Source organism: Toxotes jaculatrix, chromosome 9, assembly GCF_017976425.1.
Source record: "Toxotes jaculatrix isolate fToxJac2 chromosome 9, fToxJac2.pri, whole genome shotgun sequence".
Taxonomy (NCBI): Eukaryota; Metazoa; Chordata; class Actinopteri; family Toxotidae; genus Toxotes; species Toxotes jaculatrix.
In genome coordinates, this window is record NC_054402.1 from 4,141,153 (window position 1) to 4,388,329 (window position 247,177).

General features: G+C 39.8%; 3 protein-coding genes across 10 annotated transcripts; 2 read left to right on the forward strand and 1 right to left on the reverse strand.

Moving 5' to 3' along the window:
- Nucleotides 1-4,054: 4,054 nt before the first annotated feature.
- On the reverse strand, nt 4,055-130,729 carry cadm1b (cell adhesion molecule 1b). Of its 3 annotated transcripts, XM_041047283.1 has the most exons (12): nt 130,639-130,720; nt 45,784-45,804; nt 40,557-40,703; nt 35,820-35,972; nt 33,966-34,103; nt 28,835-28,993; nt 27,121-27,217; nt 26,665-26,837; nt 18,248-18,298; nt 13,134-13,181; nt 8,142-8,270; nt 4,055-7,987 (listed from the first exon to the last, which is right to left on the reverse strand). In XM_041047283.1, exons 1-12 carry the CDS (start codon nt 130,712-130,714, stop codon nt 7,869-7,871), a joined length of 1,311 nt encoding a protein of 436 aa, XP_040903217.1. In that variant the 5' UTR covers nt 130,715-130,720; the 3' UTR covers nt 4,055-7,868. The 3 variants fall into 3 exon arrangements, with proteins under 3 accessions (XP_040903217.1, XP_040903218.1, XP_040903219.1); XM_041047284.1 differs by lacking the exon at nt 13,134-13,181; XM_041047285.1 differs by lacking the exons at nt 13,134-13,181; nt 18,248-18,298 and having other exon boundaries at nt 130,639-130,729.
- A 26,094-nt stretch (nt 130,730-156,823) lies between these two features.
- On the forward strand, nt 156,824-220,294 carry ncam1b (neural cell adhesion molecule 1b). Of its 5 annotated transcripts, XM_041047019.1 has the most exons (20): nt 156,824-157,042; nt 183,135-183,209; nt 184,863-185,072; nt 186,560-186,703; nt 188,015-188,152; nt 189,005-189,122; nt 190,222-190,382; nt 192,321-192,463; nt 193,760-193,783; nt 199,640-199,669; nt 203,548-203,698; nt 203,937-204,124; nt 204,472-204,568; nt 206,056-206,226; nt 206,985-207,113; nt 210,834-210,958; nt 211,283-211,463; nt 213,893-214,091; nt 215,626-215,742; nt 219,240-220,294. In XM_041047019.1, the coding sequence occupies exons 1-20, from the start codon at nt 156,991-156,993 to the stop codon at nt 219,358-219,360; spliced, it is 2,574 nt and encodes an 857-aa protein (XP_040902953.1). In that variant the 5' UTR covers nt 156,824-156,990; the 3' UTR covers nt 219,361-220,294. The 5 variants fall into 5 exon arrangements, with proteins under 5 accessions (XP_040902953.1, XP_040902958.1, XP_040902955.1 ...); XM_041047024.1 differs by lacking the exons at nt 193,760-193,783; nt 219,240-220,294 and having other exon boundaries at nt 215,626-215,746; XM_041047021.1 differs by lacking the exons at nt 213,893-214,091; nt 215,626-215,742; nt 219,240-220,294 and adding an exon at nt 212,484-212,977.
- Nucleotides 220,295-222,097: 1,803 nt separating this feature from the next.
- On the forward strand, nt 222,098-243,535 carry zbtb16b (zinc finger and BTB domain containing 16b). 2 transcript variants are annotated; one of them, XM_041046921.1, is made up of 7 exons: nt 222,098-222,247; nt 224,518-225,796; nt 228,347-228,444; nt 230,800-230,886; nt 238,440-238,610; nt 239,715-239,882; nt 240,875-243,535. In XM_041046921.1, the coding sequence occupies exons 2-7, from the start codon at nt 224,619-224,621 to the stop codon at nt 241,102-241,104; spliced, it is 1,932 nt and encodes a 643-aa protein (XP_040902855.1). In that variant the 5' UTR covers nt 222,098-222,247; nt 224,518-224,618; the 3' UTR covers nt 241,105-243,535. The 2 variants fall into 2 exon arrangements, with proteins under 2 accessions (XP_040902855.1, XP_040902856.1); XM_041046922.1 differs by lacking the exon at nt 222,098-222,247 and adding an exon at nt 223,179-223,266.
- Nucleotides 243,536-247,177: the final 3,642 nt, after the last annotated feature.

Consider the following 247,177-nt stretch of genomic DNA (forward strand, 5'->3'; position numbering starts at 1 on the left):
GCTCTAAAGCTAGTAATGTTATGTTGTTTGTTACAAGCTTAGAGGACACTGGAATTGAAAAATTGATTTTGGTGATCCAACATTTTAGTAACCGAGTTTGTTATGCCACATAAATGAAACAGTAGTGAAACCTTGCTTTGTAACGTAGATGATAATAGCTAAACTTTTCTGCTCTAAGCTAACTCGCTAATTTAGTTTAATAACAATATTTAATTCAAGATTAATTTATTAAAATAGTTCCTTAGTACAAATAAGAGCTGAAGAAGACATAAGACCACATTTTGTTTGTGGATACTGTATTTTGCCTGTGGCGTTTAGATGATCTAAATAAGGAGTGCAGAGGCCTAAGTATATTTTAAGTTTAATAAAGGTCTGTGAGAATTATTAATAATTATTAAGTTTTAAAACTTGTCACTCAGATTGGCTAAGAGCCTTCAAACTTTTTTTTGTAAAGCAATGCATTGTGTTACTATCTGCAATTTTTTTTTTCATAAGAGAATGACTGCAGTGGCTACAGAGCATGAAACAGATAATTTTTTTTTTTAAACTTATCCACATCTTTCCAAATGGAATTGAATTTAAGTTCAAGTTCATTGAAGCTGATGAACTTCATCCCATGATGCCTTTTTTTTCCAGGTGGAGGCCCCGTGTTTGAATTCAGTGCTAATTTAATTAAAAATGTAACTTTTAATTACCTAACTAATTAATTTAATAAGTGAAAATAGACTCAGACTGATAAATTATTGAGGTGGCAGTGTTCCTTCGGCAACTCACCGGCTCACTAAAGCTCCATGTGACTGACTTCAAGGCTGTGTACAGACATTTTTTTTAGACTGTAACAGGCTGTCCCACAAAAATAGAACACTTTCATATGCTGACAGCAGAAACACACACAAAACCATAAGTGAAAAAACATCCACAGAGGCATTGCGGTGCATCAGAAGGAGGCTGGATGACTGAATAAACTTGTAGTGCAACAATAGCATTTTTATGCCTATCTCAAAAAGATAATCACGAACAGCTATCTAAGTGTTTCAAATTAAAAATCTACTTTAAATGAAAATTAATTATGCATCAACAATGCTAAATATGATAGAAAGATTACATGCAAACGTGGCAGAATAAAAGAGAGATAGAGGAGAGTGGGAAATGTTTGCTTTGCTTATTGTATCTGGGTGGTGGCTATGAAGCGGAACATCAATGTAAATTTGGCAAAAGAAAACTTCTCTTTTCTCCTGCAGAAAGGAGTCACCTTGAGATTTGGTTGAGGGAACTTCAGAGGATGCTGCTTCAAGCTTAGGCTCAGCAGATAATTACAGATTTCCTGTCTGAGACACTTAACCTTTTTTGGGGGAGGGGGGAGGACAGTTTTTTTTTCATAGCTTTTTCTAATTAATCACACCAAAAACTTCCACATCAACATCCAGCACATTTCCTCCCTCTGGTAAACATCAATCTCTGATTAAGTATCAGAGTATTAAACATCAAGCAGCAACATCGCTGACATTAGAGCCTATAGTGCTGTTCACAGCATCTTTCAGTTTTGGAGTTAATCACCTCACAAACACAAGTCTCTTCTCCCTGACACTTTCATACAGGATTAACAGGCTGGTTGTGTGCGCTTTAATTAATGCAGATTTCTCTGGGTCATACTGTAGCAGTCAGAGATAATTGTGTTGTGGTTATCACTGGCTTCAGGTGCTTGTCTTTCATCATTGTTTGAAACAACTACGTAGCTCATCTGTTTCATGGAAAATAACTTGGCATCTTTCCCCCAACATTAATAGATACATATATAGAAGACGCACTGAAGATCCTAAAGAAGTCATATGATGTTTTCGACAAACCTCTTTGACTTGGCAGGGCTCAGCTTTGTTCGACTGAGTTCAGTTTTAATGCTTTTTGTTCCTGCACGTCATCTCCAATTGCTGTATTTTGCGGTTGGTCAGTTTCAGTGCAAAACTCTTACTGCAAAGGGCCAAAGTGACTTGTTAAATTCTTACCTTTAAACAGTGTCCTTAAATGCCGTCCTTGTAGTACAAAAGACTAAACCACATGCTCAGTGCCCAGAATAGTCACCTTATCTTTGCCCAAGTTTCAGGCCAAGTGGAAAGATTGTAGCTGAAATAAAAAACAAAAATCATTATGAAAAGTGATTAAAATACCGATTTAATGAGTCAGCTGTTACACCTGAAAACTAGTTACTAGTTGTGTTTGTGCTTGTGCAAAAACTAGTTAGCAATCAGGCAGCAGAGAGAACAGTTAGCCAAATGTAATGAATGAATGATAAAAATCTAACGTGTAGTTGAAATAGCTAAAAGCAATGAGCGAACAGTTTAAATAGCTAGCCAAAAGTAAAGTATAAATTGCTGAAATAGTTAACTAGAATAAATGAATAAATGGTTTAAATGTCCAGGTTTTGCGGCTCCCATTTTCCAAAATGCTGGGCGATGTCGAAGACAGGGTACTTGAATTCATCTGTAAGGGGCTGTGGATACAAAAAGAGAGATGAAAAAAAAATTCTGCACACTGCACTTTTTCTTTCATTGCTGTTTGAAATGGTAATTTTGGAGAAAATTACCATTGCGTTCTTTTTTCCTGATAAACATAAAGTTTTGTGATGCTCTGACAAATGTACTGCATGATGTACTGTGTTACCGAAATTGATATAAATGTTTTTTCTATTGTAACATTTCAAAGAGCTGTGCAAACTCTGTCATCATGCTGTTTTATTTTCAGATAAAGGCTTTTTATCTTCTATATAAAAATGTTCTCAATCTTCTGAAAAAAAAGTGGTACAAGAGCACCTTGAGCTTTTTTCTGTAAGGAATAAAAAAATTTAGTTTGAAAAGAACATACTAAAGGAATTTATCGTCCTATTAACAATTGAACCAGCCAATAAGTAGGCAAATAGGAATTATACAAGTCCTTTAGTATTTGTGCTAAACAGGATTGACAGAGAAGGAGATAAGTGTGCAGACAGAGCCTGTTGCATTTGCTGTTGTTCACCCACTATTTATTCCCACATCATTTAATTACACCTCAGCCAAGCCAAGTGCTACATGCCATCAATCTCAATCAATCAATTAGCCAACTAAACAAGCCATGCTCAGACATTCGTTCACTCTCAATTTCCCCATTGTGCTAATTACACTTAAACATGTCATTCCAAATTAAAATTGAACATTTAAATGGAATTAGTAGCATCTAACTGAAACATCACCCTTCTACTGTCATGCATTCATGATACACTGAAAACTGGTACAGCCAAGCAGCAACAGGAAACTGCTTTAAATTCACATGTTTAATTTCAAGAGTTAAAAAAAAAAATTAATTGAGAAAATCCCATAATCTGTCATGTTAAAAAAAAATCAATAGGCAGGTATTTAATGTTCCTTGAGGGAAGCATTATATTTCAATGATTGTATGAGTAAGGGAGAAAAGTGGCTGGTTTCTAAGGTTAAACTATTCCCATTAAAGTTTGAATAATGTTATTGACCTTTACCTGGGATGGATCACTTAAAGTAATGGGAAATGGTGGCACTGACAGAATTATGATGACAGAATAGCTTATGGTTATGAATTAGGTCTTGTTCCTCGAAATGCCTATCAATTTGTCAAATCACTAACATCCACGTGTTCAGCTGGAAACCTTAACAGGGGCCCCGAAGCCTGTCGGTGTCAGTCATTTTGTCATTTAAAACATTTCTCGCCTCTATCTTTACCACAGTGCATGTGTCAGTCACTGATGGGAGCTCCGATTGCTGCTACTGCTACTGCTGCTGCTGCTGCTGCTGCTCACCCACATCCGATCTACATCGGTACAGTATTTTTGCCTCATCTCCAGATCTTTCTTCTTTGTGAGTTTGACAGGTATGAGCAGCTCAGGATAAAGTGAGCAGGTTCAACCCAGCTAATGTATTCAGCGCGTTGAATGGGCAGAGTGAATTTGACAACAAATACAAATTAATAAATTCTGCCATTCTCAAGCAGGACATGACTACAAAGTGAAACCACGTTTTTTGATCAAGTCATAACAGCACACCACTTTAAACATTGATATCTTTTTTATTAAGACAAGTACTCTTCTGATTTTTTTTTTCTTTTGTAAAAATGTTGGTGTTAACCAATACAAAATATGCATGGCCATATGAGAAACATCCTCTTCACTACACAAAAGAAAAATGTTGCCTGGGTACAAAGAGAAATTTAAGATTCAACAACAAAAACAACCATCTGGGGGTAACAGTGACTGTATATAAAGATGGACAACATGACAACTCCCCAAAAAATGAAGCCAAAACAAATCAATCGCCCCCTGGTGTTTGGCTGTAGTATAGATCATAAACCTTGGCCCCTCCGTTTCAGCAGATAAAATACGGGCCAAGCCAAAAAAGAAATCACTAGAAAGTACATGTCAAATAAATTTTTCTAAAGATGCTTTCTGTCATTTATGTACTTCTTATCACGCTGATATATGTTGAAGCATTAATTTTTCTGAGGGAGCGTGACATCATGATTGACAGCTGTGATAGATTTGCGATTGAGTCGTGCAGGTGTATGGGCAGGACCTCGATATCCAAATGACGTCACCAGCGCAAAATGGCAGCACCCATATCCAGGATATTTTAGCTTCATTTTTGTACAATGGGAGGAAGTGGAGACATGTCTTCTATCTTTATATAGAGTCATGGGAGCGGGGGGGTAATAAAACAACCAAACCCCCCCTCTCCCTCCCTCTTCCCCCAGGCTTTAAACACGAGTTTCATCCAAATATCCAAGACATGTTACGGATCATTCATAAAACTTCATGTCACAGTAAATACGCCATCTTTTCATCTATGAAAATTTATGCATGAATTGAACGAATGCAAACAGATGCTTGGCTGGCTGTGGTCACATCCTATAGTTACTAAATAACCGATACTGTATGAGCAAAGTGTTACAGTGGAAGTTTTATGAACATCATCGTGATTTTGTTGACACTGACTGTACATAATTTTTGTTTGCTTAACAAATCTAGTTTTCTTTCTTTGTGAACTAGGTCTATGCAAAATAATATTTAACGTTTACTGTAACAGTGCACCATATTAAGAACACATAAACATGTACAACTGAGAAAAACATGTACATCTTGTGATTTCTTCACTTTTTGAATAGCTGTGGTACTACAGTATATACTTGGGGCCTTAAATTTGCATTCTACCTGAGATGCAAAAAACACAACTATTAACACTCATGAACCTGAGAGAGTGAAAACGAACATACTAAATATCAAGTATTAAAACAAATCAAAAATTGGATAAGAATGATGCCTCTGACAATCGTTTAATGTTGCTCAGTTAAAAGCAACAGTCAGTTCAAAACCATTTAAGATAAATATCAAACCCCAAAATAAAATTTGTCATGCACATAATTGTTTCCATGACACCAAAAGTCCAAAATGTACTTTTATTGTAGCTTATTATAGCTTTTAGTACTGTATTCCTCTCTGATAATACTAGTGAGCCTTGTCCTTGAAGATATCCAAATAAATAACAAATGAAGTGAAGCAGAGAAAGTAATTATAACCAAATTGAAATTGTTTTCTGATTGCTAATTAAGACAATAAATACTACATCCTGGCATACGACATTCGAGTCAGTGGAAGCTGCCACACCACCCTGATAAACAAAGAAATACCTTTTTTTTCCCCCAACGTCAAACTCATATCCAGCTTTTTTATTTTATGCTCCAAGTCGTATTTTTGATGAAAGCCTATGGTGCGTGAACAAAGACAACATGGATGAGTATTGGCCCTGTAAGTCAGAAAGAACAGAAATATACAAGATATACTGTAAGTGTGTACATGAGGATACTGTACGATACTAACCATATGCCTCAAAATCAAAGAAGGCACTAAATTAAGTCCTTCAGTCTTTTCCTTTATAATGATAAGTATCAAGAGGTGGGTTTAAGGCAGTGGTTATCCTTTTTCATTATACATTTACAGATTTTTTTTTTTTCCATAATTCAGGCAATACAATGAAATCACTCACTAATTACCTTACAGGTTTTACTCTTCTAGATGTGACAGAGTCAGAGGCATGAAGCCTGCATGGTGTGCACACTGTGTCTTTCTCTGCGAGTAAAGGATCTTCTGATTTGTGTTCGTTTAACAAAAAAAAAAAAAAAAAAAAAAATTGTAACAGTAGACGGCTCCTCTGTGAAGGTTTGAGGCTGTTGGATGACAGTAAGAAAATGATCTTTCCCAAACCAAGTCTAAAGCTCTACGCAAATCTTTGATAACTTGTAAGGCCGAGAGCCCTTACAAGTTATCAAAGACAGCCCAAAGGTAAAACGTCTATACAGGCAGCAAGGAAATATAACTGATTCATGTTTGCAGTGATTGAATGTCTTTTTACTTGGGTATGGGCAAGGGCAAAAAAGTCTGTGTAGCAAGAATTTCTGAGCCAGATAATAAGCAGTGATTCCAGCCCCCCCCCCCCTCCGACCACTTGCTATGGGTATACAGTATACGGACCTTGAAACCTCATACATCTCAAGGAAACTGCCATGACATTCTTTCCTCCCTTTAACACAATACAATCAAATAAAAAGATAAAACCTTGGTAAATAAAAAAAAAATCCTTGTAACATTTCCAATTAAATGCTCAATATGGTGTATTATCAGATAAAAATCAATTATTTCGAGAGTAGCACTCTGTAAGGTGGACTTTCAGCCATTGCTGTATACGAGTAATTTTCACTGTATATATGCACACTCGCATAATTGTTATATTTGGTCTAAGTTTGACCATGTGGGTGGTATGTAAATGTGAAAATTTTTATGTTTAAACTGAAAGCACGCACAGCAGGCTGTACCAATATTTAACAAATAGCACATTTTAATACGATTTATGATCAATGCTGCAGGACCACTCGTTCTTTTGGGTACTACAGAGTATATACTCTGACCCTGCAGCCAAAGGAGAGGAAGTCTTTTGGCTCTGATTATTAGAGCAATGCTTTCTGCCATGTTTTTTGGTCCATCTGTCCCATTGATGAAAAGAAAGCATTCTGACGAAAAGTTACTAAAACTAAAACTAATTCTAGATTCAGACAATGTCAAACAACTCCTTTAAGATTTTTTTCAGAACCAGATGTTCAGCTAATGACAACAAAAAATAAAGAAAGCAGAGGACAGTAAATGCTATCTGCTATTGTTATTTTACTGCTGTCTTCTCAAACAGCAAAAAAACCCTGATACAGAGCTTTAAAATGAATAAACGATCCTGATTTTCTCTATTGAAATTCTAACTCCATATCAGGGCACATTTCATCTGTGAGGACGTCTTAGACTGTATTCCACAATACCCTAAACAAATGATAAACTGACCTCACATGAATTTGTCGGGGATTCGTGGGCTTTGACCCAGTGAGGAGAAATGTGTTGACACTGTGTTCCAGTTACTGAAGTCTAGAGATTACTAATTAAAAAAAAAAAAAAAAAGAAGTGTTGATGAGCTGGCTCCTCAGATCTGGGTACATGAGCTAAAAGCTAGCTGCAGCACACATAGACAACAAAGTAAACAAAAGAAATAGAACAAGGCACAAAATTGTCTGTAAAATAATTGAACTGTACAGAATAGGCCCCAGCAGTCCAGGAAGGGTCGGATAGGAGACTCAGCAATGCCTCTTAGAATCACTTGGCCACGGCAGTCCTACTTTTCACTTTTTTCTTTCTTCTCTTCCTCTTTAAATCTCGCTTTTTCAGCCCTCAAGCCGTCTCGTAACCAATCAAAGTTAAACATAATGCTCCTACAGCTACACCACCACCACCATCACCACCAGCAGCATTCCCACCCGTCTCTCCTGGCCTGTCCAGTTTAGATATAGTACTCCTTCTTCTCATCTGTGTTGTTGTGTCCCCCCTCCGCATTTATGATGGCCGTGTCTGCATCGGCTGCATCGTCCGCCCCTTTGGCTTCATGTGTGAAGTAAGTTCCTGCAAAAGAGTAGAGACAAATTAGCCAACACACCTTGTCCACCTCCTCATCCTCTTGTGCACTTCAATCCTATTGCACTCCACTTGCAACAAAAAACACTTGAACTCTGAGATGTGTTCATGATCAAGTATGATTACACTGGCAGTGCTTTACCTTTGTGTCTGGCAAAGTATCGACCAAGAACAATGAGCGCACAGAGGATGGCAAACATCACCACAGCAACCACTCCTCCGATGACAGCATGGTCAATTTTCTGTGGTGCCCCCTCACCAGCTCTGGAGTCTGAAAACAGGACAATAACCGTAAATAATTTCATGATCAAAAAACCCTCTCAGCCAGTCACAAAGCTAATACCTTCACACAGACGTGGACCGCACTGGCCATTAAATCGTCAGGCTGCCAAAATAAACTGAATTGGTTTGTTTTCTCTCAAAGCATTTTAGCATGACCTAGCTGCAGACAGGAAGCACTTGAAAAGGTTGTTGAGAAAAATGACAGCTTATGTTGTTCACCAGTAAAAATCAGATGATACAACGGCACAAGTTGGTCCACGGAGGAATGGTAAATGGTTCAGAATTTGCAGCTAAATATCCCACAAAGTGGCAATTACATCATTTAGTTCTTACTTACTGACAAAGCCTGCAAACCACTGGCAATAATTTAGCTGTAGAATTCCCCAAATTAGGCTTTTAACACAAATTTTTATTTTATTTAATTTCACCTCGCTAATTTCCTCCCCAGTTTTACATACAGTGTGATCATCTCATTGCCCATGAAAGAATTCACAATCAAGCCACCTAGCGTATCATGAAGACTGGAAATGGGGAAACAGCTACCATGGCTCTGTCTAAAAAGCCACCTAAAAGCATCTCTAAAGTTCATTAATTAACACAGTATAGCTTATTCGTTAAAATTCCTACAAAAACCAAAATGTAAAACTGATCTTTTGTTGTTTTACAGGTGTTGTATCCCTGAGTGTTTGTGGGCTGGGCACAACTGTCTAAGCTAAATGGCTGCTGGCTATAGTTTCACATGCAGAAATGAGAGTGCTATCAAGCCTCTCATCTAACTCTCAGCAATAAAGAAATGTTAAACTATTCCTGTAATTTTAAAAAAACATATTATATGAACATGTTTAAAACAAAATCTGATGTTAAATACCATACATTTGTGGTATTATGTAGAATCCAACTCGTTACATGAGCGCTTCCAGAGCCAAGTTGAGAAATGTTTTAAGACAGTTATTTCACCATGAAACAGCACATACCGTCTGCAATTTCAGTGAGAGTTCACACACTGTAAAATACATTGTGATTTAAGAGGCCATTTCTGGAAGATACAGAGCTCAATCATCAGAAATAGACACAAGTTTGGGGATAAATTGTCGGCAAGTGTCCCCACACAGAGAAATACGCGGCTGCCTCAGGTGTCACACAGCATCACTGTCTAGCGTTTAGCCAGATTTATCCGTGCACCACAGAAGAACAAGGCAAAATTTGAAGCCTTTAAATTTCCAGTCTCAGAATAGTTCAGAGGCATTTATCAATAGTCTATATCTGTGCACATTTGGACTGATTGAGGAGTGGCTGGTGAGGGAATGGCGGCACTGTTCTTTGCTGCATGAGAGAGCAGCTCAATTTTCCATCACTCTCACTAGTCATGCTCTGAACTTGAATGATTTTGATAAAAGACGAGTGGAGAGTGCAGAATTTCTCAAAACTGTGAGGGCGTAATAAGTGGAGCTGAAGAGTCCAGTGACACATTCACATCTCAACCTAGGGACAACACCTTATTTAAGTTGCATTCATTTAGCACGAGGACATCCTGGAAGTGGAACTGCAATGAAGCTCATTAATGAGAAAAGTTTTTGTTTCAGTTGAGCGCTCCCTTAAAATGGACTCGTCGTCACGGAGCAAGTCACTGCTGTGCGTCGGTGTGTGTATGAAGCAGGGATGTGCAAGGCGCAGTTTGTTTACTGTATCGGGGATGTCAGATAGCACAGCTCATTCCCTGAGGAGAGGGAACGGCCCATGCTCCATGCTAATGAACATACACTCGCTAAATGGCCTGTGCGCAGCCCTGTCTCCAGCCTCCCTCCCTCACAACCCCCCCCACACACACACACACCTTCCTGCCCTCACCTTGCTCCCTGCTGTCTTCCGTTTGACACATCCACAAGGAAACATGCAGGGTCTTGGTTGCCTCTGCACACCGAGGGAGAATTTTATTTAACAGGTGGAAAAATCTGCCCAGAGTAAGCACAGTGACTCTATCACAAAAATGTCAAAGAGAAACTAAAAATCCCATAACACCTGGAGTATTGACGGTTATGGTTGGTTGCAAATCATGTTGCCTTTATCAAGTACACTACTGAACACTGGTTTTCTGTTTGTTAGTTTGGCATTTATTACAGAGGAGGGCCAAACGATTGTCTCAAATTCAGTCCACATGCAATAAATGTGCTAATTTTCCCTCATTCTGTAGTGTTGCTACGGGAGCGCATTATATTGTCAGGAGATTATGAGACGTTACATAATGCAATGCAGTATAGGGGTTTAAATGCATTGTAAGATGATTTGAAACATAAAGGCGTCCAGTCATGAGGAGTATTTGAGAAAACAGTTTTTCTATGTTTTCTTCAGCTCTGAAGCAAAAAGAAAAGAAAAAAAAAGATATATCAGGGTTTATTACTGGGTTTTTTAATCTTCAATCTTTAACTGAAAATCAGCTTCACAAATTATGCCTGTTTTTTGTCGTGGGTGTACAAAACTCTTTTGAAAACAATGTGCTGTTTAATATTACTTTAACTTAACAGAAGGGGATATCATCTGCACAGTGGGAATGCTAACTTCACACATCCCATAAGCACCTGCTTATCATGTACCGTCTGAGTAACCAATCAGCATCTGCTACCTTAATATGTACTCACGAGTGATATTCAAGATAATCCCTTTTCATATTCAATGTGTCCCATTACACCAGACAGGGAGAGTTCTGTGAAGAAGCTACTGGTTGCACTATACCATAGTACAACCAGTGCCGTATCAACTATGGGAAATGTAGGTTGCAGTGTTTTTAGGGCTTGACCCATATTAGGGACTCAAGGTCAGGACATCTCTGTGTCTGATATATCAATCTTTTTTTATGTGGCAAGAAAGTCATACCTAGCTCACATAGTAATAGCAAACAGGGTTTCTGCAGGGTTCACCAAATAAATAATAAATAATAAAGAGACAAATAATAAAGAGTAATTGATGTTTTTATAGATCAACAGCATGATTTTGCTGTTCCAGGCTTTTCATGCGACCATCCCAGTTTTAAAACAGTGCTTCTAACAAATACACAAATACTTTACCACACTAAATAATTACATAATTAACTATTGTAGCATCATCCTAATTGTGCAAAGTTTCTTTCATTCCTCACCACAAGGAGTCTTCGTGATGATAAGTGGAAATAAAAACTAAACCCTCTGTTGTCTTTTGTTAGAAAAATAATCCACACACTGTCAGATATTTCCCATGATTATAAATGCAACCTGCCAGACACACAGACCTCATCAGACATTAACTACTTTTCTTCCCCTCTCTGCTTTGACAGCAGAAACAGTATAAGCCAAAAAAAAAAACCAAAACCAAAACATACACATTTATTTATTTATTTACTTATTTATTGTGCTTATACTGTTTCTGCTATCAAAATTTCTGGACTCTAATTTTGTAACGCCTGTTCATGTTACTATGTCCACTTACTGCCTTTGGGAATAGAGTATCTGACCCTGATCTCAGACTTCAACAAGAACAGATTTTCTTTATCAAGTGCCATTATTATCATTCCTCCCTCTTCCTGTGTAAATTAGTTTGTAATTTAATGCTCTGACACATCCAGGATCAAGAGTGGAATTCCTTGCAGCCATCCATGTTCAGTGTATATGCACTCATAATACTACACCGTGCTTAGAATAGAAAAAAACCCTCCAATGACAGTGTTATTACAGCATGGCCTCACACTTGAAATAAGTAGAATTTGATTATGTCTGTAATGTAGCTGGTGTCCATACCGCCAGCACAGCTCTGCTCACAGGTCGATCGGGAGTGCTGACATGCCCACACCGGCGTCCTGACAGGATGTGCACAGCCGTGAGGATTTATGGGGGAATAAAGAGGATTTGCAACTGATGCCTGTGCCTGCGTGGCGGTGAAATCTGCTCCGCTGAACTCCCAGAACCACATGCTTTACAGTCGCACCTTTCTGTCTCTGTACTGGAATGACTAATTGCCACTCTGGTCAGTAACAGAGCATCCTATCAGACTCATCTGTCAGCGTGGAGATCAGAGCTGCGAGCTTGTCACCGGCCTGATTACATGGGACATAATTTCAGTTTTCCCATCTTTTTTCTTTTAATAGTTTTCTGCTCACACAACGAGGCATAACACACACATGCACTAATCCACACTCACAAACACATTACAATTTATAGATGTAATTACATGGACATAATTGAAACAATGACTCTCTTGCATTGATAGAGCAAAGCCTTCACTTGCACTGAATAGACTCTAACAGTAACCCTGTCCTGGATAGTCGCAGGACAATGTGGCATTGCTGCAGAATCAACTTAAGGACTGTCAATAGCCATTTTGCAGCACTGAACTACTAACATCCATTGCTTTTGTGCTTGTTGCCATTCGAAAAAGAAATGAATGTAATGAGATGAGCATACATGGGCAATCTCCACCAAATCATTTTTCGTACTGCTGTTGTAGCAGACCATCAGCAGAGCACAATATTGTCCTCAGCTGAATTCCAATGCCACTGCTCACCTCCAAATAGATTCCCAGAGTCCTTTGTAATAACCCAAACAATGATTTGAAGATGTACAAACACAGCTGTGACATTTAAGAGAGGTGCTGAAATACAAGTGAAGGTCTGACTACAGCTAATAAAATGGCAAATGAATGGAAATTGTGACATTGAATTTGAACTCCTGGATGGTTTATTGTGTCTTTTGAGATGGGCAGAATTCTCCACACAAAAGCTGCTAGCACCCATCTCCACTTCATACTCCCCCTTCAACTTGTTTTCTCCCCAGTGGAGATCAAGACGAGGGAAAAGGTTGACAAAATAATAGAAATCACTACTTACTTCCTGAAGTTGCCTGAAGTAACATGCCACAAAAGTACACCTTATCAGCTGAAAATGAGGACACAATTCAAGTTCATTGGCACATAACATTCAATCTCCAAAACCTAATGTGCTAAAGTAGAGCTCTCATTATCGTTTACAACTGCTCCATGAAAAAAAAACAATATTACTGCAATGAAACACTGTTTTAACTTCAGGGTGGGCTAGCATTACTAACCTATTCCCTGGGGACCAATTAAAATGGACCATTACAATATTTTCTTTCTTTAATAACTGTTTAAAGGAAAGAAAAAAAAACTGCAGGTCAGAAAAAACACAATTCCAAGTGAATCAGAGTAAACAAACTTGAGGGGAAAAAAAACTAATTAGCATTTCTAAATGATTCTTTAATTTTTCCAATGAAATACTTCAAAGAGAAATGATACATGTGAGAGGTAAAACAACGCTGGTAAGTGTTTAATGACTAATTATGTTGAATACTAAATGCACTCGTAACAGTCTTTGTTGAAGTCAATAGTGTTCATGGAGTTGAGGCTTGAATCCCAAGACTAAACAGCAGTGGAAACCTGCCAACACCTAACATGTACCAGTGCTGAGGGAAGAAAGAGCAAACAAAACATGTATGAAAACCTGCCAGAAATGGATTCCTAAAATACCATCTGGTGCTAAATCACACGGTTTCCTCACTTGGAAAAAAATCATCCCACGTATTTGATATAACAAAGACATGGGAATAACTGTAAGGTCATGTATGTATTCTGTGCACCGCATGTTAAAGTCATAAGGATCTACAAATCCCTGACAGCTTAGCCAAGCAAGCAATAAAAACTTTATTATGGTTAGTAGTATTATCAAGTCTAGTGGGTGCAGTACGAAGGCCAGACTCAGGTTCATGTACAGTGTAATGTTTGCTTTCAAAGCTCTTATTGGTAGTTAATTTACAGTCCTGTGCTATTCATAAAGCAGAAGGCTGTTGACCTCAGGAAATGCTGTTTAACTCATCACACTAAAGCTTCTTTAATGTTTACAGTTCTGATACTCCTTTGAACAAAGGTGTAGGTTTGGTTTCAGAGGCTGGGGGACACATTTAAGTTAAACAAACAAACAAACAAAAACAACACCAGAAACACTTAAAAGAATAGAGCAAATCACAAATTACCCTGAAACTGGTTATTGTGTTGCCAATATTATTAATTAATATTAATAAAAAACTAGACATGCTATGTAAATCTCTGCATTGTTACCCTACTTAAAGTAAATTTTATTTTCCCTTATAAATACCTGTCACTTTCTGATAGATAACTGCAAATTACTCTCTATTAATTTCAGGCTGCGTAATGCCCCAACAACCTCCAAAAATACGATAATGCAGCCCCGGGGAAAAAAACTGTCTACAAAGACTTGATCGTTAAGGTCATTACTTTGAGCACAAAGTGACACAAATTTTAAAAGTGAGAGGAACAAAAATAGGAAATAGCATTTTGGAAAGTGATGAGGACAATGTAAATTACACCCACGCCTTTATTTTATTCAGCAGAGGTCCTACTGTAGCGTGCTAAACAACAATTTACCCTGGACTGCAGATCTGGGGAAACATAGGGTCTTTTCAATCAAGTCTACAACATAATTCCTTGTTCCTTGTCTTTCCTCTGGCTCCTCTCGACAAGCTGTGGGAGGGGGGCGGGGGGGTTACTGAAGGCTTAGCCGGGATATGATGTCCCTGCCTTGGATCATCTCTGAGCATCTGACGAGCTGGAGCATTATCGCCACAGACTCTTTTTATTCCTTCCGAGCTGGGGATTCTGGGTAAACTCCACCTTCTGCCCAATTGAAATACAACCACTGACACAAAGAACTTGCGGAGTACTGTTTTGTTTTCTGTGATGCTGTAACCATCTACTGTCCGTCTTGAAGGCAATATTTTGCTTCTTTCATTATAAAATTCATGATTCATTTTTCAGAAACAGCCACATGCCACTATGTTGAGAGTCAGATGTCTGAAAGTCTGAAACTGTTTGGATCACTGTGAAAGAAGGGCACGCATATGCGCCGATTTTTTCTTGAGACAAGATGTTTGATTTTCAGTGTGGATTCCATATTTTCCACATAAGTTCCTGGAAACTTTAATTATAATTTCCTAAAAAATAGCTGATATTTATTTGTAGATTACCTGGATAATTTGGTTCTAGTTGTTTTGCTGTTTGTTTCTTTTAGGAAATTATGTTGTATGTAAGTGAAAAATAGTTCATAAATCAGTGTCCATCAGAAATATTGGAGTAATTAACCGCTAAACACCAGCTAGTCATTTGGGAAATTATGAGGAAAGGTTCCTGGAAATTAGAAAAACTCACAGGACTTGAAAAATGAAATGTTACCAAAATATCCAATAAAAACAAAGGGAGAGAAACACGACCTAAAAACTTTCCAACACATGAAAGAAATGCTCCTATGACTTATCTCTCCCAAGAGATCTACACACACACACTCTCTGCATCTTTTAAGACACTGAAAGACCTGACAATATGAACTCTTGTGAAACTTTCTTAACATGAAACAGCACAGAAGACAAACAACTGTGGGAGTCTGTGCTTTAACTTGACATTTGCTCCCCCACTGCACAAAACCATATTTAGTCCTTGAACTGACACCTCAGCATGCAAGGCTACAACAAGCAGGGTAGAAACCTAACAAGGAAGAAAATCCAGCAAGCTAAATCATAGCATTTTGAAATTAAAGCCAATTTTGCATCAATTATAAACCACAAAATGGTGTGTGTGTGTGTGTGTGTGTGTGTGTGTGTGTGTAAATACACACAGGTAGGATCCGTGATCCAGGTGTAGAGAAAAGGGAGGATCCAGCCACAAAAAAATTCAAACCTATCAACATTAGCAAACAACTAAATCTAAAAAATCTACTGTATGATTATATGTTTATTGTATTGACTCCCCATGGCAGTTGTTAATCTTCCTAAAGTCCATACATTAGAATGTGCAGATAAAACACTAATACAATAATAACAGAAAGGTCAAAACTAAAACTAACCAAAAAAACTACACTAAAAATAAAAAGAAAAAAGATTAGGCAAAGCAACTGATCCTCATGCAACACAGTTATAAATAAATTAAATGAGGAAATAATAATATTAATAAACAGTTCATTACCACATATAATATTGACAAAATTAAGTCAACAAGTGCACCAAAAAAGAATCAATAAATGACAACTAACGATTACAACAATATAACCAGATTTAAATACACAGCTATCCATGAAAGGCAACCTCAGATAGCTGGATGTGTATATTACCTGGTTATTTGTGATTTTTTTTTGTTTCCATTTGTAATCTGTGAGCAGTTTTCAATTATGATTATCTGAAAAACAAATAATTTTGTTGTAATAAACTCTTCGATCTACATGTGACGATAAATGCATCCGAAAATTTACTGACTGGACCTTTAAAATTAGGATCATATATAGTAGCAGTTCAGTGGCCTCTGATTACAACAGAAAATCACAGCTGGTGGTGGCAGCGGTCACGCCAAATCACACTCTGGTTATAACGGATGAATAAGAAATTGTGCTGTACACTTCCTTATTGGCGAGAGGAAAATGCTATACTGTGCCGTTATGCTGATTAAGGTAGCGCAAAGCAATCTACCGCAAGCCAGCTTAGCACTGCCCCTGTGACAGGGTATTTAGAAGAGTAGTGAACTGCAAGAAAGCTCAATTACATCCTCCCAGCATGTACTGCATAAATCACGGTAAATCCTCTTTCAAGCCTGTCTTTTGGAAATTACTGGAATGTTACAGCAGGAAACACGGACACGGCAGCACCAGTGTTACTCCAAGGAGAAGAGCTTAGGGAAAAATGCAGAGTAATGCACAGCTCTGCAAAGGCAACTTCCTGTCTGACTGGGCCACGCCCTGAGACAGTCAGAGAGCAGAAATGATGCTGTTTCCACGCAGCACGATCACTGACATACTGCTGATACCAAAACTGAGACAGAGGAAAGCAGATTTGAGGCAGAAATTTCCAACATGAGGAAACAACATAAAGTACACTGTTATAGTGAACAGAGATTTTTTCAAAAACCCAGGAGACCTCAGAAACATGACTACAAACAGTGCTATTCATGTGACTCTTGACCCTTTTTTTAAAATAAATAAATACATAATGCACAAACAAACTCCTGAGAAGCCGATTGTTTGTCGAATGTATAAACGAATCATATCTAAAAGCTGTCACATTACAGTATTGGAGCTTTTGAGGCAGTCTCATATTGAGTTTCAAACTTATTATGTGAACATTGTCACTCCACAGTTTTATGACTGCATGAATTGCAGATCGGTCATGACAAAAGGGCCAAAATTGCCGTATCTTTAAAGCAGCTATTGATAAACCGATCTATTCTTTAAGGATAGTTTTTGTATTGAAATGTCACATTCTGGCATATCCAAATGTCAACTCCCAAGGTTGCCTCGCCATCTGTGTAGCCTTAGCGGTGCTTTTGAAATAATAGCAATTTTTTTTTTTTTTAATGGTTAATATTGAAATGAAATTTTGCAACAGAACTAAATCAAAGTAAAAAATAGTGCGTGCAGAAGATGGCAAAAGGTTGCGCTGCTATAAACACTACAAATGAACTGCCTTTCATTTATTTCATATATCTCTGAGAAAATAGTTATTGATGTTTTTTGGCCTCGCAAAGACGAAATGTGACTGGCATTTGTAGGGGAGATGTAAAGGGCATTATAATATGATGGATGGGCCGGTTGAGATATAGCTGCAGATGCTGATAAGATAGCAGAACAGCAAAGCAGAGTCTCTACCTTTTTTTTTTTTTTTTTTTAGATCAAACATGTGACTGGAAAAGGCTATGACAGGTGTCTCTGACAGCCCTGCGCTGCCTGTCCTCAGTGTCACCTATCAGCAGCACTATCTGATTAAAACTGGCCATCCACAAACTCTCTTAGCCTTTAGGTACAACTTCTTTCTCTCCCAGATCACCTGACGTGCATGCAAGCACGCGCACACACACCTACACACACACACACACACACTCACAAACACACACACAATTGCTGAGAGGGACAGTAGTGGGGGCATACAGTACCTTGCGTGTTGACTGGATTGGTGGTGGGTGTGGGGATAGTAGTGGGAGCATCTAGATGAAAAGAGTGAAAAAATAAAGAACATGTATAAGAAATAAAGGAAGACAAGAGTAAAGAAATAGACAAAAGTCATTGAAGATGAGAGGCTGCACTATAAAAAATCATAACATGCACATGTTATAGCTGCTGTGGTGAGTTTATTTTTAAGAAACTAAGAGCCCATGCTGGCAGCTCCATGAGGCTGTAAAGGTATGTTCAGATTTTTTCAAGTCTACCTTAAAACAACAGCATGAGCCCATATGAACACTGAAACAGGTGTTGCTCACTGCAATCATTCCTCCAGTTCATACGGTCTCTAAGGAGATCCCTTCTTAAAGCATCACATACACTGAAGTATGTGATAGGGGGGGACAAAATCCACAGTCTTCACTCTATGCAAAAATATATATTCAGAACTCTATAATAATATAAGGCTTCAGCAGTCTGAGTTAGTCAAATGGAGTGAGTATCTCCCAAAGTCACTGTATTTTTAGTATGATATATTTTGTGTCAGCACAAACACTATCTGGGAAATAAAAAGAGGGACTTTGGAGGGCACCCACTTAAATAGTTTGATTACCTAAGACTATTTAAGATAAACTTTAACATAAACCATGTTAAGAAGGGTTCTCTTTAGGGTCATTATAAACAGGAGGAATGATTACAGCGAGCAAAACCTGTTTTAATGAACAAATGAGCACCTGAACGTTGTTTTAAGACACTTGAAAAAATGTGAACCTATCTCCTTTAAGCAACAACACTGAGCCAAAAGCTAACATCAGCATGCTAACATGCTCACGATGACAATGTTAACATGCTGATGTTTAGCAGGCATCTTTTTTTTCCATGTTTGCCATCTGAGTTTAACTTGTTAGCATGCTAACATTTACTAAGTTGCGCTGAAGACAAAGTACAGCTGAGACTGATGGGAGTGTCATCAGTTTTTCAGGTGTTTGGTAGAGAAAACAGCATTTCACAAATAGAAAATGTGACCTGACGGTGGCGCTAGACAAAAACTTTAAGGGATTACCGAAACGATTACAAACCCAATTTCATGGCAGTACATCCAATGGTTATTTGACTAAAATCCAAAAATCTCAACCTCAAGTCAGGGAATTACCAAAGTATTGAGCATACACCACCTGGGGACCATGAATATCTGTACAAAATTTAGTGTCAATCTATCAAGTACATGTTGAGATATTTCAGTCTGGATGAAAGTGGAGGACTAACATAAAAATGCTAACCCTCTACTGGTGTTCTATGACAAGTCAGATCACCAGAGTCATTAGGATCCATCCTCTGATGACCATGAATGTGGGTACAAAATTTTACGGCAACCCATCCAATAGTTGTTCACACATTACAATAAAAACAAAAATGTTAACCTCATGGTGGCGCTACAGGAAACGTCAGGGGATCAACAAAGTCATTATGATTACTTGTCTTGGGATCATGAACCAAATGTTATGGCAACCCATCCAATAGTTGCAGAGATATTTCAGTCAGCACCAAAGTGGTGGACTGACCTATAGGCCAACATCGTCATCCACAGAACAACACAGCTAGCATGTCTACAAATACCAGGGAAAAGACACTAATAATGGTAAGGGGCTGTATCAGATTTCATTACGGTAAGCTACTGTACTTCTTTTTTTGATAAATTTTGTAATTAACTATGAATAATAATGTCTGGCAATCATAGAAAGGTATTGCTATTTTCCACAGTTTCTCTCAATAATTAATGTCAAAGTACAAATTAAACCACTCCGGTGGTCTCCTGCTGCAGCACAGCAGAGCCCTGAGCAGCATCCTCCACCCTACACTGTGCTGATTAGGCCTGTCACTAACCCCCAAACAAAATAATCAGAAAGACAAAATGGAGGGCAATTCAGGTATATGATGGCACTAAGGAGGGCTGAAAGCTTCCTCATCAGGGGAATATATGCCAGGCTCTGGTGCAGGGGAGAGATAGCACGACCCCTTGCTGTGGGAGAGTCACAGCAGGGGAAATTGGCTGGCTGTCTCCATGCCTTTACTGTCTGCACTCCATCAAAAGACAGCAGTGGGGGACCACACACTCCCAAACTAATGATAAAACATCAAGGACAGCATAATGTTGCCGCCAGGGATGGAGTGTATGGCGGAGGTGGTGCTGATGGTGGTAGGGGGGTATCAGGGTATCAGGAAGAGATTCTCCTCTGACAGTATTTGAAGAGGGGGGTGGGCTAGATTTCTTTCCCTGTGACCGAAGGCAGTCTGATAGCTGAAATGTCAGTGTCTGGAAGAGGGAAATTGGCCATTCAGGGAAGAGGGTCTTCACAAAGCCTGGGATAGGATGTGGCACATATAATATCCAGCCGAACAAGAATTCTCCATGGGCAATTTCCAGGCTGGATGACTCTGGGCTCAGCATTATGAGGGCTGAAATATGAGTGTATTTTGGAGAGGCCATATTTTCAGGGAGCATTTGTATCAGTGAGGAATTTGATATGAGAAAATTTAACCATCAAGTGAAACAATGTAGGAGAAATTGTTTATCTATGCCTGCTTAAAGCTGCCTGCCAACATGACGGGGGGGGGGGGGGGGGTATTTAGCTTTTCTTTTGTCTATTTGTTTTTAAAAATTCCTTTTACATGAACTTTTATTTAAGTATTCTTCAAAAGACCAGAGGGAAATGTCTGTAAAAAAGAAGTCGTTACAATTTGTCTAATGAATTCTTACTGTGAAAAATTAATGTAGTATGTAGAAGTGTTGAAAGTCGTTCCTCATTATGTTGCACATTTGATAAAATCAGTGTGATTCAATACGACAGCCTTTCATGAGAACAAGGAGACCTATGAGTCCTGTCTGCTCACATTATGTCAAAACACGGATAAACCCCAAATTTCCACTTGACTTGTGATTCCTTGACTTCTTGTCCACGGAAGATTTATAGGTCAAAAAGTCAACTGCAGGCTAAACTGTGGTGGTAAAAGCAGCATTGTTCTCCTGCCAACAGGCAGCATGTGTGAGTTATAGCACCAGGTCACCTTTGAGAGAGAAAGGCCTCTGTCTGGCCAGCTCTCTCCCACACCACACACTGGCCAGGGGGCACAATTCACAGCCTGCTGCAGACACACCCTCATGGACAACAGCATGACAAGCCTCTTTCTCAGCCTTTTCGACCGGCCACATACAATACATGCACCACAATGGCACTTGATTTGATGTGGATTTACGTCGGCCTCACACCTGTCCGGGCTGTCGCACAGTGAAAGGTCGTTAGTCTTTTTGAAATAGGAGGAGCCTGAAGGACTAGCACCGATAGAGGGTGGCAGCAGGATGGAAGAGAACTGATGGACGGTTCAGCTTAGATCTATCAATAATATTCACAAAGCAAATGTTTATCAAGAACAAAACAACTCATTAAAATAAAGTTTGTTGCATGTAGTTGTTAAACAAAAGGTATTTTTTTCTTTACATATGTGTTATCACTTTAACAGAACCAATAGTCCAGGGAAAAAAAAACAGAACAGTAAAAATGCCACCTAAGAGAAGAAAAGGGTGATTTTGTAGGCAAATATGAGACTGAAGTTAGTAGGCGGGACAAGTGTGGTGCATTGGTGGATTGTTGAGGTTGTGCACTGCTGCTGAAAGGCTACAGAAAATTAACACAAGGCTATCATGCTAACACCAACCTATGTTGCAGAAACACACACTAATTAAGCCACTGTAGCAAGCATGATTAGTCTGGGACAACAAACCCTCATATGGACCACAACATGATTTTGTCTGGCATTAAATCCTCCAGAAAAGAGGAGTGGGAGTCGCAGACATAATTATACGCAGTTATGAGCACCTTTTACCAATCTCCAGTGTCTCATTATAGCGAGCTGAAGTCATAGAGGTTCCAATGCTTGTGCACCAGAGAAACAGTGTTTAATGGAAACTGGTAAAATATGTGGAAAGGAAGTTACTAATTGAAGAAGTCATGGCCAAAGGCACAAACACTGATAACAAAGATACTGTAGGTTTTATTTTGGACCAGAGAACATTTGCTTCCCATTGCTTTTCATTCATTCATGCAAGTGTTATGGGTGCAGCATGAAGAAAATGAAACATGAATTTAACAGCAGTAGACACACATCATTCATGAGTTCTTAAATGCCCGCAGGCAATTCAGGGAAAACTTCTGAGCTGTTAGAATATTATATTATTACTTTAAAGATCTGTGTTTGAGACAACTTGTTCATTAAAAAATGCAATCTGTGAGGATTTACTCAAAGAGAGAGAACGGTATATCTCGGTTTCAGAGGAATCTTTGCACAACAATTAGGAATTTATTCATGAAAGCTTGAATAAGTCTGCCTTGAGTGAGCTATTTGCCGGCGTATGCTGTCCTTTTGTTTGGGAGTGATCATTATGGGCCCATTGGGAACAAGCAGATGTCATCATCCGCCTGGCAGAGCACGATGATGAATAACCATGGGGCGGCAGAGTTATGAGAGTCACAGGAAACCTATGTCACAGCTACAAAGTCACACGTGTCAGCTGGTGAAATGAACACATTATTTCTCTGAACATCAACCAATCTACAGAGCCGCTGAACATCAGGTGTACAGTACGATGATGTGACTGTGTGCCGAAAGCAACTGAAGATATTTCAGCAATGAAAAACTGGAAAACCAGTGTTTCTCTGAATGCTTTGTACCAGGGAGATTTGGATTAGTGAGGTCCTGCTGTGTTTGAAGTGTAGTTTATAAGACATTCGTAAAACCCCTCGTGGTTATTCTTCCTGCATTTTCAAAACACCAACAGCACCTATCCACTAATCCACTAAACATTTCAAAGTTTTTAAAGTTTCTAGGCTTAGAAATTCAGTCCCAGGTTACTTTAACATAGTGGAAAAAAAACTGCATTAGTCCTGCACCCACAACACTCCCTGTTTTTCTTCTGTAATTTCTCCTGACTGACAGGTTTTTGCCACCTCTGTCCAAGACCTTATCCCTCCATTAAAATCCTATTCACTGCTTGCCCTACAATTAGTGAAATGGTGTTGACGTGAAGACCGCTACGAGTGCATTTATTTTCACAAATGCACATTTTCAGCAACTGCCATAAACACTTGCTCATCAGCCAGGCAAAAAAACAAACACATGTTACTCTGCTGGTTTCTGACACATAGTTCATGGCTGTCAACACAACCTAAACAAGCAGACTGAGTAACAATCAAAACAATATCACCAGTCTGAATAGCATAGTTTGTGCCATAGCATAACCCACCAGGGTTCGGATATTTTAAACAGGGCTGGTGTGACAGTGTCTGAGAAGGGGTACAGAGAGATCTCACTATTTCATTTCAATAATATTTAGCTGTTGTCATTGCGGGCATGGCACAACAACTCCATTTACGAGCTGAATCAACCCCACAGACTGGATTATGTTTAAAAAACATGAATGCTTACTGGACTCATAGTCCAATATACGCTACATATTAGACCATGATTGTCTTTAAAATTAATTGTGATGTCAAAAGCAAGCGTGTACGTTCACATCTTGAGCTGGAGCAAACAGAAACTTTCCCTCATCAGCAGATGAATGTGAAAACAGATGTCCAGTGTCAATACACATATATAATTCTGCACAGTGAAGCTGAAACATCCAAATGAATTGACAATCAGTAAAACATATTTTTGAGTAGAGGGGGACTTTTAAGTTCTGAGCCTTAGTCCATGCATCTTGGATACTTAAGACTTTGTGTTCTAAATATTTTAATCCTAACCCTAAAATAATATGAAGAAACATTAATATTCCTCACACTGACAATTGTTCAAGGTACAGCCTTACAAGCAACCAAGGCTTACCCTGCACCAGGTTAAGAATTCTAATTAAAAATACATCCATTTTAATGTACAGTATAAATTACCCACTGAAGATGCAGGGACAGAAATTTCTGTACATACTACTTTAAAGTCTGTACAGCAGAGTCACTCCTTTTCCTCGTTTCGGGTATCCTCTCTAGCAGACAATGTTCTTGGCACACAGGCAGAAACAAATTGAAACTTGGGAGCGAAATACAAAATGCTCTTCTAAACAGCAGGGAGCAAGCGCTCCAAGGAGAGAAAGCTAAACTCACCAACAATGGCTGCACCTGCTGAAAATTTATTTTCCCCTCATCCTCATCACCCCTGCCAGCCACCAAAAATAGGAAATTAAGGTCCGAGGAGTGTATACTTCATTGACGTCACGTTAACATGATTTCTAAATGATGAAATCCTTCTCGCTTTCAGAACTTCAAACAGTTCCCTCCTGCTGTGCCCCCTTGGAGATTCAAGAGCAAAGATGCCTGGTACACCTTTAAACAGTTGAGTTGTTTGCAAAATAGTCAAACTTTCTCAGATTATGTGCAATTGCAGCAAAGTAAATTCACCAGCAGTAGCAACAGTATTTGTATTTTTGTGTATCTGTTATTCATTTGATGTATTTTGGCATTGTTTTTTGTTCTTTTACTTGTTTATGGATCTTGATTTCAAAACCCAGGGCAACCCAGGGCAACAAACCATATGTGGTATTTAAAGTCAAGTCCTGGGGGAGATGGTCCCTCTAATGCCCTTCACTGGTTGGCTGCAGAACACATTGAAATTCCTCCCACCTCAATGTGAGTCAACAGCACCAAAGCCCATCTTTATCGTAGAAAATAGAGTCGAATAGTCAAAGCCAGTGGTCTAGTCATAGCCCATAGTCTTATGATGATTTAGGTTGATTTGTTTTGATTTTAGGAACATACTGTATATGCTTGAACTTGACAAACCGTGCATCTGCAACATCCTGGTCTCAGCTGGCAACGTTAACTGTACAGTCACACTAATCCTCTGAACTTAGCCCCAAGAAAGGATGAGATCATGGTTCCAAAGTGGGTAAAAAAAAAAAACACATACAATTTTGAGCAGGAGGATCACAAAATTTTACATATCAAAGTCTGTTTACAGGTCAAATACTGCTGCATCTGTGGAAAATGTGTGGCTCCAGAGAGAGCTGTGCAGGCTACATTAGCCACAACTAACATAGCATACCCAAATCGCTGACCAAACTGTCAGCGGTTAAAGTTGCATAATGGGTAATATATGTGTCATATTTTGGCAAGGATGAAGGAGGCTTGGAATAAAAGAGACAATATCTCTGGTTCTGCTGCATCGATTTTGAGCCATCATTTCTTTCAAGTGTCCACTGAGAGTTGGACAGTGTCAAAGGAGTGGTTACGGAAAGGGAAGACATGATAATGAAGGGTAAACTGTTTCACACAATGGGAAACGCAACAAAAAAGGCCACTGGAACAGACTAAGGGGTCCCGCTGAAACAGGAAACACATTCTTGAACTATGCAAGCTGAACTGAAAACGAGAATGTGAAGCCAGATATTCACAGAAAGTAAGTGTTAAAGCCTGAAAAAGAGTCTATAGTTGAAAACTGGCCATCGTGGGGTAGGGGGGGTGGGGGGGTGGTGGGGTATTATTATTTCAGAACCAGGGATAATAGCGCACATTTTCAGACAGATCCTCCTGGAAGACATTAATTGTTGCATTTGGTAATTCACACGAAAAGTGCCACAAATAGCTGTCTAACAAGTGAAAAAGTACAATTCCTGGCTCCTCTCTCGCCTCCACACAGCTGGCCAATCATGGCGTGAAGTGGGTGTGAATATCAGATCGTCTGTTTCGAAAAGTTAAAGAAACGGTCGAACACAGACTCCCCTAATCCAACAATGGATAAGTGTGTGGGGGCAGGGGTTTCCGAAACTATCCAACCATCCGACAAGCACTTCAAACAGAGTATACTAGCCCCTTAATACGACTGTACATGTGGGTCAGAAGTGTCTTCTGTATGATAAAATGGTATATGGAAATACAGACTGTTCCACCAGCTTTATTTTCTACTCTGCTGCGCAAACTCTTGCTTCAAAATTATAAATCTACCATGTAAAATCTCCCTTCCTGGGCTTCTAACATGTAAGTCCAAAGTCAACGACCACTTTATCCATTACTGTCTACTCTGTATGGTTCAAACTCATCACCATGCATTAACAGTACAGCGGCAACTCAAATCTTCAACATAAATTCAGAGCTCTGTGGATTTGTCAACTGCAGCCACCTTCTGTGATTAAGCTCCCTGTTCCTCTCAATAATGGCTTACATCCCTATATGTTTGAAATGTGAATCTGTTTGTTGCACAAACGCTGTAGTAAATCCTTATCGTTGCAGTACAATCCCCTGACTGCCAAAGCTACTGTAGGCAGTTAAGTTTATAAACCTTCGTATATCAGCAGTGCAGACTGAGTCCTGGTGTAAAAAAGTGATGGAGGCATTTAAACATCAAGTGCAACGAAGCGTAATATACCTACCATATACATAGAGGATGTAGTCGTCGTAGGCCTCTCCCACAGCATTGGACGCCACACAGCGATAGGTGCCGTTGTAGGACTTGTTGAGGTTCTCGATGTAGAGATCAGAGCCGGTGACCACGGCGTGAGGCGGCACATCCTCATCTACCCTCAGCCAGTTGATCTGATGGGGACTGGAGAGCACAAATACCACACACATCACTCAGGCACTGTCTATCCATGCTAGAAATCTGAAATAAAGGTCAAATCCAAATCTGAGGAGGGCCATTGGCAGCGCCTGTCTAATGATGTCCTTTATACAGCATGGTTAAAACCGGTAACATTTAAATGGTACCATGGAATATAAAGGTTAAGGGGTGCTTGGACTGGCAGAAAAGGGATATGCAGTGGAAAGTTGACTTTCTCAGCGTGTTTGTTTTGAAGTTTTGATGTGTATCTATCTGTGTAAACACTCACTGTGGTTTTCCTTCTGCGATGCACGTCAGGTCTAGATTGTCACCCTCTCTGGTTAAACCTTCAGGATATGTCACCACAATCTTCACTTCTGGTTTATCTGAAAATAAAAGAAAATGAGTAGTTACAATGATCCAGTGTCATTAGTTATGACAAGACAACCTTTTTTTTTTCCTCTCACACCTGCAGCCAAAGCAAAACTTAAATGATCATTGGGCTCTGAAGTGAAGCACTGAGAGAAACAGACTTCCAAATGAAAGCTAAATAGCCGAGAGTAAAACATAGCAGAGGATGAAATGATTATCCTATGCGCTCAGTAGACATCCAGTGAGTCTACAGTACCTTTCAGCAAAAATGATTTTTTCCTCTTATCAATGCTAGCCAAAGATTACCAAAATGTCAAGCGGTTCCAGTCAAGCTTTCTCTTTTTCCTTGAAAGGTCAGACAAAACAGTTGTCTACCTGAAAAAAATTAATATTCTACACAGACTACAAAAAGGTACCTTAACCTTTCTTTGATGTTTAACAGTGTAAGGCAGCCTGTATTACCTCTTCAATCAATGCACCATTTAAAGAACACCTAAACATCATTTGACACCTGAGTAAAAGTTTTTTATTCCCTTGTGGTGACTGTATCCCATGGGCCAGGGCATTTGTACGCTGTCAGATTAGAATGCTAGGACTACATGATCCATAGACAAGCAGAGAAAAACATGCAGAGCATCTATGATCTAATGGTCAGTGGCTCCACTGAGCATCTACCTGGGACACGCTGCACCAAAGCATCCTAAAAAGTAAATTCTCCTTGTCTGGAGTTGTTCTTTATCTCTCTGTGGGTGTTTTGCATCGTAGTAGTTTAGTATCTCTTTGTGGTCGTTTTGTGTGTGTGGTCATTTTGCTTATCTTTGCAGTTAATTTGCATCTTTTTGTTATTTTTCCGTGTCTCTCATTACTCAGCTCACATCTCTGTAATGATTTTGCATCTGTTTGTAGTTGCTCTGTGTTTCTGTATAGTCATTTTGCGTCTCCTTGCAGTTGTTTTGAGTCTCTTTGTGGTAGTTTGCATCCCTTTATAGTTACAGTACTTGATTAACTTTCCCACAAGAAAATTTTACAGTCATTTCAAACAGGCAGAGGGGTCCAATCTGCCTGGTAGGCCCGTTCAGTAAGCTATCCATGCCCATGAAGCAGAAAGTATGCCAAGTTAAAATACAGTGGAACAGACTTCAAGAGGAACTGTTAAACTTTTTCTTTTTTTCTTTTTGGAAATAAATACTTAATCACATAGATTCTCAAAACAAAACATTTTATGCTTAAAAGTAGCTTGTATGCATGCGATTAGTCCTGGAAATTCAGTTAAACTAAAACTCAGTGCCCACTCCCCAACCATGGTGAAATAACCAAGACTCTGAATTATATTCTGACTTTGTAAATGTACTTTTAGTGACTACCAAAGGTCCCTGTCTGTGCTGATTTCTTGTTGAGATGTTAGCTGTGTCATTTCTTAGTTATTCTGTCAGTAATTTATTTGTTAGTTTCTGAGTATGTCTCAGTTGATTGTTATTGTTAGCGAAGGCATATGATATCAACAAATGTCACAGCCCCACCGGTGAATACTTAAGCTCCCAACTAGCCTTAGCAAGAGACCATCTCTGGCGCTGTCAGTGGGGCCGTGGTCTAGTTCTAGACTTCAATAAGTACAGTTTTAGGTCACTCACATAGCACTTCCAAGTGTCTTTGAGCCAGAAGGTCTTTTACAGCTGGGTGGTCAATGATGCAGTCCACTGGCACTCCATCATCCTCTTTGGTGACAGAAAATTTTACCCGGCTGGTGACAGTAAACATCCTGTCATACGTCTCCTCAACTGTTGTCTCACCTAGAAAAACCATCACAAGCACAAGAGGGGGGGGGGGGAAGTTAATGGCTAAATAGCCCAAAAACAAATCTGAAATCCTGCAGCAGCACCAATCTGCAGTGACCATAATGAGCAAATAGTCATAGCTATTAAGAGCATATTACCTGTCAAACTGAAGTGCTTTCAAATGGCATTTACATTTAATTTATGATTTGGTGATGTGGTGCCCGAACGAGACTTTAGAGGATTCAGGTGGGCCAGAGGCATTCAATTCTGATGAGACCAGAGAGGAGCGGCTGGGTCATATAAGCCTGATAATGAATGCCTCTGCAGCTTGAGGGCTGAGCATTGTTGGGGCTAACCCTGCAGTAATCTGCTGCCCACTAGGCCCTAGGCTGTCAGAGGGGCATTCATTTAGAGAGCATTACAATGCCACAGGGGCATCGCATTAGCCGCAGTGCTGAGTGTGATGGTTTACTCGCACTTAATGAAGTGAGGAAATAATTACAGCCCCACTCTGACCTGCAGCACACTTCCATTTCAGCCTTGTCACAGGGGAGCCCGGCTGGACTCAGGGAGGGCAAAACACTGTTGTTCCACAGGTTGATGATCACCAATACACACATATGTGGCCTCGTGATGGATATTAACCCCATTTAACACACACCCACCCACCCAAGAACTGCCTACATAAAATTTAAAGTACTGGGATCGGTAAGTGGTCAATGCGCTTGAGGGCATTAAATTTGACCACTCTGCCAAGTCCAGCGAGAGAACAGGCTGTTTGAAAAGCACACTGACTGTGAGAGAAGACTAAGTAAATAATAACAGTAACATAATGATAATAACTTCGGGAATAAAAGGTGTGACAGTGTGATGAGAACACATGAAAAAATAAATGGCTTTTGTTTAGAAACTGTGGTTATCTTGGTATTTTGTTACAGAATCAGCCAGATGGCAAACAGTCCATTTATTAACATTTGAACACATTAAAAGCCAAAATGTGCAAAGACATTACAGGACGTAGAACACACAATGTACTGCAGGTACAAAAGTTTCACATTTACACATTTCTTTTCCCCTTCTACTGTAGCCATCTCACCAAGCCAAGCAGTTTGACTTCACTCTAAAAAGCACTGCAAGCATTAACGTGACACACTTTAAATTAGTTAATCCCAAACATCTTTAGTTAAAATAAAGAGAGCTGTGATCAGTGGAAACGGTCTCGGAACAATGCCATGTTGTTCCTTGCCAAGTACCAACACAAATTTCATATTCAGGGCTCTTTTGTCTCAAAATTCAACAACAGGTCACATTTGTAAGGTCAATGAGGGCATTTTTCAAGAGCTGGGTGAGGTGGAGTATGAATTGGAGGGCTGTGGTGATCAGTCATTATGCCCTCAGCCAGTGACAGTGCTGCATCACTAAAGTAGCTCAGGAAAGGGCTTCTTCAAATAGGAAAAACAATAATGGTGTCCAGGAACTTCAGAGTGGCATTAGGCGAACACGTGAGGTGGCAAAAATCATTATCTCAATATTAACATGCTTATTTTCCAATATCTATTAAAGCTGAAGAGTATATGGACAATAGACTGACAGAAAAATAATCTCCAACTATTTTGATAATCAATGAATCATTTCAGTCACGTTCCAAGCACAAAGTGAAATCTCAGATGAGAAGATTTATTTATTTTTTTGTTATTTATTAATATAAACTGAATACTTCAGAGTTTTTTGACTTTTGGACAAGACATCTAAAGACATCACCTTACCTTCAGCTCGGCGAAGTTGTGAGGGGCATTTATTTTTTTTTATAATTTTGTGATGTTTCATGGACGGATGAAAATAATCATTAGTTGCAGCCATAATATCCATATACATAACAAGATATGGCAAATGTGTAGAGAGTCACACATTAAATAATAATGGTTATGTTTGATGTAACTTGCCATGACTGCATTCCTCTCAACAGAAACATTGCAGACATCACCATTGTAAAAAACAAACAAACAAACAAACAAAAAAACAGAAGGGCTTCTGTGCAATGTCAAAGGGAGTTTAGAAAAAAAAAAAAAAAACCCAGCACCATTCTGCCTTGAACCACCTTGTCTGCAGTGGAAGTCCCATGATGTTGTGCCTCTCATTTGACCTCTGCACCATGCAAAATACCAAAGGGACAGACAAAACATGTCTCAATTTCAGGAAAGCAGCACTGCTTGTGCTCACCCCAGTGCCGTCATGGAAAAGTGTCCTTCTTGTGTCAATTATTTTTGGTCATGATTCTTCTTACAAAGTCATTCTGATTTGAAAAAGTGGGAAACTTCTAAACGTTCTGCGTCATGTTTTAAAGATCAGACTCATACAGATGGAGCCATTGTCACTGTACAGGCCGACAATGCTTCTCAATTATCAGCGTCATCCAAACCCAGATGAGGAAAACAACTGTGGATCAGGTCGAGGAAGGACTCCAATCTGAATGCAGAGAAGATTTGAGTGTTGCCGCAGAGATGTCAAATCAAACGCTCTTGTGAGCATCAACCACCGATCAATCCCAGCGCAATCAAGCATAGCCTCTTCTCAGGGTGACATTTTCTTTCAGTCAGTTTCTAACCCAAGTTTTCTGCCTGCCGTCACACGGCAGAGCAGCAGCTCATCAAGCTGTTTGAACACTTCTTTGCCAGTAGTGCAGCACTTTATGAAGGATTTATAAGCTGTAATTAATGGTGTTATCAATTGTTAATAAATGATAGGCAAAAAAAAAAAAAAATGGTTAGCTAAGTTATAAGCCATCAATATGATCTTTCAGGTTGTGAAAAATCTTGATGAATTTAAGAGGATTTTTCACAACCTGGCAACCCAAATGTTTTTTTCTTATTATTGACTTATAGCTGATCTTTCAAGCACTCTTAAATGATTCATAAACTATTAATAAACTTAAAAAAGAAACGGATGGCTCTAATGTGATGAAACATTGTAAAATTGACATTCACTTGGGATTTTTCTGCAGCTTTTCAGTGTGTCCCACAGCCTTTTTCTGCGAATGGAATTTGCTCAGATGTCACCAAGTTCAGTGAGAAAGTGAGTGTTAAGTGTTAATTTATTTTTTTTTTAACGTCATACGAGCGGCTTTTGTAACGTGTAAATAAACATGAATATTTATTCCAGATTTTTGTTCCTTAGGTCAAACTTGAAACTACATGTTCAAGGCTCTTCTAAAACTTGCTCATAAAATTAAAAATAAGAATAAAAAAGTGAAAAAGCTTTTATTTGATCTGCTAAGAAAATTTCCCAAATGATTTCTCCTGAATACTGATTGTAGCCATAATCCAAAAATCTTTCAAAGCTGAATTTTAAATTGCACCTTTAATGGTTGGGTGTAAGCTGTTTTCCACCAAATCAAAACTGAATATTTCTCATTGAATTTTAAAAAACACAAGGTAACTGTTCAAAATTCTGATTAAATCTCATGAATGCAGTTTCACATACTGGCATACAAATTTTAAAAACACATCATTTAAATGCAGCTGTCCGAAGGAGCAAATCTCTTCTTGTACTTCAGGGGCAGCAGCAGCAGAGCACCGGGTTCCACTGTATTTAAATAATATTGCGGCTGTCATTTATGCTAAGAAGCATTTTTCCACCTTGTGTGTTGAGTCTCTCTCAAGCCCGAGCCCATTGGTCCTGTACCTGCCAGCATGATAAATGGTTGCAAAACCAATTCAGCCAATTTGTGCGTTTAAATTAGCCAGCGAATTTATTTCTTACCATTACGGCTGTCTTGCCAACACACAGACGTAAGACAAACATGATCACAGAGATTCTATAAAACCAGTGTGATGTGTGCCTTTTAATCTCAATACGTGCAGGAGCTAATGAATTGTTTAGCACGTCCATAATGAGTAGTGATTTGTGTTTCCTGGGGTACAGGAGGACGTGACTCACAGGCTCTCCTTATGTATCCATTGCCACTATGGATTAGCCCCGCTCAGCATGTCAGTGGCATTTCGCTGATCTAACCATCCCGTTGTCTCTCCCTCCCCTACACAACACTCGACAACTCATAAACAGAAATTGACTTCGACTCCTGTAGGGAACACTGGAGGCACAGATGGCATTTAGCTTCAGATTCGCTCTTGTCTAAATATTTCATCTCTCAACAAGCCAAATGAATCCTCTCCATTCTAATACATATATAATTTGACAACAAGCCCAGAGATATCCACTCTGTGTAAATACGATATGACTAAAATGAATATCCCCCCTTGCTGTACAATAAGTGCGTAATGAATAATTGATGACCCCTAATCATAACTGAGAGGTAATAAGGATTTTTCACCACCACAGATTATATACCCATCTCTGCAACAGCCTGCAGCTGGCCAAAGGCACAGGAATGAAGATGAAATGTGCAAATACAAGTTCATAGCCATGTTTACCATGTGTGGAAGGTTTAAAGAAAATGGTAAAAGATTTAGGGTTGTCTTAAAACTACAGTCCATCAGCAATAAATGTGACTGAATGTTTACAGCAAATATTTAAGCAATTAAAATCTAAATAAGAATTTTGTCTATCATGAAAATTTTGTTTATCATGAAAATTACAATATGAAAGTGATTTCAAGGCAAGTGTTTTGTAAAATTTATGAGAAACATGAGCCTGGATTGCAGCTCTTGCAGTTCTGAATGCATATTTGATCATTACATATTGTCCCTGAGAAAGTAGTCCACGCTTATAGACGGGGGATTTTAAACACAGCTGAAATAATAAATAAAGAAAGAAAAATATTGCACTGTCCTCCACCAGCTGTATATGCCACGCATGATTATCTTCCTATACATGTCAGTCAACATAATCAGTACACCACACATTAATATTTTAGAGGAAAACTACATTTTGTTCACACAGGATGTGCCTCCAGAGGCTAGGACTTGTAGGGAGGTGGACAGGCCTGGAACGTGTGAAGCAAACTGGGGGAGGCTGTTATTCTACTGACCTGTCAGTTCTTCCTCCCCTTTCATCCATCTGATGGAGGCGGCTGGCTTGCTGCCCATGGCTGTGCAGGTGAGCTCCGTCTCGTTCCCCTCGCTGACCACATCCTCGCGGCTCTCGATGATTGGGCTGCCTGGTGGGACTGACCCACAGCAACGGCAATGGTCAGAGAGATATTGGCACGACAGCTTTCACACACAGGCACACAAAACGCTTAACAGTACGGGTACAAAACAAATACTTAAGGACACCTGTTCAAGTCATTAGCATTTAATAGATCAGAGCAAGCCCATATAGCTTTTGAAAAATAGTGATCTCATGAATGAATGTGATGTTGCCTTATGATTTGTGTTGAACTCTCACAGATTTTTCTCTTATTTTGGGGATATAATGGACAGAATTTCTGGATTTTATGTGGAAAAAGAAAAATAACAAGAGACAAATGGGACCAGATCAACTAAGTGTAATAGCGTACTATGTAATTGACTTTACTTTACCAACATTTAGTTGGATTTAATGCTGAAATACACTTTAAACACATCGAATGTTTACCATGTTTACCTTCTCAGTTTAGTGTGTTAGAATGCAAAGCACAGCTGGGGTTGGCGGGAATATCAGTGGTATTGGACAAATTGGAGCTAGATGAAAAGTCAGAGGATTATTTAAATCTGTAATCTCTGAATTTTTTTTTTTTGGCTTCATGCTGTGAATGCCGCACTGACATATACCTTTTAATCTGAAATGGTGAACTTGTTAGCAATCAGTTGCATATTTATACATCCAGTGGTTACAGCACAACATTATCATTCATTTTGAGTCATATTTCTGACCACCTGGCAAACGCCAGTCGAATACCCACTCTCATTTAGCTCTCTTTTTGCTCTCTACCAACTCCCGAGGGAAATATCTGGCTCTTTAGCTGCTAAATGCTCCACTGTGTTCACCAGCTAGTCGCTAACTGTGTCTGTGTGCTGTTTGCTGCTGAGCTGGTAGTGTTCAGAGGGTTTGTAAAGACTTTTTGCTGAAAAAAGGCTCATAAACTCATAGTCACTTAATCATTTCTTATAAGTGAGCAAAAGGAATTCATGATACATCTATTAATTCATGCATTAAATCATCATGAGTCATGCATTAGTTATGCATTACTTAAGGATGTGTTTCGTACCCTCACTATAGTGTTATCCGATATTCTATGACAAAGTTACGGAAGTATATGTGACTGCAGCCTATAATTATAAGGGTGTAAAATCTACACAAAACATAATACGACTCAGTTGTCCCTCGCCCCTTGCATTAGTCATCGCGGCAAACTTGCTAAACTCCGGTTACTTGAAAGCAAAAAGTCAGTGGGGTGTTTATTTCAAGGACTCTTCAATGCAACCCTTGGTTCAGAAATACTGCAGCTAGGTTTCAATTGTACAACTAGAGTAATTACTTTAAAGTGCTTTTAATTCCTTTCAATCCCCCAGGATGTCTGCATGTATAATAAAGCTTAACTAGAGTAATTTCACTCCAAAGCATCAAAGTGTGGCACAGCTGACTCTCAATAGGGAATCGTTTGGAGCAGCCAAGTCAACATTCACCGGGATTCACAGAGTCAACACAGCTGCCAAAACCAACGCGGTCTGAGCCATCAGTTTCAGCATCTGCTCCTTTTCGTTATGCTGTTGAGCACCGTGAGAGCCTAATTGGCTGACATTTTGTTTCAGTTGCTAAAGATAACAGGATCAAAGATTACCATTATTTCATATTCACTATCTATAACGGAGCGAAATACAATAAAAGTGTGTGCGAGTGTGTGTGTGTGAGGAAGGGTGTGATATGTGTGTGAGGTTCACAGATGCACCCTCACACCTACCCAGGACAGTGATGTCTGCGTAGGCTTCCTGAGGAGGATCTGTGTAGAGCTGGCACACATAGCGTCCCTCATCGGAGAGTGACACATTGGACAGAGACACCCGCAGTTCGTTGTCAGAGAAATTCACCAGCTGGAACCGGCTGTCCTTCAGGGCTGTGGGGATACATGTGAGACAGAGACAGTGAGGATACAGAGTACAGGGACACAAACGTAAGACATGGAGTGAGAAGGAAGAGGAGAAGGAGGAAGGTGGGAAGTGGAGAGGGGTGAGAATGAGAGAGGAGATGGAGGAAGACGAAGGAGTCACAAGGAGAAAATGAGACAGAGGAAAAGGGGGAGAGTGGGGGGAGGGGGGAGGCACGGCCCTTTTGTGGGCTTTCTCCTTAATTGAGTAAAAGTGAGTTTCAAAATGATTCATACAAGTTGATTTATAAAGTAGCTTTACAGTCCACAGAGCACTCGCAGAGACAGGAAAGTGTGAAGAGTGCTCATGAGGACTCCTAACAAGCTAGGAACTCTTAAAATGGGCTGCTGCTGGTCATGGATGGATGCATCAAACTCACATATTCCAGAAAAAGGAGACGCATTCAAACATACATAATGAATTAAATCACAGCGCAGGGGTAGAAAGGGTTGGATGCCTGAAACTCTAAATCAAAAGTAGCCAGGAATCTGTTCTAATGCCCGTATAGATTGGCTGAATTTTCTTTTAATGTTGTCAAACTAAGTTAGCTGCCTCTCTCAGAATTTTCACTCTGTTTTTCATTTGGCCAGCCCTCATCCCTGAGCACTCTTTTACATAAACAGCTTTGGTTGATTTGATTGGGAGCCCTTTTGATGTTTTGACCTGCCTTCTTTATCAAGTCCTCTCTGCATCTGTCGAGCTAACGAACTCTATTCAGCCCCTATTTAAAGCACGGGGAGTTTGTTATTCCCGTCAGGCTTTACACTTAGCATCATGATCATTACCCAAGGTCTCGGGGCAGTGTCAACATGAAACCTCATCCCCCAGTATAATTTGAGAGCTCTTTGGAAGTCTCTCCTCAAAGGGAAACAATGACACCGGTGCACTTAGAGAGTCGAAGCACCTGCTAGGGAGGGAAACCCTTCACTTCTGAGACGCTGAACGTAGTTTGCACAAGACCGTTTCATAACTGGCTGACTGCTTACGTAAGAGCATGGAGGATGCACAGAATCTAGTATTTATTTAGTCAGTGTTCTGGCATATTTTCACCAAAATATGTCTTCATATTAGGTCAGCAATTGTTTTCATTAGAAATTAATCTGCTAATTGTTTTCTTGACTAATATTTGTTTTTAACAAAATGCTAGAAAATAATGAAAAAAAGCCCATCACACTTTGCCAAGACTTAAGGTGACACAATGAATGGTTTTGTTGTTGGTTTTGACAGACCAACAGTCCAGTATCTAGTCTGCTCTTACAGAGGACTAAGAAAACAAGAAAATATCCCAAATTTAAGAAGCTGAGGCCAGTGAATCTGTGGCAGTTTTTCCTTAAAAAAACAAGGTACATGATTAATGGATCCGTGAACCTGTTCTTGATTTATTTCCTTTTAGTCAAGTAACCAATTAATCAGCAGATAGTTTCAGCTTGTTTCCTGCTGCTGCCCTCCTTGAAGTCTCTAAAGATCACATGGAAAAATGGATCTAGCCATATTGTAATTAAACTATATTTTTAAAGCAGATGTAATCAATATTTTTAAGTCACATGACTATTTACATTGTCGTGTCATGCTAAAGTCGTAGGTTGGACAGCTAAATAATGTGCTCAATATAAAGCTCTGTAAAGCTGAGGGGAGCTGCAGATTTGGATGATAATTTTCTGTGTTCATCACTACGAATGACCTCTTTCACATTGTCAGATGATACATTGCTATTATGAAAACAGTGATTATAGCAGCTGTAAGATTTGAAACCAGGTTTTCAGGGGCTTTAAATCTACAGGGGACAAGTATTTGATGCTCAAAAAGAAGAGATGTCTTTTGATAGAATATCACTTTAAACATTAAACCTTTATAACACAAAGTCGGGCAACTCCCGAGGAAAGATGCAGTGAATAAATAATGGTGTGATATTGCATCACCAGAGGTCCACCTTCGCTGATAAAAGCTAATTTTTCCCATTTCAGATGACAACTGTGCCAAATTGCATGTCATTTCGCATATATCTAGCAGAATAAATGGCTCATCCCAACAAGACTCGCTCAGCCCCTGTACCTATGACATAATTCATCTTTATTTGCTGCAACAGAGGTTTGTTTATTGGGCCTTCACTGGTACTGTAAAGCTGCTATCATTTTGGTATTTGTGTGTGTATCTGTTTCTGTGGCTGCCGCTTCGCTGTTCTTGTAGCACCCGGTGTGTCTCTATGTCACTGCTGTTTACTTCCTTGTATACAAAGATTTGCTAGTGTGTCGAGCAGCCCCGTTGACAGGTAACAATGCCACTGGCTGAGGGGGGTCCCCACAGAACCAGCAGTCCTTTAGGAACAGAGCCTAGAATAGCGCTGCCATGGGGTTCACTAGACCCCATTACAAGGAACACAAGCATGCAGCAGCAGCAGCAGCCCAATAATACTTTGGCCGCCTGTCAGAAATCTGACATATATTCAGATCTAATTGCGGATAAACAAAACCGTTTGTGTTTTGAAATTGACAAAGGCACTGTATTGACTCAGACAGAGAAAATTAAATGTTTACAGGCCCACGTGGAACCGCTCAATAAAGAGTGAGGAGGACAAGGTTGTCTTAACCTCATGGAAAGATTTTGTTAACAGTACAGAGCTGATATTGATTGTTACTAGGATGTTAGAGCTAATTATTCATTGTTGCTTTTCTGAAAAGAAACATCCCTAATCTCCATCTACTCCTTGGTGTCTGAATAAAATTTTTTAAGATGTAGAGCTCAACATGACCTATTCTTTACATCAATCCATTTTTCTCTGCCATATTCTCAGCCGGCTTTGGGTATTTTGTACAAATATGACGAAGATGTGTACTCAAACTCCCCTGATGCTCTTCGCAAGTGAGAAAATGGAACACACGTTTCGCTACCTAGACTTGTGAAATAACAGCTGGGATGAAATATAGACTGAAATGAAGGGTGTTTCTCGTTCACCTTGAATCTTGGCTCAGATCCCAGATACAAAAGCAGAGACAAAAACTTGGTTCAAAGTAGAGGTAGCCCATATGCTCATGCATAATCATAATGTTCAATATCCTAATCTAAGAGATTATCGTAAAATCGAACAGTGACAAGGACACAAAAGTATCCCCATTATGGTAGCGCTGTGAATTATCTCATATTAATCTTGCAGCATTGTGAGCTTAATGACTTGTGCTAAAGAAGTCAAGGACAGATGGAATCACACATTCACACAGAAAATCTAACCTGAAGCTGGAGCTGATCTCCTAGTGATATCTGATACCTTCACTGTAATGTCAAAACCAAAGAAATCCCTTTAGTACAAGATGCCCTGAACTGTAGACTAGTTGTTGTGGACACAGTTAGTTCTGAGGTGCAGGATCAGCCACGCCATTTTCTCCCGTTTGTCCTGTGAAACAGGACGTGTAAGGCTACGACGGATAATAATTTTCATGATCAATTTTTTTTTTTTCCGTGCAGAGTTTGACACTAGAAGGCTGTTTTCATGTTCATCCACTGAAGGGGGGAGTTTCTCTGTACTCACCTTAAAGACGTTTTCATCTGAACATGATTTTGTGACATTGCAACTAGTTTGGAGCCGATTGTGCTTCATTATGTAACTTAAACATGTGATGTGGAAACTTGAAATCTCTGGTGCATATACACTGAAAATGGACTTTTCAATGAAGTAGGACACATCTTTTGTCTAGTAGTTAAATAAAACATATTTGCATATTCATAGATTCTAGGTTTTTTTTTTTTTTTTCAATGAGTTCTGCCCTCCTATTCCTAGTTTTAAGATTTTTTTTTAACAAGAATACTAAACTATTCAATGGAAAAACCATGCCAGACAAATTATTATTCAAAGAAGAGTAATTTTACATGTCTGAAAACATTTCTGGAGGGGATCTTATTTTATTTTATTTTTTAAAAAGGCTTAAACAGCAGATTACTGAAATAGTTGCAGGACGCTTTCACGTCGATCAGTTAATCCATTTGTCAACTAATCAGTTCATCTCTCGTTATGTTTATGTAAGCAGTGGTTAGGGTCTGGCACAGACATGACAGAAAGAATTTTGTTATGTTCCCATAACAAAAAGCCTTGGTGATGGTTAGTCTTTTTTTTTTTATAGCTACTGTTTTTACAGTTACTGTTTTGCTGCAGTTTAAAATGCACAATTACAGGAAATAATGTATATTAAATGATGAAGTGAAAAAGGTGCTTACAACATACAGCTTTGGTGACAACTCTGTGAGGAAAATATTTTCATTACAGACAGGAAGGATGTCCAAATCTACAAAAACAAGACCAAGACTGTCAAAAAAAAAAATCCTTCAAATCCTGATAGAGGTACTCTTGGTATGGAGAGAAAAAGAATCACACGCAGTAAGCCATTATTAAAGAAAAAAAATTCACTTCTTTTTCAGACAACTTTAGCCAAGAGACCTTTATGTGGTCTTTTTGTGGTGGGAAAACAGATTTCTCTCACTTTTTGTACAAGGACCATTTTAAGACATCGTCCCAAAATTTCAGATGAAGTTGTAAACACTGCGTCTGAGGCACCAGCACTTACGTCTAACATCTTTGAAGTAGATGGTCTGTCTGTTGGGGTTGAGCAGCTGGATGACGGAGTCGTCGTTGTTCTTCACTCTGCAGCTGATGGTGGCCATTTCCCCCTCGATCACCGACACATTGTCAGTTGCCAGGTTCTGACCTTCGACTTCACAACACAGACAAAAAATACAGACGTGAGAAAGACGTTTCAAAAGGGAGACAAGGATTCCTGTGTGGATATTTACAGCCTATCAAATATTCTTACTACAGGGACCGCATGTCAGCACATGCACAGAGTAAAGATATGTGAATAGGCCGTGTAGATTGTCTGTTTGCAGCCATGTCTAATCCTTTTAATATAAGAGCCATGTGCAATGTTTGTCACTATTGATCTCCCCCAGCTCAGAGTGGGCCCTGTGAGTCAGTGCCAGATGGGCTGTAAGCTCTGCTGCCCACAAAGGTAGGGAGAGAGGAGAGGGTATTAAGAAAAAGAGACAAAGAAACAGTGTAAGAAAGTGGCAAGTTGTAGATACGGGTGGGACGGAGGAGGGGAGGAAGAGAGGGGGAGTTAAAGAGAGAGGAGAGCGAGAAGAGAGAGATGGAGCCGGGCTGGATGCTGTTTATGGCTAAGCTTTATCAGAGCCCTCCATCTGAGGTTCCATGTGACCAATGTGTGCTCAGTGTGCTCAGTGGTTCTTTCTGTATCTCTAGGAGTAAAAGTGTTGTAAGCATCTGAGTCACTCTCTGTACACTGGCATTGTTGCCACAGTCAGGCCATGAACCTTGTCACAGTAACTTACACGCCACACCACACCACCCCCCCACCCACCCCACAAAAATCCTGGCTTTGTCTCCCCCGTCTTCCAAGAGAAAGAGGACGAGAATCAAAAGTCACCTTGCGCTATATTTATCTGGCAGGAGCCAAAAAAGCGTAAGGAGAATGGAGAATATGTTTTAATGCCTCAGATTCACACCAGTGGAGGAACAACACTCTCAGCCACAGCCCCAAGAAAACATCAAAAGCACATTTGCATGCCCAAGTTGTCAGACACCTCTACTGCATTCTGACATTTACAAAGTGGAGGGAAAAAAAAAAAAAAACACCTGCATTTTCAGATAGTGATAATGGGAATAGACAGCCAAACTAACATGATTCAAAATGAACTCTGCGAATGCAGCAAGCAATAAGAAATTAAACTGCTGCGGAGAAATGCTCCTCGGACCTGTCTGATGCAATGAACTACCCATTTCATTCCACTCTGCTGCCAGGGCTCCCGTTCAGGACAAAAGAAAGGTAACAGGTAAAAACAGGCACAGATTATATCCAAAAGGTACACACTCAAGCCCATTAAAGCTTTATTGTTAATCCCAGATTGGGTTTTAATGAAGTTTATATTTACTTATTGTTAAGGTGCATTGGCATAATTTAATATTAAATTGTGAAAAAGGACACAGATGTGAACCAAATTGAATGGCACAGCAGCGGGTGATAGTGAATGATTCTTGTTCAGTGTTTACTGTAGATGAAGCAATGCCTCCTGACACCCACTAGGGACAGACAGGAGAACAATGAATGAATATGTATATGAGAGAGTATATAAATTAATGCAAGGGTTCTCAACCTTTTCTGAACATTTTTTTATTTTATTTTATTTTATATTTACAGTATATATTTATATTTAATTTATATTTTAAATTGACAGTGGCAATACATTTTTTTTATTCATGTTGACTGGTCAAGTGCAACAGTTAAATGAAAACACCACACAGAGATTGCAAAGGTAAAGGGGTGATGATGGTGAGTCCAAAAAAACTCCAGATTTCATCCAATGCCAATGTTTTTCTCCCTTTGTACAATACTGTGCAGGGTAATATAGTATAGTTAAGCTTAGGGAAAAACAATGGTTATTTCAAATAGCACTGGTTAAAGCTTTAATTCAACATTTTTTGCAGAAAGTTGCATGAAAAGGTTGATACCACCCTCATATACAGCCAGCAGCCAGTTTTCTTATTTCAGTGGAAAAATGGCAATTTGACATTTTAGCGGGAGTGATCTGTCAGATTATTTCTTGGCCGGGGTTTCACCGTTTTCACACTTTCACTTTTTTTTTTAACAGATTAAAGATATAAAGTGTTAATTAAAGAGTTTTAGAGACGCATTGATTGCAGGTCTGTGACAGGACATGAACTCTGGTCATGAAAATCAGACACGCCCATTTCACACCCTTATTTTCCGCTTTGCTGCAGATAGGGCACAAATATTTTATGCACTGGAATGAACCAGCAACGTGGCCTGCTAGTGGGTTGAGAACCACTGAATTATTGAATGAATTAAGGAATGAGTTGACAGAGAGATTAGTTATTTTCTAGCTACACAAGCTGTTTACAATCTAAAGGTAAAAAATAAATAAATAAAATGAGAGATGATCATGAGCGTCAAATCAAAATAATCTCCATGTGGAGAGCTGAAATGTGTAAATCTGTAATAATATCAAGTGTGCCGGAGCTCCTCATCTTCTGCAGCGCTTAGTGCATAAGCGCTGCAGAGGATGAGGCGAAAGCAACGTGAAGTGTTTTGATGTCTATTTTATTTCATCGCTCTAAAAGTAATACATTTGGCAGTCAAAACAGCAACACAGAGCAGCCTCAAAGCAAGGTTACCCTGCTCCCAATCTGTTGGACTGAGAGAAAGGGAATGCAATAGATAAATTCTCCATAAGGTTTAGCAGCCCCAAGCAAGGTTGGTCCCCCTCCAATATCCAGGCCTAGGCTCATCTCCAATTCAAAACACACATAAATAACGTCGCTGTGATTAGCAATCCCATCAAAGTGAAAACAGGCCACTTTGTGGAACATGGAGGGTTTTCGCAATTGGAGTAAACATTTTCAATTGCCTCGGCATCCTGGTCATGATTGGGTGCAAATGAGGAGAGGCAGTCATTAATTCTGGGTAGTGGGTGGGGATGGAGGGGGAGTGGGCAGAGGCATGGCACAGATGACTGGCTGATAAATTCACACTCATTCCAGCAGCTGTCTGGAAGAGTAAAGTGCCTGTATCTCTACACATGGCTGCCCTCCTGTTCCTGCATCACAACATACTGAATGAAACAGTCAGAGGGAAATACAGACCTTCAAAAGTCTGTGTGCTCTCCGAGGGGATGTACAATCTGGCATCAAGTGTCTGGCACGGAGGGTTCGGCTCATCAGCCGTACTCAAAATGCAAAACACCACCCACCCCAACCAATTTTAACAAAAGTTGACGAAATCAGGAAATATTAGCAGACGAGCTCCTCCATCAGAAATTCGGAGACAGGCACCTTTGAATCAAGTTCGCTCTCTCTTTGAACTTTTCTCTCTTGTTTTCACATCAAAAGACATGAAAGGGGCAGCAAAAAGCAGGACAGCCAGCCCCCAATTCCTCTCCCTTGAGTCACCGCTGTCTGCAGCAGTCGTGTCCTTTCAAGGAACAACCAGGACTATAGACAGTCATTAACAATAAAAGTTTCTCCTGCTCCTTCTCTGATGATGCCTCTTCACTGCCGTGTGTCTTTATCCCGCTCAGTCATTAAACCCTGATCCTTATGATGAAATGCTGTTTTAAGGTTGTTCACAAGTGAGAAGGCTTCTGTCTCAGGGTATAATTAGCGCTGTGCCATTTCTCCTATAACCGTTTGCATGGGAAGGTTTCAAAAATTTCATACCCACTAATTTGGCCACCTTTCTTTTTCTTTTCTCTTTTAACCAAAGATAAGCTCTCTCATAAGCTCTGTGCAACCGTTTGTATAATGATGCTGCAACAAGACTAGAAAATAAGGATGTTGAAAAAACAATGTTTTCCTTTACTCATTGAATGATTGATACAAGGTGATTTTCAATACACTGTAATGATTAGCTATCACTTTCTAAAGGGACATAATTAATAACATGTTTATAAACTCATAATTAATTGCTTTAGTAATGGCTGAAGAATCCTTAACTAAAAGTTTATAGTTCAGTTTTAAGCCACTAATAAAGTTGTGGAGGTTGTTAAAAAATCCCTTTGAATGACGTTCACTTCCTTTGCAGATGAAAACTACTGAGGGTCTGGACCAAAAGTGATTTCTTCACAACTTGTTACCAACATTTATAACACCACTTTTACCAAACAGAAATAATAAACACCAACCATATGTTTTCACAACCTGGCAACCCAAAATGGACTTAGTGTTTAACTACTTTAATAAAGAATTTGTTGGAAATTATAACCCTATAAACCTTATTTAAAAAAGAGTGCTTTATTATCTGCCTCCCAATGACTCATAACAGCATGAAATCTCCCTTTTAAGTGTTAAATGTTTTACTTTATTACATTAGAAAAAGTACCATGTTTCAAACTTAACTTGCAGATTAAACATATTTTACAGGATATTTTGGATATTCGATTTTTGTGAGGTGCTAGTTTGCAGTTAGACATCAGAGGAAGGAGAAGAGAGACGTGCGCTCACAGCTCATTTTCCTGAAAAAGACAAATGTTCTTTGAATATAGTGTACACAGGTTATAATGTTATGAGTAATTGTATATGAGAATAATTGTTTAATGAATATTATTTAGCCTTTCTTCCTGTCAGTCCATCTGTTGGTCAGTCACAGCACAGCTGTAACTAAGTACAGCCCCACAGAGCTGCTAGCATGGCTGTAGACCTGTTTTCAGAATGAGAGACAGTTATAACTGGCTGTGTTTATTTTTGCTGTTGGAATGATTAAAAATGGTGAAGTCCACCTCCACTGTAATGCACTGTAATGAAGAAGTCAGCAGTTTTTGAGGAAAGGAGGCTTCCTCATTATTATTTTGGCTCGATAGGCCACAGCCTTTGTGACCATTTGGATTATATATTTATCTTTTTATTACTGCTGTCTTATAGTTAGTGAGTAACATAGATGATGAATGCATAGTGAAACTTTTAGTAGCAGAAATGTGTCAAAACAGCCAACAAACTAAAGTGGCAACCGAGTAGCCGGGACAGGAATTTGAAATCTGCCGTTACATGTGGCGAAATGTTGACTTGAGAATGAAAAATAAAAAGAATGGATTGTCACTGTGAGTCCATGTCTCCCTCCTCCTTCCTGAAAAGGAAATACCAACATCACCAGCCATTCATGTAAATATGCACAGATGAACAGACTGCGACGGACAGCCAATCAACACACACACAGACCGAAGCAAGCAAGTCCAAATGAACAGCAGGTAGCAAAAAAGAATGAGTACCTGTCACGGTTTCAGCAGCTCCTGTTGCAGCGCAGGCGAGGACGAGAGCAGAAGAGAAGAAAACAGACAGGTTGTGAGCAGACAGGATGCAAGCACAGAGCCATATTCCACTGTTAACAAAAAACTTACTCATTATTTCTAAATATGTGTGTTGAAATTCATTAAATTAAAGCTCCATATGCTATTTGTGTAATTTCACACCAATTAAGAAAAATTCAAAAAGGCGTCATAATGAGCAATTTTACAATCCAGCCTTTCTATTCTTCCACAGGTGTGTACAATCCCGACATAATGAGCCGCTTTTATCCCCTTGTCCATTTTCCCTCAGTGTTATATTAATATGGAGGTACAGGGGGAATTTGTGGACTTTGTTTTCTCCCCCTCGTGTCCCTGATTGAGATTCCAGCCAACCCCGCTACAGAGCAGCCACTGCCTGGAGATGCTCCCCTGGGACCTGCGGTGTATCCTGGAGAAGAGAGCACCCATTCGGAACGGTGCCCACCCAAACTGGCATCTCGCAGGGCATGGGAGACTGGCGTGTTCCCAAGTCCCTGCAGCAGTGCTCAGGGACTGTACCCTCGGGAGAGCTTCCATCATTCATTGTCTGCTATTCATAAACAACACCCCCACACCCCCACCATTTCTCTCACACACCCCTCCTCCCCCTGTCCTCTGCTGCACATATCTACATTTTTATATTTCACACACCATCTTTTATTATATTGACATTTCACACAGACTTTGGGGTTTCTGTACTGGCTGTGAGCAATGGGAGCCTCAGTGCCGAGCGTACAGTATGTTGAAGTGACTGCTTGTCTCACTTGTCATTGCCAGCGTAATAAGGGTGTAAGGTATGACACATGTCCTTGTTATACTCCTTTGTGCATTTTCAATGTGTCAGCAATTCCCTCAGGACAAAAAAGTCTGAGTGACAAATCACATACGATGGGAAACAACTTTTGAACATTGTCCAGGAGCCTGCTGCAATATCTCACTGGCCTGAGCCTCTGCTTCTTTAAAACTTCAAGTGTCAGTCAAAACTTTATCTTTATAATGTGATAATTCAATATAATGAGGCTTCTGGGGCAATTCTGCTCCAGCTGAAAGTGATTTGAACAAAAAGAGACCGCGAGTGATAGAGGTTGATAGCCAGACTCAAATTCGAGCTTGAGCGAGCACACCGTATGCGTCCCAGTCCAACGAGCCCTCAGGACAGCCCATAATGAGGCTTTTGAGCTGCTTTAATTGCCAGGTAATTATAATGTTGTAGCAACATTATGTAAATGACTCATTATCATCTTGTATGTGTAGTATATCTGCCCTCATTTTATGTTACTTTGTCAGGAGTGTAACCCAGAAAAAAGTATCACCCTGATACCAGGCACCTCAGTGTTTAATCTTGTCAACAGAGGCCTACATCTAAACACGGGGACTTGTGATATAGTGTGGTGACACCTTCCCTAACCCTTCAGTATGATCCACTTCCTGCTGGTGGCCTCTGAAGGGGCTATAAATAGCTTTGTGGTGGCGGTGGTGTGTCTGCCATGCTCCCCTTCTCTCCTCTGTACCTGCAGCACATTAGGTAGAAGTTATGAGGTGCCAGCTCGCCTGTGATTAGATGTCATGGCTGTCGCTCTGCTTAGACAGTGCTGATAGACAGATTTCTGGGGAAATGCGTGTGATGGCATTCGTGCGAGTGCAGCCGTTGCACCAATCTGTCAATCACAGGGGATGAGAGCAGGCAGGCCAGCCAACCTCCAAATAATGTCTGTCCTTGTCTCCTCACCTCTTCTCCTTTTCATCCGAATCTCATTCTCCTGTTCCACACAATGAGCAGCATTATGTTCAGAAACAGAAAAGTGGAGCATTTCCCCACTCTCCACTTACAGTGATGCCACCTTTCCGGCTGGAAACATGCTCATTCTGAGCATTTGAAAGGGCATATTCTCGCGTTGCATTATGTTTTCTATAAGAAGTGAGGTTCTGAGTGATCCGGTATCCAGGCATCTGTGTTCAACCCATTGCCACCACAATGAATCCATAATAATCTGCACTATTTTTTAGTCGCTGAGGCAAACTCAGATCTCTGGAGAATGGATGTCTGTGCTGTAAGAGTGGCACATAGTCTCTCTCTCTCTCTCCTCCCCCCTCTCTCTATTGCTGCTCAGTAAAAGCAGTGGGGTAACACTAATGAGACAACATTTCTTCTCAGTACTAGTGTGATGCCTTTGAATTAATGTTCTTCCTTTCAGGTAAAACATTCCCTTGCTTATTTATGCTCATGATCTGCAGCGTGTTGCATGTCAACCTAGTGTGTGATCGCACTGCATAAGAGGACACAACAGAGGTGGATGCTGGAACTCTGTAGTTCCCCATAGAGATCCACACCAGTTACTTCCGCGAGTGTGTGTGTGTGGAGCGATGCTGTCTTACTGTGTGCAGCCCACTGTGTTTTCATTTAATTAGAATGATCAGAGGTGGGCTTCCTCTTTTTTCTCTTCAAGGAAATCGGATGGAGAAGCGAGCTCCTGCAGGGTGGACCGAATAAACATGGACAACTTTTGAGGTTTAGATTTTCACAAAAGAAACTGAACAAAGAGTTTCAGCTGTCCTCGCAAAAAAAAAAACAGTGCCCTACACAAGTGCTCGGTTTCTCGCCTGAAAATCACTCCCCCTAGTGTCCTAGTGCACTTCTAATGTACATGTGTTTTCCCTCTTTGTATGTATTTTTTACTTTTTTGTATTTGTTGCATCTCTGGATTTGGAGCCAATGGGGCCTCACTGGTAATCATCAGCAGCCCTGGTCCTTACGCTGATGAAGATGGTATCATACAGTTGAAAGCTCCAAAGAAAACCAGTGAGTGGACCTTGGGTTGCTTTTCTTTAAGTCAACAAGAACTAGAAGTCCTGAAAGTACTTTGTATTACATAATAAGAGCTACGGCTAGATCTCGCAAAGACTGATGCCTGTGACAACTGAGAAAACCACCCACCAATGAAGATTGCGTAATATGAGTAAGAGGAAAGCTAGTAAGGGGACTTGGATCTGACTTTTTTTTTTCCAATTTCAAAAATGAGATTTCATGCTTACTACTGGAGAATTTAATTCTAACATTTATATAACCTCTAAAGGGTGCTCTCTTTATGCTGTAAAGATTGTTGTTTTGTACAATATTAAATAACAGCAATAATTTAGCTGCATTTTATTATTTACACACTTGACCCGCTTCTTTTATTATCGGCTCTCAGGTACGGCTTAATCCAGACCAACCTGTCAGTGAGATATCAGAAAACGCTCACCTGTAAGCACTACTGGGAATGTACAGATTAATTCTCCCCAGAGTCGACCAAAACATATTTATCAGGTGGGCTTACAGGAGATGCAAAGCTTGTTCCTGCTTGATAAACTGTAATAAAAAGGTGATTTTGCAAATATCCCCACAGAGGTGGATAATTGCTCACTCACTGTTGATTGAATGCGCTTTGTAAATGTCCAATCTATGACCAGAGTGTTTGTGTTGTACTCATGAAAAGCCAGGAGGACACCTGTAGCTGAATACTGCTTTTACATTGGGAGATTAAGGGATAATCCTTCAGAAATGCTGGCAGATAAAAAGCAGATATACTGAACTTGGTGCCCCGTCTCCTCTCAGTAAAGTGCTATGGGTCTCTGCAATTGCACATAAATAACAGTAGATGGATGTTCTTATGAATACAAAGATAAAATTAAGACATTTCAGCATCTAACATCTCTGAAAACAAAAAAAAAAGTGTGCAATCTCATTGGTGTACGTGACTGGGTCATGTCACTCACACATGAAAATGTGTGTGAAGAGTGGAAAAAAAACAACAACAACAACAACAAAAAAAAAAAACTGCAAACAGCCACCAGACGCTTTAATGACAGCTTTGCACAGCTCAGGTAGTGCTCGCCTCTCACAGTCGTGTCAAGAAAAAAAGAGAGAGCTAACACATTTCTGACGACTGTAGATGCCAGGCTGCTGTTCCACACAGCCTCACATGACAGACACCAAGCTCTCCCTGCTACACAAATAAAACAGCATCGAAATGCAAAAAATAAAAGTGAGATGAAAAGAAAAAAGACAGCGGTTGCTAGGTATCACGGTGACGCATCTATCAATAGGTAATTTGACATAATGAAACAAGACTATTCTACTAGGCAAGATGTCTCAAATCAAGTATTATAGTAACACGCTATTAAGTCATGCTGATTGTGACAAATGCAGTAACTTCAGAGGTCTATAAATCACCAAGCAACTCCATTCGCTGGGAGGTACAATGATTTCCTTTTTCCTACCAGGCACAATCATCCACTCTGTTATGTTAACAAGACTGGTTGACTGAGCATGGACTTAAGTGTAGCAGCAGCAGTGTGCTCTGCACCCAAAGCCACGCAGCAGAGAGAGAGTCCTGCTTAAAGCCGAGGCAAAGCTTAACCTCTGGCAAAGTGACACATCACATCTCATTCAGGTTGTCTATTTCGGGTGACGCTGCATCTTTTTTTTTTGTTATTTATTTATTTATTTTTTTGTGAGTGTGTTTTCCCCTTCAGAGGCAGCACACACTGTGAAGCCTCTTTTCAGTCCCGGTCTCAGTTTTTGAAAGAAAGTTGCAGCAGGAGTGCTGCGTTTGTTACCACAGGATAGAAGCCGAGCACACGCAGAATGAGTCAAATCAAAAGCCTCCAAAGAGTCTTGAGGGAGGAATTTTTGCTATTCTGGAGACGCAGTAATGCCTCACCCATAGTGCGGTCTCTTGCCAGGAAAACTCACGTGAACAATGTTCACAGAAGCAATGGTGTGTTTGTGTTTTCTAGCCTGTCTGCCAGCATATTTGCTGACTCACTATGAATGTGTCTGCATCTGCACAAGCATTTCTGTGTGTATAAGTGTGTGTGCGTGTGTGTGTGTGAGGTAATTAGGACATTAGGAGAAGCTTCTGACAGGCTTGTCATCGCCACAGCCTGCACAGTGGAAAGGAGGTGGTCAGAGGGGTAAGTGGGGGTCCAGCAGGGTCAAGAGACAGCTGCTGCACCACCACTCACTGTCTGGAAGCTCTCAGAGAATATTAAACCACCGGGGCCTCGGCCAAGATGCTCCCTCATTTATGGAATACACAAAGCCTCTTCACAAGGAGGCAGCGGCTAATTTATGCCACTGTTATAAAAGTGCTATTGTTTTATTTTATACTGAAACATTAGAACATAAACATAAAAAGACAAAAATAAATGGCGATGGCATTGCGGTAATTGAGGTTATTTTGTAAATCAGTGAATTCAGAACACACTGATTGTTGTTCTCATTTTTACACTCACACTTTTTTTTTTTTTTTTCCATGATGATAAATCTGTGTGGTCTCACGCCTCCTGTGAATCTGTCTCCAGCACAGAGAGGCTCTATTATTGCGAATATGAGACATATTAAATATATCCCCCAAGGCTGATGACCTTGGCGATGACATACCATTAATTGTATAGATGGATTATTATCATCACAACAATAACATGGCTGCTTTTCTGCTTCACTCTCCATAACACCTGTGCCCATTCCCTGGCTGCCTCTGCTCATATACTCATAATCACATCTATCAGCCCAAAACGTTAACTGCATCCGGGGACGCTAAACACGTCCATTTGTTTGCAGTTGTAATGTCTTTTGTGCGCCTCAATCAGGCACCTGTCAGACACACACCTGCTACCTCAGTGCTAAGAGAAAAGGCAGAGGGAAGGCCTTTTGTTTCCTCACAGAGTTTATAATCAGCACGTTGTTTCCAATCTTCTTCCACCATTTTTCAATTTCCCATTTCCCTTTTCTCAGTCAAATCACTGCTATCAATCAGGTGCGCGTTTGAGAGAGGAGAGAGCGAGGAAGAGAGTGTGTGTGTGTGTGTGTGTGTGTTAGAGAGAGAACGAGGGGAAAGTTCCTTGATGGAACCATCTCCAGCCCTAGGCCTCATTAGTCAGAGACTGCAGGAGGAAATGTGTGCGAGTGTGAGTGGCGGATGCATGTGTGTGCGAGCGTGTGTGTGTGTGTGTGTGTGTGATAAAAATGAATACTGGTAGAGTGTGTCTGTCAATATGAGGCCATTTAACATTCCCCATTCCATCCAAATGATGCACAGCGGACACTGAGTTCCTCTAAATGGATACTCAACCCAGTAAGTTCTATTATATTTTGCCCTTTCCCTCCACTGTGCTTACTGATATCACGGAAAAAGATGACCTATAATGTCTCAAAACAATTTCTGTGCAACCATGACAACAGCTTCTCCATATCAGCATGCCGTGCAGTGAAAACAGCTCAGAAATGAATGCAGTTGACTGATGTGGCAGTCAATACGAATCAAACCATAGCAGCTGCATAGGCACAAGCCATATTGATCTCATGTGACAAAAGGACCTCGCGGTGCATCGACATCTTTGAGGAGAGTCAACTTCGGCGCTTTGATAGTCTGTTCCACTGAACATGCCGAACATTACGACAGAAATAGCACAAAGTCCTCTGTTAACATTAACGAGGCAGAGATTAGGCAACAAATACAAAGAGCGAATAAGGGACGAGCAAACACCAGATTATTGCCAACGTGGCAATATGCTCGATGTTTTCCTGAGTGTATTGATTATAAAAGAGATCTATTTGAAGTGGCCATACAAAATGGCAACTATAGTAAATTCACAATGGCAGGGTAATATACGGCTTCACTGCTTTCATTTATTCACAGCTTGACATTTCCTCCCTTCCACAGAGTGTGCTCTAACTGCGTGCCAATGGCCACATCATTTAGACTGGACCCGCATGAATATTTAACATTAGTGCCTGGATCGTAGCTCGCAGAAAATGAATTATTTTTAGTGGGCTTTGCAGAGGCACCGTGAAAAACTCTCACTCCGGTGATGAATCGCTGGAGAGTTTATGTTGTATTAAGCAGGCAAAACAAATGGCTATCAATCATTTGAAGCTTTCCACGCTTGCCAGCTATCTGCACCCCTTCCCCCCTTTCAGAGATTCTGTTGGTTTTCCGAGGGATCAGCTGCCAGCCTTGGGTGTGTAAAAAAGGGTCAGCCTTGACTTCACTGGAGTTTGTTGACAAGCCCTTTGTGGAAGACAAAGACAGACTCGGGAAGTGTTACAGCGGCCAACAGCCCGACTGCAAATTTAGGTACAAGTAAGTAAAAACGTAGACACCTATAATATACATCCATGACAAACAACTCTTTGTAATCACCAGTAATAATAACCCATTAATTAAACTGCAAGTGATTAGCATCTCAGATTTAAGTATAGCCACAACTTACGATTATTTCCACTGCTGATTAACTTAATGGTTACTTAACTGATCGATCTTTTGTTCTATACAATGACAATAAATACTAAGAAATGCTTGTTATGAGAGTCCAAGGTGACGACTTCAAAGTCTGCAACCAAGACTTTATAACACCCATCTCACTTATAAAGGTAATGTGTATTAAATCGCGCAGAAGACATCTAAAATATTTCACTTTTTTTTAAAATTTTGTGATCATTTCTTTTAATGTTTTGCATTTTTAAACAAAGTATTAGTAGTAGTAGTATATCTCCTCCTGGTCTGTTACAGTACATGATGCATCTTCCCATAAAACTATAGTGCCTGCTTCCAATGTTTGCTCACAACTCCTGCAGGGGATTAACAAGAATACAAAGCAATGCATGCAGACACATGACATAGATACAATGCCTGCCAAATGTAAGTAACACAAATACAAATTTACACAAAACCTTAAAAAAAAAATCAATTATTTTTCCAATTTCTAAACAAAACTACAATATTTCCAATTGATGGAATACTGCAGCCACAAAAAGAGATATATTTCATATTATCAGACGATGTGGAATAAGAAGGTTTTCAAGCCTTAGCACTAATATTAAAGAAAACCAGATGTTAAAGGGGCTAAACTAGTCCATGTTGTGTAATGACAGAGTGAAATGAAACATGATTCAGCATTTATGTGACCTATTTTTTGCCTCCAAGTCTAAATGATTGTGGAGAAGGTTTAGGACAATTTTGTTTCCAGAACAGCTGAATTCGTTTTTTTTTTTTTTCATCAAAGCTCAATGAAAAGCAAAGATAGAATAGTGCGACTGTCCAATCACTTGGAAGAGAAGGTTTCAGGTTGATGTTTGAGTGAATCATCTTTTGTACAGCCTGCTTCAAATGATGTCTGTATCAAGAAAAGACCTATTGAGTGTCACCAGACCACTGCCAAAGATGAAGGTACAAAGGTGTGAGTGCTGCAAAAAACATAAAATCTCCTGTAGAAATGCAAGTTGAAAAAAAAAAATGCTCCTGCAAAATTAAGAGGGCTAAGAGATCAAACCTCAGAACGCATAAAGAAGTAGCTCTTATAGATGATTAAATCAGCTCTTCAAGCTTCCCCTACCTGCTTTGATTCGTTTTATTTGATTGGCTATGTAATAACCTTAACATTGGTTAATTGCTGGTTAATTTACCTCTCATAGCAAACACACAACCCTCTAGTCTGCCAATCAGTCATTTAAAAATCATGTATGAATTCAGTCAGCTAAAGTACACACACAGACACAAGCGAGTGCCCAAAACACCAGTGTGACACACACAGTTTACACATTCTCGGATTACTTGACAGTTTCATTAAGACAGATTACCGTGACCCTGAAGTTTTAATCTTCCAGATAAAGTGAAGCTGTTTTTACACCCATCCTCAAGGATGCACTTCATTTCCAACAACATCCAACCTGAGATGAGATTTGGCCTCCCTCAAATACAATCTGAATTGCTCCAATTGATTAAACAGAAACTGGCAGGCTGAACAGAGCAGAGCAGAGTACAAACCCGTCCGCGGAGCCACCGGCAACTGTAGACACAAGATTGAGGGTAAGATATCTGTGAGTGGCCTGGCACCTGAGTCAGAGAGATAGTCCTGCTTACTGGGGGCGGGAGGGAGGGTCAAATTGGAGACAGACTGGGTGGCTTTGGCTGTGTTTCCCCTTCAGGTTAATATTTTATGGAGGTGCGATACAGTTCAGATGACAGCTTGAGATGACTGAGAGTCGGCGTGCAAGCGGCAAGAGTACAGCGATTTATTAGAGGGGAGGGAGTGTGGCACGGGGGAGAGTGAGGCTGAATGTGAGAAATGTGTTAGTAGCTGTTAATGTGAGGAGTCTCAAAATGACTCACGTTTGTGCTCGTACTTGTATGCATGGACATGTATGTGTGTGTGTGTGTGTGTGTGTGTGAGATGAGTGAGTGCTATCTGCAACCCAAGCCCATTAAAAAGCAGAGGCACCGGCAGTACAGATGTGTCTCTCTCTGAGCCCAACATGAAACACAGAAAACGGCCTCTTTGATCATTACCTACCTGTCAGTCTGCCCTCCACAGAGACCGCCTGTTACGACTGCTGATGTGCCACACTGACAGGCCAGAAACACACACGCAAACTCAAACACATAGAGGAAAAAAAAAAAAAAAACAGCGCTGCTATGAGCCTGACTGGTGTTGGCATTCAAACCCGTCCCCAAGGAGGTATAACCATGACGACCAGTAGTGTGGGCAAAGTGCAGGTTTATTATTCTATATTTGGATTCCAATTAGCCTCAGTGGCTGTGAGGCTTGCTGGGGTCCACATTGGCATTTGTACCGACGGGCAATTTAGTCTGCAATCCCAGTGATTGTATGTTTGTAGAACGTGGGATGAAACAAGCAGAAACCCATGTGATCAAAGTGAGAGCATATCCAGAAGTAGTGAGTCAAAGGCAAACAAGCTTGTCCAAGTTCATTTGTTTGACTTACTGCTTCCACAGTAGATACCCCACAATCTGCTGAGAATATTTGTAGACAAACAGGAAGACAAGAATACAACTACATATAGACAGGGTCAGCAGTCCTTCCGTCCGTGATTTAACCACTGCTCCACCCAGTCCATAAACTTACTCATGCTACTGTGTGCATTTGAAATTCACTGCCTTTTTCTGTGAATTTCAAATGTCAGCGCTAAATATTCTCACATCATAAATATTCTATCTTGACTCATACATTTTCTTTTCTTTCCACAGTCTTCTCCAATTACAGTTGCACTGGTTTGATAACTATGATTCAGGATTTTGAAGTATGCGCGTCTGAGATTTTCATTTGTAGTCGTCAAAGCAACGAAAATTTCAATCTTGTTTTCCATCCAATGCCAACATTTTTTTCTAAATTCTTACTTTCTACAATACCTACCCACATCTCCATGAGGTGTGGTTAGGTTGAGGAGAAGATCTTATGTTAGGGCAAACAAACTATGATGAATGTGTGGTTGGAGTCAGGGAAATTCAACACTTGGTTGAGGTTTGACAAAGATCATGATTACAATTAAAGCTACAATACGCGAATTCTGGAAATGACCTAGCATGACCTCTCTGCCCCTCCCTCTCCCTGCTCTCTTACATTCTCCGTGAGCCCTTCACCTACGTCCTGTCTCACTGTCTCAGCTAATGCAGGAATTGGGAGTTTTCCATTCTGATGTCCTCCAGCCTCAGTGTGAGAGGAGCAATAGACCAATGGCGTGTTCAGATACTTTAGAAGAGAATCTCTCTGCATAGCTGCCAGGCTGAGTCTGGGTCACGGAAACCTTTGACAACATCTCTCCACAGTGAAATATATTCTGAAGCATATTTCAACTGTTACATTCTCCAGTTTAAATAAGAAGGTCTATGACAGGATGAAAACTCTGGCCTCCTGCATCAATCTAATGGCTAAAGCACTACACGCGCACCTCACTACACCCACCCTCCAGACTCTTATAATCCGCCCCCGCCTCTGCCTTGGCACTTAACATAAATTGTGGACTGTGGATTTGTCCAGTATTCACATAATCACAAGGGAAAAAGACACCATGTTACGTCATTTTGCCCTCCAGAAAACCGTGATGGGCAATTTTTTTTCCTGTGTTCTAATGTTTTATAGATAGATAAAATTGATAATGGAAATAATCATTAGTTGCAGCCCTAAACCTATTCAAATTGTTGAACATTTAAAAGAGTTTTAAATATAAAATGTATCTGATACTGACCTGACTAAGTCTAAGCCACAGCTGCAAAGACAAGCATCAGCTTAGAAAACTGGCTCCACCCTCTGCACAGACCTGCTGGCTTTGACAAAAACTAACTTTGTCAACTAATTCCCAAAGCCAGACAGCCTAAAACTGTCTTAAAATACTGTAGTGTGTTGCCTTTGTTTGTATCTGTGGGTTAACAACTGTTGGTCAACTTTTTCAAAAGAAATCCTTCAGAGACTCAGCTTGCCAAGCTTGTTAGGAGGATATCTGCACCTTTATGATCAATCAAACAGTTTCTGAATCCTCACTTCCCCTGCTACGTTTGTCGCTTTTTCACCGCGGTCCCTGTTGCTCTTGTTCTTTGATTTTTCTGTCACCGCTGTTCGCAGCTTCCATAGGTCAAAGTTACCTCTTTAATCTTCATGTGCCCCCACTTGCACAGAGTGTAAACAAATGAACAATGTAATGCAGCAGCAACTATACACAAATTTATATGCAGAGCCCTGTTTGTCTGTGTTTCTATTTCAGGCGAGGTTGACTTTGTTGTTAGTGTACCACCCACATGACTTAAGGTGGTCACATTTGCTTGCAGCAATTTACACAGTTTAAGTTGTAATGGCTTTTCCACATCTCTCTCAGAAACAGCAAAGACACCTCTGTAACTACTTTGGGGAAACACTGCGCGACCACAGCTCCGACACCATTAGCATACATTGTACTGTCAATTTAAAGGTAATGTTTGGAGCTTATTCTAATGGGAATGAGTCAATTTGTTTTGAGAGTAGGATGAGAATGTGAGGACAGAGGAAACATGTGGCTACGATGCTGTGTGGAATTTCAGCAGAAACATTATTCTGTATACGCCAAAATCTCCCGATGCAGTCTCACTCAGCGTCATCTCTGTCATGCTTCAGATCAGACTGCAGCACAACATGAAAGACTCAACACCAGTCGAGCGCACGCCAAGCAAACCAGTCCAACAGACTGACAGACTCACACATATTCACAGGAGCTTATTGCATCTGTATGGCCGTGCAGCACGCTGCGTCTGTACCTTCAAGTGAGCAAACGCACTAATATGATCACATCACGCAATGTTTGCTTATCTCTCTCTGCATTTCTCACCTCAGATAAAGAAGATGTCTCTCCCTCACGGCTTCAACTGCCTGTGTACATTTAGAAAACTGTTAAACACACTCAACATAAATTCACAGACATTATGCTAAATAAATAACACTGTTTTCATACTTATGCACAGCGATGGAAGAGGTATTCATTTCCCCTCAGCTTACAGAGTAAGTTTTGTCTTAGATTAACCAAGAGAATCATGTCAAAGCTCTAAAATGTTAAGTGCTGTCAAAACAGCAGCATTCATACAGGAACTTAGCTTAAATTTGCTAAATTTGGGTTTAATTCTATTTCATCAGTACACTGTACACAAGATTACAAATCTGATTAGACATTCAATGAGTTTTCATTACTTTACAGTTTTTGATTCTTAGTGTGACAGATGCATTTTGCCGGCACTAAAAAAAAGTACTGAGGTTCAATGCCCCACTGTAAGATGTCTAGTGTTTAATGTATGTCACATCATTTTCCTCAGTTAATAGAAATAATATTAAAATCATGGTTATGATACAACAGCTATTATAATAGCAACAACCCAGATGCTATTACTACTTCTGGTAATAATAATAAAATGTGAATGTAGGATGTTGCGCAGCGGTCCTTGCCGGAGGAGGTGATGAGCACAGAAGAGTTGATGATCATGGAGGAAATAAAGAGAAAGTCACCTAATCTATGGCACAGCACTGCTGACACCTCGTAAGATTAGAGACGCCTCTCAGTCTAAATCAGTCCTGTATCCGCATGCTTAGCACCATTACTTGCTTTGTGGGGTACTACCCTCAGGGGTGCATGGCCCACACAATGGTAGCTGCCAAGCTGCAGAGCAAGAACACACGCACTCAAATACACACAGGCATGCACTTTCACTCACAGAGAGAAAGAGTGAGATGATCGATGATGATGATTAACACGGAAAATTCAGTGAAATCTTCGCAGAAAGTGTCCGAACTTTCCTGTGATGGCGCAGTCACAGCGGTGGACACTCCTCAGCGGTTTTAAATCACTGCGCACTGTGCGTCTTCTTTCTTTTAAATTTAAATGCAAATTATTATATGTCAGGTTCAGCCATACTGCTAATACAGCAGCACAGGCTGATGGAGCTTTGATGACCAGAAAAATAACACAAAACACACTGGTGATGGTGTGAAGATCAGGGCTGTGCATTGTATGAGTATTGTTTGTTTTGGAGAAGAGGCTGCCACTGGAATGCCAGTGTAAATACCCGGTTTTGTCAGTTCTCTGTGCTGCTGTTTGGGATCCAGAGCAACCGCAAGATCAGCATCAGAGAACATTTTCATCCCTCGGCTTACAGACCTACTGAACTGCAGCTCAACATCCTCTTCCTAGTCTTACTGTTCTTAGCTGCGAGCCAGCTCCTTGAAATAAAAACGGCCCCACTACTGCCCCGCACATTTGATTTGTGTACAGTGTTGAAGGAAGCGCAGGTCATTGCCAGGTTCAGCTTGGGAGTTTTGCTTTTTGTTGTGATGTGAGGAATTAATAAAAGATATTTTTGCAGCTTGCTGTTGAGAGCAATAAAATAAAATGACAAGAGGGTGATATTTTTTAATCAAGTATATATTGAGTTCATCTTGCAACAAAAAAAACACTCAAATATATTTCACCTTTCACTCCAAATTTGCACCCTCCCACTCTGTTTTGTATTTAAGAGGCGCAGCGTACGAGAGTTGATTTTTCTTTTCTTTTAAAATTAAATTACCAGAGTCAATTTCAACAATGCAGAATACCTCACATACAACCTGGCAATAACACAGGCCTGTATAATGAGGTAAAATAAAGGCTAAATGAATCCAAATCAGAGGAGCCATGGGACCGGGGGAATGTGCACTGTGAACAATTAGCTAGCTCATCCAGCATACGAATCAGCTCCTGGCACATTACGCACATACTGTAAAGCTCATTACTGCTGCAAAACACACAATCAGATGATCAAATTCAGTGACAGAGCGGTGAGCGAGCTCTGTCAGGATCCGCCTGCCATTCAGCTCTTTAACCCGCTGCCGCCGCGCCCTAATCACCCTGCGCAGACACAACAACAGCCTCGTGTTGCGTTTTAACAAGTCATGCTTCGTTATGTGCAGGACTTTTCCCAGAGTTTTTTGCTCTTTGATGGATGCTGACTGTTGTGATGCTTTCATCTCCTCCCTCGTAAAAAAAAAAAAAGAAAAAAAAAAAGAAAAAGAAAAAAAAAGAAAAAGAAGACTCCTTGAACGCAAACACCCATGGTTAAACATAAAAGGGGTGAGATATTTTAAAACTGACATCACTTCAAAGGGAGTGAACGCATTCAAAGGGTATCACAGGAAAGAGATTCAAAAGCCTGCTAGTCACCTGTAATCCACTGCTAATACTTGGTCCCCACAACTGCATATTAACATTCACACCATTCACACACGCCCTGGTTGAATATATAGATGCACACAGGCTATGGGTGATTTATTAATATTCAACCGAACTACAACGAAATATACAGCTGCAAGATTTTCTCACGTAGATCAGTATTTGGTAGTTACTTTGTCTGTATTGATTTAGCGTGCCAAGAAGAAGGATCTACACACACGGATGTACACGGATTATCTCGTGAATATATCAGTGTCATTACAGATCAGCAGCTGTTTCATAGCGACAGCTATCCTGTTAGCTGGCATCTACCTCTCTGCCTTTGCTGTTCTTCTCGGTGTCTCGTTCTTTCATCACTTTCAGCAGCTCTACGTCTGCGCCACCACATTCTCTGAATCTGTTGCCTCACTCGGGTTGTGTTGAAAAAGGGAAACTACCTTTAAAAAGGGAAACTACCTTACCTCCTCACCCAACTGTACCTTCAAAGGCTTTCCTTTTTTAAACCACAGAAGAGAAGTTTTCAAAGAAGTGAAAAGAAGTGTTTAAAGGAAACAGCACCAAATCCTTGATGCAACACAAACAAGCATTTAACAGAGGTTGTCGTGATCACAGCTGAGGGTGATATTTTGCTTTGAAAGTGAAGGTATAAGATATGCAGAATATTATCAGATGATATATAGCAAATTACGGGGAACTGTTATGGGGTTTATAAGCTGTTATCTTTTTCTTTTTTTTTTCTTTTAATGGAAACTATGCTACATAATACTTTGTTTAATAAGACAAGAACAGATGTTGCTTTGTAAATATAGATAATGCACAAAGACAGAGTTTTGCTGTTCATATATACAACATTTAGATTAGCCAGTTACTGGAGAAAGGATGGAAGATAAGAAAAACCTCTTAATACAGATAAACTTTAGATCTATAGCAGTTCAGTTATTAAAAATGTTGTAACTTTTTTTTTTTTTTATTTGTGTGTGTGACCAGAAGATGCTGGCAACTGTCTGTTTGCTAAGCCCGACCCTTTTTAGCTACTGTTGTTATGCTTTCCAAGCTCATACTGCACGAATGCAGCTGGAACTGATAACAGAGGCAAATTCATATTCACCATTGAAAAGCATCGATATTATCAACAATTATGAAACAACAACCAGCAGATTTGTTCAGTTATAGCTAAACAGTGTACGCTAAGATATGTGACCGACTCGTTAGACTAACTGTGCGCTCCTAGAATGAATCACACTGTTAGTCGACATTTCAGCAGACAAAATACATGGTTGTTGGCTAGAAACGAGAAGCCAGGTTTGGTTTAATTCTGTGTCATATCAGAGGTCCACCGTGTGTAAAATTACTGTGTATTCTGATGGTAAATCTGCCATTGTTATCACTGTAAACTGCCATGTGTGTGCCATGCAAGAAAAGAACGCTTGACAGGTGCAGAAATAGTAACTGAGGATGACAGAACTCCGCAAACACATCAAAATCCCTTTGACTGGTAGCATCATTTAACCCGAATGTCCTAAAGTTTGTTGTGTTTAGTATGCTTCCCTCTCCTCTTGTTTAATGTCTGTCGCTACACTATCAAATGTAAAATAAAGACATAATAACCCTTGAATAGCTTGGACATAAAACATACTACAACACAGTGGTTGCTTTAGTATTTGTGCTTTCAACCACTATGCTTCACTAAGAAAAGAATTTGTTGACGGTGAACAAATAAAATGCTATAAATCAAAGTTTGGCTGTAGTTGTTGGAGTGAGACCTTACCCAAGTGAAGAGCAGGGTATCGTTCTTATAAGAACCCAATGCAACATGTGGATCTGTGGAGGCGTTCGTCGTTATGGCTGCCATGACTGGACAATCGTGTGTTTGGGGGACAGGTTTAGCAGTTGCTTGTAACTGATCTATAAATCTTTAATAAACAACTTATTAACTGTTGTAATTAAATGATAATAAAGTAATTAGTTTAAACTTATAAATGTTTTGTACAGGATGACACATCAGAAAGTGGTACAAAATAATGTTTGTGTCATTTTGAACAATTTCTAGAGAAGCAATCGTACTATTGTTCTATAAAGGACTCTCAGACATCAGGCACAGTAAAAGCGTAAACAATGTATAACAGAAGGAGGCTGTGAATATCAGCAAGCATAGGTAGCCTACAGCCACAGTGAAAAAGAGAATCACACATTTTTGCAGAGCACTCACAAGCTCTTAAGGGAAAAATGAGCTTCATCTTTAAGCTGCACAAATTTCCATTTCCATTTGATTGCTCTCTCAAACTGCTGTGTATTAGTTTGGCACAGCGGGGAGATAGAATCCACTCTATAAAGCAAATATTTAAACCATTTTGTCTCTGGGCATCTTTACTTTGACCAGAAATCAGCAGATTGTGAGAGCAAAAAAGTGAGGCAACCAAAGGAATTTTAAAAAAAATAACGACAAGATAAGTCCCTTTGTTGACCAGATAAAGAAGAAGAATATTTAGGATTTTATGTTAGGACAACAAAAGCCAATACATTTTTATTTTTGAATTTGTTTTATTCTTTATAAAGCGTCTGAAATACCTCCAGGCTGCAGATTGGTATTCTGGACAAAAATGTCAAAAATATATTTTGTTAACCATGGACAGCAATGACCCTCATATACAATACATACATAGAAATGTCAATAAAATATAATGAATAATATGAATAATAATATTTAAATTATTATGTAAAAACGTATATCTGCAAATATTCCAGTGCCTTCTCTGTTTTAAGCAAATAAGTCTTGATGGATTAAAGGTGACAAATGAGAACAAAAACACACGAGCTTAAAGCGACGACCCTGCAGGGGAGGCTGCTCCACCTTAGGTGTTGCTGATGATGTATGTCTTTGTAGAATAAAAAAATAGAGCTGAAAACTGCTAATCTCTTGTCTCTGATTATTGCTGTCACTTTAGATTTATCCATTGTATGTGTGCAGATTTGGCAGTCAATTGCATAGCCTTAAACACAATCTCCCAGGGAAATGCTAAGGTCAAGAAGGATTCATAAATAATCCCTAAGTCTGTGACTCTTCCACTAAGCGTTATGCAAAGAGGATCGATAGGTTGCTGTGATTCAAACACAAAAACCTATTCTTTTGCTTATCAGCAAAGCTCTCTCCCAGCACTTTCTGGTGATCAATTATTAAAATCAACTTCACATGGCTCCCACGTGTCAACAAAACTGGGAAGTCAGATTTATTCTATAGGCTAAGACTTTTGAGAGGTAATTTTTCATCTGAGTGGCCTTTAGCATTTCTTATTAAAACACATTATTGTTCTTGTAGATTTATTTATTCAATGTGATAGCTCATTAGTCAGATTAATGTAATGTACTCTCTTCTCACTAGAAACTGTGTGCCTGCAAAGAGGTCCGTACTGCTGTATAAATAAATGACACGAGGTGAAGTTCAAGTCTTCTGCTTTTTGCCAAAACACTGGCTTTCATTATGCATCTATTTTTAAGGACGTGGAGATGCTAAATTTAACTTTCAGTACTTCAGCAGAACAGCAGATCAACTCTCAGCTTCAATATGCAAAAGGTCTCAAAAGTATGATGCTGTCTTTAATGATGTCGCAGGTTTAGGTGGAGCAAAATTTAAGGTAAGATTTTATTAATTCCCATGCAAAAATTTAGAATTTAAAAATAGATATTTTATATACTATTAGGTATTTGAATATGCTGTAGAACATTTATATTTTATTTGCTTATTATAGGTTTAAAAAGATTTAAAAGTCTTAATATGCCAATTAAATAGTACCAATAGCTGACAAGTTAATCTTATGGAGTAAAAATACCTTTTTACCTTTGAAAACTAGTGGAATAAAAGTGTTAACTAGCATGAATTTTATTTTACACTACATCGGTAAAAATACAGTTACTTTACACCACTGCTTGGATCACCAAGGTTATTTCAATTGATCCTGATGGGGACGTGAATGTAAGAACCAATTTAAAGGCAATCCATGCAATAGTCATCAAGCTTTCTCACTAAATCACAAATATCAAACTCACAGCAGCACCAGAAGAAAACGTGGGAGCTCACCAAAGTGATTAGAATTCACTGTCAAGGAAACCACAAGCGTCTCTACAAAATTTCACGGTAATTCATCCAATATATTTCACTTTGGGGCCAAAGTGGTGGACTGACCAAGAGACAGCCCCACAGAGTGACAGTGCCACCCACAGAGCTGTGCCGCTAGAGGCTAAACATTTTTGATAGTGGCGTAGTATACTAGTTTTGAGCTAGCTTCAAAAATTCATCGTGCTCATCATTATTTCATAAGAGTGTTTTTCATTATACATGAGAAACAGATGAAACTTTGACAAATACAATATATACAAAATTCTCCCCCACTGTGCCTTTATTCTGTCTTTCACTCAACGTGATTATACTAAAGATAAATCATTATTTATTCCGTATCATTCTTCTAAAAGAATCTTTCCAACAAACACTGTCAATCACGAGAATTAAACACATTTGCCTCTCCGCCTCTGAGGATTACTGCTTTAAATACACATGCCTATTGTTACACATGCTCACTGATCCCAGTGTTACTGAGCAAATTCTCTATCACCTCAATTATCGCAGAGGATGGAGTGTTCTTATTATCCTGGAACACTGAACTTTGATTGAGGGTAAAAAAGAAACCTGTTGAAATGAAATAACTAATTTATATTTATGCACCATAATTCAAGGAAAGCTATCCACTTGAGATTTATAAAACCTCTGTTTAGTATCTCATACCAAATCAGTTATGAATGTTTACTGGGTTAAAATGCTGTAGTTTGTCGGAGTCTGGGTGATCTCAGGGTCCAACTCTTCAATTAATTAGCTGTAAAAATCTGTAAAAGTGCATGTTCCCTGTCGGGTTTACAAAACTGCAAACCACATGTGCACAGGTCCACATCTGAAAGAGTGACTGGTTTTTACAAAGCACGCAGCAGCAAACAAAACCCACCACCACACACCACGAGTTTAGACACAATGTTTTTTTTGTTTTGTTTTGTTTTTTGTTGAGAGCCAAAAAAAAAAAAAACATTCTGAAATAATAAAGTCAGTTTTTGGAGATAAATATCTTTACCTTTAAGGACAAGAGCATAAATAAGTCTTTCATTTCATTAGAGCCACTGCAGTATATCAACACTGGCTCCTAAAAATTACATTTATATACTACTAACACCACATACATTTTGGAAAGAAACATTTACCACAGCATTTACTACATAGAAATTCTCTAAGACAGTGATAAGTATGTGCACACACTGATTTCTAAAAGTAAAAACACTTCAAAAACATGCTGCCAGCATTGTTTAAGTGGTGCTTATGCTAAATGCCTTTGGGAGTCAACCTATATTGGGTTTCTTCAGGCACTATACAAAGAAAAAAAATCAAATAATAAATAATAATGATTATTTCTAATAAATTCTTACATATATTGGTGGGCAAAAATAAAAAACAGGACTTTATGCAGTTTTTTTTTTGCCCCCCCCCCCCCCCCCCCCCCGACCCCATTTCAGAATTTTAAAGGAATTCTTAGATTCATCACTTTCACTTGTCTTGCTCCAACCCTTCAAAGCATGTGCTGCATTGCGCAACAAAGCATTTGAACTGACTTTCTTATTCCTGTGCAAAGTAGGACACGCCTTCACTCTGGGGGAAACGCTGCCCATCTCTACGGCTATTTGAGGAACTACTTACTCCCAAAGGTCTGATTTCTGAAGTCAACAGTATTTGTATAAAACGTAGCACTGACTCATCTCCACTCTAAATGCCAACCTCCACTCAAAAAAAAAAAAGAAAAGGCAATATGATGTCTTTTTCTTTTTACTATGTCAGAAAAAAAAAGACAGCGATTACAGATAAACACTGTTTACAAAATGTTCTAATACACACACAGTCCTGAGGCAATTTTTCAAATCTATCTGCACAACAAAACAATCTGATGGAAAACACATTTGCTGTGCTTTGATTACAGATTATTACAACCCAATGAACAAACATTTGTCTTGTCAACATCTCCAGTATGAGCTACTTTCTCTTGATTGTGATCCTATTTGAATTTCGCCGCATACCATTTTCCATGTCAAAAAGTCACTGTCATGTGTATCACTCACCAAACATGAGAAAAGCTGCTCGCAGGGCCTCCTGCTGGCCACAGGTTCTGTGGGGCAGACGCCATTTAACCACGACATTCGACCATTTTTGAATTGATGCATTTTGCATTTTTTCATGTTTATTTTCTACTATTTTTGTGTATTTTAGCGTTCGCTGCATATTGTAGCTTTACATTTTGCACATTAAGTCACGTCATTAAATACGGACATTAAACTTGAATTATGAGACCATAATTATGTAGACACATATGTGCACTTTTGTTCTGGGGTTCATGGTCTTCACTAAGTCGCTTAGTTCCAATTTTTCAAAAATGCTTTTACCTTTACGTCAAGAGTTTGGGGAAATGATTGAAATGGTTTTCAGAGTTTGACATGAAAGAACTTGAGTGGCCAGCACAGCACAGCCCTGACCTCAACCTCACCGAACACTTCTGGGATTAACTGGAACAAGGACTGCGAGCCAGGCCTTGAACACCTCACTGATGGTGTTTAATGATCTCAAATATTTGGCTATTCTTTTACTGTGTTCAGATGTCCACATACTTTTGGTCGTTTATAGTGTATTAAACTGCCATAAATATCCCTGCCCTATAAACATCACCTTGTTATCTTCCGTTGCTCTGCAGTCATCTGAATCTTAATGCCTCTGTGATTTGTGCAGATTGTACCCTCGGAGTTCTGGTACAGCTTGAAATAAATGGTTGGCAGTTTTCACTGTGAGACGAGCCATTTGGTGAAGTTTGGCACTGAGAGCCACTCTGGGCTATCACCGAGGGCTTTTTCTCTGTTTTTTTTTTTTTCATTCTTTAATTTATTCTTTTATGAGAACAGAAATCATTTTTGTGAGCCAGATGTGGGCAAGAGGGCAACACATATGAAGTTTTAGACAAACAATGGATTATCATATTACCAAAACAATCTCTGAGCCCCTAAAAACACAGATACAGACAGACAGAAAGATGAGAGAGCAGTGCCACAGCCTGGAAGATAACCACTCATGCAAAACAACAGATCCCGCAGGATTCATCTTATACAGCCCTAACCGAGGCTTTGAACTCAGTGAGAGAAAATCATTTCTAAAGTTTAAAGTTTTCCCTGCAGGCGATTCAGCACAGAGGATGAACTCCAGGTTCAGCTGACAGAGTTGAAGGTCTGAACCCTCTGAACTATGAACTTTACCGACCCCAACATTGCTGTCTTAATAATGAGTAGGAAGCTGTTTTAATAATTAAGGACCTTACTACCTTACAGTAGTTTTATTTATTAATCATTAGCCATTATTAAATGATTTATTCAAACATATTTACTATTCATAGATTAAAATGAATAATTAAACATAACAATATGTAAAGCCATCACTATAATGGAGCTGTTTTCCTCTGCTGCAGAAGTAACCACACTTGTTTCTAGGGTGGGGTATTTTTTTCTTTAATTCTTTGTTTTATTTACAGAGTTTTACCTCTAGTTTTCTTTCAAGCAAATCTGTTTGAAACCCCCAAGAAAACCCCAAGAAATTAGACATGGTAGGAATTCATTTTCTCACGGTCAGGCAAAATATTTACCTATGTCATAATTATGAGAAACAAAGTCAGTATTTTGGTGTAACTTCTCCTTATTTGTGTTACATTATTCTAATTATGAAACTAAAATTTTGACAAGATATTTCTATTTCAGTAAATCACCATTTCTGATGTAGTACGTCACAGTTTTGACATTTTCTTTTTTTTTACTTACCATAAGTATGTTTATTTTCATCTTGTATAAATTCTCATCTCTTTTTTCCCTCTTGAGGCAAAAATTGGCTTCAAAATGTGTCTCTTAGTTTGTGTGGCTTGTCTGTTTGTTGTACCATACATCTCCTCTTCAGATCACCTGGATTTGATTTTTTTTCTCACAATATCTACTTTTAGAACCACGTGGAGGAAACGCATGCAATTTCTGCAGAGAGCTTTTGTGACAGAACGGATTCCCATAACTCCACTCATGTGGAGCCCTATGCAAATCCATTTACTGTTGATGTGCGAAATGAAGTCATAAACCCTCCATAACCCCAAGCCAAGCTCTCCATCCTGAGGTTGCTGGTGTGGTGTTCCCTTTTGAGGCCACCTTATTAAGCTGAATAACAAACACTTCAACAGTTGAAGTGGAGAGATGCTGCTGGGGGAGGAAGCACGTGCTTTCCCACATTTCAGCTGCTTGTTAGTTTTCCAGAGTACTTTATTATTCTGTTGTGCCATTTTGAACACCATCACTTTCTGACTGTTTCACAGTTTTGTGAACATTCACTAAAATACTGTACATAAGAACAAATTTCAGGTACAATAATTGTACTTTACATGAATATATCCATTTCATGCCACTTATGAGCCATATGAGGCCTGGTTATAGATTAAACTACTCAAAAATATTTAAGATTTTTGAAATAATCTCAACTGTTTTTCAATTAGTAGACCTCTGTTTTGGCACACACATACAGTACATTCTGTAGTTACCACTATGTTTATCTATGAAAAAAAAAAGACTTGGTGAAACCACAAAATCAATACCAAATTTGAAAGGTCAACTATAGACTGAACTCAACCCTGATATTTAAATGTATTTTCCCTAGAAATAAACTGCAACTTCACATGACAGGCCAGGTCCAGACTGACAGGGCAAGCAGTGCTTGAGGCAGCGCTGCCACAGAAATGCAGTTTAATACTTGCTTTTGGTCCAGCACCAAGATATTTCCCCCACTGGCTTTTTAATTCAATGTATGACCTCTCGCCAGAGAGTTTTAAAAGTCTTCAGGCAAAGATCCAGCAGCTTTAGGTCTGGCCAATGACAGATGAGCCGCAGAGGCAGGAGCAAGACAGCTTGCCCTGGGCAAACCACAGAGCTTTGGTCAGCCTGCAGGGGTGAACTTCTGCTGCAGCGAGGGGAAGGAACAGGCTCCTGTAACATTATTTTCACTCTACAATGTCACTGTACTTTCAAGGCACAGCGTGCATTATGTGCAACAAAACAGTGGGAGATCATTATAATATAGTCAGTTTATCTTGTCTCTAATTCTGTAGACCTTAAGTAGCAACTGTTTATCACAAGAAGAACTGGACTCAATTCCCTGTGCAGGAAGTAGTCACCTGTTCAGGAAATCTGTGTGCAAATACAGCATGTAGCCTGTACTGCACTTGGATGGAGACAAGTTTTTAAATTTAACTGGATGATCGGCACGGATCGCAGTCCACAGTCTCAGTGATTAATGACACCAAAGGAAGACAATATGAGAGCAACAAGAAGACAAGCCATGTTACCCTCTGGTGTTACTAATTGCTACCATAGAGGGTTTTTTTTTCCATGAAGATTTTTTTGGAGTTGTTGGAATGAGGCAAAGCTCATTTAGTAATTGGATATGCAAGCAAGAAAGTGAATAATAGATCTTAAGGAGTAAAAGGGCTGTTCTGCACATGAGGGGGAGCCGCTGTTTTGCATATTCTAGGTAGTACACTTGAGGACGCTGGTCATTTTCTTTTCACTGATGAATAAGTTTGTCTTTATGTTTGTATGATGTATGACATGCAAGAGGACACCTGTTTGATAATTAAAAGACCCAATTTAAGCACAAACATTTTGATAATTTTTGTTAAGAGGATTGCATTATGTTTTTTTAAATAATAATTCTATTTCTCTTTCGGTGTGCTGCTACATTTAGTACCAAATTATTGCGTTAGACACAAAAGACAAGACTAGACTATATGTACTTGTGCTGACAGGGCTTTTAAAATGAAAACTCTGACCATTTGAACCTAATTAGCTACACTTCTATTTATTAATACACTGACAGCCAGTAGATTTAGCATCTCCTTGTCTCGCAGACTGTTGCTCTTTGACTCAGGCATACAGTAGATCTTTGCTAAGCATCCTCTGTGCCATTGTAGTCCAGTGCTGGAGGGAGCCTGCCCTCCGGTTACGCCTTCATCAGACGGCTGATAAAATGTTAACAAAGAAGACATTAGAAAGCAAACGGGAGACAGCTGGTGCAATCTTAGCAGAACAGAGCAGCAGCGGAGATGTCAGACAGTCATTCTGAGCTGCTGCCAAAAGCCACAATATGGTCACTAAAATTGTACTGCATGGACAATTTGCTTCTCTGTGCAAGAAAAAAAAGGCTCTTGAAGAGTTCTTTTCATTGTCCTTTATTTGTACCAGTTTTTAAAAAAACTATCTTTACCTTAGCTTTTTGTCATTAGGCTCACGGAAATCATAAAAATGTAATTCCATGAAGAACAACAAGTTACACTCTATTCTTTAAAGCAATATCAGTTCTCTGGGTATTCTTCATTTTGAAGAACTCGCTCATGCTTTCTTGCAACAACAGCATCAGAGCATAGTTAATGTGAACTTCACCTGTGAACCAAGTGTTTGAACATCCAGAGTAAAAAGAAAGTGCTGTTTAGAGGCAGTAAACATGGCCGGAGTTTATCTTGAATATGGAGTATGATCATGACTACAAGGAAGGAGTAGCAAATGGAAATCTGACAATTTGTGCGTGGAAACCTGACGTAAGAAGTCGTATGTATCTTGTCTCTCAAGGGCTCACCCTCACAGTCTCTGAGGAAACTCCCCAAGCTTTGTGTTAAATGCATCATCTGGCAGGAAGCAGAGATCTGGTGCGACTATAGCCCCTAGCCTCTGTAAGGTGCACGTCTGGAGGGGAGGCAGTTCAACAGAGGAGGCAAAATAAGACAACTGAGAAATCTTCCCACCATCTTGTTTGGTCACAAATGGCTGAAAATATCATAGCTCAAAGTCAGCTGTTGACAGTAATGGATCATGTGGACAAAAATGACTTTCATGATTTAGTGTTACGGTTGAAAATCTTTTAAGAGTCATCCACTGCCACAGGGTTAGGTTACAGAAAAGCTTAATCAATTGTAAACTACTCTCTTGGTCCCGTTGGTTGTTTCTTTGAGTTTATCTTTCAGCCAGCAGGACTAATCTCTGGCCTGGCCTGCAGCAGTCAGCAGTGAGCACCGGCAGCGCACACACCGCACATTTGTCACAATTGTCTGCAGGCAAGAACATAAAAATAGTAGTTACAGTTGTTGTGCTGGTTTTCTGCTTTGACAAGCAAACACACTGTAGGTGAACACACCCAGCTGTACGATTGGCTGGAAGCATTAAGTTGAGCTGTGTCAGGAAGCTCACGCCTGGATCTCTGACCCATAAATACTGGGATTAGGAACTAGAAATGTTGCTGCATTTTTGGGTGGAAAGCATCTGATGAAAAGTGTAAATACGAGTAACATTTGAAACAGACGATGTTGCTGAGAGTCATAGCAGGAGTCTGCAATTACTAATCAGCTTTGTGAATTTCTGTCAAAGGGCATGAAAAAGCATCAAAGTCTGCGTGTGTTTGCATTTTTGTGCAATTCTAGTATCAGTGTGTGGAAGGAGAGACCTGTAGTATCTTTTGTTGCATCATACAGACTGTCATTCATCAAATCGCGTGACCTCTGGCCAGTGCCCTTAGCCACATCCACAGAGTCTAGCTTTGATGGATGCCTTATTAGAGTCCTTTATTAGTGTACTTTAGCCGGGAGATAAACTTTGTAATTAATGTCTCAGTTTGAGTATATCTCATTTATTTCAATCGGATAAAGGTGACTCTTCCAGCCGACCGGAGAACAATGGCCATCGGAGGAGACAGCAGCTTGGCAGCCGAGCGGAGCCTAGGAATGCTGAATAACAATCCCGCCATCCATCATGGTATGTAGGGAGTCGGCAGGCTGTGTTTGTCCTGAGGAGAAGCTCCAAGGAGCAGTTCCCAACCATGAGGGATGGCAAGGCTGAAAATGGCCACCCCCCCCCCGCCCCCTCTCTGCTTCACATACCGTATATTCTTCAGAAGAGAACAAAATAGTAGGGTTGTACTTGTTTTCCTAACTCAGCAAAGCGGACTTCAATTAGAATTCAAAGCATTTTAGCAGCTAGGGGTGCCAATATGTACTACTAGCCTGCTGCTGTAATCTACAGTTCAATATTACCCACGCATCATTAAAATCAGAGCTGATGAATGACATAATGATGAGAGCAGCCCGAGCTCTGCTCAGCCACGGTCTGTGATGATGGCGGTAGTAATTTTCCTGTTAGGCTGGCCCCTCCTGTTTACTTAACCTTTCCGCAGTCCTCATTAACTCACCAACACTAGCAACTATGTTGGGTTGCCAAGGGCAAACACAATGGGCAGATGGAGCTGAGCTGAGACCATCACTTAGCTCAGCTGAGGTCATTCTGCTATCCCGCTGGTCCGAACTCTTCACTCTGAATCTTAACATGTCATTACATTATTCCCGCTGCTAGCTATGCAACCAGCAAAAACCACTATTTCATAAGCTTTCATTCTCGTTTAAGGATAAGGTGAGGCGTAAATCAGCAGGGTGTTACTGAGGGAAAGAAATCACATTATTTCCTTCTGCTCTACAGATACTCTGAGATTTTTTTTATTTATTTAATAGAACCACCCTTAAGTTTAGCTCCATGAGAGAGGGCAAAATGCAAACCCAGCACTGGGGGTAATGGGATATGCAGTCATTCATTCTGCTGCTGGTTCATGCTCTCTGGCCAAATGACATCTTGGAACAGAGCCACGCTGATACAGTAGCACCTCGTGAAATCGAGGCTATTATTTATCCAGAGAAGGACAGCAGTCTGATTACACACAGCCATAAAAGAAATACAGACACAAAACACAAAACAGTGATAGTTAGCCATTCCCATCTATAAAGAAAAGCTTAACACAGCACCGAAAATGTGTGCAATTAAATTTCCAGGAACTGTAATGCAGTGATAAAAACACATCTTAAAGCTGCAATCTGTTACCTTCCTCACATTCAAACTGCATTTCAGAACATTTTACAAAACTGTCCTCACGCTGTTGTCGTTAGCAGGCAGTGAAATATTTACTGAGACAGTGACATCAGACAACTTTATCACTGTGAACTGGGACCTGATAAATCTGGTCAACATTTATCAATCGCAGAGCATGGAGTCTAGTTTAGTTGTATATGAGCCTTACTTCTAGGAGACAGGGTTGGGGATAGCTGAATGGTTAAGGAACATACTACATTAACTGGATCTTTGTTGCATGTCACACTCCTTTTCCTCTCTCCTCCTTTCCTTTCCCCTCGTCCGCTATTAAATAAAAGTGAAAATAATCTTTAGAGAATTTCTACAGCTGAGCCGACAAGCCTATTAATCAAATTTTCAGCCGTCAGAAAATTAAATGGCAAATACTTTGATAAAAGGTTAATTGTTTAAGTCATTCCTCAAGTAAAATGCTGAGCATTTCCTGGTTCCAAGTTCTAAAATGTAAGGATTTACTGCTTTTCTTTGTCTTATGTGATAGTAAACTGGCTACTTTTGAGTTTTGGACAGTTGGTCTGACAAAACAAATAATATGAAGATGTCATCTTTGACTGTGGGGATTTTTCACTATTCCCCCTTTGGACTGACAAATAAATTAATCCATTATTTAAGAAAATCAGGTTAATAGATGATTACAATATTTGTTAGCCCTACTCAAAACATGATCCTACAAAAAAAAAAAAAAAACTGTGAGAAAATGTGTCTTGCAACATTGAGGAACCAATCCTTTTAATATTTTTCCTAATTTGGTTAGCATCTTTTTTTAATAGACCAAACAGTTAATCAATAATTTAATCAACAAAATAGTCAAGCAAGTATGGCCACGAACGTTATCTGCTGCCCTATCTGGAGAAGCACCTTGTGAAGACTCAGTGAAACAATTTTGACGTGTTCAATAATCAATAAAAATGCAAAAAATTAAGTGAAAAAAAGCGAATGATGTCCAACAGGAGTAATAATTTAATAATTTAAATATTTTTTAGTGAAGCCCTTTTGACTAGAAATAAAACCTAAAGCTGTTTGTACAGTTTTAAGTACCTGCTTCTGTGGTGGTCTCCCAGTTGGTCAGTTAAAGCAGATGGCCAGTAATGTCAGCACTAGCAGGAACTTCCTCTCCTAAGCCCAACTTAGTCTCTGTCACGTCCCTACGGTTATTTGAAATGCTCAAGAAAGGTCATGTCTGCCATGTTAGAGTAAACAAGAGGCCGGTTGTACCACCGTGTTTTGTCTCTGTAACACTCTCAGCGGGACGCCTACACTCTGTTTTGTTTAAGTGGGCCTGTCTCCAATCAGTTAAATCAACAACAGCCATTTGGAACGGGAGCCAGAGTGACAGGTGAACTGTGGCGCTGTCTGCTTTCCTTCTCCATGTTATCAGCTCCCAGGTTTGTGAATGGCAGGACTTGAGCCACTCTCCTGTCGATAGTGAAACAACCCACAGGGACACACAGGAAATCCATTAGGCCAATACTGCCGTTTGACATGCTCCGAGTGAACTGCACTTACACACTGCCCTGTGAGGCTGTTCTGTGACTGAATAATAATTGAGTGTACTGTAGAATCGGTCTGAGGCCTCAGCCAAATTGGAAAATATATTAAAATTATACCAGTAAACCGTTTGGTTCTGCCAAATTACAAAAAGCACATTTTCTCACTTACCTCGAGAGGTATCCACTCAAGCAGATTTTCCTTGTCCTGGTTTAAACTAAGGCTATAATTAATAATACTTACTTTCTTTATCAAGTAATTGCTGATTTTTTTCTTTTAATTGATCAATAAATTGCTTTCTCAATAACCTGCCACACAACAACAGAATATGCCCTTTAATATTCCCAAGTCACCCAGCACTTTGGCTCCTTACAGCCCAAACTGAAGCACTGTTTAGATACCACATTAACATAGGGTGAAATTTTACGGTGAGATTATGGTTACACCAACACTTGCCAACACGTTCACACCAGAAAGTAAACAACAGCCCCACTAAATAGGCCCCCCTCAGTTTGTCAGGGGTAAAGTCTAGTGACTTTCATGCCATCTGGTGACCTCTGAAAAGCAACTAAGAGACATTTCTACAGCAGCAGCCAAGCAAGATAACACCTCAGACTGTATTATTGCTTATATCTCTGTGGGTGTCCTTCAGCCCCATTTAGGTCACTCCCTTCACTGCGTTATACAAATAAAATTACGCACAGATTGCAATTCAACTGCTATTTCTCCGCTTGGCAAATTGCTATGAGGCCAGGAGAAATTGAAAAAGCTGGCAAGGTCTCAGGTACCTGACAGTGACTGTGACTATGATGAAGTATCCTCCTGTTACCACTATTGACTTTGCCAAATATCAGAGATCTCCACTGTCTCCACCCCATGCTCCGGGCCTGCCAGCTTTACAAACAGAGAGGAATCGGTGCCAATACTTCTAAAAGTAGCACCAACAGACCCGCCTGTAGGATCATGCCTCTCCAAATATCCTGCTGAGAGGTTACTTCGTCTTCATGTTCTGTTTTGCTCCTCACTTGATTTGGAGATTTCAGGACTCAGTGGCTTGGAGCGCTGAGAGATTGGAAAGCTAACCTGTTCACAGAAAAGTTGTGAACCAAAACAATTGGTGGCAACTGCTGGTGTTAAAAAACAAAGGGAGGGTTCAAAAACACAAATGAGTCACTGGAAAACATATTTATGCAATTTACAGTGTTAATGTTAAAATAAACTGAAACAAAATACATTTTAAGTCAGAAATCAGTAGGGCTGCAGGCAACCGAGGAAAACCTTGGTCAAATGAAACTACCTACTCTTCAACCAATCGACTGGTTACGAGGGAAAAAACTAAATCTGCATGTTGCCTCTAGATGAACTAAATTGGCCACAGCGCACTGAGTGCACTCTACCTGGTAGCGTTATTAGCCTAAATGAAATATAAATAAACATAAAAAGATAGTTGCGGCATATATATTGGAATATGTCCTAATGCAGACAAGTTACTCTACTGTGCTATAAGGATACGCCAAGTTCAATCTGTTTTCCAGCCTCAATGTGAAGAGGAATAATACCAGCTAAACTGCACAACCAAAGATCTTTGGGCTTCTGGATAAACGAGAACTAACTACACTATAACTATAACCTTGTTCCTTCCTATAGACAAATCTGCAGGCAGAGGACAAGCTGGCATTACTGCTGTGGCACCTGACTTATAGACCCATGTATAACACCAATATAAGGTTTCATTTTTTAAGGACTTTTCCCCATAAATGTGTCCAGGAGATCCTGCAGAATTAATTATATGATGAAAATATGGTCATCAAATGCCATTAAAAAAAAGTTAGAAACCTTTAAAACTTAAAATTTTGTTAGACATCAATTCTGGGCTTTGCTGCTTCAACAACAATATTACTTTCATAAATCTCCGTTATATCCTAATATTTTGGTCGCATTCTGAGCGGCCTGCCATCAAAGGACTGACCAGGGATAGCTAAAGACTGAGTGACCTGCCTGCACAATTCAGTCAGCAGTGAGCCACAATCCTGCATATCTCTTGCCAGCTTGACACTATGTTTCCTGGCAAAAGATCCACTTTTACAGAATCATGCGCTTCTGATTATTATTAAATAATGCCTTCCCTCTCATTGCAGTGCAAGATATCGTGGATTGACAGCTGAGCTTCGGCCATTGTTGTGTTTACAAGACAAAAGGTTAGAATGCGCCCTCTGGGCAGCGCTACTTCTTCATCCTCCACGTTGGGCTGAGGGCAGACTGGATGCTGTAGTGACTCATTATCGCAAAGCAGTATTATGAGATGGGATGGACCAAGGTTAGCTGCCAACAGTCAACAACCCAAACACCTCCGCTGTCAGTGTAAATACATTCAGTTCAATTCTGCCACCACGGCACTGGAGAGTGCAACACATACTCTAAAGCAGCTGCTGGATACATGTATAATGTGGAGTAAGCTTAGCACTGAACGTACGGGAACTGCCATTCAATCAACAGGTGTGGAAGTTGAATGAAAAGTAACGTCAAGCTGACTAGAAATTCAAAGTAAATGACACAGTGGGTTCTACCAAATACTGTAGAGTACTGTAAAGAAACGGTACATTGCCAGCGCTATGTGGGTTTGTTAAAAAAAAAGCAAAACATATTGTACCAACGTTCGTAGGCTACACAGTTGGGTGACACTCTTCACCCAGTGGCACGCCACACCACCTCTCACAACTGCTCCCGTGGGAAAAACACACACTGAGGAATGATGCCTAGACATGGTTTCCACAAAAATGTCCAAATAATGGTTTAATCCTGCAATGAAGAATGGAACAATATGCACAACGGCTGCAGTATCATTATAGTTTATACTTCCATACAAGATAATTCAAATATCAGTTTAACTTTTAATTCATTAAAATCTGATTTTCAAATCAAAACCAAAAATTCATCACCCGTCTTACAGCATTTGGTCGTACGTCACAGATTAAATGAAGCACACAAAAATGCAGCCAAAGTCTATGCATGTCAAACAAACATGTTCACACACGCACACACACACACACACACACACACACACACACACACACACACACACACACAAACACACAATTTTTCTAGCAGCTGAACTCAGAGGAAGAGACAGGTTATGACAGAAGTAAAGTGGTTATCTGAGATAAGAAATGTCTATCCTTCAACCAAAAATCATATTTCTCACTTCACATTTTATCTGTGGGTAACACCTGTTGCAATAACAACAAGTCAAATGGATACAGACACATGAGGGGTATTCACTTGCCAATATCCTTTTAGATCCAGGGCAGGGAAACGAAGTTACACTGTATACGGTATCCCATTTAAAATCACACTTTGATGTGCAAATCTGTGCAGAGTCACATGGTGACTGCAAACAGTCTTCCTCACTTTGTAAACACCTGTGCGGAACTAGTGCCTCCTTCAAAACCACAACAACCACATACGGTATTTTAATCTAATCCCACAATAGCTGATTCTCAAATCTCAACATAAACACGCTGCATTTATCCCACAAAGCAAGGCCAGAGAAAATCGGCAGGTCACTCAAGAGAATCCACAGTAATGTCCCCTTCAGTGTCCATCGATCACGTCAAACCACTCCTTTAGCTTGGGGACATTTTGTGTTTTGACAAGCCTCACTAGACCGAGTACCCTGTGTTTAAGGCCAAAAGCCTATGTTTATGTGGCTGCTGGCAGACTAGGCCCTGAACTGCATGTGGCGTGGAAACCTGATCCATTTATCTTTTGGATTGTGAAGATGCATCTGACCTTGCTGCCCTGAGGAAATGTTGATAAAGCTTTTTACCTCAAAATCATGGTTGATAGCATTAACTTTGCTCTGGAGCTTCTGTGTTACAGATCAGCTAACATGTGCAGACTATAGAGTGTGGTGTGGGATGCTATGGTACAAAATGTGGTGGCTTGAAATTGGATCTTTCTCGGTCGTGTTTCCTGGCAATATAATATTTGGAGAAAGTCCTTACATGAACTGTTTAAAGATTTACAAGACACTAAAAACACTGTGTGGTGCTGCTGAATTGCACAACTTTTTTTTTGCTGGGTTCATGACAAAACACTATAAATTTATGTTTAGATTATCCTGCATAGTGCACCTCAGCAGTTATGATCTGAGGATGATTCTTGGCATCCAAATATGTTCCAACAGGGCTTGTCAGGCAGTGGCCACATCTGCCATACCTCAGAAAATAAAGGCAGCATGATAAATTAGGTCAGAGATATCAAGTGACAAGATTGTGGCTCCATCTCCACCCCTCTCTGCATCCTCTCTCCTAGTCGCCTAATTTCTCCCTGTGCTATCTCACTAAGGGACCTGGTGAATTGCACCAGTACATCCGGCTCTCGCTTGTTTCAGCTGTTGCCATCAGCTCATACTGTAAGTTCCCACTTATTTAAATCAGTTCTCGCCAGTCAGTTGTCACTGTCATTTTAACTCAGTTTGACGCTACATTTCAGAGGGAAATACTGTACTTTTTAACCCACTCTCAGAAATTATATTTTCTTCTGTTTTATTTCTTTGTAAACTGGATAAATGTGGGTTTTGGATTGTTAGTGGTTAGTAACTGGAGACATACATTATATACATTTTCCCTCAATTTTTTTACATATTATAGACTAAAGCATTAATTTAGAAAATAATCAGAAGATTAATCAATAATGAAGATAATCATTAGTGGCAGCTCTACTTTAGTAATTAGTTATTTTGATTTTACATACAAAACATAGGATCATCTTATAAAATATGATTAATATATTTTTGAAATTACATATTATAGATTATTATGTTATATTACATTATCTTAGTATCATTGATTAAAAGGCTGATTAGACCTGCTTAGGTTTAAGCTGGGAATTAACGTGAGATGACCAGTAAGAGTGCTAATGTTGTAACTTGTATTGCAACAAAAATAACATGAGAAAAATTAGTATTTTTTTTATCTTTAGGAAGATAATAACCTGTGTGCAGAAAATATCATCTCGCCTATATAAGATTAAAACAACAACACTTCCATTACCTTGGGGAGGCACCATATTTAACACTCTGAAAGGGGCCTTTCTGTATAAATACTCTCATTTTTAATACTTTTGCGCACATTTTGCTGATGATATTTATGTACTTTTTACTCAAGTACAGTTCCTCATGGATGCCATCTTCCTTAAGTAATGAATTTGAGTAATCCTTTTGCCACTGATTGGTAGCATACTTCCCTATATTCGTGGTGCTTTATTATTTCTAACAGCATGTTCAAAGCAGGGACATGCTGGAAACATACTATCAAGTCGTATATGACAAAGTTTACAGGCAAAAATGTTTATCCCTGTACGAATGGCCACACTCGAAGTCAGGATGACAAGCTTGCCATCAAAAGACTTGTCAAAAATGAATAAAGAGAGCTTGAGGGGTATGTTCAAATTCCACATACCTTCTCACATCTGCACATCTTGCCAATCCCTCCATTAAGTGTGTGTTTTTGTTGGAATGGTAGCTTTGGAAAGTTACCAAAAAAAAAAAAACTGACACCACCACCCCCACCGCCTCCCCAACTTTCAACATCAGTAAGCTTATTTAAAGTTTATCTTTATAGGGACAAGTATGTACGTGTAGCATGAACCAATGCCACATACCACAGCATTTCCAGCCCGAGCTGCACTAGTTTGCAATGCACATCCCTGTTTGTTGGGGGGGGGGTGGGTGTTTCGGATGCTGTTCAATGACTTGAAAAGCACTTAGTTTGAAAGCACACCGACACTTTCAGATGGATCCTGTCCAGGTCACAACAGAAGTGGCAGCTTTTCTTAAGTTTTTCAAACTTTTTATGGCAGTGACTCTCAACAAATTCCCTTCCTGCTCCACATCATTCACCTGGACTTCTAGGGCAAATCATTATTTGAACTCAAGCATTGGTCTCAGTGCCTATACAAATCCATTCCAACCCATCACTTTTTATTAGTCTAGAGGCTGCGAGCTAACCCCTATATGAGAAACTCCATCTTAGTCCATAAGTTCTGCCACCAGCTGTCCACGCAAAGAGAAGCTATGACAATGGCAAATAAGAGCTGCTTGCTTGGAGAGGCGACAGTGCATGGAAGGAGATGAAAAAAACATTTTATAAATGTGGATGGCTCATAAAAGGATGCAGCATCCAGCATGCTTAATTAAATTCTTGTCAAGCCAGATGGATATTCTTCTTCTTCGTGCAGTTCTCTTATCATCCTGGGTCCCAGAATACTAAGCCCCTCTCGTCAGTTCTGCTCCATGGCCAGCAACCTGACTCCAGTCTCACTTTGATCATGTCCTTTGTAGGAAAAAAAAACAAATTTGTAGTCCTGACCCTGGCAGTAATCCTCCCAACTACCCTTGTTCGGTCCGGCTTGATGTCTTCCAGGGGGTAACACTCTTCACATCTCATCTACAGCCCTGTTGTCCACTGCCTTTCTTGTGCAGATGCTCATGGTGGCCTCCCTCCCTGAAGAGAACCATGCAGCCTGTCCCATCAGCTCCATCTATTGGCCTCTGCCTGTGTCTTATCATCTGTAGGGCTTGCTACCTGCCTGCCCCCTCCTGACGGGAAAATCAGTTCTCCGAGTCGGCAACTTTCATCTTGTGCTGGTGTATCCTCTGAAATGAACCCTCCACAGTGCTGCCACACTTCTTTCAGATTCATCAAACACACTGCCACCTACAATACAGTGCACCCTCTGTAGTTACTGCACAGCTTAACAAAGACAGTCCTCCCAAGAAAAGTAACAGCAGCAGCCCAATGGCCAAAAGCAACATACGTTTACAAGTTCAAATGACCCTTGTGCATCAGGAGGAAAGGAGAAAGTAGTGATAAAGTCCACAGAGGGAGGAGGTCAGGGTAAGGAGCTTGGATTGGGCAACTATAGACTTTGACATGGTTCACTTTCTGTTGTGTACTGTCACAATCACAACCGTGATGAACCCCTACCAAGTGGTTATTGTTTTAACTATGACGACGGAGGTCGTTAACTTTACCAAAGTAGTAACTTTAACCCAAATCACAATGTTTTCCAAACCCTAAGTTTCTTCTGTGCCTAAACCTAAAAAAATAACAGAAAAATCAGTTATTTTTAAAGGTTTTGGAAGGCTCTGACAAACAGCGACATCCTGCCAATAAAGGGATTAGATCAGAAAATGCTTATATGTGTCTTTCTTTAAAGGAGTTACAAACAACATATTTTATTTAATTTGAGACACTTGTTAGGATTAACACTAATATATGGATATGCACAACCATCGATTAGGATTGGCAGAAAAATTGCAAATAAGATTTTGAGTTTCATATAATTTTAACACAACGCTGTCTCGAGTCCAAGACTTGGTTGGTCTATGCCTAGTGTTTGAGTGTTATTAAGAAACGAAATATATTTTTTAAAACCTTGTTTTATTACTTTTGGAGTGTTAATTTTTTTTTTTTTTTGTTAAGTTTTTGAATGCTTTTAATATGGTGTTGATAAGTGAGGTCATTAGTAGTGATTAAAATCTCCTACAATCATTCCGGTGTGTTCTCTTGCTGTTTGAGCTGCAGATGAGCTCAGTGGCTGAGCAGGGAGCAGGGAACCAACATTAGCACCACGCAGAGCAGCAGCACTCTGATTTACTGTTCCCAGGCCTGGTGATTGAGGAGAGCATTACGTCACAGCTGATAGATCAGAGAGTCTTACAGCAGAGTGGAGCTCCATCAACTGCTGCTGACAGTAGCGTTAGTGCTGACAACCAGCGAAAATGGATTTATGAAAAAAAAAAACAGATACTCTATGCACTGACACAAAACAGCGAGAGAGCTTACACGCACACAAACACACACACATATACACGGTAACACTCAGCACTGTACAGTCACATAATTCTTGAGTGCAAACACCCACATTCAGTAAAATACATGAAGGCATTAGTGCTGAAAAACTAAATCTGCACAATGCAGGTGCTACAATAAAATGCTAACTGGCAAAGTAAGAAATATGGAGGAGCAGGAAGGATGTGCTGAAACACTTTAAGATGTCAATCTGTGCTATTTCTCTGTTGGTTAATGTATTGGTTATTATTTCCTCGTGGGTGGCAGTTAGTGTCGTCTCACGCACAGACTTCCTCCTATAATCCAAAGACATACAAGTTGTGGGAACTGGAGACCTTAAATTGCCCATAAGTGTCCTTGAATTTAATTTGTCTAACACTTCCGTACACTTCTTGATTACATGGTGTGAAACATGGCTCTGTATATACTAGGGCTGTACCTGGATCAGAATCGCCAGTTTCTACCATATCAATTTATGTAACTGTATTTTATATTTTTTAACATATATTTCAATTTGTCATGTGATTGTGGTTCATTCTTTTTCTTATCTATATATACTCAGTAGTATTACTGATATCTTTTCTTCAATACACATTACCTAGAGTTATGAAAAATATATTACTCACTCCTCTATCCAGATACAGTACAGTACAGTGCACCTGCAGAGAAGACACCCGACATTAGACTCCTATCACAGCCTACATTAGTCTGATGTTTTAGCTATAAGATTCATGTGTTAATGCCTTTTCTTCATTATCTGTGATGTGACAACATCAGATTTCCACACAGAGAAACAAAAAGTGCACATCCTGGTCATAATTCAGTAATGAAAACCTAGCGCACCACAGAGCGCCTCTCCTGCTGCTAATAGCGCTGTCAGCCAAAGAGTCAGCCGCACCAGACAGAAGTAGAGGAGGACTGCACTAGCATCTGATTCAAAAGGTAGCATTTCTGTTTCACACGGCATACGGTCCCTTACAAAGAGATAAAATAAATGATTGTGTGTCTTCTGTGTATGTTTTAGTTCTGTGATTAGCTGACAACATGTCCAGGATTTACAATGCTGGAACAGACTCTAGCCTCCTGCAACCCAACACAGTGTATGAAGTAAAGAAAATGGATGGATGTTTCATCCTGATGCATGAAACCACCACTCCCTATCAGATACCAGGAAAGGTTTGAAGCATTCCTCTGAAAAAGGCTTGCTAAAACACTGGTCTGGAGTAGGAAAAGTCTGCAAAAGGTATTTAGGTTCATGATTTATTCAAAATATACCTGTACATCTGAAAACTTTGATTTTACAGCAGCCAGAGGCTGCAGTTACATAATGGCTCACTGCAATAAATAAATGCATGATCTGGCTGCAGTTATTAACAAGGAATGACATTTTTTTTTTAGATTTTAACTGAACTCTAATGGGCCTATAGAACTGAAAGGCATTTCCATCAGTTTGCTGATCACGGAAATGTAATATTGGTTGTGAAGCTGAATGTTAAATTAATCCCATAGGTCACTATGCAGAGTTTTAACTTATTACTTCTAATTCACCATACTTAAAGTATATTATAGTATTACACCATTAACCAGCAGAAGCCCATTTTCCCGTGATTTACAGTGTGGCGTGCATTTTCCTTGGAATCTCGGCAACACAAACCAGCTTCCATCTACCCAGCAACATCGGCAGAGACATGAATGCTATAGGCCGTGCATACCAACTGCTTATCAACACAAATGCTAATGTGACCTTTATATTAGAAACAAAATTATGAATGAGATTCAGATTCAATAGCTGGCAGACATAAAGCATATTCTCTCCCTTGATGGGAACCTGCAGCTCCCACTGTGTGAGCGGTGTGGGTTAATCGAAGTTAGTCTGTTTGAGAAACACAAAGGTGTCGCTGACTTAACAAAGGATGACAAATGTAGACAAGTTATGATAGCATTAAAGTTCATGCCCAGACATGTTCCTTCATCAGACGTAGTAGAAATACTGCAGAGTTATTTCCACTGACTAATCCAACTGAATTCTGGAACCTCTACTATAATATTATTATACAGGCAGGCTTAGGTTTTGTCAACATTTTAACAAAAATGTGGTTTAACAGAGGCAGAAAACAAATTCACATTCCAAAGTCTGTTTCCGTAGCATTTCTTATCATTATGAGGTTGGTTACGCACTGCTACAGTTACTTTAATTCAACAAACCCACAAATTATTTTAACTTTAGCACTATATCACTGACTTATACATATAGTATTGGTCTAATTTCTGAAAGAATGAACTGAGCGCTCTGCACCAACTCTGCACCCAACCCAGGGGTGAGAGAAGCTCAAATGTCTTATAGACAGCCTTACTACTCCATATACCGCTGGCTGGTTTAAACTCTAACAATGCATCAAGTTTTATGAGCTCATCAAACGTTCCGCGTGTAAAATCTTATTCTGCATAGTTACAGGTTATTGGCAGGACAACAGTGCCTTTAGATAAAAGTGGAGCATCTGAAATGTAGTAAAGTAAAATATTAGGATTTATAACATGTAGATGTTCAAGTAAGTATACAGGTTTAGCACAATGGTCTACCATTACAACTATCAACTAACTAAACAAAACTAATTTGTTTTTGAAATTCTTCTACACAGTTTAAGCAATTCATCTTTTCTTTTACAACTTCTTATCAATTAGGCTACTTACTATCAGGAAAACAAAACACTATACTCACACACACACACACTCATGCATGCACACTCTACAAAAGACTATGGTCTAAATGTTCAAAATTTGATTGAGATATCTTTGGAGGAACTGGTCACATTTCTAATTAGCTGCACAGCTGCAGTGCAGCAGCAATAAAGGAGTCCCTTCAATTTTCTTTAATCAGATGTTAGAACACAAAGGCTGTGTGATAAGGATTATTCCTAAGACGTTTCAGTGAGGACAGGCTGTGTGTAATGTGTATTTGCAGTGCGGTATGTGCTTATTAAGACTAATCTACAGACTTCCTGAGGACATTAGATCATTATTATTATTATTAGATGGGTGTCTCATTCAAACATATGGCACTCTGAAAAAAAAAAAAAATCAAGGGGGGAGTACTTTACCTCTTCTCAAATAACAACCACTCTGAATCCACATCTAACAGTTGTGTAAAGAGATCATCTTTTCAGTTTTACATATTCACACATAAGGCATAAAGCGATTTCACCATCACTAGTCTCACAAGGTTTCTGCCTCCTGTTTTGCCTTGAGCAAACTCTTTTCCATCCCATCCAGGCAGGGAGCGATGAGCCCTGCGATCCATATTGAGGTGAGAGAAGGGCTGGTCTCCTGCTTCCAGCACCATCTGCTCCAAAAGGGCCACTTTTAGACATGCTGAATAGACAATACCGTACTTGCAAACACAGACGGTGATTATCACAGCCATGACATCATCAATACAGACGGGGCGGAGAGACTAGCGATTTTAGAGATGACCAGCCTCGCTCACTGAGCTCATACACTATCAGTGTATCCAATAACTGATCTATGACCCATCTATCTTGAATAACTGTTTCAAATCTACCCTTTAAAGACAAAAATGTAGTATGCATTATATTTATCATACATCACAAATACCAATCTGGATTCTGAAAAGGTCACTGTACAGAACCTGCATTCGTAAAAGCTTCAAATTACCTCAAACAAAGTTCAGATCTTCCTCTGCCTGAGCACCAAATTAGATAATATAGATCACACTGTGCTGATAGATACAGTACGTTGATTTGTGCTTGTGGTTTTTCTGGAAAAGCTCTCAACTAAGTGCACCTATTTCACAAGAAGGCAGGTTTTTAGGAGTATCGGTGAACACGCTTCACATGGTGTATCACAGGGTACAACACACAAATTGCCACAACAGTTTAAATTGTTTAACAGACTACCTTAAAGCAGCTATAATCAGCATTTTTATAAGAAGTATATCAAATTACGGAAATATAATGTAAAAACAATGTGACGCTGTGAAAGGGGTCGCACGTAGTGATAAACATATGGAGCTTTATGGCGAGTTTTAGCTGACTTTTTACCTGTCCGGCCCACAAGTTTACCGTTTTGGTTTGGAAAACAAATACAGTTATATGTGTGTCTGATGCAAAGATATCGGGGGGGGGACTAGCTGGTGAACACAGTGGAGCATTTAGCAGTTAAAGACCCTGATGTTTTTCAAAGAGACAGAGCTAAAAGGGTGAATACATTTGCATTACATTTGCCCCAGCGCCCCGAAACATGGCTCCAAATGAAAGATAATGTCGCTCCATAACTGCCGGATGTGTAAATAAGCAACTGTTTGCCAACAAGTTTATAACTTGTTTCTACTGTGGCCAGGTGGCCAGTTCTAACAGGTTTAAAAATATTACACTTACATAGTCAAATTAAATGAGGACAAGAAAAAAAATATATAATTGCTGACATCTGAAATAAAAAGCTGCCATGTCATCATAGACAATGATTTAAACCTTAGAAAGCATACTGACTACTGTATGCCAGTAAGACTGTATTTTTACACCTGAGGAATTTTGCAAACGTCATACTATAGCTCACTCTGTCTGACGCAAAGATATCGATTCCTACTTTGGTTTTTCAACCTCTGGACAACTGCGATGTTCTTTAACTGGATCGCCCAATCAGTGACTATAGTGAATATATGTCCGCATCGGCTTCCTGTCTCTTCCTGTTATTGTTTACAAGGCTCTGAGTGGTTTGGCATCTCTATACTAAGGTCATCAAACCATGCTTTATGTAGGTCATCCAGCACCACAACATTAAATGTACCAACAGTTGAGAAAAAACAGAAACTACTACTATAAATTCCCTGAAGAAACATATTGCTTCTTCAAGCTGTTTGCTTTTATCAAATTTTACAAATTTTATATTTTAATGTTTCTGTCATATTTTAATATGTTCATTTTATCAATTCCTTATGTTTTTAAACAATATGATGTCAAACATTTTGAGTTTATTACTATTATTTCACGTAGAAAGATTGAAGTCCACACCATTGTTTCTATAATAATACACGATGAAGCCTTAAATGACCAGGATGCGTTAAAAGCTTCACCCTCACATCAACTCAAGCTGGAAACAACCAGCTCCCAGAGAGAGAAAAATGGCTTTCGAGCTACTAGATCAGAGCAGCATCCCAACCTTTGAACCTAGGAACTATAGAAACCAAGCCTCAGACAGAGGGGGTTATCGACCGAGGGGAGAGGCAGGGTTGCAGTAAGTGGAATCCGGGGTGGGAGTTTCCGTGTCAGTGGGCTCATCTTACAGCCTCCCTGATGGACCACGGTGACGTCCCCCAGGGTCCAGATGGGATTCAGTGGTCAGCTCGGTGACAGCTGGTGAAGGGTGGTCAGGCCTCATGCATAATGGAGGCTCAGCGGACCACACCACAACTTGACTGCTGCACTGATGTGGAAGTAGTTCCATCACAGTGTCAATACTGCAGGGTTACTGGAATATTAACTGCTGTTTAAGGCCTATATCCTGCTATCAGGAGCAACTTTTTAAATGAATTTGATTTAAACATTAACCTGCAAAAGCCAATAGAGTATTTCATTCAAAGTGGTGATTGACATTTGACTCAGTTTAAAAAAAACTCTCTTCTGGTTTCCATCAGTTATGATAATACATATCTATATAGTAATACCCTTTCAGTAAGTAAATAGTCGCACATTTACATATCCAGCAGATACAGAGCAACACAATGCAAACACAAATTTTGGGTGTTCTGTTTGCATCCACCTGATGAATCCAGGTCCAGCATTTACTCTCCCTTTGGCTTCGTTTTGTGGTCTCCACTAACTCCTGAGGGAGAAATCTGGCTCTACAGCAGCTTCATGCGCCACTATGTCCACCAGTTAGCGGCTAATGTTGTCTATCTTCCATGTAGTGCTGAACAGGCAGCGTACAGTGGGCTTTTAGAGTTTCTGCACTGAAAACAGCTGCCTGCTGTGGCCGAAAACAGCCCTGATGAGAGCAGTGAGAGTGAACCAAAACAGTACATTTGCAGGCCTTAAGACACTACAGCGCTAGAGTGCTCTGTAGGCTTGAGGAAAACTGCAGAGTCAAGCGATAATTCTCTGATTCATTGCAACAGGTGATCCTTTTCACATCACATACAGTCAGCTGATCCATTGTTACTATACTATAGCAGCTTTGAGGTGAGTACACCCATAAATGACGGTTGGATTGCACAAGAAAGCTGTAGACACACAGATACTGAAATGTAGACATCTGTATTTGACTTATTGATTGTTTCTTGTATTATTAATTACGTTTTCAAGACGGTGTGAGCTCTGCCTTTAACCTGACTGCAAAACCAATTTCTCCATGGGAACAAAGGGGGCTGAAGTTGAACTGTGATGGATATTTACAATGAAAGATCTGGTTGATGATTTTGCCCCCTTCCATTTTCTCTTTGTCTATCCTGGGGGTTTGTTCAAAACCTGTCTGATTAGCTGATGGCTAATGTATGAACGACTGCAAAAACAGCAGAGACCCAGGTTGCACGAAACTGGAATTTCCTGTACCACTTTGGCAGGTAGTTTCTCTCAGAGCTTTACATTTCCAGGGCCCCGTGTCCTCGCTTGTCAGTGTGTTGAGGAATCAACACTACCAGCTATTCTGTTGTGAAGGGACACACTGCAGTACATCACCTCAATCAGTCATCCCAGCCCTTGTAGGCAGCCACCACGACTGGAAACCCGACCCCCATCCCCGACACAGCGGCGAGAAAGTGCTTACCTAGGAGAAAAAGACAGAGAGGACATTAAATCAGTGAGCATAATATTCTAGTGAGCAGCGGACTCGCTTTCACAGATTGGCTAATCTCTCCTCTGCACAGTGTACTGCCACAGAGTTTTAACCCTCTCTAGCTTCAATTGAAATGGAGAGAGGGGAGATTATCCCATATATTCTGGTGCTCAGCATTTTCTAAAATGTCTAAATACGGACGGTAACCAAGTCGATAGACATGTGTGTTTCTCAGGGAACAATTGGAGTTTATCAGGAAGACAGTGAAAAATACCACGAAAACCAATAACAACTATAATGGCAAAGACTGCGGGTCCACTATCTTATTTTCTGAATATTCGCAGAACAAAAACCACTGCACCAAACTGAAGAAGAGAGATGAAAATGAAAAAAAGCAGGTTGTGGGGATTCTGTGCTTCAGCCTGGAGAGGGACTGAGCCCTGTATTCAGTCCACAGCCCCCGTGTGAAGTGTTTTTCCACTCGGCTCGATCAAAAGACAAGGACGTCTTCCAGTGCCGGATGTTACATCACACAGCTTGATTCTTCACACCCTCTTATCCATTTCTCTGCTTATTTGTACCCATTTAAGTCCAGGGACCTCACAGCCCTTCCACCATGCCAAGCAGGCACACAAACGGCACACAAACAAGGCTAATGAACAATCGGTGGAAGGATGCAACACGACTACTGAGAGAAAATAATGGAGATGCTGTGTGTGGAGCACTTCAGTGAATGGGACCTTGATCAATCAAGTACCCGCCGTTGACATACTGTGGTGGAGAAAAATAAACTAAGAAAGCACAAGTGGTTATATTGCTTAAGAGACAACAATGGATGCGAAACAGGATTTGACTATCTGAGGTCATAAATTATGCAAACCATTGACATAATGGGTTTTAATCAATTTACTATTATGTCCCTGCTGTATTTAGCATTTGTAAGCAGTATACAGTATCGACAATCAATAAAAATTAAAACATACTATAGTTGTCAGCTGATAAGGACATTTTTAAGTGTTTAAGACTAAGATTTTATACGTCTTTTAACTATGTCATTGTATATAACAACAGAAAGATATGAAGTACGCTAAATGCTGTGAACTGTAAGACCAGGGTCAAGTTAGCCTGGTACCCAGTTGGCAGATCTGGGTTCATTATTAAACAAAAGACCTCCATCCTTCTCTTTTTTTTTGGACTGTAGACCCCAGGTGCTTCAGAGATGTTTTTTTCTTCTTCTTCTTCTTTTTTTTTTTTCAATTGGCTGAGCTGTGACAGGCAATAGAGCCGGACAAAGATTGACTCACACAGACAGACTAGCCCACACAAAGCCTGGGAGACATGAGGCCAGAGCATACTGTCTAGACTGCTACTGATAATCAGTCAAAATGCATCGGTGGGTCAGCGGTTAGTAGGAGTTCAAGGTTGTCCACCTGAGTGGGTCTCCCTTGGTGGGAGCTGGCAACTGCCCATTCAATAGCATTAGCATCAGCTCTCTGCGTTCCCTGAAAAGACACAGACGACCTCCAGAGCAAAGCAGCTTTTCACATTTTATTTACCCGCAAATAATGAGATATCTATCCACTGATTTCCACTACGAAACTACAAAATTTAGCAGTAAGTTATCTCTGTACTTCAGTGTTCATTCCAGCGTTTCCAACCATAGTGTTACTGTTGTCAATGCTTCACAGAGCAGCCCTGAGAGCCCTGTTGTTCTGTGGCCTTGATGAAACAACCACAAAGAAGGACAGACTCTAATTTTCCAGCCTTGAGCAGTGTTAAGTGTGAAGATTGTTTCCAGCTTCACAAAGAGCTCCGAACCACGAATTTGCAACAGGGAGCTGAAGTACCATCCAAGGTCACAACTTTAACAAAGTTATGCAAGTGCAGATAGAAAAAGGTTATCTGCAGACTCCAGCTCCAGCCTACTGTTATGATACTGTATATTAATGATAATTTACAAGTGATAGTTAATAGGATTGGGTGCTATGATTGAATTGTTTATAATGCCAGACTGCATGTATTTGTCTACCATCAGAGATTTTGGTGGTACTGTTTATACCATGGAAGCACACACTTATCCCTGGTTATATTGGGACAGTATGTTGAATTACCTGTATCTGAAAGGTTTTTAATTCACTTTAATTCACAGCAGAAAACTATGGAAGACCATAATTTACAAAACTTACACTTAAATCAAAATTAGGAGATTATAAGACAAAGTAGGTCACTATAAAGAGATAATAAGTCAATACTGTGACTTGGTAAGTTGCATTTATGACATGTAACTTAAAAAACATGATTTAATAACTCATGCTTTTGTTTTGGTAAGTCATAATTTTGACTTCCAAGCTGTTTTTATTCTCATTTTATTGTTTGATCCATAAATAACTTTTTTTCTTGAAAATCTATTTAATACAAATTTATATAGAACATATCAGACTATTTTCTTCTTTTAGAAAGTGTAAGTTGAAATAGCTTTAATACAGTGAAGTTCTTTCAGGACTCCCTTGCCTTTTTAGCTGGGTTTTCATTTATTTCACTATCAATAAGAGAATAAAGAATGAAGTTCAGTAAACCATCTTGATCTTGAATGCAGTTGTGAATATTTACTTGTTGTATTGACGTTCAGAGATCAATGTGTAAACTGCTGTGGTAGACGTGTGAATAGTTTCATCTCCAGATAATTAATGCAAAACACTGAATGGCTATTCAATTAAAAAGCCAAGTTTGTCAGCCAAGACCATTGATTAACAATAAATCAGCTGATTAAATAATTAACCCAAAGCCTAAAGCAATTACTTCACCACTCTAGGTGACACCTCTCGCTATGTTATGTTTACGCTGTATTTAAAGATACATATCTGCTATATAATCAATACAGTATATGAATGAAATCACATGAGCAGATCTGAAGTCTGCATAAACTGACACTCTGGTGAGGAGCCGCTTCAATTGAAGTTAAAAAAAAAAAAAAAAGTGCTTGTTTGGATTTTTCCTCAGGCAGTGTTATGCAAAACATGCCTCTGAACCCTATTGATACTGCCCTCAGTTTTGAACTGAAGACTATGAGCTTGCCCAGGGTTGTCAATCCACAGCACACACTTACAATTTGCTCCTGTGTCAAAAACAAAGACATGAAGAGAAAACAACAATCCAAAGCTGCATAATATTACCGAGAGACAAGGGCAAGATGGCACTGTGTTTGGGCATTGTGCAGCATTTTAAACCACCGAAGCAGCTTCATTATTTTAGCAGGTTTCTTCCCAAGAGCTGCAGCAGCTCCCTGTGGATCATATCAGTGTCAAGTCATCATCTGTGACAGCAAACCGCTGCTGCTGAAGACAGCAAAACGCACCTCCAGTAAACACAGAGGCTCGACAACTCGCCCTGTGGTTTTAGTTAAAAAATTCAACATCTTCCGACAATGAAGTTAGACCACATCAATTATCAATTACACCTAATGGTGGAGGAGAAATTGAATTAAAAAAGAGTCATGGCTGAAAACAGGATACGAAGAGATATTGTTCTTGGCAGCCGCATTCTATTCATTCATCATTGACGTAAAGGTAATAGGACTTCAGAGCTGTACTAATGACCAACGACAGCCTCTCTGTAAAATAGATGAAAGGTGTGCCATTATGGGGTGGACTCATGAGAGGAGAGGCCATGCGGCTAATGACTCATTAGAGACATCTATAGCCAGACAGGCTGGGAGCCAAAAGGCCAGGAGTCCTTTTTAAAGACTCAATACCCCAGCTGACACTAATTGTAGCCGTCAGGATAGCATGGATTTTCATCGCAGATAATAACAGTCTGCTCCCCTGACACATCTTGGCCTGTTACCCACGACTGGCACTGCCCAGGTCTGTTAGCCCTGCTCAACAGTGTCTCCTATCCCAACGAGTTGGTGCACAACAGCACCACCATAAAACAGCAAGTGCTGAGTGCAGTAATGATGGTTTTAAATCTGATAAGCTGGTAAATGTGAACTATCACAGAGCGAGATGCAGCGTTGAGGCTGGCCTAAAAAGGAAACGCCAGAGAGAGTAATTTTCAATATTCTCATTGCATCATTCAGCTCCTGCAAGCACCTGCAGTGTTGAACAGACCCATCTCTCATTTGGACAGAGGCAAAGCGGGATGTTTTATGGTCTAGACATACTCCCTGTCACTGTGCTAATGTGATTCAGTTCCAAAACAGTCAGAGGAAATGAGAAAAGCTACTCCTTCCCACCCTTGCAGCTCTCAGACATGATACACACGGGGCTTTACACTGCTAGCAGGAGAAAAAAAATTACAAAAACCTTCCATGATACATTGACATAAGGGGAGGAGAGACACTTACCACCAACTGCAGAAGCAGCAGCGTGAGATCCTTGATGCTAGGTTTGAAAGTTAGAGTAGAAACTGTGGAGGAAAGATTGGTGGCAGTTCATTACACTTCAAACTGAAAATGACTGGCAGCAACTCTCCCCTGGGCTAAGTAAGGAACAAGAGTCGGAGTGCTGTATTTTATAGAAGACAGACTATCGAACATGCTGGCAGTAAAAATAATAATCAGAAAAACATTGTGAAGGAGCCCTGTGTTTTCTTTGAAGGTCTCCATAATAGGTTTTATTTAAAAAAAAAAAAAAAAAAGTGCGGCGATATCATTTGACCACAATGCCTGCAGAGTTCACTTTTAGCTGTTTCATAAATAACTGCAGACCATGCAAGCACAAGGAAAACATTCTGACTGGGTTAAAGTGAATACAATTTCGCTTAAATGGGACGTTGGCGCAAACCTGTCCAGCATGTGGTCCTGTTCAGCACAATTCAGCACTGCTACTGTGCAGAAACTGAGTAGCACTACGTGAGTGTTGACTGCTCGTTTTTTGACGAAGCTTCAGCTGCAGGAAGAGCCACACCTGCATCTGAAATAAGCTTCTACGGAAGATTATTTCTAAATCCTTTTCTTTTATAACAATATTTGATCACATTTTTAAAAAAACATTTTTTTTTCTATCATAAATGCCAAATACTCTGTTGTTCAAGCTCCTTAGTTGTGAGGATTTTCCCCTTATCTGTGTGTTTCGTATCATTGTTAAGTGAATATCTTTGGGCTTTGGTTTGTTGGACAAACAAAAAGACATTTGAAGACATCACCTGGGGCTTTAGGAAATTTTGCGTTTTATGTCTGCTTGTGAAACAAATTTCCTTGTTGAAGTTGTCCCTGGCGGCCTTTTAATCTGAGACACGTGTAGGAAGAATTGTGTAGATAGTCTAAGTTTAGACAATTTAAAATACGAATAGTTAATGAAAACAGCATTTGTCAGAGCAACAGATTGCTGAGGCTGCGTTGTTGTGCTAATGGTACTAGCGCTGTGGAAGTGGACATTATGCTGAATTTACCATGTGAGCCATCATAGTAATTACACCCTTTTCTTCCGGCTATAATTTGAGACTCTGCCATTATTTGAATTTGGCATTTATTTGAGAATTTATAGTTGAAGGTATATCAAGCAGAGCATTAGACTTGAGAGTTGGATTTGACTGTTGTGAGTCTTGACTTGTCTGAGACCTAAGAGCAAAAATATTCAGTTTGACCAAGCAGAAACAATTAAAATTAAATAACACCACACAGTTCTTGAATAGCCGCACATCTTGAATATTTAATAAATTAGGAAGCCTCTGCATTGAAAGGGCTTGGTCTGCTAACAGAGCTTTGAAATTAAAATGTTAGACTGTCATGTCATTTTGGGTTACAGATTTCCATGGAGTAATGCTCTCCTTTACATCTACTTCTTAATTGTATTATCACTGAACATACACATGGGGCTCTTGTATTTAATATGTACTGAATAAAGTGTATTGAAAATTACAAGGATCTGTCTGGTAGTGGGTGTAACTTAGGTTGACCTAAAGAACTGTCTAAAAGTAAGAGAGAATATTGCCATCTACACAAATTTTAACTATCAAATGATTAACTAAATGAGGACACAATGAAAATGACAGTACAGATATATTTATACAAAGATACTTAATGTTCAGTACTATGTTTTATTATCTGTCACCTGGTTATTCTTCCCTCCAGCAATGAGAAAATAAAAATGTGATCAGAAAAATGTCCCGTCATTCAATAATCAGCATTCAGACACTCAAAAGAATAACATCTTCACTCTTTCACAGATTTGCCTTAAAGACTTAAAAAGCACCCCGTGTATCAGTAACCTATTAATTCATGCATGTAGTCACAGATTCATTCACAGTACCTGCTGGTGGAAAAAGGCTCACCAACGTCAGCGTTGTACTCGTCTCCTCTCTGAAATACTGCTACAAAGCTGAGGAAGCTTTGAGTCTATGAAACCAGGTGTGCTCGGTTTTGTTTTGTTTTTTTCCTCTTTCTCTTTTTTTTTTTTTTTTTTTTTTTAAAGGGCTTCCAACGGTGAATTAAAACCATGCCACCTCACTCAACCATCTCAATGAGAGGAAACAAATCCATAACTACTGGCTTTAAAAGGCCACAGGACCAACAAACCTTTTAAAAGACCAAAAGAGGTGTAAGCTGAGAAACAAAGGTCAATCTAATATGGACTTCTCTAACGATTGTTTCACTCTTTGACTAATTCCCAGAGGCAAAAGAGAGAAAGACGGGAGGGAGGAGGAGTGAGTGAGGAAAGAGCCAGTTAGCTAGTCCACTCTCTCTGCTTCTCCCTGCCTACTGGGAATATGTCTTGCGCCACAATGAGCCCACTGAGAATCTGACCAAGGTGAGACTTTCTTCCACCTCTAAAGTCCTCTTTGACTAACCTTAAAACGGCTCTTAAAGCTAATGTTCACAATTTTCATAAATATTTCAAGATATGCTACTGTAATGGTAGCGGGGCCAAGGTTAGCCCTGCCTCATGTCAGCTATTACAAGGCTAATCTAAACTCCCCATGAGAATTTCTAGATTTAATTTAGGCATTTGGGGATGATGCTTGGCGGCGACAAGGGCCATCCATCTTCTCTTAACAGTCCTAATCTTTATAGAGGCTCCAGACTTCAGGTAGTGCATGTGATGGATAGCACCCCTGGCTGAGGACAGTCCATTAGTAGGAAGAGAAAACCACAAAGCCAAAGCCCAGTTACACTGTCTTAAGTGCAATTCGGAGGCAGTGGCAGCTCTGTATACTACATTACCAAAGAAAAAAAACAATGTTTTGGAACAAACGTCCACCCCAGTTAACCGTCCCAGTAACCCTCATAGGTTTAGATTATCGAACACCAGGCCTGCAGAGAGTTTCACCTCGACTGCCAACAGAGCTCAGCAGCCATTAAAGACAAAGTAACTCTAAACTCAACAGTGGGAGTATTATTCTGACTTGGGGCAGAATAAGAGGCAACTAAGAGTGCATCCACTCTGAACTTCATTTTGAAGCTTCAATCACGATAAATCCGAGACATGTTCAATAGTTTGGACTACTACTGAAATGGCAAAATAAAAACTGCTCAGCTCTGATTGACAGAGCTCTTGATACAGTGGGTTGATTGACAGCGTGTGACAGCTCAGTCAGTATTTGATATCAGTCGAAGTTAAAGTTTTTTTTCATGAAGACAGACTGAAACTAGGTCTATATTTTGGATGTGTAGGTGAGGAAAAAAAAGATATTTTCTGCCTGGAGGACCTAACCTTGAAGTTTTAAGATGCATACTGCTTTTCTGTATCCTTTTTCAAAGCCGTGAAGGGTTAAAACAAGCTCAACTTTGAATTTATCACCGATGCTAATTTGTGTATCCAGAAATCTCAGTGACCTTGTACCACGTGGCATTATCGGGACACCGTTACATAAACAGAAAATAAACAGAAAAACAAACTCTGCAAGTTAATCAGTTCAACTGAAGATGATGTGCGTTTACTCGCCCCATGATGTCCAATTAAGAGTTGTGTTTATCACTGGAGCTCTGCAGCGCAGCTTTTTACAGGTACACACTGCTGCTGCCACCACTTTTATCTGCACAGACAGCAGGACACCAGTTCAAAACAAAAACACGGATTATGTATAAAGTAAGAGGGGGAAAAAAGTCACATCCATATTTACAAAGACTTGTTTGTTAAATCATTCTGAGCAAATACAAAAACACTGTTTATCACACATTCATTTGGAATTATAGCAAGCTTCAGTGCGTTTCAATGGAGTAAATAAAGGGAAGATAAAATGCAGTAATCCATCACAAATCATCTCAGGCCTCCTGTCATCTCACACAGCATGCTAGCCTGCCTTGGCTTTAATTAAGTTATTCTGGAACTGCTGACAACAAAATAAATAAAGAAATGGAGGGAAAATAGAGGAGAGTGTGAAGTGAGGGGAGTTTCTATGGAGACCTGAAGCGTCTGGCTTGATCCCAATAATTTGTTCTCTGCTGTCTTCATCTCTTTTTCTGCCACACACTCTCTCTCTCTCTCTCTCTCTCTCTCTCTCTCTCTCTCTCTCTCTCTCTCTCTCACTACTTTCTACACATAAACTCTTTCTTCGAGCACATATCCCCTCGACACCACAGAACCTTTAACTTTGATTATAATCACTGTCATTCTTCAAACATAACAGCATTTCATCATCATGTAGGCTGAACTCATTTCCATAAAATTGCAATTGTAGTGTATTTTCTTGAACCATGATTTTTTCGTTTGGGGTCCTGTAGACCTACTTAACACTGTTTGATCACCTTAACACTAATTTTGAGAAGGATGCTTATAATTATGACACTGGACTGAGGACAAGTTTCATAATAATAATATAATAATAATAATACTGGACTGGGATACATACCGCACATTCCTTTGATAGTAATATAAGACAGGTTTAAAGAAGCTCAGAAGATTAACATTTCTCCACATGCTGTTTCTCTCATGTAGTTCACAGGCACGGGCATTTCAAGTTAGAAAAGTGTACAGCTGGATAACAAATGGTGTAAAGTGCTAAACTGTGCCACTCAACCACGGTGTTCAGTCTCAATTTGGACAGTGAGGGAGCAACGCCTTTTAAAGCCTGTGGCTTGTTTCAAAGCAGTGATGGAAGAGGTCATAACAGCCTCTCTACAGCTGATTTTAGGGACAGAGAGGAGAGGTGATCGATGGGTGAACTTTGTATTTCACCCAAAGGAAAACAGCTCCCAATGCAACTGTGCACGGGCAGGCCATCCTGGAATTTAAAAGAAGGTGAGATTTAAGTTTACTTATCAACGTGAAGGTTCAGTTGTGCCTTTGGAGTTTATTTTCACGTGATGCTACATGGTTTCTAGACTAGACTGGTGCTATAAGCCCTCTTCAACACAGCATCCTCACTTTTTATAAGCAAAACTTTCCTATGGGCTTTAGGAAAGTGTGATGGGCATTTCTCTCTATTTTCTGACATTTAAGTGACCAAAAGATGAATCAATTGATTGATAGGAAAGATTATCATTAAGACAACGCTGTGGAAAGAACGCAACTCCTTCATTCATGCGAAAGAGACCAGGCTGTCAATGCAGAGAGCTGCAGAAAAAAAAAACTTGGCTTCAAATTGGCTCAAATTTTGCTGCAACACAATGCATCATCATCTGGCAAGGCGCTGCGTTGGCTAGTCAAGTATGTGCAAGTCCACATTCCTGATAGATGACTTAGTTATACAAATGCCATATTTCTCATCAAAATAGAAATACAGTGGCAGCCCCTTGCATTTGTATTTATTTTTTATTTTTTCCTTTACACAGGGCTGCTTTTGGTCTGAATGCCCACTAAAACAAGAATATCTGACAAAATTAACTCTGCATTTAGGTGCCCCATCTATTTCCCCCTCTCTCCTAAATATGGGCTGCTTAAAGTTCTTCCAGAGAGCCTAAAACACATGAAACATGCAGTAACACTCTGCTGCATTTGGCACAAAATGTGTTGACATACAGTATGAGACAAACATTTAATCTAAACTAACACAACTCACTAATGTCTGTTTATTTTGTGATGCTAAGTTGGGTCAAATCTGAGCAAAACTGCAGGATGAATCTGTTCATTAGTCTGTGGCTTTCAGCAGTGTTACCACTTCAGACAGCTGCTGCTGCTCCAAAATACATTTTGTTTAATATGAATTTGTGCTTAGTCTACATTATCTGCCCTGCGTTTCCACCCTTCCTACTGTCAGCAGCTGAGAAAATTATGCATGAATGAAAAGACACAGTAGCATCAGAAGGCACAAGGCTAATATTAACAGAAAATTAGAAAACCATTTGACTCATTCAGATTTAGGACAAATGAGAGCGCCGGAAGTTCTCTTAAAACTTCAAATTTGGCATTTATATGAGGAAAATAAGTGTGAAATGTTTTCACACATGACGGTGAGTGGGCCCTTTGGCAGATCAGATTTTTAAATAAGACAAAGCGGAAAGGAGGATTTCCTCATGGGAGGAGAAACCTTGGCTCCCAACTCTACCCATTGTCTCCTGGTCTTTTATTTTCCTCTACTTCGACAGAGGGATAATCTGCTTCAAATGACACCATATTGTTGATAGCAGAGAGGCTTATTGTCCTCCTTTCATGTCTCTGATAAAAGACACAGAGAGCTACTGTTCCAGCCACCAGGATTGAGAAGAGAGTACCATTACACTTCCTCATCTCCATAAAGCCTCCATTCATCCATTTACCTCTCAGGACTCTGGGCTCCACCAGCCTGAAGGAAGAAGCAGTCGAGTGCAGAAAGCTGCTTCACTTTGCTCTGCTCAGTGTGGTATGGCACCCAGGCAGCCTGATGTGCTGAGTAGTGACAGTCAGCAGATTCGCTTTGTTGTGCACTTTCATTTAGGCAACAAGGGACTGCTTTCGTTAAGTGCAACTCACTGGGATGAAAGAATTAGAGTTGGCGAAGGCAGGCAACGTTAGTTTTACTCCATCACTTTGAAATCCCAGCTATAACCATCTGTCTAACTCACTCCAGAAATTCAAGCCAGCAGAACTAGGGACAGATTATTCATTTCTACTCCTACAGTAGACAGAGCACTGTAGTTATGAAGCTTATCTTTGCAGCACTGATGCAGAAACTAGACAGACTTAAAGTTATCACAACTGAATATTAATATTACTTAATTATCCTTCAGGGGAAATATCAGTCCAAGCACTGCTGCTGATGGGAATGCTAGACTTGCTGGAACATTTTGCTGAGCCTTTTAACGGCTCGTCGTTAATGGGCGAGGAGCTCAGAGGAAGAAAAAAGGAGCACTTACAGTAAGAGAGCGTTCACAGATGACAGTGTGCATTTTTTTTCTCCCCTCCCTTCAGATAAAATCTGACTGGAAAACTCTTGAAAACTGTTTGAAAAGAGTTCAATACTTCACTTCTGCATCACGGCCAGATGGCTGAGCATTAACAGGAAAAGCTGGAGTCTGAAACCTGACAGTCATTCAATTCACACATCCACTGACCCCGTCCGCCCACCTAAACCAAAAACGCCCTCCCTGCACACATTGCTACAAACACACACATTCACACACACACACACACACACACACGCATGCACAGAGTAATATGTGTTTACAAAATAGAGCCCTTGAGCAACATAATGGCCAGCAAAAGCTTTTGTGAGCTCTGAAGAGAGGGGTGACTGACCCTCACTTGGCCATCTTCATTAAAGCCTCTGGGAGAGCACAGAGAGCTATAGGCCAAAGCTGAAGTAGAGCAAGGCTAACCAGCAATCTCCCACATACGTGTTATACACACACAAATTCTACATACACACACACACACACACACACACACACACTTGTTTATCAGGAACAATGATCAGATATGCACACACTGTCAAAGTCTATTCTCACACTATAAAGGTCATATTCACAGGTGCAAGGATTGCCTAATTGCACATTTCATACAATCTTGAGCCTCTGAATGGAAACTGCGAAGGCATTTCTAAAGATAAAAAAGCAATAAGAGCTCACAATATTATGTTTCTCCCCAAACATATTTGGTGGAATCATTGGCATTCAAATTACAGAGTATATTTTCCAGCTGATATACTTTAAACAAGATAATCATCAGCAGAGGGAAGTGGGGTAGAAATTTCATTGAGCAAACAATGATTATTTTATTCATAATCCAGGGGTAAAGGAATAGGGGGAATATCAGATGAGATGCTTCAGGGTGAGGTGAGCCAAAAGAGAGCCTGCTCTCGTCAACATCAACTACTGTCCTGTACTGCCGGAAATAAAAGGAAAACACTGTCCGACAATCAATAAGATGAAATGAGAGTGGTGAGATAGGAAACACGTTTGAATGTAGGAATGGGCATTATTTCAATATTACTCGATATCATCTCTTCATATTACCATAACATGACTAAATTCTTCATATGGAGAGCTCGTGGTTCACAGTTTAAGTGTAAATGAATAATAACACATTTTATAAAATCTGTCACAGCGTGAGTCCCTCAACACCTGATAACATACCGCATATATAATTTTTCATGTGTAACACTCTGGTCTTGTAAATCCACTTACTTAAAACATATATTACCAAGACGACTCATAAAAGCTCCGTGCCATGGAAAAAAATCTGTATAAATGTCAGGTTTTTCTAATGTTTTTGTAGCTGGAATATTTTCAAAATAAAGATCAGAAATGTAAAAGAAATCATATATTTCTTGCAAATGATTGAAAAAAAAGTCGCGTATTGAATGGTGGCATAAAAGATAAGCAGATAGACCTTTTTCTAAGCATGTCATAGTAGGAAAAGTACAAGTCATCAATAACATTAACAATGTCACTGATACTAATTCTCAGAAAAGGGCAATGCTATCAAAACATCATTGGAAGATATCTGAGTTAGAGATGAAACAATTAATCTGCAACAATTTTGATAACTGACTAATCATTACTGTCATTTTTAAATAAAAATCACAGAAACTCAGTGGTGCCAACCTCTAAAATGTAAACTGAACACCTCTGGGTTTTAAATTGCTCATCAGACAAAAAAAAGACATTAAACACATAAAATCGAGGACTAGGAAAGTTTTCTGACAATCTATTGCCCCCGAGCAATCCATTGATTAATGAGAAAAATAATCAGTAGATTATTCAAATTATGGCTATAATCGTTAAATGCAGGCCTCTGTGGAAAAAAGAATGCTGTAATAAGTTTAATACCTGCAATGAAGCTATAAAAATCACACTACTGCACCACTAATATATAGTCACGAATAGCTTGTCTGTAGAATAACATACTGTGCGCTGGTGTTGGCGTTTAGTGTATATCCAAATGTGAAATTCAGTACAACAGTAAAATAGCACATTGATGAAAGAGAGTGTCTGTGGTCAAAAACAACAATCCCTATTGTTGCACCCTGAGCTGTTAGGCAGAAACATGCGTGCCCACACGCACACACATGTATGTCATTACTATGACAACCAATCCTGTTGTTATGACAGCAGATGATTATACTGTCCAAGCACACATAACAGATCTGGTCAAGCAACACAAAAACACTTTTCTTTTAGAGGATTCATGTGAAACCTGTGAATGCCTTTAACTGTGTCGTTTCAAATGATAGCAGACGCTCAGCATGATGGCTGAGGTGTGATCTTCAGTTCTCCTCAGTCTTTAACAGTGAAGATGTCAAAAAATGTGGCTGTTTGAACTATGTCTAAATCTCTGACAGCTGTGAAGTGCAACTTCAAGTGTGAATGAAAAGCTTTGTATAAAACTTTGTGCTTTTTTTTTTCCCTATTTAACAACGTGATGCTACTGCCTTTGATAGTTCTGGTTTATCAAAACATCTAATAAATGCAATGGGAGGGATATTCAACTGCAACAACAAAGCAACAGAAGATGCAAATTCCAAGTGCTTTGTGAGACTGTCCTCCTTTTCACGCCAGATGTCGTCTGAGCAAGCAGCTTATTATGAGCTATAGATATGTTTTATTGTAAGACATCTTCTAGAGGCCATACTACTCATGATGGGAGAAAAGGAGGGAGTCAGGTGACGTAGCATAGAGAGCAACAAAGTCTGCGTTAGCAAGAGGTTCGACACAGGAGGCCACTGTTTGTTTCCCATGTGAAACTAATAGCTGTTTCTCTAAATGTTTATTCATGTTCACCATCTTAGCTTAGCATGATAGCATGCTAACATTTGCAGTTCAGCTGAGGCCGATGGGAAAGTCATTAGTTTTGCAGATATTTGGAGATTAACCTGATGGTGGCGCCTGATGAAAACTCACAGGATCCCCAACATTTTACAACTCATCTCCTGGTAACCACAAAATCTCTGCACCAAATTTTCCTGACAATTCATCTAATGGTCCAAAAGACATTTCACTAAAAACTATAAATGTCAACCTCATGGTGGCGCAGAAGGAAAAGTCACCAAAGTCAGTAGGCTTCATCCCTCTGGGCACCAGAAATATCTGCATGTAAAATTTTATTCCCGACCACAGTGGTGAACTGACCAGGGCTGCCAATCAAGAGCCACTCCACTTGAGTGCCTAAAAATGTGTTTGATGGAAAGTGATATCTGTAAATGCAGGAAAAACGACAAGACCTGCTGCTATTTTCCACAGGGACGGCTCAGTAATTGGTGGCACATCCTGCTGTCGCCCGTATTGAGGTCCTCCTTCTATGGCGGTCTGTTCACCTCTAATTTTGGATCAGGTCTAATTATACTTGGGGCTTTTTAGGCCTAGGTCTGTCTGTCTCCAGGTCAGATCCAGTCTTTTTGTTTTTGAAAATGAATTTCTGCATGTCTGATTTGGGTAGGTGTACCTCGGGTCCATCTGAAGACCTCCCACGCACGAACACTGACAGCGGTGTACCTTGGATCACACGATTAAGCAGACGATACCGGTGTCAGAAATAAAGCCCGGAATCTCTGCAGGGGTGGGCAAGTGTTTAGCTCCTGTACCGCCTGTGCAGTCCCTGATGCTTTTGTTTTTAATCATCGGCTTATGCAGATCTTTAACAAAAAAAAAAATTAGACTGCTCTGAACAAAAAGCAAGCATTCATGTTATCACACTGCAAAAATCACAGAACTCTTTGGTGCTGCTGAATGCTTAGGTTGTTACTGGGTTAGATATAAAGCTGCAGAGGAATGAAAATGCAAACTATGCATATGCTCGTTGCAGAATAGGCCAGTATCTACAAAACTGAGGTGGACAACAAACATTCACATTTAAAGAATTGCTCAGAACGAGTTACTAAATCCAGCGTGCTTTGAAAAATCAAAGGGGTAAAGAGAAAATCACTTATAACTTGCCCTGGCAGGAAAGCAAAGACGAATCGCTGTCCCAATCCCGTCACTTCTGACCACTCAAAACAGTCTCAGCAGTAGATAAATCTATAACTTTAACACAAGCAAAGCCAGCTGAGGTAAAACTAACTGGCAACACAGGCAAACTGCTGTGTTGCCAGCTGCCATTTTGTGAGAGGTACACACCTACAGTATAGACAGCTCTGAGTCTCGATGACTGCTTCATCAAAATAGAAACCAGCAAATAAAACAGACTTGTAAATCATACGGAAGTCCCTCACGAAAATCAACATTTCCTTAGAAGGCTGCTTCATTTATTTTTCAGCCATGCATATTTAACAGTTGCTCTCACTTGGGAAAAACAGGCCACTTCATGGAACTCATTCCAGGAATTCATCAGCACTCCGTCAGGCAACATGGCAGCCAAATATATGTCAGAAATACACAAGCCCAGAAAAAAACAAAAAAAAAAAACTGCTGTAAGGAAATAGGACATGCTGATGATCGACTGTGCTGAAGACACGAGGAAGAAAAAAAGAACAATTTTTAGAAAAGAAAGGAGTCGTATTACGCAATCAGTCAGATGCTGTGGGGCTGCTAATTCCACATCCAAAAGTTATATTTTCAAAGACAAAACAAACAACCAGTAATCCCCTTGCCACCATACATACACGCAATCTCTCTCTCTCTTTTTTTCCATATATATATGATGACTTCCTCTCTTTGCACTGTCAAATTTTATCAGTGTTTGTCTCTCTTTTGGTATTTGCTGCATAGATCTTGAGATTAAAGCACAGAAAGTGAGATAACATAAGAATACAGTGTGTTGTCTCTGACTGCATTACAATCCTCTGCACTTACACAGGACTGAATTCTATCTAAATATCAACATATGCTGACAGCAATGCTTCTCCGGCTTTTATCAGCAGACACTTTATTTGTGGCAAATGCTAAAACCTCAGAACAAAAGAAAGGCAACAAAACAATAACAAAAAAAAAAGAAATATTTGGTAGAGTACCATGAAAGCCCAAGTTCAAAGAAATATAGACTTGCGGTGCATTGCATCATGTGGGGGCAACACCACCAAGTCATCTGCCACGGAGCTTATTCCAGACAAACCTGCAAACCAAGTACGTGCAGCAAAACAGAAAGATTCATTGATTTTTTTTTTCTCACCACCATCACCTGATTTAAACAAAAAAGAAAAAAAACAAACAAATCTGCTGCATGATATTTATGGGACATAAATAAGAAGCAGACAAATCTAATTTATTTCAGGGTCAATTCCATCAGCTTCCAGTGTCGGCGCAATCAGTGGCAGTGAAAACTCTGTTCCCTTAAAGTAGAAAGAAAAGAAGTAAAAGCAAAAATCTCCATAACTGTCATTGTAAGACTCAGAGGGTCTACGTGGCTGCATCATAAAGGTCTAATTTAGCCTGTTTTTCTAAGCGAGAGCTGCATGAACACACCCACCGATTGCCACATGACCTCCGCAAAGAACTAAAACACAGGGTGTTTTCCCTCAGCGCAGCCATAATGATACATTACTATTTATGCTCCGGCAGCTGGTGGGTGGCTGTGCTGAAAAGTCACTCAGTCTGCCTCCTTTATTTGCCCCCTGAATCTTGTAAGGCGCTGTGAAGTTCAGCTTTATATGAATGCTTCTGTTAGTTAAGATGTAAATTCCCTTTTACAAGTTTGAGTGATGGCTCAATGTTTTTTTGAGCTGTGAATATAAAAATCTCCATCATGTAAATGACTTCTCCATGTAGGCTTGTTTGTTTAGTGCAGTTTTAACTGCATTTAAAGTACAGCTGTAGTGATTAGCCGTTTAATAGATTAGTCTATAGTTGACATCTTGATATTCAATCAATCATTTCAGACACTTTTCAGGTAAAAAAATGGCCAGTTTCAGTTTCTCAAATTTCATTTCAATAAAGGGATTAAGAAAAGGATTGTCAAAATTATCAATTATGGAAATAATCAATGCAAAACTCAAAAAATTATGATTTCAGCTTCTCGGTGTGAATATTTGAGGCATTTCTTTGTCTTAAATTACAGTGAACTCAATAATTTTGAGGTTTGGACGACTGGTCGACAAAATAAGCAATCTGAAGGTGTCACTTTGGGCTCTGTGTAATTTTGATGTGATGTTTTTTTGTTTGTTTGATTTTAAATACATGGCTTAGTTAAGAAAATGATCAACAGATGATTTGAAAATGAAAACAATCATTAGTTGCAGTCCTATCCAATATAGATACAAATTAGCTCCACCTTTTTATTGAATACTTTTATTCTTTTTATCTTATATTTTCCTGATAATACATTCTTTTACTTAACATTTTCAGTGCTTAAGTCTCACTTGTAGTGGAGCATTTTCAAAGTGTAGGGTGCGAGTATTTCCTTGTCTTGCTTAAAATCAAGTAACTGGAAATAAAAACACTCCATTGAAAAGATATGGCTCAGATTTTCAGCAGCAGGGTCCATGGTGTTGTTTATTCTGTATTTTGTACTTTGCGGCCTTACACGAACCTCAGTTTCAGTAAAAGGAGGTGCATATTGACATTTGCTGAAAAATTAAATGGGAGTTTTAGCTGATGCTCTACACATCTCCTGTTCTTGTTTATTTAGAATATTTTAACCAAAGGCAGTAACTAAGGCTCCACAGGTGCGCCTTGTGATTGGAATATCAATGTTTCCCCCGTTTATCACTGAATTATTAAAACATTTAAGAGCTTTGTCTTTTCTGTAAATGTGCTGAGATTTCTTGTCTTTATTTATTTAAGATCAATGTCTAAACATCGTGGATCAGCGTGTTCTCCTCCTCAGTCTTTCGTCTGTTCTCTGCTGCCAAGGGCACAGTGAGGTATAATGCATGCAGCACAAAACAGTAGGCACACTGGGCACATGATGAGAAGTTAGATATGCTTTCTTTAGGCATTAAATACCGCACGCAATCAAAGGTGAAATTAGCACTTTCTGGTTTATTAAATCCCAGGGAGGGAGTCATTTGATTATTCTGCTCCTCCACTTGTGCTTCTTACCGCTGTCACACCTCAAACTACAAATTAATTGGGTTAAAAATGCAAAAAAGGCTGCACCTCATTTTCTTCCAGAGTCTTCAGAGGCAAAGAAAAAGCAGCTCACAGTCCTGGCAAGTCAAAATCATCATTTGATTTTCAACTGCTTTAGTTTCCCCTACAGACTTCCACTGGATGCAGGCCTATTACTGTGTATTTACATGTATATGATTTGTTTCCTCCACCAGCCAGACACCAGAAATGTGGAATTTCTGCACAGATAATTAATTGTGAAATATAGTGTGAGTGTGATGGCATCTATTAAGAATCTCCAGGGGTAAGGGTATATTTTAACTGGTTCATTACAATAAATATCACAGAGCATAAGGCTTGTGTGGGAATATGAATTCTTCTCTGGGTTCACAAAGTCACTCTCGTGTTCTACCGTGCAGCTCCAGCTAATATTAAAGATTTCATGATGTGATTATATTTTGTTCTGTGGTTTCGGACCTATGGAGAGAATTGTTCATGCCAATTGTTCTCTATCTGAGGAGCTGCATATATTCGATTATTATTTATGTACTAGCCATTTTCCCCAGTAAGCAAGAAAAAAGAAGGGAGGAGCACCATATTAAATAAAATGTTCTGAATTTAAATGGAATTATAACTTTTCTAATCGGTGCAAGTCTCTATGGCAGAAACAAACAATTATTTTCATTCTCAAGAAATCTGTCTACTATATTCCCAATTTCTCATTTAGCCTCACATTTAATTGTTGTCTACAAAATGTCCAAAAGAAAAGTAAAAATGCCTGTTATAATTTCCCAGAGTACAATTATAAGATTTGATTTTTAAAAATCAAATCATTAATCAACTAATCATCGCAGCTGTGGTAGTTTCCAAATGAAATACTTTGGCCAGTGATTTCTTCATATTAACAACACACTGAAAGCTGCTTCAGCCTCTGTCAAACATTATCAAGGTCCTGTAAATAGCTTGTCTAAGTTCAATATTGATTTTCGGCTACTGCAGTTCTCAGAGTAAACTTCATCCATCTATGCATGTGAAGACTGGGTTGCAGGCACTGTTCAGTCCTGTTCCACTTGACAGGCCCGAGCCATTAGGGAAGACAAAAACAATGCTTAGTGCCGCTGAAGTAAGAAAAAGTTTTTGACTCTTTTTCATCTGCAAATTAGCCATTGACAAGATCCAAATGGGTGACCTTAATTAACTGAAGCTGCAGAGCTCCAATGTCTGAACCACCTGGCTGTCAAACGGGGAGCACAGCTGGCCATCGATGTGCGGTCAGTGAGAAACGGTCTTGTGTGTGTGTGTGAGTGTGTGTGTGTGCTTGATTGAACTAAAACGCCTTATTACTATTCATATTATTCAAAATAATGGACACAATTACATACATTTATGAATCTGTATGGACTTCGAGGCATGTGTATATGCTGCCTAAAGGGGCTACATCTTCTCCCTTATCTTCTCTCCCTAAGTGAAGTATAACTGTCCTTCTATCTATCTTCATTTGTAACATGTCGCTTTAATTAAACAGAAAAGGTTTGACAAGTGGGTTTCACCGGTTTTCAGAAACAGCTGTGGAAGAAGTATTCTGCTCCTTTACTAAAATTAGAAATAACACGACATAAAAATACTCCACTATAAGTAAAACCCCTGTATTTATGAATGTGCTTACTTAAAATCTTGTTTTTCTTTCATGTATTTAATAATGATGTTCAGTTCCTACTTATTGTTTAGTTCCTCAAACTCTTTCCAAACTTGTAGCAGCCCAGTAAAACGTCCTACTTATTAAAATATGATGTCTTTGAGAGAAAAAAAAAGGGAGAGAGAGGAGAGGGCAGGCACTGTAATTTTAAATCACCCCCTCACCCCCAGAAGGTTTCATCACATACTGCATATGCAGCTTAAAGAACTACAAGATATCATTTAAGTTTTTAAAGGTCATATAGTTTGATCATTCACGCTGCACAACCTGGTGACAGATGGGATCAGGTCATGTACTTTGGTTGAGCTTACGTCTGACCCAGAAAATTGAAGTGAGAATATTCATGTCTGCCTCCTCTGAGAATTCCACAGGCTCTCTCTTTCATGACCGTCACACGACCCCTCCTGTAGCACACATGGGCAAACTGCCACACCATACTGTAAAAATGCTACCAGATGGGCTCTATATCCTCTTACTGGCTGACTCTGTGGTTATGGGTTAACTGGGTGACGCCCACTCAAGTATTTTCACTGTGACTGTAGCTGCTGCTGTTTGGGTACACACAAAGCAGAACAGTCAGCTTCAAAATCTCCAACAAAACACGAAGATAAAAGAAGAAAAACAGCCAAAGGGGGAAGAAAATGTTTCATTTGTTGCCCTGTATTTTCCTCAGAAAACACTCGGCGGACATTCTGCAAGTTAGCACTGGTTTGTAATTGAACTAAACAAAGTATTTTACAGATATATATTTGCTCCACAGACAAAAAAAAAAACAAACAAAAAAAAAAAACTAACAGCCCTAAAATCTGCTTTCTGGCTACATTGCTGCTAGACCCAGTTTGTTTCTTTTACATATGAGACATAGAGGTAAGCATCGGATTTTTCTTAGAAGCACCCAGATGGTCAGTTAAACAACACTTTATGCTGTTCTGAAGGTAAGAGTCCTTAAAGTCTCTAATAACCATCTGGATGAAAAAGTATTCTATGTGTTACACAAGAAAATAAAAGATTAACCTTTTTTAAAAAAAAAAGTAATCCTTGAGATTGAGATTTTCATAGAATTAAAAACCCTATTTTCGCTCTCTTTAAGGTTGGCATTTTGTCTGCCATTCAATGTATCTCTCTTACAGTAGTTTTTACTGGCACTGGCAGAGTCTGCCATTCCTGCACAAGGCATTCACAGCAGAACAATACATTCAGCTTTATCTCATTGACATCAGCCTCAGTATTTACTGTTCACTTCATTTGCACATTTTTTGTCTGCGGATCATTTACTTTGTCCTGCTGTTGTGTGAAAAACTACTTGCGCTTTGTGCAGCAAAAATCAAATCACAGTATCAACTGTTGACTGACTTCATTATTGAAACAGCAGCACTGTAAATGGACAGAGTAGCTGGTCATGGGTTGTTTGCTGTTGTATTAAACCTCACCTGCTCTAACCACTGCACTGATTTTTAGGAAAACAACGTAAAAGCCCATGAAAACTTGGTTTTAAATCTCGATAATATGAAATATCCATGATGAAATAAGCATCAATTAAAGGTGAAGTTTTGATAAAATACACTTATGTACTATATACCAAGAGTTTAACACACTGTGTGGGTGTGGCTTCATCAGATTTGACTGGCTGTGGCCCGACACAGCCAGCAAACGACCTCACATCTATTCAAATGCTGCTAAATTCTGATTGGTGCACAGGAGTATGTGGCAGCTTTTTCCAACTGAGCCCCTCCCTCTTCAAATCAGTGAGAAGAGCACAAAGAAAAATACAAAATCTTTCACGTGAAATAACAAAAACTGTGTTTTCATGTAGAAGTACATCGTTTATAATAAGAAGCTGTTTGAGAAAATGTGTTTTCAGGGCCTTTAAGCTCTATGACTCAAATATAACGGTAATAATTTTGACATGCTAGTATCTATCTAGTCAGCCAAGGTGTTGTATTTGACTGATCATGCTCTACATTTGCTGAAGCAGTTACTGCGATGCTACATCTGCATCTCGCAAAACAGAAGGTGATTTGCCACATTCTCAGTAACTCACTTAGTGCTGCCTTTCAAAGCTGGAGCCAGGAGGAATGTCAGAGTCAAAAAATAAATAGAGTTAGAAGAAAAAAAAAAACACACAAAACAAATCAGGCCTAATTGTACCTAAAATTAGACAACTGCAAGACAAGAGGATTTGTAATAGTGAGGGAGGCAGTGGATGAAAGAGCAAATCAAGTCAAGATCATTGAGAGGTGAGTAACAAAGCCCTGCCAAGCTTTACTGTTGTGGAAAAAAAAGACTCCTCACCTCAAGGTTACAAGCAGCCAGGCTATGTGCAGCAAATGAAATACTCAAGGAAGACATAAGTCTCATTAAGGCCCATAAAGGACATCCCTAATAAAATCCTCAGCCTGACATGCAAGAGCTCTCCAGTGATGGCTGATTAATTGCTGGTGCAAATGAAAGCATGAGAGAGAGCCGGGGCTCTGTGGCTGTAATTTATCCTCTCCTGTCCTGTCTTGTCCTCCCAGCCTGGGGAGATCGCCTAGGAAGACAGGAGACGGAGAGTGGGTGGCTTGGTTTGGAGGGCGGAGGAGGGGGGCACATGGGGGTATCATCTTCATATTATGTGGAGGAAAACATGTTTAGGTGACCGGTGAGATCATTTGTTTAGATCGTTTCAGTTATAACAAGCTGTGTGTGTTGACATCTGGGTGTTTGAATGGGGAGGAAAAATTCCCCGAGCAGGTCAGACTGATAATGATGACTGCAACATGGTCTGTGAAGAAATATGGTGGCAGCAAAGATGACCCAAAATATATTCTCGGCAGTCATACATCAAGTAAAGACTGTGCTATTTTATGACAGCTCACTCTGTAATCCATCAATAATATCATCCCAGTGATTCTCTGTCAGGATATATATATTTCATCATTTCATCATTTCATCATCTCCTTCTGTCAGATCTGTGTTTATGATTAATAGAGAGGTTTCCAATGCCAGGAGGGCATACTTGTCAAACATATGGCTAATGAGTGAGTAATTACCTCCATAAAGTGCTTTGATGCTTTGCCTTTGATCATTTCTGAATCCAACTAAAGTGGATTAATCAATGGTAAGGAAAGCTTTAAGAATAGCCAGTGATATATGGGGCTGCCGCAGCTGAGGTTATGATACAGACATGGGGGTCCAAGGACAATCTGGGCCAGGATAATGCCCAGCTGAGGCCAGACAACACACCTGCCCTCTAACTGTAATAAGTGGCTGTGTGGCACATAAAGAGGAGCGAAGAAAGAAACGAAGAAATAGGAGTGAAAGGAAAGAAAAAAAAAGAAAAGAAAAGAAAGCAAAAACAAGGACATCCCTGTGTGTACACAGCGGCTACTTTTACACAAGGGCCCTGCTGTCCAGGCTGTAGGTTTTCATGCGTAAATATCAGAATTTGATTAAAATAACCTGGTTAAATTCACACCCCAAGTATGAGACACAAGGTGTTTTTAACAAATAAATCTGGCATTTCACAGTTCATTGCTGTTACTATTGGAATCCACTGTTATTACTGAGATTATCGTTTCTGTTTCCTGTGTTTGAAGCTGGTAAATATACCTTTCATACTTATTTTTAACCGACAGTGTCAATATCATATATTTGGTTAAGACACCTCTGTTATTTGGTTTGCTCATGGCAACTGTTACATTCACGTGGCAAGATAACAAAGTCAAACAAAGCAATCTGAATATCTTCTTAAAGTATGAGGCTGGCAATATTCTATATTTTTCTTACTGTCAACAAATCCACTGAAGAGACCGAAACCACCCGTGTGTTAATCAGTCTTTCAGAACTTTCCAAATTCCCTCCTCTGTCACAGGGACTTAGCCCCACCACTCTGCTCCTACTGAAGATGTAAATCTTTAAAAAGTAGTTTCATTTAAAACATGAGAAAAAAAAAAACAAAAACAGAGGCACTCCATACAGCACGTCTAACAGTGTCGTCGTGTCCACGTGTCAACAATTAAGCTTGCAAGTGCACAGTGTTACGACAATCAGAACAACGGCTTTGAAGGACAAAACTGAACAAAAGACCTGTTTCTTTAGCCTGAACGTGACTAGTAGCCAGTTTACTCAGGCTGTGTGAACGTACAGACAGCTGAGCTTGAGCTGAGCGACATTTGGACGGACAGCGAAATCACAGCAGTGTCAGAATCCTCAGTCTAACAAGCTCCTTCAAGCTGATTTAAGTCATGGAAAATTCAACCGGTCACATCACTGAAACAACAAGCAGGACAAAAAAAGGGGCCTGAAGAAACATCCCCTAAACCTCACTGGCAGTTTAAGTGACGCTTAACACAACAGCATGGAAGCGATGGCTTAATAACGGGAAACAGAAGCATCAAACGGCTGTGGCTGCTGAATGGCTTGTTGCCAGACTCATTGTCACTGTCTGCTGGTGGTGCGTATGCTGCAGCTCTAACAGGTGATATATCATGTGAACGATCATACAGCTGGCTAGAGTGATGATGATTTAAAAGGCTCGGTGAGAGGAGACAGCTTGTCTGAAAGCCTTGTTGCTCCGTGTCCGCAGTCTGATGCGATGCATCCCAGAGTCACCTTCACATGCAGCTCCTCCGAAAAAGGCTTTGATGGGTCTCATAAATACCAATCGTAATTATCATCCAGCAGCAAACAAACCTCCATTTTTCAGGCCATTCTGACAAGAGTAAGGGTAAACCGAGAAGGCCTCCCTGGCATTTTGCATATCTTGTCTGACTGATGTGTCATTGTGACGGTTTAATACTCCATAATTATGCCATTGTCGGTGCCTGATGGTCGAGCTGGTCCAGGTTGGAAATACGCGGCAGCGGAGTGAAGAGCGAGATGTTGGGGTTTTTTTTGCCACAAATTGCATCGGTGTTGATGACATAAGAGGTGATGAATATTCGGAGGTGACCTACTCAACACAAAGAGCGATGGCTGGAGACGAAAACAAACACGCATGTTTGGCTGGTCTGACATGCTTGTGTGTCTGGGGAATCATTAAACACAATTATGCATAATCACTGGACAAAACATGTCACCCATCACACTCACAGGTTGTTTACTATGAATATATCATTTCAAACTTTTGACATTACATAAGCACAAGGTGACATCATTTTCCTAATAATGTCACTTACACTTACAATATATTTTGACAGGCAGGTGCTTCCCCGAGGGCCCGCCAACTGTCACTCAACACTCCGTCAGCCATAGGCTCAATGTGTCACCCAAGTAACCATGAAAATTCCCTCTGCTCTTTTCATCTACCTGTGCCGCTAATCAGCAAGTTATCAAGTCAAAGAGACAAGTATCTCTTTATTCAGGAGGAGGGTTGTTCACTGTATGTGTAAATATCTGAAATACACGTGTCAAAATAAATCTGCTCATACTTTTTGTTTGTTAACGTTCTTCCTGTTCCTGAAAAAGAAGAGTTTATCAGAGCACAACATCCCCCGGCTGCACTTTCTGTAGAATCGTGGATCGACATGAAAGGGTGTGGTTCCATACACTGAGTTGATAGTTTACTTAATATTGTCATTCGGTTTCTGCTTACTGTAATTTCACTTTTGCTGTTTCTGTCTATGGATTTACCCAAGTGTTCATAAGTAAACTTCAAAAGTGCTGCTACCCCTGTTCCCAGTCTTTACGCTAAGCTAAGCTAAACTGTTTGGCACACAGGAATGAGAGAGGTATTTATCCTCCAATCAGAAGACAGTTTTTTTTCCTTGTCCTAACCAAGGGTATTATCCTATAGCAACTATAAAGCAAATTCTATGTCTGCTTATTGAAGTCCAGATGTTCAGTCCTTTGTGTCAAACGATGATGAAACACAAGGTTACAGTATGGAAAGAAACTTTTAAAAAGGTCCTGTGGCATGCTAAAGTTTGGTTATTACTTCTGTGTCAAAGCCACTAAACTTGCATTTAATCGACAAAATTTAATTTTGATTTCTGAGTGAGATGAAGGGTACTGCGCCAGCCTGACCTTAACTGAAGCACAGAAAAATGCTGCTTGCTTCACTTTTTTTTTTAACGCATGGGTCCCTTAACACACGTCCCAACCTTGAGTCTGGACACAGGAACGAAAAAAAAAAAAAAAAAAAAAAAACCCAGCCTCCCAGATCCCCAATGAGAACTGTCTATCTGTGTCAATGAAAGCATCACATAATGGACTGAACAGCAACCTTGACTGACAGCTACTGAAAGACATCTGTTGTCTCTTCAATATTCTCTTCAATTTTGACACATTATAACACAAAAAGTGAATTTAAACCAATTCTTTTAACTGCAAAAACTGGGTATGAATGTAAAATACACCTTAATTTAAAAGACAGTAAAATATGAATATCTACATAGAACAGTTTTACATTTATGTGTCTTTGTAAGTGAAAATGAAATAATGATTATGTTCCCTATCTGCTGCAGATCTGGATGTATTTCTAACAGATCTATATTATATTTGAAAGTGCCAGAGCCCTTTCCTTTGCTGCATGCCATCTACAATATGCAGTTCCAAAATACCGATCAAAGGCGTGAGCTAAGGCAAAGAGGAACAGACTCAGAGGTAAATAAATGCAAAGATCAATGGAAAAGTATGATCGAACAAAATGTAAGTGCAACAAAAAGAAAAGCTTGTAATTTTTAGTAAGTGCACGAACATGAACACGAACATTAAGTTAGGAAAAAAGTCAACTTGCACATGTAAGTACATGAACAGGAGGTGAAATTTGGGCATTTCTGAATCTCAAAGGCGAGTATGAAAATTAGACCTTTCTGTTACAAGCAAATTCTGCTTTTCACATAAAATGTGAAATGATTTAATTAGTGTGGAGATGACTCTGTGTCTGAAGTTTTTATTATTGGCTGTAAAACACGTGTATGCAGCAGAAATGTGCTGTTTATAGCAACGAAAATAAAAACCATCTCGGGCCAGATGTGGCAAGTGATCAAGGTGTTCATACTGATTCATGAGGAGCGAACATCACAAGCATCACAAGATTCACGTCTCTATCAAATGAATGGCAATCACTGCAAAAAAAAAAAAAAAAAACACCTTATAATGATCTAAACTGTCTTTTCTTTCACAACTACAACTGACATAAAATAGATTATTTACTCTATTGTGCTGGTAGAAATGCACAGCAGCATCAGAAAAGAGAAAGACAAGGTCAGACAGAGAGAAATGACTTCAGTTTTACAATCAGGCGATTTCATTCCACGTATATCAACAGATTCTTCTGTTCCCCGGGTTAGAACTTTCAGTTTCCTCCCCTGCTTCGCCACAAGGATGATTCAAATAATTCCAGCCCCTCTTTTCAAATGGAACATTTTGATGGATTATGTAGTGTCAGCCTTCACCGCACTGAACACATTTGAATAAATGTAGATTTGAGATTTACTGAAAGATGAGGCCAACATGTCAAAGTGATACACAACACAACTGCATGCAAATGCTCTGTACTTTGAAGCTCCAGCATTTCAAAAAAAAAAAAAAAAAAATGTGGTGAGGAATTCTACAAACTTCTACGCAGCAGATCCAAAATGTTTTTCATGTTAATTTAATTCATTCACATATTGTCATACTGCACTGACAGACAGTCATGAATAGTTATTTGTCTGTGCTCTGAGATCCATTGTATAAACTGTCTTCATTACAGACAAAGTTTTCATTTGCCATCATATCATCAGAAATTCGGTGAAAAGAATTTTTAAATGCGAAGAGGTTCTGGTCAATTGGCCTGAACGTACGAAATAAAAAATGCAGAGGGAATAAAGCAGCAATTTATGCAAACAGTGAGAAACAATCAGCGCAAAACTTAGAAGATATGACAACTGGGTACAAAATGAAATCATGTACAACAATCCTATTACACATGTATGCCATCTGACATCCCTTAAGTCTACTGATATCTGAACCAGAATAATCCACGTTGTGCAGGTCCAGCCTATTTATTCATGCACAGATCGCGATTCTCTCAGGCTTGGGAAATCAGCTTTTGCTTCAATACCGCCTTTGTCACACGCATACTTCCCTGCCCTCACTAACTACACTATCTCCCTGCCTGTTCAAGCAAAACTTTATGCTAAGTAAATCATTTACATCTCCCAAGCAGCCTATCTACATTTTCCAATAAAACCCTAAATTGATGGATGTCATCTTAGTGCTCACAGGCAATAACTCCTGCTGCTTCGAAATAACAATATGTTTTGGTTTTATGAGGTCTAGACATGCTATTCTTTTTAATGACATCCCTAGGCCAGTGCTGTTTACATTTATTGATATCTGTTTTTAGACTAGAGCAGCTCTGTCTTCCACAGAGGTTTCCTATACAGAGTTAAGTTTGACTTATGCTGACAAAACAAAACTTTTCAGTCGGTAAGTTCAGACCGCATAGTGAAGCTGTAAAAACATTTAGCTCATACTTCTCCGAGTTACATTTTTCCGAGATCCAAGATAAAATCTCTATTGCATTTGAAAATACACAATGCATAAAAGTTAATAGTGAACCCCTTCCACAGTAGTTTGACACGTTATCGAAGCTGTCAAACAACATCTGCTAGTGTTTGGGTCCATTCACAAATTAACAACTGTTAGATACATCCTTTTAAATACTCAATTGGCATTTGCTTAGGTGAATAAATTAAATAAGTAAATAAAATTTCAGTGTAAATACACCTAGATGTCATCAGCCATACCACATCTAAAGTTAAATGTGTTTTTTGAGCCAGAATGCTGAAAGATGCCGAAAACACATTTTCTCAATCAGTTTTTTATGAGCAAAGGGGTCCCACATGAACCCTAAATCTTATACCAAAGTTAGAACAGTTTTGGTTCTTGAGATTTCTCTTTGTGCCGTTTTTTCTTCTTAGCATTTAGAAACATCTGAATCCAAATCTGACGGCCGTAGACCCATGGTGAACCCAAGGGGCTTGAAAACTGGATGGAATTAGACGGAAGCTATTATCATACATCATCAGTGAGCGTGTTAGGAGCTGCTAACAATCAGGGCAAATCACATCAGCCCCTCTCATCACGTTTAAAACCAGTGCTCTGACCACTCTGAGCTACAGTTTGGTGGAGAGTTTGGAGGAGTTTCTCCCAGGAGGAAACTTGCCCAGAATGTGAAGGAGTTGCAAGGGAAAATGTACAGGAAGCAAAATAAACTGCCAAAGGCAATTCAAGTTACATACTGAAAGGCCATAGGTCTCTATATTTCCTCTGAGTCAGGGTGCACATATTAACCAGATCTGCAGTTTTAAATAACATTGTACATATTAAATACTAATAAACATAAAAATGTTGTCTAGTTTTTGCAGTTTGTCTTTCCCTTTTTTTTATTATTATTATTTCTTAAAATATTATTCAGTTAAATTTGGTTGTCCCTACATGCTAAGTCACTACTGCCAAACCGGGGATGAATCAGTGTTTACGGCTGCGTAAAATGACAATTCCGGTAATGATCCTGTTTACAACTCACAAATAATGATCCTGTTTACGAATGACTGCACCGCAAGAAAATAAGAGTGCAAAGTTGTGTTTTGTGTCATGCGCCCACATGAAATTAAAGCCCTCTGATTTCACATAAGGGAATGGCGTTGGCACACAAGCACAAGCAGCTACTGTAATTCCATTAAATGGACTGATGGCTCTCACAAGAGAGGGAGATCTTTTTAAGAGAGCAACGGTGAAGCTTGCACGAAAAAAAAATCCATATAAGGTTCACACAGAAAATGAGGGACAGAGTAAAGTTCAGTCTCAGCACACAAAGGTTCAGCACTGAGCCACTGTGTCCATATATCTCCCTAGTTACTGTAAACTCCATCCCTTGTTCTAAAGCTGCATCATTACTGTGCTATAACATCAAGGCATATAAAAAGCAAGAAGTCAAAGAAGATAGGTGCTGAATCTGTTTTCCCAAACAGCAGCTCTGTGCTAATGAGTGCTGGCATGTGTTCTGCCTCGGAGGATAACAGAAAACCAATTGAAACACAGTTTTAGAGAGGGCGCAGACTTTACAATGACCAATTAAATTTATGGGAGCATCATGGACTGTCAAAACTAAATGAGACCTGATTGCAGAAAAGAGCATGAGGAGCTAAAAGTACCTCCGTGTGAGGAGTGAACTTTGCTTGTTCCTTCAGCTTGTGTGCACACTAAAGTATGGATTTCTGCTTATAAGCCACAGCGCCGTCCACAAAGACGTAGTCTCCTCTTGCTCAAGAGCTGTCACTACACATGCTAGAAGTGTACCCGAGTGTGCGGCGATACCACTTTGCTATTCTGTCACTGAGCTGTCCCGTTTCTTGTGCACATCTTATCTACTGTATTCTATTATGAGTTTGTCATGAAAAGGCCGCTGAAACGTACAGTCCACATACAAATACACAGATTCACAACTACAAAGTGCATATACAGGTATACAGAAACACAGGTTAGCCACTATGACAAGTACTGCAACTTCAAACACGCTAGGAGCTGAGAAAATAGACCTACTTAGTAAATAGGGTCAGATGTTTTTGGCTGTAACTTAAGTTCTGTTCAACAAAATGAAATGTTGAATGTGGATGTGTGTCTTTGCCTGATTGTGTCTAGTGTGGTTCAATATACTTAAATTAACAAAAGGAAGATAATTTGTCAGAATTGGCCTGCAGTGTCAATATTTGTGGCCTCTCACAAAAAGACAAAACTTCAGAGCAGACTCACAATCAAAAATAGTACTCTTTTGAGTATATTTGTATATGCAAATATAATTGCTCTTCTTTTTTTTCCCCCCCGAGTTGGTACACTGATGGAACAAAGAACAAAGGACAGATGAAAGAATTATCTCCATGTCAAAATCTGACAAGTGGAATCGGCTTATCTTGACAAATGAATAGCGTTAATGGAGGTCTGCTACTTAGTGTGAACCATTTTGTACAATGTAAGTTATCCAGGAAAGTTACAAAGTGTTGTAATGTAGGAAAATCGCAAGAGAACAAAATAAATATCAGCATATAAGGATAAAGAAAAAAAAACCTCATCCATAGCTCATTAAAGGAGAGTCAAAAAACGTCAACACCCCTATGCAGATTTCTCCAAATTCTTTAATCAGGGATACGATTGTACACTGTAAAATACTGTAAGATTAATAAACACTAACACTAACAATAGCACTTAAAGGAGTTTTATACAAAAAAAAAGAAACCTGTACCACATATGCAAGTGCAGATGTACAGGAGATACAGAATCTGTCTAAAATACCGACTACATGTTTTTGCATTTTAATCAGATTTTGTAGAGACACTACAGAAATATATTTGAAAGAGTCGGTAGGCAGATTTTTGTCGATGGAAACTGTTCTCCCATAATGCAGTACTCAAAGGATAATTATCGATGACTGTGTCTATATTTTTACAAAATCAAAATGTTCAGCTATGCTAAGCGTCGACATGTATTTGATGTCGAAATAGAAACGCTGCTGTGCAGTAAGCTCGCCATCTGAACCGCAGGGCAGTTTGGCAGCTCGGTGTTTACCTTCCTTGTTAGTTACAGACTGACTGCTATTTGGAAGCCGGTGGGATCAAGTCCATATTTCCTTTCAAATACATTTACCTTCCATCTTAGATGTAAACAGTGTGACTTTGAGTTTCCCCCTTCCATTAGCTCTATTGCCTCGCATGTCTATCCGCAGTGCAATGACTCAAGTATGAGAAGTAATCAATAGGCTTCTGGTTTGGGTGAATGAGTCTTGATGCTTGGTTTGCACAGTCTTGATCTGCCTGACAATGACAGATTATAGTGCTGTATCTGAGAGTAATTAAGATGGGTCTATCGTCACGCTGATAACTCAAGAGCACGATGCCCCCGAGGCAGGCGCCATCAACCTGTCTGAGTAAACAGCATCAAAATTTTCTTATAATTCACCTTAAGCGGAGGCAAAATGTTCTGCATTGACTGTAAATTCTGCAACGATTATCTTCTCTTTTTCCTTCTTTGCCCTACTAAAGACTACTACTGCTGCTGCAAGACTGGCAAATATAAATTTAAATAAGTAAAAACCTGAGCGTATGTGAATGCACACATTAACCTGCCGAAACTATCCCCCAAGCAGTCCACTTAGTATATTAGGTACCACCTAGAGAAAATGAAGGTGTGAAATAACCATTTACCTAAAACCAGACTGCGCTTCAGTAACCCTACAGGAAATTCTATTTTATAGTACAATCAATCCAACAACAATCCTGTAAAGTGAAACGTACATTTTTTAACAGCTGTTGAGCCTCAGTGATGTGCTGACATGAAGGAAACATTGAACATTTTGGGAAATATACTTATTGACTTTCTTGCCATGCATTAGATGAAAATATCAATACTACTGTCATGTCTGTACGTTAAATACGAGGCTGTAACCAGCAGCTGTGGTCAGAGTGGTATCTTGTTATTTAGCTCTCAGCCAGAAAGCATACAAGTTGTATTTCCCAAAATGTTAGATCATACATCAGATGTGGTTATATTTCACTCCGCAGTTTTGGATCATGTCATACTGGGCTGTATTCATTATGAGGTGTTTCCTAATATTTTGCCTATCCATACATGAAGTGAACAGAATATTATTATTAAAAAGGGACCATAGAGTGGAGTTAACACACAAACACTGACGGCAACAGTAGTCTTTAAATTATTGGTCAATTAACTGATTAGTCAAACAACAAAAACATCATTGCAAAAAAAAATCATAAATCAACTTATTTATTTTTTATGTAATTTTTTCTTTTAAAGGGAAAAATGCTCAAACTTTTTCTGGTTCCAGCTTCGCAAACGTTTCATTTAAAGTAGAATTTACTGTCAAGCTACTGCATTGCATTACATTAAAGGGGGAGTTCTGTTTTTTTTTTCTTTTTTTTTAATGGTCCTTCAGTGTATTTAATGTTGTTTCCTTAAGACTTGTTTGTTCTTTCCAGCTGGCATCCCTGAGTGTATTGTTCAAACAAATTAGAGGAGCATTATGGTGCAGTGGGGCGCTGCTGAAAAGAAACAGAAATTTGGAGGGACCAGGCTATTCTACTGCTGTCCCCAAGTTGAGCTGTATCCTGCTGCGTAAGGGAATAATATTTCATTTAGTCTGCATAAATGAATTTGCAAACAGCACTCCGACGAGTAAGGGAGTGACTGATTCCAAAGGATAACAGTACTGGTCGTAATATCTCACTGTCCATAAGCAAAATATAAATCCTGGAACATTTGATTTTTTTTTTTTTTACATTTACACTCTTTATCTAACAGTAAAGTATGGCAGCTGCAGCACATTTCCCTTCTATTAACAATGTAAGAATTATTGATTAGTGTAGTGTTTGCTTTCTGTCGGCACTCACTGATACAGAGTACTTGTACTTTTGATTTTTTCCAGCAGTGCTGCATTACTTCCACATATGTGCTGCTGTTTACAGAGGACTCTAGGTACACAGTGGTTCTTTTATCAAGCTCAGATCTGCCCAAACAAGCCCAGGGAGGAGGCAGAAAGGTGCAGCTACTCTCCTGTTGTCTGACATGCAAGGTGCAACTGAGCTCTGCCAGATGGATGGAAGCTCTCGCCTCCAGATTTCTATGGAAGTGAATGGCTTGCCATCAAATCAATGTGAACACAGAACAGGGGACGGGTCCAAAGGGGGGCGTGGGCCACCCATCTCCCAAATAGCCCCTCAAGTCAGCAGCTTTAAAATGTAACCAAAACAAGAAACTAATACGACGGCGATTCTACTCTTTGGTCATTTTTCTTGGAAGACCAGACAAAAACACCTCCTTCTAAAAAAACACTGAGCAGCTGCTGATTAAAGCGCCGGAACCGTTTTCATTCCAATTCAAGCAGTGGATTAGCGGGGAGCTCAATAACTGAATTTATTGATTAGAGATTCAGTGTTCGCTCTCAGAAAGAGTCCTTTCTCCTCCAAATTGATCAGCAGTTATTTAGTCTTAACGCCGTGAGTCCTGGTCTGAGTCTCACCCACTCCCAAGGTGTTGTTGAATTTCCCCTTAGCTGGACAGTCTCTTAAAAATAAATCTAAATAGTTTTCATGGTCCATAACAAGGCAACAGTACGTGATTTGCTCTGCCTGTTTTTAGGTTGTAATTTTGCTTCCCATTTGGCCTAAACAGCGTAATTCTGAATGCTGTGAGGCTCTGATAAAATACTTTCTAATATTTGTGAGAGTCAGATCATTGATGTCTTAGATATTGCTCGTGACACATGGATGAGTGAACAAATTATCTAGAGCACCCCTTTGGGCTGATCACTGTAGTTTTTGATAATTTGAGATGTATCCCCCACCTCTGAAAAAATCTGACAAGTGAACAAACGTTGCAGGGCCCTGCTTCTCCCACTAGGAGCAACTATTAAAATGCCCTAACAAGATGCAATTTATGAAAAATCCCTCCTGTGATAGATAGATAATTTACAGATTCAGTGCCCTCATTAGCTAAATCAGGGATACCGTATGAGGATAAAGACCCAAAGTTCATGACAGCACGTATCAGAAGTGAAAACAATCCAACAATGTGAAAGCAGACGCTTTCACAGGCCAGTTACAGTATGTGATTGGCTGAACGAGCAGACAGCCCATCACATAAACGGCTCTGCCCTGTTGTCTTGTTTTTGTTGTCTGTATTTATTCATCATTGTGTCTTATTTATTTATTTAAGTCTGAAAACTTTGTGTCTCCATATAACAAGAGAGAATCTGCAAACTTTTGGAAAATTTTCAAGTGTACGTTATTTTTTCATTTCTTCCAAATTATGACAACTGACAAGCCCCAATACAACCAGCAAGAGAAAAACAGTGGAGAACTATACAAAAGGGTGCAGTGGAAAATCTGACACCAACGAGTTAAATAGGTAACAAATGCACACAGTTTGCTCCTAAGTGAAGTTGTTTGGATATTTTAACATTTAGGAAAAACCTATTAGAAATCATCTTACGGCAGAGCAGTGACCACTTAAATTCAAGCAGCAGTCGCACTCTCCTTCCAGCATCTCTACTGTATTAATTTTAAAATCATCTGGCAATGTAGCACACCGTGGTAAAATTAAGGGAAGGTTTAAAGGTGCCAAAACTTGAACCTCCTCCAACCTTAGTAAAAAAAAAAAACACAATTACTGGCATCTGTGATGTGTGTGAGAGACAGATGAATGGTCAGACAGAGGATGATTCTCGGTACCTCGCCAAACACAACCGCAGGGAAAACACTCAAGGGGAACTAAAGGATCATTTTTAACCTTTTTTTTTTTAGCATCTTCATTTTACTGAACTGGATCCTCATTTGCTAAAAAATTTTTGTTTGACTCATATTACGGAGGATATCTGCCCAATAGAGTTCTTCATTTAGAAAGTACTGTGCTTTGACTCCTCCAGCGCCTTAATGGTGGCTTGTAATTGCTCCATCACCCATACTAATGTGCACTCTATGCCCCTTTTCAAAACAAAAACATTGCATTTCCATTTTTTTTCTTCCACTGTGGACCTGATTGTCACCGTCTAAGCATCACAGCCAATAGAGTGAGGTCTCTCAGATCCAGGGAACAGAGAGAACAATGTCATATTCATAAGCAGAGACATCAGCTCTCCTCCTCATTACCACAGCACAGCCATGAATGGAAGCTTCTGTCCCCACAGTCATGAAAGGACCTGTCATCTGTCTGTTTCTGCTAATTGACTGTTTACTACATTTCAACGCAGACAGACAGACACATTTTTGATCATCCTCAGTTTGTCATTCAGTTTGACACCACCGTGCAAATCCCTTACACAGAAATGTCCATAGTTCTTTTTTTCTTATATACTCACTACATGACTCAAAGTGATAGCATGCCTACTGCAGCACTCCTGTGACCTTGACTAAACAATCAGATACAGTATTTACTTGAAGGTCCCAGTATAAAGTATGTGGACAAAAACCCATGTACCTGGCACCCAAGGTGATGTTTTTAAAGGAGAGATTGGAGTCGTTCAGAAACCGAAAAGAATATAAAGTCAAGGACAGAAAGAGATTTTCAGGGTTTTTTTCCTACATGGACCTCCATAACCAACTTCTTTCTGTGTAAACTGGCTGACTTGCTACAACCTCTGACTTGGAAGGACAAATGCTGAAGTGAAATCTCCCTATTCACTACGAGCTGCAAGGCACCTCCGTGCCCAGTTCCATTTTATAAACTATTTCCAAGAGAGTGTGAAGTTTGATGCACGCTCACACACTGTCATGCACAAGCAGCGTTGTGATGGTTTAAGTATATTCGATTTGCAGGCGAGAACTTGTGCCTTCACGCAGATGTACAGCAGCAAAATTCAGAGCAGATACAGCAGAAAAACACAGCCCCGGGGTGTGATGTCCTCGGTGAAATTATAACCGCACAGCCCACATGACTTACTTTGTTACATCTGCTACTAATGGCTGAATTCCTTACTTGCATCAGCTGCCAATTCTCTGCCAGCCCCTCCCTTTTCAACAGTAAGATTAGCTGCCACCACATAAAGTAGTGCCATGCATTATCTAGCAATTAGAGTGAGGCTTATTAAGCAGAGTTTAATGTAAATTTAATGAGCAATAAATTCAATTTCTTTAAATAGAAGAGTATATTATTGTTACAAATGATGTACTGTGGTGATCTCAATGTACAGGCGATGAAATACTTCACAAGTGGGCAGATATCAGTGGGCCATTAGGTGCAGCGTTAAATTTATCCTGAAACACTGTACTGTACTGAAAACACTATTTCATACAGATAGCAGAGAGAAGACCAGTTCCTTTTACTACAGAGATGACGCTGATGTACTGAGAGCTGAAGCAATTATTCAACTGCTCCATTAATCAATCCACAGAAAATTCATCTGCAACAATTCTGATAATCAATTAATGGTTTGAGTCATTTCTCGAGCAAAATTGCTGAACCTTCTCTGGTTTGAGCTTCACAGTTAACAGAATGTGAAGCTTTTCTTTGTCTCTTTTGATAAGAAACTGTTAAACTTTGTTTTGTTTTTTTGCCTGTTGATCAGGCAAAAAAAGCACTTTTAAGGTGTCACCTGAGCCCTCAGACAATTGTGATAGTTGTAATTTATTTAATTATTTTTTCACATTTAATACAAAAGAGTAAATCAACCAGTCTAGAAAGTAACCAGCCGATTAATCTGTATTTAAAATCATTGTTAGTTGCTGTCTTAGTCAGTGATGGAACAGTTTATTTATTTGGGGGGCAACAGAAACTGCTTTCAGTTTGTGGGAGTCAATGGTGCATTGATCAAAGCTCAGTTTACTGTCCAGAGTGAGTCCAAGGTATCTGAAGCACTTCACCATCTCAAGTTTCATCATTGATGCAGACGGGGTTGTGGCTGTCTGTGCTGTATGTGTTAATTAACAGTTCTTTTGTCTTTGAGCTGCAGGTAATTGTTCATGCACCACGGTGTGAAGTAGCAGACGAAGTCCTTATAGCCTTCAACAGTTATTGTTATTACAGAGCGCAAGTACGGCTGTGTCGTCGAGTATCTGAAGTATGTAACGGTGGGTGAGGGGTAGTCCGACAATCTGAAGGATGATGTTACACACCAGTCTTTCCAGGCATTTCATAACTACTGAGTTTAGGACAACTGGCACTAAAGTCATCCAATAGGATTCACAGAAGATGGAACGCATGATGGGAGAGAACTCCCTTGGCACAGTCCTTGGATGCCATCCGGCCCCGGAGCCTTGCCTTTTTTTTGCACCGGCTCAGCTGAAGGGAGCAGGGTGTGCTGGCTCTGGGATGGGTAATCTCCAGCAGTTTCCCACATTCCTCTGAGCAGTTGATGGCGTCAAACCTTGTTCGGGTTTGGGGTCATGAGTGTTCTTACACTTTGAAAGGCTTGTTTAGTGTTCGTGGTGCTGAATTCCTGTTCAAGTTTCTCTTCGTATCAGATTTGGCTTTGATGATGTCAGTCTTCACTGGATGGCTTATGATCTCGAGTGAAACCCAGTCCTGCCACGGAAAGGCTTTCTGCTTTTCCTTTAAACTGTAACTTTGAGTGATCCAGGGTTTGGAGTTTGGATATTTCTTGAAGGTCTTAACTCAAATGGCCATGGCATTGCCGAACTTAATGTAGGCGGTAATAACGGAGACGCTCTCATCTCATCATCAAAAATGTCCTAGTCTGTGCCGGCAAATGAACCCTGCAGTTGTACAATGTACCGTAACTAAGAACATTTACCAAAGTGCTGCACTTATGTAAAATTTTAATGTAGCTGCACTTGAATATTTCTGTTTTATGTTACTTTATACTTCGACTTCACTACAATTGAGGGGCAAATACTGTACTTTTTTACTCAACTCCAACTAGTGGCTACTTGTTACTTTGCAGAATAACATTTCACACCCAAAACCAAGGATAAAAATAACATATGCTGCATTTTAACTGATTAAATTACCCAAAGAAGCTAAATTTAGCCCCCACCTTGATCAATCATAAACATTAAATTGCTGCTTACACATACTGTTTTTGCATCAGTAAAATAATCCAGTAAATATTATACTGTCTAGTAAAAAATACCCAGGGGAAGTTTTTCTGCATAATGAGTTGTTTGTCTTTTGACAATTTAAGTATATTTCTTTGTTTTATAAATTCCAAGTTTTTAACCAGGTCAATTTTATACTTAAAGGACGTGAATACTTCTACCAACACTTGCCCTAGTTCTTCGCTCCTCTTAATGACCTTGTCTTTAGCACTCAAAAGACGTGCGCATATACAGCTGTGACAGTATTTCTTGTACGTCTAAAAATGCACCACCGACAGGAAAAACCACCAGGATATCAACATCTTTATGGTAACTGAGGGGATAAGAACAGGGGCAGACAAACACAAATTGAGGGCAGAGCAGCATACTGCCAAATGATTTCAGCAATATCTGTTTCAAAGCCAAATCCCACCATAAGCAGCCAGAGACGGACATCTTCAATCACTCACCAAGCCACATGCCAACTGGCAGCCAAGAGAACCGTAACAACTGTATGTTTCCTTTTGTTTCTGAGGCGCTGTCCTTCAGTGGTGCCTTGAGGCTTCATGACAACTCGTATTGATCCACTTCACCATCACTCAGTCCAGACGAATGACTTTAAACTGGCAATAAGTGGGATTATGCAACCTTCTGAAATTCAACCATCTGATATGCTACAACAGGCCGAACCCCAGGAGACGCATGGAGAGGAACACTGCTAAAACAGATTCTTTGTTAAAATGCAGAGTCTCAGCGTTTCCCAACAGGATGCTCAGCCGAGGCAGCTCTCTAGCTTCAGCAGTCGCTGTAAGAACAACTTTCCCTTATGATGTCCAGGATCAGCAGTCTCTCTCCCTCTCTCTCACACTGTCTTTCTTTAATTAACCCTCTTTCCTTGGTATCTTTATAATAAACTGAAAACCCATCCATCCTCTCACCGGATAAAGAGGCCAAGTTCAAATCCACTGATTCGGGATTATTAAAGAAAAATTGGAAGCTGTCAAAAAGCAGACTGTCAGCACTTCACAGAGCAAGAACTTGGGGCCCTTCTCTTTTGCCTCCAGCAGCTGGCACAAAGACAAACAAATGGAAAACCCGAGGTCTGATCAGACCATTTTTACCTGAACCAAGAGACTGCATCAGTTTCCTAGTGCTGCATGCCTCTGTGTATTGAGCTCAAGGTTGCTGTGGATTCACAATGCATTATTTTTATTTGACTGAGAGGTTAATTAAATTAATGTGACAAGGAGACGCAAGACAATGCTGTAAATGTCATTCAACTGTTATTCAACACAGAGCGTAATAAATTCAGCAACTGTGAAATGAAAGCCAAGTAAGCAGTGAGCTATTAAAGTAAAAAAAAAACAAAAAAACAAAACAATCTTACTGCCTAAAAAAAAATCCCTTTAACTTATAACTTCATTTTGGGAGCAGGCTGTCACTCTAACCAAACACACACACACACACACACACACCAGACCTGTTGATGGGTGCTGCAGATACCACTACTGATACAGTACGTACCCACTAATGGCAATATCTGAAACACAAATTAAACCACTGAGATGTCACTCAAGAAGACTTCAAGTGTAAACCTGTCATCGCAACTGTTGCTTTCCATTTTAACAACCTGGGGATTGACAACACAACAACATGTCCATCCTGCCGCTGGGAGGGATTTAAAGCGGCTGCAAGCTGACATTTTAATCGTTTCACATGCGTCAGTATTGTCAGAGGAAACGTTTTCCAGGAAAAAAAAAAAAAAAAAAAAAAGACACTGACGCATGCAACTCTGATGCAACGGCGGTGGAGTGACGGGGAAATGATCGGAATAGGGGGGACTGCAATGGTTGTGCACATTTAGGCGCCCCTGGTTCATGCAGTTGCACGCTGTAAAAGCCCCAACAGCGACATGGCAGATTTACATCTCCAGCCTCACTAACAGGAGGAGAAGTGAGGACTGCGGACTGGAACACACACACACACTGGCTTCGGAGGCTGCAGTTGTGCGGCCAGAGGACACTGTGCGAGACTAGAGCTGCAATGCGTGTTTTTCTCCAAAGCGCACCTGAAGCGCAGACTTGAGAGATTTTCAGACAGTGAGATGAGTTTGGACCGTAAAGGTTTATGAGGTATGACTAAAGGATACAAGCGCGTGTGAGCCGTGTTCTCTCACGGTCGGAGAATCGGTCTCATTTCATAATAAAAAAAAGAGCCACGTTCCAGTGAGCTCTGGCTTCAACTTGCCCTAGGTCTAAATACTGTACGACCATTTCACTCGATTAACACTGGTGATACTTTCTCTCCGCCGATGCAATTGTGCAGCACTAACATTACTTTTTATAGCGGTCCTCCGTAGCCTTTGCAGTAAAACTCAGGACAACACCCTTTCAGTGAACACCAAATTGCGAGATAAGTACCCGTACAGTCCCGAAAAAAACAGCGTGGCTATTTTGGAGTCGACAGCGTTATCGGAGCAATAGAAAGTGATGCTGAGATTTCACGGGAAGCTTGTGCGCATCTAGCGCGCAAACGCACCACAACTTCTCCCCGGTACTCCTCCGGCTTTAGCTGTGGAAGCGGTAATTCCGCATCACAGACGCACACAGGACAGCGAAAAAACTTACCTTTCGGAAGAAACGCCGCTGAAATCACGAAAACAGAGAGAGAAACAGCGAGAGATCCGCTCCCCGTGATCGCCATGTTGGACACCTGCTTGAGACTGGCGGCGCTAAATCACCTAGAGACGGCCATGGGATGAAAATGTAGACACATGAGAGGCGGAGGGAGGGCTCAAGCAGGGAGCCTGCTATCATATTGGGCTGCATTATGTTGCAATGACATCTAGGCCTATAAAATGATACACGAAAATTACACGGACACTTTAGGAGAATTTAAAAAAAATGTCAAAACTGTATTTTTCTCCGCGTAATTTGCCACTGAACACCAAAGGCACACTGTAATTCCCTACAGGAATATTGAGGGAATATAACAGTGATACCATGGGAAGTGTAAAGTACCATGGAGCGCGGTGAGGTAACCATAAACTCACCACCGAGAACCACAGACACTTTATAGGAATATTATAGTAATTTTCTTTTATGGTTATGGTCTGTTAGTTCATGTGGGTGAGACCAACCTATACTCAACTGGCTGCACTTTGGTTTTATAGCCGAAGCACAAATAATTCTCAGATAAAACAGTATTTAGTTTATGTTTATTATACAGCAGTCAGGCCAATAGCAGTGTACGCTGCTGTTTGTTAAACGGAGTGTGGACTCTAGTCTGCTTCCTGACGCTCCTAAAGGCTGCAGAGAAAGAGAGGGTGTGTTATTTTAACCTAGTTTATGGAAAAACGCACCTTTGTGCCACTTTTCTTAAACAAAATTAAAGTCCAGTTGTACCACGCTGAGTTAAAAATGTGTTCACTAAAGCTTCGTGTAAAAAAAAAACCTGTTCAGTTAAAGGAACAATCAGTAAAGTTTGGTGAAACTCCGGTTTTCAAGCCATTTTGTTCAATGCCTACTCAAAGAGCGCCCCCTTTTCTTTAAACGGAGTACTACATTTTTGTGGCTGACAATGTTATAGAGGTGTTCCTCCAAAGCTGAGAACAATCATATAAAAATTTCACATTTCAAAATCATGCCGCTTGAATGGAAATGAAAAACTGCAGATTATTAATAAGTGTGACCAAGTGAACTCTCTCCTCCTTTCTGTGTGTGTGTGTGTGTGTGCAGTTTATTATATCTCATAATGTTTCAACTCCCCAAACTTATTCTCACCTGGAACATGGTACATTCGGAATATCTTATGGGAATCACAGAGCTACAGAGAACCGTGCATGACAACGCTGAATCTCATTTCCCTTTTTCACTGTGTCAAAACAGCACAAAGGCTGCTAATTGCACAATCTATTCTCTGAGACTGCGTGTCAGTCCTCATTCCATGGATGAGTAGATAGCATTTAGAACTTCACTCTAATGCTGCAGCCGTCCCTATCACTACAGATTGAATTCCACACATCAAATTTATTTCAGATGTTATTATCTGTGGCAGCTTGCCAGTTCTGCCTGCCACTCACACAATGTCTCCACAAGGTGTTTTCTCCTCACAGCACCAGCCAGGCTGCTTTATTTTCCGACAGCATAGCACTGGTGGGCATCAGTCTGCAAAGGTGCACCTGCTGGAGACATGCTTGAAAAGTTAGATTTCCACATTTTGTATTTTTGTTTTTCGCATTTGTAACTTTTTTTTTTGGATTTGTTTATTTTTTGGGCGTTTGTAATAATCCGAGTTACAGTACACCTGATGGTTTATTTCAGGTCTTGTGCACTCTCACAATACCCCGCACTGCCAACTTTTGTTCTCACTCCTGGTCTCCCTCTCTCCCTCTCTCTCTCTCTCTTTTGCTGTGTCGGTGATTCACTCCACTACTGCATGGCATTTCCTTTGCTCATGAGAATAAATGGGGTTCCTGGGTCTCTCTGAGAAGAGAAGCCCAGCGTCTCTGTCTCCCCGAGCAGGATGAATAATGGATGGGAATGGATCAGATGACTGAACTGCTTCATCTGGATCCTCTGTAGTAATGGCCAGCCGTAGATTGTGTGTGTGAGTGTGAGTGTGTGTATGTGTGCGTGTGTGTATGATGGTGTGTGCTCAATATGTGTATTATGCGACGAATGGTCACACGGCTTGCAAACGGTTAAGTAGTTTATTTTGGAGATCTCGAATATGAGCTAGTCACACACTGAATGCTAGTGGTGCCATTTAATAGGGCAGCCGTCAGCAGTTTCTATTTAAATTAGTGGGGAAACTGGTAATAAAAAGATTTTCGCCCGGGCCTCTTTCTCAGTTAATGTTTGATTAGAAATGCAATGGTTTTAAATTAAGATTTCTTTTCCCCCTTGGTATGAAATCAATCAAATTAACGGAAATTGAATTATTTGAGATGGTAATCTATTTAGGCAAACCATTCACCATGAAAATGTTTTCCTCCTGTTGTGAAAGGAAGAATAATTGAATCAGACCCTTGTAAGTGACCCCCAATGGCTGAGCAAGAACAAGACTTATTGAAATGAAAAGTAGATTTTTTCATGCTTAGAAGACATAAGTGAACAGGCAGGAGTATATAAAATTCAATTTTCCTCACATAATATGTACAAAGATTCACGTGTATATGATATAACATTACAGGATAGAACCAAAGGCAGAACGATGGACAGTAAGCATGTATGCAGAAATGTTTGCAAGCCCCTGCCCTGTCCATGCCTCTGCCCAAAGTCATTTTTTTACTTATTTTAGCACAACAGGATTTGTAAAGTAGAATTGTATTACTGCAAATTTCCATCCCCCCCCCATCGCAAATTATTACAGGAAATGATATTCCAAATATATCACCACAGGTCATCAATTCTTTATGCCTTCCAGGGATGAAACATGTGCACTCAATTGGTTTCCTGCCTTTTTTTTTTTTACGCACATGTAGAAACCACTTGTAAAATCACATTAATATATGTTTTTAGGAAAGCTTAGGAAATCTTATTTTTGTGACAGGTAAAATGTCAAACAGTGTCTTGTTGCTTGTTTTAATGATATAATAATTTAGCTCCATGGTGCTGATTAATAAATTACCATTACAGGGTATTCTGTGGTCAATTCAGATTGCTTGTTTGCTTAAGAAAGCAAACACACCTGCACAAACGCATATTGTTTTATGGGTATCTGTTCAACAACAGGATTCAGTGTTTTCAAATCTAAGTAAATGTATTTAAACAGCATTCACTAATGATCTCCATCATTCTCTCTTTTGCCCCCCCAACAGAAAACACGTTAATACTTAATTGTTAGACACATGCTACACATTTTATCAGCCAGTGCACGCACAAGCAATTTTGCATCCCACCAAACCCGCAGACATACAGTAGGTGATTGTAATAAATCATGAGTCACGTGGGACAGAGGCTTAATGGTAATAAATTTGTCAGGGTATAGTGTATGTCAAGGCGGCTGGATGGGCCTGACCGTGCCTTTCTTGTCTCGATATGTATAGAAGAGAAATATTGTTTCAGACCTCCCATTTATATCAGTCTCAACACTGAAAGAGCTGCACTGTGATTTTTTTGGCCACTTCAATGCTTTTTGGAGTTTCAAAGGATGTATTGACCCACTTCTACCTCTTTATCTGCTTCGAGTGGGCTATCTAATCCATCATATATACTTTAGGGCACATTTTCTGACTGTGTGAAAGTACAGCCACAGCCTTTACAGATGAACTCAAGTGACACCCGTCGTGTTTTAAATGTGTTCATTTGAATTTAATTATAAACAGGAAGTTGTTCAACGCTGTTAATTATATAAATTGCATATTGTCAGTGTTAAGGTCAATTCAGACCACCACTTATTAAAAGCCGGGCATTTCTACCAAAATCGCGTAACTGTTTCAACTGCTTCTCCATTACTTAACTAGCTATTTCAACCAGTTTCCATTACTTTTGTAACTATTTAAACTATTTAATAAGCTAACAGTTTCAACTTCTTTCCTCGCTTGTTAACTAGTTTCCACATACTCAACTTCAACTGCAGTGTCCAGGTGTTACCCCTGATTCGTGTCTCTTAAATCAATTTGTCATTTCTATTTCTTCCAAAATTAATTGAGCTATTAAATTTTTCCGTGCACCCCCTGGCAGAAGCATCCCCTGGGGTAAAGGCATCCCTGGTCGAGAAACACTGCCTTAGGGCCATCAGAAAGCTTATATCCTACATACATACATACGTCTTTCACTGTAGGTTGGACGGCAGATCTTTAAATGGATTATTTGCTCCTAGAATAATGTAGAATGAACATACAATGATTTTATCATGATTATGGGTAGCAGAGACTCACACATAATCAAGAATAAAGAACCACCTCAACGGGGATTATGGGTTTTTATTCATCATTTACCAACACAGATGCTCTTTAGACAATTTCATCAAACTAGCACCAATGCAGATGAAGAAAAAGAAAAGACAGAGCAAAGCTCTGCAGTTACGTGCTGGCATAGCGACCGGTGATGTATTGCTAGCTACACTTTACTGGGATTATTAACACAGCTGGAATGCTTGGCTGAAAACACCTACATACAGTAGACTGAGCACCATAATGCAGGGCCGGGATCATTAGCATCAAACTGTCCATGACTATTTCTGCTGGGAGCCAAATGGCTGCTGGCTACCTGCTGTTAATAAAGAACACCATACCTATAATTTTCCACATTAGGGTCAGAGTGAAATTAATGATACAATATAAGTAATGATATCATATTAATACACATATAGAACCAACAACAGCCAACAAAAGCCACATAAAACCACTTTTAACCATTTCAACCTTGGGTGTAATACTGAAAAACGAATAGACTGCATGGTGCTTCAAAGCACTGAAACATGAAAATCTTTGCAGATTCAGTTTCAGTTTCAGGACATTATCACACTTCCTCCGAATATCATTAAACCAAAAGTGGATTAGAACACATTTGCATATTAATTAGGCAGAAAAATCCCATAAAATAAGCTTGGATCTCCTAAAATCCAGATGAATGATTTGACACATGCCAAACTGGTCTGTGGGACAACTGGTCTTACAGAGGCCACTTCATTCAAAAGACCTACGGTACATATAGGCTCAAGGTCCTGCCAGTAAACTGTCTCCCAGAGATGCTCAGGAACAAAACCTGTCCTGGGACTTCAGGACCAACCTCCTGATCTATTTGTGTGAGCACCGGGTCATCCTTTTAGACTCTTAAATTTCAACAATAAAGCAAAATCCAGCTTGTGATATACTGTTTTACATTATCCAAAAAATATATATTTTCCCCAGGTCTATGCTGTTCATTTCCAATCATTACACTGCAAAACACATTCTGAAGACCAACCGAGCAAAAATCAAACCTCAGAAAATCCAATAAAATGCTCTAACCTTGACAGAGCATGTAGCAATCATCTCTAATCCTATTAGATACACAAATTAGTCTCTAAGAATATGCTTTCACACATCAAAATAAATTCATTTTTCAATTACTGAAATCAAAGAGACAATAATATGGCTTAAAAACATCTAGTCGTGTCTTCATATATCTTCTTAAAAACTACTAATATTCTGAAAAACAGGGAAAGGTTAATATTTTTCAACCCATTTTACAGAAAAGGTTTATTAGACAACAGATACTCAGAGACAACAGAGTCAAACCTTGAGGAAAGTCAATTTAAAACAGTCATTCAGTTAAATAAAATGCAGGAAAAAAACTATATCACATATTAGATTTCGTGTATATACATAAACCATAGACTTTATATAACAAAAGAGATCGTATCTGCTATTTTATCAGCTTCACTGGCTTGTAGTTGATTTTGCATAGATTTCATTGACCGGTCTTGAAGCAACGACTGTTTGACCCCATATTATCCTGGAGCATTAACAGAACTCTAAGATCCACAGAAAGCCCTGTTGGAAAGTCTCACTTTAGGCACCCTAAAGTGTAGAAGAACATGCCTGACAAGATTTGCTTTACAGATATATATATATATATATATATATACACACACACACACACACACACACACACACACACACACACACACACACACATCCATAGCTTTAATTTTATGGTTTAATTAGATCGTTAGTAGCCTGTAAACTGTTAAGTGGGCTGTGTAGTGTCCTAATTTGTATGTAAATTTTAATTGTCATGGTAAAACTACACTACAATATCTTGTTGCTGTCTGTTATGCAGAACAGACCTTTAAGGCAGAATTACAGTACCAGCCTTTACTGTACTTTTGTTTTGTTTAAATTACAATACCACTCTGATTTTAGATATTATTGTTTTTAATTTAATTTGGACCATGTGACCATTTCTTATGCTTTTCTAAACAGACAGCAGCGATTTATTATGATATAGCCATGAATGACAGTGCATATAAACATACATGCTTTTTCACATGTACACTCTGTATATTTACCCTCACTTTACACCTAAGCAAATTAGCTGCAGGTAAACACCCTATATGCATTACAACTGTTTCCTGTGTAACCACCCTTACCTGTTAACTAACAATTTAGTAAAGGTATAGAATCCAGTTTCAATAGTTCATCCTATAAGGCCACCATTTTTCACTTTTTTTTTTAAATCAGTCCCTCAGTGTAGAGACACAGTTCATTGAGCAGCAGTCTTAGCATTACAGATTACTTTTCCTTCCATGTTAAAAAGAGTTTCCTCATTTAATAAATGACTGGAAACTGCAGTATGGGGGTCTTATGAAAACAGACAGGATTTCATCAGGTGTGAAAAACAGTGTTTTAGCCAGGCTTAATTGGGTCTCATATTTTTATTTAATTTTCTCCCTCTCTCTCTCCCCCCTCTCTCTCCCTCTCTCACTCTGTTGGTATAAAGGCAACATGAAGGAAGTTTCAGTGAGTTAACTGAAATTAAAAGTTTTTCAAATTCTTGCAGTTTCAAAAAAAAAAAAAAAAAAAAAAATACCTGTCAAAAATCAGTTTTTTCCCCTTCCCATTCTACCTACAGTAGAATCTCTGTAATTTACCAGTTATCAGAATATAACCAAAGGCATGTTAAACATAATACTGATATTATAATGACATTCATAATTAGTTGTTGTGTTTCTACTCCCATTCTAAGACACGGCACTTTAATTCTTGATGAGACAAATTAAAACAATCTCTCAACAAAACCTGTTTAATTAATTAGTTAATCATCAGATCATAGTAATATACAGAACAATTTTACAATCACAAGCAGGTAATAACCATAAGCTTTTAAAACACAAATAAAATATTACATTAAATATTAAATTTTCAGTGTTTGATTGAATTTTCTGCCACCGTCACACTGAGACATCATTTTGGATTTGACTGTGACTGTAAATTAGAGTCCGTGACGCCATGCTGAGGGATTTTAAACATAGGGTAGGACCTGATTACAGCTCACAGATCCCACTATGACTTAAACAGCAGGCCAATGACCCTATTATGCTTGTCAGTAAATCTGAAAACAAATAACTGAATTTTTTTATGTTTAACAAACACCCATGTTTAACCCGTGTGATTTCGTGTAACTGAAGTTATCAGATCTTTTTATGAGTAACTGTAGTTTTTAGGGGCTCAAGATATGAGTTGTGGTTGAGTGTGGTTTGAAATAAAATACCTACTTACACATGAGACTAGGCCCTGATCTTCAAATGCTCTCATCTACCCAGAACAAAGAGTGAATTAAAGGTGTGTAAGACTGAATACCAACACCTTTTTCATATTTAAAACTGATTATCATCAAACTGGTGTTATAAGTTTATGTCTAACTGGATTCTGTTTATTTTTGGGGGAAGTTTTCTTTTATTTATTAAATGGTTGGCAGTAAAGCGCAACAAGAAAAAAGGAGACATGTCTTCAATCAAATCATGTCTATGAACGTACATCTACAGTATTAGCTAATGCAAGAAGATAGTGTGAAACTTGGTCCATGAGACTACTTACCAAAAAAATACCTTCAGTTCTTGACACTGTAGCAGGGCAACTGCTGCATCCACACACTTAGAAAAGGTTTAAACATATATAACTAAACAATGACAGAGTGGTGAGTGGAAGAGCTGCCGCCACACTCCAGCAGAGTGCTGCTCTTGCAGTAAAGCTCAAAACAGGGAGAATAACACTAAAATAATAGTCCTAGCACTACAGTTGTCTCTCCATAGGCAGAGCCCCAGCAGTCTTGTGTGTCATTAGGCCTGTAGTGCACTGCAAAGAGGCAAGTGACACATACTGTAAGTAAAGAGGATCCACACCAGTAAACATCCCAAAGTAAGAGCAGCAAAATGTAGTGAATGAGTCAGTGCCCTTGACTGTATTCAAGTTGCAGAGGTGTTCAAGAACAGAGGAAAGAGAGTGGTGAAGCTTTGCTGTTGCCATTTCATACTGTTTACTGAGGGTAGCTTCCAGAGGTGAATGGGTTCATCCTGATATGTATTTAAAAGTGAATATTCACTGTGCAGAGTGAGCTCTGTAGGGCCTCTGTGAGGAAGAACTGGATCATGACAACACATGCAAACTAACAGCAAAAGTACAAAGCCACTTTCACAGTCTTCCACTCAGACAGTGCGATGGACCAGACAGCAAATCATTGTAAATTAAAAGAGGCCACATTTGAAATGAGATACACTACGGTGAGACAATGCAATTGGTTTCATTAACTAGTTTGCACACAGAATTATTCAAATTACAACCAGGGGAGAATGATGGCTTGTGTTTACACAGTGACCCTAATTATCAAAATACTTCATTAGCAGCATGAACTGTCCTGGTATGTTGGTCTCGTGTTTGTCATGTTGGCAAAGTAAATACTTGTGAGGCCTATCAGAATAACATCATGTATAATGCTCCACTGTTTGAGCACACACTAATTAAGCACTGTAAACTGTTCACGTGTTAAAATTGTTCACGTTTTCAGTATTCCCAAACCTCTGTACTTTGGTCATAACTCTATTCAGGCTTTATGATGCTTTAATGAAAACATAAACAATAACATATTTTAAACATCTGAAGGATAGGGCTCTCCTTCTTTCTACCCAGCAAACACACACAGCCACACATAATGTATGAGTGTAGAGACAAACATGAACAGACTTTTTTCTAAAATTGTGATGTACTAGATCTGAAATGAGCTGAATGAGCCTGCACTGCAGAATATTAACAAGCTCTTTTTCTTAAATGTTATTAAACTGAATTCATACTGCACAAACTTTTCAGAAAACTTTCCCATTATTTTTTTCTAAATATAGGTGTGAATTTTCCCTCTACTTACCCTTTTTTTTAAAGTTTAAATTGAGACAATAAAACTGTTTATTGGTCTGGACATGAACTAACTAACATAACTACAGAACAATGTCTTAGAAAAAACATGGTAGAAACTATTCTGTTCATAGTTTTAGTCTCAGAACAGCTGCTTCCTAAACATTTTACTGTTTTTTTTTTCCAGCATTCATGATTAAGATTTTTTTTTTGTAAAATATTTCTCAAAACATGTCCTTGAGGAAAACTCAGATCTAGGGGAGGTCATCTGCATTGACATGTTGAGCTACACTGGCCTCTGCACCTTTTCCAGCCTGCTCTCATCCACTAAATAGCCTCCAGATACTGTCTTACTCATCCCGACCTGACCTTTGGTTTGAAGTCTTCCAGCTGGATATCCAGTGGCAGGCTTTAAAAGGCAGGTTAAAGCAGTGAATGCTGCTGCCAGACATGAACTGACTATTGCTGTGTAAACTATGTCTTCTAAGGACCTAGTTGGCCATTGTATGATGGAGCTTTGTACAATTATTCCATTAAGTAGTACCTTTCTCACAGAGAGGCTTGATAAAGTGCACAAGTAGATTTATAATACTGATGAAGCACAAAGACACACTCCTCCACAGTGCTCCTATCACAGTGTAAGTCACCATGATCTCAAGTCCATGATTGTTGTGTTTGAGTATGTACTGCATGAGGACTTCAATAAGAACACCACTGCTTTATCTAGGTGGCTAATATCACAGCAATGGCAGTGTGAAACTGACCACTGATTAAAAAAAACAACAACAACCCAGACCTTTCACTTTACATTCAAGCCACAGTTTTCAAAGCCATCAAATAAGTTCTCATTTACAGAGAGATGAGTGTACAGAGATGAGTATTCCCACTTAGTATAAGAATGATATACTGTCAAGTGTTTGATAAAGCACTTAAATCCTGTAAAATTGCCATGCGGCATGGAACAGTATACAGCTACACTAGCAGCTCTGTGAAGCAATACTGAGCTAAAAAAAATGCCCACGTCATTAAAAACATTTTGATCATTTACCATGTTCATCATCTGTATGTTAGCATGCTGACATTTGTTAATTAGACAAAACAGAAAGTACTGCAGAGGCTAATGGTAATGTGATGTAATGTTTAGGTATTTGGTCATAAAGCAAAGTGTTAAAAACAATAGTGCTAGATGAAAAGTCAGAAATTCAATTCATCCCGAGGGGGACATGAATGTCTGTGGCATATTTCACAGCAATCCCTCCAATAGTTGCAAAGACATTTCACTCAAATCCAAAAATATTGACTTCAAGGAGGTGCTACATAAGAAAAATCAGGGGATCACCAAAGTTGTTATGATCCATCCTCAGGGCACCATGGGTATCTGTACAAGAGAAGTGAACCAACCAACACTGCAATCCACTGATCCATGCTGCTAGCACAACTTAAAAAAACAATTTTAACTTAAAAGTTGTACCTGTATTTGAATTTTTTTTAATCAACATTAAGTCACATCTACAGCACTTGTTCTGATTGAAAATATAACAAAATCTTTGTTTCTCACATTATTACCCAAAAACTGACCTATTAGGTTTACGCCTCTACTTCTGTAAATGACAAACGGAAAATGAGCTCACCTATTCTAATCTACACTACGTGAGAAAATAGAATTGAATTAAATGCTATTCCCTCTTCAGTGGAACATAATAAAACCCATCACTATAGCTCACACGCCATCACTGAATGTTCAGCTGGGGATTCATTCTGCTTTATATTTCCTCTGTGTGAGATAACAGGTCACTGCGAGAAATAGTGATGAAGCCAACACAGCCATTTTATTCTCTGCTGAAACGTCTATTCATCTGTGTTGCTTCATGGATGATTGATATGCTAATTACTTAAAGTCTGACTCAGAATCTGCCTTTAAACGCTGCTGTGTATAAGTCATTGTAACTATATGTAAGTATCAATGATCTCGGCAGCAGCTGAGAGATTCAGGCCTAAGTGGGTCTGTGTAAAGTCAGCTTCAATATCCAAAATGCGAGGTGACACTTTGCAAAATTATTACTCCGAAACGGTTTATATTCCTCCCCAGACACAGCATAAAAGCTCTCAAGCTCTCAAAAGTATCTTTCAGTATCCCTATTCTCTACTCAAAGATACAGCAAATTACTTTACAACTCAGGTCGTGCTGGGTGGGCAGAGTTACATTACGTTTCTAATTTTGTATTTTCTTGTGAAATCTTGGATACTACATCTCTTAAAGCCTTGAAAAATTCTTCAAATGCAACCCTAAAAGAACAAGAAGAAGCCAGCCAACTTGAACAAAAACAACCCAAAAAAAGAAAAAAAAAAAAAAAAGAAAAAATGAACTTCTCATAAATTATTCTCATACTTAGGCTATAACCTGTGATAAGGGGCACAAGTAGATGCTGTATTGCTTCATTTTTACAAAAGAGTAGTTTGACATTTGATCAAATTTACTTATATCGCTTTTCTGCTGAGATTTTGATGAGAAGATCTACACTACCACATCTGTACAGTAAATATGAAGCTACAGCCAGGAGTTAGTTAGCTCAGCAGTAGCTCAAAGACTAGAAACAAGGGGTTAACCTGGCTCTGCTCAAAGTTAACAAAACCTGCCTACAAATACTCTGAAGCTCCCTAATTAATACATATCTTGTTTGTTTAATCTGTACAAAAAGCTTTTTTTTTTTTTTTTAACAATTCGTTTTTTCCACTGATTACCCTTAGACAGAGCTCTCCATTACCCCCTGTTTCCAATCTGTATACTAATCTCCATTAACTGGCTGCTAGCTGATAAGCATATTTTCTAAAGTATGAAACTTTTCCTTTAAGGGGTTAAAAGAAAAACGTTTGGTAACTCCTGTGTTATTTAGACACTGGACCTCGCTCAGTGTAGTTAAAAGGTGTACACAAGGACCTGTGTTGGCTCCAAGAAACTCTGGTTTACCGTGTAAGTGTTGCAAGGGCAAACTCTTTACTTTCTTACTGCGGCAGAGACCTGGGTTCAGTTCCTGACAGTGCAGACTTGGTTGTTTCAATGAACACAACGGGCAGTGATTACAGGTGTGAATCCTGCGACAGGTCATGTCTATCTACATGGGTGAAATGATCATGACATATAAACAATGCCAGTAATAATCACTATATTTTGTTTTGTTTTTCTAAGAAATGAAGTGGATACATTTCCTCCTGCAGCACATGTAGCTGAACTGGTATTATATCTGATGTATTATAGGAAAAGGATGACTTTGCTTGCTCATTCAACCATAACTAAAGGTGACTACAAAAGGTATTGCAGGTATTATCACTTAATCTGAATGGCTGAATACTGACTAATAAGAGATATCTTTATTAAAACATGCCCAGGTCCTCAATCCAGCACCTGCCTATTCAACAGTCACATGCTGTTCATTAAGTCTCCCTTTTCTCTGTCAGTCATATCTCACCCTGGCCATAACTCAGCTGGGGACATGAGTGATAACAGCACCATCATGGGCCTTTTCAATTAGTTTCCGAGATGAAAAATATATAATCCTCATCCTTCATGCCAGGATGCTTTCCCAGATTACAACACAGTCTGTATTAATCATAAAATTTATGAACAAGAAGTCTGTGCATGCATTGCACTGCCAGTCACATTGTCTGGCTCTAGGCACTGATAACTATTCATGCTCAAGCATAACAAAGACAATTAAGGGCTGAACTGTGTGCTTATGTTCTACTTGTGGTGGTCTTTCATTCTAAACTATAAATACAAAAAAAAATTACTCATACCACTTTGAGACCTGGGGCTGTTGGCTAAACATTTGCAAAAAATAAGATCCTTTGTGATGTTTGTTTATGCTAATTAAGCTTCATTCCACTTAGCTAAAGGTAAAGTAACTTGAATACTGTACAAAAGATCCAGCTAGACAGCCATATGTGATAAAAAAGCTCCATGATCCTGGCATTTCTTTCCTGGATATTTGGAAATGTGTCACTCAACTAAAAGTACAGGCAAACATTCACACAACAAAGCCATGCAGCCACGAGCTTTCCAGATTGTTGATTCAACTTACAGGTCCAGCATGCTCACACTGCTATCGATTTAAAAACAACCGGTCCATATCCACATTTATAGGTACTGATAATACAACCACAGAATATGCATAGATTGGGATGAGGCCATTCCTTCATTAAAATAACAAAAACAAATGCCATCTTAGGGGAGAAGCAGCTGTGAATATATACATAACAGTTATAACAGTGAGTGATCTGTTGTCGTGCTCACCTGTTACTCCGCCTTGTGCACCTGGAAGTCCTCAACACTCTACATCCAACTCCTCTGTTCGTTCTGAGTCTTCGACATAACCAGTCCACTCAGCCTCTGTTGCCTCACTGGATCCTCAAAGTTTCCAAACATTTTGAAAGAGGCTGCAGTCCGTGCTGTGGTCACGCCGCTGGCCGAGCAGGAGAAAGGCGCTGCACACCTCACTTGAGGTAGAAATTTCCGGGTTCCCGTCGAGGACCCGCCGTTAGCATTTTAGCGTTTAACTAGGCCCAGCGTGCACCTGTACGGCAGGTGTGTTTGAACTGCGTCACTTGGCGTAATCGCCGGGTGGCAAAATATTAATAACCGTGAGCCCGTAGTTACAGCATCTTCATTTTCATGAATTGTTGTGCTCGCTAACTGCTTGGCTTGGACCGGGTTCATTCAGATCATGTATGTATACCGTCAGCTGACTGCATACAGAGCTCTCGGCTGGGCTAGGCGGCTACATCCAGAGGCCTCCGGCTACCTCCAGGGGTTGACGGGGGCTGCAGTATTCGTGTTTGTTTGCCAATGTTCGGATAGGTTTTTGTGACAATATGGCTTGTTGTAGTGTAGACTGTACTAACGGACCGTCGAAGGAGTCTGTGTAGCAGTTTTTTCGGTAAGTAAATTTCTCACTATTTTACCTGGATGTTTGCACTTATTAGCATGTATTAGCATATTTTGCCGCTGGCTTATGACTTAATTTCGGCTCTATGGTCGCTGCTGATACAGATAGAGGACCGGAGCAGCTGATGTTAGGAACGCTGCTGCGGTGTGTTCCGTGCTCTCAGAGTCCGTTTATTGCGGGAACACTGGGCTACAATTTTATTTCGTCTCATTTTTCTGTTTAAAAAGTCCGACATTGCATGGACAGAGCAGCTCCGTCAGTAAGCGGCTGCTGTAGCTAGTGAGGCTCCGGCACATGCGCGGTAGCTCATGAAGCAGTTGTATCGAACCGCCGTGCCGAGGTGTGGTTTGGTCACGTGAGTACTGACGTTTCAAGCACTTGAGTGACGTTCGAAGCAGGTGAGTCACCTGATTGGTTCGGTTTGTCATGTGAATCACGCGTCGGGATCGGGTGTGTTCAGGGATAGGATAGCTGTATTTAGTGGCGGTCATTTGAATTTTTCTTTGCAGGGTAGGTCGGTTTGTTGCGGTTGTTAGGTGCTTTGAGAGTTAGTAGTGTTGATAGCATATTTTTGGAGAATCAATGTTCGGATTGGTTTTTGTGACAATATGGCTTGTTGTAGTGTCGACTGTACTAACCGACCGTCGAAGGAGTCTGTGTAGCAGTTTTTTCGGTAAGTAAATTTCTCACTATTTTACCTGGATGTTTGCACTTATTAGCATGCATTAGCATATCTTGCCGCTGGCTTATGACTTAATATCGGATCTATGGTCGCTGCTGATACAGATAGAGGACCGGAGCAGCTAATGTTAGGAACGCTGCTGCGGTGTGTTCCGTGCTCTCAGAGTCCATTTATTGCGGGAACACTAGGCTACAATTTTATTTCGTCGGGATCGAGTGCGTTCAGGAGTCGGATAGCTGTATATAGTGCCGGTCATTTGAATTTTTTTTTTTTTTTTGAATCAAGGTTGGTTTGTTGCGGTTGTTAGGTGTTTTGAAAGTTAGTAGTGTTGATAGCGTATTTTTGGAGAATCAGTGTAGATAGAGCAATAGATATATGCTAAATAAATTAGATACCCAAATCTGTATCAAGTAAAAGAAGAAACCGATTGAGTCTTAATAAAAACTCATAAACAGTTGCACAAGCACACCCACTGCCCTGTTCTTCAAGCACACCCTCTTTACCCACGTACACATAAACCTCTTTACCAACGAAGCCCAAAACATACCATGATATAATCTGTATTTGCACCAGTACCATGTGAAAATGACATCAGTCTGTATTTGTAGAGCACATCTCATGAGTGTACCAGCACCATTTCAATGTTTAACAACACAAAATATAAGATTATGTAGGGTTAAAATCAGCCATGCCAAATAACAAACATGGTTTTCTATTATCATTGTTATTATTAATAATCCACTTGAAACCACGTTATCATCTGGTGCAGTCAAACAGAAAAGTACTATTTATCTAGCTCCATGATAGAGTCCGAGTCAGACGTGTGTGTTTTGGTTAGGAAAAATTACGTGATTTATGACCTATGAACCACTTTACGGCTTCATATCGAAACCCTGTCATTGGTTTAGTTGTCTTGCAACACTGCAGCGTGGGTTCGATTCCTGTCAGAGCTGCGTGTTATTTAGCTCATAATGCTTAGCTTTAATATAATCATCCAGCTTGAATCATCAGTGCAGATGTCTCAGTGTAAAGTGGGGCTGGCAGTGGAAGTGGATTTTTTTTTTGTAAGTCGACTGTGTTCTGGATGCGGCCCTAAACATGACAGCTCATGTAACCTTGCAAAACTTGCTTGTGGAATCAGGCTGACCTTTTCTATCATGAAAAAGGAGACACTTGTGTGAACGATGGCCAGCATGAAAGTATGCAACAGCTACATTTAGATTTCAGTTGGGCTGTTTTTCACTTGACAATTTTCATGTCACTGTTCTTTTGTGTATTAGCCATGACTCAGCTGTAACTATCTGGCAGAAAGCATCCAGTGTGATAGTTCTGTCTTTTCCTCTTGTGATGAATTGAATTAGGCAGAAGTGACATGCATATGAACACTGTCTGAGCTCAGACAGAAATTAGGGACAAGAACTGAATTGATGAGGACTCGCTAATTTCAACCCACAGTATCATCAAATGAGCTTATAAAAGGGCTCTGTATTGACTAGCCATTGCAGGGGTCATTTCATTTTTTATTTTTTTTGTAATTTTTAAAAAAGGCAATTTAATAACTTAATGAGGGCAATCAATTTTAAGAATTGTCAGCGGAATGAACTGAGAAGTATATGTCCTGACGTTTTTAATTGTAGAGAGGGTGTGAAAACCCACTCCCTGAATTGAAAGTTAATGGGCCAGGTGGATACATACGGACAGCCGTGCCATCAGACAGTGTAATTAATTAGCACACAGCATTTGCATTCCTGCTTCTTCTCTGTCAGAAATGGCCAAAGCAATGATATGAGGACACTGTGCATTGTGAAATGGGAACAAAGACAGGTATTACAGGAGGCTGCCATCGTTTGTCTTGACTGATGGTCTTATATTAATTCTCATCTCATCACAAGGTAGTGTATAAAGTAAAACGAGAAAGTTAAAGCATATCAAGAAAGATGCAAATTCTTTATGTCCAAGATGCTAAAAAGACAGAAAAGCATTGCGATTTCAGACCATGTTCCTTTCATACTGGAAATACAATCTGAAGAATGTGATTCTACACAATATGTGCTGGATAATGTGCTAATTAGTGAGGTTTAGAGGTGCAATGTTGTTACCTTCAGTTTGGACAGAGCCAGAGTAGCTGTTTCCCTCTGTTTCCAGTCTTTGTGCTAAGCTAAGTCAGCCCACTGCTGGCTGCATCTTCTTATTTGGCAAACAGACATGTGATAGGTGTCAAGCCTCTTATCTAACGCTTGGCAAGAAATCCAATAGGAACTTATTTCCCAAAATGTTGAACTGTTCCCTTAATAGATGGACTATTTTCTCCTTTGCATGTTTGTGGTATTCAGGCACTTTAGGACTTTTGTATTGATAACATAATCTCATTCTTCCTAAACAAAATTTCTTCAGGTTAGCAGTTTTTAATGTTTACCCTAATTTCCTGAGTCTACAAGCAAGTTATGACCCTTTTTTGACTCCAGTGTTCACCGTCTTGCTGCACAGTATTGAAACACCATGGGAGGATGATTTATATCTTGAAATAGAAGAGGTTTGGGTCGAGTGTTTGCATCAGGTTCACTCCTTTTTTCCATCTCTGCTTGCCACAGGCTGACAATGTAAGATTCTCCTCCGCTATCACTTAACTAAGATCAGGCTGTCAAGGATATATGAAGACTTTCATACTGTCTGAGACAGATGTCGACAATTTTCTTCTGCCTATATTCATACATTTTAAATTAGTTGAGGATTTCAGTGCTGTTTCACAAATTATCTCAGTCCCTGTCAAACCATTTTCAATTACCACTTTAATTGGAGTCGCCCACACACCTGTAATAACAAATCACACGAAAGACTTTGCTTTTTGCAGCTTTGTAACTCTTTTAGCCAGATGCCCGAGTCTCATCAGGTGGAAATCCTGTGCTCCACCTACACATCATGGTTGGATTAGAGATATTTTGTACTTTGTTAAGCTGGTGATAATTAGATGTAAACTAAGTGGGGCCTCTGACACTTTTAACCTTTTTGTTAAGGTTTTTTTTCTTTTAGTTGCTCTGTGTCTGAATTGAAACCTGAGAAGTTAGATAAGTCATAATCTGTTTGGAAACTCAATAAAAAATAGTTTTGAAAAAAAAAAAATCTGGCAACAAATACATAAAGAATCTAACAGAACAAGCTTGGATGGCTAGGCTCACACACTCAAATACACACTAATGGCCATGAAAACACAAACATGACACATGAGATTTAAGTAGAGCTCAGAAATAAATTGATTGTTGTCATCTCATCTCTCAGTGCCACTGACTGGAGTCAAGTAGGCCTATAAACATGATCACTTCAAAGTGCAAAAGAAATTATACCGTAAAGACTTTTGCTGGGTCCACCTCCCTCTCACCACATGATAGGGGGTGTAATGAAGAATGGCATGAAAAATGCATGGAATCACTTCAAAGATAGCATTTGCTTTCATGATTTCAAATGTTTCGTGGATCGGTTGAAATTGATGGGATTGCTATACAGCACATCAACCTCTTAGTCAAATCTTCTTCGTGAGATCTCAGTGTTTTTACTGCCTAATATCACCTGATAACCCACTTTTTTTTGCTGTTTGTTACACAGTCGACACATGTTCAGCATAGATAGACAGTGTTTGTTGTAGTTTGGATGCTGAACAAAAAAAGTATAACATTTCTGACCTCACATTAAGGTGTTGGAACAGAAGTGTTCAGGTTACTTTTAGATGAAAAGCAAAGACAAGCGATAAGACTGCAAAGACTGTGAATTGTAAGCGGGGTCAAAGGAAATGAGCAACAGGCAAAATTTCTTTGTTCTCATCTTTCTCACACAATCAATAGAAGTGAAAAGGGGAAAAAATTAAACACCTTCCCTTCAAAGTTCATCTCATGCTGTTTGAAGTCCGTATTGTACTTCAAAATGAGAGTAATGCCAGAGCTAACACTCTGCCCTTAGCTCCGGTTAGACTCGGAGTTAAAGTAATATTTTATACTATCTTCAGAACAGTGTGGTTCTACAGAGTTTACAAATCATTAAACACAGAATTAAATTCATGGAGTTCTGCCCACTTTGGCTTTTCATACTGTTGTGTTAATGTTAATGAGCAGTCCACTTTTGAGGCTTAAATTGCAAAGTTGTTTGCATCTTTGAGCCATGATCCCTCATTAAAAAAAAATAATTTTAATTAGTTAAAATCTCTTAAATACCATACATATGTGTGATATACTATACATACAATATTTTTTTTTCTATTTACTTATTTTCTGTTGTACACCCAATTTGTTTTATGAGATTAAGATTTCCTAGTATAGTGCTATTGCTCTGCCTTGAGTCTTGAAACAGAACTCACTTCTATTTCAACTGCTGTCTGACTGTGTTTAACACACACCTTATTTTCAGCATCAATCTAAAGGCACATTCAAAACCCCACTGAAGTTATAGTCGGGGCTGCAGCCAACGAACCGTGGCAGAGTTAACTTCCAGGTTGGCTTGCAGGATAACAGCCCTGCTGGACTCAAGAGGCTTGTAGAGGCCATAACATTATTCACATAAACACTGCACAATGAAAACCTGTTAAAGTGAGACTGAATGAACAAACATACTGAGCCAAGCTCTTATACGTGGGCTTGGCTGGGAACTTAATAGCACCAAAACTCCCAAAGTAGGTACTAACACATACAGGGAAAATAACACAATGCTTTTAAGGTGCAGCACTTACTTGTCAGCCAACATTAAAACCAGTTACCAGTATCAGTGTTGTGGCTGTATATGTGTGTGTGTGTGTGTGTATATGTATATAAATATATATACATATAAAGGAAAGCAATGACCTATTTTAGTTGAAGTTAGACTGTACTTCTTTATTTCCTGTTGCAGTCGGCTATAATCACTGTATATACTATACTTTGTGTATTCATTTTGTTGATCTCGTACTGTACATGTAAAAGATGATCCTTTTGATCCTTCACATATTTCATGCATCTCTCATCTTCTTACTTGAACGTTCTTTGGTGTTTTAGTATTGCAGACAGCATCTTGAAGGCAGTTTGATGACTGAGAGCAGCGTTCTGCATAGCCTGGGGTTTGAAATGGGGTTTGAGTATGTTAGAGGCTTGTCATACATCTTGAGTGAAATCCAAAGTGACAGGCTTCTTGAAAGACTGAGGATCTGATGCGAACTGTCACTGCACATTACAGAAGCTGCTGCATGCTAAGCTCGGTTTACAGGATGTTTGAGTAGTCTGCAGTGAAAGTCTTAAAATCAGTCTTACTCTAATCGTTAATGCCATTTATAAATAACGACAAGTGCATTTGGAGAGGAGGGTGTTTGCTTGTGTTTTGATGGATTTATAACACTAGCCAGCTCTTTGCCACCTGTTAAGATGTAACATCTGTGCTGATTTCATTTCATGTCATTATCAGATTGCAATTTCGGTATATTTCAGGGATCTATTACAAGCATATTGTCTGTGTGTGTGTGTGTGTGTGTGTGTGTGTGTGTGTGTGTGTGTGTGTGTGTGTGTGTGTGTGTGTGTGTGTGTGTGTGTGTGTGTGTGTGTGTGTGTGTGTGTGTGTGTGCTAATGGTGATGACAGTGACAGCTGTTTTTAGAGCGTTTTAAATCCTTCTAAGGTGCTAAATATAGAGTTAATTTTCATAAACATATACAGTTATGAAACGTCTTTGAATGGTTACATCTAGAACGAATGCAGAACAATTACAGAGTGTTTTGTTTTCACCAATTTGTTATAGATTCAGGAAAAAATAACTAATTAAAAAGTAAGAGATGGACGTGAATGATCATGGAAATTTTCATGGAAATTCAGCTTTGAAAACCAGCTGCAGCTGCAGCTAGTCTATAATACCAATGATATATTAATGTAAACGCCCTCATGCTGTGATGCCAGTCTAGATGCGTCTGCTCAGTGATAAACCAAAGTGATGCTTGAAAAAATAGTGTGAAAATATCACAAAATAAACACAGAAAAAAATAGATGCAAACTGCTGAGCTGTGCAAGTGAGATTTTTTTTTTTTTTAAATAACCAAGTGGCAGTATTTGCATGAAAACAACCTGAGAAACAGAGAACAATCAATCACACACCAACCGTCCCAAATTCACTAAATGCAACTGCAGTTGCATTGTGAGAAACCTCCCATCCGGCTGGAGTGTTGGGTCAGAGTCAGGCAGGTTTGGGGACAGACACCAGGGCACATGATTAAAATCTATTATCTGCTGTTTTCCAAATTACACCACTTTTACAGCTGAAAAGTGATCAACATTAGTTCTCATTAATTCTTAATTGCATTTGTACACTATCCATGAATGGATGGAAGTCTTTCAAGTGTCCAGTTCAGCTGTAGAGATATGCTGCCCCCACATGCCAGAAAGACCACATTACATGTACAGTGCTATTTCAGGATGTTCTGCCATCTGATCGAAGGCTCTATTTCTATTGCTGTAACGTTTTCATATCCCTAGGTGGCAGCAGATATCTAAGATGCATTTACTGTTAAGCTTACTCCTCCCATGCAGCTTCCCACTGAATTTAACACTGAAACAGAACTTTGAAAGGTGAAAGTATTAATATCTCAAAAAATATATTTTTCATGTTTTTCTTTGGACATATTGCAAATGTACAGGAGATAGTGAAAAGAACACCAACACTTGTACTTTTTTTGTCAGAGAGGTGATTCAAGAGGTGATTTTTTTTTTTTAATACTTGGTTTTTTTTTTTAGTTATTCCATCCAACAGTAATAGGTTTCAGTCCTAAAATGATGTTTGGAGCACTTTACAGTTTGATTCTATCAAAATTATATTTTTAGTATTTAAGAATTTATGCTGTCCATTAAGGAACCTACTTTCAAAAATACTTGCTTTATACTTCCATATTCAATTGATTTCTTTGTGTGACTTAGCCGACTCGGTCATTGTGTGGTCACAGAATATTCTTTTTGAGTTCTGGGTTATACTGATGAGGCAGAGGTGAAGAGTTGTCACTGGTCTGGCAGTCAAACACTGGACTATGAGTGGAACTGAGCCCTCTTTGTACTTGGCGATGATGAAAGTTGGTTAGAGCATTGCAGTGACATCTAGCAATGACACCTTATGTCTACAGTGGTGACGACAAACTTTGAATGTACTGTGTAAATCATGTCCAAAGAATGAAATCTTTATGATGGGGGAGGCTGCATGGGATTGGACACTGCATACTCTTTTTTTTTTTCCCTGTTACATAATGAATATGCATATGGCTGAGTCTGTGTCTCTGTGTCTCTGTGTGTACTGATGTGTGTGGTTGTATGTGAGCTTAGTCAGACTCCTCCAGATCTCTGCCTACGCAGATTAATATCTGCAGTCCACAAAGAAGCCTGTGTGCCTTGCAGGACAGAATCTCAGGACAATGAATCCACTGTCTGACAACACCATCTCCCACTCAAGCTAACTGATATGCACCCCTTAGTCCTGAGATTGCAGGAAGCTCAGTCTCTCTGCACTAAAGGTGATAATTGAATGACGGAGCTGTGCTCCAAGCTTTCTCAAAGCTTTTCACCAAGTCATTCATCCAGACGGCAGAACATTGAATTAGAGTAGCCAATAGCTTTGACACTTGTGCCTTTACTTGTGACTTTCTGGCTATGGTAGACTACTTTCAGTTTTATAACATGCTATGTTTAAGGTTAAAATTACAGGAGAGTTCTGTCTTTTTTTTTTTTTTTAAGAAATTCACATGATGCAGCAAAAGGTCAAAGAAAATTGAGAAGGTTGGAGATATAGAAGAGCTTGATTGAAGTCTGCTGTTTTGCCAGGCCATGGTGCTGAATTTCTACCAGCCTGCTGGTCCACAATGATATCACACTGTGTTTTTGTTTGATTCTCTCTCGCCTGATTTGGACAGTAATTGATTATGTAATGCACACCACAAGAATCGGTAAGAGCGAGAGGGTCTTCTCATAACAATGTTAACCATTCATTGTAGCTTACATGTTTTTCTCATTAGTCACACTGACATGCACTGAACATATAATATACATACCCCTCCCTGCACAAATGACCTCTAATTTTCTGCCATGACCCAGAATCCAATGTTCATACCAGTACTGTATGTTGCCTTCTGGTACAGTAGAGGAGGAGGTAAGAGAAGCTATTTTAAAACCTCCTACAGTGGAGGATGTTCACGTGTATGAGGATAGATAGATAGATAGATAGATAGAGATAGAAAGAGAGAGAGAGAGAGAGATGACAGAGTAATTAACTGAAAAGGTAGCTGTAAAGTACTGCACATGTGTATGTGTATGTAGGCGTAAACTCAAGAGAGTATGCATGTGTGGTCATGGCTCTAAAGGGTGAAAGAGGATGAGAGGAGGCAGGACAGAGAGGGGGAGAGATACTGTAATAGGGAGCGACAGAGACGAAAAATACAAAACACCCTCAGACAGCCTGGTGTGTAATGAAACGTTATGTTTTAATTTGGAGAGAATTGTACGTGTTTGTAAAATGACTGCTTCCCTACTGACTCGTATGCTTATCTGTACCAGATTAAAGAGAATGAAACAAACAGAGATTAAAATTATCAGCATGCACGTGGACCTCGAATACCACCACTACTAGTATGAATAGATTTTGGCAAAGTTTTGAAAAGTATTTTTGGTTAATTTGAGTACATCAAAGACAATGTTATGTGTACTTTGTCACAAATAATCATAATCAGTTTAACAGAAATGGAGCTGATTGCTGAATATTGGGGGAAATATGGTACATATTTTTTCTGCAATTTTTTTTTTTTCTGGAGAAGATTAGAACATTTGAACGTACAAACTATGCTGTCACACAGAAGATGAGAGTAATATAAATAACCCTGTACCACAAAGTAAAAAACATAACGCCATTACGCTGCTGGACAGATTATTCGTGACATGATTTTGTGAGTTTTCTGCAGACTAATTGAAAATGATGTCTCTAGTTAAGCTTTTTATTAATTAACGCCCAGGAATTTGGCTGACTGGACCTGTGAGATTTCATAACCATAAATAATTTCTTGAGCATTTTTCCTAATTTTCATGCTTTTGAAAGAAACCGCTTGAACGTTTCTTGGAAGTTCAGACATCAGTGAACACTAACGAGATAACCTAAAAATAAAAACAAGCTACATCAGCTTTTCAACTCCAAGGCACACTGAATAAAACAGTACAGTATATTCAGAGGACATTTATATGAGTCATCAGCTGAGTCACACTTTTCGTATCTATGATGCTGAGGCACAAATGCCAATCAAACCTCCCTCGTTTTCCCCTCACAGTGCTCTAAACCCACCTATCTTACCTCTCTGCTGCCCTTCTCCCTCCCTGATTTGTCTAGTTATTTTTTTAGTGGATGGTTTGTTAAAAGAGGACGGGAGGAAAGGAGTGTCTGTGAACATTTTTGGGGCCACACTCCCCGTGGTGGTATGTTCGCAGGGAATTGCTGTAGAAGGATGGGTTGCGGCAAATGTGCAAGATTTGACCACATTACATTCTCAGCCAGCCCACGGATTGATTTGGGTTTATTAAATTTTGGCCCATTGCATCTCTCTGCTGGCCAACAGTGCAAATCAAAGGCAAACCGCTCTCACCGGGTGCCAAATGCAATGGTTCCTCCCTGCTGTGCAAGCAAACAATATCCCCTTCTCTTGCATCCCTGTTCTCTCAGGTACCATTCACTTTAAAGCCTAAATAAAGTGTGTTGCGTAAGGCTCTCTTTGGTCATGGGTGGGTTGAGGGGGTTAGGGGTATTTGTATTTAGTATTTGACTCATATCAGTGCTTTACAAAAGTATGTAGGGGCGATCAATGACTGTGGTTTTTGTTGTTCTTTTTTTAAGTTTTAGATATTGTATTTCAGATGTTGTACTCTGACAGTATTTTGATAAAAGTACTATTATAGCACTGTTATCCTGTACAGCAACACAAACAACACAAAGGTGAACAAGATAAACATTGACTATTTTGTTAAAACTTAAAAATTACACTGCATTATTGTGCAATTGATCTTTGAATTAAATGTGAAAATCTGTTAAGTAACTGTAGGTTAAAAAAATAAAAAAGTGGATTGGTACCTGTGATAATTCATGATTGCGAAATTATTATTATAGTGAATAGCCTTTATCATTAGTGCTGTCATCAGGGCTGTAGCTGCCATTGATGACACAGAGGTCACATCCTTTAGTTTCTGTGAATGTTGGGGTTTTAATCACCTTTGGAAGAGTTTCCATTGTAGGCACACAAAAAAAAAAAGCTTTGCAAAATGCTTGAAGCTATCTGTGAATGATTATGTTGGAAGATATATTTTGAGAAGAAAACTGATCAGTTAAATGAACAAATGAATGTGAAACAGCTTAAAGATTAAGATTCCATGTAGCCATTCCATTATGGTACTGATGATAGCTGAATATCCTGCTGATTTTCAATATGTAATTAAATTGCTTGTTTTGTCTGACCAACGGCCCAAAATTGGATAATATTCAGTTTACAATCAAGAAAAGCATCAAATCCTCGCACATAACAACCAGGGAAATGTTTTTGTTTTTGTTTTGTTTTTTAATTACTGTAATGATTAGCTATCAAAGCTTGCAAGATATCTGCAAAGAGACACAAAATGCCCACATAGAGACACAAATGATCACAAAGCTACCCAAAATGACAACAAACAGATGTTAAACAAGTGCAAAGAGATGCAAAACCCCCACAAAAAGACACAACAAAACAGCCTGCTTATTATCTTCTTTGTCCGCTTTGGTGTCTTTCTTTCTTTCTTTCTTTCTTTTATTTATTTTTTTTAAACAATTACCCCTTATACATCCATTACCCATACCGCTCATCCTCTGAAGGCTGGAGCCAAACACAGCTGACACTGGGCCAGAGGCGGGGTGCACCTTGAACAGGTCACCAGCCTATTCACACCCATGGACAATTTAGTGTTTCCAATTCCAGCCTAAACTGCATGTCCCGGGACTGTGGACAGGAGCAGCCGGAGGGAACCCACGCAAGCACGGGAAGTACATGCAAACTCCACGGATTCGAACCCGGAACTTTCTTGCTGTGAGGCCACAGTGCACTGACCACTGTAACACCGTGCCGCCCACCACCACCTATAAGTTATATACGTTATACGTGCTGTGTTATTTCGTATTATTATGATGGGGGTTTTCTCTACTACACTGCTTTCCCTTGAGACCCGCGCACTATTTAACAGGAGGTCCACTTCTTTATTCCGCCTGTGCGGATGAATCCACGTGTGAGAAGGCTCTGCTTGTCTGTCAGACTTTGAACCGAGCACTGGCGCTCATCACTGCTAATCTCTGACCGCTGCCTGTCATCAACAACGCTGCTGCTGCTGCTGACACTCATCACCGACCAGCTCAGATATATAGATTAGGATGAACAGTTGCTGAGACAAGCAGGAAACCCGAGGGCAACACCGTAGGGACCGAGCGGATATTAAACGTTAGCCTCGCCGTTTAACGTTCACGTTGCTCGGGGAGTTGCGATGGTCCAGTCAAGGGATATTTTTTTAGCCTTGCTTCTCGTGGGCTGCACAGGTAAGAAATTCTCACATTCAGCTCCGACTCCGCGCTTTTAAGCATTAAGAAATGTTTCGGTCTCCGTCTCCGTGGTTTGAATATACCATCTATTTCCACCCATTTAACAGCGGTCAGGACCGCAGGCTTCCACTCGCCTCTGGTCTTCCCTCTCCCTCCGCCCGCAGGCGCTCTGTTTAGCAGGTGCAGCCGTAACGGTAATGCGACTGCTGCTAATTAGCTTACTGAGGAGATGGGTTTATCTGTTGTTGTTTTTTTTTTAAAGTAAAAACATCCATTTGCTTTTGTGTTAGGTTTGGGTACCATTTTATATGGACACGCTCTCAGTGGGCTACATAACACTGCTCTTTGCGTGACCAGCCTGTACGCTGACTTGGCGTTATTGAACATTAAATAAAATATGATGCACAAGATGAACGGGCTTTAAAATTGTGTTAGTGTGACTGTGCTTGTTATGTGAACGCAAACGTGGCATGGGGATTAAATTTTCCTCCATTTGTAGTCGTGTTGTGATGTTGTGCCGTTGGTCTCTGCTTGGATGGGACGTGCTTGTTGTTGATGGGGGGTGATGCTGGGCTCCCTCTCTATTTGTAGACCCACACATAAATACACACACACACACACACACAGCCTTTCTGGGTTGAGTCACGGTCTTTCAGTTTAAAGGTACACTGTGCAAAATAAAACACGTGGCATTCTGAAATGCACCTGGCAGTGTGTTGCAGGTGTGATGATGGCATAGAGGAGGGGTCGTACATCAAAGGTCTTTCGGGGATAGTGTTGGTTTATTTGGTGTCTGGCACACTGATGCATAGCAAGCACAACTTCTACTCTGAATCATCTGTTATGTAATCTGATGCCACGATAAAGGCTTTGAAATGAGATCCTCTAAGTTGGTAAAACGTGTCGTTATGTAAGTCTAATTGAGGGAGTTTTGTGTAAAATTACATTTTTAAATAACCTTTGCACGCCCCATTTTTTAATTTTATTTTATTAAAAATCAGTAATTTGACATGTGAGGCGCTTATCGTTGGAATAGTACTCACAGCTCCACTCAGGCTCAGAGTTTTCATGGGATAGCCTTTTAATCCTGTATGTACAATCCGATATGTGCAGGGGTGTTTCTCCAGCAAGAGAGGAAAAACGCAGAGGGAGTGGAGCCCTCACTGTGTTGTAATGGTAATGCAATTTGATTTCTCCTGTGTTCAGTGTAGGATTTTATTTAGAAATTTAAATCTTGAGAAATCCTCTCTTGTGCCATAATTGAAAATAAGCATGTGTCTGACGCTTGTGTACAGTTTATTTTGCCATGCATTTGCCACCAGTTACACTTAAACATACCCTTGTAATACAGCATAGGAATTTATAGGCTTCCTGTGAGTAACTGGAGAAAACTTGTTAATTTAATGGAAACGTTAGCTGAGATCAGACAATGACAGAATAAATACTAATAAGCATGTAAGAGAATAAATGCTTTCATGTAGCTCTGGAATAAATTTCCAGAGCTACATGCCTCTGGAAATTCTGTATTCTGTTTGAGAGAGAAAATCTTTTAAAGTTTTTCCATGGTTAGTGATCTTATCAGAACATCTGAAGCTGTAAGAAATTTAGACTGGAATTATATGAAAGAGGTATTCCAAATGATGGTGCTTGTTAATACCGTTATTAACCAATTTTATTGTTTAACCAATGATACTGGACTGTTCAGGATGATAGTGATATTTGACTAAAAAAAATCTGATGATCTATTTGCCAATATTCTTTCCTTCTTTCTTTTTTTTTTAAACATTTAAACAAAAAACACAAACATTTTTAGGATACCAAATTTTTTTCCTTTTCGAGACTTGACTAAATTTCTAAATGCCTTTTGACATTGGGTTGGCATGTCTGCATTGCAGTTTCTTGTTACTATTCAGCCTTACTTTGAATGTTCAGTTATGTCCAATAGAAAGTGGACAGTGTAGCGTTAACATGAAATGGTGAATATTAATTTAAACAGAGCTAACGCTGCATGGTTCTCGATTTTCATTTCATATTTTATCACACTGCCAGTTAACATCCATATTCAGTGTTTTTGTGTTGTTGAGTCATCTCCATTCTGATCTTGCATAGACTGCCTTTAAAAGACTGATGACTTTCTCGCATAACTCAAGCGCCATCATAGAAGCTACAATTAAAATTTTATTTTTTTTGGTATTCTTTTATTGAATCTGCTTTTTGTAGTCTTTGTAATGCTCAACACAAATGTCACAAATTGTACTTTAAAATGTCACTTTTAATCCTTGAGTCCTAATCTTAATCCTAATCTTTCAATAGATGATACAGCGTGGTTGCAGTATTTATGACTGAACTGAGACTGGGGAGGGATTAACCATCTTCCTCTTCTTTTTCCTCTCTGCATGCTCGATGGGCCTGTTGAGCTTCTTGACATAATTATTAATTGATCCTCTTCAGACTGATAACTGGAATATGGCATAATTTCAAGACTGCGTTTCTGACAGGAAATAAAACGTAGCTTTCAGAAATCTAAGCGAGAGAAGTAAAGCAAAGCAGGATGAGATAAGAGATGAGTTCTAAATGTCTCCAACCTGTGGGACTGATGAATGAATTGCAACTCTGCATCCCACCATATGGCTCTTTTGAACAGGAAAATGTGGCTCTAGTTTACAGTAGGATTGTTTCACTTAGCCTGTGTTACATCATCAGTCAGACCATGTGGAAATGATGACGTAGCTCCGTGCTGCTCCATTTACAAAGCAAGATGGAAGCATGGCTCACTGCAGGCTGATTTTCAGAAGCCCCAGACTTCTTTACGTCTGACTTAGCTTTATGAGGATGGAAATCATCACTGCCAACAGCGATGGCTGCAAGTACAACAGCAGATTTCCCTTCCCCCAAAAAAGACGCAGCTAGATTTTAGAAAAATGTCACTTCCCCTTCAGTCTCCTGCATGACCACAGCAAATCAGTTTATCCAGTGACATAGCTCGATTGAGTGCAGAGACCTTTACAATGTGTCCCTGGCCTATAATGAGACGCATAGTATCACGGATCAGCGTGGTCGTACTTTGCGGAGAGGCTACGGTGGAAATGCATGTGGTTAAAGCTGCAGCTAATGTTTATTTTTATTGGTGAATAATCTTTGTAATTTTGGGGGGGGGCTAGTTGATTGATCATTTTTGTCTCTAAAATTACTGAGGACTGTGAAAAATGCCTACCTCAATTTCTCTTTACAAGAGCTGATTCCTTCAAATTGCTTCTTTTGACAACTAGCAACAAAGCCCGTGGGTATTCCATTTGCAGTTCTATAAAACGGAGAAAAGCATCAAATCCTCATATTTGAGAAGCTGAAATCAGCAAATCATTGGCATTTTTGCTTAATACACGTCGCAGACGATTAACTGATTGTCTTTATTGTCAGTTTAATTTTCAGTCAGTCAGTCATTCACTTTTTGAGCACTGCATATGACGATGGCTTAGAAAACAAGTTTGTTGGTATGGGAACCAATGCATCTACCATGATTCTGCACTAATGCCCGTCTGCTGACTTTGATAAACCAAACTGGCCTTTGAGTGTCAAGCAGCATTCTGCAACATTGCGCTAAAGACACATACATAACAGACAAACACATGAATTTGTGAAATACCACCAAAGCAGGTGGAGGGACCAAGTCCAAATCTTTTCACCTCTATTTTCTGTTATTTTTGTTTTGTCTTATCAAATAACTAAACCTGTCGAGAACAGTGAGTCTCCTGACAAGCTACTGCTAAGCTTTAGAGGATGTTTATTGAACCAGAATTTGTTTCAGAATGGAAAGGATGGAAAAACACAACTACTGGACTGGGAGACAATTTCTAGGAAGCAGCTGTCAGCCACGCATGTGTTAGGTCTTTTATCTATTCAGATTAGTAATTTCAACAGATTCATGTGTTATCTGAACTGTGAAATAGTGAAAACAGTGAAATGTCCTTTCCCTATAAATCAGACTGTAGGCTCACTTTTAAATCTCTCCAATCTTTTGCACGTCATTTTAAAAAAGTCTCACAGATGCTAAGGTTTTCTCCCAGTATTAGGAAAGAGAAGCAAGAGAGGCTGTGGTTTTGTTCCAGCCAGCACTACTTGACTCTTTGGTGACGGGAGTAGATCAGACAGATCCAGGTCTGAGGGAGTTGAGAGGAGATGCATTGCCTAAGGACGCTAAAAAGATGACATTACACGTGCACGTGACCCTGTGAAGCACTGTGGGAGGACCATAAACATACTATCCTAAGGGTTTGCTCACAGAAGGGGCACAGGCTGTGGGCTTAGTAGTTGTTTTTTCGGTGATTAGTTTCTGTGGTGGGAGCATCCTTAATGTCATTCCTGTGAGATCTGCGTTATTATATTAGGGATTAATATTAATCAGGTTTAATTTACAGCAATTCACAGCAATCAACAGAGAGACCTGGGAGACGAGGAGCTTGTTGTGTGTCTTGTTACTACTGTGTGTGTGCGCATTGAAAACCTGCATCAGACACATTGTTTTTTTAGCTGAAGATTGGACCTCTACAAGCTTAATACTATGCTTATTTCTCCAAAAATCAAACTCATGCTAAGATCTCAGAGTTTTAGAGAAATTAGAACATAGTGTCCTTGTCATTCATCAAATTACAAAAAAAAAAAAAAAAAGAGGCCAGTGCTGTGAGCACGGGATCCCTGTGGACATGTAACCCTAGATTGGCAAACCTTTAGGCATTAAATGGCTTCACTCCACTTTGAAGCTTTTTCTCTGTGGAACAAAAGGAGCCTATGACAGGGCGTCACAGATTTTGTGACAGTTTTGTAATGTGTCAGTTATCTGCAAGTAATAGGCAGGACTGCTTGACACACTGATTGTATGTTTTAAGCACTCAAGTAACGGTAATACGGCATGAGATGTTCCGATTATGTGTAATGTCTGAGCTGGGTTTATCTTTTATTAAAAGATTTTGGCGTTTGGCGTTTTAGCCATTTAAATGTGGCTGTTTTCTTTCCTGTTATGATTTCCCCTAATCAGTCACCCTCAGCTGTGTAAATGTTTGGTGCACTTGGCAAAATGTATCACCTTTTCTCTCTAGGCTGTTCACTTACAAATAAAGAACGATTTCCCCTTTTGCTTTGGCTGCTATGAACTGAGAGCACCCTCTGGCTCCCTCTCTGTGCTTCTTCGTGTCTTATTTGGCAGTGAGAGAAGCAGGGAAAGGCAGTCACTCCTGTGACCCAAACTAAGTCATCACAGTGTTGTCTGTGGCCCGTGTGGCCTCTGAAAGAGGAAATGAGCTTACAGTCATCTTGTCACTATTCAAGCTGGAAGGAACCATGTCCCAATTTACAAGAGATACAGAGGAGTCTTCTCAACTCAATCTGCTGAAAGCAAGCTTACAGTATGTCTGATTTAAGAAAATGAGTGCGTGTCTCATCTTACCGTATTAAAGCAATATGCTGTTGGCTAGGATTTAGCTCTCAGCTTCTTTTATGTACTGTGAAGGGTAGCGGTGTGTGTGTGTCTCCTCATGCATCCATGCACATCATGGTGCATTCATTATTGAAACACTATAGGATGCATCACCATGCATAGAGCAGGGAAAATTTGGATTGCTATGCCTTAGGCTTTCTTTTTATGCAGCCACCATAGTGTGTCACCCTCTCCAACATTATACTCCTCTATGGCTTAGTCATTGCCTGGCAACTTGGAGATACCACTGTATCACTCAATGTCATGGCATGCATTATTGCTGTTATGAAAAAAAAAAAAAAAATTCCATCATTAAAGAAGTGAAGTGATGCTCATTTAGGGGGAAAAAGCAGTTATTTTTAATCTCTAATTAGATCGCAGTAAGACGGCAGCATCTCCAGGGGAGCAGTAGCAGCTATAGCTGTTTCTGATCCATTCAGCACGCAGGATCCACTTTGAAATGATGGCAGTGATTCCCACAGATAGGCTACACAGCCTGTAGAAGTGTTTGAACAGCAAGTCAAGTATATTTTAACCCATTTAACAATTTTACATGTGAAAAGTTTTGTCTGATCTAATACATAGCAGTGGGAAGCAGTGAATTTGAGTATTTTATATGTAATCTTGCACAGATAACTGCTAACTCTCGATCAAAGGCTCTTTAGTCATAGAAAATTTGCCCACGTATGGAAAGATAATATGTAATAGTCACCTTTTTATAATTGTATTAGCCTACAGCTTCAGGGATCAGTTAAGTTATTCTCAAGTTGATCATATTTTATGGGAACATGTCTCAGTATCAGGATTTTTAGAGGACTGGAAGGAAAAGAAAGTTTAGAAAGTGATATCAGTGGGAATGGGAATTAACCTCATTTCATCCTCATTCAAGCAGAGTAATCTAGAATTATGTAATAGACATGTCCAAAGATAGAAAGAAACCTACATGGCAATATGGCACCACTTTTAATTTTGTATCAACTGTTTCTATAGTATGTTAAATAAGGAATATCTTCTGAGCTCTTTCTAATTAGTAATTATTGCTGTGGTTAGTTTGTCAAACAGAGAGTAGATGACTTTATAATATATACATATACACACACTATTGTTTTTTTTTATTGTCTCAAGAAAATCATAATAATCAGCTGTTCAGAGGTATTGTTGGGTTCTTATAATTCAGATCTGAACATTGCACCAAGGTGGTAATTTTGACACAAGTGAATCTGAGATCTTAACCTCCACTTTGACCTCTTTTATCTGGACAGCACATGCAGACCTGTGGTCATTGATCCCGATGAATAATGAATGAGTAAAGGCAAGCGCATTAGACCATCTCTTACTGACATTTGCCTTGGTACTGCTTGCTCTCTGCAGTGTTTTGAGAAATACTGCTGTTGTTAATGCCCTTGTAACAGATGGCATTGTGACATTAACTTTTTTTTTCCCCGTATTTTCCATTTTTTCCTCATTTTGACAGCAACTCCTCTTCAAACTGAGGTGTACGTAGCTGCTGAATGGAATGTGTTTAGCCACGTATTTCCTCTTAAATACATGGAGTCACGACACCCCCCCCCCCCCCCCCCCCCAACAGAGTAGCTTCACCAGACATCTACCACACATCTACCACAGACCCCATCCCTTTTCATAGACAGACACCCCAACCAATCAGATGTAACCACTAAAGCCTGGGCGTGGAAGGAATTTTGGGAGGCTTTAAAGTATAATTTTAAGATGCTTTCATTGAAGGCGCTGAATTGCCGACATTAACCGGCAAGAATATCTTCAACAGCTGAACCTAGGACTTAGCAGAATTCCTGAACCCTACACAAACACACATACACACACACACATCCAGTGGACAGGAGGTGTAGCTGGAAGATTCGAGGGGATTAGAGTCCATCTCTGAGTCAGAGGTCACTGGAGTAGTACAGTTAACTCCTCAGTGGCAGAGTGGTGGAGGTGGATGTGATTTGTTCTGAAAGGCTGGAGGCCGTTTGGATATTGTTGTTGGGCTTGCTAACGGTGTCCTTGGACGGGCACGCCACCGCCATTTTTGGAATGTTTTCCGGCGACCATGTAATGTGTTGTTTAGACCCTCTTGAAACCTGATTCCAAGGTGCTGGAAATTAGCTCCAGCCTATTGTTGAACCTCAGATTCACCTTTGTGTGGAACAGAAAGGTGATTTTTTTTTTTTTCAAGAGCTCTGATGCAAATACGTCTTTTCACACAACTATGTAATACAATGTATGTTTATATACATTTATTATATTTATAATTATATTAATAATTAACACGCCAGAGAAAACTGTGTTGAGTTTGTGTTACAGTGTTACCTGCAGGGCTGTAATCATGCAGGTGCAACTGACTGAATGTCAGTGCTGACATTAGACTCTGACAAGGTTTGACTTGTCAGCTTTACTGTGTATACCCTTAGACAGGACATCAAGGTGCAGTGTTTGAAGACATGGGCATGTTGTTTTTTGTTTGTTTTTGGCTTCACTGAACTGTGATGTAGTGCAAAGCTGTCAAACTTTGACCAGTTTACAGTTTATCCCTCACCTTTAGTTACAGGCTTTGGTTATTGACTGAAAGGTGGGATTTCTTAGTTTTGATTGACAGATCTCTCAGGCTGTTGCTCTGCATGCTCAACACGCCTTAGTTCCTCTAAAGCTTCGCCACCTTGCACAAATCTGGCTGCAGTAACTGACAAAGATGTTGGTGAATTTAAATCCAGGCTGTGAAATGTCCCTTTGAACCATCTATGAGTGCACCAATGCTCCCTGCTGAAAACCATGAGAGCAGAACAGAACATTTTAGGTGAGCGGGGGGGGGGGGGGGGGGCACACTGGACACTGTACACTCGGTATTTGGAAGAAAAGTGAGAAAAAAAAAAAAATCACAACTACATTATTACATATTTGATTTTATAAATGTGCTCTGTCTACCTGATTTGGCTGACTGAACAAATTACTCTTATAAATTAAAAATGTAATTATCTTAGGTAACACAGTTACAGCAAAAATGATAATCCTTGTTATTAAATATTATGATTATTAATTACAGAATTGCTAATATCATGATCACACGCAGTATGACCTGAACTGTTTAATACAGGTAAAAGCCATAATGCTTCATTGTTTTCATTTACTCAATCTAAATTGATCACAAAGCACTAGGTGTAGATAAAAAGCAGCAGATGAGTTAGAGAAGAATTCTTCACCCCCGAGACAACTGATAGGGCAAATCTCATATTTAATTGAGTAGTCAGGATTGGAGTGAGATTGATTGAAAGACTGATTGAATAAAACAGACAGTCCTTTGGGTTTAAGTCTTTAGAGGCAGTATTGGTAGTGCTACCGGTATAGTAATACTGCCTCTAATTATTGATTACTAAAATCTTAATGAAACCCGTTCCCAGTTAAGAAAGTGTGAAATTGAAAATGAGAACATAAAAAAAGGTTCCAGCGTATCACAAAGGAGCAGAATGAAAATGAAATATCCAAATAAAACGTTATACTACAGTGCCATTTCTCTGAACAGAACTTTTTTTGTGCACTGTATATTTGGTATCTTGTCTGCTTGTCTGTTTCTTGTTCTCTCCCTTCTTCTTTTTTTTTTTTTTTTTTAACCATGTCTCTCACGCTCCTCCTTGAAGGATCTCCTCTCAGTATGACTCATTGACTTCCACTGCCTGAAAGCCGTCGTGCTCTCTTTGCCAGCAGAAGCCGGATATGTCATGAACCCCATTGTGCATCTTTTATATGGAAGCCATAGAGTGCAAAGGCAGATGACAGGCCTTCTGAAGCAAATTAAACATTCTCGCATCACCAGTCCCAGTGACCAGGCCAGTGCGGGGCAAGTTGTTGTGAAAAAAACAAAACACATTTTATAAAGCATTCTTTATTGGTGGAACATTAATAGAAATGCATTGCAAGATGATCTAAAAAAAGAACCCAGAACAGTTACTGTGCTGCATCTATGCTGTTAGCAAACAGTAATCATCCACTGTATTCTCAATGGCACACTGGTGACTTGTGTACATACTCCCACTGGAGATTCCTTCGCAACAACCACCATTAGCAGGGAGAAGGGACATGCCTGTGTAGAGCTGTTTTCTACCTCATGACAGCACATGGCTGCTTTCTCTGCCTGAGTGGCTACAGTAACACAGTTAAAACACATTTTGACTTAACAGGGTCAGGGCAGTGTTTCAGGAGTGGGATGTAAGCCACCATGCTGGAGCTTTATGGATGTTTGACATCAGCTGTTGTGGCATTCTTAGCAGTCGTCTGTCTTACTGTGCTGTTTTGGAAATTGTGTTCACACAGGGTTTCTGGTAGCATGATATAATGGGACATCTGAGTCAATATGAGTTTGAGTGATATATTGCAGCACTTGAACTATTTAGAATTGTTTATTTCCTTCTTCAGAAAATATTAAGACCCCTTCACATTTTGCACACTTTATTGTGTTGTTGATTTAATTTTAAATATATAAAATTGCCATTTTTGCCAGTCAGTGACTGTGGCACTCTAAATTGTGGCCAGGTTTGTTTGTTTGCTTTTCTTAGCCTTGAGGTGTGTCTAAAACTTGACTAGAGTACACCTGTGGTTACTTGAGTTGAGTTGAACATAGCGGCCATTATATCATGCACCAAAAAAAAGTACAAAATAAGCATTTTAATTTTAAATTGGACTGCAGTATCCACAGCATCTGTCCAAATCATGGCATTGTGATGTGTTATGCAAAACATGCAACTCTGTTTTCAAGCTAATTTTCTCATAGAACTTAATTAGAAAATTAGCCTGGAGGAATGCAGTGTTGAAATCCTTTTGCAACTTGAGACCTAATGATTGGAGGGCTCCATTTTGAAGCTGCTGTATTGCCCTAGGTTCTGGATATTTATTCAATGATGAGGTGACACATTTTCCCACAATGCTAGCATGCTGTGAGCTGAGGCAACCGTGGTTGGTTTGCTAGTGTCTCAAAGAGATCTTGTTTAAATAACCAGAGGAGAGGTGTTGCCCTAAACAAGTGACAAACACACAGAGGTGAAATTCATGCTGTTTATTTAAACCGAATAATTGCGCCAAGGTTTTTAAGTCAGTCTGTTCATGTGAACCTATTGTAGTCTGAGACTGTGTGTCTGTTGCCATCAGGAGACTTGCACCTGCAGAGAACTATCTGCAGACTGGTAAGGATGAAAAAAGTGCAGCCACAGGCTACCTCTTCACTTTGAGTTGCAGTAATAAAATTCCTGGGTTAGACATGAAATCAGAGGTGGAGTGAAATAATGTGTTTTCACAGAGACATTACACATATGACCTCCCAAAGGAGACTCCACACTTGTTGCAAATTGAATGTGATGGCTTGATTAAATATTAGTGGTTTTAAAACTGCTGTTATACTTTTTTTTGCAATTTTGTTCATGAATGATTGTAGAAAAATGGTAATGTCGGGGATTCAGTTATGTCAAGGTCAAACTGTTGTTTCAGAAATTTTAATACAGACTGATTTCTTAACTTCCTGTGACTTTTTAGGGCCTTGTTTTGTGGTAAATGTCTGTCCTTCAGAGAAATAATACATTCAAGTGGGAACTGGACACGTGTCAGATAAAAGACCATTCTAAAGATTTAAATTTAAAAATGTTTCCTGTCATATCTCTATCAAAAAAAAAATCCACCAAAAAAGAAAACATAATAAAATTAAGATCTGGATAACAAACCAGAATGGTCTTCATTTTTCCTGTAATAGTTATTGATTAGTTTTATGTTGATCGATTAATTGACTAATTATCGCAGCTCTACTTACATAATTGTACTACCTTATGTTGCTTATGATATTGCCTCTTTATCAATCTGTGTTTTAGACCTTATGTACAGATGGAAGATAAATGAAAACTTGCACTGAATGAACCCTGGCAGACTTGAATTTCTGAATTCTAGATTTCACAAGTGTTTTGCTCCTGGCAGATTTATTCCAGCTCACAGGATTTGTGACAGAACGCTCAATGAACTGTAGCTCAAACATGCAGTGCATATTGCCCTGGCCCTACCTCAGACTGAATAAATTTGAAGTGATCTGTAACATCAGCTGGCTTGGCTGTTTGTTATTATCTGAAGGTCAAAACTAAACTAAAAGACCATCAATAACCATCAATATCTAGAGATCATCTTGAACTGGGATCACACCACCCGTGATGCCCGTCATAAACATCCTGACCGATGAGTACTCAGTAGTGATTACTACATTATTACATGAGTACCCATGGGTCAGACCACACCCTGCTTAGAACTCATGTACATACCTGTTTTGTGACAGCATCTTGCACAGTTATGATATCGAGGTGATAAAATCTGTCATCACACACACACACAGACAAACACCTGCCAAATTACTCAAAACTGTCTCTGGGGTAGTTTCCGCTACAGTAGGTGTCTCCAGGACCACATTTTGCCATGATGACACACACACACACACAGACTCAAAAGCTGCAAACAGTACCAGCCATGGTGTCGCGGCTGATAACAAATCATGGCCATTGCAGTGATTACGTGGAAATGGATATGCATATCATCAGCATGTGTACCTTATTTTCTGCTATCAAGGTGTATTTACTGGAAAAACCATTAAAGATATACATGACCCTCAAATCCATGTATGCCCACAGGTAATGAAATCAGTCCAGGCCACTTAGCTGAAACTGTCGTGTATTAAATGTGTAATGAGCAGGCAAAATCAGAAAAAAGGCATTGCCCCACTCTAATTCATCACAGCTCTGTTTTTAAGTGCCCAGATTAATGGCGATAGTCTTCTCTCTCTCTGTAGATGTCTCCGGAGATTCTAGCCCAGAGAAATAAAGTAGTCAACTCTCTGGAGGCTAGCCCTGTCCCAGTGTCTATTTTTACAGTCCAGCCTCTGATTGGCCAACAAGGTGTGTGTGTGTGGAAGCTCATGTTGTGTCATAAGGTGCCTCTGTGCCATCTGTCGCCCTCAGTGGAGCTGTTGTGAAGACAGACCACGCCTAGTCAGTCTGTCTCAGAGAATGCAAAACACAACCTTGGGCTTTCCTTGCTCTTTTGCACTGACAGCTATATCAGGGACATGAGAGGAGTGCAGGATCCAGCTTCACAATTGGTGTTTTTAATCAAACCAAAACAGGGTTTTCCTAGTGAAAGTCTTCTTTTGTTGTTCTTTCAAGCAGCTAACTATGTGCCGCAGCTAACTTCAATACTAAATATTTCTGTGTGCATAGGACATGTTGCGAGAGGAAAACCTGACATTCTGTGCTAACAGTAAACATGAACAGATTTACTTAGCAGGTGTAGTAACAGGTTGTTTATGAGTCATTGCTCGTCTGGTCAGAGTATGAATTTGTTGTCTCACCAGAAGTGCTAAATGATTGAATCACAACATTTGTGTTATGGCTGAGTGAAAGATAACACAAAGCAGGAAAACTTCTTATGGTCGACTGACTATGACTTACCTTGGATGCCCTTCTGCTTAAACCTTATCCTCCTCAAGCCTCACGTACAGTACATTGGATATTTTGCACACATTGGCAACCCACCTGCCAGGGTTTCCTTTGGGTGCTGTGGTTTTTCTCTCCACAATTCAAAGACTCCATTTTGTAAACACTAAATTGCCCATAGATGTGTGCATCTGAATCTGAGGTGTTTCTTCGCCTACTCACAAAAATGCCAAACCGAACATTATCGATATGCGCAGCAGGCTGCACAGTTTTATCTTAAAAAGAAAGAGATAAAAGAAAAAAAGAAAAACTTTACTGCCATTAAGCATCCTCATCTAGCCTCTGATTAATTGGCAACTGGAAAAATTTTGGAAGCGCATAGCACTGTTGCTTAAGAATGCAAATGGCTGGCTGTTATGGCTTAGCACAATTAGATGTGGCATGGATTAATGAGGTACATCACGGATGGCCTTGAATAACACGGATGTGCTACTGGAGTACCAAGCATGCCCTTGTCAGAAAGGCATTTCCCACCGATCAAGGAAATCTGACGTTCTTTATTGAAAGTCTTTGACATGAAGAGTCTGAGAAGAGAATTTAAAACATGACCCTGAGTACAAATAGCAAAAGCAATATGCTGTTAACGTGATAAATCTGGCAAAGATAATCACAGAATTTGAAATCGGACCATTTTTATGAGTATTTCCAGCTACACATACATTCGGCTCCGTACTCTTAAGAGTTTTCTTGATGTGAATGTGGTTAGCAATGTTGCTTTATAGTAAAAAGCCTAGAGTTTTTTTTGTTCTGCCACTGGATTTCCTCTGGGTTTCCAACCCCAAAGACATGAACATTAGTTATTAGGATACTCCTGCTTTCGCCCCTGAATAGTGTGCTGCCCTCAGAAATGCAGCTGTTTCCAGGCACGGTAATGGGGTTGCCCAGTCTTCCTAAATAGATAGGATGGGTCACATTCAAAGGACAAATTACCACACAGGGACTTCTAAAGTATTTCTAATTTTAAATAGGATAAAACAAATGAGCTCCTTAGTGGAGCATAGATGACTCTTGTTTTACGATCAAAGGGTTTTATTCTGATATGCGTAGCAAGAGGCTGATTTTCCTGCAGGGAGATGCTCTGCACGTACACGTCAGAAAGATGAGCTGGACTGAAGGCATTTCAGTGGCGGTCGTCTGGTTAGTTAGATGGCAAGAGATCCTATGTATATGTAGCAAATATGCAGCACATTCCTCAGTCTGTGAGGTGGGATTAGTGGGTTAATTTCTTTACAGGGAAACTGGCCACCTGCACACAATGAGCACTTGGTTATTATTTTGGTGTTTTTAAATTACATCTGACTTAAATAATAGTCTCAGTATTCAGCTTGGGTTGTTGTGTGCTTCTCTAATTATTCCTTAAACTAGCAGAAGAGAAAATGTATAAAAATAAAATGGTAAAATGCATGTCATACACAGACCAAAACTGAAGTAATGCTTTTCTTTAAAGTCAAGTCAAGTCCTCTACAAAGCACTGTAAAACAAAACACTTGTACACTGGCATCAGAAGAGCCCAACATGTATAATTTTCCTTTACTTGCTATGCAAGGTGATATCAATATTAAATGAGAATCAAAAAAATCGTTCACCTGTATTAGAGTTTCACTGATCATACAGAGGACGTCACCTTCTACAGTACTCCTCAGGGTTGCTCTTTCATTGTTTCACAATTTATCTGTTTGATGAGACTGAGCTGTAACAGCCTGCTTGTTTTCAGTGCTGTTTCATCATCTGTATTAAGTCAGGAACATTGTGAAAAATTCAATAAAGAGATGAGACTTAATGGGACTTGGTCACTTACTTCTAAAATGGATCTTTTCTTACTCTTGGTCTTTTCTCTCTGTTTCTATCATTCTGTCTCTTTGTATGTGATTATCTTTAAACCGGTGTTAGTTTGGATAACCATTCGGCCAACTGGGAAATAACAGTTGAGCAGTTTTTTGTCGAGCCAGCGTAAGAGGCAGTTATTCTGAAGGCTGTCTGATGCACAGCCACTGTTTTGCTTTGATTTGATTGGCTCACGGTTAGAGAAAGTGTACGGTGGTCAGCAGGGACATAATCTGAGGACAGGAAAGGACCAGCTGAGGCATCATCATCTTGGCCGTCATGGTGGGTGACCCTTGTTTATTTACTGGCAATGACAAATTTTACTGGCATTTGATACTTGGCAGGTGTTAATTTCAGACTCTGTTAGTATGGGAGGCGGGACATCAGTATGTGATTGACTGCTGGTGGGTGATGTCCAAATGCTCAACTGCAGCCAACTGTTTCCATGCCAGCGAGGGAGGGGAAAGAAATGGCCATGGTGAAAATTGTCCAACATTTCTCCAGTCAGGATAGGTTTGGGCTTCTGTCGACTGGTTTCTCTGCCTGGTATCAACGCGTTCATGCTATTATCTTCCTTAGCTCTGTAACCTTGATGGAGACACGCTCACGCCATTTTTTTCATTAGCGCTTTAATCCAATTACTGTGTGGTCTGCCCTAATCTCTAATGGGTCTGCAATCGTCTTCCTCCATTCATAGATGACTCCAGAAGTGGCTGCACACACTGTGTCATCCTACACAACATAATGAGTACTCAAGTGCTGCTCTGCCTCTCTGCCCTGCCCCTGGCTCTGTCTGCCTGTATCTGAAATGGTGCATTCCCTCCTATTGATCCTCTTCCTGGTGGAGTCACAGGCAGGCTTATCCGGCTCGTCCCAGCTTGTCTGCCTTCTGAATGGACTCACAGAGAGAGCTGTGTGCATGTGCCAGGCTTCGGGGTTCTGTGTAGTCCCAGGCAGCTTGTGGCTGAGTGGTCATTGTGGCTCCCTCCCTCCTGCCCTCCTGCCCTCACTGTCTCCATGTTTTTTGCCCCTTTGTTGTTACAGTAATAATTAGAGATGCATGAAAATCTGTCCACTTAGCACAGCATTAGTTTATTATATTTTGCTAAACCTTAATGGCTTTCTCACTGGTATCAAACAGGGCCGCTGCTTTGTGGGTTTTTTTTCATGGGAGTGTGTCGTGACTAGCACTAACAGGGAAGCCACCGGAGAACCACTGTAATGATTAATGTGGAAGAATGAGTGTTATTTTGCGACAGACTGTGGTGATTCATTGTGTTCGCAGAGATGTTAACGTTTCAGTCATTGTGCATGCCACACAGACTCCCTGTTATTGTATGTAGTTGCCACACATGATTCGAGCTGAAGTAAAAAATTAAAAAAAAATCTTTGCAGTCCTCAGAATTCAGTCTGCAAGAATTTTTCCATTTCACTGATTATTCATGTCTTTTTTAGACATGGTGACAGGCTTGCTCTCTCTTAGTTCTTGCACAGGTTGCACAGCTCTACTGGAGCCCCGGGCTGGATGAAAATCAAACTGGGATTTTTGGCGTTATTATTATTTCTCAGCATCACATAACTGTCTCTTGGAAGTGACAAAACATGTTTGTCCTGGGACTGTGGTAGTTTTGTTTTGTGTTCACAGAATTGTCAGAATTATTTAATAAACCACAATTAATCTCTTTCCTGCTATTTTTCCAGCTCTCTCTTCCCTATATTTTGTCCCTACCAGCACAGTGTCTGCATCTTCTTCTGGCCTTGTTTTCAGCCTTCTAAATACTGACTCATTACAGCAGTACACAGCATGGCATGATGGGCCACAGACGCTCAGCTCTCCGCCTCCCTGGGCCTTTGTTGTGTGGTGCACAGCTGAGGCAGATGCTGAGGGGCACTCACACTAAATTGCCTGAATGAGGGTGAATTCTGTTGGCCGCTGAAGTGGAGTGCACCATAGCTCATTGAGTCACGGCTTATCTTCCACTAAGAGAGAAAGAGGAATGTAGCTCAGAGAGGCATATAACTGTTAGAGAGAGTTCATTCTAACTCGTATTTTGGCTCCACTTTGAGTCATGATGTTATTTAAAAGATCTTATATCACCATGTCAAAGTACCCAAAATGTTATACGTGCTTTGCATTTATTGTTAATTTCAGGCCTGGTCCACATGTTCACAGGTGTTTTTTTGAATAGCCTTTTCTAATATGTTTCGTCCACACATAAATTGTGTTTTAGGTCACTGAAGACAGACCGTTAGCAAAACTCCTTCCCGGGTGAAGATATTCAGACACTCAGTTTTCGGTATTGACATTTTGGCCTGTGACGTCAGAGTGTCTGCTGTTATCTTGGTAATATGCAGTCGATTTTGCGCACTTGTGGGTGTAGCCAAAATAGTGCTGGTGTTAACCTTGCTAACAGTATTTTGTACATGTTTACACATAAATGTACATTTACCCTTCCTCTATATTGAGGAATAGGTGCGGCAGAATGCACTACAGAGAAATTTTTTTTTCAGGCTTCTGATTGGCCAACGTGACTTTACAGTCACGCTTATATCACTGTCTGTTGGTTTGGCTTACTCTTGATAGAGTGTTTTTGCGTTTTCATGTGGATGAAGGCTTGTTTATTTTTTATAAGACAGTGCTTGTGTGGCATTTTTTTTTTTTTTTTTTAAGAATGGAGGAAACCCCCCTATTTTAACAAAACACCCATGTGCATCAGTAGTAATGTCTCCTTCTCTAGTGCAATATTATACCACATTTGCAGAGCAATATTACTTCACCAGCATAATAATCTCAAGTTAAATGCACGTTGTCACTTTTTATACTGCACCCTGTTTATACTGTAGACTTTATACTTAGTCTGTAAAAATGTGGTTGAAAGTGCCAAGTCTGGCAGAGAGGTGCAGCCAGACTGCATAGACTGGAAGAACATCTTCCCTAATATGAATTTAGCTTGTGAATACAATATTGCTTTGTAACAAGACTCAAGTGATGCATATTGAAGCTCCCCACCCTTGGGGGACAACTACCATAATTAAAATTTCAGGATGTGAATCTCTCAAGATCAGGTGACTTCTGTTCTACAGAAAATAACAAACTATAGAGGGTATGCTTGTTTTGTCCAATCAGAAGTCAAAAATTCATCAGTCATTTGGTTTACTATCATGTAAGACAAAAGAAATGGAGCAATAGCCTATCAGTATGGTTGCAGATCAATTTTCTGTTGTTCAGCTTATTGATGAGAGGACTGATTGTTTCAGCTCTAGTCCGCATGCTATTGTTTGTAAGACAACATCTGTCCTTGTTGACAGTGTGAATAAATCCTGCTCAGAACCAAGCCAGGACACTGAAGCGAAGCATCACACTACGTTTGTGTTTAAATTCATCAAAATCGTGTTTTGTAGTTTCCAATTCAGATCAACATCCGTTTCTTCCATTAGAAAATTACAGATTTAAGATTTAAAAAATGCTGTCAGGAAAGTTTTTAATAGAAGTTACGATATGAATTAGCTGTTAGCTGTTTCAAATGATGTGTTTTGATGTATATTTCTTTGTAGAATTATTTTATTTAACCCTCTTCTCCATTGTGATGTACATCAGGCTACAGTATATTGGACTGAGACAATCCATTTGGCTTATGACAAAATGATAAAGGTAATATGGCATAAAGTATGACATATTTTATGATAATTCAATATTACAGCCAAACACTTTTCAAATGGCCACTCTCCAACAACAGACAGGAGTCTGAATCACCTCCACTGTGGCAGCTTCTGCTGCCTCGGCCTCTTATTCTAATGTGCACTGCCCTATTATGTAACTCATAAATATGACCATTACGTCAGTATTTCAAGTGATATTTTACGCCCTCATTTTTTTTTTTTTACATGCAACATTCTGCTGCCATGAAATAAATCCTGTTAACTGCTGATTGTGATTGCGGAATATATTAATTTATAACTTATAAAAAGGATTTAAGTGCATATGAATTATGTTGTAAGTCTCTTTGAGTGGTGTAGATGCCACAGAAAAAAGATTTGGGCTTAAGATTTAGGCTTTACAAGAGTAATTTGGGCTGAAAGCTTTGAAATAGGTATAATTAAGAACCATGCAGTGCCGCTGTAATAGTGATTCGTTGTAGGCTCGTAACCGTTTCTTATAAAGCTAAAAGCACAGATTTACTGTAAGCTCCTGGCAAACTGTTATGCAGTCTCACCATGGTTAAAAAGTAATGCACAAATGAAATGCCCCAAGTGTCTAAAGCCTGGCAGATACTGACACCTCAGCTTGAGGCTATAATAAGGGAAGCACCAGCTGAGCCTCAAATGAATTGTTAAAATTTGCTCTTTAAACATCATGTGGTTTCATTGAATCATATTGTACACAGGGCTGAATTCATAGCTTTCGTGTACTTATAGTATGTATGTATGCATGTATGTATGTATTTATAGTATTTGGTTAAGTGGTACAGACGTCGAAGCATCATGCCACCAATGCTCCACCCACCAAAAGCAGTCATGGTGATCAGCTGAAGTTGTGCGCTGTGTTTTGAAAACCTCTTTAGTGTAAATAGTCACTCCTCAGAGGCTGCACTGCTGCATCCAATCAGACAGCCATAAGAGAGAGAGAGAGAGAGAGAGAGAGAGAGAGAGAGAGAGAGAGAGAGAGAGAGAGAGAGAGAGAGAGAGAGAGAGAGAGAGAGAGCGAGCAGTGATGTCAAAATGTGGGGAGAGGGGAGCCGGAAAACACGTTTCCATAGCAACTGGTAGAAGTGAGTATAACTGTGGTTGAGAGACATGAGCAGCAAGCAAATACTCACTGGTTCCTCAAAACTAGTAAGTACTGGATACTCTCAGTCTGGGTATGCATTGTCACTTTAAGACAGTCACCTCAATGCTGTGTTTCTAGTAATACGCAGATTTTCTTTTTGCTGGTTTTCACCGAGAATCAAAATGTGTATGTTTTGTGTACTAAAACACTGGATGTACATGGCTGTCTGCTGCAGAATAAACCAGACCCCTTTTCAAAGAACAAGTTACGTATATTCTAATTAGAGCTGAAACGATTAGTTGATTGGTTGATCAAAATTAAAAAAATGAAATAAGTCTGCAACTATTTTGATAGACAGAAAGCTATTTGAAGACATCGCCCTGGACTCTGAAAAATTATGTTCATTTAATGTTCATTTTTCAGAATTATTTGACGTTTTACAGACCAAAACAATTAATCCAAACAATAATCAGCAGATTACTTGCTAATGACAACAGTCATTGATTTTACTGTAATTCCACAGTTACCCACCACTTGTAAGTAATTTATTGTGATTTGAATACAAGTATTTTCAGGAACAAACTTGGGGCAAGCTTGCTCCAGTGACAAATATGTGTTTTGAGTTTTGTGTTTGTAATAATGAATCAACACCATAAATTGGTCTAAGTGGGTGAGTTTATGGCAGCTTTTCTTAGCCTGCAGGAGTGGGACAAATCATCATCGTCGTGATATATTATGATATATTGTGAGTCAGTCTCTCTGCGCAATACATTACAAACACACTGGCACTATAACTGAGGCAGAGGCACTTCATTCTTGCAGACATCTAAACTCTAAAATGATTTTCTTTCCGGCAGTTCAGACGCTACCAGTTAAAGGGTGTTTGACATTGAAATAGTGTCACATGTTCATGTTGCTCTGTGTGTGTGTGTATGTGCGTGTGCGTGCGTGCTCATGTTAAAACGGCTCAGTCTTCATTCATCTTGGTACACACTATTTCATCTCAGCAGTCTGTAAAACTGTGTGAAACTGAAAGCTGGTAATGCAGTAAATAAATACAGTACAGTGTTTTGCTTTTTAAAGGTTATAGTTTGTCTGCCGTTATGCTGGGAGGAATGTAAATATATGTTAATTAGAATTTTTTTAGAGTGGACCTTTCATTTGAAGGACAGATCAGATTCTTTTCTTTATTTTTGATTGCAGATAGTTGAGCTAAGACAGTGACTGTCAATTTGGCAGGCTTAAAGTTTAAATGGTTTTCTGTGTGTGTGTGTGTGTGTGTGTGTGTGTGCTTTACGTTGGCAGAATAGATAATGAGCATAATCCCACACGGCAAGTGAAGCGAGTCACGGCTTGGGTTAAGGCTTACTACAACATCCAATAGCACAGGTTGCAGCACCCGAGGTGTTGTTCTGAGATAACTACAGAGGCTAGAGGAAAGGGGCCAGGCTCTGCATAAATTCTCATCTATATGGTGTCCTTGCTCCTCATATCTTATCAGTTACCTCCAACATAACTGTGGAAAAGTCAGTGTATTCCTGTGGGTAACATAAATTTGAGATACAACCCAAGCTAGAAAGGATGGGTTTAGACTACGTGAGACTATTTAAGGACCTCCAACTGCAACCACTGATTGCTGTAGCTCAAGGACATCAATGTACATCATTTTCATTCATGAAATAACCCCCTTCCACCGCCATTACACAGACACAAACACACCCATACACGTGCAAGCATGTGCATGTGCTGGTATTAAGTAGTACAATGCCTCATGGCTGTGCTGAAGAAAGCATGGACACGACCCTTAAATAGAAACAAAAGACTCCAGCGGTTTGTTAATATAGTATTTTTCTCCCTGTTGCTGTAAATTTAATGAGATTTCTTGAAGATTACAAACGCCGTGCTTTCATTGATGACCTATAGAGGCATGAATTATTGACACTGCAAGCTGTCTCCTACGCTCGTGATCAGCCTGCATCCAAGTATGACATTGCTCACAGCTAGACTAAATGTTACATCACAAATGAACTGCTAATGTCAGAGCCAGAGTTCCCGTGTTGCATTCAGATTTGCCTTGTGCTTTCCTGTGTGGACGCAGAAAAACTGACCAACATTTAGATTTATTGCTGGTGTTTTCTTGGTATTTCGATTGGTACTGTGGTAAAATTTAGATAGACCATCATTCTCTGCTCATGCAGTATGTCATCTGTCAAGTTTATTTCAGCCTGAACACATGGTGCTATTGTAAATAAGACTTAATTTGCTGCTCAGATTTTGGGACAGACCGGCATTCTTCATCCATTTGTTGGCAGCTGTTCTTTGGGTTCCAACCATGTTCTGCATCCATAATTGGCAATGTCTTGAAGGCAGAGATTGTTAAATCTAATTATCCTGCTTGGTTTTTGTCAGTATGTCTTTGTTTCTTGACTTATTTCTCTTCAGTCTTAAGAAATGAGTGAAGTGAAATTCAATCTAAAGCTACCCTGAGGTAGAGCTATAGCTTGTCTTTGAATGTTTGTGGTCAGTATCTCTGACATTAGATTGTTGGTGGAAAATTCGACTCTGTCTTTTGTCCGTGTATCTGAAGTGACAGGATGGCTTTGCACTGTAGCTTCACATTTCTGCTTTTGTCTATTGTATTGTAGATAGTCGATAGAGAATTCGATGGGAAAGGAAGTGAATTTTTTCATTTTAGTTCAGTTTTTGTTAAACTGTTTTTGGATGAAGAGCCTCAGTCTGAAGACGCGTTTAATATGAATGTCAAGTTTAACTGCAGGGAGATTGCGTGTTTTCCCAGAACTAGGCCACCCTTACATACTTGAATTGTTTATTTCTCTGTAGGTCTCTCCACCACTCTTGTGTTGAGGGCCTTAACAGCTAGGAAACCGCACATTCGGGCATGTATTTCCTGCTTGTATGCAAGATTTATGAGCCTAAGGTTAGGTTAGCCAATTAGTGGTACATAGCACCTTGTGATGCTCTCGGGGCCATCTTCCTTTCTACTTATTTTTAAGTTCTTGTTCCAGTGTTAATACTTAACAGTCATACTTTGAATCTTCTTTAACAGAACTCAAGGTGTGCAGAGTTCACGGTAGGTTTAAGAGTTTGTGTCCAATGATTAGCAGTTCAGAGAAGTAACGGTGCTGTTTGATGGCTGGGTTTGTAATAGGGCACGAAAGAACACATGCGTGCATTCACATACAATTTAAATGTTTATTATTATTTTTTTTTTATCTCTCAGTGGATTACTGACACACCCTTGATACTGACTGGCATATGGGACATCAATTACACCAAAATTAAGCAAGCAATAAGATCAGGATTCCACAGTCCAGTTGGCAGCTCCATGAGGCTGTATCTCGCACAGCGTGTTGAGCTAAATGCTAACATGAACATGCTAACACACTCACAATAACAATGCTAACATGCTGATGTTTAACAGGTGTAATGTTTACCATGTTCACCATCTTAGTTAAGCATGTTAGCATGCTCACATTTGGTATTAACACTAACTAGGTGAAGCTGATGGGTTACTTGTTCATAAAGCAAAGTAATGGATTAACAGTATCAACATAGTATTACATATATCAGTAAACTGTTCATGTTTGAAGTCTAATGAATTAGCACTAGAAGTAGTGTATGTGTGATTCTCATTAATGTAATCTTCTCTTGTCTACAGTGCATGCTCCTTTAACTTTATTATGTGGAGATCCCCATGCAGTCACAGCCCTGCTTGGGTTTAAAATGGATCGGGCACTAGGGATTCACATTCTGATTAAGTTTCTTAGACACACAGTTGTGTCTTGTAATTTCGCCACCCCTGCTTTGAAATAGTTTTTTGCCCTTTAAATGGACTTGAGCTGCAGTAGCTCGTTAGCCTCTTTAATATATGAAAAGTGAGCTGTTGGCTGGAGAGCAATTACCCTGTATTCTTGTTCATAACTATCTGTGAAGGGGAGCCAAGGCTCTGCCTTCGATCTGAGAGAAACAATTAGTGCTTGGGCTATAGAATAATTTAACTTGGAAAACTCTCATGCTGTGCAGGTGTGTTTATGTTGTCATTCTAATATCCTACAGAATAAGGAGAAGAACATTTAGTTTAGAAGAGGAGGAGGATGGGAGATCATGTGATGGAAATTCCTATGGGACCTTCATCCTTCTGAATGTCAGCTTGCTTTGGAAGATATGAGAACGGTTTTGCATTGTTGGTTTTAATATAGGAAAATATACTGACAGCTTTTACAATCTGGCTCTCTGCTTTTTGACTACATGACATTTATTCAATGCGCATGATTGATCCAGTTAGATGAGAGTTTCTGATGTCTTTCGGCTAAGCTTACATTACTTATCTTTATAGGGTTTTTTTTTTCTCATAAGTGGCTCATGTACCTGTTCTCCATTTTTCTTAGCCATTTATATTGGGATTATACTCTAGAGACTAATACAGTTTAATTCAATAGTCCTGCAATATCGCTCATGTTTATGTTATAATGTTATGTTTTGGTTTAAGCTGTTTTAGTTATGTGTTAATTCAGCTTTATGGTTGTTTTGGAAGCTGCAGTTTTTGGTATTGTTAGATTTTATTGTATTATAAAAAGAGGCCTTTGTACTTGTGCACTTAATTTGCTCCTCAAATGCAATACTGTGGTAAGAATTCAGTGTATTTCTGCATGATTCTGCAGCCTCTGCATTGCTCTGACATTTTACAGAGTATACAGCAAATCCTGAGCTAGTAATCTTTTTTCATTTTTGATTGCTCTCTTCCCAGCAAATGTGTCAAAGGGAATAAGTGTCTGAACAGTAGTTCAATGACTTTATATAATGGGGGTTATTTCATTTGATATTCATTGGACCCTTTTACTTTATTGGACTTCTTATAATGGGTTTATGACATTTGTCCTGAACCTGTAGTTTTTCTACTTTTTAATTGTGGTCTAATGTTGTGTTTCTTTTTACCACTTTCTGTTCTGGCTTCAGCCATTGTTTTTGTGTGCGTAGTATGTTGTTGAGGATTTTTTTGTGGTTTGAAATCCATTACTGATACAAAGTTCTTTCACACACTGAATGTGATAATAGGCTGTACAAATAAACTTCACTTGACGTGAATAATCATCAACATGCCTCTGCTGCAAATTAGTTGCCTGTTTGTTTGCCTAAATGAATACCAACCGTACTTATTTCCTCAGCCCAATTAAAATAAAATCATTATCCATAAAATTAACATAACATTGTTGTAGTTTGTAGCTCATATGAAAATAAAATGCGTGGGGTTTTGATGTTTGGTTTTCATGTTCTTTCACTTTGAACATCAAATCCTGCTGACAAATGAAACAGTTTTGCTCATTTCAAAATAAAACTTTCAAACAGCTGAATAACTGTCATGCATCTAATTAAATATAATGCACTGCTCTTCTGTTAAGTTTTCTCAATTAGGGAGGAAACACAAAAGCACAGAATACATCAGTTAATAAAGGGATTTGAAATGTTCCTTAACCTTTGACTGTATTGTAATTGAAATATTAAATTGTCTTTACATTTTCACATTTAAGGAAATGTTAGGATCTGCTGAAACAGATGTGACCAAAGTAAATCGGTCTTTTCTTGTTCTCTTCATGTGTTTCCATTCAAGAAAACATTTTGTCTGTTTACTCCAGTCCATCTTCACTAGACACATCTTCTTTCCATACATATTCCCACATTCTTGCTCATGCATAATATAGAGTGGGATTTTGGGCCACATTTAGTCACACTTCTTAGTCAACCACTGGAACTCTTGACTGCCCCCTTGGGAGATTCCACAGGAAACAAGTGAAGCTTTGTTCTAATTAAGCGCGGAAGTGTTTCAGGCCATACCTCTGTCTGTGTCAAATAACAGAAATAGTTTTTTTCTTCATCTGGTCTGTGATGGACTGCAGGCTGTCACTGAGAGGTGCACCACATTTATCTTACCAGAGAGCTTGATTTCTAAAAGTCTTCCAAAGTGTCTTAAATATAATTTCTCTCTCGGTAAGTTGGAGGCGCAGCACTGGCTGAATGTTAACTAAATAATTTCAGTGCCTTCTTAATATTTCTCTTGAAACGACAGGAAGACCGCAGGCAAAAGAAGAGTAGGGAATGTCCATCTTTTTGGCAAAGGGGCTGCTCAAGGCAAAACTGGCATAGTCAGTTTCTTGATGTGCATGGGTATTGCCTGCCACAGATTTTCTTTTCAAAACAAAAATATTTCAAAGTAAAAATATTGACTTATGTGAAAAGATGTGGGTTTTGCCACCTACAGGCAAGGAATATATAGTAGCTGCTATAATATGGAAAGAAATAATATGGAATTGTCTAATCAACCTGTGGGATACTTTAAATGCCAGTGTTTTTTTGTTTCAGTAATTGTTGTATTTCTTAGTGCTAAAATTGTTTCAAGCATTTCTCAATTCTTAAGCAGTGTGTCACTTATAATGCTGCCATGTTTCTTATTTGGTGTTGTTTATGTTTTTTCTTCTGTAGTTTCACTGGAGGTGCAGATCACACCAAGTCATGGTGAGATTAGTCTTGGAGAGTCCAAATTCTTCATGTGTGAAGGTAAGTTCATGAAACTGTCCTGACTATTGTCCTTCTAGCCCCTTAAACACAATACGAACAACACGTTGTGCAGTTAAACATTGTTTAGACACACACAACCGTATTTTAAAATCTTGTCAAAATCTTAAACATTCCAAAGTTACCAAATATGAAATATGAAGAACAAGAAATTTAGAATGTGCATTAAAATTGTGTTTTGGGTTTGAATATTTCGCTTTCTAAATATAATAGAGCTTCAAAGAAGATTTGATTACAGATTATAAAGTTGTCATAAGTGTAAAATAAGATAATTTCTACAACCAAGAAGCACATGTCAAGGGGTTAAATCTGCTACCGAAGAATTGGTTTTTGGCTTTTACTCACATTTTGGGATTTTTGTAAAGATATAGTGTAGTGATTTAAACAGACAAACGGTCAGGTCAACAGAACCAGAGATCTCTGTTTTGTGTTTATAGTCTCTTAATAATAAAATAGTAGTTTATATATATATCAGACCGACTCAGTGCAAAAATCAGAAACAGAATTTGAATTACTTCTTCTATAAAATCTGCTAGAAAACAGCCTGATTCCAGTTGGCACGTTAGTAATATGAGTGCACACTGCACAGATATTCTCATAGATAACTGGCACTCAAAGGCAAAGGCAAGGCAGCGCTATTTTTAGAGCACATTTCAAACACAGAGGCAATTCAAAGTGCTTTATATATAGGCAGAAGCATTAGATTGATATTCAAACGCAATAAGCAATAAAAACCAGAAAAAAATGGGGATAGAATGAACTTAGACAAAAAAAAAAAAGATAAAATGAAATAAAATACATAAAATGAAAATAAAAGTAGACAAAAATAATAGTAGGCCAGACATACAGGTAAAGTGCTGTTACAGTGCCATAATAATTTGTAAGCTGCCCCAAGTGCAAAAAGGGAAATGAAAGTGCAGTGAGGAAACCCATCAGTGGTACAGGAGAACAGCAGAGTTTTAAATTTATATTTATAAGTGGCTGGAGTTGAGGTGCATTTGAGATCCTCATAAAGTTGGTCCAATCTGTGTGCAGCATAATGGTTGAAAGCAGCGTCATCCTGTTTGGTTCTGACTCACGATCTTACCAGCTGACTGCTTCATAAAGATCTAAGAAACCCTGCTGGGTCTATATTCTTCAAGGAGATCAGAAATGTATTTTGGTCTGAGAATATTTAGTGATTTATAAACTAGCAATGGTACTTTTGACTTTACTCAGATGTGGGACAAATGATAAAATAGAACTAAGTACTAATACAAGCACTTACTCTTCTAAAACTACATCACTTCACAAACCATACTGGTAATGTAAAGGTCTAGGATGTGTATCAAGTATCCATATGGATGAAATGTCCTGGTTTTCAGTCTAATCAGTTGGTGACCTGTGTTGCATGACACCTCGTTTAATGTTCTGTGTTTCCTGTTGCCCTCCACATTGGTTCTTTCATGTTTCATTTTACTTTTCTGACACTTTGATTGTTTCAAACAGCTAAAATATATAAACCACAGGCTACAGCTCATGCAGAAAAAATGTACAACCCACAGTGTCTGTGGGCACTGGTTGACTTCACTGATGTTAAATGTGTACCTTACAGATACTTGTTTTCTTATGTTGTGCTCTTTACTGTGCTCTCAGTTGTAGGCGTTGCCAAGCACATAGACTGGTTTGGACCAAGTGGGGACAGGATAGAGCCGAACAGACCAGACATAACAGTAACCCGTAATGATGAGTCATCTTCCACCCTCACACTGTATAAAGCTGGGACTGAAAATGCAGGGACATACAAGTGTGTCGCTACCAATGGAGACCAGCAAGGGGAGTCAACCGTCAAAGTGAAAATCTTTCGTAAGTATTTCCCCGACCTTATACACTCTCCAAAATATTGAGTGGTATGAGCACAGAAGAAAAAAAAAATCCTGTTTATTGAACTCATAGTATTTTATTGACTGCTCAAGGGCAACACATTACTCTTTTTCTTTTCAAGTGAGGATGGATTTTTCATCAGTTCAATAAACGGTCGGAAGACCATTAGAGGGCTGCTTAATGATCCTGTCTGTTGTGCAGTTCTTGTGAGTAATGGCTTTTATTTTCCATGAATGCCAAACATCAGCAAATGTCCATCAGAGATGAAATCCCTTGATTTTCCAAACAGCACTTTTCTGTTGTTTCAGTGCTTGTTTTAGGTTATTAATTGAAGTGGCCACACGTGCAGATTTTGCATATTAAAATCATTCACCAAGACAGCAGTGTTCAGTTTGCTGTTTGTTAACAATGATCGTTTGCCTTGATTCAGTAAATGTTAGGAAATGGAAAATTTAACTATTTTTAGATGTGACGCATCTCATGGAACTGGCTCGCTGCCAACTCACAAACTCACAGTCAAACCAAGCAAGCTACTGCCAGACCAGCTATACACATGCCAACTTCTGCCACCTATGGGAAAGGAAACGAATTGCAGCAGTAGTTTGCAAATGTAATGCAATGTAAATGAATGTCATCACTTGTGCCCCCTGCAGTTGTGTCTTTTTTATAGCTACCGTTTTCTTTGCGTGTGTCTATTACGTTAAAAAGCGTATGCAGCATATGAGTGCATATTAAATGTGTGGCTTGTCTTCTGCTCAAATCAGCAAAATGAGTTGGCAATATTGTTAAAAAAATAATGTCTTCGTGTTAAATTTTGGATGGCCTTATAGCTGAGAAGTTAACGTCATTATCTAACTTTTGCCCTGAGTCCAGTCCGTAAGGTAACGTTAGTTCGTTCCATATCTTGTAGAACTCCCAGCAAATTCTATAAACCACTTGGTTAGTTTTAGTAATTACTGTAGATTAGAAATGCTTCAGTTCTGGTAAAATAGGGAGTCAGGGAAGCTTGTTTTGAGTCATAATACTCTCAAAATAATGTTCAGCATTGCCTGAGAAAGCGCGTTTGAGGGGAGAAGAGTCCTTCCAATGTAGTTATAAGGAAGCTGGTTAAGGTTATAGAATTTATTCATTTTGACCTAGGCTGTAAAATGGCGGAAAATGTGATATTTTTTTTGGGTATGTGTAGTAAAGTGTAGTGAATGGTAAAATTGAAAAGCACTTTTTCAGTTTTCCTTTTTTTAATACAGGAAAATTGCAGGTTAATGGGGTAAAAGCGCCATTATGAAGATATCCTGTTGTATGTAGAGGAATATTTTAAAATAAATGATAACAAATGTAATATCTTATACAGTAGTGAAGAAAAATAAATTTCTACCCACAGTCATACAAAGTGAAGTGGTTTTGATGAGAATTATTATTTGAGTGAGTAAATAATGTGTTTTTCTTTCTTTTTTTCTTTTTTTTTACAGAAAAAATCACTTTCACAAATGCGCCCTCACCACAAGAGTTTACCGAAGGAGACAACGCCAACATAGTCTGTGATGTCATCAGTTCACCTCCTCCCACTGTGTTCTGGAAATACAAAGGAGCAAAAATACAGATGGAAAAAGATGGTAATATTTCTCAGAACAACATGGGAATCAAATCCAGTGTCTCTTGCTGTTGTGTTTAGCTCTTGTTGTCTGTTTTAACTCACTAAGTTTTTAGTAGTTCTTGGGTTTTTAGTGTTTTGTTTATTTTTTTTGTTTGTTTTTATCACCTCTGTGATAAACAGCTAATGAATGTGAAGAGTTTTAAATGTCATTTAATATTTAGTTTACATACAGTCTAGTTTGGGTAATGGCTTTCATAAAATCCCTTTAAATCCACTGGATTAGAAAGTATATTAGAAACAATCGTGTTCCTTTTTTTGTGTCTTCTAAAAGTGAAAATTGCATTCTTAAATTTATAAATTAAGGAAGTATCGCCACACTATAACACAATCGCAGTATTGCAGGGACAACCAACATGAAGCATATTTCAAAACAAAAGTCCAAACTGAAAGCCAAACAAAACTAATTTGTTAACTGTAATGGACATAAACTACAGCATAAAAGAAGACTGCATAGTCATAATACAACCACAGACACCTAATACCAAGCCATAAAGGATATGTAGATTTACCAGTGTCCGAGACTTGAAAGTGTTCATGCCTGCTTTTGTTGCTGTTATTCTCCAGGGTTTATCCTGTGCTTTGAAAGAAAAAATTAATTTGGTTTTGAATTTGAAAGTACAATTGACTCGCTGTTATTCACCCTTGACACTGAGCAATATCATAATGTGTATGGTATTGTTGGTGTCACTCGCTGGAAAATAACACAAGCCCATGTGTGGGTTGTAATAGTGTTTTGACTTACTACATGATTAAATTTATTCGGTTCACATTTCATCTCAAACCGGGGGGATTCTTGTGGGCTTTGGTCATATTTCTCTTTTTCTGGAGCTGGTGGAAGGAGAGTTGGACCTACTCAAAGATCAGGATTTGATGAAGTGGAAATTATATGTAATGCATGCCCAAAAAAACACTTGTTGTCGTCAGTTGTTTTTCATCACATTAGCCATCAGACCAGCAAAAATAATACATATTCCTCACACTAATGTAGCTTGATGAAAATGCATAAATGCAGCAATAATTTTGTAATAACAATGCAGTGATATCAATGACTAAGCGACATCAGTGTTAAAACGTTGATAAGTTGTCAGGCATATATATTAATCCAGTCTAAAGTTTATTTATTGTTTTTCTTGATTTCACTCTGTAACCCTCCTCTTTGCGCAGCAGCAGCAGCTTAAATGTCATCAAATACTTACTGTGATTGACTTGTACCTGATGTGAAAAATATGTAACACACCTGACAGTGCATTTATTGTCTTCTTCTTTTCAGTTCGCTTTAAAGTGCTGAGCAACAATCACCTTCAAATCCGTGGCATAAAGAAGACGGATGAGGGCTTATATACCTGCGAGGGTCGCCTCATGGCCCGCGGCGAGATTGATCTGCGGGTCATCAAGGTCGTAGTGAACGGTTAGTAGCCCTTTCTCCCTCGCAGTATTTCCTCTTCCTTTTTGTTCCTGTGTGCATGTTTTTGTGCGGCAGGTGTCCCATGACGCTTAAATAAGCTGTAGATCCTTAGAGGCGACCAGGCTCAGCATCATTGTGGAAACAGTTGCCCAGAGCAACCGTGTATCAAAGATGTTTCATGCTAATGAAGTCTGTTTCCTGCAACTTCTGAGCCTAGCAAATGAGTGTGCCTAAAATAAGTGTTCTGAATTTGTCACTGCTTCTGTTTCTGTTTTCTCTCCTCTACTATCTATCTACAGTGGGTACAAAAAAGAATCACCCCCTTTTCAAAACATTCACATTTCTTTGCTTCACAGCCTGAAATAAAAACACAACAAAACAGACTTCTTCCAGCTTAATTTACTCAATGCAACATACAACATCCAAGTGAAAGGGGGAAAAAAATAGCAACGATTCTAAAAATAATAATATATATAAAAAAACACATATAACTTGCTTTCATAAAGAATAACTACCCTTCATTTATACTTTGTGGAATCACCTTTTGCTTAAACTACAGCCTAGAGTCTGTTTGGAAAATTGTCAGCCAACAATGCACATCTAGACCGAGATCTTTTCATTATTTTTCTGAACTGTTGCTATTTTTTTTTTTCATTCGCTTGGATGTTGTAAGTTTCATCGAGGAAATAAAGCTGGAAGAATTGTTTTGTTGTGTTTTCATTTCAGGTTGAAAATGTGAATGTTTGGAAAGGATATGCATCTATGTGACTATCTGCTTACGTATGCATGTATATATCTGCTAAGTTGTTTTTCTTTCTGTCTATTTCATTATGTATCTGTGTCTCTGTGTCTCAGTGCTCCCAACCATCAGGGTATGGCAGTTAGAGGTGAATGCCACAGCAGATGTCGGGCAGTCTGCCATGTTGACTTGTGCCGTTGATGGCTATCCTGAACCCATGGTGACTTGGACAAGGTATAACTCTGCTAGCACCTGGAGAGACCAATGCTTTCAAACAGTTGCAGCAACTCTTGTCAGATGTTAGCACATTGCCCGAATAATTTAAACGACGTATCTGTTAATTTGCGAAATTAACCTTCAGCTAGACCAAAAATATATACATTAAAAACAGTCTATTAAAAAAATGGAGATGCCTGACTTAATCTAATACAGTAAAACAAATACAGCGGGAGTGGTATTGGTCATATGCACCAGTTTACCTGGCTCAAACTGGATGCCAGAGTGTATAGTGCACCGTAGGGTTACTTGGGATATTCTACTAACTGGTTTATTCATTGCAATAGGATACTTAATCACAGGGTATCAAAGGTGCATGTAAACAGTGAAACCTGAAGACTAGAGTGTCATCAAGAGCCACATTATCCTGTGTGTCTGAATACAGTCATTGATAGGGTCCTGCTTTGTTTAACTGTTCCTGTTCATCTTGTTTCCAAGACAGCAGTTAGCTTTGTAGACAGCTTAGACTGGAGGGGGTCACAAAGTTCAAAGAGCCCGGGAGCTTCTGTTGGTCTTGGATTTTAGTATTTTATGGCCCTTTGAGTCATTTTTTAATGCTTGCGCACTTCAACAGCACCCACAACTTTTTGAAAGCTGTATTGAAGCCCAAAACAAGTGACTGCAGACAGACGGAGGTCAAAGAACATTATCTCTTTTGAGAGGCAAAATTGTAAAGTGCTTTGTGAACTGCTAAGGTAAAAAGGTTCTTAAGAAATGTAGTCCATTTCTTCCAGTAGTGACAATTTATACACCGATAGGACAAAATGAAAATAAACAGCTTTTTAATACCTAATGTCAAAAGGCTTGCAAAATAAAAAACATTATCATGCTTCTTTTTGATTAGATTTTCAGCTTTCACCTTTTTCATTACTTGATCTTTTTCACTTTGTCATTCATCCAGAAACTACTGCATATTTTCTAAAGCTCTCAGGGTTGAGTTTAAGAAACACTTTTTCTTTTTGAAGAACGGCAACCTGTTACACAGTGCAGTTTAGGAGCAGTGTTTGAAATTGATTGGCTAGATGGTTAAAATGTTCAACACCTCTGTTTTCCACAGGAACGAAGTGGTTCTCGAAGCAGGAGAGAAGTATAGCTTTAATGAAGATGGCTCAGAAATGACAATAATGGATGTTACCAAGCTGGATGAAGGAGAGTACACCTGCATTGCCAAGAACAAGGCTGGGGAAAGTGAGCAAGAGCTCAGTCTAAGAGTGTTTGGTAAGGAGAAACATTTTCTATACATACACGAGTTAAAGTGACATTATAAAAGGTTCCAAGTATAAGAATATGTGGGTGGGGGAAGAACAATAGCATGGTTATGTGTCTTGCTTTCTAAGGGATACAAGATGAGGTGTTGTTTCAGTGTGGGTTGTGATTGTTTCATGTAAAGCTTAAGGATTTAGAGAACTGGCCAAGTGGAATGAGCTCAGCTGAACTCTCTTCTTTTTCCTTTGTTTTTGTCCACTAGTTTGTTGCCACCTTTATTTTAATTTCAGTTACAACCACAATATCAGTTCTTGTAGTCATGTCAATTAAATTTACATTATCTGATGCAGTTTATTTTCCTAAACAGAAGAAGTGGCCAAAGCCTGCTTCTTTAGAGCTCAGTGCATAAACAGTCACCATAAAATTACTCAAGACAACTTTCAATGCACATTGTTTACCTATTTAGCAATATTTATCTCATTATCTCAAGGATTCTCTTGCACTCACAAAGCTCTGTTTTTTTTACAGCAATGTGGAAAAAGCTGCAATCATGCATCTTCTTGTAAGCTCCCGTTTCTGAATATGAAAGCTGTAAATATCTTTCCCAGTCACATTATTTTTTTTCCCCCTATCCTGACTGGAGTTCTTTACTATATGGTACCTGTCAATACCAAATATGATGTATTGATCCATAATATTTAATATTCATGGATAAATAAGCAGTAGGTAATTGTAAAGGTAATCTTCTTCAGTATTATTTATCAAGAATTTAACACTAAAATTCTCTTATTTTATTTTGATTCAGATATTGCTAAGTTCTGACTGGTGCAAGGCAGTGTGTGACAATACCTAGAACATCACAGACGAAAACAGAAACACGGACATCTCTCATGTGAAATAACCGAAACTGGTCTCTCTTTAGGAGAACATTTTGTGTTCATGTGTGACGCAAGAATCTGATTGAGAAAATAGGTTTTCAGAGCCTTTAAATAGGGCAGCACTGAAATTAGTAAAGCAAATTGTTGGGGCTCTGAATACCTCTGAACTTAGAATATAAGTCCTACAGTATGTGTTAGTGTCAGAGCTGTAGTGACAGCAAGGTTTAGCCAGATTTATTCATTTCTTCTCTTTATCTCCAACATGAACAAAATAAGTTGATAGCCAGCAGCAGAAGCTTTTAGAGCCGTCTTATAAATACAAAATGTTTCCCTTTGCTGACACACATCATCAGTGTGGTTAATGTTACTGAAACTCCTGGCCACTGTTCATTTGTTTGTGCTGTTCCAAGTTCCTGTTCTCACAGTGCTGTATGCTAGAACATGATGCCAGTGTTTTGACAATAAAGGAATTGACTGTTCATTTAATAAGTATCGGTTGAGATAACAGCATTTTAACACGAGGTTGCCGTTGTTTTCTTGTGTTGAATATTGTAAATCAAATAAATATTCACTGTATTGAATAGGCTGACATTTTGCCTAATCCATGCATTCATCCCGCATGGAGCGGAATGAAAAAAGACGAGAGCACAGAGCAACGCGCATCCTTACACTTCAGAAGAAGCACTTCGGTTTGCTTCGTTCTGCTCATGTCACAGTTGTGGCACCCTGCTGTGCTTTCTGGTTAGCTCAGGTGCACTGTAACTTGACAGTTTGCTCAAATGTAAACAAAAATGAAGACTTGCTCCTCTGAGATAGATTATTACATGAATTAAGTCTGGATCCTCACATGGTTATCACAACTTTGCTGCTGTTGAGACCGGGAAAGCTTAAATACAGTTTTGCTGCCATAAAAATCCCCCTCACCTGTCAAGCAACTGAGCCTCATCCTCGCTTTGAACTCATGCCAAGTCCATAGAGTTTCTCTTTTTCTTATTGTATTTGTGCTGCCAAACCACCTGGCTGTCTCGTTATGCTCGTGCGGATGTGATGACTGTGTATTTGTGTTTTACAGTCAAACCTAAGATCACATACATCGTAAACCAGAGCACTTCAGAGATGGAGGAGCAGGTAACTCTGACTTGTGAGGCTTCAGGTGATCCGACTCCCACCATCAACTGGAGCTACGGTGATAACATCTTCACTGAAGGAGAGCAGGTAAAATAATAAAGGCAGTATGGATGGCAGTAGTAGATAAATAACTGAATTCTAATTTTGGTTCTTAAGGCCCGGTGTCCTGCCAGTTTTACTTTACACACCTGGTGTAAAGTAGACTGATATTGTCTGTGTCCCAGTTGCACTGTGTAGGTGCAAAAAAAAAAAAAAGAGAGAGAGAGAAAGAAAAATGAGATTATGGTGGTATATTGTCTCTAGTGGAAAAAAATGACTAACGTAGAAAGAAATCCATGAACACATTTATGTTACGTACACTTTGTAATACTTCCAGATTGGAAATGTGGTGATGTGTTTCTGAAGTTGCAGTTTGACGTCTATATTTAACACTGATATTTAATCTCATGCATCAGTTCCACTGTGAATATAATGAAAAAGTACATCTCTTGTAATCCAGTAGTATACTTTACAAGGCATTAGTATGTGATGTGGAACTGGGTCACAGTGACTACTAACCACCTGGGAGGAACACAAACCTGCAAGACACCGGTGTCTCAGGGAGGGGAATTGAATGCCTTTTACCTAAATTCAAGAGGTATATTGATCACATGCAGGTCGGGGACTTGTGTAGTTTCACTGTAAAACACCCTCGACAAGGTTCGTGTACCGCTGCTTCTTTCCCTTAAATTAGCAGCTCCTTCGAGATGGCCCAGTGGATTTCATGTAATTAGCTCAGCGATACTCAGCCAGGAATGTGGAGTACACCCAGATTTGACTTGAGTTTTCCCAAATGTCAAGAAAATCAGCATCAGATACCCAATTATAACATTCCCAAAATAAGCATGTAATTTGAGGCAATAATTAAGCTTTGTCTGCTTTGTATTGTATTTGCTAGAATGAGCACTTGAATGCCCAAGTGTTTGTTTAGCATTTTCAATCACTATTGCCATTATTCTGCTCATGCCAGTGATTGAAAAGTTTTAATATTAAAGTGTTATAATTTATCATTGTTATCAGTGAATATTCTGCTGCCATCTTGTAAGTTTATTTTGGCACTGCATTGGCTAAGAGCTAGCTTTTTACCTTCCATTACATCCCTGATACCCCTGTATGTTCTCTTAGTAATTATCCTCTACAATTCCATACACAAACCATCAAAAACAATGAATACCTGATTGGTATTCTTCTACATCTGCTGCCCACATGGCCTGGTTCTTCAGGGTCTTGGTGTTGCTACAGTTGATGGGTAATGAAGGGGGGGAAATGCTTCAGAGATATGCTGTAGTTCATGGAGGAATTCTGGAGCCAGTCCATTACATGCACTACATTTTCTTCCTACAGGCACATCTAAACAGGATCTATCAGGTATGAAATCCGCGTGGCACAGAAATGTACTGGAGTGGTGTTGCAAAGTATGCCTCCAGATTTGACAAAACCCCCACTGAAATCAAGTAATCCCTTTTTATTGAAAATTTCCCAGCTGTTTTTGAAAACCCCAAGGAATGATCTCATCAGAGTTCATGAAATTGATTTAACTACTGCATGCTTTCTAAATATAGCCTGAAAACTTCACTGATCTTGTGACAGAAAGTGTGCAGAGCTTATCTCATAAGATCAGATGAAAATTTGGTTTAATAACATAATAATAGGCAAACGCCATTTCTGTGTCGCTGTTGCCTGATCATTTCAAACTTTCCATCACAGCATGAGGTTGTCTGGAACCAAGCCCAGCTCAGTCTGTCTGTCATCTCCATAATACTGTAGATTGTCAAACATTAATGTCGGGATCACCTGAGAATCGAGGGTAAAAGAGCTCCACCTTAAATCTGTTGTTTGAGTATCCAACACTCAGCTCCTGCTGACAAAAATGAAAATACAAGTGTTTGAAACATAATGATCATAGAGGTGGCCAGCGGAGAAGTGGATTAACAGACATGAATTCCAGCAGACTACAGCTACTGTGCTCTGTGAGGAACAGAAATATCAACCCTTTTCCAGCCACCTGTCAAACCTACTGGGCTGAATGTTTGATATTCAGAAATAGATTTTGAGTGGAGCCTCACAAGTGCAAAACACGTTACCACCATGTGACGCACATCACGACAGGCCCTATTTTTTACCTCTGTAACTCTGAACACCCACGGTGGCACACATGGACGCCAGTAACAGTTTACACCTCAGTCCTATTATCCCGTGTAGATGTCCCATGACAAGCAGCATTTTCTGCAGAAAGCTGTTCCCAGCTGCTGTGCCTCAACTTCCTCTTCCATCAGTGACAGGTTCGGCTTCTTTTGTGGTCTTGAAGCTGTCGCGGTGGATGAGGAGAGACTCATCAGAGCGGTATACGAACGCTCAGAGCTCATCCCACAGTTTCACCGTTAAATGTCACGAAAGACATTGTCTGGAAAGCTATGCTGTAGGTGTGAAGACTGACTCTGCAGGTGAGGGCTGAGGAAATAAGTAACACCTTTAGGATTTTTCTCATTACCAGGAAACAGGCAACTACAGTTTGCATTACCCACCAGTTTTCTGCACTGCGTCGTCACTGATGTGCCGCACCATGGCACGTCACGTGACATATGTAATGTGACGCGCAGCTGTGCCGTGGTGGCGGTGTGTTTTGCACTTTAATCTGCAGTATGCTGCGTGATCTGTGGCATCTCCTCTTCAAAGAAATGATTAGCAGCCTCACTGAATCACTGTAGAGTACTGCAAGAGTAGATGCAGATTTCTTATGTTTTCCATTATAGTTCCGATAATCAGCAGGGGAAATGATTTCCATGGTGGGGCTCTAATGAATGCATGAGGAAACGGCTGCTAATTGTTTAATTGTCTTGTTCTGTTTGTTCATTTGATGTCTGTCTGTCATGCTATCTGGAATCATCATAACAGCTGTATTTCATCTAGAATGGGTGTGACAAGTGAAACAACATTCATTTGGGGTGGACATGGTGAATTGGAAAAAACAGTTGCAGCTCTTAAATTTTCTTAAATTTTGTACAAACTTTAAAGGATGTTAAGGGCAGCATTTTCTCCTCCATATATTGATGTGAGTTTTTTGTATTGGTCAGAGAACCGGTACCAGTGCCTTTAATTTTAGATGTGTGGTGATGATGAATAGATGGAATAAATTATCAGTTTATATGAATGTGTCTTCAGTTCTCTGGCTCCTTAGTTGGTCAGCCACACTGATTCGTCTTGTTTGAAGACATTTGGTTATAGTATATTGCATACTGTACATTCAGTACATAGATGTGTTTAACCTTATTTATGCAGAACCCTGTGATAGTAATAAAATATAGTACTCTACTTTATCTGGCTTTATATAAATCAGTGATGTGCTGTTTGTTGGACCTGAAATGCAGTTGCATAAGAGAAGAAGATTATCAGAGTAATGTGACAAATCCCAAATAGGGTGTAATAGTTTTACAAAAGTTTTACAAAAACTCCGGTTTTCCTTTTAGCTTATCTGATACTGTCCTGACTGTGTAGGAGACTGTGGACTGTAAACTTTATAGGAATATACTGACATTTTGGTAAACAAACAATTTTCATCAAGTCTATGAGCATTAACTTCGCCACAACAACTGTTAATTGTGTAATCTTCATTATGCAGTTATATTTATACATATAAAACACATTCATATCTGATTTTTGCTTAAATCCACATTGTTGACATGTGGACAAGAACAAACAAAATGTGAACCCGCATGTAAAAATATTGGGGTCAGAAAGTCCACAGGGTAACTTTTAAGTTAACATTTACACTTTCTGTAACAATTACACTTTCACTCTCTCAATGACTTTAAAATAGACTCTCTGTGGAGCCTATGAAAATTTACAGCAAAAAGAATCGAGAGGGTCAAAGTTTTAATTATATTCACCTTTTATGTGTGAACTATGATATTTATGATGCAGATGGCGGAGGCCGTCTCTGCAGCTCAGGACACTGAGTTACTGTATAATATGTGAGCAAAAAGATCAGGATTAGAGAACTCTTTCAGATACTGTTGATCATTGTCACGTAAGAAACAGCTGATATTCTGTGACAGATTAGTCATTCAAATCTTTGTCTGGCTTCGTTTGATTCTGTTGCCGTTCTGCTGTGGTCTCGGGTTTTAAAGGTTAACCGGAGGAGAACAAATTCGTTTTGAAGATTCTGAGAAAAATCTTCAGTGTCGGCAGATAAAAGCATTGTCTGATAACCGTAAGTAAAGACATGCACAATGTGAGGATTGGAGGAGATTACTGTACCATACAATAGAAAAGCAGTGGTACTGTATATAGAGAGAGCAGGATAAAAGGGGTATGTTTAAAAAAAAAAGAAAAAAAAAAAGTGTTGTACACATGTAGGTGTGTTCCTGCGTAGAGTTAGGTTTCAAATTCAAATTGGTACGTTTCTGAAGATAGGTTTGTTTTTGTTTATATGTCAATTAAATTGTTTATATATTTATTTTAAAACTTTCATCAGCTGTACGTCTGGTATTTGGTGGTTTCGGTCCTTTGAACGCATTCACCGCAAGTCACTCTAGATAAGTGTGTCTGTTTTAATAAATGAAAATGTAAATGAAGTATTTATCCTTGCTTTGTACATTATCTACATAATGAATGTTTTGTTTATTTGAATACATATTAAACATTCTGCTTGATGAAGGGAGTTTTTAAGCTGTAGTTATCAGGAAATATTTTTAACTATACAGAGAGAAGTTATAGTCAAATAAGACTTAAAAGCAGAACAAAGTTTGTAGTTGATTGGCGATGGCACTTTATGTCTGTAATCTGTGTGTTTCTGTAAAAGAATAAATTCGAGTTTCAGGACACGAATCGGCTTTTTAAGGCCTGCTCTCTCTAACATCCAAATTTCCAATTAGAAATGAAAGACTTGAGAGAAGAAATTCACGATTATTTTATTTGTAATGAGATGCTTAAAGAAAATTTGTAATTAATGTTGTGTGGCAGCGATGTGGGCAGGGCATCTGGAACAGAGGCATGCTTTAAGTGTTGCGTGCCAGTGCAGAGAGCGCATTGTTTTCTCCAAACACAAAAGGCTACTCATTTACAACAGCACGCCTGCTAGCTCAGTAGTGGGGTGATGTAAGGGTTTTCTTCACCAAAATGCCAGTCAGTTTGCCTTGATGTGCTGGCAGAGGTTCCAAGGCTCAGCCGTTAATGACACAGGACGATGACAATATGCATACTCATCAGTTTCAGTCAGGCGTCACCCAGTGAATAAAACACAGCCAGGGTTCAGTACGTTATGTGTTTAGAGTATTTGTGTTAGGATGTCTCCTGCTTCCTTCATACTGACATTACAATTCATGTCAGAACAAAGAGCGAGGATAATTCTCTATGGAAGGAAATAACAATGGGCTGGAAAAATGATAAGTCCCAAGGGAACCGTCACCACATTGTTCTTCGTGTTTGCTGGGAGAAGGGAGTGTGTTATGGTGTCTTTCATTTTAGACTCTCGCATCCGCTGTTGTTCATTGTCCTTTTGTCTTAAACAATCACCTGTCAGAGATATGACAGTGATAGTTGTCAGCTCACTTACTGCAGAGGCAGCGCTGCACACGAGTACGTGGATGAGGGTGGTGATGTTACAGACCATTAGGTTGCCTGTTTTAATTGGGCTACCGCTCTTTCTCAGCACGGTGATGAAATGCAGCCAGCTGCTCTTTGTAATGGTGCACGGTGCACATCGTGGTTCACTGTGATAGTAGAGGACTTACAATGCTCTTAAGAACATAGTGAAATTACACTCCTACACTAAGCTTTGCATATGATTTGCTAATTAGTTTATTTTTATTGCCTCCTCTGTTTATCGTCCTCATTTCGCTTGTTTTCCTAGTAAATAGTGAATCTGGTTTGTCAGTGATATGAGCTACTTCAATTCAAACACCACACCATGTGTTTATTGTGTTATAAGCTTTCGGTATTGATTATGAGAGGATAATACAGGGGCTTGATTCACTGTTTTGTCCTACAATTATTACAGCAGATTGCTTTCATTTCCTTGACATTTACTTGCTGTTGCACCTGATGAAATAGCTGTTCATCGTTTTGCTTGTTACGCTTCAGTACTTTTTCACTATGTGGACCCATCGCATCTCATCGTCATGGTTAACATTTTCTCCTCAGCATCATGAAATCCATAGAGCATGCTCTCCAAAAAGCTTTTTGTCTTGTGGAGTTGGGCTTTTCAGTGTCACTGTGGTTTCACTTGACACAGCATGTTGTCAAATGATTTGTTTTTTATTATCTGTCGTGATGTAGAATAATTCTGTATTCAGCTGAATGGGACATATGACCAGTATGATTATGATAGTCACTTATTTACCTTGATGTATGTGATTTTAATTGGCAATTAATGATAACACTGGACAATAATCCAGCCCTAGGTATTATTTAAATTGTATGGTTTTGGTCAGCTAGTGAATCTTTAATGCATCATTTAAAGTATGAGCATTGTTAACATTCAGAGCAGGACATTTTGATTTGCAAAATTACTCAACGTAACACGGGCCACCTGTAGGTAAAGATTTATTTCCAAGGCTCACATGGCGTGAAGGTAGAGCTGTAACAAAATAGCTTATTTCAAACCTTCTTTGCTTATTGAGAAACCCAGCAAGGTACTAACTGTTGTTCCATTGCATTAAAGGAAAGGCTTTTTAAATGGACGAGTAAAGACAACAGTGAGAGCAAATACTGTTTTATTGGCTTTTATCTTCTCATTATTGCTTCAAGCCTCAAAAATGGATTGTAAGTCGATAATTGCCTCACTGCTTTTACCAAACAGGCCGACATATCTCTGTTGTTGCGGTGTAATGGAGTCACCTCTTCCTGATAAACCAATAACCTTCTTATCGCTAAGCATTTGTGCTATCATGATGCCGATAGACTTACCTCTTGTCGGCTTAGAAGCAGTATTGTTCCAATGCGTAGTAAAGAAAATAACACACCATAAAAATCTCCACAGAATTTACCTTTAAAATAAAACTTGTAATATAATAGGCTTCTCTGGGTGGGAATTTCACACTTATTGTATGTGTGGACCTTTAGTAAAATCAGACAATCAGCTCAGACACTATGGATGCACAGAAAATAAACTGTGGACGCTTAATACTTACATACAATTTGCAGCATCCCATCTTTGCCTGGATGAGGATTACTTTCTAAGAATTGCTTTGCCTTGTGTTATTGTTCTGTCTCTGTCCTCTGCAGGCATCATGGACTCGGCCCGAGCAGCACAAGGTATTCGAAATGCATGACTTTTTCCTACACCCATCCATCTTTCATGTCAGGGGAGTCTAATTCAATACTGGATGGATGCAGATCAAAAGTCTTTATCAAATAAGGGTCAGGGAGGGTATAAACCCTGAGAACGACGCAGAATCCCAACAGGCCAGAGCAAGCCTGTCTCTTTGTTTTTTGGGTTTTTGTTTTGTTTTTTATATATAAACTTACTTCAGCCTGTGTTTTTTCCAGACCTTTAACCTAGCCTGTGAGAACACAAGTCAGTACAAGGCATCTGCTTGCTCAAATAAGATTTTTTGAATTGCTTTTTATAGATTGGATACATGATTCTGTTAAATTCAGTTTTTCAGCCTGTTTACTCTACTCTTTGATTTTATTTTTTTTCCAGGTAGAACTCACACTTCTCAGATCTCTCTCTGTTGTCCCACCCACTACTCTTGATCTCACTCTGTCCACTGCCAACTCTTGATTATAACTTCAATGTGTATTTTTGACATTAGAAAATATTTTTCTACTGTTCTATTCTGTTGGACCAAAGATGACTGAATATGTCTGTAAGAGAAAGTGAAAAATGTCTTTGTTCAACAGCCCAGAGTATCAGACCCAGGCACTTTTCCTGAAAGAAAGTGAAAATTGGCAAACGAAAGAGCTGCCCACATAAGCTTTTCTCCAACTTTCTTCACTATCGAATATGTGTTTTACATATGTGAGAAAACTGGTGAGAAATACCACTCTGTTATGACCAATATTATTGCAGAGTGCACCATACTAGAGGATAGAGCTGCTACCGATTCATTTTTTTGGGTTTCAAACGAACAGAAATTTGTTTTCTCACAAAATATGTCATCGAGGATGAGCCCATCATCGTTCAGGTGCAGGATCAAACATTAGGGTTGCCATTGTTATTTATACTTTTGCACCATTTGACAGAAAATACGTATTTTTAGACCATTTGGTTTTTCAAATAGCCGTGCTATTTTTCAAATTGCAGGGAGCACTGCACATAAAGTGAACTGCTCTTTTCCTTTAGCTCATTTCTGTAATTGTTTGGATTTTTTTTTTTATTCATTGTTTCCAAGAATCTCTAATATTGACAGCTGGTATGCGTTCATTAATGACACCTGTGATTACACAAACTTCAGAATGAAAAACCTCATCACTCACTACTCACTACATGAGGCGTGGAAGAACCTTTCTCAGCAGGCTCATGCCGACAGTAATTACTAGGTTTGTGTAACACTGTGATTTACACATGGTTCCACTAATTTCTTTCTTTTTTTTTTGTGCATCAGCTAAAATAAGCCGTAGGCTTCCTATACACTCTTACCTAGAAAGTAAGGGTAAAATTAATCATTTTGAACATTTGGATTTGTGATCAGCTGATTGTACAAAAATCAGGCAACTCCAAAAAGCCCAAACAGTGCCTCCTATTAACCTACTCAGTTTTTTAAGAAGGATAAAGGATAATCCCAAGCGACACTTTTCCCTAAAATCAGGAACACATACATGGCTCGAAAATGTGTTATGCCATCCTTTATTTTAAGAACTGTATTTTAGTTAACCAGTTTCTCACGAAACAGCACATTTGTGGTTTCCGGGTGTGAGTGTATTGGTTCACATTAATGAATCAGGCAATAATAATTTTCACTTTCTGACAGAAACATAGGGTGTTAAAGTCCACTTGCACACCGAGTTTATCTCTGTGTCTTTCTGCAAGACATCCCATTATAAACAACACGAGAGGAGCATGAGCACGATGCAGTATGAGCACGCAGGGCACGTTTGCTGTATGTGTAGGCAGCTGAGTGTTCATTTGACAAGCTGCGTGAGGGAAGGTACATTCTGGGGAAGGTACATTTGTATGCTGGGACAGTTAAGATTGGGTGACACGAGTTTAACATGTCCGCGGTGTCTTCTCAATTTTTGTGCTCTGATGTTCCAGCAGTGTCTCTCTCCTCTGCTGGTAAAGCTAAAGAAGCTGTTGGAGAGCTCTGCTGACTGTAGGGTCTGATTTATTAGAGAAGCTTATGTCTGAAAGTCTTTATTTTCTTCCCTTTTCTGTTCTATAGGTTTTCACACAGATTTGAAAAGTGGTTTTACACCTATTTGTTAGAGTCAGTAAAGCCAAAAAAAAAAAATAGGATCAAGGAAGATTCCACTGGACAGTCTAATAGACATTCTGGTGCATTATGCATTAATGCTGAAAATCACTGTTATGAAACATTAATGAATCACAATATTATATTGAAGAGAACACGTAAGTTTCCTCAGGTAGATAATGATATTCATTACAGGCTTCATGTAGGGAGCGAGTGGCTGCAACCCCTGAGAAGCTGTCCGTATGTGGTTCTGCCTTTGGTGGCATTTTGATGCTGCATTCTCTAAAAAGTAAGAGCGCAAAATTAAAAAGGACTCATTATTGAGGCATACTGACTAACTAGGACTTCATGGTTGTACATAGTGTGGCATGTTGCACAGATGCAGGAGTCAGAAGCAGTACCACAGGGGTCGAGAGAGAACACTTTCTGCACAGGGGTCAGAATGAAAGGGTAGTGTGTTATGTAAGTGTCTCCCTGGTCCTGCTACCCGCTATGCATAATGAATGCCCCAGACATGCTTTGTCTATTGAATTTGAATACAAACTAACGAGGGTTTCTTTTACATGGCTTCCCAGACTGGGCCCTAATTCAATATGTGTAAAAGCAGCCGTGCCATTGTTTTGCCTGTAGCTTGGATCGAAGCCATGAAAGCAACCAAAAGAGAGGTTTAGATATTCAGCTCTGCAGTACCTTGTTAAAGGGACAATTCATAAAAACACTAGAGCTTACTGTATTAAAAAGTATTGTATGAAAGCACTTGCATGCCCCAAATCCATAAATTAAATTTTAATTGGTTTAAGACTTACTGGGTTTGAAATTTAGTGTTTTCATCAACACGACAGTTAACATTTTCTGTGTCATTAAAAGCCTAGAAACACAGTAAAGTTGAGGTCCACCCAAATCATTTTTGAGGGGAAAATCATGTTTATATTCTGTATGATAAGTGGTTTAAAAAGTAATATCTTAGTGAGGAAAATGTTTCTTTGAAAGGAGCAATTCGGTCTCTCTGAAACACAACACCCCAACGGTTTAGTGTCACATGACGACAACAAGCACAACAACACACAGTTGTTGACCCTGAAGGTCAGGAAGCCACTTATGGTTAGATGTTGTAACTCTGCATATCAAGTTAATGAAACCAGGTATCTCTAGAGCAGGAGAGCCATTTACACATCTCATTAGCCAGCTGTCTGTTGTTATTTCCCAGGTTTCAAATGCTATGTGCCCTTCGTCCCTGAAAGTGGGGCATGTGCTGAACGCGGGTTCAGAGAGCATCGCAACCTAATACACCAAAAACCACCACAAGCGATTAATGTAAAATGTTATTTTACTAAAAAAATATGACTGTGTCCAAAGACAGTGTCACAACTCAGTATAAAAGTGCAAATGTGGCACGTAAGCTAATGCTCAGTCTAGTGCCATGCATCAGCATGTTTCACGAGTTAGTAAGCGCTCGTGTGAAAAGCTCTAGATGGTTTCTAGTGCCTTCTGTCATGAATTATTGATAAGCTCCCCTGTACTGTCAACTGTGTCCTTATGTTTCCACGTCTTTACAGAACAGAATGTGCCTATTTCATTAAGGTAATGTCTGTTCTGCCCATTAAAGGCCTGCTTTCTTAAGCTTTTTTTTTTTTTTTTTTTTTTTTTTTTCAGGTCAGACATCTTTCTGCTGAAATGTGCTCTGTAGATGTGCAATATGTGCAATATGGCTATGGAAAATAACTGATGTGAATGGTTTGTTTTCCTTAAACCAAGCCATTTTCTGCTCCCATTTAGAGTCTGGATGGAAATGTGGTGGTGAGGAGTGATGCTCGTGTGTCCTCCCTCACTCTGAAGTATGTCAAGTATACAGACGCTGGTCAGTACCTCTGCACCGCACGCAGTGCCATTGGAGAGGATGATCAGCCGGCATATCTGGAGGTCCGCTGTAAGTATTTACATCATTTTTTAATAGACGTGTTTGGTTCTAAAAATTTTGTACGCTCGTGTAAAAGTGACTTTACATCAACATAGTTTTTAACTGAATAAAATAAGCATTTCCTGATCATAGAAAGCTCTTAAATCTGCTTTTATTTACACAACGCTATTTTCAGGTACTGTTAAAATCACAAAACTAAAAATGTTTTGGCAGAAAGTTTGTATTAAGTGTGTTTTTTCTTTCCTAGATGCCCCTAAGATACATGGTGCCGTGGCAGTGTATACCTGGGAGGGAAACGCTGTGAATATCAGCTGTGAGGTCAAGGCTCATCCCAGTGATGTATCTATTGTTTGGCTGAGAGATGGACTGCAGCTCCCCAACTCAAACACCACCAACATTAAGATCTTCAGGACTCCATCATCCAGCTACCTACAGGTACACACACCCATCAGACCATGATTTACACTCTGTAATATAAATGTACACACACACACACACACACACACACACACACACACGTTGTGTCATCAAGATTTCATGACCATAGACTTGAAGTGAAGGATTTACTTTCAGCTCCATTGTGTAAAAAATCAGATGAATAATTCAGCAGCAGGAAAGCTCACAGCAACAAATAAAAATAGGCTACTCTAATGGACAAACAAAAAGGTCACCTTCAGTGTTTGACACACAAGTTTGTTCATCTGTTTTGTTACACTGCCCTTCATATATTTGCTGCTTTCTTTCTTTCTTTCTTTTTCTTTTTTTGTATTTTCCTCCTCCAGATAACCCCTGAGTCTGAAAATGACTTTGGGAGCTATAACTGCACTGCCTCTAATGAGATGGGCACAGAGTCCAAGGAGTTCCTGCTCATTCAGGCCGGTCAGTGATGATACTGTGATTCAAATATTTTGCATTTACATGTTTTTTTCAGCAGTGTTTTTTTTTTAGTATTGATAACAGGAAGCAGTCTTATGTAGGATGTGCGTTTTCAGTAATTGCTTTGAACCTTACGTATTATCGATACATTTACAATAGTTAAGGTAAATTTCATTGTAGCACACAAATTATATTACAAGTAATAAAGTTTTTTTTTCTGGCCTCAGGCTTCAGGAACAGATTTTTCACTCATATTCAGAACACAGTAGACCAAAACATCTACCACAGTGTGAGATTACACAGAGCAGTGTTTGTTCAGATGGATGATAAATTTAGATGAAAAGGCAGTATAATCAACATGAGGTAATTTGACGTTCCCCCCTTCTGGTTGTTTAGAAAATACAACAGATCTAAGCTTTTCACTTCGTGCAGTGCTTAGAAATTTAAATCACTATACATTATTTTTCACATCCAAGGTTTTACTGTGTGTATTATGAAGTAAAAGACAGTTTATCAAAGTGACAGCATTTTATTGTAACATTAGATCCCCACCAGCTGATACCATAGACCATAGTTATGCTCACCAGCACATTAGACACATGGAACAGAGAGCAGGGAGATAATGCCACTCTTAAGCCACAATCTCAAGTAAGTGAACTGAAATCACCACATTCTTCACTTGGAGCAGAACATGGTTAACCGCAGTAATTACAAGTGTGCCTTTTCATTTCTAAGATCAAAGTGATTCAATACACAACTGTCCTCACATCAGAGTGTGTGTATTCAGCCGCCAGTACTTGGATATGGACAAATCTCAATGGGTTTAAGAGTTAAAATGAGAGAGCTGTGGTGGGTGAACCAAAATAAGTTTGTTCTGATCATTAAAGACTAACATGAATGTAAAGAATGAATAGTCAGTTAGTTAAGTGATGCTTAATGATTATAAAACTCTTATTTCCAACTTGATTTTTTTTCCTTCAGCACCAGCTGTTTATAATTTTACAATATTTACATTATACTGAAACATTAGTTTGTGCTTTACTGTCTGCGCAGTGTTTGAATGCATCAAAACTCTTTTCATCATTGTCAAATTCAAATTTCCTGAAAGGTTCTGCGTTTGGAAAAGCCCAACAAGCTGCTCACTGTTTTCAGTGCCTTTCTTTGTGCAGTTATCATCCTTTAATGCTGACTCTGAATCATCTGTGACTTGAATCGGTTTGTCATAGGAACATTTAAATGTTTTTCTCTCGTTTTTTTTTTCCCTGAAATAATGATGAGAGTCTGCAGCATTCATTGCAAGAGAAATGGCATTACTGTCATAAATCATAGATTTCTCACAAAGATGAAGCAGTTTTTAGATGTAATTTGGAGCTATTAGGAGCTGGGAGCTCATTCTGTAAGTGTAATGGAACAGAGGCTTCTGACAGTGCTGCTGTGCTGCAATCTTGCAGGTTTTGTTGTAATCACACTGCATTTCCTCCCTTTACCAGAGGTGCCATCAGCTCCATCCATCAGTGAGGTGAGACCCTTCTCCACCACAGCACAGATCCAGTTTGAGGAGCCTGAGTCCAATGGAGGTGTCCCTGTCCTGAAATACACAGTGGAATGGAGGACACAGGGCAGGGGCAGCTGGGTAAAAAAGGTCTACGAGGCCGAAGATGGTAAGAACACAAATTATGCCGTTGTTTGGAAATTGGATTTTTTGTTTGGAAAAGATTAAGATTAAGGATTAGAAGCAAATTGTAATTAAAAGAAAAAAGATTGTTATGTATTATGTAAGGTTTTGTTAGGCACATGTTAATGCTTTTGTTTCATGTAACGTAATAAGACTGGAACACATTTCATTGCATTAAACATTTCATTGTAGTTTGATAGTTTTATGTGATTTTACATATGTTTGTTATATGGAGATAAAATCAGTAAGGTGTTAAAAACATTCAGTCTTATTTCAAAAAGTGTGCAGATATACTGAATTAAATAAAAAGCTAAATTTCCTATAGGACTTCTGTTATATACTGACATGAAAAAATGAATGAAAATCATGAAATAAGATTAAGCAATAAACAAATAAGTTTTAAAAATGTATACTATTTAACAATGAAACAGGAAAGGTTAATGATATGTAGGAAGTGATCCTAATCTCAAAAATAACCTATACATGGCGGCTGAGAAACAGCTGTCAGGTAATTCTGTTTCCCTGTGTGTCTGGTTTTAGACCTTTTAGACCATCGCTAAATAGATTTATCTGTTGTTTAAACATTGTTGGAATGAAATGAGAATTGAGCTAATCGCTGTTTACCTGTGATGGAATTAATTATGCATGTATTGTTGGAACAGGGGACGTGTTTGTTTTACCGCTAATCAAAATTATCAAGGTGTTCTCAGCAGGGATTGCACTGCCTCTGATATATTGTAACAGGCTCCATCAGTGAGGTGACTATCACAGGCCTGAAGCCAGAGACCGGCTATGAAGTGATGTTGTCAGCCATCAATGGCAAGGGTGAAGGTGAAAGCAGCCCCGCTGAGCTCTTCAAGACCGAGCCTGTCCGTAAGTGGCCCAAGTTACACACTGTCCAGCAAACCACAGAGCTTTTATCAGACCTTTTTGACCTCTGTCTCCACAAACACATTAACCGAGGTCCGTCTTCTCCGTCTCCTTGGAGTGAGGAGTGCTCATCCATCCCATTACTGCTCTATAAAAACTCATTGAAGAGTAGAGATTCTCTGCTGCTGGACAGCAACGCTCCAGTCAGCACTGTGACTGTTTGGATAGTGTGACTAAAGCTTCCAGCAGAGTCTTTTTCAATCTGAAGTCTGTCCTCTTCCAAGTTTTTTTTTTGTTTGTCCAGGAGTGAAACTGACAACAGGAACTAACTCACTGACCTCCTTGTTTTGCTTTCCTAGTGTCTCCATGTAGGGACCTTGAAACCTGAGAGTTCAGGAAACATTTTTATTATCCAGTCCAAGCACACTTGGATCTAATCACATCATTTAAAATCCACAATTTTACAGTTCTTTGTTGGGCTCGTTACATGCTTGCAAACCATCAATTAGAATATGAAACTGAGTTATTCCTTGGTTCTTTAAATACCAGCCTTGTGGTGAGTCTTTTATACATTATTTAGTTTTTAGCCCCCCCTGTTGGTTGGGGATGCATGTTTTTGGAGGAGAAACTGCTGCCCCCTGTTGGATTCACATTGAAATGTGCTTGCTGACTTGTAATTGTTCATCATTTTTCATTTTTGGATATCATTTCATGATGTTGTTTGTGTGCTGCTCATCGGCACATATTTTCATTTTATAATTTTAATCAAAGATTTTTTTTTTTATGCATTTGCCATCATCTGTCTGTTGTATCCATCAGGCCACACTTACAAAAGTAAGTGATTCATCTCTTTTTGCTGAACTGTTTAATTTGAACCTGCTGTTTTAAAATTCTGTTCATTAGTATTAAATCAGACAAACATTGATATTTTTCCAATGAATATACCTTTGGACTAATATATTTGTAGAGTATTATCTTACCCATTGTAGTTTTGCTTTGGATCAGTGTGTTCTAACCCTGTTTCTCTGTTGTTTGACACCTACTTCTTAACTGTTTTGAGAGATGCCCGACTATTTCAACACATAACATTTCTGACATGATCAAAATTAAAGGCATGATAAAGACAATAAGTTGATGTCTGTTAAAAACTAAAAGCGCTCGCTTAATGACTAAATGTTCTGGACTAAGACAGCAAACAAAGGTCAAATTATTTATGCTTTTTAACATTTTAAGTCCGTAAAGTGTTATCACAGAGATTCAGGTAGTCATTTGTACAGACAGCTGATTCTGATTTCCTGATATCTTCTCTTTTATGTCCCTAGACGGCATTTTTCATTTTTTCACTGAAGGCACAGGTTTGTTCTGTAGTGAGGATAATAGAAGATTAGTTTTTACTCCCGTAGCTGTTTCCTTCCCTGCAGGATAATCACCCATCACCCTTACTGATTATTTTTGGAGTATTTGTAATAACTTTAAAGCATAGCCAAATGTGTATATTTTCTAGAAACTAGACCTTGTGTGGCCCGACCATTCTTAGATCCTCTGTTTGTAGATTTTATTTCACCTACACCCCATGAGTTGACAGCTGAGTTATCCAAATATGACTGTTAATATAATCTTGATTTGCAGGTTGAATGAATGAATGGTCTTCATGACGGTATCACAAATTCATGCCAAACCTCTGCATTGCAAAAGCTGTACATTTCCCCTCTGGATCCAGCTATTTGGTGTAATTTGGGAATGTTTACATTTGGATTAAACCAATCAGCATTGATTAATCAGTTGCCTTGCAAATTACGAAGTTCCTAAAGTCAAGAGGATAAAGTTGTTAGAAGTCTGTTGCACTTTTCACTTTGGCAACCCAAACAGAGGGATTTCTGTGCTCAGCTGCTGTGTTTATCAGTATGAATAGCTTTGTTGTGATTCCATGCCTTTCTATTTTAATTTGTCTCTGGGTCATTTACGTTTTTTTGTCCTCTACCTTTATGTCCTCCTTCCTCTTTCAACCACTTGTGTGCATTTCATGTGACTGTTATTTGGCTTGCATGGTGCTGATGATCCCCTCCGCTCTGCAGAAGGTAACGTGCTGTTGCAGATTTTTGAGAGACGATTCATAACTGTAACCGGAGAATCCCACAATTAAACAACACATTAATTGCTTCTATGCAGTCATGTAATACATGTCTACCTCAGCCCTATTAATCAAGTCATGTAGACATTTGCCTCAGCAGGATGAATGAGCGAGAGCCAGAGCTGTCGTCACAGTAATATATAACAGTCAAGAGTGTTTAATATCAGCATCACTTGGATGGCATTGAGAGCCCGCTACCTGAGGGATGTTACCTCCCCTCCTTATAGGGCGTGTTACTATAAATCAAGTGTGTAATAAACAGTTTCCTCTCATCACAAGAGAATCATACTCCTTCCTACTCCTCCCACCTTCCCACAAAATATGGCTGCTTCAAGCAGTTTGCTCTGGTTCTCAATCAACAGCTATCAGTGCTCCTGCTCGGTGCTATAGCCATAATACACAGTAAATCTTCCATATTGATCATCACGTTTAACCTTAGTCTGAATATCATGACTACAGGCTAAATCTACTAACACGGCCCGATGATTTTATCAGGGTTTTGAAGGCAAGTAATACTACGAGTCTGAATGCGAACACTAAACACTGTGCACATCTTTCTTGTTGTCTATTCGTAAGCAAAACATTATCTTAGAGCTGCAATGAGTAGTTAATGAATGGATTGATTGACGGACTAGTCAATTCACAGAAAACCGGAAGTTGTGACAGTCATTTTTCACAGTTTTCTGAATTTGTTTCGCTCAAATGACTAGTTGAGAAAAAAATTGTCAGATGAATCAAAGCTGAACAAATAGTAATTGTTATTTGCGGCCCTATTTTATTTATATTTTGTTCTAATCCAAGGTTACAAAGTGCTTCACAATTACAAAAAATGTAAGAAAAAAGAAAAATATTTTGATATGAAATTGTGAAAGTAGAGGAACAAATCAGGGCAAGGACACATCAACAAAATACTTTGAATTTCCCAGGTTTCACAAATACATAAGGCATTAGCATAGCGATAATAAGAGACAGCTAAACTTACAGATGATGTGCCTTTAAGGGAGAATAAGACAGGTCCTGCGATCGACCCTTGAGGATCTCCACAGGTCAGAGGAGAAGAATCAGACACTTGGACTCAAAGATTTACTGATTTGACAAAAAAGTCTTCTGTTTTACGTTTCTACGTTTTGAGTTTATTGTTGTTATATGTTCAAGTGTTTAATATATGCAAGTCCTACATAAACATTTCATTCAATGACAAATAACCCTTTACCCTGAAGCCTTGTATGACACTGGGAGAATATCAGTCAGTAATTTCTGTGCCAGTTGAATGTCACTCAGCAACCCTGACTGAATCAGATAAGCATGTGGCTGTGTGTCATTTGATAATTAGTCTGACTTGAGACATACCATCTTGAGGGAAGCGATTAATGAAGGACAAGTGACCTAAAAGGACAACAACAAAGAGAGTGGCCAGTTTCAAAACTTCAAACTTTGTTCACATTTCTAATGAAGGGGTTATTTTCAGTCTGCAATTTTAAAGGTGGACTGACAGAACTGCCTTTTATTTCTTTTAATAAACACATCTAGACCTCTGCCTCTCTGTAAATGAGTCTTTAAATAACCTCTGTATTGCTCTTGTGTGTCTGTAGGGAATCCCAATCCTCCTAAGCTTGAAGGGGCACTTCAACCGAAAGGCAACTCCCTCAAAGTGAGCTGGGTCAAGCAGGACGACGGCGGCTCACCCATCTTACATTATCTCGTCCGCTACAAACCAGTGAGTGGGGAGATCAGATCTGATGATTAAAATCAATTATTTAAATAATTTTTCAAGCAAAAACTCTTTCAAATTATTTCTCAAATATGAATATTTGTAACTACGAATCAGTTATTCAAGATAATAAACTGTGGATTAACCCCAGCTCCTCCACTGGGCAGCCCCCTGCCCCAGCGTCTCTAGTGCATGTGCATGCTTGTGCGTGTTTCGTTCACTTGGTGTGGGATATTTGTACTTTTACTTAAGTACTAAGCTTCAGTACTTCCTCCACCACTGGTTTCAGACCTAAATGCACGTACTGTAAAACAATCTCCGTGTCCTCAGGTACAAGCGCCAGAGTGGAAACCAGAAATCCGACTGCCCAGCGGCAGCGAGTACGTGGTTCTCAGCGGCCTGGAGTGGGACACGGAGTACAATGTCTATGTGGTGGCAGAGAACCAGAAGGGCAAGTCCCAACCAGCAACCATGTCCTTCAGGACTTCCACAGAGCCAGATGCCATCCCAGGTACCCTCCCTCAAGTCACTCGCACTGCACTGGAACTAAACAGCCAGAAAACTGAGGAGCCAAACTCAAAGCTCGAAATCAGAGGGTCACGTTCTATTTTTACACTCTGTAGCTCTGAAAGGTGAATGACAACTAAATAAATCTACAGAAAAAAAATAGATTTCCTGGACGGCGGTGGGCCAGAAATGATTTTCCGGCTGAATTTTCTCACTTTAAAGTTTTGACAGCCCTTGCTAAATGAGCTTGAGTTTGCGCTCGCAGAACTGGGACAGGCACTTTCCACAGAGGATGAAATGATTTCCTCTGAGTGATTGTAGTTTTCCTTTAGCTTTGTTTACTATTAAAATAGCAGCCAGAGTGGATCTTTTGTCCTTTTGTAGAAACAGCCTTTAAACTGACCCTTGATTAACTGATTAACTTGAACCTTGAGGCAGCAGCAGCAGCAGCTGAGGGTTTCTTTTTTACTAACTGTTCAAGAACTACACTGCTTGTTAGATTCCCTGTAGGTGCTAGACACTGCTGGGTGCTGTGCTGAAACATCGCAACACACCGTTGTGTCTCCTTCTCACTTCTTTTCTAATTCATTTTCCAATCTAAAGCATTTCCCACTCACCCACCACTGAGTCACCATCGAGTCAACATGTAGTTTCCCCTTTGTGCTGTGCTTTTGCTTTGATGTGTTGCTGTATTTTTTTTTCTCCTTTGATACAAAAAATCTTTTTTTTTTGTTTTGTTTTGTTTTTCCACTTTTGGTTTTCAGACCTGACACATTTTCACTTTCTCTCTTCCTCTGTTTTCCCCACCCTTCTCTTTTTTTCCTCTTTGTTTCCCGTCATTCCCTCCCCCCCGTACTCGTCCTGTATTCTCTTTCCCTTTCTCTCTCTCTCTATCCCGTCTCTCAATGTTCCTGCTCTCTTGCCTGGTCCTGGACATTGGTGTGGTGGACCACGTGAACATTTTCGTCCTGACGTGTGTGCATTTTGGTGTGGTCGGGGTTGTGCTGTCCTCACCCCCTCTCAGCCACTCAGGGCTGCTCATCTGTGACATGCACTTTGGTATCACTCATCTTGTCCCTCATCACTGTACTTCTGGTCTCTTAGTTTTCGTGGGGACTTCACACCCTAACAGTAGAGGAGAGCTCGCCTTTTCTCTGGCCTGGCTGTTTCTCTGGACACTTTCACTCCTTAAAACAGACTTTGTCCATGACAGGCACGTCTCTGTTATGGGTGAGAAAAAGAGTGCTGTGTAGCTGGGGAACAGAGTAGACAGACATGCTGAACCAAAGGCAGTGGAAAACCTCCGCCTCCCACAGATTCACTCTGCTCAGCATTAGCACAGCTAGTCATCAGTACTAGACAACAGAGAGGAGTGCCAGTTTACAGTAATGAACAATAGTGGAATTGAAATGAGGTTATTTAAAAAAAAAAAAAAAAAAGAAATAGCACTTAGAACAGAGTAAAGGCTGAGTGCTGGACCTGTCTGTTTACATAAACACTGTATTATATTCTTTAATTGCTCACAAAATCTTGCATTTGTACTGTAAAGGTTTGTAACATTAACATTTACCTTATTAAAAACAGAGACAGCTAACTGAAAATTTTTTGTAATGATAATAATGATGACGGCACAATTGACAGGCTGTACACAGAATTATGAAAAGGAAACTGTTATTTTTGTGCTCATTACTAAGACAAATGTCCAGATATTTCTCATGCATGTAATGTTTATCAATTATCATTCAGAAATACCTGTTTTTATACATTTATAATTGGAGGGTGCTTGATTCAGCTGTATTTAATTCACTAGCAGACCTTGTTTACTGGTAATTTCTGGTAATTATTGGTATCAAAGGAGTTAAATTTATCAACAGAGAGGATATTTTAGGGAGCTGACATTCTGCAGTCTTCTGCTAGAATTAAAATGGACTTTACACAAAAAGTGATAATGCATCACAGCTTTTTGTGATTTGAAAAAGCCTCGTGTTCATTTTGTCCACAAAATACCCTGCATGTCTGGGTAACCAGCAGCACAGTGTACGCTTTGGTTTGCTCTTCTTTCTAATACCAAATAAATGGGTTGAATATATATTTAATATATTTTTTCATTGTTTTTTTTTGTTTTTTTTTTTTGGAACAGCCTAACCCTAAGCCATTTGCATATAGTTCTCAACTTGCTTCATATTTAAAAATGAAGTTCTAAATAATTTAACACAAGTCAGACAGCAGAGCCACATCACACTACATCTATATTCATGCTGAGACAACTAGAACCTATCAGTGCTCGTAGCAGGTGAGTTGTTTCTGTTTTATGGAAGAATTTGTGCTTACAGTAGAACAACAGCACTTTATTTCGATGTTCACGGCTGTTTCTGTAAAACCGTCACACTGCAGTTGCTCAGCGCTCTCCCTCTCTTCCTTCCTGTCTGGCAGATTTGGGTGACGAGGCAGCGCTCTCCATGGGCATCATGCTCTGGGCAGGGATCCTGGTTGTAGTATTTGTCCTCCTGCTGCTGGCTGTGGACGTCACCTGTTACTTTGTCAACAAATGTGGCCTCATCATGTGCCTCTGTGGCAAATCAGGCACAGGGACCAAGGGACACAACGTGGAGGAGAGCAAGGCATCTTACATGTGAGTTGTAGAGACGGTTACTGTACGTGGAGTTGAACAGTCGTTTAACAGTGACCTCTGGCCAGATTAACATTCAGGTCCACTTATACTGGGACCCTATTTTCTTTTCTTTTTTTAACCTCATCATATATGCATTTCAATTTCACAACGTGATCCTGTCCTTTAAAGAGCCACATATTTTCCTCAAACTGAATATTCTAACAGTGTTCACACTCAGCATTAACATGAGCTAGAAATCCTTTCTGGATAAGGAGACACGTGTCTCAATGCAAGGCGTAAATGCACACAGAGTGTGTGTAATTGCAATTGTTTGTTGTCCACAAGCCCAATTTGCATATTGAGATCTGACCACGAGCATAATGAGAATGCTAATTAATACCAGGTGTAGATGCAAAGGCCTGTGGATCAGATGCTATTATCTAGTATAATGTGTCCAGATACACATCACATATTAGCATTAGTATCAGGTGGGTGCGGGGTTTAAGATTTAGATTCATACAACTCAGATTAACACAAACTAATGCTAACGTTGCTCCATGTGTGCTGGATGTGTAAACACAGGTTGGAAGGCAGGTATATGATGACAATATGTTGTGTTTACAGCTTGTTGTGCTGCCCCCAAGTGGGGCAAAAAGACAATTTAATTAACTATTTCTAGTTTTTAAGTAGAATAATTTGTGTGAAGATTGTTGGTAGGCAAGTAAAAAGTAAAAAGTTGTTCTAATTTATCTTTGTGTTGTTTATACTTCATCTACTGTACGTCTACTTTAATTTGCACTTTCCTACTTTTCCCCCAGAAGGCCTTTAGAGGACTGACATTGAAAGCGATTCAGAGTTTCAGGTTCCATGTTTAGGATGAGAAAGCAAGAACTAAATTGGGTAAAAGTTTTTCCATTAAGAAAAACTGAAGATTTGTGCCTCTTGAGCAAAATAAACATGTCTTGTGATGGTCCACTCAATCAGTATCTAAAGGAGCAGGAAAAATACACGAATCAATAAAACGAGCCTTTAAATGAAATGAAGTTTTCTCCTTCAATGAAAATATGAAGCATGCTGGGTTTAAGTGAAGCACTGAGCTAATTCTCCTGCATAATAAGGCAGTTTTAGATCGATCTGAGAGGGAAGTTGCATTGTGTATTGATTTGTGCTACATTTCATGCTACCAGTTTTCTCCAAAATATAAGCACATGGACGTCATGTGTCAGCCAGACTGAACATTCAGACTGAGCTGAACAGATAATCCATTTGGTCTGTGCTCTTGTATGTAGGTCTGCAACTAATGATGATTTTCATTACCAGTTCATCTCAGTTAATCATTGGTAAAAAAAAAAAAAAAAGAAAGAAAAAAGGAAAAAAATGACAGTTATAACTTTAGAGAATAAGAGGTGACGTCCTTGTTTTGTTCAAAAGTCCAAAAACATTTAGCTTATTATGATATAATATAGAAGCTGACGCCTGAGACATTGTTCTGTCGATCGACTAATAATTTTGTGCTCTATAACCTGTTGCGATTTTACATGTTTCTGTCTTACAGGAAAGATGAGTCCAAAGAGCCGATAGTGGAAGTCAGAACAGAGGATGAGTGCACAGCCAATCATAACGTAGCGGGACCGACAGAACCCAATGAAACTACGCCTCTCACAGAGCCAGAGTGAGTAGAAGCTGACATACAGCACATAGTCCTTTTACTGCTCAAGTCTTTTTTTTTTTTTTTTTTTAGCTGTTGTACATTGCACTCCACTTTAAAGAATAATTACGTTATTCAACAAGACAACATTTGACCCCTGAAATGTTCTGAAAACTCGAGGTCATTCTTGAGTGGAGTCCACTGAACTCTGTTGCTTTTCTGTTTTTATTCCCTCTCAGAGGGATTACTGCACTTTGTGTTTCTTCTCCAGCCTCTGGAGATTTTCTGTCTCTTAATAATCAAGGTTGAAGCAATACCAGTTAAAGACACAGAAAGGCTTTTGGTCTCTTGAGTGTGGTCAACTCATTCGAAGCCATTCGACAACCTCAGCAGCCATCTCTCATATCAGCAGTCTGGATAAATTAGATTGTACAGTATGAGATTGTCACTGGTACTGTTTAACCCTTATAGGTGGTTCTACGTGGTGCTGTAGTTTTCTGCAGGAAGACTGGTGCTTTTCTTTTTTTTTTTTTTTTTTTTAGTACATTACTTTTCCTAGTCAGCGTACTCCGTGTTGGTGTGTGTATGGGATGTATCCTTAAATGTCCACTCACAGCATGACGCCCTCTTTTTCTTTGTGTATTTTTCTCACTAGGCTTAATAGTTGCTGTTTTTAAGTTGCTTTGTCTATGTTTGTGTGAATTTCTAAAGCCAACTAATCCCTCTGCATGCTCTCGTCCGGGCCACCCTTCCTCTGTCACAGTCACCCTGGTGTCTAGTCTGTGTGTCTCTGTTCTCTCCCTGCTCTCTCAGGCTGGCGGCTTTCACTGCTGCTCTGGCACTGGAAACCCTCTCCTCCGTAGCCACCAACTCTGACACAGCCACTGCAACAATTGACCCCGCTCAGGACAGCCCCTCTAGCGAGACCACTACCCTCACTTGTAGCCTGTCCACCCCGGCCAACGACCCCTCACCCACCCCCATCCCGGCCCCGGCCCCTACTCCAGAGTCGAACACGACCCCGCCGACTCCCCTACTCTCCACCTCCGCCGTCGAAGCTAAAATGGCCCCGTTAGTAGAACAAAGAGGAAGTTACACCCCGGAAGAACAGGAGAATATAACCACCCCTCCTCGTACCCCTGACTGGACTAAAGCTCAAAAATCTGGGACACCGATACCACCGAAGCGTAGACACTCTCCCAAACTCGCCGCTCTGAATGCTAAAGGTAGCCCCCCCTTATCTCCACTCGCTGCATCCTCCACATCGTCCTCTCCCAACACCAAGAAACCTGCTCCAAGCCCACCGGTCACCAAGCTCCCCACGCAACCAGACTCGGTAGCCTTAGACATCGAGACGCCAGCACAAACTGCCTCCACTCAAGCAACCACTGCCCCTCCAAAGCCACACACTGATTCAAATACCACCGCCCCAGATTCCAGCGGGCGTAGCCTTACTGCCTTTGACACTAACAAACCTGCTGACCAAACTGTTGATAACAACATACCCACTGCCAAAGATGCTGCTACTAGCGCTCCTTCAGTGATCCACAGTGCTCTTAAAGTCCTGGATGCTGAAGAATCTGCTCCTCTAGTCGCGGACGTTCCCTCTCCCCTTTCTGTTACTCCCATTTCTTCTGCTCCTGCCCCGCCCAGTCTAGAGGCACCGGTCTCGAATGATCTCCTCTCAGCGCCGTCAGACTCGTATGACTTGCTAACCCCGAATGTGGGGCCAAGAAGTGCGGATTTAGAGTTAGAGCTGGCAAACGTGACCGAGAGACCCTCCCTGCCCCCTGCAGACCTCATTAGCTTAGAAAGCCCGCCCTCTGCCCCCTCTCTGCCCAATGGAGACGGAATAGACCTCCCCCCCTCAGGCCCAGTTCTGGAGGCATCAGAGACTCTGGCCAAGACCGCTCCTCCTGTCAACGATGAGTACGGCTCCCTCTAGAGGTTTATCTGTGTGTGTGTGTTTGTGTGTGGGTGTGTGGGTGTGTGTGTGTGTGTGTGTGATGGTGTGCAACTTGTATGCCCATTCATTCACCACCGCATCTTGCCATTGACCACACAATATGAAATATTGTAATGGTAAACTGTGGTAATGACATTGGGATAATTATCAGTAAGATGTTGTGGATAGAGGAGTGATTATGGTGGTTTTGTTTTTTTTGTTTTTTTATGCTTGTGTGTGACACTTCTCCACTGTGGGGTCCCAGCTTTTGCAGCATTCACCACAACAGCTGAGCCCCTTTCAGACATGCAGCTCATTTACACGTCGATCACTTTAACGTTAAGTTAAAGCCTCGTAAGATTTCTGTGAAAGTCTGAACTGAACGTGCGTCAGATTAAAGTACAGGCCACAGCAGCACAAGGTAAAACGCCTCCCTCGGCCTTCTAAAGAGCGCTGTAACTGATGTGTCACTTAAAGGATAAAGCCGGTCATATTCAGTACTTTTCTTATTGCCAAGAGGAATCCCATTACAAGACCAAAACCAACAACGAATCAATCCCACTAACAAGTTTTGTCTGGCTAGTCAACGCCTGATATATCTCATCCCTCTGTGCTGTGGAGCTCCACTGTTGTCTGACGAGCATTAAAAACACACAAATAAGCCACAGCATTGCACTGGGTGGCGTGTTACTTCATTACAATGCGCTGTAGTTTATTTTGAGCGGACGTCAGGCATAAAATGGGCAGAATTCTCCATCTAATGATGAAATTGATGAGAAAATTTAGTGGGGCGCTCAGTTTGAGAGGAAGGGTCCGGTGCTTACAGTGGTCATTAGCTGAGAGTTCATCAGCAAAGCAAGTTCAATCAATCACTGACAGAAAAACGTCTTTACTTTCCAGCTCGGCGGTGCCACCGCCCCCTCTCGTGCACCAGATGCCAAATATCGCACAAGCGTGACGGCTCCTTCCATAACAGTCCTGTTATATCTGAATAAAGCTGTCACTAACACCTGCAGCATGTATGGAAGCCGTCGCTTTAACACACGTTCCATGTCTGAAACGGGCTTTATTTTAAATAACGAAATGTTTTTTTCTCAGGCAGTAACTTTATGCCTATATGCCTCAGTGCTGCCTAAATCCTCCCCAACACTGCAGCTCTTCTAAAGAGAACAGAGGCTAAACGTGGTGTTTCCTGCTCTGAACTGCAGAGGAGAGGAGAGAGGCGCTGCAGGCAGGATCTAGAAAATGAACACGGATACCACATACCACAAGCCCAGGGCTCAGAACTAAACTGATCGATAGAAAGAATTTGTTTTACTTTAGGAGTGAATTATATGGGTATGTCATTATCTGTTTGTTTATTTTTATCTGACCGTTGTCAAGGTGGTGAAGGAATATGTAAGAAGACGTCTAAACACGTTCAGTGTCTTCTTACATATTGGGTCAAGATGTCATTGAGAATAAATGGTTAAACTTGTGTTCAGCCAAAGTGTTTGTTTGCTGACAACTTCTTGTTTCCGTGCCAGAGACGACCGGATTTCTAATTTTGAACTTTCTCCTTTATTCCCCGTTGCAGGAAGATTTTTTCTGATGAGAAAGTCAAACTGGAGGAGGCAGAGTTATCGAACGCCCTGACGGAGATCGCTGCAGAACACAACAGTGTCATACAGACAAAAACCACCGAAAGCAAAGCATGATGGGCCGGGAAAACCCCAGCCCAATCCAAAACATTTTGCAGCAGCAACAAGCAAGAAACACTGCAGGAGTTTTGATTTCCAGTGCCCTTAACTACATATTCAAAACACACCTGTTGATTGGTTAGAGTGCACTTTACTGTGCTTTCATTTCTGCTTTCATTCATGACATGTTTACTGCACCCGAGGAGTTTATCTTTAGGTCATAAGAGATTTATTTTATTTTTTTATTCTTATTTTATTTAACCAGTCAGGATAACTGAGAAGTCTTGTATTGTAATGATTGCTTGGAAAATATATGAAATTAGACTCTACTTTCTATTGTGCTTACATTTTAAATTGCAGTTGCACACAAGTATTGGATTATAATGAGAAATGTAAAAAAAAAAAAAACTGACTATATATAGAAATTATTTTTCTTATTTTCATGTTCTAATGCTCAAATGTAAAACTGTTTGCATCTTTTTTTTAGTTTTGTTTGACAGTTTAATTTGTGGCCTAGTCTCATTGAATAGCTTGTTCTGCATGTCTGACCTGTAAGTGGTTGTAAAGTTTTGTTTACGAGGTTTATTGTTTCACTTTGTCTGTTATAGGGATGTTTCATCTCTCTCAGATTTACTGGCACTGATTGAACATAGCCCCGAGTTCAGTGTTTGGATTAAAACCATATTTGCTATGGTTACAAAATATACAAGATTAACCCACAACCAGCTGCAGGGAAGGGGGAAAGAGACCGACAGAATCCCACAACACATCGACAGTGTGCACCATCAGATCGGATTTATAAAGTCTGCCACTGCCTTACCACCGTTTTAGTTAAAAAATATTCATTAATAAAGTGTATTTGATTTTTAAAAAAAGGCAACTCATTGAACACAAGCATTCACAGAAAGACAAAAAAAAAAAAAAATTCAGAACTGCTGATTCTCAGCCAAGGGTTGAAGAGCCGTGAATCAAGCGAATGTCTTATGATCTTGAGCTAAATATACGCCACGTATTTGTTTGGGGGGCAACAGCTACGATTGCGATCATTCCTTCCACACATTAAAGCAGATCAAAGGTCTGGCTTCGTACTCCAAGTTGTGCTTTTGAAGCAAAAAATAATAAACTCTCTCAAAAGCATTTTTGTACTATTTAAAAACTACAAAGATTTCTTTTCCATTCCTGCCTGCAAGCTTGTGCACTGTGCCTGTGTGTCAGTAGACTGTCTTGTCATCAGTTTCTATGATAATCTGCATAGCTTTGTCGTGAGAGATTTAGCCTATTCTTTTTATTTTAATATATGGTATTATTAGAAGAAAAGTATGATAAATGGACTAATGTGGTCATTATAACACATGTAGTGTATAAAATCTGTCCGTCTCTGGTCACAGCACTATATATTGCCAGCTATAGTGAAGGAAGGTGTTTTGAGCCTCGGCATGAATTCAGTCAGTACTTTATAACGTATAACTACAAGGCAGATAGACGTGCCCGTGTTTGTTTGGGGCAAATAGCTCTCATATTGATTTAATGAGTGTTACCTTTGGGGCTTGTTCTGGCATAAATACACATTGTTCTTATTTCTCTCCCCCAGTTGTTATTCAAGTGTTCTGTAATGTGGTCTTTGAATTTCTTTTCTTTTTTTTCTTCTTTTGTTTTTGTTTTTGTTTTTTGTTTTTTAAAGTTTTTGTCTTTTTGTACAAAAATCACTCACCGTGAGCGACCGCTTGACAAGTTCAGGATTCCACTGGCGGGAAGCAGGGTGGTCCCCCTGGAACAGAAGATCAAACTTTTTTTTTTAAAAAAAAAGCTTTAGATAACAGAGGTAACGTCGCGAGAACTGAACACAGATTTGGGGTTTACAAGAACAAAAAAAACAAAACAAGCTTTACTCCCCTTGTACTCCACTGCTGTTACCAGACCACCTTGCTCCCTCGTCTCTGGACGCTCCTTTTGATTTTAATGGGTCAAACTCAGAAAATATCTGTTGTGTACAGTCTGAGTGCTAACCCATTTACAAAATAAAAAAAAATGGTTTCCAAATCTAATTTTGTCCTGGCCCATTTTGTCATTAGATTCAATTACTTTAACCCTTTCTTTTTTATTTATTTTTTTTACTTTTAACTCAGATTCAGAGCATGCAGTGACATATTTTGGACACTAGATGGCGGTAAACGCCCGTTTTTGGATTCCCCGTTTTGTTTTCGCCATGTCATGGACACACAGGACTATTTACAGAAAGGTTACAGTGAAAAACAGGTTGCGTTGGGGCTGGAAATTCCTCGGGCTACTTGTTCAGAAAGATGGGGAGCAAGTAAACACGTGTTACATAATGCGTGTTTGTGTAGGAGTAAAGTTAATACTTCCAGGCTGGGATGTCAAAATACTATGTACCAGTGAGGGCTTGATATTTTCAGCTGTGGCATTCCGCCTCTCAGTACCTCTAACGTGACATGAACCCGCAAACCGGTGCTGTGTCAACAAAGTGTCAACAACCACTGCGGCCAGCACTGACCCGGCACGGCATCCTGTTTCAGCCACAGCACTGACCGACCGTCCCCTCTCACCCACTTCATTTTTTTTTTTATTTTTTTTTTTGTGTCCCCCCACTCGAGTGTCCTGTTAAACACAAACTGGTTTTAATGTGTGTGTGTGTCCCTCCCGCTGCATTAATCAGTGTGTGCTTCTCATTTCAGGGCAGCAAACTGGTCCTCACCCCGTATAACCTGTTAGCAGTCCGGATGCCCTGTAGATGTCTCTGATTGCAGCCTTGATGGAGAGACGAGGAGCAGAGGGCGATCATTCAGAGCCGTGACGTCTCCCCGGTGATGTTTGCAGCCAGTCAAGTCAGCAGCAGGCAGCAAGGACGATACAGGAAGTGAGGCGATGTGGCCTTCAAAATAAAAGGGTAGGAATGAACAGCGGATGAGTGATTGACCTTTCAGCGTAACAGGGGCCGTGTCAGAATGTGGGTTGTATAGAAGTACTCATTTGCATCCAGAGCTGTAGCTACCACTGAGGTAAAGTCTCGGGGGTTTTCTGGGCATTGGAGGGAGTTTAATTCCTCTGTAATGGAAGGAAATTATTCAGGTTGTTCGTTTAGAAGGAATTAATAATACCATGATTTAAAAACACGCCATTACAACTAAAAATTCTGCATTACAAAAGTGTCACACGTGTTTAAAGTAGCAACAGTATACAGCTGAATGCAAACCCCTGGACAGATTACATCTTTAGTTACATAATTTTAAAGTAAAAAGAATTAAATAGATAAATCCATTCTTCCCCATATCCCTGTCCTGTGGGCTGCTACACAACCCCAAAGTAGACCATTCCCACCCCAAATGGTTAACAGTGGCCAAAGGGGGGTTACTAAGTGCTGACTCATTAGTTTCCAAACTTTTTAACATTCCACACTTGCTGTTTAATTATTTCTGGTTTTTATGTCCATGAAACAAAAAAGTAAAATTTGAAGAAGGCTGATTGTTGAAGTCTGTTGTTTCAGAGTTGTATTTACCTTTCACTTAAAAAGAAAAAAAAATACAACTGTACGTGGCCATATGCAGGCACAATGAATGGTAGCAAATTGTTTTCAAAATGCTTTATCATAAATTTTAAAGTTTGGTTGCACCATAATTTTTTAACTAACTGTACATCTCATCAGTAAATCGTTTCATTTCCTTCTCGTGAATCTTAACAACATAGATCATAGTCGCGCCTCATTCTCTCCTGTTAAACACTGAAACACGTGGTGTTTTATTTTGAAAGCTGCGCTCGGAAGTCGCGTTTCTTCCCCCCGCTGCTTTGACTGTCGTGGCTGGGTGATGATTTGCTTACTTGGAGCAGGACTGAGTTTGGAGCGGGTACTGTGAAATGTCTAAGCATGATGTTGCCTGGATAATCGGCGGAGGACGTTAGGAGACAGAGGTAAGGACAGTGACAGTCGCCACTTTTATTATTCCTGCTGCTCGTTTCACTCAGGTGATTCTGCTCCGATGAACTTCTGCTCAGTCTCAGACTCATTTCAATAATTCACGTTAAATGACGCCAGTTTAGAGGCGAATTTTTTTTGGTTTTTTTTTATTTGTCATTTCGCCTGAAAGCAGACATGTGGAAATCGACCGAAGTTCACCCGCAGCCAGATTTAGGATTTTTTTTTTTTTATACAAACTTGATTACGCTCAGACTGGATCGCAGACTGTTCAGTTCACCGTGAGACCAAAGGACTATTTTAGACAAATTTGGGGCTTTTATTTTAGGACAGCACGCGCTCCCTCCAACACCGTGCAGACCGTAAATACGCGCGTGGCGAGGGTTCATTTGTCGCAACGTGTTATTGGGGATAATGAAGGTGGATTTGCGCGTCTGCACCTGATGCGCTCCGATGTTGCGGTTAGTTGAGGATGCCGCCTGTCAGCATCACTCGCGCTGCTGCTGAGTGGGTCGGACAAAACCAAACATCACACAGAGCTTAATCATCCCCCCAGACGGTCATTCAGGTATTTAAATGGAGCGTGGGGGGGTGGGAATTTTGTAGCGGTGCCAGGGCGCGCTTCATTTTCACGCTTCCATCAGCCGGATAGTTTTATAACTTATTTAGGGATTTTGTTTTTTAGCAGAGTGGCTTAATTGTCTTTAACACATCTAATCACGAACGTGCGCAGCCTAAATGAACTAATCAGCCCTTCGAGGCGTTTGTTAACAGCAGGCCTACCTGTTGAGGACGTGTGTGTGTGTGTGCGTGTGTGTGTGTGTGTGTGTGTGTTAGGAGCTTGATAAATTGAACCGTCACCTCTCAGTATGCAGACGTTATTACAGCGACGTGACCGCTCTCAACCAGACCTCAGACTAATCACCTCCAATGGAAACTGTTACTTTGCGCTTATCGACCTGTTGTCTGCCTTTGGATCTTAATTAAAATAAATAAACATGTTGGGTGCATGAAATAAAAATAAAAAAAACCCTGAAATGACGAAGAGGGAGTTTGTATTTCACAGAGTATATTTAATTTGTTATTTTTTTGATCCATATTATAAAAAATTAAAAAAAAAAAAGAAAAACATTCCTATTGATTGTGCATGGATGAAAGTGTAGACTGGAGTATAATTAACTGTCTTTTGCTTCACATTGTAAGTGAGACAGGCGCTAATGATCCTCTACCCTCCCCCTACACTCCAGCCACAGACCTACAACCAGCTGAAGGCAAGTGAAGCAGGCAGGACAGCCACACCTCATGCGTGGGCTCAGCAAAGGTCCGAGTGGATACGGGTCTGACAAACATGGGTGTGCTCCAGCTCCACAATCCCACTCACCCCAGCACGCTTCTGCAGCGGGCCAATCAGATGCGCCTGACCGGCACCTTGTGTGATGTCATCATCACAGTGGACGGCCAGGAGTTCCCGGCGCACCGCACCGTCCTGGCCTGCACCAGCAAAATGTTCGAGATCTTGTTCCACCGCAGCAGCCTGCGCTACGCCCTGGACTTCCTGTCCCCCAAGACCTTCCAGCAGATCCTGGAGTACGCCTACACCGCGTCCCTCCAGGCCACAGCCGAGGACCTGGATGACTTGCTGTACGCCGCTGAGATCCTGGAGATCGAGTACCTGGAGGAGCAGTGCCTGAAGGTGCTGGAGACCATCCAGGCCGAGGAGAGCGAGGAGGTGGCGGTGAGGAATCACAGCTCCGGAGACCACAGTGACCACAGCAGGGCCAGGCATTGGCGGCACATGTTGATGTCCAAGAAGCATTCCATACAGGATGGACCCAACCGCACCACCCCCACCGCTCTACACCACCTGGCACTGTACCACATGACGGAGAGGAGCTCTCCTGGTCCAGAGCCCGAGGTTGCTCCTGAGTCGAGCCCCAAGCCGGACACGGAGGTTGACATGGAGAGCTCCCAGCAGCCTCGGCAACACAGCGCAGAGTTATCCCAGACCCCATCTCTGGATCCTGTGAGAAGTATAAAATCAGAGAGCATGCAGGTGGATGAAGCCAACAGCTGCGAGGGCAGGTCCTCCAGCGCTGGGGAGGGAAGTTGTATGTCAGACCAGCCCAGAGACGAGGGCCCGGGGACGCCCCTGAGAAGCAGTGTGATCACCAGTGCTCGAGAGCTGCACACAGGCCCCGAAGACGGAGGACAAGTGGTGGGAAATTCCCTTGACTGTTTCCCCGGGATCGCTGAGAAACATCTGGCCTCCATATACTCTGTGCCCTCCAACCACACAGGGGAGGGGATGCTGCCAGTGTCCGTTTCAGTGGCCCCGTCCCTGGGCGTGCCGCTGGACCCGAGGGCCTACAGTGGTCTGCTGCACCAAGGCTTGCTGCACAGAGAGCTCCTCAGCAGGCTGGGCCAGTTTGCAGCAGGGATGAGGCACGAGGGCCAGGCTCAAGGCCAGCAGTGTTGTGGTGAATGTGGGCTTCAGCTGCACAGCAGGCAGGCCATGGAGCAGCACAGGTAACCTCTCAACACCACTTTTTTTTTTTTACACTTTCCTGCAGCATTACGTTTTATTTTAGTCTCTTAAAGTTTCAAACTGGGGTCCAAAATCGAAGTTTCAGTTCTTAACGCCAAAAGAAAGAGGTCATCGTTTTAGTCTGTGACAGTTGGTTGGAGGGGGAAAAAAAAGAAAAACACCCTGTTCCACATTTTTACTGACAACCGTGTGTTACATCTAATAAAAGATGTGAGGGATCTGCAGGTGTACGTGTGCGTTACGATGAACGTAAGCGGAGTAGCTGATTATGCCGTTGAGAAAAGCACTGGACACGTGTCTCCTGAACTGTTTCTTGATCTTTGGGATTTTTTTTTTCCTTCAACATGTGAAAATACTATGAGAGTTAAAAGCTGGAAGGCGCAACAGCAAATATGTTAATTTATTCTCGGGGACACCTGCACTCATGTCTTAACAGTGAGATGTGTCGGGATGTTTTGAATCGGCTCTTTGTGAGGGATTTGATATAAAGAGGCCTTGGTGTCTTTTAACGCTCTTATTTACAAAGCCTTGTTTTTTTAAAATTCTGTTTGATTATTTGTGCAGACGTGTGCCTCACACAACAGGCTGTCTCCCAGGCTATTTGATATGCATTCCTTTGCATCAGCACAGAGGAGCCTCTCAGCGGGGACCAGGCTGGACGCTTCAGCTAGATGATGGATAACTTGTGCTTCTCGATTCGCTCTGTGTTGTTTTTTTTTTTTCTTTGTTTCTCCTTTATTTATGAGCTTGTCAGTTTGTATTCTGTCATTGTACACAAAAAAAAAAACTTACCAACTATCTCAATGACAACTCTGATTAACTTGATTGCAGATGTTTCTAACTGTGCGTGCTTGGCATTGTTTGACTCATCACCGGTCATTAGAAACAAGACTGTGTGTGTGAGTCCGAAGTCCTAATATGCAGCTAACCCATGATTAGGATCACAGCCTTTCCCCCCGTCCGCGCCTGTGGCTGACATTTCAGCCTCGTGCCACTTTAGAGTCGTGTTGAAACCGCCCGGTGAAACAGAGCATCCTGTGGGATATTTAGCGATGCGCGTTGCTTACTCATGGAGACAGGCAGGATGTCTGCAGGTTGAAGGAGTTGCATTGGTGGCGCTGCTTGAGGATGTAATGAAGTTGCTGCAGGTCTGTAACCAGGTCACTGAGCATACACCTGGTCTGCAGATTGACACTAAAGAAGTATCTCCTGGCACAGTTTCAGTATGAAAAACCACAGAAATTAAACAGACCAGTTCTTCAGTTGTTGCTGAAAGAGTCCTAGTAGAATAAAGGAAAAGTAGAGAAATATAGTTCCATAATTAGACATATGCACTTTTTTTTTTTTTTGCCTATTTCAGGTCATTTTTAAAAGTTACTGAAATCTAATTATTGAGCTATTTTATGTTTGAAAACTGATTTTTTTTTTCAGTATCTTTAAATTAATTAATTTTAATTATTGTGATTGTATCATTTTTAGGAATTAAAGTACCATCTTTTTTGGGGCGTTTTTGCCTTTTTAATTATTTTTGGGGCAATTTATATTTTCATTATATTAGACAGGAGACAGGAAATGAAGGGAGAGAGTGAGATGGAGAACGAAATGCAACAAACTTCCTCACCTAGACTTGAACTGGGAGCGTTGTGTTCACGTGGTCGGCGCCTTAAACCTCTAGGCTGCAAGGACATTCTGTATGAAAAAGAAAAAGAGAAATGTATTTATCATGGTTCACAACAAAGACTGCCAAAATAAATGCTTGTTTTTTTTTAAATTAACATTAAAAGTCGGTCAGATCTTCAAACTTCCAGTAAAACACTGAAAAACTGTCAGCGCTCTGAATATGTAGCTCCAAAATTCTTCCTTTTCCGTAGTATATAAATGTTGATGTGTGCTAAATTACATCTCAGGACTCAATTATTTTGACCACAGAGTGTGTTTAAGCGTGCACTCTTTTTAGGCCGTTTGCTCTGCTGTTAGCGGGGTGATATAAGGATAACAGTACAGATGCCTGGCATGCTTGGATGTGTGTGATATGATATGATAGGTTTTGCTGCCGGCAGAGCTTCAGCGAATCATCTTCTTTTCTCCTTTTCATTGCAGTTGCAGTGCATGTGTGCGCATGTTATGTCGGGATGTGAGTTTGTGTGCATGTACTTAGTGTGTGTGTGTGTGTGTGTGTGTGTGTGGTGTTTGTGTGCGTGCCCAGTGTCTTGCAGTGCTGGCGGGTGGAGGCACGCGTATGTCTGTACTCTGAAATTAGCCAGATATCCTATTGTCTGTGTTCTTTTAGCATTCATGCGTTGTGATTCACAACTCCAAGGGCCTCTTACACTAATGATGCTGCATTCAGTGAGGGATTCTTGCCGGAATTAAAACATGCTCCTCTTGTTACGAGGACAATGGTTCTTCTTGGGTTTGGGAGACCTTACAGAAAAGGCGCAGGAACGAGATACTTTTATTATCACGAGTGCGTTCCTCGCTCTGTTCTCGTCCCTGTTAACACACTCACATTAGTGTTTGTCTTTCCACAGGAGGCTGCATAACGAGGAGAAGGGCCACGGCTGCGAATACTGTGGCAAACACTTCCAGGACAGCATGCGGCTAAGGATGCACATGCTGTCTCACACAGGTACTTAGTAACTCTCACACTCTCATCTCACAGTATTCAGTGCTTATGAAGCCTCTCGATAGTGCGGCCTTTCAAATGCACCTGTTCATACTACAACCCCTCCCCTCCCTCCCTGCCCTCTCTCCCCTCCCTCCCCTCTCTCCCTCCCTGCCCTCTCTCCCCTCCTCCCACCGGTTAGTGCTGCTCCGAATACTTGGATCATGCTTTCTTTTCCACGCTTAGGTCTGTGTACCTCTTCCCTCCCTCTCCTCTCCTCTCCTCCCCGTCTTTCTCTCTAGTCTCTCTCCGTTTGAATCGTTTCTGTGTTTTTTCGGAGACTCTGGCGGCTCGCCAGCTCTGCCCCTTCTGAGTGATGACATCATCAGCTGCCGGCAGGCCTGGGTGTTCTGCCAGTGTTCCGAAGCGTGTGTGATGGCTCGCTCGCAGATGTGTGTCCAGGAACACACTGTACCCAAATGCAGACTTAATCAGACCTGACTGCTCTCCCAGCTACTTTATCCAAAATAGAGAAAGAGGAGCAGCGGGGTGGGGGGGGTGAGGGAGGGGGGGGTGGGGGTGGATCAGGGACTAAAAATGAAACTAAAACAGAAACCTCAACTGGAATATGTGTATAGACAAGGCGAGGTCCCTTGTTCGGGAATGACATACTGCTGACAGATGAGAGGGAATCTGCTTCTTTAAACTTCACCTGAGTCGTCCCTTTTTTGTTTTTTCCTCGTCTGTACCCTCTGCACAACCCTAAACACACGTATTGTCTTGCGTTGCTCGCAGACCTCGACAACGCGCTTTGATTTTCAATTCGCAGTGACATCCACAACAGCAGCACCTTTAACCTAATTTGAATTTTTGCATAAACTCTAGCCATCTCAATGTGTCAACCCATAATACTACAAAAAAAAAAAAAAAAGAGAGATGTGGATCTCATTTCTTTGTCACTGTGTATTTTGGTATAGCAGCCTTAGATCCCGCTGGTTGCTAAGGAGCGAGTGCTCCACTGCTCTAATGGGCTGATTTGGTATTCAGCTCGATGCTGGCTCTTATTTTGGTATGCCAGACAAAGTGTTTTGATGGAGGACGATTGCAGCCGCGTCTGGAGACAGTTTGATGGTTTATGGATGAGAGCACACTCCGTGCCTTTGACTGCACAAGACAATGCACTATGTTCTCTTCTTCCCTTATCACACAATCTCACACAACACAACACACCACACTGGACAGCGTCACACAACATCAGGATCTACAACACTGCTCCAGTGTTACTACTATTCAAGACTACTCTCAAACCAAGTTTTATTTTTGTGCTGCGAAACAAAACGCTCCAATCCAAAACTGTAACAGTTTGTTTTCAAAAATTGTTTTTAGAAATGAGCAGATTGGGGCTTTTTTGTTATTTGTGTGCAGCACTGGGAACAGTGGCACAGTGTCTGTGTATAGAGGCATCGTAAGAGTTGAAAGAGGACCACATTTAGGCTGTAGCGCTCAGAGTTCCCAAAGCTTGTGGGTGTTTTAATGAGTCATTTTAACTTCATTTAAAGCCAGCTGAGCAGAAAATAGATCAGTGAATGAGCCCTGGGCCAGTATGGATCTGCAACCGATTTACATCTCTGTGAGAGCCAACCCACATCCAAACAGCTGTGTCTGTGTGTGAGTGTGTGTGCGTGCTTGTGTGTGTGTGTGTGTGTGTGTGTGTGTGTGTGTGTGTGTGTGTGTGTGCGTGCATATCTGTCCTATGTGTCTGTCTGTGCAGGTGTGAGGTGAGTGCAGAACAAGGATTGGATGTTTCTGCAAGCAGTATGCATACTTGTCTCTTTCATGTCTTCATCAGAATAGACAAGGGCATTCCAAAGGTGAACTGGGAACTGTAGTTACAGTGTATGCGATGGGATTTGGGGTGTTGACTCTGAAGTGTTTTTTTGATAAAGGGATGTGCCGCAGGCGGGAAGCGTCTGCTGTAGAGAGAACACCCAGTCCTTCTGTGGCCTCTCAGGCAGACAGTCTGCTCGCTGTTCAGAGACTGATAACAGGGCACGGTAAATAAAACTCTTCAGCTGGCTCTTTTTTGTCAAGAAGAAGGGCCGTTGCACCCTGTCTGGTGCTTTTGTTTGTCCTGAGTTGTGTTTTTATGGCGCTTTCCTCTGCTCCATTGTACTTTGCGCGTTTGCTTCCTTGTGTTAACACCTGAAAAGCACAAGTGTGTGACAAGCGAGCTTCTTTGGTGACTCACAGGGCGCCTTTGTTCCTCTCTCATTGCTTCTTCCACAGTTCTCTTTAAATACTAAATTAACTTACTCTACAATTATTTATATTACATATCATACAATTTTTACACTCTCATAAATTTGATTTTATCTACAGCTCCCGCAGAGGCGCTGGTGTGTGATCAGTGTGGAGCAACATTCTCCTCAGAGGATGCTCTGGAAGCCCACAGGCAAACACACACAGGTACTTTACAAACGTGCGCACGCACTGACACTCCCCACACACACACACACACACATATTACGTTTAACCTGGGCAGCATGCATCGAGCTGCCGAGTAAGCCGTGACTACAGGACTTGTGATCATGGGTCTAAACTTGCTTGTCATGCTGGCTGGGTTAAACTGTTCCTGTCATTATGCTCCATAATTTATCAACGCAGAGGTGGGAGGCCCTCTCGCATGTCACCCACTAATATCTCTTGGCTTCCAGACCCACTGCATGCCACTTCGCTACAACCGTAACTTTACAGCACCAGCACTACAGCGTCGCAGACATACTATCCTCACCGGCTGCCTGAGTGTGGAGTTATTTACCTTACACTCACACACTCCACAACAGGACGAGCAACTTTTCCTGCTCCTAGTATTCTCAAATTAAGAAAATGTTTGAATTACAATTCTTTCTTGTCTAGTATTTTCCTGCCAGTAACAGTTTTTTTTGTGTTTTTTTTTTTTTTTTTTTTTTTGGCTAAATGACTGCATAAACCTGGATGGTGACATGTGATTTACAATCTGGGCTCTTAGAGTTTGGAACACCCTGCCTGAGGAGCTAAAGTCATTTTTATCTTTTAAAATCGATTCTTAAAACTCCCACCATTCTGCGTTATTAGCACCAAGCAAGCAAAGAAACTAAGCAGCGTCGCACTTTTTTAAAAACAGACAATCACAAAGTGCTTTACAGAAAGAAGGGGAAGGAAGGAAGGAGTTAAAACAAGACGATGCACAAAAACAAGGACAGCCAAGCGTATTACAGATGAAAAGAAATCCTAAAATCAATTGAAGGCCAATGAACAGTAAACTGGTATTTGTATGTCTAAGAGTATTATTTTCAGATTCAGGAGTGTTGTGATTACTTCTAGTACCACTTTATAACTGAGGCTAAGTAATGACTTTATTAATGGTTAATGAATTATTAAGTAATGCTTTACCGATTTCAACTTAAATTTATTGTCCCAGGGGAGAACACAGATTTGACCAGAAGATACATAAAACATTTAATCCTGTATGTAAAATGCTAATTCGCACCACGTAAGCTCATTTAAAACAGCATGCTTCAATGAAACAGTAATTCATAAATTAAAATAAATAAATATAAGGAAATTCTCTAGCTGCTAGGTTGTGTGCCTACCTAACTTTTTTTTTTGGTGGTGTATATCCTCTGCCACAATGGTTTGCTTTGTATTTTTAGCTCTTTGATAAATTAAGAAGGAACTCTCCCATGAATTGTTTGATCCCTGACACCTTCTGAAAGAAAGCTTAAAAAAAAAAACCCTGAATAAATAAACCCTTTAATGACGTAAAATATTATTTATAGCTTAAAGCTGGTTGCTTTAGCTGGAACAATTAGTTGATTAATTGATTAGTCAACAGAAAATGAACCAACCATTTTGATAATAGATTAATCCTTTACGTAATTTACATTAATCAAAAACACCAAAAATGTGCTTCTAGATTCTCTGATGTCAACATTTGTTACAGTAAAATGATTATTTTTAGGTTTTTAGACTGCTGGTTAAACAAACCAAGCGATATGAGGATGCCGCCTTGACCTCTGGGAAATAATGAGGAACATTTTTTACTATTCTTCGGACATTTTAGAAACCAAGTGATGACTCAAGAAGATAAACTGGCAGATTGATTGTTCTGCAGTTTTTTTTTCTTCTATAGTTTTTAAGATAAATTTGAGATAAACATCAACTCACATGATCAGTGAGTTAAACATAAACCCACAACCTGGCAGGTTTTATTATCAACAGCTTAATCCTAGTCTTTAAAGCACTGATAACTAGTTTATTGCGACTGATAAAATCATTATTCACAATCTATAAAGTCTTTGTCCTGTAAGTATGCCTCTGTAGTGAAGTGGCTCACTACTCCTGAATATTATCTTGATTTGAAGTGAGAAAGAATGAACAACACATGTAACAGTGAAAAACAGCGGTATGGCTGTCAGACGGTACATATGCCCGACAGTGTCTGAATCCACACCTTTTCTGCTACTGTCAGAGAAAGGTGATAACCCTCTCAGGAGCACTGGCATGTAACTGTAACTCCAGGTGGCACACACAGTATGAATAGTTAATGGATGTGGACATGGAGGGGGTGTTAACGATGCCCAGAAGTTTCTACCCTCATCTCCCCGAGTTGTAAACATCCAGAGCTCGGTTTCAGCTTGGCACTGTATCCGGAGCAGGGTACAGGAGGGCATTACTCTCTCATTTTGTCATGATCTCAGCTGGGTCTGCTGTGACGCATGACCCTTTTTACGGACTCTTATTGTAGCCCTCACGGCCAATGGCACGAGCTTCAGGTAATTTAATCAGCTGTGGGGAGGTTATGTGGGGAAATTGTGACATTGCTCCAACTCAGTGGAAACGTTTACATTTAATAAATATCACCTGGATTTCAGTTCTCCCACATTACGCACATGATCTTTTCAGTGTGCAGGGCTGATGGTGCAGCCACGGCTTTAATTTGCCATGTGGCATAACCAGTGAGCCAAATGAGTTTCCTCTTAGCAGATTAACACTTGTCAGACCTCAACAGCTGCAACACTGCTGTCCACCTCCTCTGGAGGGGAAATAATACTACTTTTGGGAGACCTTACTCTGAAGCAATTTGGCAACACTGGCTGCAAGACCAGTTTACAGTGAGAGTCTCTTTAGCCATTTTGATATGTCAGAGGTGAATGGCCGTGGGTTGCTGAAGTTAGAGATCAAAGAGAGGAGGGAGGAGGGGTGGGGTGGTGGACTGTGGGAAGGGACGGGGGTAGGGGGTATGTGAGGACTTCCTGAGGGCAAGAGGATTGCTGCTGGTGTTGGATGCCAGGACTGAGAGGAAAACAACATCATGTGCTGCTGTTTACTCCTCACCACAGCACTGTCATAGTCTCCTCTGACCTACTTGTCAGTGCCCAAAATAAAAGAATGGATCCGTCTCCGAATTGCTCTCACAACAAAGGGGTTTGTTTCATCAGAGCAAGTCAAGGCTCTGGGGCACCAAGCTTTCAATATTGGGAAACCCAAGACTGTAGCTTATCTGCAGCACGCACCGAAATTGACTGTATATCCTTCAGACCGTACTGGCTGACCATTTTGCCACCTTGCCTTGAAGGCAAAGGCCATAAGAGAGCTGCCTTTGTGTACTCACAGCAGCTGCACTGTTTCCACACATTACAGGCTGCCTCATCAAGTGAATAATATTACCTTCTGTCCGAGCCCTAATTAAACAGTCCTATAGTCCATTCAGATACAGCCAGGCTTTATAATAATGCCCTTTTAATGCAAACCTTTTAGCTCGCCTAATTGGGTGTCCGTCATCATATTGCACCCTCTTGTTAATACCCAGTTGTAATGCATACAAGCCTTAAACTGGATTGAACTGTGTTCTGTTTGGCCATTGTATCCCCAGTATTTATTTGCACTGACTGACATGATACACAAAGCCTTGGTCTGCCCTGTCATTTCATGTACGGTGAAATACATTAGATAGAGAAAATATTGTAAACATTCCAGGAATCGAGGCGAATTAAAACGAGTGTGTGACCTCAGTGAACCGCTCCATGGAATGGTGGTTAAACACGAGCAACGTATCTCTTGTTGCATTAATTATTGAGTCGGTTGTTCCTCACTCGGGTAGATTAGCAGTCTACTGATGAGCGCCCGGGGTTGTTTAAGGTACCGCAGCGTTTGTGTATGTGCGTCCCGAGCCGCCGCATCTACTGGGAGCTGTCTGCATTCATACCACTGCATGCACAGGGTCATGTGAGGTCTAGCACATAACGTAGCCTGCATGCCTGTGTATGTTTAACTGGGTGATAGCAGTGAGCCAGCAGGCAGACACTGTATATACACTGAGCAGGGCCTTAGGAAATAGTTTATAGTTTCTCCACATTGCATAATCTAGCTGATGGACATGATCAGCCATGATGTAACAGTGTAAATTGTGAAATCTGTGTGAAATTCCTTGTCCTTTTTGATGGCAGCAGGGGATTTGTTTAGCTTCGCCTTGGCTGTCATTCACTATTAACCGAAATAAATACCTTAAGAGATCAAATTCTGCAGGTATTTGTTAAAATAGGGGCAAATTGTTTGCAAAACAGCTGTGAGAATGAGATGTTTTTGTTTAAAGTATAAAGTAAAAATTATCCACAAATCAATCAGTGTAACTGGTGGGCAGCGGACACTGGAGTTAAGATTAACACAGAAGAAGTTATACAGATTTGCGGGCGTCACTGAATACGATCTCTTGTTCAATTTGCAGTGGGTTTACTCCCAGATTCTCAGGGTGGGAAAACTTTTGTTTGCCGCTTGAAAAGAAACAGGCTGCGCTTATTTGTGAATGAAGGGATTAGCTTGAACACTTCACCCCAACAAGGACCATGATCCTATCTGGTTGCCTAGACACATGGTTTTGTTTCTTAGGCAGCGTGAGAGCCTGGCTGGCTCCCACCTCAGTTGGACTGAATAAGTGGCAGATGTATGAAGGCAGACCATGTTAAATCACATGAGCATACACATCGCCTTAGTGGAGATATGCTGAAATGGCATAACAACCTCAAACCGTCCTGAATTACAAACCTAATTGTGCATTAGACAAGCAGCTCTGTAATATAATGCACACAGTAAAATGTTTTTATTTTCTGCCTCATAGCAGAATTGCTTAGTAAATCATTATTCCCACTGTTAAAGCTTCCTCCCACTAAGCACAATGCTCAGTCAACTCTCCAGCCTTTGAGGAATACCATTGATTACATGGTATTTACCCCATTGAGGGCCAAGGGTCAGGGGGTCATCCTGTGCCTTAAAACCCAAATCCCAGGCCCATTGTCTGGTTAAGGGTGAGAAAGCAGGGGGCAATGACAGCCAACTTTAGGGCTTATTCTCTCATAAAGAAGCTCCTCCGCACTTATTACCAAAGCTTACTGGAAAACTCTACAACTGCAAATCCTTTTTGTTTGAAAAGTTAACAGAGCACAGCGAGGCGAAATGCCACCACTAACACACACAAACACTTCCTTTCCTCCAAACGCTTTTGTTTACACTTCAAGATATTATTTGTTATTTTTATTTTCAGCTTCGGTTGCGCAGAATAAAATCTAAAACAACTCCAGAGCTGTTGTCACCGTGCGTCAACCCGAGATCAAGAGTGAGATTCTTGTGACAGAATATTTGTCAAATTCCTTTTCTCAAGTTTCAGTATTGTTGGTGACAGAGGGATCAGGATATACATCTGTGAGTGTCTCCGAGTCTGTCAGGGAGTAACGGTACCTCCTCAAAGAAACTGGAATGTTAAACTTTCAGAGCAACCAGAACAAAGTACGCAGTCTGCGTTGAAACAGCCATTTACAATGTATGATAGTTAATAAAGAGAGAGGATGATTAAAGTTGCTAAGAAGCAACTACAAGGTGGATAATGTGTTATTCAGCTGGTTGAGGGCTTTGCTCTGCTTTGCCTGCAGCTAAACTAATGTGGACACATTGGAACAGAAAGCACTCCCCCTGCTGGCTGCAGCAAATATTACCAGGGAAACTAGTTAAAGTGAATCGAGGCGCCACACATCACAGGTCATGCAGAGACCGCATTTTGTGCTTCTTAAATGTCTTTAGCCATTTTTATGTAGATCATTATCCGGACTGCGCTGTTGCACTATGCATAGTGAACTGGCATTAGTTAGGTATGACTCAGGCAGAAAGTGAAGCTGGTTAGGCTGTGAAAGGATTTCCTGTATGGTCAGCGGATAAGGGGAGTGGGGAGGGTGCAGAGGCGTTGGGAATGGAGGGTCTTTTGTCTTCAACTAAAATATTGTGATCCGTGGGTGAGAAAGGGCCTTGGTCATTAGGCGACAGCATAAAGACAGGGATTGTAGGAGTTGTGTGAGTAGCCTATGACTAATGGGCTTGGTCAATAAGGGCCTGAACCTCATTGTGTAACCTTTGTGCAAAAGTCCACAGGATAAAGCCTCTGAACAGGTGCAGTTCATTCCACAGGATCACCTCCCCGCACACGATTGTTAAGATCAGGGAATGTCTTTCATCCTGTCTTCTTTCTGTTAATGATTACGAATGATCAGTTCTATTAGAGCCGTTTTGGGGGGAAAGTTTCAAAACTAGGTCCAAAAAAAAAAGGCGCCATAATTTCAAAGAAGAGGCTTTGTGCATCTATGACAAATTGTACTTATCTGTGAAATGTTAAGACTAAAAAAAAAAAAAAGAAGTCTTGGCTTTTTTTTGAATAAATTGTGATACGTGGATTAGTAAACAGCACACAGTGAATGTTTCTGATTTATCCCTGAAATGTGAATTTGCTTGATTTGTTTCTTTTTCTTTCTACTTTGAAAAGGCTTGTCTGTTAACTTGATTGAACCTAAAGCAAGTGTCTGACACTCTTCCCTCTTAGTATGAGTGTGCTGTATCCCTTTCCCTGCGTTAATTCCAATTTAATTGCCAGTTGCCTCAAGGCACTTCAATAACAGTAACAAATGATTTGATTTAGTGGACCTCATCAGACTGCATTTTAAATGCGACACAGCAACCCCACTTGAATTCCAATGAAGTGCTGGCACAGTCCTCTGTTTACTAATGATCCTCCGCTGGAGATGTCTGATTGAATCTGAGTCAGGAGCAATGGGACCTGCTAGCATTGTAAATGATCTGCAACCTGAGCAGACAGAGAAATAAGGACCTCATAATCTCACATTAAAGCCTCACTCTCCAGGACATGCGCATTATGTCCAATGCAGCTGATTAACCAGTCTCTCCGTCTTACGGCACGTATGAATTTGCATGCGTCGGTCAAACACACACAGTCAACGCTTGATCTACAGGCTGTGTATGCCAGCACTCAAATCCATTCTGGCATTCAAAGCCTGTAGATCAAGTGTTGACTGTATGACAGCCAATGGATCTTCTTCACATAGCCATTTTGACTTAAACTACCCTACCAGCGACTCCCTATCTGTATTCCTCTCCACACTCTGTGCAACAGGAAAGCAGCCCCAAAGAGATGCCAGGTCACACACAGGATTAAACTGGATTGTGTTTTTTCCTGCAGTCCTGCCTTTAATGGCTTGATATCACTACTTAACATTCTGCACAGAGCGCATAGTGTAGGCATCATTTAGGGTGGAGCTACTATCAGCCGCTCTTTGAGCACAGAGACAGAGGACTTCACAGGCTGGAGCTGACTCCTGATGGGAAATGAAGAGAATAATTACACATCTAACACACCAGGAAGGAGCCATTGATTGTGTGATTGGCATGCTGTGCATTGTGTGGGAAATTCTTAAAGAAAACAATGACTTTCATGGTTTAAAATAGAACGTATAAAGACTCACAGTTGAAAGTGCCTCTGGGCTTTTAGGGGAGTTAGTTTAGGTAGAGGCACTTGCACTTTGAAAGAAGCTTTTCCCTCAGAGGACTCACACAAAGTTGAAGTGACCCAGTTTCCCCACTTAAGGCCCTGTCTGTGTATGGTACTGAAATAACTGTGCGTCTGTGTCTTGTGCGTTCTCCAGGGACTGACATGGCGGTGTTCTGTCTGCTGTGTGCAAAGCGCTTCCAGACCCAGAAGGCCCTGCAGCAGCACATGGAGGTCCATGCAGGCATGCACAGCTACATCTGTAGCCACTGTGAGCGCCCCTTCCCCAGCCACACTACCCTCAAAAGACACTTGCGATCGCACACGGGTAAGACATGGATCGATTGGCACCGTCATCGCTGTCTGTAGTGTTATCTGCCGCCACAAAACATAAACATTTGGTGTCGAAACGCATGCATATGTTGAGAAAGAGACAAAGATGGCTGTATTTATTTTTGTATTTGGGTTAATTTCCTTAGGTTATTGGCTTTGAGGTTTTAGTCGATTTGCATGCATCCTCTCCCACCCTCCTTTTTCCTTCTCTATAAGATGACTCACCTCTCTGATGACAGCACTGTACCGTTATGGCCGGTGCATATTTTGGGCAATTTCATCCTGTTTATATTTTGGGTTCTTAGACAGCCTTTGGGCTTCTGCAATTCACGGCTGTCAGTTCTAGTGTGGTTCACCCAAAATGATAGAGGAAACCCAAATAAATATTGAAGGAAAAGCAAATGGAAATGACTTGTCTGTGTGTTCTACCGAGGGTGAGTCTTAGTGCCGCAGGAGACGGAGAGATATTTACTGAAAAGATGTCCCCCTTTCTTCTTTTACCTTAAATAACACTCCCAGCTGTCAGGACGGCTTGATGTCTAGACAGGAGAAATACATAATTGATGTGAAGAGACAGAAGTGAAGGGAGTTTTGGCCATGGCAGCGTATCTTGTTTGTATGCCATTCTGCTTGGAAGTAACATTTTGTAAATGTCATCTGCTCCGCAGTGGGGTGGGTGATTGGGGAGAATCAGCCTGTAATGAGGAGAGCAATGTATCCTCTGACTTGGCTGTTGCTGTGGACACTGAGATAATGAGGCACATAGGTCATTGGAGATGAGTCAAACCCTCAGCCTAGGAGAGAAATAGATTAACTACAGTATAGAGAACAGAGCAGCACATGCCTGGAGGACTTTTATTAGCTATTAGCAGACAGCCAAGAGGAGTGTCCTCATGTCATAACATTAGCAACGTCTGAAAGCACATTATTTCCCTGCTTGATATGCATGTGCACAAAGGGCTGTATGACTATTTGACCTATGCAGCTACTTTTGCGCCATACCATGTCATGGCAAGGATAAAGTTAGCCTTTAATGCTTCTCAAGATAATGGGCTGTGCTGGTGCTGTGGCTGCTGTTGTGACACAACTGTGTTTTCAGGCGATCACCCGTTTGAGTGTGAATTCTGCGGGAGCTGCTTCAGAGACGACGGCACGCTGAGGGGCCATAAACGCATCCACACAGGAGAGAAGCCTTATGAGTGCAACGGCTGCGGGAAGAGGTTCAGCCTCAAACACCAGCTAGAGACACACTACCGTGTACATACAGGTGCGAGTTCAGAGACCGAAACACACTCAGACATACAGGAGAGCAGGGTCTTCGGGTGCTGCTGATATAGGGCTTATTTTGAATAAGTAGTTCAGTATTTTTAAAATGAAAGGGACATGAAAAACAATGAATATTCCTCGTCTTACTCTCAATTAATCCCATAAAAAACCAACAATGAATTGATCCTACAAACAAGTATTGTCTTCCAGCCAAAGCCTGATATTTCCTAGTCCTCTGTGCCACAAAGGTCCATTGTTCAAAAACTATTAAAAACACATCAAAGAGCCACACTGTTGCACTCGGGTTACATGTTCCTTCATTATGATGAACACAGCCAGTGTAGTTTATTTTGACATGAAACCACATACACTGTCCTGCTGCTGTAAATACTCACTATATGTGTATTAATATTCAGATGAAAATGAATGAACCTGTTTGCGTAAAACTACAGTGCTCAGTAGTAAAAAAAATGGGTTGTTTTCATGGGAATTTCAACAATACAAATATAAAAAAAAGCGTTTATGATAAAGGGCATTAAAATTTTTTATTGAATCAGAGGCTAAATACAGCAAATCCTAATCACTAAATTTTGATTCGGCAGCATTCAGCGCTATTCTGCTGAAGAGGAAACCTACAGAAAACCTTTGAATTAAGTCATTTTACACAGAAACACTATCAATTACATATAATCCTCTGAATGTACCAGCCAGTTAAATCTCCTTTTTCCATTACATTTTACTGACTGCCCTCTGTTACCTCACAGAGGTCAGACAGAAACCGAATTTGCGGTGGACGACACCGACCGATCGATATCTAATATCAAACTAAAGGCAAGCTGATATAGGTCTAATCCTAGAGCACAAACACACTCACACACAACACACAATACCACAACAAGTACAGTGGACTGAAATAGAGGTGAATCCCGTTTCACCTGGCAGGCCTCTGACTCGGGGTCTACAAGGTTAATGCTCTGTTGTTGAATTTTTCAGGTGAGAAGCCATTTGAGTGTAAGTTGTGTCACCAACGGTCCAGAGACTACTCAGCTATGATCAAGCACCTGCGCACGCACAACGGCGCGTCTCCGTACCAGTGCACCATCTGCCAGGACTTCTGCCCGAGCCTGGCCGCCATGCAGAAGCACATGAAGGGCCACAAACCCGAGGAGGTGCCGGCGGACTGGAGGATAGAAAAGACTTATCTGTACGTCTGTTACGTCTGAGCAGGACTTGGACCCCATGCACAATCTGACACACACACACACAAACACACACACACACACACACGCAGACACACACACACACAGACACACACCGTTGGGTGAAAACCTCAAGAACTCCAATGTTGCTGATTTTTAAAGTTGAAGGATTAAATGTTTCTTGATGGGTTTAAAAAAAAGTAATAAAAAAGACTCTTTTTGGCTAAACAGAAAAATGCATTGTGGGTAGGTGTCATTCTGGGAGTTAAAAGGTTTTTAACCTGAATACAGAGACATGCAAGCATAAATACAAATTTGTGCGCACACTGGGGCTGCCAATAATGATTAATTTCATTATCAGTTTGATTATTTTTACTAATAAATTGTTTAGTCTGAAAAACATTTTAGTGACAAGGTGAGATCTTCAAATAACGAGTTTTGTCTGAGCTCCAGTCCAGTCCAAAGAGATTCAGTTTACTATGATATAAATCCGATTTTTTCTCACATTCTGAGAAGCAGGAAACGGTGAATGTTTAGCATCTTTCCCTGAAAAAAAAAAACCATTAATTGAGTATGAAAATTGTTGACAGTTTCCTGACGACTAAACTGTTTCAGCCCTAGTGCACGCAAACGTACAGACACACATTTTCTCTCTCTCTCTCACACACACACACTTTCAGTTTTGATAATAACTGTATCTCTAATGGATCCACTGTGGTTAAAATCAATGCCACAATGGCTGCGACTGCTGACCTGTATGTGTAGCAGGAGCTTTTTGATTGATTGCTAAACCATCAGGCAACCTGAGTCATCTTCTATGATTGTGCAGTAGATGTTGAAAATAATTCCACGAAGGCTTGATTGGCTGAACTTTGCAACGTTTTCTCTCCTAATTTCCTGTGACTTCTCAGTTTTTTTTTTTCCTGCTGTTGGATTTTTATTTTGGAGTTGTTTATTTTCTGCATGTTTTACTTGAATGGCTGCCACGTTTTGACCTCATAAGCTTGATCTCTTTAATTGCCTTGTCTTTCTTGCAGTGGGTGTTATTGTTTCGAGGTAACTGGCTCACAATTTGAGTTTCTCTTGCAATGTAATAGGTTTTGCTATTTATATGTTGTTTATTTGTTACCAAATATGTACTGGTTTTCATCACGCAGTCTGTGTCTCTTGGGATGATTTCTAGTAGAGTGAGCTCTCTACCTCTCCTCACTTTTCACCGTTTGTTTTAAACCTACTGCAAATTATTCATCCATTAGTAGTTTTAATTTTCTAACAAATACATCATAAGTTAAATGGTCAAACAGTGTGTAAAAAATGCGAAGAGCCTCAACATGGCTTTTATGTGTAGTTTTTTATCATTAACTATATATAGATGTCTTATAAAAATCACAGAATCAGAATTTTCTAGAAGAAAATTGAAGAAAACATGAAAAGAAGGTGTTTTTTTTTTTTTTTTTTTTACAAAACATGAAAAGAAAATTCTGACATCGAATCACTATGAGCAGGTAATTGTCAGTTGTAGTGTAGCTGTAATGTACAAACTGTCATGGTATGTTATTCCCTTATGTGAGCCTAACACGGGCCTTATAGATTTAAACATGTTGTATTTTTGTATTACAGTAATTTGCTATTTGTTTACATTTGGTATGATTTGAGAAACATCTTAAAGTGTGTGTTTTATAAGTCTCTGATTTGATTAAGACCCCTCCCTTGTGCCTCTTTTATAAGTAGCGCATTGATGTGCTTGAGTACATGGGTCTGTGCTATTGGTAGTTGTTTCTGGGTGTTTGTTTATTGTTACTTAATTAAAGATAGACTGCCATGTAGATCCACTTTGTCTGAACATTGCAACTGGAAGCACCATACTGTGATAGTGGCTGATACTCTGATGCAAGTTCCAAGCAATTTCAATGTAAAAGTACACGCTTGTCTCAAATTGTTCCCTTCAAAGTGACAATGGACTGAGATCTTTGGATGAAAACAGTGCGTCTCGCAAATCCTGGCGTCTGTGGGCATTACCAATGCCTTCTTAAGTAGCCAACAACACTCAGTGCCATGAAAACACACATTCACTGTATCTATTCTACATGAACATGCACTATAAATGGATTTCCTCGGTGGACCAAAAGAAATAGAGCACTTTTGTTTGAAAAGGGTTTTTTCTTTGATCTTTCTATGTTGTGATAATGCAGATGTCCTTTTATTTGATGTGTCCTAGAAGGATGTGATTAGCATTGTTTAGATTATGTCAATGTCTGTCTACCTCAGGGCCAGATCAAAGCTCGACCTGGTGTCCAATCAGGGTTGTTCTTCTTGCCATGTGTGCAGTAAAATCCCTCTTCATTACAGCTTTGTAACACAGTGTGTGAAAGTGTTTTCTCAGTGTGGATTCAGGCACAACTCTGTATGCGTCAGTGTTCAGTGGCATGGTTAAAAAAAGAATAAAACGATTTACTATTTTATGCATCCTGTCTCATTTGCTTTCAGTGTCTGCAGCATAATAGTGAAACTAGTGTATAGATGAACTCGCCCCTTCATCAGCACCACCCGCCATGTTCCAGATGTGTTCGTTTGAATTGACTGAATTTAACACATTTGCTTATATAAAAGTCGAAACTGACTGAACCGTTTAGTCTTTACTGTTGAAGCTATTCAGGCTTTCCTGCACATGCAGTATACCCAATGTATGGATATTTATTATTTTCTTTCCATATGTAGAACACAAACTGCCCCCGGGGTACATGCATCCCTCAGAAAATCACTGCTGTTGGCTGAAACTCCTCTCTCCACAGCCTCTGAGGTACTAATTCAACCCGAACATTTCACTTTTACAGCACTGCTATAGCTCGGCCCATCATCTGGACAAAGACAATGCTGCCGATCCCTCTTAACGGTTTATGGGCTCCTGCCACAAACCTTCACAGGCTCAAGCTGTTTATAGACTTTGTGTCATCTGGGCTACTTGCAAACAGCTGGAGTCACTCCAGGCTCTGTGGTGACCTCTGATGGCACTCTGCCAGAGCCACAGCTGGCCTGTGTTTTATCCCAGATGTGAAAGGAACTAACAATCAGCGTCTTAGGTCTACCTCTGGTCCCTGCACAGCGCAGTGAAAGTGAGACTACTTAATTCCAAGTACTGGCAGCATTTACTGCTGATTTTTTTTTTTTTTTTGATATTGGATTTTTATGTTTGCCTAATTCTTCTGGGATTTTGCAGGTTATTGTGCTAGTGCTACGTGTTCCTTTGGTTTCCTTTTCTAACCTCTTCATTTTCCCATAAAGTAACCTCTAAGTGCCCTGTGAACATTTTATTGTGTAGTCTATTTTCTAGCTATATGACTTCAACCCCGTCAGCTAAATTCCAGCCTGCAGTGTTTAGAGTTTCTACATTGTGCTCTCGTTTTCTAGTGCTTTGAGTTTTTTCAGCTCCCTCTGTTTCACCACAGCGATAATTTAAGCTTCATTTTAGCTATACTATGTGACTGCATTCACGTCTTTCCACTAAAGTCATGTCCACTGAACGACAGTGTAAGTATTGTGAATAAATGTGTAAATGCTATTAGAAGAAAAATCTTTAACACTTCAGAGAACCCTCAAGGGTCATCTGAGGGATTCCAAAGATGATTAAGAAGAAAAAAAAATCTGATTTCCACTATTTAAAGTTATCTGAACTGTTTTTCTCATGAAATATTGAATAATTTGACCTCTTAGGGTTTTTAAATATTATTCAAATACTTAAAAATACTACTTACAAATACTTAGAAAAACTACTAATGCAAACACCACGTCAAAGAAAAATCACTCTGCTTGTAGAGCTCACAACAGACACACATATGAAACCACTGTCAAGATGATTTGCTTTGTTTTTAAAAGGTTACAAACCAAAAAGGTTGGGAACCACTGAAATAAGCAATAAGTGGTGGCAGATAGAGGGTACCAAACTCAAACTTGTGAACTTGACAGATCTTCTTATGTTTAACAGTATATAAGCAACGATTTGACAGCACAAGGAGCCATCAATTATAAGAGAGATGGCGAATGGGAAAGAAAGTTAATAAGCTACTACATCAAACTTCAAATTCACAGACTAAAGCCTGTTTAATTTCCTTTTAAGAGCAGCTATTGTTTCTGTAAAATCCAACATTGATTTCCCTGTGGTAAAATGCACTATCAAATTAATTTACATCAACTGTAACCTATTTACTTGTTTATAATAACAGATTGATTTATTCATTTGTAAATTCCTCACTTTTCATTGTCCAATTACATCCCTGTTGCTTTATTGTTCATTGCTCAATCAGTTAACTGATATTTGCAAGATATTTCCGGCCCCTCATAACCTGACACCTTTATCGTAGATCCTCTGTCACATGTTGTTGACTGCCGAAGTCACAACCACAGCAGATGGAGGCTGGGTGTCTTGCTTAGGGGCATTTTGAGAGTCAACAGCGGTTGTAAAAACTGTGGGAAAAGCTTTAACATTTTTCTTGTTGATCCAGCCGTCTGGTCTGAAGCATTTATCTCTAACTTTCTCCAACTTTCATGTCCTTAATAAAAATTAATTTAGCTTTGAAGCAAATATGTAATTTTGACTCTGCGAAAAACAACAGTCACCTCTGCAACCCCCTCCACCTCCAATATCAGCCCTGCCTTCAGTCCAAGGCCACGCTCAGTGGAGGAGCAGATTGAGTGGGAGCCAGTGTTAATGTAATCTCCTCTGTTTAATTAGAGCGAGCGTGGTGGGCAGCTAAAGCAAACCACATTACCCACCATCTGGTGGGGAGCAGATCTGCTCTTACACACCCTCACTATCATTAGCCTCTACAAGACAAGACACAAACACATACATGACAGCTATTTATTCATCCTGCCACTTTCAATACAGACACAACTGCATACCATTTAGTGGCTATGATGAGGCCATACTCATGCTCAGACCTGTCACAAATATATTGTCCTGTAATTACAATATGCTGCAGAAAACATTCAAATTAAAACAGTTGTCAAAGACTTAAACTATAAAAGCCACAAACTGTCCAACACAGTTGCTCTATGAAACAGCGTCTGGCTGTTTTTCTCAGATAATTCATCTCCACTTTTCATCAAGTGTGAACTCCCCGACACTGACTACAACACATTCAAAACTGCTGCAAGTAATCATCATACATTTTATATTTCGCACTTATAGATGAACAGGAAAATGCAGAATATTTACTCAAAAATAAATCCGGCTTTGACTTACCCTAAGCAGATCTTAAATGGTAGTACTCAAATTTACCACAAGAGGGCAGTATGCTACCGCTGCTGACATTCAGATCAGGCTGCAGAAGTGGCTCGAGCACAGAGGATTTACTGCTCCACAGAAAGCAGAGCTCACTGGCAGCCAGCAGAGCAATACAATTATTGAATCACAGAGCCAGAACCTGGCAGTCAGTTTGTGTGTGTGTGTGTGTGTGTGTGTGTGTGTGTGTGTGTGTGTGTGTGTGTGTGTGTGTGTGTGTGAGTGTGTGAGTGTGAGTGTGTGTGAGTGTGTGAGTGTTGCGATACAGATCAGTGCTTTCTGTCCTCACTCTGTGCTGCATCATAACCTGGACAGCTTTGAAAGTTTTACTTCTTGAGCACACGATTGTGTCATGACACACTGGACCAACAGCCTCCTTCATGCTTTGAGAAAGTTAAAGGTCCAATAAGGAATTTCTGACCATATTAATTTGATGTAGGATATAATGGCACACCTCAAAAAGTTTTATAAAAGTGTAAAACTGTCTAACTGCCAAATTTGGACAATATTTTTTTAAAAATTCCCCCCCTCTTTTCTGTCTTCTTTTATTCTATCTTGATATTACATATTTCCATTTACATATGATAAGTTAATGGGTGGGAATGGTTGGTTTGCTGATGTACATTCTGAAAATTCAATAATATTTGAATAAAATATGAGCAATTTGTACTTTTTTGTGAACAAAAATGTTACTGATGCAAACAAACCAACAAAATAAAAATATTTACTTTAAATATTAAAGCATTTATGAAATATTTACTTTAGTTTAGCACTTGTAATTTGTCTATTACACTGTATAAAAAGACCCGTCAGTCA

Coding starts and splice junctions, on each gene's coding strand:
- cadm1b (XM_041047283.1), bottom strand. CDS start 130,714: ATGGCGATCACGGGGAGCGGATCTCTCGCTGTTTCTCTCTCTGTTTTC. Junction 28,994..33,965: donor AGGGGAGGAAGAACTGACAG/GTCAGTAGAATA, acceptor TGGTTTTTCTAG/GTGAGACAACAGTTGAGGAG. Junction 27,218..28,834: donor AAGACACTTGGAAGTGCTAT/GTGAGTGACCTA, acceptor TTTTATTTTCAG/ATAAACCAGAAGTGAAGATT.
- zbtb16b (XM_041046921.1), top strand. CDS start 224,619: ATGGGTGTGCTCCAGCTCCACAATCCCACTCACCCCAGCACGCTTCTG. Junction 228,445..230,799: donor GCACATGCTGTCTCACACAG/GTACTTAGTAAC, acceptor TTTTATCTACAG/CTCCCGCAGAGGCGCTGGTG. Junction 238,611..239,714: donor ACACTTGCGATCGCACACGG/GTAAGACATGGA, acceptor CTGTGTTTTCAG/GCGATCACCCGTTTGAGTGT.
- ncam1b (XM_041047019.1), top strand. CDS start 156,991: ATGGTCCAGTCAAGGGATATTTTTTTAGCCTTGCTTCTCGTGGGCTGC. Junction 207,114..210,833: donor CTTCAAGACCGAGCCTGTCC/GTAAGTGGCCCA, acceptor GTGTGTCTGTAG/GGAATCCCAATCCTCCTAAG. Junction 211,464..213,892: donor AGAGCCAGATGCCATCCCAG/GTACCCTCCCTC, acceptor CCTGTCTGGCAG/ATTTGGGTGACGAGGCAGCG.